At 42.7% G+C, this 247,087-nt stretch overlaps 4 protein-coding genes and 1 long non-coding RNA gene across 13 annotated transcripts; 4 read left to right on the top strand and 1 right to left on the bottom strand.

The window, feature by feature from the left end:
- The first annotated feature begins 8,218 nt into the window (after nucleotides 1-8,218).
- On the top strand, nucleotides 8,219-84,071 carry RIN2 (Ras and Rab interactor 2). 6 transcript variants are annotated; one of them, XM_081015149.1, is made up of 12 exons: nucleotides 8,219-8,339; nucleotides 25,137-25,223; nucleotides 35,444-35,538; nucleotides 43,435-43,627; nucleotides 44,625-44,736; nucleotides 46,683-46,755; nucleotides 48,681-48,772; nucleotides 52,228-53,358; nucleotides 73,547-73,852; nucleotides 75,678-75,809; nucleotides 78,868-79,031; nucleotides 81,828-84,071. In XM_081015149.1, the coding sequence occupies exons 2-12, from the start codon at nucleotides 25,167-25,169 to the stop codon at nucleotides 82,146-82,148; spliced, it is 2,676 nt and encodes an 891-aa protein (XP_080871275.1). In that variant the 5' UTR covers nucleotides 8,219-8,339; nucleotides 25,137-25,166; the 3' UTR covers nucleotides 82,149-84,071. The 6 variants fall into 6 exon arrangements, with proteins under 6 accessions (XP_080871275.1, XP_080871280.1, XP_080871277.1 ...); XM_081015154.1 differs by lacking the exon at nucleotides 8,219-8,339 and adding an exon at nucleotides 8,612-8,704; XM_081015151.1 differs by lacking the exons at nucleotides 8,219-8,339; nucleotides 25,137-25,223; nucleotides 35,444-35,538 and adding an exon at nucleotides 39,875-39,909.
- Nucleotides 84,072-89,124: 5,053 nt separating this feature from the next.
- NAA20 (N-alpha-acetyltransferase 20, NatB catalytic subunit) lies at nucleotides 89,125-97,547 on the top strand. The gene is made up of 6 exons (XM_081015243.1): nucleotides 89,125-89,270; nucleotides 90,004-90,028; nucleotides 91,860-91,950; nucleotides 93,933-94,068; nucleotides 96,485-96,630; nucleotides 97,067-97,547. Exons 1-6 carry the CDS (start codon nucleotides 89,218-89,220, stop codon nucleotides 97,150-97,152), a joined length of 537 nt encoding a protein of 178 aa, XP_080871369.1. The 5' UTR covers nucleotides 89,125-89,217; the 3' UTR covers nucleotides 97,153-97,547.
- Nucleotides 97,548-100,433: 2,886 nt separating this feature from the next.
- On the bottom strand, nucleotides 100,434-113,813 carry CRNKL1 (crooked neck pre-mRNA splicing factor 1). The gene is made up of 14 exons (XM_081015168.1): nucleotides 113,709-113,813; nucleotides 111,217-111,369; nucleotides 110,271-110,362; nucleotides 109,999-110,157; nucleotides 109,420-109,586; nucleotides 108,341-108,519; nucleotides 106,919-107,089; nucleotides 106,605-106,796; nucleotides 105,624-105,683; nucleotides 104,803-104,883; nucleotides 103,401-103,640; nucleotides 103,117-103,218; nucleotides 101,278-101,526; nucleotides 100,434-100,673 (listed from the first exon to the last, which is right to left on the bottom strand). Exons 1-14 carry the CDS (start codon nucleotides 113,754-113,756, stop codon nucleotides 100,509-100,511), a joined length of 2,058 nt encoding a protein of 685 aa, XP_080871294.1. The 5' UTR covers nucleotides 113,757-113,813; the 3' UTR covers nucleotides 100,434-100,508.
- Nucleotides 113,814-113,822: 9 nt separating this feature from the next.
- Nucleotides 113,823-240,691, top strand: CFAP61 (cilia and flagella associated protein 61). Of its 4 annotated transcripts, XM_081015132.1 has the most exons (28): nucleotides 113,844-113,937; nucleotides 114,678-114,768; nucleotides 116,265-116,430; nucleotides 116,517-116,667; nucleotides 125,681-125,757; nucleotides 126,963-127,030; nucleotides 129,804-129,930; nucleotides 138,422-138,554; nucleotides 144,430-144,580; nucleotides 153,239-153,294; nucleotides 156,068-156,160; nucleotides 161,683-161,882; nucleotides 162,865-162,904; nucleotides 165,981-166,120; nucleotides 169,023-169,149; nucleotides 169,461-169,538; nucleotides 170,632-170,838; nucleotides 173,491-173,625; nucleotides 187,149-187,276; nucleotides 200,767-200,865; nucleotides 204,765-204,933; nucleotides 207,174-207,348; nucleotides 218,474-218,766; nucleotides 222,412-222,739; nucleotides 223,435-223,526; nucleotides 224,063-224,268; nucleotides 235,081-235,171; nucleotides 240,265-240,691. In XM_081015132.1, the coding sequence occupies exons 3-28, from the start codon at nucleotides 116,273-116,275 to the stop codon at nucleotides 240,463-240,465; spliced, it is 3,723 nt and encodes a 1,240-aa protein (XP_080871258.1). In that variant the 5' UTR covers nucleotides 113,844-113,937; nucleotides 114,678-114,768; nucleotides 116,265-116,272; the 3' UTR covers nucleotides 240,466-240,691. The 4 variants fall into 4 exon arrangements, with proteins under 4 accessions (XP_080871259.1, XP_080871261.1, XP_080871258.1 ...); XM_081015133.1 differs by lacking the exon at nucleotides 114,678-114,768 and having other exon boundaries at nucleotides 113,823-113,937; XM_081015135.1 differs by lacking the exon at nucleotides 156,068-156,160 and having other exon boundaries at nucleotides 113,843-113,937.
- Nucleotides 202,713-204,761, top strand: LOC308482274. Its single transcript, XR_013989179.1, has 2 exons — nucleotides 202,713-204,180; nucleotides 204,258-204,761. It is a non-coding gene; the product is annotated as an uncharacterized lncRNA (long non-coding RNA).
- Nucleotides 240,692-247,087: the final 6,396 nt, after the last annotated feature.

Below are 247,087 nucleotides of genomic sequence, written 5' to 3' on the forward strand. Positions count from 1 at the left end.
TCTCTAAGGTGTGTACTGAATATACACTTTAAAAAATATAAGTAGTAATGGCTCAGGTTTTGTGGTACATTTGTGTGTGCATGTGTGTTTATACAAGACACCAAAGGGTTATCCCATTCCAACTTCATAACTATTTCTTATGATCTCTAGTGTTTCAATAAAAGTGGGAAAATAAAAGAAACAATAGTGTTTTCAGACCAATTATTTTCTTATGCTTGCTGAAATTAATTCTAATAAAAGTAAAGCATTTGTAGGAGGAAACATTCCTTAGGATAATTTTAACTGTGTTGGAAGACTCTAGGATTTTGGGTAGGGGAGGTGAGGGTTGTACATATCAGAAGTCAGAAGATGATATCCATCCATTTTAAGTATCCTTCAACCCATTCCGCAGTTCTTCATCATCACTTGCGAATTTGTGCTAGTATGCTATTTTTAAAAAAAGTTGAAGGCTCTTTACAATGTACAAATGCACAATGTCTGCCATCCCCTTCTGCAGCTGTTATGCGATTTAGGAGTGGAGAGAATAGTAGGGCATTGAGGAGAGTTCTTTGCCACCCTCTAACTCTTCTATGCAACAGCCTGGACAGCAACAGAGAAAAGGGTTAAGTTTTCCATGCTCCTCCCCCTGCATTGCCCATTGGTGCCATCCCATAACCATCTATACTTGTGTGTTGCAGTGCTGAACTATTGAGGAAATTAAGAATTTACCCCCCACCCCGTTTGTGTCCCTGGTATGCAGATTCCTGACCCTTGTAATGACTTTCCATTCACTTCAATGGAAGGGGCAGAGCCAGGAACGTTCTGTAAGCAAGCATGATGGGGAGCTTTCTGTTTTGTGCCTCTGTGCTTCGGAATACAAATGGGCTTTTCAACGTGAGTTTTGATGTATCAAAGGGACAGAAAAATGTATGTTTTGCACAACACAAGCGGAAAGCAAGTGAGAACGGTTAAAACATATTTATTGAAAGGATGGTTTGTGATGGATGTCAGCGATTTGTCTGTTCTATAAATTGTAGTTTTGTAGTGATTTTCTCTGAAGTAATATTGGCTCTTTATAGTATTTTGTAATCCACATCAGTTGTAAATTATGTTTTTTATTCAATTGCGGGAGGTGGGGTGAGCAAATTATTAAAAATAAGATGTAAACTCCATTGGTAAGTTCTCCCGCAGAAGCTTAATGGAAATGAATGGGAGCTGTACTGGAACAATACTGTGCGTTCTTGCACAGATCTCATTCTTTTGCGTGGGACTTGAGCAGGAGAACCTCACCATGGATTGTGGCCAATTTTTTGTTTCACTTTTTGAGTGCGCACATATATCAGTAAAGTGAAGGACTTCTTTGGCCCTAGCTTGCACTGACACAATAACTGTCCTAGGAAGACAACATAAATAGTTTTTAAATGGCAGTTGCATCTATTTTGAAAATCTAGTCACAGAGCAATATAAAGAGATACTGGCACATGAGCATGGCCCAACAAGGTTGAGTTTCATGAGCAAAGTATTATTATTATATTATTATTATTAGTTGTTGTAGTAGTAGTAGTAGTATACCACCCTTCATTCAAAGATCTCAGGGTGGTTCACAACAAAGTTAGAATTATGTTGCTAATAATTGTTGCTTTTAGTGCTTCCCAAAGCTATTCAAGTGAATCTTGAGCACGCTTACTAGGGGATAAGTCCCACTGAGCTCAGTGGGTCTTACATCTGACATGCTTAGGATTGTATTATGTATGGTTTCACTTTCCATTTCCATTCCACAAAATTGAATTCCCTGTCACACTATGCGTGATGGCCATTAGCATACATGGTTTTAAAAGTGGATTAGACAGATTTGTGGAGGATAAGTCCATCAAGATGACCCATGAGCTGAATGCACGTACAGAGCATCTGGCTGGCTAATGCTCAGAATGGAATTTTAGACTAGATGGACCTTGATCTTATACAGCAGATCAGTTCTTATGTTCTCAAAATAGAAAGCAGGTTTTGCTGGATTGTTTCCACCAGTACTGAAAAATACTGGATGCCTGAAAGCTATTTCATATTTTCCAGGGATGGGGAACCTGAAGAACTCAAGCTGTTATTGGACAACAACTTCCATGGTCCCTGACCATTGGCAATGCTGGTTGGGACTTACAGTAGTTGGCATCCAATAATACTTGGAGGGCCACGCTCCTCTTCCCTGATCTATTTTGTGCTGGAGCTCCATTGAGGCAGAGGTATTTAAAGGCACATGTATGGAGAAGAATTCTCAGACATAACACTCCTCTTGCAAGCTCCCCTCCTTCGAAATTCTTCTTGGCACTTTGAGGTGAGTGCCCAAAAGGCCTCAAGGGCGCACTGGGGTCCCTGGAGCCCCGCCCCCTCAAGGAGAGTCCTCTCACAGATGCAGCGGGCTCTGAGTTGCACCAGGTTTCTAAATATAGGGTGGAATTCCTCTCAAAATTCAGTCCTAACAGGGTGGAGAGGATAAGCACTTTGGAAATATATACTCTTGCTTTTGTGGCCAGACAAACCCACCAGGCCTGCACATCACGCCAACACATGTTTTTGCAGTCCCAGGCAGCCAGCCAAAACAAACACATTTTATAAAGCCCCTGGTGGGACATGTTCGCCTTCATGGATTACAAGTTGTACAGGCCTAGTTTTATGAATGCACTTCTTAACCTCTTTGTTACATTGTAAAAATAGTTAAATGAAAATGCTACATTTAAAAGCTATTTAAATGGTGAATACTTGTGCCCTGATATGGTTTGGACCTTGCTTTGAGGCTTCCAGAAGCACAGCAATAAATACGACTGATGGGAGCATCTCTGAAACCAAGCAACTCTTATTATGTTAGCTTTTTACAGATCAATGGATGACTCGGTGTTGGTTTCATGCTATCAGGAATATTGTAGATGAAATAAAGTGTAAACATGACAGTGCACTTAGAATGTAAGATAGTTAGTTAACTGTTAACTTATTAACAGCTGGGACTTCCTAGCTGAAGTAAATCAGAGGTTTGTAATAATAAACATTTTATTCATTATACCCTTTCCTTTAAAAAAAGTTTTGAAATGTTCCACTGTTAGAGGCACACATAAATATTTAATATTTTTAAAAAATAAGTTGAAATAATTTTGTCATACTTAGACTAGTATTTATGAGTTCTGGGGCTTCTTTTGTATGTTTCTTTTTAAAGTTTGTTGTAGAGTGTTTCTAGTCTGCGTTGCTGTACATCCACTTGCTTGTGAAATTAAAAAGAAAAAAACCTAAGAAATGAGAGCATGCATTTTTCTGTTTGCTGACAACATTAAGTCAAAAGTTTGTACCTGTGTTTTAAAAAGTCTTATAACTTTAAACAATGACAGCATTACTGTATCTGAACATACAAAAGAAATATGAATTGCTTTCAGTGTCCTGTCATTTGCGTTTTGTGATGTATCTGAATACAATAATACAGCATTTGTGAATATAAATATTTTTCTCTGCTTTACAATTTAACAGTGCAGGCAAACAAAATGGTTCAACTTCATATTCCATAATGAGATGCTTAAGAAGTAATATTGTATGTAATATTTCAGAAAATTATAAAGCAGGAGAATATTTTTTTTTAGTTTCCTTCTGAGAAAATAACAGGACCCAAATTTTGAATTGAGCAAAGGCTGGAGTCCCCAAAAGCATTGACTCTGTGCCCATTGACTTACACCTACATAAGCTCAACTAAGTACTCGGTGCTTTAACTGAGTTATGTAGGTATTTGTTTGTTTATTTGGATCCACAGCCACTAGTTATTTTATCTTGTCCCTGCCCAACAACCACCACTTTGAATAAACCACGTTTTACTGCTTTGGAAAATTCCAAATCCACAATTTGCTTTTCCTATTTCCTGCAGGGGAATCAATATCTCATGATAGAATTATGTTAAAATGTCTGCTGCTGTTGACACTGGGGAGAAGGTGCTTTGCCTGCGTCTTAGCTTGTGCAAGAGAAACTAACTGAGTGATCCCATCTGGAGCCAGGGGACAACAAAATGGTGGCGCAAATCCACCCTGCGACTTGTACTGGTCCAGGGCCAAAGGGGGTGGCGGCTCTCTTACTTTTTTCACCAGGACTTATATCTGAGTAAACCTGCATAGGATTACACTGTTAGGTTGCGTAAGAAATTCCTTAAAACCAGGGCTACAGGAGCCAAATAAGGGCCTCAGTTGCCTATTCCTAATTTAGATATTTGCAGACTTAACAACCTTCTGAAATTCCTGCAGAATACAAGAAGGGTAACACTCTCTAATAATCACATTTCTGGCATACTTAGGTGGCACAAAATGAACTACTGTTCTATCTTAAAATCAGTCTGACCTGCCTCCCATTCTGATACTGCCTAATTCACTCCCAAATCTCTTCCCAGGAGCTTATTGGGTACCATACCCTCCAACATTTATTCAATGAAAATAGGGTTGTCCTAAGAAAAAGCGGGGCATTCTGGGATCAGATCGGAAACCAGGACTGTCCCTGGAAAATAGGGACTCTTGGAGCGGCTGTGTTACTGGCCGGGAGCACTTTTGAGCATTAATACTTTGCACAAGCAGAAGATACTCCAGAAAGAACTCACAAGCATCTTTCATGCTCCAAATCCTTTACTTCATCCTAGGGAAATATTTGGACACTTTCAAGATGGAGTCTGCACAAGACACAACAACACCTCTGTGGTCCAAGGAACTAGTTATTTAGAACGAAGGGGAAGATGTACAGTATCTGCACAGCCTTTATGTATCCTCCATTCTTCTCCTTAGTTTTGTTTTGTACAATGGATTATATTTAAGAAAATGTTATATCATTTTTAAAAATAAGTATGTACCACAAACCTACAAGGCAACTTGTAATTATTACTTCTTATTGGAGAGGTTTATTAGGTTTTTATTCTCCCCTCCCGCCAAGTAAATTAGGGAAGCACACAGAGTTTCCCCTTCCTATACGCCATTCCATTCCAGAGTCAGGAAAGAAGGCACCTTCTTCTGCATTGTTCTTGGAACTCAGCTCTTTCAGGGACAATTCATTTAATTGATTTGGTCTCCCATATAAATATTTTCAACTGCTGCCATTTATTATTTCATTGTTATATTTATTGCTTTCAGTCTGTTTTAAGCCACTTTGAGTGCCCATTGTAGAAAGATGGGACAGAATAAACTTCTGTAATAAATAAACAAATACACAGGATTAAAAAACAACTATTAAGGAGGTTAGGCTGGGAGAGAATTACTACCCAGGGTTACCCAATAAGCTATGCGGCTGAAAAGAAATTTGTATTGGCAGGAGCCAGGCCCCAAATGTATCCTATAAATATGGCATGAAGGAAATGTTCCTAACAAACCACTGGGGAAACTATGAATACATTTCCTTTTGGCTACTGCTAAAGCAACTGGCAGTCATTCCTTTCAGAAGGTTAAGCCTTCAGTCCCACTTCCCTTCCAGCTGCTAAAAGAGAGACAAAGTTAGCATTCAGAGGAAAAAGGAAGAACATCCTTCTGATATAGAAGCCAAATCTATAAAGGAGAGCAAAGTATGCATATGTATGTATCTATATCAATGCAACAGTCCTTAACAAAGCAAATGAAGTTAGCCCATCATACTGCTTTCCTAAAAGGTGATTTCTTGTGATATTGAAGGTAAATCAGCATCTTAGAACATTAATTGAAACCTGCTAATAATAAATGTGCTTAGGAATACACAACCTCAAAGAAAACTACTGACACCACTGACAGACATTTTGCAGGAGGACTTTATTAGACAGAGAATCTGGCTTCAGAATGATCTCACCTTTTAAAAAAGCTATTCTCTGACCATAAAGAAGGCTGATCGCCGAAGAATTGATGCTTTTGAATTATGGTGCTGGAGGAGACTCTTGAGAGTCCCATGGACTGCAAGAAGATCAAACCTCTCCATTCTGAAGGAAATCAGCCCTGAGTGCTCACTGGAAGGACAGATCCTGAAGCTGAGGCTCCAGTACTTTGGCCACCTCATGAGAAGAGAAGACTGCCTGGAAAAGACCCTGATGCTGGCAAAGATGGAGGGCACAAGGAGAAGGGGACGACAGAGGACGAGATGGTTGGACAGTGTTCTCGAAGCTACAAACATGAGTCTGACCAAACTGCGGGAGGCAGTGGAAGACAGGAGTGCCTGGCGTGCTCTGGTTCAGGGGGTCACAAAGAGTCAGACACGACTGAATGACTAAACAACAACAAATTCTCTTGTTCTTGTACTTTCTTGCCCTGTCAGTTCTGTGCCACAGGGTTCTGTGCCTGTTCAACATCTTTATAAACTACTTGGATGAAATAAATTAAAAAATTTAAAAAATGTCCAGTTGCACCTTAGAGACCAGCTAAGTTTGTTCTGGGTATAAGCTGTCGTGTGCATGCACACTTCTTCAGATCCCTGAAGAAAAGCTTATACCGAGAACAAACAGTTGGTCTCCAAGGTGCTACTGGACAATTTTTATTTTTTTTAATTTATTTCGACTGCATCAGACCAACACGGCTACCTACCTGAATCTAGATACTTGGATGAAGTCATTGAAGGGATGCTCATCAAATTTGCAGATGACACCAAACTGGGAGGGGTAGCTAATGCTGCAGAAGACAGAATCAGAATACAAAATGACCTTAACAAATTGGATAACTGGGTCTAGGCTAACAAAATGAATTTCAATAGAGACAAATGTCAGGTTCTATATTTATGCAGGAAGAACCAGCTGCAAAAATATAAGATGGGGAACACCTGGCTTGTCAGTAGTACATGTGTAAAGGATCTAGGGATCTTAGTAGACCACAAACTTCATATGAGTTAACAATGTGATGCAGCACCAAAATAAGCTAATCCTCTTCTCGGCTGCATCAAAAGCAGTATAGAGATCTGGAAGTACTAGTCCCACTCTATTCCGCCTTGGTCAGACTACACCTAGAATATTGTGTCTGGTTCTGGGAGCCACAATTTAAGGATATTGACCAGCTGCAATGTGTGCAGAGGAGGGCAACCAAGGTGATCAAGAGTCAGGAAACCAAGCCTGATGAGGAATGGTTGAGAGAGTTGAATATGTTTAGCCTGGATAAGTGTAGACTGAGAGGAGATATAATAGCCATCTTCAGATAGCTCAGGGGCTGTCAACAATCTAACTTGAATGTGGTTGGTATAATAATAATAATAATAATAATAATAATAATAATAAATTATTTATACCCAGCCACTCTGGGCGGCTTCCAACAAAATATAAAAAATACAATAAAACATCAAACATTAAAAACTTCACTAAACAGGGCTGACTTCAGATGTCTTCTAAATGTCAGATAGTTATTTCCTAGGCATCTGATGGGAGGGCGTTCCACAGGGCAGGCGCCACCACCAAGAAGGCCCTCTGCCTAGTACCATACCTGGTGCTTGTTGAGTTTTCTAGCCACATTTTAGGCATACAGTAGACCCACAACTTACTTGGGGCTTATGTTCCAGGGACTGCACCTAAAGCCAAAATCGCATATAGTCAGAACCCACTGGGTTTAGTGGCAGGTGGGATTACCAAAGTCATTTTTCCCTGAACCCTGCCTCTTTTCTGCCTCTTCTTCTTCTTCTTTTTTTCCATGCACTTAAATATAATTGCACACAAGTTGTGGACTTACTGAGAAAGGTCTCTACTGGGTTTAGTGGGACTTACTGTACGGGCTTTAAAAAATGTGTGTCACAAGTTGATAAAAGCTTCACAATTATTGTGTTGTCAATAATTACCGTTAGCAGCTTTTAATAAATGTAAATCTTAAAGGGGAACACAAGTACATACATAAAACAAATCCATATTCTGAGCCTGATTTAACTTAAAGCCGGGCATATGCAGAGGTGCCAAGTAGAGCTAAGAGACAGCGTAATGAACATCCCAATCCTTCATGCCTTTTCTTCTTCCTGCAGTGTTTTCCAGAACTTGGACGGTAGTCACGCAGCCCTGCAAAACTTCCTTCGCTTGGTGGAGCCGCCTTCTCTGCTCCAGCTCCGGGGCCTCTCGCGTCTCCCCCTGGCACGCTGCATAGTTTCCGCCGTCCTGGGAAGGGAGCGGGGAGTCAATTGCAAAGAAAGAAAGAAAGAAGGCAGGCAGGCAGGCAGGCAGGCTCTTTAAAGGGAGCCCAAGGGAAGGAGCGGCGGGCTTCGCACTGATTCCTCAGCCCTGCGCCGCGGAGCAACACAAAGCACTTTCGCCAAGGCGCGCAGCGAGCACTTCGGTCCGCGTAGAGCTAGAACTTCTGGCGAAGGAAAAGCCCTCTGGGCATGCTCAGAGGCACGCCTGGCCAGGTCGCGCGGCTCACCCTGACCCCCCAACCCAGGTAAAGCGGCGGCCTCCCCGCCCTCGCCCCACTCTGCCCCAGATGCCAGGGAGGGGAAAGCGCTCCGGACGCCCTCAGAGGCACACTTTTCTGGCGTTGTGCGGAGGGCAGGGTTTTGGGCGCCGCGGCCCCCCGCGCCGCCCCCCATTCCTGAAGCGCCGGCCTGGCCGCCTCTCTCTCCCTCCCTCCCTCCCTCCCTCGCTGGCTCCCGCCTGTTGCTGCCGGCCTCGTCCAGGAGCCACTTCCTCTTCCTCTCCGACGCGGCCGCCCCCCGCCCGGAGTCGGCTCGCCTGGCGCGCCTGGTTGGGGAGCCGCTGGCCCCGAGAGACGGGCGGGGGCCCGGCGAGACCAAGCCCGCCCGAGAGGTAAGGCGCCCAGCCGCGTCGGGGAGGAGGAGGAGGCTGCTCCGGGAGCGAAGTGTGCCCCCCCCCGCGAGAGCACTTTGGGAAGGGGGGTCGCTCTGGGGGCGGGGACGTTTTGCCTTCGGGGAAAGAAAGGGGTCGCATCCTGCAGTGCGCTGGCTCCCGAGGCATTTCTTTTCAGGGGCGGGGCTGTGCTCCGAGTGCCGCCCGGACTTCACCTGGAATCTCGTACCTGCCTTTCGGGTCCCGGGGTGGGGGGGGGCCAAGCAGGGGGGTTCTTGCGCTCGGCCAGCCTCCCAGTTGCGCCTCCGCCGCTTTCCCTTCAGACAGCCAAAACTTCACAAGCCCGACCTCCGTCCGGTGTAGATGATGGAGCAGGAGGGCCAGCTTGGCCCTGGCACCAACGTTTGTGGGAATCCGACCCCTTTCTGGGGAATTTGGTGGGTGCTGGCACCCCAGGGAGTTGGCACCCATGTTATGGAACACGGGGCGCTTCCAGGCAGAAGTTCGGAGCTGCTCCTTCTTGCAGGCAAGTTTTTTGCAGCTTCCACAGCTTGTCATCAAAACAGTGGCGTAGCGTGGGTTGTCAGCACCTGGGGCAAGGCAAGTAATTTGCGCCCCCTAACCCGTGGATTTGCGCCCCCTAACCCTAACCCCCAGATGTTGCGCCCGGTGCGGCCGGCCCCCCTGCACCCCCCACACTACGCCACTGCATCAAAACGCCTGCAATGCTTAACATTTGATCTGGAAACATTACTGTGGAAAACCTGAAAAGTAACGAATACTGTAAGCTGTTCCACATCTGCCCACTGCTCCTTAGCACATTTTTCTTGGTGGGCAGTTTGTCACTTGTAAAGAGTTTCAGTGAGTGGCCTCCAAAGCCACACTATTGCTTCCATTCCCAGCCATTTTGCTTATAGAGCAGCACAGTTGATAATGAAGGTGCCCATTTCCACCAACAGCTAAAGACACTCTTGAGCTTAAGCAATCTAATCAAGAGGAGCTGTTTCCTCAAGATCTCCAGTAGAGCCAGTGTGGTGTAGTGATTTGAGTGTGGACTAGATGTTCAGAGACCAGGGTTCAAATCTCCACTTACTATGGAGCTCAATGGGTGACTATGGGCCTCTGTAGCTGTTCCTTAGAGGAAAAGGTGGGGTATGTAAATAAGTGAGTGAGTAAGTGAAAGAAATTACCTGGGAAACTGAAACTGGGCTTTAAATAAAACAAAGAATTAATTCAAAGGTCTTATGTAAGATCTTTTTATTCCTCTTGTGCAAGTCTTGGTCAGGTAAACACCACACTTGCACAATACTTTGGTATTAAGAATTAAAAACAAACAAGCAAACAGAATAGTTATTGTCCCCTCCCTAAAGCAGAAGACTTCATTTTTCCCATTGTGAAACATGATAATGAAGACTGAAGACCAAGTCGCTGGCTAGCAGTGGCAGGGCTTGATGGCACAACCACCACCCCATCTTCAGCCCCTCCACTTGTGTGAACAAGGGAAGAAGGGTGGTAGTGGTGAAATGACCTCTTTGCTCCCAGGCTGGTGCAGCAAAGAGACTTGGATCAGGCCCATTGCCATCACATGATGGCAGAAGCAGGGCCAGCTTGGGATCCAGCAAATCCTGTGCTGATACAGTACTGCCTCCAAAATACCCCATTTCAGGCAGGGATAATTCTGGTGGTATTTTCCAGCAGATTTAGTGGGCATGTTGGGACATTCTTTGCTAGTGTGGCTTCCTTGCCAACGGCAGAGCTGGGCATGGCTGGGTGGAGGGACAACTCCATCCCATCCTAATCTCATCCAGCACAGTGGATCAGGATTTGAATTTCTCTTCCCAGCTGCTAACTTGTTCCTGCACACTTCCTGGATCTTTTTTTAAAGGTGTGCATGCGCAGGTAAAGAAATATTTGTATGTATGCATTAGAATCAATGTTAAATATTTGAACTAGCTGTAATAATAAATGCAAATTTCACATTTGTTTGTAATTGTGATTTAAGGATTGAAGGTGGAAAAAAGCAGGGGGGAGTGTTGTGGTAGTCCTTTTCGGAAAAATCAGCATAGAAAGAGGTAAAGGTAAAGGGACCCCTGACCGTTAAAGAGGTAAAGGTAAAGGGACCCCTGACCGTTAGGTCCAGTCGTGACCGACTCTGGCGTTGCAGTGCTCATCTCGCTTTACTGGCCGAGGGAGCCAGCGTACAGCTTCCGGGTCATGTGGCCAGCATGACTAAGCCGCTTCTGCCGAACCAGAGCAGCGCACGGAAACGCCGTTTACCTTCCCGCCAGAGCTACTTGCACTTTGACGTGCTTTCGAACTGCTAGGTTGGCAGGAGGAGGGACTGAGCAACGGGAGCTCACCCTGTCGCAGGGATTCGAACCGCCGACCTTCTGATCGGCAAGTCCTAGGCTCTGTGGTTTAACCCACAGCACCACCCGCATCCCCTATAGAAAGAGCTAAAGAAGCCTAAAAATGAATTTTTGTTCTGTCAACATAAAAATGCTTATTAGCTGATATTAGACTTTGGACCAAACATTTTCTGCAGGATTTTTGATCAAGGCCTCGGAAGTCGAATGGACTTCCGGAATGGATTCCGTTCGACTTCCAAGGTACGTCTGTATGAGTAATAACTTTATTAGTGTTTATCTGACATGGGGGCAAAATGCAATAAAACAATTATTGAAGGTACTCAGATTACATGGTACAGAATGTGCATAACATAGCAAAGTTTCTGTTTTGCTTCTGTCTTACCAATGGGTTTTATCATTTATTACGGTATTTATTTGGAAGGCCCCATGTGTGGCTGCTACTCAAAATCCATCTCTATATGGGACATCTGTGTGATAAGCAGCAATGTTTAATGTTTCTCCAGTGGTTTTTTGAAGTGCCATGCAGACCTTGGGACAGTTGAAAGTGGCATGTGAACATTGCACATGGTAAGACCATGACATGTGGAAGAGACATGCAAGAGTTGTTTCCCCATCGGGAGGAGTGGAGAGAGAGGAAGACGAGAATCACATACCACCACTATCCTATTGGCATACCTAGTGCAACCTTCCTGAACCTGGTACTCTCTAGGTGTTTCAGATGACAGCTCTCAGCTATCTAGGCTGTACTAGATGGGACTGGTGGGCATTACATTTCAAAACATTTGAGGAAGGCTCATCTAGTGAAAAATTGAAACGATGCAGCTCTGCTAACTCCCAGTGCAGCATTTTAATAGGGTTTTCACCACAGAGTCCCATAAGAGAATTTTTCTGGGTGACAATGGCTCTCAGTGTTTACCAGAAAGCCAGGCTGTTTCACTCTTCTTTTTCTGTTGCTTTTCTTGTAAATCTATTCTTGACCTGTGTATTTCCACAATGTCAAATTGGTAAATGAAAATTTGAACTGCTCTAGTTTTTTAGAGCAGTCGCATTAACATGGTGATTGTTGTTGTTGTTCTCCATCTGCCTTGAGAGACAATGGCGTGACCTCCCTGGGGCACAAGCCTGGGCAGTATGTAAATGGAAGTCCTGGGCTGCCCAGACAACAAGACACCCCCCTCGGCCGTGCTAGTGTGGTCCAAAGTGAAGCAGAGCAATATGTTTGGCTGCAGGAGTTGTTGGAAAGAGGCGCCATCCAACTGTTTTAGGGACTCCACTCTGGATTTGTGTAGAGTTTATTCCTTAGCCTTTTCTTTTCCTGAAGAAATCCCACAAGGCAGTGGCGGGTTAGGATCAGAGTTTTCCTACTCCTAGATGGGCTATCTTCCCATGTTGACAAGCCCCACCTGCTCCTCATTTCCCTCTATAGCGTTTGCAGAAGCCACCTTCTTAACTGACGAACCCACTATTGGTCTTGTCCATTCAATCCACCGGAGCCTGTCATTGCATGCAGGGGAAGGCCCTAACTCACTGAGGGTTTGAGACCCATTGGTTACCCTCACCTGGTTTAGCTGGTCAGTCAAATCCATTTCCTGGAATTCTGATAGCTTCTAGGAGCCACAGGTGAGAGCTGAGTGCAGCGTGAGAACTAAAGGTGGACAGACTGTACTACCGCTCTCCTAATACTCCATGGATTCTCTTCAAATGTATGAGGGTCAAACAGTTTAAAATACGGTTTTGAAACCTAAGAATAACTTGATTGTATTGACACAACCTTTCTGCAGTTTTCCATGGCATAGTGACACAATGTGAGAGGCTGCTATAACAAAATAATATGAAGTGGTGGCAGGCTTACCCTCTGTAGACAGGGAAGTATTGAGAACTCACACAAAAGCATGAGACAGCCATAAGACATGTCCCCCCCCCCCCCCACAGAAAATGACTCAGTCATTTTCATGAGTCTGAGGCTCCTCTTATGAATATGTTATCAAGCTTTCCAATCTTTTGGAACATTTCCCACAATAATTTACCTGCAAAGGAATCTTTGTGCAGTTGCCATTGCAGGGGATTGTGGCATGCACATGATTCATAAGTATCAACGTACTGCATAGAACAGGCATGTGCAAGATCCGTTTCAGGGGCCTAATCCGGCCTGCCAGTTGGTTTAATCCAGCCCCTGTGGCAGTTTATTTCCTGGGGTAAAATCCTAAAAAACCCCTCGACAACTTCAGTCCTAAAAAACCTCAACAACTTCAATCCTAAAGAGAGCTCAACAACTTTGGTTGGCCCTCACGGCCCTTCACTTCATCAAATCTGGCCCTCTTTGAAAAAAGTTTGGACACCACTGCCATAGAACATCTTCAGCATTTCTCTGCTGATGCACTTTGCAAGGGAGGTTACAGGCAATCTGTCTTTCTTCTCCTTTACAGATCCATTATAGAGTTAGTTATTGAGGAACACTTGGAAAACTTTTCAAGAACTCAATACCCCCCCCCCCAAAGCAGAGTTAGAAAGGCGCTTATTTTAGAGTATTGACTGGTTCATGTGTTTTCTACCTTAGAAAAGTATGGTTCTGCTAGTGAACTTATTGAATTACTGGTTGCATTCACTCAGTCAGAACTAAAAATCTGAAAACATTCAGTTAAACACCAACTCTGCAATTCTGTGATTTTTAGGTTAAAAGTAGGAAAACCACACTTAGTCTGCTCACTGCTAGTAATTTCCTGTCTCTTGCTACACTCCAGTTTTGTCTGATCTGTCCAGAAAGAGAGGCTGTTTCTTGAATGGGCAGTAAAATATTCCCAGTTCACAGAAGACAGCATAAACTTTCTAGACAGCTGTAGGTTTTTGCTTTTCTTTTATAGCCCTGTTACTGACCCAAATTCCAAACAATGGTCCGAAAATTTTGGATGGGCTGGCTCTCTTCCAAGAACTTTGTGATCCTTTTAAGATTTGGAGAGTGCACAAGCACCACTGTTCTGTAACTGGTTAAGCTTTCAGCAAAGGACAAGTGTACCAGTTTGGACTTTGTCACAGATTATGTGTGAGAGAGAAAATATGCAGCGGGTCCACTGAGTAGCAGTTTGTTCATAAGCTACATCAAGTTTTGGAAAAGAGCAGAAAGCAATCCAGTCTTGAGCAAGTGTCTTTTCATTGCAGAAAATTACTAAACCCATCAGGAATTCTTACATAGTATGTGAAAGTAAATTTATTTGCTTTGCTCATAGAAAGGAACACCACTGACTTCATGCAAACTTGTGTGTGTGTGAGTGTCAGAAGTCTTGATGAGCTGAGCTATACACAACATGTTGTTAGTGATGACTGGAATTCAGACTCGTTAAAGTCCGTTTCCAAGGTTCTTTCACACTAGTATCATTTCCAAAGTTTAACATGATATAGAACATGTTAACTATATATGAAAATGAAAAATGAATCATTGGTTGTAATTTTTACAGAATTACTCTGTAGTAATTAGAAGCACTGATAAGGATGTTGCAGTCAAAGCAATCAACATTGGCCCACAAGTTTGTATTCCCTCCACCCCACCCCACCAGTGATCTTGATTGCTGACACTGCCTTATTTGATATTTACAGACTGTTATTCAAATAGCGTGCAGAGAGGCTTCGACAGTTTTACCCCAACGTAAATTGAGGGCTTACTATATGTCAAATATATTTGCATGATGGAGTGATCAGATCGTAAGGGCCCCCTTTCCCCCGTCCTGCTTTGCTCCCAGTTAAGTGACATAGTCCAGCTTTTCCCATTGGCCATGTGCTGGAATGGCTGGTGTCTCTGAAGAAGAACCCTCACAGGGAAACACAAATATCCAATAATCGAGACTGCCATTGGGTCCTGTGGTGGAAGGAGAGTCTTTCATGTGGCCTGGCTTGATGCCCATAACCTTTCAAAAATGGACTGAATTTTGGAGTGCCTGTATTCAGTGCAACATGTGAAACCACTTTCCTTTTACTCTTCCAAAACTGACACTGAATGGTAGTCAGCTATGTTTTACAGAGTAGACCCATTAAAGTTAATCAGCATGGCTAAGTTAGGTCTATTAATTTTATTAAGTTTTAGTAGGTCTACTCTCAGTTAAATGAATGCCACTCAATGAATTTCTTAGGTTGCTCTGCAGAACTTTTCAAAGCCAGAAGTGTTTCTGCAACATCCAAAGCCCAGTGCGCTATGTGCATTCCTCTTCTTCCAGTTGTGGAAGGTAAGCTGTGGTTTCTTACATTGTGCTTCTGCGGTGTGGTTTCAAAGCGCAGTATGGTACGAGAAGGCCCCACCTCTCTCAAGTTCTGAGGCATGTGCAGAGGGTTTGGGAAGGGGGATGAGTGATTATTATGCTAAGCCATAATTTGTGAACCTCTGGATAAATACCAATCCTGTGTGAAATACAGTACTTTCAAAACAGTGAAATCTCAAATACCAGTAGTACTAATGTTCCCTCTTCCTCATCTTTTACTTTAGAGCAGATTCCTAGAGAGTGAAAGTTGATCCTCTGGTATTTCTGTTGATAACGTTTTATCTTTCATGACTTCTGCTATCCCCAGGTTCAGCACCTTTGCACTCTGCCTTGAAGTTTTCTCATCTACTTTTTCCTGGTTTGCTAAACTCCTGCTTAGGTCTACTCTGTTAATGAATAACACTTGTTATTAACACTTGTTAATAACACATGTTAGATAAGGGGCAAAGTTTCAGAGAGCCAAATAATTGCACTAGGGCAGATCTCAAAATGCAATCCAAGCCTTGTTAGGGCTGCTTTTGAGAGTAATGTACAATCTTAAAATGACTGTAGTTGAATGTGCATCTTGGTAGTGAGATATATATATATATATATATATATACACACACACATACACACACCACACACACACACATACATACATACACACACACACATATATATATATATATATATATATATATATATATATAAAAGCAATTGTTAAATTACATTTTTAGAAATATTTAGAACTGGAAGAAGAGGTTAGGAATCTGTAAGCAATAAAACTGGAGTGAAGTTTAAAGTCACACCGGTTTGCAGACTACACTACTGTATTAGCAATCTGAATAGTTTGTAAGATCCTGTCCTGAGTTGGAGGTGGTTAGGCTTGTCTATAAAAGGTACTCACAGGTGGCTTTCTCCATGGTGATCTCATGATTGAGGGCCCCTCACTTATTTTTGTTTGTACAATGAGCAGACTTTCAATTTCTTTGTTCACATTGCTGAACTATTTAAAGGGCAGATCCTGTAACTATTTGTATACACAGCTCACTGAAGTCAAACTGAATAAAAGCAATATCTGGAAATCCACATAGAATTTCTAACTGCGATGATCAGACAACTGATGTTTTATGAGCTTGTTTTCATCTTGGTTGCTCTTTGTTGTTGGACACTGGGATGGGGAAGGGGCTGGAACTCTCCATACTTCCACCCCATTAAATTTGAGCCAATTTGCCATTTTTGTTGTTGTTTAGTCGCTTATTCGTGTCCGACTCTTCGTGACCCCATGGACCAGAGCACACCAGGCAATTAAAAATTTGCCTTTTTAATTGACTTTAATCAGTGCCTGAAATAGGCAAAACAGGAAGTAGGGTGGTCCCAAAACTGGAGAAAAGTGAAAGTGGGATGGTTAGGCCAGAGTCGGTTTTGGCTTCCTCTATGTTGGACAAGCATCCTGAATTGCTTAGACAAATCTTATTTGGAGGTTATATTATATCTAGTCTTGATGAGCATTTGTCCTGATTTGTTCATGGGGTGGTTAATATGACAATGAATATTTGTCTTGCATTTATCCTAATTTGCTTATGGGGTGTTTATACATCTTCCTGCTAATCAATTATTCATCCTACTTTTCAAAGCATTTCCCTGTTACTTTCCAAGCCACAAAAGTCCATTTTTTATAAAGTGGCTTTGTTGTGCTAGGATAATAAGAGCACTTTAATTCCTCCTGCAAAATAGTGACAGCGTGGAGGCACCCATTGACTACTTGAAAAGAAGCAGTAAAAGATATCTGCAAGTGGAAAAACATCCCACCCCACTTCAAGCACTCACTTTAATTCATTTCTATTACTGTGTTTTTACTTTATATCTGTTTTGATAAAAAAAATTAACTTTTATGCTTTGTTATAATCTATAGATTTAAACAAATACTATCTTCCTACCTGTCAGGTTAGAAACACTTGCCTTTTATAATCCACATACAGCTTTATTGAGGTCCGTAGACCCAAAATGCACAGTAAAGGTAAAGGACCCCTGACAGTTCAGTCCAGTCATGAACGACTCTGGGGTTGCGGCCGTCATCTCGCTTTACTGGCCGAGGGAGCCAACATTTGTCTGCAGACAGTTTTTCCAGGTCATGTGGCCAGCATGACTAAGCCGTTTCTGGTGAAATCAGAGCAGCACACGGAAATGCCGTTTACCTTCCTGCTGGAGCAGTACCTATTTATCTACTTGTACTGGTGTGCTTTTGAACTGCTAGGTTAGCAGGAGCAGGGACCGAGCAATGAGAGCTCACCCTGTCATGGGGATTCGAATTGCCGACCTTCCGATTGGCAAGCCCCAGGCTCAGTGGTTTACAGCACAGTACAACAATAGTAAATATCATCAGTTTTTAAGGTGTAAGATCAGCCTTACTAGCCAACAGAGGAGCTTTAGCCTGTAAATATTGATTTCTGATTCTCACTGCCTCCAAAAGGAATTTTGCTGCAGCCAATGTAATAGTATTAAACTTATCCTCAAGGAGAACCGTGGCATAAAATAAGTCATCAGTTTTAGGTTGTTTCATTAGTATTGGATTGATTAGATGTTTTCTAACCTGTTTATACAGATTACAATGCAATAAAATATCTTGGGAGAATGGGCACAGCCTGTCTTGGTATGTGACACCAGCAAATCTTCTCAGCACTTCAGAGTGGAAAACATTTAATCTGGCTTTAGGAAACAGACAGCAGTAGTTAGATACAGTCAAATTCTTAAGGTAGGGAGATAACAAAAAACCCTGTAGGTATTAGATTCCTGACACAGATGGGCCACAGGTCACATGCGAGCGATATTGTAAATCACTAAAGGCAATATCCCATAACCTCTGTTTCACAGTTTTGAGGGGAGAATCATACCCCAGGTGGGTAAGAAAAGATGGGGAAAGGCCTATTGAAGAGGCCTTAAGTACCATGGTTTTTGACCAGGAGCTGATGTACTCCATTTATCAAATGAAGGAGTAAACGTACAGATAAACCCATGAAAACATCAAATTTGTGCTCTGTTTCTCTGTGTTGTACTTTGCCTGTAGCGAGTCTGTACGTCCTGTTCTCTTTCACCCTGTAAAAATGAACAGAATCTCTTTCTGACGGTTTACGGAAGTTGGGACCCCCCCCTCCCTCCTCCTCCTCCAAATCCCGTACTTTGTTTGCAGTTACAGCTGGACTAACAATGCAACATTTGAATTAAGAGATCTGTCAAGTCCTGGCACCATAGACAGTTCCTGTATTTTGGCTCCTGAATGTCAATGTAATCCTGTGTGTTACTGTATCAGTGGACTCCATGAACTAGGCTCTCAGCCGACTGTGGAAAAGGAAATAATGTCAAAAGAAAGGAAGTTTGCCAAGGCCTAGATAAAGATGTGCTATTTTTAACAACCCTCAAATTTGGGGGCTAGATATAAAATATAAAAATTTTAATAGACCAGTACATTTATATTGGAAGGAAGTTTTTTGCTCTACCAGGAAAGTGTTCAGAACCATAAATCAGCATGGGAAATACTGGCACATGTAGAAGCAGCAACCTAATTATTAAGATTAGGAAAAAGGCGCTCTTGGTATAAATGCCAACCTGCCTTTTAAGAAGCAGTTCTGGATCTTGGAGGTATTCGAATCTCCGAGGTATTCTGGATCTCCGAACGGTACTATAGCCACTCCTTAACAGCATTACCATCTTGTTTAATTTCAGTTTTAACCATTTTAAAATACAACTCCCACTGCTGCATTTTGAAGTACATATCCCAACCATCTAGATTCCATAAAATGATAGTAATTTGTAAATTGCAAATTCAGTAAAAATATATTAGGGTGTAATTGTGGAAGCTGCATCATGGGAATATTATTTCGAAAGTAAACAAGTAATCAATTTGTGGGGTATAAATACTAAAACTATCATTATGGAATGGGACATCCCTATTTTCATCGGAGAAATGTTGGAGGGTATGGATTTGTTTGTGTTTATTGTTTGTGTTTTGTTCATTTTGTGTTTAAAATGAATATAACTTTTTTTAAAAAAAAATGTCACTAGAATTGCCGAACTATGTTACCTATAACTATGAAAGTTACATCCAGGTGTGGATCACGTATAGCTTGTAGTGATCATTGCCAGACATTGGCATACAGACGAAGAAGTAGAGCAACTCAGTGGTTATAAATGTAAAGAGTTTTATTTAGGTAAATGCACAAATACACAATGTGCAACACCTTGCTTGACAACAGCAGTACATGTTGAAAAGGGTTTTAGTAGACAACCAATGCAGCCCGTTTCAGCAGTGTAATGTGGCAGCTAAACAAACTTCTCAGTTGTGTCAACAGAAGTATCCAGATCATGAAAAGTAATGATAATCATAATAATATCATTGATTTATTAATCACCTTCAAAACAACAGTCTCAAGTCAATGCATACTGAAGATAGTTAAAAGCACAAAACAGCAATTGCTGTTATAGTTTTGTTTTGCTTTTGTTTTTATTATTCATTTCACGGTTTTATTTTGTACTTTTATGTTGTGAACCGCCCTGAGATCTTTGGATAAAGGGCAGTATACAAATTTTTAAAAATAAAACCATACAAAATAGACACTGATGGCAAAGAACTGAGATTTCAAAGAAATGCTGCACAATCAGACTAACCCTCAAGAAATTGTCTTTGTTTGATAGAGTCCGTTTAGTTGAGGACCAGTCCTTAGAAGTCACTACAGCCCTATTTTGGAACATGTCGTATGGAAGGAATTTTACATTAATAATGTTTTCTGCTGTCACAAGGCCCCTGGTGACTAAATCGATTTTCTCAATAATGTTTACTTTCCTTTGTACATACGTTGGGAGGCCTCTGTAAGAGGGAAGGACTGAGAAGACACGTTTATGATTGTTTAAGGTTAAGTTCCACTGTGCCGTTTTGTTGTGAGCCTTTTTAGTTAGGTTAGAATGAACAAGATTTCCTTGAGACATCTTGATAAGAGTTGGTTGCTTGGGAACCGAGATTTCCTTTAGTTTTCCCGTAACCCCGCTGGAGGGCGACGTATGCTCTGCTGTGGCTTGGGGCTTGTCCTCAGGATGCTTTATTGAAGGACCTGAGTTTGTGGTTTTCTTTTGTGTTGTAGAAACCGAGTTCTTTATCGTTGGATTCTCCAACGGCTTAAAGAGCTTTTGGAAATTCATTTTTTTAGTCCGACAGAGCGGCTTTCCCTTTTGGCTTCCCAGTTTGATATTTTTAGGCTTTTTCTTTTTTTGCATTGAGTTTTTTCTCTTGGGAGCAGGGGACCCTCCCTCCTCCTGGGCTGGTTGGATTCTGTTTGGGTTTTTTGTAATCAAGGCCCAGTTGGGTTTCATTTCCATTGGTCATATTATTAGTTGTTATGTGAAGGAAGGAGGCTTCTTGTCTCTTAATTAATTCAGTTAGGGTGGTAAGCAGGCACAAACTTTCCGAAAGGAAATTTTTAATTGGCTCCAGTTCTTTACTTAACTGTATAGAATAGTTTTTGAGCAGCTCATCCCTGACAGGTAAAAAATGTCGTTGTCCGGGTGCTGTAACCTTGGACTGTTTAGTTGTTTGTCTGTCTCAGCCAACTCAACTGAGGGGGAGCACCTTAATTTCTCTCCTGATAGTGAGGGTAAGGAAGTCCCGTTTATCCTGGTTTCTGTGTTTTTCAGGAATAGTTCCTGTTCCAAATATATTTCAGGGCCCTCTTTGGCTTTTCTGGCTTGTTTTAATTCGGTTGCTAGATCTATCCCTTCCCTTCTGTCATTCGTTTTTGCCTCCCTCCCAGTCCCGGTGTGGTCAGTAGACCACTCATGAGAATGGAGGTTTCCTGGATTGTTTGCTTCCTTTGCCTTAGGCTGAAAGTAGGGTGAAATTTTGACCTGCTTTTTCTTTGGGGGAGTTATAGTGGATTGTGTGGGGGAAATTCCCAGTTCTTTGTAGCACTGTCTTGTGAGTACCATGCTCGGACTCAGAAATAATTGAAGCTGCTTTTTCTGGCCCACGATTTTGAGGGCTTTGCTTGGGAGGAGTTCTAGTTGTTTTAAATAGTTTCAAAAGGAGGGGGAGATTAGATTATCAGCCCAGCAGCTCCCGAAGTTTTTTCTAACAGGAGTTGGCGCTTATTTTCAAGGGTTGAGCATTTTAATCGGAGTAATTTGATAAATAGAGCTCCTACTCACTCAGCAGAGAGTCAGTGGAGACTTGACCCGGTGCCATCTTCTGGCAAAGACCCATTTATCCCTCTCCTTCTGTGAAAGCCTGTTGGAACAAAATTGTTAATTGTTTCCGAAAAGTGCAGATAGTGGCCACCTGCCATGCTTTGACGGGAATGCTGTTCCACAACCCATTGCATGTCCCACCAACCCCAGCCACCATGACCAATGATCAGGAATGTTGGGGTAGATTCTTAAATATATCTCGAAGGCTGCTGCAGTAGATAGGACCCAAGTCCAAATTATGAGAAAGGGGATTTTGACTGAACATTAGGAAGAACACCACACATAGGAGTATTGGAAGCCGCCTTAAACCAAGTGAGACCATTGGTCCATCAAGCCCAGTATTGTCTACACCATGTGTAGGCAAACTAAGGCCCAGGGGCCGGATCGGGCCCAATCGCCTTCTAAATCTGGCCTGCGGACGGTCCAGGAATCAGCGTGTTTTTACATGAATAGAATGTGTACTTTTATTTAAAATGCATCTCTGGGTTATTTGTGGGGCATAGGAATTCATTCATTATTTTTTTCAAAATATATTCTGGCCTCCCACAAGGTCTGAGGGACAGTGGACCGGCCCCCTACTGAAATAGTTTGCTGACCCCTGGTCTACACTGACGGGCAGCAGCTCTCCAGTATTCAGGCAGGAGCCTCTGCTAGCCCTGCCTGGACATGCTGGTATGCTTTCAAACTGCTGGGTTGGCAGGAGCTGGGACAAAACAATGGGAGCTCACCCTGTCATGCGGATTCGAACCACCGACCATCTGCTTGCAAGACCACCTATCAGGAATGTTGTAATGGTAGGGTTTTTCATGCATTGATGGGTTGGATTAAATGATATTTTGAGATCTATTATTCTTATTCCAGATCTCTTATTCTTATTCATCATGGCATCAGCAAGGCATTTGACAAGGTGCCCCATGATATTCTTGTAAAGAAGCTGGTAAAATGTGGTCTTGACTATGCTACCACTCAGTGGATTTGTAACTGGCTGACTGACCGAACCCAAAGGGTGCTCATCAATGGTTCCTCTTCATCCTGGAGAAGAGTGACTAGTGGGGTGCCACAGGGTTCTGTCTTGGGCCCGGTCTTATTCAACATCTTTATCAACGACTTGGATGATGGACTCAAGGGCATCCTGATCAAATTTGCAGATGACACCAAACTGGGAGGGGTGGCTAACACCCCAGAGGACAGGATCACACTTCAAAACGACCTTGACAGATTAGAGAACTGGGCCAAAACAAACAAGATGAATTTTAACAGGGAGAAATGTAAAGTATTGCACTTGGGCAAAAAAAATGAGAGGCACAAATACAAGATGGGTGACACCTGGCTTGAGAGCAGTACATGTGAAAAGGATCTAGGAGTCTTGGTTGACCACAAACTTGACATGAGCCAACAATGTGACGCGGCAGCTAAAAAAGCCAATGCAATTCTGGGCTGCATCAATAGGAGTATAGCATCTAGATCAAGGGAAGTAATAGTGCCACTATATTCTGCTCTGGTCAGACCTCACCTGGAGTACTGTGTCCAGTTCTGGGCACCACAGTTCAAGAAGGACACTGACAAACTGGAACGTGTCCAGAGGAGGGCAACCAAAATGGTCAAAGGCCTGGAAACGATGCCTTATGAGGAACGGCTAAGGGAGCTGGGCATGTTTAGCCTGGAGAAGAGGAGGTTAAGGGGTGATATAATAGCCACGTTCAAATATATAAAAGGATGTCACATAGAGAAGGGAGAAAGGTTGTTTTCTGCTGCTCCAGAGAAGCGGACACGGAGCAATGGATCCAAACTACAAGAAAGAAGATTCCACCTAAACATTAGGAAGAACTTCCTGACAGTAAGAGCTGTTCGACAGTGGAATTTGCTGCCAAGGAGTGTGGTGGAGTCTCCTTCTTTGGAGGTCTTTAAGCAGAGGCTTGACAACCATATGTCAGGAGTGCTCTGATGGTGTTTCCTGCTTGGCAGGGGGTTGGACTTGATGGCCCTTGTGGTCTCTTCCAACTCTATGATTCTATGATTCTATGGCCATCCACATGTAGCTTTTTAAACTGGCAGAAAAAGTGAGGGTTGAGTGTGTCACTATAGTCTGTGTCTTGGCTCTGTGACCTCGATTTGTGGATGATGGCTGTGGCTGACTGACGCAATAATTGAAGCCCCAAGCTTTAGTGGCTGAGTACTGAGTCTTGGCCCAGAAAATGAGATCATATGTGTGTTCTGTTGTTGTACCTTGTTTGAACAAATGGCCCTTTGGCCCTTTCATGCAGCACACAATTAAACTACGGCACTCTCCCACAGGAGGCAGTGATGGCCACCAACGTAGATGGCTTTAAAAAAGAGTTGAACAAATTCATGGAGGAAATTCATGGAGCCATGATGGCTATGCTCTATCTCCACAGTTAGGGCAGTAACGCTTCTGAATGCCAAGTGCTGGAAGTCACAGGAGGGTAAAGGGCTCTTGGGCTCGAACCCGGATTGCAGGTTTCCCACAAGCATCTGGTTGGCCACTGTGAGATCAGGGTGCTGGAACAGATGGGCTGTTGGCCCGATCTATTATTTATCATTATTATTATTTATTAAATATCTATATATTGCCCTTCATCTGAAAATCACAGAGCGTTTTACAACATAATCCCCACTCAGCCATGAAGCTCACTGGGCGACCTTGGCCCAGTCACCATCTCTTAGCCTAACCTAATTCACAGGGTTGTTGTGAGCACAAAATGGGGAGGAGGAGAACCATGTACACCACTTTGAGATCCATGGAAGATAAAGGTGGTATATAAATGTAACTCCTCAAATATCTTTGTGTCCCCATCCTGCAGCAGTCTCTCTTAACATTAGATCTGTAATCTTATAATCTTATATGGTAAAGGTAAAAGCTAAAGGACCACTGGACGGTTAAGTCCAGTCAAATTGGACTATGGGGTATGACGCTAATCTCGCTTCAGGCTGAGGGAGCTGATGTTTGTCATGTGGCCAGCATGGCTAAACCGCTTCTGGCACAACGGAACACTGTGACAGAAGCCAGAGCACAGAAATGCTGTTTAGCTTCCTGCTGCAGCAGTACCTATTTATCTACTCGTGCTGGTATGCTTTCAAACTGCTAGGTTGGCAGGAGCTGGGACAAAACAACGGGAGCTTACCCTATCATGCGGATTTGAACCACTGACCTTCTGATTGGCAAGTCCAAGAGGCTTGGTGGTTTAGACCACAGCGCCACCTGTGGCCCCTAATATTCTATGGAGGATTAGGGGGCCCCCTACTATTTGCTCAATGTGCACTTTTGACTGAGGTCAAGCAAACAAAGCCATTTATGCCATTGCAGTTAAAATAATAATAATCATAATAAGTTGGTTAAAATCACCATAAGCAACTTGTGGGATGAATGAAGAGGGGGAAATGCCAGCAGCACTGTCTTTAAAGTGCAATCTACAGGAAATAATAGACCAAAAGGATAATCTTAAAGGCTCTGGTAGGAAATAAATGGCACTGTGTTGTTGACGGGAAAAGATCTTGGCAAAACTGTTGTGACTGTTCCTGTGGCTTAGAAAGGAATTTCCTACTGACTGGACTAACCATTAAATATGTCTCTGCTTCTAGGAGGAGTTCGGTGAAGCTTTCCCAGAGAAAATGTCAACTTTGGCCATGGAAGCGCAGGGTCTTGACGAGAGAGGAAGTTTTTTTAAGGTAACTGAAAAGTTGTTACTTTATTTTGAGTAGGGAGACCTTTTTTTCTTTGACATGTAAGGTACTTATCTGTTAACTGCTAATTCCTTTCCATCCTCAGTATTTAGACAAAGCTACAATAAGAAAACCTGGCTTTTGAACCATTGAAATTTGTATTTCTGCAGTTCTAGACTTTTGTAATCTTAACAGAATAGAATAAACAATGCTATGTGCTGTATTTTAATCTGAATCTGTGGCCATTTGATAAGAGATCCAGCTATGTGCTCATTTGTAAACATGCTGCTATTTTCAATTTAGCTAGAATCTAGATATTCCAGTGTCTGTTAAATAATTCTGTGATTTTTATATAGGCAAATACACACTGGTCTCAGCAACTATTAGTTTAGAATGCAGGCATGTACACACGGAAGCTGAAGTTTAAAGCTCAAGGATGATTAATAGATTGCTGGAGAGCTTTCAGTTTCTGCTGAAAACTTCCTTGATTTCGGGCATTTGTCATTTTACTTTGAGACTGTATGTGAACAGCCAGCAGTGGCATGATTTATTCTAAGGAAGATGACTTCAACAGTTTACCACTTAAAATAATGAAACTGGAAACTTTTGCTTATGGTCCGGTCCTTCAAATGCACTTCAGCTATGGAATCGTTCCGTAGAAATTGAAGCCAGTTTCTGTGCTTGGCAAGTGGGGCTGAACTGTCCAGACATTCAGGGGTGGGAGTGAGGGTGTGGGTGGAAGCAGACTGTAAAACAATGATGTTTCCAGGCTATATCGGGGCCTGCTTCCTGTCATTGTCCCACTCTCAACAGGGGCATAAAATGGGCAAGCTGTACTATAGGGGTGCTCTGTTTCAGTAGAGATGTCATGGAGCAGAATATCATAAGAGTATGTGGTAGCACCCCCACCCCCACCCCATCCACCCAGGGGGGAAAAGAAAATCCCACTGGAAAGATTCTTTGTGTTGCTTGTGAAAACTGCTATTGCATCCAAGGGTCCCACTGTTGTTGTTAATATTTATAATTATAAAGTATCATGAATGTGCACATTACAGAGGAACAAAAAGCCAGGAACTCAGCTAGATAGGTAAAGAAAAAGCGTTTTTTATATAATACTGTGACACCAGATGGCGCTGTGGCATCCTGTCTTTCCCTACCGGATTTCCTGGTATGAGTTTACAATGTGTTTAACAGAATCGCTTCTTTGACATGTCTAGATCCAGCCCAGGTCTTTGTCCTGCAGAGCCTGAGATTTTAAACTGATGCTTAAACTGCCACAGATCATTAGTGATCTCTTGAAAGTTTGTTTAGAACACTTACCTAAAGGGAGCTTCTCACTGTACTTGACCAATACATTTAATGCCTGCATACTCTTCTTACGGGTGGCGCTGGGACGCGGGTGGTGCTGTGGGTAAAACCTCAGCGCCTAGGACTTGCTGATCGCATGGTCGGCGGTTCAAATCCCCGCGGCGGGGTGAGCTCCCGTTGTTCGGTCCCAGCTCCTGCCTACCTAGCAGTTTGAAAGCACCCTTAAGTGCAAGTAGATAAATAGGTACCGCTTTATAGCGAGAAGGTAAACGGCGTTTCCGTGTGCTGCACTGGTACTGGCTCACCAGTGCAGCTTCGTCACGCTGGCCACGTGACCCGGAAGTGTCTGCGGACAGCGCTGGCTCCCGGCCTCTTGAGTGAGATGAGCGCACAACCCTAGAGTCGGTCACGACTGGCCCGTACGGGCAGGGGTACCTTTACCTTTACCTTTTACTCTTCTTACACCAGGATTTTCTGCAGCATGTAAAAAGCATTTACACATCTTTAAACACCCATGCGCACATGTCTGAGGACCAAACCAGATGTGATATCATTCACATAATTAGCAATGGCTTGAATAGTTGTTGTTTTTAGCAAAACTCAGAGACACAGGGGTCCCAAGCTGGATCAGAACCTTTCTGGGTGGGTGGGGATGCTTTATCCCTTTGCCCTGCGCTGTAGTCCCAATCTGGATTTGGCCGCCTGCACCTGCTGTTTGCATTGGGGGGGAGAGCTCCTATTGGTGCCAATGGAAGCTTTTCTCTTGCAGCAAGTAGCAGGTGTGGAGGACTTGATCCAGACTGCAGCAGGAGACAAAAGGATTAAAACCTTTCTCCCCACCAAAGTTCTGATTTGTATCCCTCCATGATTGCTATTTACTCATTTAAAACAAACAAACAAACAAACTCTCCAGTGCAATTGCTTACTGCATGGATGGTGTCATTTGAGTTTGACCATGAGAATTTGGATCGGTCTAAGATCCACAAAAGTCACACGCAAAGGTGTATGTCACCCAGACTTCTGTATTTGCCACAGGAAACACTGAGGTAAGACTGTTGAATATGGGGGGGGGGGGGGAGTTACATATATAAAGTGTAGAGCTGCTCCAGTTTTGAAACCTGTTTACACAGCAGAGTGTACTTTGACAATGCTGTATTAGCTCTTCTTCAGATTTTAATGAGGTGTCTATTCTTTACTGTCTTGATGCTTGTAGTAACTAGCTCTCAGATCTACTACACATTCTACTTCACATTTGTCCTATTAAAAACAGCATAAAACACTTAGTTACAGCAATTAATGTTTAATTGTTTTTAAATTATTGTTTCCAATGTTTTTAGCTGTTCTTACTTTATCTGTAAGTCGCCTTGAGTCTCTTTCAGGGAAAATGGCAGGGTATAAATAAATATAAAATAAATGTATAATATATTACAGCAAGTTACCACGGGTTCTGAAAAACCCTGCTTATAGCCCTCTTGCTGTAAATTTATTCAATTCATTACTCTTCCCCAGCTGCCTATTTTCTTGCAAGAATTTAGTCCATCTAGTATGCATGCGAGACAGAATGTTAGGAATAAATTCCTGATTTACAGCTCAAAGCACTGACTGGATATTGCAAAATTAAAACTACCGTATTTTTCGCTCTATAGGACACACCTTGTTTTAGAGGGGGAGAACAAGAAAAAAAATTCTCCCCCTCTCTGCGCAGCGCCCCTTCAGCAAAGTGGCAGGAGAAACGGAGCCCCTTCCATTTCTCTTGCAGCTTCGCTGAAGGGGCGCTGCGCAGAGAGGGGGAGAATTTTTTTTCTTGTTCTCCCCCTCTAATACAAGGTGCGTTCAGTGCGTTCAAGGTGCTGTTCAGTCGCCTTCAGTGAAGGCAACCCGAAGCCTCCAGAGCGCAGCTAACTTGAAATTTTTTTGAAATTTTTAATCATATTAATTCTTTTAATCACTTTTTTTAAAAATTCAATTTTGTAACTTAAATTTAAAATTTAAAGTAAGTCCATAAGACATACCATATTAAAGCCCATGAAGTTCTGAAGAGATTGGTGTTTTTAGTTTTGATGTATCTCAATCCTGGGCTGAGCTTTTAAGGTTTTTGCGTAGTCTGGTAAGGCCAAATTTGTAATTTTTTAAACAAAATTCAAACCCTCATAACTCACAAATGGGATGAGGTAAAAAATTAAAAATTTAGATTTAAACTTAGTTTTGATCATTTAACAAGTATGCAAAATATTAAGAAAATTGAATGACACGAGGTAAAAAAGTTGGATCACTTGATATGGAATGATTTTGCTGATCTCATTCTGTAACATCAGTCTAATTTTTGAACTTTGTTTGTTCTCACCCCCTTCTTTGTCTAACACCTTGCCCCATGCTTCTGTGACTTTTGGGTTGGTCCCAATAAAGGTATCACCCAGTTGTGAGTCTTTCCTGTCATTGCCTTAACAATTTACTGTTGTTTTTGTTTCAAACATTGCAAATTGTGGACAAAATGGATTGCTTCAAGAAGTGGCAGAGAGACATCTCTAGATTTGTCTGGCAGGGCAAGAAGCCCAGAATAAAATTTAAGATATTAACTGATGCAAAGGAAAGGGGTGGATTTGCCCTGCCAGACTTTAAACTTTACTATGAATCAGCAGCTTTTTGCTGGTTGAAAGAATGGCTGCTTCTTGAAAACACTGACATTTTGGACCTAGAAGGTTTTAATAATGTATTTGGATGGCATGCATATCTGTGGTATGATAAGGTCAAAGCACACAAAGCATTTAAAAATCATATTGTCAGGAAAGCATTGTTTAATGTTTGGATAAGATACAAGGATTTATTGGAAAACAAAACCCCAAGGTGGCTGTCACCGGTGGAAGCGAAAGCTCTGAAAAGGCTCAATATGGAGGCCAAATGGCCGAAATATTGGGAAATTTTGGAACAAGATGGGGATAGACTGAAATTACAGAGTTTTGAGAAATTAAAAAACAAAGTGCGAGACTGGCTTCATTATTACCAGATAATGGAGGCATATAATTTGGACAAGAAAATTGGTTTCCAGGTGGAAAAATCAAAATTAGAAACAGAACTGTTAGAACCCAAAACTAAGATTTTGTCAAAGATGTATAACTTGCTGTTGAAATGGAATACTCAGGATGAAACGGTGAAATCTGCTATGATCAAATGGGCACAAGATGTTGGACATAACATAATGATGGCTGACTGGGAACAGTTATGGACCACAGGTATGAAGCTTACGGCATGTAATGCCTTAAGAGAGAATATTATGAAAATGATATACAGGTGGTACATGACGCCAGTCAAGCTTGCAAAAATTTATCATTTGCCCGATAACAAATGTTGGAAATGTAAAGAAACTGAAGGTACATTCTTTCACCTTTGGTGGACGTGCCCAAGGATTAAGGCTTTCTGGGAGATGATATATAATGAATTGAAAAAGGTATTTAAATATACCTTCTTGAAGAAACCAGAGGCCTTTCTCCTGGGCATAGTCGGTCAATTGGTGCCAAAGAAGGACAGACCTTTTTTTATGTATGCCACAACAGCAGCAAGAATACTCATTGCAAAGTATTGGAAGACACAAGATCTACCCACTCTGGAAGAATGGCAGATGAAGGTGATGGACTATATGGAATTGGCGGAGATGACTGGCAGAATCCGAGACCAGGGAGAAGAGTCGGTGGAAGAAGATTGGAAGAAATTTAAAGACTATCTACAGATAATTAGATAATTTGTAAAATTAATGAATGTTAGAATGATGTTGGATAGAAATTAAGTGGTTTTCAGCTGTAATACTATAAGGGAATATGAAAAATGGATTATTAATAGGTAAAAATTTAAAGTTACAATATTTTAAGATTAAAGATTAGGATAAACAAAGAGGGTAAGGATTTGCTGAACCAACAAACTGAACTGGAATACAAAAAAGGGAAGCGTGAGGAGGTCCGGGAAATAAGCTAATGAAAAATAAGTAATGGAAAGATTGAGTTGTTTTTAGCCATTTTTATTTTTGTACCTTTTTCTTCTTTTGTTTTTGTTTTGTAACATTTTGAAAATCTTAATAAATATCTTTTAAAAAAAAATTTAAAATTTTTTTGCCACAGAGCATTTGAAGCTACCCATATTTAGATTCACCTTGAATCAGTTCTGGTGTTTTCAGCTTGTCTGCTCACTGTGAAAAGAAAAAGGGGGGAGCCATTATTATTTGGATAAATGGAAATACAGTCATACCTCGGGTTGAATGCGCTTCGGGTTGAGCGTGTTCGCGTTGCGCTCCGCGGTAACCCAGAAGTAACGGAGTGCATTACTTCTGGGTTTTGCCGCATGCGCAGACGCACAAAATGACGTCACACGCATGGGCAGAAGCGGCGAAAAGCAACGCGTGTGTGCGCAGACGTGCCATTTCTAGTTACATTTGCTTATAGATGCGAACAGGGCTCCAGAACAGATCCCGTTCGTATCCAGAGGTACCACTGTACAGTATGCTTTGTAACGTCGTAGGAGAACAATGTGTGGTTCCACTCTTAATGACTGTATTTGCAGTGGAATGTTTTGTATGTGCTACCACAGAGCAAACTTTTTCAGCAAACTTTTTGTTAGCAAACTTTTTCAGCATGGGGCCGGTCCACTGTCCCTCAGACCTTGTAAGGGGCCGAACTATATTTTGGGGGGGAAATGAATGAATTCCTATGCCCCACAAGTAACCCAGAGATGCATTTTAAATAAAAGCACATATTCTACTCATGTAAAAACACACTGATTCCCGGATCGTCCCCGGGCCGTATTGAGAAGGCGATTGGGCCAGATCTGGCCCCCGGGCCTTAGTTTGCCTACCCATGGCTAGGGCTTGCCGATCAGAAGGTCGGCAGTTCAAATCCCTGTGACGGGGTGAGCTCCCGTTGCTCAGTCTCAGCTCCTGCCAACGTAGCAGTTCAAAAGCACGCCAGTGCAAGTAAATAAATAGGTAGTGCTGCAGTGGGAAGGTAAACGGCGTTTCCGTGCACTGCTCTGGTTTCACCAGAAGCGGCTTAGTCATGCTGGCCACATGACCCGGAAAAACTGTCTGCGGACAAACACCGGCTCCCTCGGCCTTTAAAGCGAGGTGAGCACCGCAACCCGAGTCGTTTGCAACTGAACTTAACTGTCAGGGGTCCTTTACCTTTACCTTTTTACTGGAAAGAGGTGTGTCAGATGCCTGCATAGTGGACTTCTGATTGGTGGTGAATGCACAAGCAGAGGAGATAGAAGTAAAATATTAAAGTTATGTTTTATATAGCGTTCATTTCTGCACTGCTGTGTGAAGATGGAGTTTGCTCAGAATGAAATACTGCTTGTATCATCCATGCTTAGAGCTTGTGGTGTGGATCCCTCTGGTGGACAGAACTGTGAAAGATACACTCTTTAAAGAGCCCAAGATTCCATCATACCCAAACAAAAGCCAGATTGTATGTGGCTGGCTGCTCAATTCTCAGTTGCTCCCATTGAAAGATACAGGCTTTGCCTCACACTCAGCAATCTGCAATGTGGAGTATAGCGACAGCAACACTGTCCATCACCCCCAGACACTTGCAGGGGGCAAGTTATTCTATTCCAGCAGTATAAGTACACCCTGAGTACTTTTAGCTGAGTGATTACCATTCACTGCTGTGGTAAAAATAAAATAAATTACTGCACTGGGGGCAACTTCACAGTGGGAGTAAATTATCTCTGTATGGTGGGCTGCCTGGCTCCATTTACTGTGAATCTATGGGAACCCCTGTGCACCCCAGGGGTTTCTGTAACATAATATATTTCACCTCCCACATGAACCTGTGTTCTGACTATGATAACAACAGACATTTTGAGGCCTGTATAGCTAAATTGTTGCCTTTATCAATTGGTGATGCTAAATTGCGGCACAGTGTGCTTTTGTGTCCAGCAGGGGTCACATGAGCACTAGAAGCTCCAGCAGAACAACACTAGCCCAGGCCACAACTTCACAGATGTGGTGAGCAGGCATTGTCTTCAGGGTTCCTTGCCTGTGTAAGTTGTGCCTTGCTAGGTTAGACTGATACCTACTTTCTAAGAGTCTCAGAAGACACTAGAAATTGACCCGGGGTTTGTGTCCTACCTTCCATAACACCCCAACCATCCTCATTCCTTCTGTAATGGTTTGAAGTTTTTGACAGAAATCCCTCAGAAGTGAAATTGTGCCCTTGAGCACCATCCCATATTCACCAAATGTGCCATTGTGAACAAACCTGTTCAGCTTTCAAAGGAACCAGGGTAGCAGAAGTGGTGTAATAGAGCAGAAGGATTGCTGTATTGTGAAAGTACTAATGGGGAGGATATTAAGGGTTTTCTCAACAAAATAACATATAATCCAGGCTTTATTATTGGTACAATGTTAGTGTTCTGTGTAAATTACTACTATATTATTACTACTATATTTTGTCAAAATCTTCTGCTTCTGCTTCAGAATACCGTTTAATTCCTGCATGTGCTTAAGAGGTATCAACGGTCAAATGAATTGCCAGGATTTTTAGTAAAAGAGAATTATGTTTTTGTTTAATACATGGATCTCTTGTATTTTAACCAATGTAGCATTGAGAATATAGACACTGGAACATCATAGTGGGGAATTACGGTAATTTTTCCTAGGGGTGGACCAGCAGATTTCAAGTCTGTTAAATGTTGCAAATTACTTTGTATTTTTTTATATAAAAAACCAGGGGATGCCACCCCTGCTCGTGTTACTTGCCAACCATTCACAGCTTGTCTATATATTTCCATCTTTGTTTTATTCAAACTTCTGTTATTGTTTGAAACCACAATTTTAAAACCTGCCTTCTCTTTTGTTCCCCCGCCCTGACCGTGCAGACTACAAATTTTCCAGTGAGGGCTACGTGACGACAGCCTGACATTTTTGTGTATATAGGGATAAATACCTTTGTTTACAGTAGAGGTAGGGAACCTGTGGCCTTCTAGGTGTTGGTGGACTATAATATTTGACCCTGCTAAGAGAAAGAGTGTACGATAGGAGTGCCTGGCATGCTCTGGTCCATGGGGTCACGAAGAGTCGGACACGACTAAACAACAACAAAGAGAAAGAGAAACATGGATAGAAAAGTACCCTTTGGTTACCATCAACCAAGACCTCAAATAAACTTTAAAATAAAGGCGAATTCATTCCTTACTCATGCTTAGGGCCTTGCTGCGTTGACAGGGGAGCAGGCCTGTGCTTTTAGCCTTGTCCCTGACATTGTTGTGCCTTTCTGCAACAGCTGTGTGTTAGGCACGGTTGTCTGCAGTGAAATTCCAATGTGCGCACGCCTGCTTGTGTTGTTGAGGCTCCTGCAGCTGGAACACCTGCACAATTCTGCAGTGGTGTCCTGATAGCTCATAGCTGCCACTTAAGCAGCAGCTCATGCACTGGAATTTCACTTCACACAGTTGCACACAATATGTGGTTGTTACAGAAAAGGAGCACCAGTGTTGGTGGCACAGCTTAAAAGCTCTCCATCAACACAGTGAGGCCTACACGAAAGCAATTTATAAATGGGGCTTAGCTGGTCCCCCTTTGATTTTTGGTAATAGTTTTCCAAAAATGTTAACAATAAAACCTAGCCAGAAGTAAAACAGCTACAGGCAGGCTTCAAGGAATCGAACTTGAAAGACGATAAATTACAGATATCAGTGTAACAATTACTTGATATTTATAGGGTGGAGCAGCACTTCAGATACTTTCCATCTGTTCTTTCTGTACTTTCCATACATTTTCTAAAAATAGATAACAAGTGGCAAAGGAAGGGTCTGGCCTGGTTTGGTTCTTAGAAACTCTGTTCTATTTATTGATGCAACTCATTTCACTAGATGTTCCTAGCTGGGACTGAACAGTGGAATCAGTTTGGCCTTTCCAGTGTGAGGCAACCTCTGTTCTGGCAGGAAATCAGATACTGTTTTTTCCGGCAAAACAAATAACTTTGCTTCAGTAGTATTTCACATTAATTTGGTAGAATGTCGAAAGAGCTGTCTTTCCCCTTCATATGGAGGGTGTAGCAAACTCCCTTCCCATCTCACATAAGTGAATAATTAAGGGAGCCATCCTATACTCAGGAAGCTGGCACAAAGCAAGTGGCTTTAAGCGAAGCCACTGCAAAGTTGCACAAGATCCAAACTCTATTCAGCAGTTGGGCTACTGGTAGCTAAGCCAGACAAAGCCTGGCAGAGGGAGAACAAGCCTTTAAAATAGTGTTTGATTTACATCACCCTTTTTTGCTAGCTTAACTTCATATGCTCAAGCTGAGCAGGCTAGGATCCAGCCTAAGCACGCATACCCCCCCTCCTGCTGGTCCTCCCCCCAGAATGCCCCCTTTTAAGGACTTAAACCAGCTTGGGCTCAGCTCAGCCAACTGGAGAGTCATTGGTGTCCCTCGAGCCGAGCTGAGGATTGCTACTTCCACTGGCGTGAGCTGGCTGTGCTGGAAGCCTCCTCACTCAGCCGGAGATTCTCTGGATCCTGCCTTCTCATCCCAGCAGATCTTGCTATAGGATTTCTCCCTATGTGCCCAGCTTAACATTTCTTATAAGGATGACTGAGGAAATGCTTTTTCGTAGCTTTTATGATATTTTGTTGGGGTTTTGTGTAAGTCTCTTAATGGATTATTTTTTGCTGGAGAGGCCTCATATAAATCTTTTAAATAAATGTTACCACCTGTTGTTAATGTATTTAGTTTTGTATTCCTGGGTTGTAATCTGAACCATTCTATAAGCCTCCACGAGGCTTATCCTGGTCTCTTTTCCTTCAGGAAAGGGAAGTCAAAATGGAAAGGAGCAAAACAGGTTGTAATCTTGAGTGACCCATTTTGCCTACTGTTTTATTGCCACACCTCTTCCACTTGTTTGACGTCATACTGTTTTTGCCCTTTCTCTAGCTGATTGACACAATCGCCTCAGAAATCGGAGAACTGAAACAAGAAATGGTGCAAACAGATCTGGTGCTAGAAGATGGACCCACCAGTTTACAAAGGTTAGTAGCATTATATGGCAAGCATTTGGTGTGGTTGTGCTACAGAGGTCAAGAAGGTGATGTCTTCCACCATGCTGATTAGTTTTTAGTACTACAACTATGAAATACTACTTGGTACTTTGGCTAAGATTAAAGCAGTTTTCCATTGACAGTGACTGGTGATCAAAACTGTTGTGTGTTCATTCTTTTTATTTGCTCTTGTAGTAATTTAGTGGTTACTGGGACATAGTTGTTCAACTTAAAACTAATAGCATGTAGAGTCTTTAAGAACTGAATGTAGAAATGAATGTAGCTTTCAGGTTTAGCTACTGAGAGATTTCAGCCAAAATTACAAAAGTGCATGCACTTTTTATTTCATGAATATATTGAGGGCAGTGAAGGGGGCAGCTAGTTAGGTTTAGACAGGAAATAATTGTTCTGTATGTAGAATTTATGCTACCTTTTAAACCAGATCTGAGATACTATTTGTGTTTAAACTACTGTTAATTTCAGTAAGAACTGAGATTCTCATAATTTACAAACTAGTTTGAAAAATTTCAGATGGGAATAGTGCCCTTTCTGTTTTTCTGCATAACTGCTGATGCTCTGGTATATCTTTGAATGAAGTCCTGCTGCTGACCAGTAAACTGAAGGATCGTGGGTCAAGCTGAAGTTCATTTTGGATGAGAATGCCAGCCTGGCATGTGCAATGGAAGCCTGGCTAGATGAGGTGTGGGAAATTAATCGCTTTCCAGCTTTGCCCGGCAGACTTCCTAACAGAGTAGCCAATTAGCCCTGGGGAAACAGCAGCAGAAGTGCAATCACCCGTTCATAAAACTAAGTACTGGCCAGGCCTGGTCCCTCCATGAGGCAGGTGGAGGCAGCCTCCTCAGGCGGAGGCAGGCGCGCTAGCTTGGCCCTGTGACCATGGGTGCTGGGCCCGTGCATGCTGCAGAGGCTGTGCACGCGGCGTCAGCACATCGTGAGGCGTGTGCGTCAGCACACCCAGCAGTGTGCACGAGTGACATCAGCACGCCCCATGGCGTCACTCGTGCACGCCGCCAGGCAGGCTGATGTCGCACGTGCATGCCCGGCTGCCCGCCACTGCAATTTGCCTGGCCCCTTCATGGAAAATGTTGTGGGCCCCAGGGAGCCGGTGCTAATGGGTGGAGGAATACAAGGAGCACTTCCGCGAGAGCTCATGCGCCACCGCCATAGAAGTGAAGAGAAGCCAGAAGTCACAGCTGCACAACTCCTGTGAGAGGGGCTTCAGCGGGGGTGGCACACAGCATGAGCACAGGGTGACACCTTCCCATTTCACCTCAGGCAGCAAAAGAGGATGGGCTGCCCAGTCTTTGGCAGCTGCTGAGTTTTGAGTGCGACACTCCAAGATGCTGGTGTGCCATCTACCTTGCGGCTCCATCATCTTCCTTCCAGGCTTGTTGAGGTGGTCTTAGGGCGAAGTTAAACTTATTATCCTAGGTCAGTGTTTTTAACCCTTGACCAACTACATGCTTTCTCTGGCTCCCCTGTGGAAGCCACTTACACTAGGGTTCTGTTGCAGTAAGTGAGGATTTCCTCGTTCTGCTTCTGCCCCACCCCTTTTCGGTGCCATTTTTGGCACATGTGTAAGTGGGAGCACATTTGTCAGCAGGAACCCAAGCAATGCACCTGCTCTTCAGGGCTGAGCCCCAGGCCTGAGCTGACACAGGGCTGCTCCTCAGGGCTGCTCTTCCCAGACTTAGTGTGCACATGATGAGAGGCATGGAGAGGGCAAAACAAGGTTAAGATCAGAAGCAGAAATATTTTGTTATTGTGGAGAAGGAAAGCGTGAAACACACAGCACAGGAAACACATGCAAACATGGTCCTTTCCTGCAACACAGAAGACACTCCTCACTTTGAGGGTGAATTTTTAAATTCCCTAGTTTTGGGGCTGAAACTGCCTTGGTCATCTTGTTTTCTGACATACGCTGGGAATAGACAGCAGGATTGTGTCATTTTTGCTCTGTTGGACCTCTCAGTAGCTTTTAATACCATCAGCCATGATTTCCTCCTGGACCAGCCAGCTGAGTTGGACCTAAGTAATCTTACCTGAAGGGCAGGTTTCTGCAGGTGGTGCTGGGGAGTTCCACTTTGCTGTTGTTCATTCTTTCAGCATCCATATAAAACAACTAGGAGATGCTGTCTGTAGTGCATTAATGTACAAAGAAAACCCAGCATTTTCCATTCTACTCCATGCAGGCAGTAGAAACCTTTGATCAGTGTATGGAGGCTGCGAAGGGCTGGCAGGTGGCCAACGAACTGAGACTTAATTCAAGGCAAGATAGAGGAGGTAGAGTTGAACACTTGGAAAGCTGTTGTGAGCTGGGACATTGTTTCTTCTGGATGGGGTGGTACTCCTTCTGAATGGTGTGGTGTGTACTTTGTACCTTGCCCTTTGCATGTCAAGGTAGTGTCCATGGCCAACATTTGTGCTTTTTGACTGGTGCGCCAACTGTGACTCATCTTAGAGAAAGCAGATCTGGTCATAGTATGTTTGCACCGCATACAGGTTGACTCTTACCATGTGCTGTACTTGGGGCTGCCTGGGAAGGCAGTTTGGAAACTACAGCTGGTGAAAAATGCTACTGCCAGGGTAATGTCGGTTACTTGGAATAAATAAATCCTTTTCTTTTGGAGGTGGACTAGCTCCTTGTTTGTTTCCAGGCTCAGTTCAGACTGCTGGTTCTGACCTTTAATGTCCTGAACAGTGTTGATCCATGGTATCTAAAGCATCACTTACCTCTATATAAAACTGACAAATAGAAGGGGAAGAAATGGAGGCAGTGAGAGCTTTTACTTTCTTGGGCTCCATGATCACTGCAGATGATGACAGCAGTCACAAAATTAAAAGATGCCTGCTTCTTGGGAGAAAAGCAATGACAAACCTAGACAGCATCCTAAAAAGCAGAGACATCACCTTGCCAACAAAGGTCTGTATACTTAAAGCTATGGTTTTCCCAGTAGTGATGTATGGAAGTGAGAGATGGACCATAAAGAAGGCTGATTGCCAAAGAATTGATGCTTTTGAATTCTGGTGCTGGAGGAGACTCTTGAGAGTCCCATGGACTGCAAGAAGATCAAACCTCTTCATTCTTAGGGAAATCAGCCCTGAGTGCTCACTGGAAGGACAGATCGTGAAGCTGAGGCTCCAAGACTTTGGCCACCTCTTGAGAAGAGAAGACTCCCTGGAAAAGACCCTGATGTTGGGAAAGATGGAGGGCACAAGGAAAAGGGGATGACAGAGGACGAGATGGTTGGACAGTGTTCTCGAAGCTGCCAGCATGAGTTTGACCAAACTGTGGGAGGCAGTGGAAGACAGGCGTGCTCTGATCCAAGGGGTCATGAAGAGTCGGACACGACTAAACGACTAAACAACAACAATATAAAACTTTGTTTTCCAGTTGAGAACTTCATGGAGGCTATATTTCTCATATCATCATTGCCAGAAGTTAGGTTGGGAAGGGCTCTGTGCAGCAGAGGTGGGACAACAGATGCCTGTGCCTATATCTGCCTTTGACTGAACTTAACCATCCAGGGGTTCTTTACCTTTACCTTCACCTTACAGCCCATTGGTACAGTTGGGAGCTCTTCCACTGTGCTGACCTGGTGTGCATTACTGAGACATGGATGGCAAAGATGGGTGGGTCACATCTTACCCAGGTCTGTCATACAGGGTGCTTGGTGCAGCACCAATCCAGGCTAGAGGACCAGGGAGGTGGGGCTGTTGTAGTTCACTGTAGTTTGTTCTTACTTAATGGGAAATGTGCTTTAGAGTGGGACTAGAAAACCTGTATCTGAAGTTGGGTCTTAGAGACAGATTAGGGCTGCTGTTGGTGTGCTGTCCACCCAGTGGCCCAACTGAGCTGGTCACAGTGGTCTTGGAGGCATCCCAGACAAGAATTATGGGTGATCAACTTGGGATTTCATGGCCTCCATGGCACCCATGGGACTGTCTCAGTTTGTCATAGGCCTGACATACAGAGCTGGCCTACCCTTGACTTTGTCTTTGCTCCAAGTAGGGAGAGGGATGTTTTGAAAACAGGAAATTGTGATTGAATGTTAATTGACATGATTTAATTGATGGTATTGTGCTACATCTAGTTCTGCTATAATTGTGACGTCATCTTTTACTAGAATGTCATTGTGACAAGTGCCTGCAAAGGTTGTTAAGTGTTGAGTAAATGTCCCTACTCAACTTTTTCCATCATATGGTGCACATTTGACAGCTAGTTTGCAAAGTACAGATACAAGTGTCCGCATTCCCCAGTTGAACAGCAGTGGCAGAGGAGAGAACTGTTGGGCATTGTGTACTCACTGAGGGTAATTTCATGCTCATCCACCTCATTGTGTAAGTCGCTTCCACGTGTCTGGGTCCTGCTGGTGACATATGTATTGAGCATGAGATTTGGCCACAGGTGGAAATATGGTAGCTTCTCATAGCAGCAGAAGAAACCATACCATGTCATTGTTCCTCCTGTGTACTAGTGTTGCAGTGCACCCAACTGCACAGATGCAGCTCCCACACTGCAGTGGTAATGAGTAAATCAGTGTGGAGAGGAAGTACAGCTTTGCTGTCTCTTCTCTTGAAACCAAACAGGAAGAACAGGAATTGAAGAGAAGAGCCTTGGTACTGCCTCCTCTTCCCACTGACAAGTCTGTACGAGGAGTTATGAATCATCATTCTGCTCAAAAGGGTGGCGCTATGTGAGTGGTGGATGAACTGATGATGCTCGGGCACCGGCTTCTGCCCCTGTAATACTTTTCTTATTACAAAATACTCTTACTTTCGCTGGAATGTAAATGCCCTCCTTCAGTGAAGCATAGATCAGCTGTGTAATTGAGGTGTTTGTGTACCTGCACCATGGTAAGTCACCTGCAATGAGTCTTACGGTTCCAAGTGCTCTGTTCTTGTGCTGGGGCAGTGCTATACAATTCTTCATTGTGAAGTCATTTAATGAGTCCATTGTGACTGGCAGAACTGGAAGATACATTAGAGAGAGAAATATATTTAGCCTGGGATCTTGAGGAAGCTTGTCAACATGTCTCTAAAGTTCCCAGGCTGCTTGTCCCAGAGTCTAGTTTCTGCATCGCTAGATCACTTCTGTAATAGTCACTTCTGATGTGAGTTGCAGGATGCTTTTCCGAGACAGTAAAAGACAACTGCAATCATACATTCTAAAATAGGCTTGTGACGGAGGGAAGAAAGTTGGACCTTCATTGTAGTGCAGGTGTTAAAGTATGGAATGGATGCATAAGGTCTTGTGTTCCTCAAAAAAAAAAGGTAAAATCCTGAAAGTTGTACTGGAAGCTGCATAGAGCATATAAATTTGCTGGACATTGTTTCATTTATATATCAATGTCCAGCAAAATAACAGCTTATAATACAAATGTGTGGCTAACTTTTTGAAAATGGGGTAAATAGTCTATCATTTTATGGTAGAACAATAATTATATAATGTTTCAGAGTGCTCATAGTGCTTCATGTATATTAACTCAGAAATCTTTACAACAACTCTGTAAGGTAAACAAGTATAATTATCTCCATACCACAGAAGTGGGGTTTTGGGTAGAATAAGAGCATGTTGAAGGCCACACGGAGGTGAGATATGAATTAGGGACCTCCTGTTCACAGATTGCATTACATACCACTTGCTTGGTTGCCATATTTCAAACCAGGACACCCCAAAAGTTTTTTTTAGGAAACCACCAAAATTCCCCCTGGATGTCAATTCCGCCTTTGAAATCCCGGTAATGTCCATATGTATGGCAGCCCTATATTAACATAATTTATGGTATTTCCTAACCTTGCCTCTACACCCTGTGTCCAAGAACAGGCAGCAACACTCCCTAGTAAAGCTCACAAACAGCTAACTGCAATAAGGATTGTCTCTTCCCATATGAACTGACCCAGACCCTTCCATTATCACCAGAGGCCCTTCGTGTGCCTCCGCCATGAGAGATCCAGAGGATGGCAACTTTAGAACGGGTGGCTCCCCATTTGTGGAATGCTCTACCCAGGAAGACTTGTCTGGTGCCATTATTATACAGGTGAAACTCGAAAAATTAGAATATCGTGGAAAAGTTCATTTATTTCAGTAATTCAGCTTAAAAGGTGAAACAAATATATGAAGTACTCATGACATGCAAAGCGAGATATGTCAAGCCTTTATTTGTTATAATTGTGATGATTATGGCGTACAGTTGATGAAAACCCCAAATTAATAATCTCAGAAAACTTAGAATATTAAATGAAATCAGCAAAACAAGTATTGCAAATAGAGTAATATTGGACCTCTGAGAAGTAGAAGCATGCATATGTACTCAGTACTTGGTTTGGGCCCCTTTTGCATCAATTACTGCCTCAATGCAGCGTGGCATGGATGCTGTCAGCCTGTGGCACTGCGGAGGTGTTATGGAAGACCAGGAAGCTTCAATAGCAGCCTTCAGCTCTTCTGCATTGCTCAGTCTCATGTCTCTCATCTTTCTCTTGGCAATGCCCCATAGATTCTCTATGGGGTTCAGGTCAGGCGAGTTTGGTGGCTAATCAAGCACAGTAATCCCATGGGCGTTGAACCAGGTTTTGGTACTTTCGGCAGTGTGGGCAGGTGCCAAGTCCTGCTGGAAAATGAAGTCAGCATCCCCATAAAGCTCGTCTGCGGAAGGAAGCATGAAGTGCTCCAAAATCTCCCGGTAGACGGTTGCGTTGACCCTGGACTTAATGAAGCACAGTGGACCAACACCAGCTGATGACATTGCTCCCCAAATCAACACAAACTGTGGAAACTTCACACTGCACTTCAAGCATCTGGCATTGTGTGCCTCCCCATTCTTCCTCCAGACTCTGGGTCCTTGGTTTCCAAATGAGATGCAGAAGTTGATCTCATCAAAAAAGAGGACTTTTTTTCTTTAGCCCAGGTAAGACGCTTCTGATGTTGTTTCTTGTTCAGGAGCGGCTTGACAAGAGGAATACATTTGAAGCCCATCTCCAGGATCCGTCTGTGTGTGGTGGCTCTTGATGCACTAACTCCAGCCTCAGTCCACTCCTTGTGAAAGTCTCCAACATGTTTGAATGGTCTTTTCCTGACAATCCACTCCAGGCTGCGGTCATCCCTGCTGCTTGTGCACCTTTTTCTTCCACACTTTTCCCTTCCACATAACTTTCCATTAATGTGCTTTGATACAGAACTTTGGGAACATCCAACTTCTTCTGCAATTACCTTTTGAGGCTTTCCCTCCTTATGGAGGGTCTCAGTGATGGCTTTCTGCACAACTGTCAGGTCAGCAGCCTTCCCCATGATTGTGCTTCCTACTGAACCAGACTGAGAGACCATTTAAAGGCTCAGGAACCCATTGCAGGTGTTATGGATTGAATAGCTACTGCACCTTTTCACAATATTCTAATTTTCTGAGATTGTTAATTTGGGGTTTTCATCAGCTATACGCCATAATCATCACAATTATAACAAATAAAGGCCTGAAATATATATCGCTTTGCATGTCATGAGTCTATCTCATATATTAGTTTTACCTTTTAAGTTGAATTACTAAAATAAATGAACTTTTCCACGATATTCTAATTTTTTGGGTTTCACCTGTATATCTTTAGGCACCGGGGAAAAACATTCCTCTTCTCCCAGGCCTTTGGCTAATTAAACATTCTATGCCCTTTTAAAATGTGTGTGGGGCAGTTGCTGTTTTGGTTTGTTACTATAGTATGTATTTTGTGTTTCTGTATTGTAAACTGCTGTGTGATCCTTGGATGAAGGGCCTAAAAGCATTATTTGCTTTTTTAGCATAATATTTGCTGAAGGTATTGATGCCTAAGTCTCTAAACTTAGGCTTTAATTTTCCCCACCCCTTATGTTGTTTACAGTCTAGAGAAAGACATGGATGACATGTGTCCGGATCAGAAAGATTCAAAAAACATCATACGAGATTCTGGATATGACAGCCTCCCCAATAAGCTCAGCATACTGGATAAACTTCTTCATACGCACCCTATCTGGTTACAGCTTGGCTTGAACGATGCTGAGGCAGTGGAAGTTCTGCAGTCCCAGCCTCCTGGAGTAAGAAATGCCTTTCATTTGACCTAAATACAAAATTAATGCTTATTTGCTGCACCCTTTCTTCACAGTTGTCCAGAATGGGCAACTCATGTGGTTGTAGTATTCAGACACATTGTGAATCTGCCTAATACCATGGCATACTGTTGGTTCAACTAGCCCAAATTATTTCGCCTACCACCCCCTTTTCAGAAAAACAATAACTCAGCACCCCTCACCCCAAAATCCACCTTCTTTAAGTGAACAAGTGAAGCCTGGGAAAGGGTCCCCCCAAGCCTTGGAAAACCCCTCGCCTCCAGCATGACTGCCGGATCCAGGGGAGGCGTCACTGTCCCACAACGGTGCCCGACCTAGCAGTAAGCGTCATTACAGAACAGATGTAGCATGTATGAATGGTTTTTCAAAACTTTCTTGTCTTTTCTTCTTTATGCTTCCACCACCCCCTTATTTTCATTCAACTCCCACCCAATTGCACATGAGGTTGCTACCACCCCCCTGGATTGTTCCAGCACACCCCAGGCAGCAGTATCGCCCATTTTGGCAAACACTGACCTAGGCCACTACTGGCAACTCTGACTGGCAACAGCTCTTGCAAGCAGGGATTCTTCCTTGTCCTTTGCCAAAGACCATTTTTGTTGGGGATCAATTCTGATCCTTCAGTCAGGAGTGTTCATGCTCTTCAATTGAGTTGACGACCTTCTCTGAAAGAGGTAAAGTGGTCATTTCTGGTTCTCAGCATGGGGTAGGTTGTGTTTGAACTTTCAACCCCAGCTGAGGGTAATTATTATAGCCATTCTGCTGTGCCATGGCTGCATGAGTTGTGAGCATCATTCACAGAGTGGACAATCAGACACTGAATAGGTTACCTTATGAAATGTTAGACTCTATTCTGTGCCTAGGTATCCCAAGTTATTGGCCCCTCTGCTGGAACTGCTAAAGGAGGCCAGCCCAAATAGAAGTCTAGAATGATATTTCTTCAAAATGTGTTTTATTTTTATAGACCTTCCTTGTAAGGAAATCCACAAGAATGCAGAAGAAAGTCTTATCTCTACGTGTACCAAATGATTTTGGATTGTGTCTCAAAGAGTTTGCAATAAAAGAGAGCACATATAGTAAGTATTTAAAAACTTGTCTCTTCTTCCCTTGGCTGTGCTGTGATGAGTAGAAAAATTCCTGAGGTTAATTGACTGTGATTTCCCATGAACATTAGCTGAGTCAGTGACAAAGAGACAAAGATAATGAGGTTTCATCGCCTTAAATTAAGGAGCTTGTTTATAGTCCAGGTTGACAGATACCTGTCTTGGGTTCACCTGTTTAAATTTTAGCATCTGCATGTTTGCTATACCCTTTTGCTATACACGCTTGCACTCATATAATTAGAATCTTTTAAAGCATTTTAGAAGTGTGTTTGGCAGGAGAGAATAGTTCCCTTTCTATGAGGATTTATGCCTGCCACTTACAAACATTAAATAATTAATCAAAGTGTTCAGAAAGGGTGGTGTCACCGTTATCTTGGAGCACTGTTAAATTTGAAATTGTTCCTTTGGGAGAACTGTGATGCTCTAGAACAGGTTGAAAACCACTATCCTGTCATGTTGTATGTGAACAGTCTTGCCACAATGAATGGCAAAACCAAAAGGACTTATTATTCAGGGGTGTAAAACAGTTGTCAGACCTCACCTGGAGTACTGTGTCCAGTTCTGGGCACCACAGTTCAAGAAGGACACTGACAAACTGGAACGTGTCCAGAGGAGGGCAACCAAAATGGTCAAAGGCCTGGAAACGATGCCTTATGAGGAACGGCTAAGGGAGCTGGGCATGTTTAGCCTGGAGAAGAGGAGGCTAAGGGGTGATATGATAGCCATGTTCAAATATATAAAAGGATGTCACATAGAGGAGGGAGAAAGGTTGTTTTCTGCTGCTCCAGAGAAGTGGACACGGAGCAATGGATCCAAACTACAAGAAAGAAGATTCCACCTAAACATTAGGAAGAACTTCCTGACAGTAAGAGCTGTTCGACAGTGGAATTTGCTGCCAAGGAGTGTGGTGGAGTCTCCTTCTTTGGAGGTCTTTAAGCAGAGGCTTGACAACCATATGTCAGGAGTGCTCTGATGGTGTTTCCTGCTTGGCAGGGGGTTGGACTCGATGGCCCTTGTGGTCTCTTCCAACTCTATGATTCTATGCTGAACAAGATCTTCGGCAGCTAGATGCACACCTCTCTTACACAAGCTGGCCAGAGCAATGACAGTGGGCAAGTGCACATTTGGGTGCATTTCTCTTTGAAAATAATGGGCGGCACATGCTTTTGGACGCACATTCAGATATGCTCCCAGATTACACCTATAGATGGCGAAAGCATGAGTTTCCAAGGCACTGCAAAGTTTCTGTAGATGTGCAAAGTTTTGTGGGTATCTGCTAAAACCACAGGAGCAGGCAGTGCAGAAAAGGAAAGTCTGCATATATAAAGGGACTGGTTTTATGCCTAATTATAATGGTTGCAGTGGTGGATGTACAGCTAATGGGAGTCATTGGCTATGAGCTGTGCTTGTGCATTTAAGATTTATTAATAGGAACATTTTCAATTTTTATATATATATTGCCTTTCATTTATCTATCTTTTCAATATGTTAAAATTATTTGATTTCTAAAAAACTTAGACAATAATAGCCTGATTTATATGAAAGAAATCTTGATGCATGGTTGTGATGCTGAATGGTTTGTGGAATTTGTGAAATAAAGGGCAAGTTATTTCAGCAAAATAAATAGTCTTTACTAAGATATGATGCAGCTGCAAAATGTGGCAGCTGCTGTTGGCGTGTTGTGCAATGCAGGTTTTGTGACTCATTTAACTAACTGTTTAGACAAATGCTGAGAACTTTAAAAACAAAACAGCAACAACTAGTCCTTTTGCTACAGAATTTTGACTGAGGTATTTCAGATGGTCGGCTGCATGTGTGGCTTTTGTTACAAACGTAGTCTGTGTGCTGTAGATTCAGTACTATGTAGAAACGTTCATTTCCCAGAACATGTATTGAGTTTGTTTTCTTCTGCTTTGCAGCCTTTTCATTGGAAGGCTCTGGAATAAGTTTTGCTGATTTGTTCAGGCTCATAGCGTTCTACTGTATTAGCAGGTAAGGATGAATTTTCTTAGACTAGCCTTACAATGAGATTGTTGTTGCCCTTTAATATTTTTCTCAAGAAAAGTTTGAAGAATCTTTGGAGAGCCTACCCAGCAGCTGTGAGAAGGGGAGGGAAAAACATCTGGCTCTTGTTGGCTGGTGTGCAACTGCCATTCTGCTTTCTCTCTTCCCAAAACAGACCCCATCGTTGGTGATTCCACCTCGTCATTTTTGAAGTGAATGTATTGAATGCTGAATTTACCTCTGTGCTTCTTCCGTCCACTATCCCTTTTGCAGGGGTGGCCAGTCCCGTTTCGCCCCCACTGCGCCCCACCCATCCCACTTTCGTCGCACGCCAGAATGCTCCCCATTCTCAGCATGCCTGCTCGCCCAGGGGTGAGGAAGAGGAGCGGCAATGCTGCGTGCCAGAACACCGCCCCCCTCCCACGCCTTGCTGAACTCCGTGAGAGAGGGCAGCGTTCTGCAAGGCAGGGGTAGTGGTGAGACTGATAAGACACCAGCTCTTGCACTTCCACCGCCTGAGGCGGGTGCTTCACCCTGCCTCATCGGTGGGCTGCCCCTCACTTTCATGTCATTTCTATCAGATTTTAAACAATCTAATAAATAGAAAGGTCCTATTTATTTTATTCTTTTGCACTTTATATATAATTATCGACTTTACAAGGACTTAATTGTGCACACACCCAAACCCCACTTAATTTTTTCAATGTCTACTTGAGTAGAAAGTTGAGAAAATTCTGAAGATAAGGAGCATCTAAACCGTCCCCCTCCCCAGTGATGGGGTGTAAATGAATTGGTTTCACATTCTTGCCTCCCCTTATCACTAGTGACAAAATCCTACTGCAAAAAATCTCATTGAAGATCACCGTCTTCATCGTGAAGCAGTGTGGACTGCCCTAGCACAATTATTATAGGGCCTCAGATTTGGGCAGGGGCTCACATTGGATCGACAGAAGCTGTTCAGTCAAAGTTCCTAAGGCAATTTTTTTTCTGTCCCATCCTGTGTTCCAAATGCTTCTTTGCTCCTGGAGGCTAATCTTCCCTCTGTTGAATTACAGATTTGGCATAGGACATTTAATTATTGGCTTTGGCTTAATTTAACCCCCACCAGTCTTCCATCCCTAGTATTGCAAGACCGTCATGAGAGCACTTGGACTAAAATCATCATCCAAAAGCTTTATTCCTCTGGTTTATCACCACAACAGTTATTAACATTGGGCTTCTGCAAGGCAAAGGATTTAATAAGCCAATGCCTATATGACACTGAAGGACAGAATAATCAGCCACCATAAGGAAATTTTGTCCGTGGTGTGATTATTTCCCACCTAGTCTTCTGGACACATTGGCACCCTACTTGCAAAATTCAACAGTTCCAAAGTACAGACGTGCTTTCACTTGTGCAAGATTGAACATGCTGCCTTCAGCTGTTCTTGAGGATCGATTTCAAAAAAATTGTTGAGCTTTTTTGGGGGAGAATTCTCTTTTTACCCACTCACCCCAATGCTGCAGCAAAAAAATAAACGGCCGCCTTACGCTCTCAATCTCCGCCGTGCAGCACTGAGCTTCATGCCAGGGAACGACACCACAACGCTGCAAAAGTGTCAAAATGCACAAAGGAGGTGCCAGAACTCATTTCCGGTGAGTTACGGCAAAAAAAAAAAAAAGGCTTGAGTGTCAGACTTTTTAACCAAAAAAAGAGGTGCTGATACTCACCATGAAGTTGTTACAGTAAGTGCCAAACTTCTTAACAACAACAACAACAACAACAACAGAGGTGCCGGTACCCTCTGGGGGGAAAGCACTGGATGGCAGTCTACTAAAGGAAATCTACTTGTCTGGGATCACTGCATGTATAATAAAGAGAGACCCTAAAGTATAAAGCTAGCTAACACTACAATTTTTTATCTCCAAATCAGGGATGTCTTGCCGTTCACCTTGAAGTTGCCTCATGCTATTGCAACAGCAGCAACAGAGGCAGATCTTGAACAGGTGGCTCAGCTAGGACTGAGTAAGTATGTCTGTTGATTTAAGTGAATTTTGCTCCACCAAGCAGAGAGTGTTCAAAAGCAAAAGTAGATTCTTTTCAGCAGTCTTCTGTAACATTCCATCAACATGAAGACAACCAGTTACTGCATAGGTTTGCAAGCTGGGACAGCTTTAAAGGGACATTGGCAGTGCTCTTGGTTGGAAGTCTGGTGACTATTCCTCAAGAGGTTGGGTTTTGCCCAAGATCCTCCAGATGCTAACCTATATCCTTTGACCACTATGCTGCTTTTTCCTAGCAATAAGTGGACCTCAAGCCAGCATGCAGTGAGTAATAAATTTCTTTTCCCCTGGCTGATATTCTGAGCTCTAGCATGCCACTATTTGGTTTGTTTTGTTTCTCATGTGGTGCCTGACCTTCCTCCAAGGGAGGCTGTCCCTGTCTGTCTCACCTTCCGTCTCCCCAAGACTCAAAATTATCATAGAAGGCTCCCTCAAGAAATAGCTCTAGTCTGCACAGGAGCCAGCTCCACAGACTTATTTTTATGTTTCATTCCTGTTGAGTTACTAAACAAACACTGCAAATGGGGAAGGAAATCCCCTTTGGAAAGCAGACTTTTAAAAAGAGGGCGATATGAGAGAGAGAAAAGTAAGGCAAGAGGAATTGGGGAAATTAGGGAGGATATGATTATGAGTGATTTATTTAATTTTATTAAGCGGTTTCTATGCTGCGCTATACCAGAAATGGTCACAGGATGGTTAACAAAAAATAGTTAATATAAAAAATAATACATAATAAATAAACAAAATGTTAAAATAGTTCTAATATGTAGCACAATTAGAAACATAATAAAAATGAAAGGCTGGGGGAAGCATTGGGTTTTTACCCAACAATGAAAAGTTGGGGTGAGACACGCCTCAGTGTGGAGGTCATTCTACAGAAACAAAGTGATTATGTTTAAATTTATATGATGTGAAAAATATTTAAGCGTAAAGAAATACATTCCATTGATGATTGATAGAGGAGACTTAGTCATGATCATTACTTCTCTCTGTTTTTAGGTGAAAAGTGGAATTTGTTGTTTGCTGGAAAGCTGAGATTAAATCCCTGCCTTCCACTAACAAGAATTTGGCTATAAAAACATGTAGACCAGATCACCCATAAATGGGAGTAAACACAATTCCAAATGTACAGACAGGGTGCCACCTAGATGATTACATGATATGCCATAGTATTAGTGACACACACAAGTTATAGATGTACTTACTCATGTAGGATGAGGGATGACAAGTTTTATAAAATAATCCATGGTTTGGATAAAAAATGAGAGGATTTTTCGCCATTCCTCATAATACTAAAGTTGGTGGCACTGATGTTCCCAAGTCAGACAGAAATGGAGTTCTCTGTGTAATATATACAGTATGATGGAATTTTTGTGGTGATGGCTAAGGGGCTTAGATAAATTCATGGAAAGTAGAACTGTCCCCTGCTATTAGCCACTGGACCTAAATAGAATGATTCTGTGTTTCTGGATGGCATTTGCAGGAGAGCAAGTTACTGCTTTCACGCCTTGCTTGTGGGTTTCCCCAAAGGCATATAGTTGACCACTATGAGGAAAGGGATAAACGGAACTAGATGTGATATTTATCCTATTCCACAGGATTGTGCTTAATGTGTTTAGCCCTCCGAAAATTGGAGCCATTTTTGAATGCCATAAACTGAAATACGGGATTCCTTTTGAAACTGCCAGCTCAGCATCTCCTCTGACTGGCAGCCAGAATTATTATATTTCCCACCTACCTGATGCTGGAGCCTTAACTTGGCCATTCTGCCACAGAGCGATTGCCCCTTCCCAAAGAGAGATTATAATTTTCCAAAGAGGTTCATAACTCTGATGCAAATATTGTATAGCTCCCAGGATTTTAGTACTTAAGTACCCAGTACTTGAGTAAGTTACAACACCTAGGAATGTGTTCTGTTTAAGTAACTAAGACATGTGGTTTCATTCAGCATATGTACACTTTTAATGCCTTTTTCATATATCTTGGCTCACTCACATGTGTACCTTCGCAATGCAATTTGAGGATATGATTGGTCCAGGCTGAGGAACTGATAAGAAAAGAGCCTTCATTCCGTTTCTTTCCAGTTAGGTGTGGAGCCTTTTCAAAAGAGTCTTCCATATAAAGGGTCAAAATCCCTCTGGGGCAAGATGGATTAACAAAGCAACTTGGATGGAAAAGTTGTATGACTTGACTTGTAACAATAAATTTCTTTTGATATTAGTGGCCAGACTGAGGTGGGACTGCAGAATTTATGGTTTGGCTCTCTTGCGGGTTCCCCTCTCCCCACAAAAATGGGTAAAATCAGCCCTGTAGCAAGATCTGAATAGAACTGCAACATGGCGGGGGGGGGGGCAATTTAACCCTTCCCTAGCTGTGCTATTTTTGCAATTTGAATGTGCACCTAAGCACACCCCAAGATGTTGTTCGCCCTGTGAGATACCAACATATCACAGGTGCCAAGCAAGTTTCTGTATGTTCCCCCCCCCCCCCGAGGCAGACATCTTTGGGAAGAAAGAAGTAATTCAGATTAGAAAATGGCATTGAGCTTCCTTCACCAAGGCCAGACCTCTTGTCTGATTGGGGGGGGGGGGGCTGTTGTGGCTGCTTTTACTTTTGACGGGGGGAATCTATGGGAGAGCTAATTGCAGATCCTTTAACATCCCACCTTATTTGCTCTTTATGGACAGACAGATCAAAAGAAAGTTTGGGAATTTAACCCACAGCATAATTTAAAGCCACAATCTCAATTCATATTAAGGAAGCAAATCAGTTGGTGTAAACTGACAAACCATAGGCACAGCTGTTTTTTGCTTCTTGAGGCCCCGGCATCTAGAAATGAAAGCAGACATGCAGCTCTAAGCCAGGGGCCGCCTGCTCATTTGGAGTGATGTCTGAATTAATTCACCAACAGAGGAGAAGGTCTGTGTAGAAGGCTGCTTCTTAGTAGTGCTGCCATCATTGGTATAAGCGAAGATAACCTGCCATGTTATATTCAAGCCCAAGAACTTAGGGGTGTTTCTTCAGAAGCCCCCCTCCCCCCATATACTTTAAGAAACTTAGTTTTTGGAAACATAGGCGAAGTCAGGTAGTGAACTTTGGCAGCAGCTTTGGGCCAAAGAGGTAAACTGACCAAGGAACTCGCAGAAAGTTATTTTGCAGAGACTCTGCTCAGGTGAACTGAGGCTTGTACAGGAGAGCTGCCAGGTCATCTGTGCTGTGTGTGCACATGTGTGTTGCAGAGGGGAAGAAGGAGGTGCCATTTGGATTTCCCACCTCAGTGCCCAAAATGTCTTGGGTCTGCCCTTTACAGAAAGTCAAAGAACTATTTGCTTGAGCACAAATGTTGTTGAGCAGAGTGTTCTGATCACTTGCTATATAATATTGGCATTCTTACACTAACCAAATAATTACTTTCAGATTTTTGGAGTTCTCCAGCTAACAACAGACTGCAAAATCCTTCCCTCGTCCAGAAGCCTCTGCCTTCAGAGAGCGTATATAAAGGCTCCCAGCAGCTCTGCCTCATAAATGGAGTTCATTCTATAAGAACCAGAACGCCTTCGGAGCTGGAATGCAGCCAGACCAATGGAGCCTTGTGTTTTATTAATCCTCTCTTCTTGAAAGTGCATAGCCAGGATGTCAGTGGAAATTTGAAAAGACAGTGCCCAAGAACTCAAGATGTGAACTGCCCAGAGAGGACTCGCTCCCCTCCACCTCGGCCACCCCCACCTTCTATTCATAGCCTTGTTGCAAGCCCTCAGCTGTCCAGGAATATAAACCAGGCAAGTCTGCCAGAAACTGCCGACCACAACAAAAACTGGAACTTGGATTTGCTGCAGAAGACGCCTGCTCCTGTCCCACCTCCTCGCCTGAAGAAGAAGGCGCTCTCTTTAGAAGCAGAGAGCAGTGCAAAAAGCTCGGCTGTAATTAGACCGAGCCATAACTCAGTGCATGGCTCAGAAGCTGCTCACATTCCAGGTGGAGCCCCGCCTCAGCAGAACGTTGCAGAGAGCAAAAAGAGCTTAGCTGCACACTCTGAGTCACAAGTACAGTGGAATGGAGGCAGGCAGAGACTAAGCGACATGAGCCTCTCCACATCCTCCTCTGACTCGCTTGACTTTGATCGGAGCATGCCGCTCTTTCCTTACGATGGGGATACTAACAGCAGCCTGGAAGAGTATGAGGGGGAAAGCGACCAGGAGAGCATGGCACCACCCTTGAAGCCTAAAAAAAAAAGGACTAGCTCCTTTGTGCTTCCCAAAATTGTTAAATCCCAACTGCGGAAAGTGAGCGGAGTTTTCAGCTCCTTCATGACCCCAGAGAAGAGGATGATCAAGAAAATAGCAGAGATGTCTCGAGATAAGCGCACCTATTTTGGGTGCCTGGTTCAGGATTACGTAAGCTTCCTGCAGGAGAACAAGGAGTGCCATGTTTCCAGCACAGACATGCTTCAGACTATTCGGCAGTTTATGACCCAAGTCAAGAGCTACTTGTCTCAGAGCTCTGAACTGGATCCTCCAATTGAGTCCCTGATTCCAGAAGACCAAATAGGTAAGCAAGTGTCTGGTCTGTTTGCCTCTCCTCACCTGTCAAAAGTGAAAACATGCTGTCCTTGTAGCTGCAGTTTCCATACTTGTTGGAAAGGTCCAGGTCTTCTGTTAATGGTCAGAGTTCCAGTTGCTTCTCCTAGTTAAAATCCCGTATACTTCAAAACAAAACAAAGCCTACAGGAGGAAAGTTTGCGTGAAACCAGTGCTTTTTTTCTGGGGGTACTCAAGTGAACCAGTTAGAGGGCCTTCTCAGTAGTGGTGCCCTCTCTGTGGAATGCCTTGCTTCAGGTGTCAAGGATATAAAGAACTACACAACTTCTAGAAGACATCTGAAGGCAGCCCTTTATCGGGAAGTTTTTAATGTTTGGTGTTTTATTATGTTTTTATATAAGCTGTAAGTCACCCAGAGTGGCTGAGGAAACACAGCCAGATGGGTGGGGTATAAATAATAAAATTATTGTTGTTATTATTATTATGCAGTACCGGCACCCCCCCCCCAAGAAAAGCACTGGTTAAAAATGTGACACTTACTGTCACAACTTCATGGCAAGTCCCAGCACCTTTTCTTCTAGAAGAAAAGCACTTCATGAAATACATGATTTATTCCATACAACACCATCACAAGGTAGCCTAAGTAAAAGTCAGGACCCTGCCCCAAGAGACTTGCAATCTAGACTTGGCGAGGGGACAGAGGGAAAAATAGAGCATTGCATTTGCATATGCTTTTTTCCAGAAATACAATATATTCGAAGCTGACGTTTGATCTTAAAGGATTAAAGACCGCAGTCCTGTGCACACTTACCTGGAAGCAAGCCCCACTGAACACAGTAGGATTTATCTCCAAGTGAACACAGGATTGTGCTGCACAGTTGCAACCCTATGTAAACATGTGTGAGATGAGGTTGCATGGCTTACTAACAGTCACTTTAAATCAAGCATCTTCTAAACACAGATATTTAATATCTTTCCGTTTTCCATGTAGCATCTTATGTTCTTGCTTTTGTACTGCAGGACAGCAACACATTATTATTATTATTTATTTATTACACATTGTTTTTATTTATTTATTTAAAATATTTCTTAACCACCACCATTTACTTACATACTGCCCATCCAACTGTTTTTCTATTTAATTTTTTTCAGCAGTGCACAGAAATCAACAAGTCAGTAAAAGCAGCAGAACAATAAATAATTAAGATCTTCTAGAAAGACTTAAAGCAGAGGGAAATTTAAGCAATACCATAAAATTTCAAAGCGTAAGCTATTTATTCACCAAAGTATTTAATGGTTTTAATTTTGTCTACTGAATGGTAAAAAGGTTTGGGCCTCTTGGGGGGGAATGGCATTCTACAGATTGGGTGCCATCACTGGAAAAAAGGCTCTCCCCTCACTTTCTTCTTGTCAAGGGCACCTGGAGCTCAGTTCCAGAACTTAAACGGGACAATTTCTTATGCAAGTCTAAGATTCATACGGAAGAGAGAAGGTTTCCTCAGATCCTGTTTGCTCTGTGTTGCATATATAAGCATTTTAGAAAGACAGAGGGGATGTATTATGAAAATGCAGGTTAGTTCCTTAAGATATTGTTTCTGCCCATCTTTATGTGCCTTCGGTGTTATAGGTATTTAAACAACCAAAACAAGAACACTGAAAGCTATTTTCCTGATGTACCTCCCTCAGGCAAAATACTTTCCATGTGAGCTCATTTCATCGAATTGCTTTCCTCCCCATTGACTTGGTGTTCTCATATGTTGTTGGGTATCCAGCATAGGAATTTGTATTCAGTGCTAGCTGATAACCATTCCCAAAGAAAGTAGTTAAGTGTTTTTGTACTGAAACTTTGGCATGCCCTGAATCGAGTAGCTATTTCCATAAGTATGACTCATTGTAGATCCAGTGTAAAGGGGATATGTTGCCAATGAAACAACATCCTGTGATTATTTTTTCTCCCGAAACTCAAGATAGTCTAGTGGTTTTATATGATACTATGCTGTATATCAAAGATTTTGCAGTGCTCTAAAACTTTTAACCTTGCTTTTTAGCAGCATGCTCTTTTTACAATTCACAAAGAAATAGCAGTTTTTTCTTGTGTTTGTTTGGACCTTTGCTGCTTCCCGCAAGGGTGTGGTTTAAACTATGTTGGTTTTGGTGGATTGTTAAAAATGACAACTTTTTCATATGCTAATGACTATGTATGTGGAGGATCATTGTGCTTTAGCTTGGGTGAGTTTAGTTGAGCAACTGAGGGCCTGTGAGCAATCTCTCATTATGCAGAGCGGCAAGTTTTGGAGCAGTTTTGCTGCCTTCACCAGTCTTCAGATTTGCAAGTGACCACAAGAGAGCAGATGCATCAGATCTTGCTGATTTAAGCACAGAGCTTATGTGGCGGATGGATTGAGTCATTCCAAACAGACAATAGAACAAACACCAGGCTAATACATTTTAGGCCTCAATTTATTTCACCATTTCAATCTTGCCTTGGGCACAAAAATAAAAGTCAAAGCTAGAAAAACAGTTGCATTCATTTATTTACAGGTTAAACTGTGGTATTTCATTTTCTTAGTTGTTCCAACTTTGCTTCTGGTGTTGTGATGCCTTCAGTACTAAGCTTGCTTCAAATAACCTCAAGATACCTGTTCCCTAGTAATGTAGGAAAAGATTTTAGGGTGAGACAAAATCGAAAGGTTTTAACTAGATGTCTGTTGTTTAATGTTTGGAAGAAGAATGAAGAGCCTAATAGTAATAATACTTTAATACTTAACATAGCTTGTTTTTTTTAGTGTACCATCTACTTCACATAAACTTTAGTTTCACATCCAGTCCCAGTAATGGCCAACCAGGTGACCCTGTGAAGCCCACAAACTGGACTTGAAAGCAGCCAGCCACTCTTGCCATTTACTATCTACAGCAGTTGCTGTACACATACTTGGGAACTTGGGAACCTAATGCAACATCATAGCCCTTGATAGGCCCATCAGTTTGTCTGATGTCAAGTCACACTAACCAGTTGCCATTATGGAGCAGCAAATTCCTTTAAAATTACTTATGAAGAATGCAAATAAGTCTTTACTGAGCAATAAATTTCTTTGGGACCCCTCTTCCCAAATTCCTATGTTATATTGTAGGAAGGGCACTCTTGAACAGGGGTGGTGAACCTATGGTCCTTTGGATGTTGCTGAACTCCAACTCAGGTTAGTGAGTGTGGCTAATAGTCAGGTCCTCCATGCTTGAAAAGGTCTTTTTGAACATGTTGCTCTTACCCTCATATCTTCAGATCTAGAATTGTTGGGTTCATAGCCAACTTGAGATGTCCCTACTCTAAGCCCCTATACTGCACCAGTCATTATTTTTCAGACAATATCTGGAAAGCCAGAAGTTTTTGCATAATTCCACTGTGCACATCCATCCAGGTGTGGTTATGGATCGAATGTCAATTTCACTCCTCCATTCTGACATATCCCACTAGCTACTCCATGCTCCTGCCAACCTAGCAGTTCAAAAGCATGTCAAAGTGCAAGTAGATAAATAGGTACCACTCCAGTGGGAAGGTAAACGGCGTTTCCGTGCACTGTTCTGGTTCGGCAGAAGCGGCTTAGTCATGCTGGCCACATGACCCGGAAGCTGTACGCCGGCTCCCTCGGCCAATAAAGCGAGATGAGCGCCGCAACCCCAGAGTCGGCCACAACTGGACCTAACGGTCAGGGGTCCCTTTACCTTTACCTTACTCCAGCTTGCACTGCTCCTGTGCCTAATCCACACACAAATGGCGGGAGTCGCAGTGGAAGCCTGCTTTCAGCCTGGAATGAAACTTTTCAGGGAATGCAAGGTGCTAATGTGAGCATGTGTCCTCATTCCAGCAGCCATTTAATGCTGGTGCTGGAGGCCTGCTTTGTGCAGATATGGCTGGTGATTTTGGCTGTGCTGCTTTTGTTGATAGTGTGAAGAGTAAGCCCTTAATTGTTTCTTTGCCTTCTCCTGTGCCAAGTAAAGTGAGTGTATGATGAGATATTGTCATACTGTCTTTCAGCAAGGTTTGGTTGAAAACTTTTCTTTATTCTAAAGCCTTCCCGAATTAGGCCATTTTATTCCTGCAACTATTAATTATCATTAGTTTCCTGTTTTTAGCAATGTTTTATGCTTTTTTGTTCTAGTTTTGTACACCGCTCAGGTATTTTTTGAATGTAGAGCAGTTTATACATTTGGAAATAAATAAATAAAACAAAACAGGATAATAATTCCTGGCTTCTTCAAATGTTAACAAACTAGTGTATTTGAAATTTGGTGCCCAGCAGAGTACCAGCTAAAATGGCAGAGTAGAAAAGTAGGTCAGCTTAAATTAAATGAATGTTTCAAGCAGAAATGGAGTTTCATATTGAATTATTTTACTGCAAATTGTTTTAGTAATACAGCTGTTTAAGATATAACCATTACTTTTAAAATGATGTTTTAACTGTCTAAAAACACTTCAGTCAGTTGCCAGCCCTTTCTTCACATATATACAGTCACCAAGAATCACTCCAGGAGACACAAATATTACCTCAGAGCTGGCTTTGAGATGAGCCAGATGGTTTGATTTCCAAACAAAGACCAAAAAAATGTGTTTCAGCCTTTTATATTATTTTCAACAGCGCCATGTCTAGAGATGTAGCTTTTGCCTCTTTCTAATGGTACAAATCCATCAGAGAAATGAATAAACACCTTGGGTTGTCTGCAGCACCGCTACAGATTTCTAAGTGTGCAACAGAGCTTCCCCTTCGTCTCCCCTGCAGGCTCTGCCTGCATCCTCAAATTCTGCTCCAGAGATTTGGGGGACCCTCGGAGCAGATTGCGGGGTGGGGAGGTGAGGAAGGAGAAACCTTGCTTTGCAAGTGGAATGCTGCCCATGCAGTTATGGATACAACCCCTTTTTTTATTAAACAAAGCTTGTATGTCGCTTAATCAGGAAAATTTATAAGCTGATTAAATAGAACAGTATAAAATATTCTTAAGGAAATACCAGTGAAATCAAACTTTAAAAGCAAATAAAGATGTGAAATATGTATGAACTATAGCTAAACTGAACTATTTTGAAATTAATATACATAACTACATATCTGAGTATTATTATTCTTATTATTTGAGTTTATATACCGCCCTATACACGGAGGTCTTACTTAAACATAAAAAGTTTTCCTATTTCTCCCCATCACCACACCATAGTCTTTTATGAAATGTTCACCTCGGTTGCTTCAAAAATAAGTAACTCAACAGTGGATTGCAGTGAACTGACCTTCAGGGCAAGATGTTACTGCCTGGCATAGAGAGCTGCTAGCAGAGTACATTGATGTCTGATAAAAGATTGTGTTATGAACAGCTCTTTACTCTGCTTTCAGGCTGTTTGCACATTATTTATTTTTCTTCATTTACTATGAGGGACTTGGGAAGGACCATAGTTCAGAGAGAAAGCACATATCATGCATACAAATGGCTCTGGGCTCATTTTCCAAGGTAGGGCTGAGAGGGACCTCTGCCTGAAACCCTGTAGAGCCCCTGCAGTTGGGCTGGGCGATATCTGGCTTTCAACGTTGTGATATGTCACCAGCTGAATATCATGATATACAGTACTGATAAATCACGATGTCTGAAATAAGGAGGAAGTAAGGTGAGGAGGAAGAAGCAACCGAGATACAACTTCCAGGCCTACAGCTGAGCAAGCCTCCATGCTGGCTCACGTGAGCCAGAGTGTTGGGGTGTGTGCTTCCTTAAACTTCAGCATCAGTTAGCTTCACAAAACCATGCTTTCTTTGACTACTTTCAGGCACACGCATGCACACAAGAGAGAAAAGGGAGGAAAGAGCGCCTGCTCATTCAACCCAGGAAGACGCAGAAACTCCAGCTGACTTCCTGGTGTTTTCCAGTATCATTATTTTTGCATAGCGCGCGCACAAACACATGACTCACTAGATATTGCCAGCTCATTTATTTTGAGAGGGTTATCACGATGTGGTCTTGAAACCAGTTTTGGGCAATATATCAATATATCACCCAGACATACCTTGCAGCTGTTCTCCCAGTTCCTTCATCTAAATTAGGCTAACATTATTGCTGAAATATTTAGAAAGCGCAGAAGCACAAAATCCTCCAGCTTCTGAACCATTCACTCAATGTCTTCCCAAAGTGCACAATACACAGAGCCTCCAAGATTTCCTTGGGGTATTTTAAGGCTGCCTGACCTCATTTCCGTCTCAGTGGACCACAAGCCTCAGTCAGCTTAAATGAAGGCTACGCTTTCCCCTGACTTAATAGTTTGTTTTATGTGCAGGGATTTTAGTTTTTATTATTATTATTACTACTTTTCACAAGACGGAGCAGTCAGATCATATCAGCTCCATCCACTGTCTGAAGCAATGCAACCAAGTACACATTTATCATCTCAGTGTGAATTAGCTGATGTGCGCACATACATATGTACACAACTAAAGCTTTGCATGCTTGAAGTTGAGGAGAGGGAGATGTCTTGTAGAATAAGTTGCTTTCCCAACTATTTTCACCCACTTCAGAGTTTGCATGTGCTACTCTGCAGACCACTTCAGATACCTGAAACTGTGTACTGGGATTTCTTGCAAGCGATCTTCATCCTGCTCACCTACTCCCTCCATTCTGCCCAAACTCTTGCCTCCATGCTGCCTGTGGCAGGCATACACTGCTGCTTCCCACCATACTTGCTCAGTGAACCGATAGGTGCACTATGCATGTACCCAAGCAATCGTAGGGCTGCAATGCTTTCACTTCCTTTTGGTAACAGCACATCCTGCTCTATGGGGCCTGGTGACTTGGCAGCAATGCTAGTGGGTCCTCAGTGCTGCACAGTGCATGCATCACATTGCATGACAGATAAAAGAGCATGCCCCCTTTTGAAGAAAACAAAACTATCTGGTTGGCTTTCTAGCAAATAGCAGCTTTGTATGACGCGGGTGGCGCTGTGGGTTAAACCACAGAGCCTAGGACTTGCCAATCAGAAGGTTGGCAGTTCGAATCCCTGTGATGGGGTGAGCTCCCGTTGCTCAGTCCCTGCTCCTGCCAACCTAGCAGTTTGAAAGCACCTCAAAGTGCAAGTAGATAAATAGGTACCTCTCCAGTGGGAAGGTAAACAGTGTTTCCATGTGCTGCTCTGGTTCTCCAGAAGCGGCTTAGTCATGCTGGCCACATGACCCGGAAGCTGTCTGTGGACAAACGCCAGCTCCCTCGGCCAATAAAGCGAGATGAGCGCCGCAACTCCAGAGTCGGCCACGACTGGACCTAATGGTCCCTTTACCTTTATGTTGCAGCAGCGGTGTCCTTTTGAATTTTTGCACACCAGACAGTCCCTCATGTGGTATTATTGTCAGGTGGGTCTGTCCATAATAGCTTTTAGGAACCAACCTTCAATGGCTGTTGTTTACAGACTCATGGATAGCTGCTTACCAGAGTGAGTAACAACTTTCCCCAGTTAGGAAATTAATGGTGATTTCCACCATTGCTGGCATCTTCTTCTCCCACCCCAACAGGCGTCCTATGGCTGTTTCCATGCTGGGAGCTGACAGTATAACCAAGTGTGGAGTTGAAATAAAAGACAAAAGGCTAGGAGTAGCTAAGTCAGGGTTTCAGGGCAGGTGGGGGCAGAACCTGTTTTCTGCAGCTTTCTGGATATGTCTGATTTAGGTATTGTGAAGATCAACTGCCCAAAGTTACTTTTCATCTATTTTCATTGCTGAGGTGAACTCAGGCTGGTCTATTTATATATTTTATAAATGTAGTGATATATTTCTGGCATGGCAGTCTATGAGAATTTATTCCTGGAAGAGCTAAAAGCACTCTGTTCTCATTGTATATTTGTGGAAGAAAACTTGACCTTCCCTCTTAAATCAATTGCTCTTTGTCAGTGACAATCTATACATGATTGCCTACCTGCTCCCTTTTGTTAAAGTGTGGCTTATACTAAGTTTCTTTATTAAAAAGGGTGTAACCTATCTTCATTTAGAGGCCTTCACGACACTAGCTGCTCCAGCCCCAACCCTGGCTTTGATTCCCACCCCTCAGTCTATACTATCCAGTGTTGTTAGGGGTCTGTTGCCTCCCCATCCTGAAACTGTTCCCTACAAAGGAGTTATGGCTTCTTCCTCACAGCCTACAGCATGCCCAATGAGGGCATGTAATTTGGCAGTTGACAATAATGTGTAAAAATGGCCAAAAATGAATGAAAACACCCATACTTTAGGCTTCCTTGGTCTTCTAAAATCATGGCTGCTGTTCCTAAAGAAGAACCATTAAGTAGAACTTAACTGGTTGGTTAAGAAGCACTTAGATAAGGTAATGGACTCTTGTCCAGTTAAGTCCAGTCCAAGGCGATTATGAGGTGCGGTGCTGATCTTGCTTTTCAGGTTGAGGGAGCTGGCGTTTGTCCACAGACAGCTTTCCGGGTCATGTGGCCAGCAGGACTAAACCACTTCAGGCGTAACGGGACACAGTGACAAGTGCCAGAGCACACAGAAATGCCATTTACTTTCCCACCACAGCAGTACCTATTTATCTGTTTGTATTGGTATGCTTTCAAACTGCTAGGTTGGCAGAAACTGGGACAGAGCAACAGGAGCTTACCCCGTTGTGTGGATTTGAACTGCCAACCTTCTGATTGGCAAACCCAAGAAGCTCAGTGATTTAGACCAGTGGTTCCCAATTAGCTAATTACTGAGGACCCCTTGTTTTTCAGAACCAAACCATGAACCCTCTAGTTTTGGAAATTTTGATAACTCTATGGTAGTTATCTGTGCAAAGCAAGTTTCTGAAGAAAATGTGGGGTGGCCCCTTAAAAGCAAAGGATTTTGGATATACTAAAAATAGAGCATAAAATTTGTGATATTGCCACAAATTGCCTATCCCCAGGCAGTAGGAAAAACTTGTCTCCATTGCTCCACTAAAACGAAAATGTTTTTTGTTTATTATTATTTTTATTGATTAAATTTGTAAGTTGCAATCCAAAGTGACTTATAACCAAACAAACAAAAAGATCCCACTTACACACATTAAAACCAAGGCAGTGTAGAAGGTGGGGAAATACATTAAAACATCCTATACAATGGGGGGGGGGGGGACCAAGCAAGGTATAGTGCATTTGAATAAGGTTCCAGGTGGGAAAATCCACTGCGGCAGATGTTGACAATTGAGTGTCAAGAGTGTGTGTAGAATGCGTTAGTATTTTGTTTTTGATTTTGTAAAGCACTGTGATTACGAAGACCCTGCATGGGTCATGCCAGACGAATCTCATTTCTTTTTTTGATAGAGTTACAAACTTGGTGGATCTGTGGACGTAGTGTATTTTTAAAAATAGTTTTTTTGATTTCCAATATGTAACGAAAAGAGAGAGAGAAAATAATAAAAACAAAATCCCAAAATAAAATATGAATCCTACAACAAATAATTAAATGGTTGTTCTGTGAGCACCAGATGAATCTCTTTTCGTTTTTCTTTTTGATAGAGTTGCAAGCTTGATGAATCAGATAAATGCTATGGATGAAGTGCATCCAGATTTCAGTAAGGTTTTTGACATAGTCCCCTATGATATTCTTGTGGAGAAGTTGGTAGAATGTGGAGTGGACAAGGTAACCGTTAGGTGGATTTATAGCCGTTTGCCTGATAGAATCCAAAGTATGCTCACTAATAGATCCTCATCTTCTTGGACAAAAGTGACAAGTTAGGTGCCACAGGGTTCTGTCCTGGGCCTGTTATTGTTCAATGTCTATAAATGGTTTGGATGAAGGAATCAAGGGATGCTCAGCAAATCTGCAAATGATACAAAACTGGGAGGGGTAGCCAACGCCACTTGGCATTGACCTTAACATATTCGAGAACTGGGGCCAAACTAACAACATGAATTTCACTTAGGCAGGAAGAACCAGATGCACAAATATAAGATGGGGGATACCTGGCTTGCCAGTAGAACATGTGTAAATGATCTAGGGGTCCTAGTAGACCACAAACTTCGTAAGAGTCAAGAATGTGATGCAGCTGCAAAATAAGCTAATGCTCTTCTAGGCTGCATCAACATCTGGTCTCTTGTCCTGCTCTACTGTGCATTGGCCACATCACACCTGGAGTCCTGTGTCCAGTTCTGGGTGACATAGTTTAAGAAGGATAATGACAAGCTAGAATGTGTGCAGATGAGGGTGGCCAAGATGATCCAGGGTCTGGAAACCAAGCCTTATAAGGAATGGTTGAGGTATCTGGGTATGTTTAGCCTGGTTAAGAGCAGACTGAGAGGAGATGGGATAGCCATCTTCAAATATCTAAAGGGCTGTCACATGGAAGATGAAGCAAACTTGTTTTCTGCTGCTGTGGACCTGAATCAATGGATTCTGACTAAACACCAGGAAGAACTTTCTGACAGTAAGAGCTTAGGAAACGGTGGGTTCTCCTTCCTTGGAGGTTTTTAAGCAGAGGTTGGATGGCCATCTGTCAGGGATGTTTTAGCTGATATTCCTGCGTTGCAGAAGGTTGGACTAGATGACCCTCAGAATCCCTCCCAGCTCTGTGAGTCTATAATGCAGGAGCCCCTTCAATGGTAGCAGATCATCCAAGTATTTTTTGTTTTAATAAAATAATGTCTTGCTTGAAAAGATTGCAAAAGACTGTTTCAGTACAGGATGCAGATGGACATTCCTGAAGTCACAAGGAAACTGCTCACCCTATCAAAGCACTTCCTCTTTCCACTTTCAAATGGCTAAGACAGCTTTAATTAAGTCGGTCAACATAATTACAAATTATCTATGACAACTATTCTCATCTGCCTCGTTAGTTTCTATCATAACACTGGAGAGAGGTATGTGGTGATTAAAAATACTTTGAGATTGTAAACGTCCTAAACATACTACTTGAGACTTCCCAGTAAACATAATGTTAGGAGTTTGTGGGTGCTGGAAACATCTAAATTCCTGGAACCAGTAAATGTTAGAATTTACTAGAATTAAGTATTGGGCTGTTAAGTATTGGACTAGTTCTAAACTAGTCCTGGGATATACAGTGGTACCTCGGGTTAAGTACTTAATTTGTTCTGGAGGTCCGTTCTTAACCTGAAACTGTTCTTAACCTGAAGCACCACTTTAGCTAATGGGGCCTCCTGCTGCTGCCGCGCCACTGCCGCACGATTTCTGTTCTCATCCTGAAGCAAAGTTCTTAACCCAAGGTACTATTTCTGGGTTAGCGGAGTCTGTAACTTGAAGCGCATGTAACCTGAAGCGTCTGTAACCCAAGGTACCACTGTAAGTGTTAAAAGCTAATTAAGCGAAGCTAGCTTCCTCTTGAGGTGTTAGGCCCTGGGTGATGGGCCATTAAAAAACCCCCAAAGGATTAAAGGGGCTTCGTTGTGAGACAACAAGTGGCTAGGGGCACCTCCCATAGTAGATAAAGCCTGAGGGGAGAGTTTAAGAGTGATGTCATGGAGAAGAAAGGCAGCAAGCTGAAAAGTCACATGCAGAGGAAGTTTGTCACAGCTCAGAAGGAAACAGGAAGTTTTCTCCTGGGTGATACAAAGCATTCCCTAGCATGTCCACTCTAGGAATGTTGTACTTGACTGCTATGTGTTTCACATCCCACACATACGGGGGGGGGGGGTCGCGCTGCATTGCTGGCAGCCTTTTCCCTTCCTCGCTCTCTCCCTTCCTGGCCTTGGGGGAGAGGATGGGGGACTATGCACAAGGCAGGCGCCACTTTGCCATGCTCCTGGCGCTGTTTGCCCTGCACTCCTGGCTGCATACCTTAAGGTCGTGAATATAAGCCACACTTTAACTTTTCTTGGTTGGAATTTGGGGGAAAGGTGAGGCTTATATTCAGGCCAATACGGTAGATTTGCCAACAAAATCATTGAAAGGTCTGTGGACAGATGTTTCTGTGTACTATTACTTTTTGGGCGATTTTTCTCATACATGTGTTGAATTTTATAGCAAAGTAGCCACTATTTCTTACTTGTCTGACATTAACATCTTACTGCTCAGAAGTAATCAAGCATGATAAAAGAAGAGAAAAGAAGGAAGGAGTAAGATCTACCAAGCCCACAGCTTTGCCAAAGATTATAATGGGACTGTTAAAAAAAATAAATCTCTTTCTAGTTCCCAGAACCATCAGTCCATACATTTACTTATTGCTTGTCCACACTTCCGGATGTCCCGAAGTGCCCCATGCTTAGAAAGCACGGCTCTGAGCAGTTTCCTGCTTGTCCTGTCTTTCTAGGCACAGGTCCAAGTGGTTTTGCATTTCCCCTGGAAAACTTGCTCTTTACCTCTAAGTCTGCCAGTTGTTCCAGTTCAGCAGTAAACCACAGGTTTTCCCGGGGGAAGGTGACAGAGCAAATGGACTTGTGGATGAGCCCTTAGTTTAAAATATTTATATGCTACCCAGTAACAAATGGGCATTAAGCTAAATAAAAAGGATGGCACAATGGGACTTCCCTCACCACACCCTGTGTGTGCCCCCGTCATCCCCAAATCTGCTCCAGAGGGCTGGGGGAGACTCTCAGAACAGATTTAGGAACTTCATGGGGGAAAGAAGGGGGGAGGCATTCAGTTGTGCAATGATGAAACCTGCTAAGCATCACCCGCTTAGTGCTGTGTTGTATACAGCCTGGGATAAGCAGTTGTCCCATCCATTTTGCTGCTGTTTGCATTGCACGGATTGCACCAGGAGGCAGTTTTCCCCTTGTTAACAAAGAGACAGGAAAGTTGAGCCCTGGGTTTGGGAGAAGGTGTCAGGAATTTTGAAAGAATGTGGCCTAGAAGAAGCCAAGCTATGCACAACTGATAAAGGGCTGCCTTTGTGGTTATCTCTTAGGTGTGCAAACATTACTTCAAGGTTACAAATATTGACCCTGTATTGTGTATCGTAGGCTCATAAGCTGGGAAACAGTGTGGCATTTAGTTCCCAGATTTTAGCTGCAAAGCAGCTTGTGGGCGGGGGGGGGGGTGTGTGGAAGGAGGATGAATTTTTAGAGCTAAAAGCTGGCTACAACAATTCCTTCTGCAATTTTTTAAAGTGCAACTCTGTCACCCCTAATGCTTTTTACAGTGGTTGTTAGTGACTTCATAAGCCCATGTGTCATGTGTAAGTGCTTCCTGCTGCAGAATCACTTCCTCCATCCACACCAATGTGCTTCTTTAATCCCAAAGAGGTGTGTGTCATTTTACTAAGGAACTGATTCATAACAAATCCCTTTAGGCCTATGAGAGTTGTGCATCACTGCTCATGTGCCATCCTTCAGTTTTCAGATGGGGTAGTTTGTTTGAATTCTCAAGGAAAGTATGTATATCTTCATACTGATCCATAATTCGTATACAGTGGTGCCTCGGGTTAAGTACTTAATTTGTTCCGGAGGTCCGTTCTTAACCTGAAACTGTTCTTAACCTAAAGCACCACTTTAGCTAATGGGCGTCCTGCTGCCGTTCTCATCCTGAAGCAAAGTTCTTAACCTGAGGTACTATTTCTGCGTCAGCGGAGTCTGTAACCTGAAGCGTATGTAACCTGAGGTTCCACTGTATTTTACAAAAGTACATTTACCTCCTGTTTATTCCTCCATGTTTTGTTTTTATTTGTATGGTTAGAAGTTGCACTTTGGGTTTTTGAAAATGGATGTTATTCTGCGTCTGCAGTGGGTTGCATGGTCATTCCATTATATTGTCAGTTAATTAATGTTTATGACCATCTTTTCGTGGCTACATACACAGCCTATTACTGGGGATGGAGAGGGGACTAGGCACCTGCTATCAAATATATCTGTACTCAGCCCTGCACTTACTTTCCTTGATGTGATGATAGAGGACTGCTCACGAGTCAGCTGGCTCAATGGAGATGTCAGTCTCCAACTTGGTGCCCAGAAATCTCCATGTACAGTAGTCACAACTGGATTTGCACCAGTAGCAAATTTGCACCTGGCACCCGCGGAATTTCTAACACGGGTGAGGAGATGGGCTGTTCACTATTTTCTGTAGAGTTAAGGGATTGCTGTTGAGTGTAGCATTGAGGCTGAATGTGCTTGGCTTTGGCCAAATCATTGGTCTCCTGCTTCTGTGTCTGAGCTGCACAACAAATGACAGGAAGAAAATGATCTCATAATGTTTTTATTTTACTGTATACATGGCCATTTAGTAAAATGATAGCAGTAGCAGTGGAAAGAAATGGTACGTACGGATGTTTAAGCATGACATCATACAACTTTTTTAAAAAGAAAAAGATGATGAAAGCACAGGCCAGCAAACCCTGACAAAGGTGCTGAGAACAAACACTTGACAATGGGGCCGCTGTACTTGAGAGACTTGTTGGCATCCATCTGTTCGAGAGACAATGGCGTGTGCCTCCAGCCATGAAGTCAAACTGCTGCATTAGTAGCACCAAAGTGACCTCTCTGGGGTGCAAGCCTGGGCAGTGTGTACGGAAGTCCTGGGCTGCCCAGATGACGCAAAGGTCCCCCGACGACTTCGGCTCCACCAGGACTGGGATCGACCCGTCTGGTGACTGGTGCCAGGGAAGCAGGCCGGGGCCTGTCAGGGAGCCGCACAAAAGGTATCGCCCGGGAGAAGATGGGCCCTCCCCTGCCGGCAGAGGGGTGCCGCTGGTGACTGGAAATGGACACAGGATCCAAAAAATTATTTTCTAAATTAAAAAAAATATTTTAATACGTTTATTTTATTTTTTAAACGCTCAAGAATTAAAATGGCAGCACCCATAAAGGAGCCCTGAACCAACAAAGGCCACTTCCTGGGACTGCAGCTTCCACCCTAACTTCCTCCTCTTTTTATATTTTTTATTTCTCATTTTTTAAATTAAATAGAGGGGAAATGACGGGGGGGTTTTCTCCCCCCTGCCCTCGCATTATTATCGTCACATTTCCTCCCTCTCAAAACACTTTTTATATATACTTTTTATTTTTACACACACACACACACACACACACACACAACTTTCAGATACCACCAACTCAACATTTCTTTCTTTCTTTCTTTCTTTCTTTCTTTCTTTCTTTCTTTCTTTCTTATGAAATCCCTACTCTTTTTATCCCCCATCTGCTTCCTTTTCTCTTCTCTCTCCTTCCTGCCCAAATAATAATAATAAGAAGAAGAAGAAGAAGAAAACTCCATGGACAAAGACAACAGGCATATAAAAGTTATGACGCTGGAAGATGAGCCCCTCAGGTCGGAAGGTGTCCAACATGCTACTGGGGAAGAGCAGAGGACAAGTACAAGTAGATCCAGAGCTGATGAAGCGGCTGGGCCAAAGCCGAAAGGACGCTCAGTTGTGGATATGCATGGAAGCGAAAGGAAAGTCCAATGCTGTAAAGAAAAATATTGCATAGGAACCTGGAATGTAAGAACCATGAACCTGGGTAAGTTGGATGTGGTCAAAAATGAGATGGCAAGAATAAATATTGACATCCTGGGCATCAGTGAGCTAAAATGGACGGGAATGGGCGAATTCAGTTCGGATGACTATCATATCTACTACTGTGGGCAAGAAATCCGTAAAAGAAATGGAGTGGCCCTCATAGTCAACAAAAGAGTGGCGAAAGCTGTACTGGGATGCAGTCTCAAAAATGATAGAATGATCTCGATACGAATCCAAGGCAGACCTTTTAACATCACAGTAATCCAAGTTTATGCACCAACTACTGGTGCTGAAGAAACTGAAATTGACCAATTCTATGAAGACTTACAAGAACTTATAGAAGTGACACCAAAGAAGGATGTTCTTCTCATTATAGGGGATTGGAATGCTAAAGTAGGAAATCAAGAGATAAAAGGAACAACTGGCAAGTTTGGCCTTGGAGATCAAAATGAAGCAGGGCAAAGGCTAATAGAGTTCTGTCAAGAGAACAAGCTGGTCATCACAAACACGCTTTTCCAACAACACAAGAGATGACTCTACACATGGACATCACCAGGTGGGCAGCATCGAAATCAGATTGATTATATTCTCTGCAGCCAAAGATGGAGAAGCTCCAGAGTGGCAGTGGCCAGAGGATTGGAGAAGATCAGTCTACATCCCAATCCCAAAGAAAGGCAGTGCCAAAGAATGCTCCAACTACCGCACAATTTCACTCATTTCACATGCTAGCAAGGTTATGCTTAAAATTCTACAAGGAAGGCTCAAGCAGTATGTGGACCGAGAACTCCCAGAAGTGCAAGCTGGATTTAGAAGAGGCAGAGGAACCAGAGACCAAATTGCAAACATGCGCTGGATTATGGAGAAAGCTAGAGAGTTCCAGAAAGACATCTACTTCTGCTTCATTGACTATGCAAAAGCCTTTGACTGTGTCGACCACAGCAAACTATGGCAAGTTCTTAAAGAAATGGGAGTGCCTGATCACCTCATCTGTCTCCTGAGAAATCTCTACGTGGGACAAGAAGCTACAGTTAGAACTGGATATGGAACAACTGATTGGTTCAAAATTGGGAAAGGAGTACGGCAAGGCTGTATATTGTCTCCCTGCTTATTTAACTTATATGCAGAATTCATCATGCGAAAGGCTGGGCTGGATGAATCCCAAGCCGGAATTAAGATTGCTGGAAGAAATATCAACAACCTCAGATATGCAGATGACACAACCTTGATGGCAGAAAGTGAAGAGGAATTAAAGAACCTTTTAATGAGGGTGAAAGAGGAGAGCGCAAAATATGGTCTGAAGCTCAACATCAAAAAAACGAAGATCATGGCCACTGGGCCCATCACCTCCTGGCAAATAGAAGGGGAAGAAATGGAGGCAGTGAGAGATTTTACTTTCTTGGGCTCCATGATCACTGCGGAAGGTGACAGCAGTCACGAAATTAAAAGACGCCTGCTCCTTGGGAGAAAGGCGATGGCAAACCTAGACAACATCTTAAAAAGCAGAGACATCACCTTGCCAACAAAGGTCCGTATAGTAAAAGCCATGGTTTTCCCAGTAGTGATGTATGGAAGTGAGAGCTGGACCATAAAGAAGGCTAATCGCCGAAGAATTGATGCTTTTGAATTCTGGTGCTGGAGGAGACTCTTGAGAGTCCCATGGACTGCAAGAAGATCAAACCTCTCCATTCTGAAGGAAATCAGCCCTGAGTGCTCACTGGAAGGACAGATCCTGAAGCTGAGGCTCCAATACTTTGGCCACCTCATGAGAAGAGAAGACTCCCTGGAAAAGACCCTGATGTTGGGAAAGATAGAGGGCGCAAGGAGAAGGGGACGACAGAGAATGAGATGGTTGGATGGTGTTCTTGAAGCTACCGGCATGAGTTTGATCAAACTGCGGGAGGCAGTGGAGGACAGAAGTGCCTGGCGTGCTCTGGTCCATGGGGTCACGAAGAGTCGGACACGACTAAACGACTAAACAACAACAACAACAACAATAATAATACCACACAGCTTCATACATATATCTTGCCATCCACTTTCAATAGTAACTCCCACTTTTGTGCTCTGTGGTCTAAACCACAGAGGCTAGGGCTTGCTGATCAGAAGGTCGGTGGTTCAAGGCCCCACAACGAGGTGAGCTCCCATTGTTTGGTCCCTGCTCCTGCCCACCTAGAAGTTTGAAAGCACTTCAAAATGCAAGTAGATGAATAGGTATCGCTCTGGCAGGAAGGTAAATGGCGTTTCCGTGCACTGCTCTGGTTCACCAGAAGCGGCTTAGTCATGCTGGCCACATGACCCGGAAGCTGTACGCCGGCTCCCTCGGCCAATAAAGCGAGATGAGCACCGCAACCCCAGAGTCGGTCACGACTGGACCTAACGGTCAGGGGTCCCTTTACCTTACCTCATACTATAACTTGAATCACCACTGCAATTTTTTATCATTACTATTACTATTGCTATTTTTTCCTTTATTTTCCCTTTTTATTTTACTCTACTGTTCCTTTTCTTTTTTTCTTTTCCCCTTTTTTTATGTGTTTTTTCAATACTACCCTGCCAGCCTTTAATTTTTAACTTTTTACTATGAAATCCTAACCCCACTTCCCACCCTGAACTGGACCCCACCTCCTCATTTGTGTGTATGAGTGTGTAGGTGTGTGTCCACAAACAACCCCCCCAGCACACACCCTCCCTCTGGCCCCACTCCATTGGTCTCTTGCATCTTTGCTTGTTAATCCCTTTATGTCAACTGTTTGTCTGTTCTGCTTGCCTTTCTGCCTGTCTGCTTGTCTGCTTCCCGCTTCGCTAACATCACTGAGGTGAGTACGGTGACCCTAGAGAAGTCCTTAAAATATAGCCCTGACATGACAAAAATAGCCGCCTAATCCAGACATTCTATAAAAGCCACCAGTCAACAATGCTGGTTCAACTCAGCAACTCAATACCCTGGAACCACCACTTCCAAAACTCCTAACCACAACACTCCACTCCAAAAAGATACCACCACATCTCAAAACAAGGTCACCAGAGAGATTGAGATGGCACCAACCAGGGAGATGATGAACAGCACTGAGACCACAACATAGCCCCAGGATGACAACAACCCAACAACAAAATGAGGCCTGAGGGAAATGGAACTGAGACTAGCAGAACTATTGAAGAACACAGTGACTCCCCTGAAGAAAATAATCAGCAACCTGACCTCCAGAGTGGAAACCCTCACTAACACCATCTCCAGTCTAGAAAGTAAGAACCAAATGCACAGAACACCACAGAAACTAGTGCTCATATGCCCAGGAAATGCTGGAGAGGACGCACCTCCACAGGCACATACCTCCACATGTGGTGAGAATGTCCCAAAATCCAACTCTTCTGGACATCAGTCATACAAGAAATATTCAAAATAACTAAGCAAGTATTAGAAGTCGCCCCAGAACTGGCCCTACTGAACATCTTCCAAGATAATAATGCCCACTCACATTATAAAGAGCTCATAACCAACCTACTCTCAGCAGCCAGAAGCAGACACTGGAGAGACCTGTCAGGAGTAAGCTTGGACCATGGTACCAAATAGTATGGGAAACAGCCTTAGTAGAAAAACTAACCAATAAACCGAAACTGACATGGGGACAAATAGAAGAAGATGCCTTCACCACGGTATGTCCCCTTTATCACATACATAGCCCAACAAGACAACAACAAAAATCTGCCAACAGCATACAAATCAATCTGGCTAACCAAAAACCCACCCTCTCACACACTCACATGCATAAACAAATCTCACTAAAGCCAACCAAGTACAGCCAACCACACCCTAGGCCGCCCCCAACCTCTCTCACCACCAAGGAAATACAACAAGCGAATAGAAAGAGAACCCACACAAGTGCCGCTGACACAAAACCCCACACATACACTAAGTAGAAGAATAGAAGCAGTGCCACCCGCACCCTCCCCACCCACCATTCCCCCTCCCCTTCCGTTCTCCTCTTTTCTTCCCAACCTAATACTGCATGCAACACAAATGAAACTGATCTTGAAACAATGTCTGTATTTTTGTAAACAAAGAAATCTTTAGTAAAAATATATTTTTTAAAAAAAGAAAGTGGAGAAGGTGGATAGAAAGAAGTTACTCTCCAGCTCTCACATTACTCGAACCTGGGACCATTCAGTGGAGCTGAACATTGGATTCATGACTGACAAAACTAAGCCCTGAACTGCATCATGCAGCACATACTTAAACTATGGAATTTGCTCCCACAAGATGTAGGGATAGCTGGAAATGTGTGTGGCCTTAAAAGAGGATTGGACAAGTTCACGGAGAGTAAGGCTATCAGTGGCTAATAGCTGCAATGGCTGAGCCCTGTCTCCATTGCTGGAAGCAGTGTGTCTCTGAGGGCTAGTTGCTGGGGAGCGTGCACTTTCACTTAGCTCCTGTTGTGGGGTTTCCAGAGGCAACTGGATAGCTATTATGGGAAAAGGATGCTAGACATGATGGACCTTTGGGCTGCGCCAGCAGGGCTCTTTGTACATTCATACAAATAGGGACTGTATTTTGCACTGTTGACTTTATTTTATAGTTTTTCTTTTTAAAAAATTAGCATGAATAAAGATGATGTCTGAATTGTGGACTGTCTTTCTTCCTGTCAAGAATGCATCTAGAACTAGTTTTGACATTAAAAATTAACCTGGCAATTTAACGAAATGATTATTCTGGCCTCAGTAGATGGTTTCCATTCTTTCTCTCCCTCAAGAGAGCAAAAATCATGGCCAGTTCTTGGCCAGCTAATGAACCAAGTTTGCCTGTCTCTTTGCAGATGGGGTGTTGGAGAAGGCCATGTATAAGTGCATCCTGAAGCCCCTCAAGGGTCATGTCGAGGTGATGTTGAAAGAGTTCCATACAGCTGACGGCTCTTGGAAACAGCTGAAAGAGAACCTTCAACTTGTCCGACAACGGAATCCTCAGGAGCTTGGGGTGTTTGTCCCAACACCAGACTTTGTAGATGTTGAAAAGATTAAAGTCAAGTTCATGACCATGCAGAAGATGTATTCTCCTGAAAAGAAAGTCATGCTGCTGCTACGAGTCTGCAAACTAATTTACACTGTGATGGAAAACAATTCAGGTAAATGCTGTCTCTTGACCAAAGATTTCTTTGCTGTTCAGGAAGCTTCTGGAGGAAGAGCCAATGTTTTATCTCACAACAGTTTCAAATCTCCCTTTTTCTTTATCTCACAGGTTTTGTAATTTGTAATCTGATAGTCTGCAGTTTGGTTCTAATTGTTTTCATACCTGCACTATTTCTAGCATGTTGCAGTGACTATTTGGTATAACAGGTATCTGGAATGAAGGCAGTGTCTGCTAGGAAGAGACTAAACTAAAAGGGGATTGATGGGCCCAGATATTGGAGCACGTATTCAAACACTATGTATGCATTGCTGTAGTGTGAGAAATGGCCTGTGACACTGGTGCCAGTTCATGCCTTTTTCTTAAAGTCTGATACAAAAAGGGCACAATTTAAATGGGCAAATACATGTGTGGTCCTGTCAATTATGAATGGTGCGCGCACACATGCAAATATCGCTTGCTTGAATTCCTGCACCCTCCGCATGCTTCCTGAAATTGGCCTGGAGGTTTCAGGAGAACAGCGCATGAGGTGGGTGGGATCTGGCAAGCTGGAGTGATGGTCCAGATAGAGGGGCTAGAAAAGTGTGAAATTGAATTCCACCCATTTTTGCATTGTGAAAAACATGGTGTTACATCACACTTGTTTTAGAAGCTTAGTCTGAATAATTTGAAAATGGTCTGAGCCTTGAAAAAATCTATGCCCAAAGACTAGTGCAGGCTTTTCCCAATCCAGGGTGCTGCAAGGTATACAAGGTGTGGCTAATCCTTTTAGGTGGAACAGAAGTGTTGCTGCAAGTAGGAGCACAGTCCCAGCCACCCAGGGGTAGGTAGCATAGAATTGTACTTACCTGGAGCAAGCTAGCTCCTCACATAAGTTTTCAGTAAACCATGAAGCTGGTCAAGAGCCCCACAAGAACATCTCACTGCTGAGCTAACATTGACATTGCTTAAACCAGAAGGCAGTTGCTTAGCACAAATCCCAAGCTTTAACTGAGTTGTACGCGGGTGGCGCTGTGGGTTAAACCACAGAGCCTAGGACTTGCTGATCGGAAGGTCGGCGGTTCGAATCCCCGCGACGGGGTGAGCTCCCATTGTTTGGTCCCTGCTCCTGCCCACCTAGCACGTCAAAGTGCAAGCAGATAAATACGTACTGCTCCGGCGGGAAGGTTAACGACGTTTCCATGCGCTGCTCTGGTTCGCCAGAATGCTGGCCACATGACCCGGAAGCTGTACGCCGGCTCCCTCAGCCTATAAAGTGAGATGAGCGCATAACCCCAGAGTCGTCCGCGACTGGACCTTACGGTCAGGGGTACCTTTGCCTTTACCTTACTTCAGTACAGTATTTAACTTTGCTGCAGCCAGTTGCCATCCTTTAATCTGCTTATCCGGTCCTGTGATGGCATATAAAGTATATGAATATGTGCGCCTGTCCTAGAATCATGTTCTCTTTAATTTTACACCAATGGTAAAAGGTAAAGGATCCCTGGACGGCTAAGTCCAGTCAAAGGCGACTATGGGCTGTGGCACTCATCTCACTTTCAGGCCGAGGGAGCCGGCGTTTGTCCACAGACAGCTTTCCAGGGCAACGGAACGCCGTGATGGAAGCCAGAACACACGGAAACGCCATTTACCAATGGATCCTGTGATAATAGCATATATGTTTGAGTAAAATTCGCTTGGCATGAATCTAAAATGATTCAGCTGAATGGAAACAGCAGTGCAGAAGACTGCCTTTAAACATGGAAAGAGGCAGACAAAACTGGCAGAGGGTTGTGATTAATGCCTATATTTTCTTTCCCCACTCTTCCTTACCCTTCGTCAAGGGAGGATGTATGGAGCTGATGACTTTTTGCCAGTGCTGACCTACGTTGTGGCTCAGTGTGACATGCTGGAGTTAGATGCTGAAATTGAGTACATGATGGAGCTGCTGGACCCCTCCTTGCTACACGGAGAAGGTAAATGGCCTTGAAGCTCTGAGATGACTCTTTTGCCAGGAATTTGTTTATTTGTAGCCTGCCTGAATAGACAGCCTTTAAAAGAATCCTGAAAGCCTCTAACTTGTTGCCACAGCTTATCAAGTAATGCCTACAAACAAAACATAAAGATAACCCCAACCAATGAAGATAAAAAGCCTTGTGTTCATACCCGCATAGAGAGAGGGTATTTTTAATTAAAAATAATATGCTTTTCTTTGTGATTCTGGAAGGAGGAAACTGTCGTTTGGCCTAGCAACTTGGACGGTAGTGATTTACAGTAAACTCTTAACCGTGTCTTTGCAGAAGCCCTATTGAATTCAGTGGGGCATACTCCCAGGTCAGTGAGGTTAGGGTTGCAGCCTTAGTTCAGTTTGGAATGATAGATCAGACCATACATCTTCTGGCAGGGTCTGAAATGATATGTGACAATTTCTCTCTTCAATTCTCTCTTTCTCCAGTATGGAAAACTTTCTTTTAACTTACTGAGAATTTTGAATTATGGAAGCTTATAAATTAGCTTTCCTAAACCTCAGGAATAACTTGTATTTCAGAGCAGGCTTCCTTCAGAGGCCAGGATATTACCACAAGTCTTCTTTCAGATTCATATTGGCATTTAGTAGCATTATCATGGTCATCCCGCCTCCTGCATGACAGTTCATTGAAAAAGAAAAACATTTCCTTGTTCAGTTGGTAGAGCATGAGATTCAGCAATCCTTACCAAAGCCCTGTATAGCAAGCAGATAGGTAAAGGTAAAGGACCCCTGGACGGTTAAGTCCAGTCAAAGGTGACTATGAGGTATGGCACTCATCTTGCTTCAGGCTGAGGGAGCCGGCGTTTCTCCACAGACAGCTTTCTGGGTCATGTGGCCAGCATGACTAAACTGCTTCTGGTGTAGCGGGACACTGTGACAGAAACCAGAGCGCATGGAAATGCCATTTACCTTCCTGCCACAGTGGTACCTATTTATCTACTTGCGCTGGTGTGCTTTCGAACTTCTAGGTTGGCAGGAGCTGGGACAGAGCAACAGGAGCTCACCCGTTACAGGGATTCAAACCACTGACCTTCTGATTGGCAAGCCCAAGAGGCCCGGAGGTTTAGACCACAGCACCAAAGCCCTGTATAGCAAGCAGATATTCATCTTACCAAAAGGGGAAAGCACTGAGGATGTGAGTGAGTTGATAAGAGAGGCAGGATTTTAATTGAGGATTCTTTCATAGCGAAATCACTTTATTTGTTATTTGTGCAGGGGTTGCGTTCCTGGCCCACTCATGTGTTAGTGGAGTGCGTGTAAGCCCCCCCCGATTCCACCCCCTTTTCTGGCCACTTCTGGGTTGCGGCAATGCGTGCGTCACAATCATGTATGCATTGAACAAATGTAAAATGGTCTTTGCCTCTACTCGAAACCCTTTGAGGAACACTTCATTATTATTTTTTAACACACAGGTTAGTCATTTTTGTCAAAAAGGCATGGAGTGGAGAAGCCACACAGAGGTAGCAGCAGCTCTCCAGTTCATACTCAGGCAACCAAAAATATACTCTTTCTGCCATGCAAAAAGAATGGGAGAAGAATATGTGAATCAGTTTTATTACTAGAAATTCCTCTTGACTTTTATTTAGGTTGCTTGAGAACAAGGGGCTTGTTATTAAGGTGACATTTGCAAAAAAACCCAACAAAAAACAAACCAACAATGATTTAGCTCTTAAAATATGGCCTGGAATACGTCTCCTGCTTGTGGCTCTGAATCTTTTCCTGCCTCTGCAGTTGTTTGGCTCCTTCTAAGCCTGGAGTAGGGAGGGATTCCAGAGGCCCCTTCCCTCCTGGGCAGCTGAGAGCAAAAGAATGCTGAAGCAGTTGAATCTGGCAAGGAACTTCTGTTTCCAACAGCAAAACAAAAACAAGCAGGCCAAGCTTCTGGCCAAGCAGCTGGATGTTGATACTTCCTTGGCCTCCAAACTGCATCAGATTTCTGTGTGTTACTATTTGCAACAAATTGCATTTGTCTTTTCCAGAAATCCAGTGGTGGGCGGGGGCATGAACAGAATTCCATCTAATGGGGAAGAGCATTTGAGTACAGCCGGAATGAGAACTGCAACAAACACCAGAGTCTGCTTTAAGTAATCTTCCTGATGTTTGTGCTATACTTGCCACAGTGTGTGGTGTCAAGAAACCAGGAGAACAAAGGAACTCAGAGGGTTGGATCCAGACTCTAGTGCTTTGGAACAAAGTTGGAAACCCACTGGCATGGCTGTGGTTTCAAAGGCACACCTCAGAAGGATGGCAGACCCCCAATTTGTAGTAGTAGCAGCAGTAGCACAGTATTTATTAAATTTGGATACCACTCTTCAAGAGGAGACTGAGAAGAGATAGGATAGCCATCTTCAAATATCTCAAGGGCTGCCACATGGAAGATGGAGCAAGCTTGTTTACTCCTGCTCCACAGGGTAGGACCCGAACCAATGGCTTCAGGTTACAAGAAAGGAGATTCCAACTAAACATCAGAAAAAACTTTCTGACGGTAAGAGCTGTTCCGACAGTGGAACAGACTCCCTTGGGAGGTGATGAACTCTCCTTCATTGGAGGTGTTTAAGCAGAGGTTGGATGTCCATCTGTCAGGGATGCTTTAGCTGAGATTCCTGCATTCTGCATTGCAGGGGGGGGGCAGTGTCCGTTCCAAGTCTACTATTCTATGATCTGTAGATTTCAGGGTGGTTCACAGTATAAAAATACAAAATAAAAGCACAAAATACATAATAAAAACAAGAACAAGAACGAACTACTAGCACATTGATAGCTAACCTGTTGCTATCCAGATGCACACTTCCCATCATTGTTGAGCATTGGCCCTGCGGGCAGAGGCTGGTGGAAATTGGAGTCCAACATGTGGAGGTTGCACTTTCATTTAATGCAAGACAGCAGATCACTCTTGTCTGTCTTGGAAAATTACAGACATACTGAGTTTTACACTGATTATATATATAAGTAATCAAGCTGTTGGTAATTATCTCTGGAACACTCTTCTCCTGATTCCTTCACAGGTGGCTACTACTTGACAAGTGCATATGGAGCACTTTCTTTGATAAAGAATTTTCAAGAAGAACAAGCAGCTCGGCTGCTGTGCTCGGAAGCCCGGAATACCCTCCGACAGTGGCATAAGCGTAGGACAACAAATAGAACGATTCCATCTGTGGATGATTTTCAGGTACAGTTAATGACTTTTCCATATGATGACTTTTCCACTGTGGGCAGAGTATAAGTGTGATATGACAGACAGCATGGTAGTTGTAGATTGTCCTTGGTGATGTTAGTTCTGGTTCCCCCTCATTTGTGAAGCTCAGGGCAAAACTAGTTCTGACAGGGCTGCCATTCATGTCCCCACTCCATTCACGGGTAAAGCCAGGGATGGGGTGAAATTAGAATAAAATATGCACGGAAGACTGGTGTCCTGTCCTGCCATACAAACCCTGATGCCTTTGTTCCCCTCCATCTTTTGTTCTCCTTTTTTTAAGCTTCAGTGTTGGAATTGAGCCAAGGAAGAAATAGACAACTGTGGGCAGTAAGATGTGCAGTAAGATATACATTGCCCCTCACCTGCATGATCCTCAGTCTTTGTTTATATGTCCAAGGGGCAGATATATAAAGAGAAACAGGTGTCTGTCACCATCTCATCTAATTTGGCCATGACGTTGGGGGGAAGGGATTCTTCTCCATGTTGCAATGCCTGGAAGCGCTTTAATAACACTGAAGGTGAAGTGACTGCAAAGTTTCATATTCTTCTTGGGGAGATCCTGGAGTGATTATGGGCAGCTGCTTCTTCCTTAAGACCTCCTTACAGGATTCCTGTTTGGTCAGAGCACCTAAACAAGATGGAAGTACAAATACTGTTAAAATTGTACTTTGATCTTGCATGGTCTGAGAAAATTACTTTTCATATCTAACTTGCAAATGAAGCTTAACTTCAGTTTATGTATCATCGGTGCTTTTTTTCTAGAAAAATAGGTGCTGGTACTCAGCATGAAGTTGTTAAAGTAAGGCTGGATCTAGACACATCCAAGAAGCGATTCAGTTAAACGCACCGTAAACTTCATACAGGGAAATTCCATTGGTGAAAGACGGGGCTCCACTGGGCCATCTGGTGTCAGTGTTATAACGCGTTCTTTCTTTACAAATGTCGCTGAGTCCTAGGTGCCAGTACTGCATACCCTTGAGTACCCCCTGAAGAAGAAGAAAGCACTGTGTATCATGCTAGTTCAGCACTGATGCTTTTTGGAAAGCTAAAGCATGTTTCACTGTTTGAATTTTATGGTTAGCAAAAAACCTCCAAGATTTGGGTTGCCATACTTGCAAACATGTTAGAGAATAAATGTGGAGGATGTTTCTTCCCCTTAGAAACAAAAGTATTTGTTGGTGCATCCTGAATGTACATTTTGCCCTATATTTGACTGACTCCCTCCAATGACTCATTTCATTTCATGTCAGAACAAGCTGTGTTCCAACATGCACACTCTGCTCTTCTTTCTTCCCTTCCTTCCTCATTTCTATTTTCTCCCCTTCTCTCTCCCCTCCCTCCTTTTTTTCCTTCCTCAAATCTCCCCCTTTCATGTCTTCCCTTAGATTCTAGATGATGTCTGTTTCCGCTTATGGCCAGCATGTGTGCGTATGCTTTTTGTGTCTTTTTTAAAAAAGCATTCCTAATTATTTTACTGGAAGAAAGTAATGTTAACAGTGAAAAGCAATTATTCCCCACCTCCGCCTTCACTGTTGACTGTGCTTTACTTGTTTTATTCTGCTCTGGGTTTTGTTACATTTAAATTGGTTTTATTATCTCTTGCATTGTTTTATTTTGAGTTGATTGGAGGCCTTTCTTGGGCCAAAAAGTGGCATAGAAATGAATTTATGAAGAAGCAAATATACTGCTTCTGCAGTAGGCAAAATAAATAAAAAAGACCGGCATTCCCACTAAATGAAAATGCAAAAAAGGTGGGAATAACTAATAACAACTCACATGTTCACCAAAAGCTCCCACAGACCTTGCCTAGAATTAATGAAGCTTGAATTATTATCAAATTGGACTCAGGAAAAGAGACATGAATCATATTCCCAAATGAGCTTCCTGAAACCAGTTCCTTGCTTCAATATTAAAAAGTAAATGTCAGACACATGTGCTCTGTAGAATTGCAAAGTATGCTTTCCATCTGCAGAAGTCTGATTTGTGTGAATGGGGCTCGGCCCACTTTCTTCCCTGAGCTCTGCTGCATCTTGGGTTAGCCTCTTAGTTTCTTAGCATGACCACCATTCCCCAGAGAAGGCTCAGTGACGCTTTGCCACCGTCTGGCATATGCCCAGGTATCAGCTGAGGGAACTCAGTCTGGCCACAGATGATAGCTTTGCAGTTCACTTAGCTTGCTGTCAGGACACAATAAAGTGAGCTCAAAAGTACAACCCTCATGGCATGCTAATAATGAATAAGCAGAGGAAGCATTGGGGCTAGTAAGTAAGTCCTTTACTCACATGGGCAGGTTGAATAAAATCTCAGTCAAGGTCCTGTGAATAGACCCTGACACTGCTTACTTACAGCAGGGGTTTTCAGTTTCTGCCTTCAGGGAACATTTACTGCATCAGTTTGTCTGCCATGGCACCCTTGTTACAGAATATGCATTCCATTTGAACAGAGCACTGGTCAGGCCTATGAGGCCTCAATATCTTATATCTGAATTGAGGGTGCTTGAGAACATTTTGCTTTGAGTAGACCTGTTGCAATTAATGGCTCTAATGTCAGGTTCATTAATTTCTGAGGATCTTCTCTGAGTAAAATTTAGTTGTATACCACCCTTAAAGTTTCCTGAAACACAGAGGACCTCTGATTAATAACAAGAGGAACAACTACGTATATTTCACATTGATTAGCCCAACAAACCAGGTGAAATCGTGTGGGGGTTTTTTTATTAGGTCTTGAATTTGAATATTTATTCTTCTCATGTATTTCCCCACTTCACAGAACTATTTGCGAGTTGCATTCCAGGAAGTAAACAGTGGCTGTACAGGGAAAACCTTGCTCGTGAGACCATATATTACCACAGAAGATGTGTGTCGGCTTTGTGCTGAGAAGTTTAAAGTGGACATTCCTGATGAGTATAGCCTGTTTCTTTTTATTGATGACACCTGGCAACAGCTGACAGAAGATACCTATCCCCAAAAAATCAAAGCTGAACTGCACAGCCGGCCACAGCCCCAGGTCTTTCATTTTGTTTATAAGCGCATCAACAGTGACAATTATGGTGCCATTTTTCAAAACGACAACAGCGACCACACATCATAAAGCTCATGTGTTTTATGGTTGGGTTTTAAGTTGCTGAAAGCACCCTTTGCTTGCTGACTTGAGTTCATTAGACACTGTCTGCAGGGCTCTAAACCAAATGTCTGATAAGAACATGAGCAACCATCCCGGTCACTGACTAAATGTAATATATATACAGGGCCATTGTACAGCTGTAGAACAGAAGGGGGGCTGAACTTCATGGATCACTGATCTTCTCAAATATACTGCACATCACATCAGCACATCTGTATTGCATTTTACTCTCATCCTTAGTTCAAGCCCTAGTTTGCATTAACTTTACTGATGGCCAGATTATCTATAAGCTAGCTGGTGGGCTATCCATTTCACCAGTGTACATATATATGCAAAACTGTCCGATGCAGGGCATCAATAAACTCTCTTATATGGATGGTAGCAGCCTTCTCTAAAATAGTTATTTAATTATTATTATTTTACTGAAGGCAGCTTGTTTATATATATATATCACAGAAATTTTAAAACAGTTGCAGGTAAACTGTCATGGTTGATCCTTAAAGTATTTTTTAAAACTATAAAATGTTCTATAATTCTGCATGTGATTTTTAACATTTAATATACAAAATAAATCTCTTGCTGGTTTTAGAGTATTACATTGAACACTCCTGTGAGATTTAGATGGTTTATTGCCTTTTCTTCCCTGATTTAAGTGTTTTTAAATCTATCAAACTCATTTTAAGGTTGATAAAATTCTGTAAGTAATTTGTATTTTTGACATTGGCTACCCAAAGCCTTTTACAAACCTGATGTATCTCTTACTGAATTATTATTTATATACTGCAATCTTGAATGGACAGATAAAGTGGACAGAAGTATTTGAAAGAAGTGAATATAGAGACCAGGAAAGTGAGAAAACAGTGTGGCTGCTTTAGAAATGAGATGTTTTAGGGCATGTGTTTCAAATAACACAATTTAGTTACTTCATTGTTGTACAGAAAGTTAGCCAAAGAAAGATAGCTGAGAGCTCCATCACCCCTCTTCGTGGAAGAGTGACTGGACATTGTTGAAGGTAGATGTGAGGGACAGTCACTCAAAATGGGGGGGGGGGGGAGAGATTGTGAGGTTACCCCTAGTCTGCTGGTTCAGGCTTCTTGCAGAACGTAAGTGAAGGAAGTTGGGGAGGGAGTTTCAAAGTTTGAAATATTGTACATATACAAATATTGATTTGTCATCTGTTAGAAACAGCAAGGAACTGAATTTACAGGTTAAACAGATTTATGCAGACTGAAACGAGCAACATCACATGCATTTTACTGTGGCTGAAAAAGTAAACGTTTTCCATAGGCATACAAATTGTAAGCTTCTTTCCATATTAGATAACTAAAACTGGGTTGTAATTTTGAATAAAAGTAATCGCTCCCTCCTAATCTTCTGTGCGACCCCAGAAGAAGCGGGAGATGAGAGATATTTCGTGGGGTGGATTTTGCTGTCCCCTATACATCATGACTGAACAATTAAATTATCCAATAGATACAAAAACAAATCTGGACAATGTTGTAATAGTTTAATGTTGTAACAGAAATAGTAAGACCTACACTGAGCACCAACCAATCCAAGTCATTGTGTAAGATGTGGTTGAAAATCTTGGATCATAAGTCCCTTACTGATCTTATCAAAAGCCAAGAATCTTGTCCATCTAGGATGGCTTCCAAACCATGTGAATGCACTCCAGTGCTGAGTTACTAATTGCTGTACCTTAATGCCTTAATGCTCTGGAGTTACCAAAAGAATATTGGTGTCCGGCTCTGCAAATGCGTTTTGTATGTAAATGTATGCATGTTGATTTGCCACTTACCTGCCACCTTGACATGTGTCTATGTTGTATTTCATTTTGTAAATGATAAAACAGTAGTTTTGCACATAATACATTGTAATACTTTACTATAATGAACATGTTTGTGTATATGTGAATAGTCTGTATTTAAGTACTCATCCATTTCTTGCACTTGTAAGACACAGCCATTTTCTAGTCTCCTGAAACTATTCTTTAGTCCAGCTCATGTGGTTTGCTGTACATTGGAGTCTTAGAGCTGGTTCACACACTCATATCTATCCCTTCATTTTTATCATTTACTAACTGCCAGTTGAATGTGTAAACTGACTGTACTGGAAAACATTGTATTTTTGAGGTGATATATGGCACTTTCTCCTGTTACAGATCTGTGATAACTTCTGCTGCAATAATGGCCATAGATCTGTGAACTAGCCCTGAGGACCAATTCACACATTATACTTTAAAAACATCTTGGGTGTATACCTATTTTAATGTGAAAAGGTTGGGTGGAAATTATTGCTATCATGTTTTGAGCTCTGGCTCTTGTTCCCCTGCGCCAATTGCTACTAGTAAACTTGTGCCAGCAACAGTCACTGTAGGGATCAGCAGAGCTCACACTGGCCAAAAGCACTCCGATATCTGGAGGATGAGGACATCTGGAACATCCTAAAGACATAGTGACAGCTCTGCCTTAGATTGAAAATGATTTGTGTCATTTGATCTTCTTTCATTTTATGCATATATCAGTGGTGTGCGGTCAGTGGACTAGGGGGACTAGGATAGTCCCCTAAATTTCCCCCTGGCATCTCTTTCCTAAAGCCTGGGAAGCTTCTGCTCAGCTTAGGGAGGGAGGTGCGATGCTCCGATGGGTCCAAAAGCCCTTCCACCACCTTCCCAAAGCCTGGGAAGCTTCTGCTGGCTTAAGGAGGAAGGCACAATGCTCACGCACGCAACATCAGGACATCACAATGTTGTGCCTGTTCCCAAGTACCCTTGCAAGCTGGCGCCTCTAGCCCTAACTGTTCCCCTGTGAAAAAAATCACCATACATCACTGGAATAAATGCTTAATTTCCCTGAAATTGGCACCATGGGAAGACTGAAACAAGTGCAGGAGACGACTCACAACTGGATACCATATGTGAAAAAAGTTCATGTTTCTGAAATGGTGAGTTGTAACTGAGGAGTTGGATGGAAGAAACCACACACTCAGGATTCTTTTAAGGTGGGTGCTTTGTACTCTGTTTTTCCTTCCAGAAACATTTTGGCATTGAATCATTTATTCCAGTATCTATAACAATCTCATGTGCTTTGCTATGCTCCTATACACACTTACAATTTGCTTCTTCTGTACTAAACAAAACTGAAATTTTCGCCACAATTCAGAACCAACACCTAATTATTTTCCATGTCATTTTACTTAAAAATAAATAAATCAGAAGATTAGGCATACCCTGCTGGTGGTTGCTGTGCTTAAAATATCATTGCCTCCAAATCAACTCCTATCTTTTCTCTTCTTAATGGACAACACTGATGCAGTGGAAAAAAGTTATTTAAACATAAGCTTATAATCCTTGCAATTCTTTTGAATTAGTAAGACATAAGGGTGTTGTTCATAGGCACTGGGTGCCAGGGGCCCTGGGGGCTCCAGTCCCCACAACTCCCCATGAAAGGGCTGGGCACCCACAAATTTTTGCACCGGGGCTGCTCACGCCGCAGGGGGTGCCAATGTCAGGCGCCTGCAGCGTGCGTGGCCTTGGGCACCCGCAGTCCTGGGGCCAAACGGCTGGGCCTGGTGGTGGTGTTTTGGTTATTTAAATTTCTTACCTGCCCTTCACGCTAAAGTCTGAGGGCAAGTTGCAACAATTTAAAATACAGTTAAAAAACGAGAATTAAAAATACAGTCACTAAAACCAGGGTGGGTCCTGAAAATAAATATCTTCATCGTCAAAGGCCAGGGTAAAGAGCAATGCCTTATTGGTTAGAGTTATGCTCTTAGAGGTTAGGGACGCAGGTGGCGCTGTGGGTTAAACCACAGAGCCTAGGGCTTGCCGATCAGAAGGTTGGAGGTTCGAATCCCTGCAACGGGGTGAGCTCCCGTTGCTCGGTCCCTGCTCCTGCCAACCTAGCAGTTTGAAAGCACGGCAAAGTGCAAGTAGATAAATAGGTACTGCTCCGGCGGGAAGGTAAACGGTGTTTCCGTGCGCTGCTCTGGTTCGCCAGAAGCGGCTTAGTCATGCTGGCCACATGACCCGGAAGCTGTACACTGGCTCCCTCAGCCAATAAAGCGAGATGAGCGCCGCAACCCCAGAGTCAGCCACGACTGGACCTAATGGTCAGGGGTCCCTTTACCTTTACCTTTTATGCTCTTAGAGAAGCTATTCAGTGCCCTGATAGGTACCTGTAACCAAGAAAACTGCACACACTTTGGAATTAGTTCCACTGATAACGGCGGGACTTCTTCTAAGGAAGCTTCCATACATGGCTCAGTCGGTAAAACATGAGACTCTTAATCCCAGGGTTGTAGGTTCAAGCTCCACACTGGGCAAAGATTCCTGCATTGCAGGGGGTTGGTCTAGATGACCCTCGTGGTCCCTTCCAACTCTACAATTCTGTGATTCTGTAGGAGGGCTGACATACGTCATTTTTGGAAAGAAAATCCACAATTTTGGGGGTATCCTGGTTTTTCCTTTTTGAAATATGGCAACCCATCTTGATTTCTAGCCTTGGACTGCAGGGCAGCCGCTGGGACCGGAGATGCGAGCTGAGCCCGAGAGAAGCTCCGGAGGCAGCAGTCTTGGAGGGAGACTAAGGGTCTGGGTTAAAGGCGGATCTACACGGATCCTCATGGATCCTCCACTTTTTAAAAAATAACTCCAACAAATTCAGTGTCAAATCACATCTGGAAGGCACGCCTACAGACTAGACTATTAAAAACGTGGATCCAACACTTAGCCGCACTGCAGCACCACAAAAACATGGATCCTCATGAATTCTTATGATTTTTATATTGAAACAAAATAAAAACACCATGATACTCTACACCACGTATTTGTCTGTGGGCAGAAACCAAAAAATCATGCACCCAGTTTTGTGGTACCGCAATGGTGCATCACATTCAGATCAAATATCATGGCCATGGGCACAGCCTGCACCACAAAAATCACGGATCCACGGCTTCATGGCAACTCCATGGCCCAAAAACGTGGTTCTGAAGCACAGATCCTCGTGGATCCTCACGCTTTTTGCATTGGGCCACCCCAAACTCACCATCAAATCACACATCATAGCCAGGGTCACACCCTGCACCACAAAAATCATGAGTTGCACTACAAAAATGACAAAAATGCCCTTAGCATTAATCATATATGGTATTTCTCCAATAGCAAACTACCTAGAATTGAAAATGATATTTAGTACACTAACCTTTGTTTAACTCTTGATAAATGTCAGCTTGCTGAGTTAGTTTGTACCATTGTGATTGTGATGTTGAGGCATCAGATCAAGGTCTGCATTTTAAAATGAGCTTAAAAAATATATTTGTAAATGTTTGTATCTCTCATGCCAGGCAGAAACCAGCTGGCTACTTTGGCAGATGTTTATCTTCCTAAACAGGGCCCCTCTGATCTATAGCAGTGCCTCAGGGTTGTAAAAGGAAATTACAGGCTGGGAGCAAAAGGTCACACTGACCATACAAATTACAGAATACAATCAAGCTGCAAAAACACAATTAAGAGTTGGTAAATAGTGAAATTTATTGTTTAACAGATAATACCATGTGCCTCCCATCAGACTCGAGCCACATCTTCCTAAGGTTAAAGGGCAAGAGCTAATAGAAACAGCAGCTGGCTTGAAAGGGGGGTGTAAATTAAAGGGGTTGCTTTTGGAAACTGTTTTACTAAGTTCCTTTGAAAAGGCCTTTCCTTCTAAAAATCTATGTTATGTATGAAATATATTGGCTTAAATGTAATTATGCAAAGGATTTAGAAAGTAAGAAATGTTAGATTCTTATGTTAGATTCTTATTTCATTGATGGTGTGTGAGAAGGTGAACCCAAGATCTCTGTTTAAGATAAAAATTAAAACCATTAGCCATCTGTTTTGGAGTGAATAGGGCAATAGGGCAAAGATGATCTGATAATTAAGGTGCCTGGTCGAGGCAAATGTAAGATATATGGCTACTTGTCTGCCATTTATGGATAGAAGGAAATATAGCTCTTTGTCTCCCATAAAAGGTAATAGGAAATGGGTGTATCTTTTATGATTGGTTCTAGCAAACAGCCAATAGGAATTTCAACCAGGCTGATTGGACAGAGGCAGCCAAAGGAGGAGCAAGGGGGCTGGGCTGAGGAAATATAAGTGCTGGCCATCAGGGCTGGAGTGGGCAGAGCTTTGGTATCCATATACCACTGTGTCTCTCATTTATTTGTCTGACAAATAAATTATTTTAATTTCTCTAGCTGCGTTGAATATTTCATTCCAGCTAAGCGTTAACCACAAGCAGGGTGCTACAATGTTATATTTGTGATGTTATATTTGCCAGCAGGCAGACGCAGCAATACAGAGTTTTGCTGATTAGCAAGAGATTTGGGGAAGTTGATCTGATGGTGACTTTGGGCTGATCTAGTGCAAAAATCATGAGGATCTGTGTTTTTTAACCATGTTTTTGTGCCACTGCTGCCCCAGGAAACAGTGGATGCATGATTTTTTTGATGCTGCCTAGAGACCAAGACATGGTCTACAGTATCATGGCAGTTTTATGTAATTTGAATGGAAAAATCATATGAATTCATGAGGATCCGATTAAAATCAGCTGGATCCGCCTTTTACCCGTTTCCGGAGAGGAAACCCAACCGGCTGTGGGGGTGTATTTTAATGTTGCTCATCCTAAAAGGAGGAGGGCCACAAATATGTTTTCATATATGCAGGGCAGCAAAAATCCAAAATGCCGTCCCCAATTCCCCCCCGACAGAGACTCTTGGTGGCCCGCAGAAAAAAGAACACCGAAAAACATAGGAAAGAAGCCAACATTGAAGAGCCGGAACTGCCGTCCTCGGCGGGGCGGGGCGGGGAGACCTCGCTGCTTTTCTCTCTGCGGACCATTCTGACGCAAGGGGGCGTGGCTTCCGCCCCTCCGTTGGGCCTTCGCTTCTTTCTGGAAGGGTCGCCCTGGCAACCGGTGGAACGGAAGTGGCGTCGCCCTTGCCCGGCGCCGGCGAGAAGTGGTTCCGGGTCTTCGGCCGCCGCTCGCCGGGCGAGAAGATGACTTCGCTGCGCGCCTTCACCTGCAACGACCTCTTCCGCTTCAACAACATGTGAGCCGGAGCCTCGGGCCCCGCGGCGGGGGGGCGGGGGGGGGAGGGGGCGGCGCGCGGCTCGGCCTTCTCTGGCCTGGAGGCCCCTCGGTCGCCTGTCCTGGACCGCCAGGGCGCGCTTCCCCCCCCCCGCCTCCCCCCCCCGGTCCTGCTGGCGAGGGAGGGTCGGAATTGCCGTCCAGCCAACAGCTGAGCCGGCCCGGCTCCGAGCACGTGCCGCCACCCGAGAAAAGGGGAAATGGAATTTTGCCTAGGAGTGCCAAGTGCTCAGCAGCGAGTCTTTAGCAGTTCCCTGTACCTTTAAACATCAAATTGATGAGCAGAAATCAGATGAAGCGTGTTGCGGATAAAGATAAGCATTATCACCTGCTCATTTCTGTAACCCAAACTGTTGCTAAAGGCACAGCTACAGGGGTTATTTTAAAATTTGGCAATTTAGTTGGCACAAGGAAATAGCTCTCCTCTATTGAATATTTCAGGATCTCTTGGAATTAAAGGGATGTTAGAACTTGCCTCTTGCTCTTCTTTGGTTATACTTTATTCCCTGACCAACCGAGTTGTATACCCAGGGTAGATCACAAAATTAATAATTGTTCAAGAGGCAAATTGAGGTTTCAAAATTGGTGTGTGGGATGGAAGAGATTGAAAGGCTTGCCCCATACCCAGTTGTAACTGGCTCAAAGTTTCTCCCTAGTAATATTTTGGGTGTTTAATCAGTTCTTGTTTCCCACAGCAACTTGGATCCCCTCACAGAAACTGTATCCTTTTAAGCCTCAAGACCTCTGAATGCTAATGGCAGTACCTGTGAGCCTCTTCATACATTATACTACAGAAAACGTATGTTTGTCCCTGAATATTTTTATCAGGGAGCTGCAGCTATTCCTGGTGTCTTGCAAGTGTACCTACATAGCAGAAATGTTTGTTATTGCGTTCATTCTTTATTCTTCTATGGGCAGTCCATAAAAATGCAATATATGGGGCAGCCTTGAGAAGTTTGTAATATGGAAGTTAGTATGGATGCCAAACAGCAGTGTGTTGTATTTATTATTTAATTATTAAATTTCCATCTCACCCTCCCTAAGGGGCCCAGGGCAGCAAACACCAAAATAATAAAACAATCATATTTTTAAAAATAAACAAAACTTATTTAAAACAGTTAAAAACACTTAAAACAGTCATATAACCCCACAACAAATAATATCTGGATCAAGTATCTTTTGACCATCAAATGCCTGATTAAACAGGAATGCTTTTCAGTTTCTTCTGAAAATTAATAATATCAGCTTCCTACCCTCAGAAGTAATATTTTGAATGTATCACTTTGACTGTTCAAATTGCTTATACAATGTTTATTTGTAATCCATACAATAATATGGTAAATGTATGTGATGTTATCCCTATAATACAAATGAGCTTATGGCAAAATTGAACGAGACACTTTCTGATTCATAGCCCAGTGTTCTCCTCCAATATTATGTCCAAGCTAAAATCACTTCATGTAAGAGGTTCTGTATTTCCTTTTTTCTATATAGTGTCTTATGTCTCAAAGATTTAAAAAATGTCATAGTAATCAATACTTATTTAGAACTGGTACATTTCAAGTGGTCAAATAATATGTATCTTAGTAACCCATCCAATAGCCTGCAAGGAAGATCAGTATAATTAGCCACTTCTTTGCTGTGGATGCAGCAGGGCTGATAAATAGTGGTATAGTCGAAGCTGAGGAGAGAGACGAACCAGAGAATTATCAGTTCTTACTCTTAATTGCTTTTCCTTCTAAAATGGGTCATTCCATATCAAGTGATGTCATGTATTTTGTTGTAATGTTCACAATATGTACTAACAAGAATTCTTTCAAAGCGTTAATTCTATCATGCAATAGCAAGCTATCACTTGGCTTTGGGACACATTTTTTAAAAGAAATGCCTGACCAGCTTTTCAGATACCTTTTAATTGAATAACTTTCTAAATAAATGCCTGAAGGAACTGATATTATAACTTGACGTCTTGTTTATTCTGTTATATCTTACTCCAAGAAGACTCATTTATCCTAAATAGAACCCAATAAGGCAGACATGTATGTACAATTTTTTTAATGTGATCCCACTGAGATCCCAATATGAAATTTTGCAGGTAGCTCTTATAAATATTAAATAATCAATACAAATGTTTTGGAATTTTTTAATCATATTAATTTTTTTAATCACTTTTTAAATTTTGTTTTATTGCTATGGCTAGTGGCTGCTGCAAATAAACATTCTTCTGATTCTTCTGATTCTGATTTTACATTCTTGGTTTACCTGTATTGTATTGTTATTATTTATTTTTTACTCAGAAACAGACAGTAGTCTTAATTATTTTAGTATCTTACTGTGCAAAACCAGAACTGTTTGGAAAACAGTTACTTTGGGGGTGAGCAACTTAAGGTCCCCCAGATATTACAGAACTACAGCTTCTATAGTCCTTTACCCTTGACCATGCTGTCTGGGACTGATGGGAGTTGGAGTTCAGCAATAGACAGCGTGCTACAGATTGTCACCCCCACTTGCTTACTGAGGTGATATTTTCTTAACATGCAATACTCCATAGTATGGAATTCCATTTTACTTGCAGTACTTGGCTCACTGGCCTGAGTATTTTATTGTTGCAGAAGCTCCTGGTGGAGAACTGATGGGCTACAGTAAGTAGGTTAATTTTCCTTGTTTCTGTTGACCAATCTTTGACTAACCCTTTAATTATTTGGCAGTAGCACTGCAACATTTACTCAGTTTTTAAGGGCTTTTTATCAACCATGAAGATGTCCTTGATAAATTGGGCAGAACCTTTTGTTAATATTAGTTTTAGTATGAGCATATAAAAACCGCATATGGAAAGTAACATCTTAAGGTAGGGGTTGGCAGCCCATCACCCAGACGCCTGTAAGGATGAACCATAGCCCCTAGATTCACAGTCTTCATTTTATTTAAAGTAACTTTCTAGTTTTTATAATCTCCAGTATGAGGCAAAAGGTACACACGTTCTTTTTTTGTCCGTACCACCCTTACTGACACATCTCCCACCTTGCACCTTCTCCCCCCCAAAACGTGCAAAAGCCCGTATGTGAGAGAAATGGTGCTACACACTTGGGAGCGGAGGAAAAGGTGTGTGTGTGTGTGTGTGTGAGAGAGAGAGAGAGAGAGAGAGAGAGAGAGAGAAGAAGAAGATTGTATGCATATGTGATCTGTGAGGGAGAGAGAGGTATGTATAAATCTGTTTATGTGTGGTCAGAGAAAGAAATGAACTTGGGCAGAGAGAGAGAGGTGTGTGTGTGTGAAGTGTGTGTATGAGTGTGTGAGCAATGCATGTGTGTCTGATCAGTGAGTGTGTGTGTGCATGAATGTGTGTGTGAGAGTGTGGTGGGGCCACCTTGGATATTTTCCCTGGCTCAAGGGGATGCTCTCTGTTATTAGCTAGCAACAGCATCATTGTGTGTATGGGGCAAAAGCCAATATTTTGTGATCTTCATAGTCAGGACCAGCAGGATGTAGTGACTTTCCTTGGTAAGCCTGAAGTTGTCCGTGTGTGTGTGTGTGTGTGTGTGTTGGAAGCAGCAGTGATGGTTCTCTCTCTAACTGATATGCCATGCCTCCCATAGCAGCTATTTTGTGACTAGTACTTCCTCAAAATTTGAAATGTGCCCCCTGGTCCAAAAAGGCTGGCAGCTCCTGTCTTAAAGTATTTCCCCTTCTCTCACACATCCAGAATGAATGCTTCATCTGATGTGCATTTGGCTACAGCACATCCATATATGTATCTTCTAAACACAAAATTTGCTTCTTGCTTTAGTAATAGTTTTTACCATATGCAAATGTATCCCAATTTAATTGATACATAGTATGAGTATTACTCATAGTAATCAATTAGAATTTATTTAATTGGGTTTCAGCCCTCCCATCAGATGTCAAGGAATAAGCAACTGACTTTTAAAAGATATCTGAAGGCATCCCTGTTTAGGGAAGTTGTTAATGTTTGATGTTTTATCATGTTTTTAATATTCTGTTTGGAGCCACCCAGAGTGGCTGTGGCAACCCAGTCAGATGGGTGACATACAAATAAAATTATTATTATTATTATTATTACTTGGAAGTGAATACACTTGCAATTATAGCTTTTGTTGTTCTCCTACAGTTCCGCATCTATTAGTATCTTTCTCCCTGGAGTCCTAATCACAGACTTCACTTTGATGTTGTCTGTAGTAAAAGAGTTGCATACATTTTTAGTATTTCCTCGTAGTGATAGGAAGGTGTCAAGAAGAGTCTGCTAGGGTACTGACCTGAAAGACTGCTCTCTACCCACTAGAAACCCTCCTCAGGGTTTTAAAGCTCATTCACTTTAAAGCTGGTTTTAGGAGACATAAGAGAAACATTCTGTTTCTTTCTTGAAATTGGAGACTCTCTGAACGTTTTGTTCAGTGCTTAATTTGCTGTGTGTGAGACATTCTGGAATCTGTATAGTCCTGATGTTCAACTTCTAGTTTGAGTCCTTTTTAATTGCCTGCATCTGTAGTAAAGCATTTTTTCTGGTTTTATGTCAAACACCATAAATCCAATAGCTAAGTTTCTGTGGGATGGCCATGGTCTAGTCCAAACAAACTAACCCATTTTATCCTACTTTTCCTTGTAGTCATGGGGAAAGCGGAAGGTTCAGTAGCCAGAGAAGAGTGGCACGGCCACGTTACAGCACTCTCCGTTGCACCTGAATTTCGGCGGCTAGGTTTGGCTGCTAAGTTGATGGAACTGCTTGAAGAAATATCAGAAAGGTGAGGGATGCCTGCATGATAAACATATATTTTCCTCTCCTAGCGATGTATTGATCTGTTTGAATTCCTGTAGATTTATTGATGAGAACAGCTGAAGGCATCATAATTATATGGAGAATTATTTTGGGGACTCTAAGAAAACAACTCAATGAGAGCTTTATAAAGTCAGGAGTGCTTCATAAGGAAGTTTTATTTTAGGAGTGTTGGGGTGCTGCTCAGCTGACTGGTTAGGTTAGCCAGTGTCAAATAAAAGGCTAATAGCGCTTTTATCTAGGTTAGAATAGCCCACTCCCTTCGGCCCTTACCATCAGTCATGCTGGCTGAGACTGATGGGAGTTGGGCATCCAGCAACATCTGGAGGGAACCACATTGACTACCTAAGTGGTGGAGGCTGCAATCCTGTGTACACTTACTTGGGCTAAGCCCCACTGAACACTGGGATTTCTTCCCACATAATTGGCTGCATGATATTTCCCTGGTACTTCCGTTAGCGAGAAATATGTGCCAGTGAATAGAGTTGTGGTCGTGGGTAAATATATATTATTGAATTATTTCCTCCCCCAGCCGCCAATTATTTATTGAAATTCTTTTAAATAGGGTTAAATAGGCATTTTGGGAGTGAAGGGCCTTGTTGACCTATAGGCCACATTAACCCTTTTGTGCAAAAGTGGTTGTGGCCAATTTTTACAAACTGATTGGGAAGGGGGTGCTTGGAGGGGGGGCAGGAAATTTTTGGCATTAGCAAGGGGCCAGTAAAAGAACTTTTTTTAAAGTAAATGGATAAATGGGAGAGGAGCCATATTCAGCATTACACAATTACAAATGTTACATCTGCACAAGCATAGAAGCTTGCTAGAGGAACAATCTCCCCTCTGCTCCCCCCACGTGCTGTGCTAGGAGGGTTTTCCTGTCCCTCCCTAAACCAACTTGGGGGAGCACAGGGGGAGGAGAGCCTTGGCGCAGGGCTTCCGATGCCAGTGTTTGCCCTTCAAATTCATCTGTTATATAGCAGTCACTATATCAGCACTGTTTCCCCTACTTTAAGCTATGTGTTGCATCAAACTGAATTTCCTGCTTCTCTCCTCCACCAGTAAGTCCTCCAAATCTGCTCTAAAGGAAAAGGTAAAGGGACCCCTGACCATTTGGTCCAGTCGTGGCTGACTCTGGGCTAGCGGCGCTCATCTCGTTCTATTGGCCGAGGGAGCCGGCGTACAGCTTCCGGGTCATGTGGCCAGCAGGACTAAGCCGCTTCTGGCGAACCAGAGCAGTGCACGGAAACGCCGTTTACCTTCCCGCCGGAGCGGTACCTATTTATCTACTTGCACTTTGACGTGCTTTCAAACTGCTAGGTGGGCAGGAGCAGGAACCGTGCAACGAGAGCTCACTGTCGCGGGGATTCGAACCGCCAGTCTTCTGATCGGCAAGTCCTAGGCTCTGTGGTTTAACCCACAGCACCACCCACATCCCAAATCTGCTCTGGGTCCCCCAAATCCTCTGGATCAGATTTGCAGGGGGTGGGACTATGCAAGGAGAGGATGGGGATGTTCACGGAAGTTGTTCCACCTGTACAAAGATTTAGTTTGATATATTCCAAGGTTTTCAAGACTTCATTTTATTTCCGTATTTTAATTGCAATTTACTAGTGTCCCATCGTGGTACAACACTGGCTGCATTTGGAAGCAATTATAAGCTATGGTTGTTATTACAGAAATGAGCCTGGTTGAGACTTGACTCCTGTTTCTTCCTCCGGAGTAGCTGTGTTAGAACCTTTCTCTTCCATTATCAATTAAGTAGAATTCCACATTATTCCTGAATCCAGAAATCCTTGGCTCATTTTAATTATGGTATATTGAAATAAGCTAGCTTCATAAAGCAAATTCAGACATAACTCTAAACTGATAAATCAGGACAGAAGAATGAAATAAGTACAAGGATGATGGTTTCCGAAGCTCATTTATTTAAAGGCAAACCATAGTTTGTTACAGCCAAACGAAGTCATGGAATCAAACTGGTTTGTGCCAGTTCCAAACCATTGTTTTAACATCCAGACAAATAGGCAAAGCGGGAGCTGCTTGTTGGTTTCATTTTCCATTTGCTCCAAAGTATTCTAACTCGAAGGCTCAATGGCCTCTGGAGGCTGGAGCAGCAACCTGAACAGATTATCAAGACAAACATCATACTAAATCAGAAGTGCCCCTTATTCTGGTTTGCCAGTTCAGACACACTAAATGTAAACATGGTTTGTCATGAGGCATGGCCTATTTGTCAGCTTGCCTGACAAATTCCCACCCACCCCCATTGTTCACTGCTTAATTCTTATGTTTTTTAATGTAGATCCCTGTGTAGCCTCTTACAAACTATGCTGTTTTCTGTTAGTTATTTTGTCTTATTGTGTCATTTTCTTTTCTTAATGAAGAAAGGGCGGATTTTTTGTGGATCTCTTTGTAAGAGTATCAAATCAGGTTGCAGTGAACATGTACAAACAACTGGGCTACAGCGTGTACAGAACAGTGCTAGAATACTACTCTGCCAGCAACGGGGAGCCTGACGAAGATGCTTATGGTAAGTGTTGTGCAGAAAGAGACACTTTGGACAGTCCTTGTGATGTAATAAATTCCCATGCCGTTAAAAGGAAAATGTGAAATTGCTTGGGATGAGCAAAGCTTTTTGCCCAAAGTGGGTGGAACAGGAGATGTGACTGTGAGCTGTGTGGGGCAGGGTGTATTCCAGGCATGCAGAAGCCCGCTCTCCACCCTTCACGGACTCATTCCAGCCAGGGAAAATCACTTGAGGAAGCTGTGAGCCAAAGGCAGAGGAGTTGGAGCTTAGACAGAGAGACCTGAGGGCTGGAGGTTCCCCACTGTTGATCTCGAGTAGAATGATAAGCCAGTGTAAGGGCACAACTGACCAAAAAGAAGTACTCAGTCTTCTCCCACTGAAATAGACGGCCACTTGAAGTGTATTATGTTGTAAATATGTTATTAATCATTTTCCACAGATATGAGGAAAGCTCTGTCCAGAGATACAGAGAAGAAATCAATTATACCATTACCCCATCCTGTCAGACCAGAAGACATAGAATAAGCTTAAGCTGTGGATATTTAGACATGTTGAAAATAACATCTTTGAAAGCATTTTGGACCATCTATGGAAAATGGTGTTTAATTATGAATGTACTTGGAAACCGGAGAGCAACAAGGAAAGTGTGTGCAGACACGAAGGAAAAGCTTCATTTTTAGGCTACTGGGCTGATGCCCCCAAACCCCACACAGGTTTGCAGCTGCACTATTGGCCGCTTAGGGTTTAATCTTTTTTACAAAAATCATTAAATCCTTGGCTGTACAGAACTATTTCTAAAAATCTAGTAGATTAAAATTTTTAGGAGCCTGGAGCTCATTGGTGTCACTCATTCATGCTTTGAGCATTGGAGCCTTAAAGTATATATTGGAAAAAAATAAAATCAACGGATTTAAAATGAATTCCTCTTGTACTTGATTCACTTTGGTAAATACAGGCAACTCACATTTTACACTTCTTTCACTTGCGCAACCACAGCTTTTTGTGGGGTGGGGGAAAATAAATAAGTGGAGAACAAAGAAAACACACTCTAAATTTACCGTATTTTTCGCCCCATAGGGTGCACCTAGTTTTTTGGGGGGGAAATAAAGAAAAAAAATTATTTCCCCCCCAGGTGCGGGGCTGGGGCGGGGGAAGCCCGAGCTGCCCCAGCCCCCAGAACAGGCTGCTATCCGCAAGCCGTGGGAGAGCTGCGCGAAGTCGCGCAGCTCTCCCACGGCTAGCGGAGCGCTGTGTGAAGCCCAAAGCTTGGGGTGTGCTGAGCTCAGCGGCTCCAAGCTTCTGGGTGCCGGCAAGCTCTCCGCACCGACCCCCCTCGCTCGCCAGGCTTCAGCGAAAGCCTGTATTCGCCTCATAGGACGCACACACATTTCCCCTTCATTTTTGGAGGGGAAAAAGTGCGTCCTATAGGGCGAAAAATACGGTATTTATTCCTCCCTCCAATGCACAGCTGCAATTGCGGGCTTACTTTGGGAAGGCAGTACGATGGCTCTGGGAAGCAGCCTTCCATCTTGCTGAGCGGGGGAGGGGGGTTCAGTTCCAGGGATTCCTGTCTTTATGCATCTATACATGGATGCTCCCCCCCGCAACCCTTACATAAGCCGAAAGTTTATTTAATCTGTTATTGATAGGCAGTTTGCCCTTTCCCTTTAATGAATTAAAAAGCATCATGAAAAGTTACCGTATTTTTCGCTCCATAAGATGCACCTGACCATAAGACGGACCTATTTTTCAGAGGGGGAATGCAAGAAAAAAAAAATCTTTAAAGGGAGTGCTTAGCAGAGCCAGGCTCTGCTCAGCGCTCCCTTTCACAAGCTGCGCGGAGCGTGTGTGCGGCGCTTGCAGGCTTTTCCCCACGTAGCTCTTGGGGGCTTTTCCAGGAGGTTGGGGAAGGGACTGAGGGGCTAAGCCAGAAGCTAGAACAGCAAGAGGGAGTGCTGCACAATGATCCCTCTTGCTGTTCTGGCTTCTGGGATAGCTGCGCAGCCTGCATTCGCTCCATAAGACGCACACACATTTCCCCTTACTTTTTAGGAGGGAAAAAGTGCCTTTTATAGAGCGAAAAATACGGTAAGTTTTGCTAGTTATGAATGCTGTTTGAGTTATTCAGACTATTATTCTTGCCAGTGGCTGCTTCGCAAAGTAGTAAGTAGAGTGGTGCTAATATGTCACCTTACTCAGATAGGGTTCTTATTATCAGGGCCTCTGGTTTGTAGGTAGGCTGCTTCTCTAGCCATAGTAATAGTAACATGCAAGTAAAGTGGCTATAATCAGCACTCCTTAGCCTTGTTTTAATAGAATTTTGTACTCAGGCAATCCCAGTCAAGAAAAACAACTCTGTAATGAGTAAGAAATAGCTTTGGCATAAGTTTTGTTGTTTTCTATATTGATCCTCATTTTGGTACCCAGTACACACAATACACAGATGTAAGAATAAATCTGCCATTACATAGAAGAGAACTAGATACAGTGGGTGGCTAATCAAAATGAACAGTATCCCCAGAACTCAATTAAACAAGCACTATCAAGGGTCTCCTAGAAGCCCATTTCTCACTTGGAAGCCATGCATACTTCAAAACAAACTTCCAAAATGTTGTGTTTTGTAAGCCATTTGATAATAGGCTATAAAGATTTCACAGCCTGTAGGAGTGCTTAAATGGTCTATATCAGTGCCCATGGAATGGACCATGTATGCACCGGATTGAAGAAACATGAAATCAATAAAAATAAGTTGCAGTCATCTCACTTTGCAGTAGCAATTAAGGCTACTAATATCAGGTTTTCAACACCATCTCATTAGCTAACCATCATGATATACCAGTATAGCATGATGTGTGAAATAAGGAGGGGTGGCTGGGCTGTGGAGGGAGGGAGGCTTTTTGTTGCATGATCTCCATGCTCTGTCTTAAAGCTCTGGGTGGTCCTTTCCAGCAGCATGCACAACCAAGGCACCTGGGCTAGGGAGTGGAAAGAACAACCAGGAGAAGGAAGGAAGGATCGCACCACTGGGGCTGATAGTGCTCTTTGCTTCCCAGCAACACATCCTTGATCGCTGTACCTGGGCTGGCAGCGCTCGGCTGTCCTTCCTAGCAGGAGGAGCGACTAGGAGAAGGAAGGGGCAGGCAGGCAGGCAGGGCTCTTTCTTAAAGCATCAACACCATGGTTAAGGGGAGGTGCCGAGGCTGACTTCTCAAATTGCTCACAATTATACCACCCCCTGAAATTTTGAATGCTGTTCACAATGTATTGCTGGGTCAAATACAGTGGTACCTCGGGTTACAGACGCTTCAGGTTACAGATTCCACTAACCCAGAAATAGTACCTCGGGTTAAGAACTTTGCTTCAGGATGAGAACAGAAATCATGCAACAGCAGTGGGAGGCCCCATTAGCTAAATTGGTACCTTAGGTTAAGAACAGTTTCAGGTTAAGAACGGACCTCCAGAACAAATTAAGTTCTTAATCCAAGGTACCACTGTATAATGAAACAGTTATCATGATGTGGTCTTCAAACAGGTTTTGAATGATGTATCATCATATCACACAGGCCTAGCAGTAACAGCTCATTTCTCAGGCCTGAACCTCTACGATCTATAGATTTTGTAATTGGGGCAATGGAAATCTTTTATAAAAGAATAAATTTCCATCTGTGAATAATGCTTCAGGGCTTTACTTCTAATTTCATTTTCTGGTGCTGCCTATCTCTTTTTCCCACACATGGACACATAACATTACTACTACTAGATGAAGTGTTAATGGTTCTTTCTTGCATTTCAAACATTGCCAGTGATATTTTTTGGAAATATTTATTGTATTCATTGGCAAAAATTCTGTACAAAATCGAACAGGGAAAGCAAGTGTGGTATTAGGGACTGCTTTCATCCACATCCTTGTCTGGATCTCTCTCTGGATCATCATCTTGTTGCTGCTTCTTCCAGAGCTTAGCCATTGCAAGCAGTTTGAGGTTGGGCTGATTGGCAGCATCTTCTGGGAAGATGTAATCATAGTATTCTTCCCAGCCAGCATCAGACTAGAAGGAGAAAAGTTAACATAATTAGACACCCAAAACATTGTGCCTGCTTGCTTCTTTATCAGACATAAATTTTCCTGCTCTCACTAGTGTTTCCATGCAATAGTTGATGTTTCATAGACAGTTTAAAATAGCAGCATAATAGCACTTCATGCTGCGGATTAAGAAGCTGAATCTTTGAATGCCCCCCTTTCCAGAAAAAGCTGCCCATAGAAAACTAGTGCCAGGGAGAAGCCTAGGCTCCACCTGCCATGTGTTTTAGGAAACTTTTATATTATTACTTGTGTGAATACTTAGGTTTTGGTTTGAGTGGTTTTTAATTTTTATTGCATACCACTTCAAAAACACTGCCATGAAGCAGTACACAAATTACGCCTGCTATACATGTGTACCTGATAGCAAGCCCTACTGAACAACAGAACTTATGAACAAAATTGAACAGTAAATCAATGAATTGTGTGTGCGCACGAACACTTATACACTCCACACAGCCCACACTAGTATAGCTCACACAAACCTTCACTTGATTCTGCTGGTGTATAAATTGTTTCTTGAAAAGCCACCACCAAGCATGCAAAGCCAGGTCTCCAGCTTGTGCTCTTACCCCATCTTCAGCTTGAAGTTTCCTCCTCTTCTTGACTTTCTCTGGCATGAGTTTGTCTACCCTCTCTTTGCTGGATTCGGTTCCAAATTCCTCTTCAAAGTTTCTCCAGGATTCCAGAAGCATAAGCCTCTCCTCTTTTTCCTCACAATTTCTCATTGTTTTATTAGCCTCTTCGTATACTTGCCGACACCGTGGTAAGCTGTCATCTTTCCCTGCTGAGAGTTCAAACTGAGCAAAACTGATCCACACCTACAGCAAAACCAAATAAGTCCATATTAGGGTATATGGCAAATCTTTACACAGGAAAACAGGCTGCCAAAGGGTTTAACACGAATCCATTGTTATATAATGCATATCAAGTGCTCTGCTCTGGAGCTGTATATGTTGCATGCAGCGCTCATAGCAACGAATATATTATAGATGTGAGAAAAGGTGCTTTGGATTTTTTATTGTTCTTATTAAAATGGAGCATTGAATTAAATTATTTTATTCAATTATTCAAAATTATTTTATTTTATTTTATTTCTAAGTGTATGACTCAGAAATCAGATTGCTCTCAAAAGCACACACAAAAATAACAATTTTTTAAAAACTGGGTAAGGAAAGGTGAGGGAGAGAAAGTACCATCTGAACAGAAGAACTGTCATACTTTTTGAATGGAGGAACAAGACATATATGGGATCTGCTAAACAAAGACTGTATTGCCCAGTAGCTTCAGAGGTGATTGTGAGTGGTGTCTGGACAAAGGTATGAAGATGTGGATTATGGAGCAGGTCTCTAATTTAGTCACTCCCTATACCAGAGGCATTAAAACTTAAAATGATGGATGGCTGAATTCCCTATCCACATTTCCCCTCACTAAACTCCGCATGACAAATGTCATGGATATGACAGGTTGTAGCTCCACCTTGTGGCCAAAGACAGGAAAGGCAGACTGTTTATTGGACCATCACTCCAACTGGAAAAAATGCAAGCTGTCCCTACACTGTTGGCAACATCTAACAGTGGTACCTCAGTTTATGAACTTAATCCGTTCCGGAAGTCCATTCTTAAACTGAAACCGTTCTTAAACCGAGGCGTGCTTTCCCTAATGAGACCTTCTGCCGCTGGTGCGCTTCCACCATTTGGATTCCGTTCTTAGACCAAGGTAAAGTTTGCTAACCGGAACACTACTTCCAGTTTTGCGAAGTTCGTATACCAAATAGTTCGTAAACAGGGCTGTTCTTAAACCGAGGCACCACACGATTTGCTTTTCAACACAGTGGTACCTCGGGTTACATACACTTCAGGTTACAGACTCCGCTAACCCAGAAATAGTACCTCGGATTAAGAACTTTGCTTCAGGATGAGAACAGAAATTGGGCAGCGGCAGCACAGCGGCAGCGGGAGACCCCATTAGCTAAAGTGGCGCTTCAGGTTAAGAACAGTTTCAGGTTAAGAACAGACCACCAGAACGAATTAAGTTCTTGACCCAAGGTACCACTGTATGTAGTAGTAAGTTGGCTTCTTTGCTCTATTGGTTCCAAAGCCCTGAGAGATGGATCAGTTTGGGCATGACGTGGGCCATGCTGAATGCTGCTTAAGAGCTCGGCACGTTCTCCTCGCCTATTTTGCCCCAGGCCTTAAAATTCTATAGCAATTTTAAAGGCAACCCCATCGAAATAAACTCATTCATTTTCTAAGCAAACCAGAATTAAATTAACAGTTCTATCAAGGTAGCCTAAATTACAAGCTTGCTGACTTCTCCAGTGGGCTTACTTAAGCTTCAAAAAAACTGCACACAGCCTTTTGTACCGATGAACTACAGTGGAATCTAGTTCTGCCTAACCAAGTACATACCTTGACATGCTGCGTTCTCTGAAGCAATCGCCGATAAAGATTTCTTGTGTTCTCATATTCCTCTTGTTCAATTTCAAAGTCTATGTAAGATTTCCAAAGAACCTAGTCGGAAAGCAGGCAGGCCAGTTATTAAGGTACAGCAAAGTGAACATTCCCACATAAATAGGTGTCTGGGCAATCAAAATCAAAATCTGTTTATTTCTCCCATATTAGCCGAGTTATAATATATTCCCTACAGAGAAAAGTATGTTGCAGAGCACGGCAAACTCCAGCACCCCTCTTACCTCTGGCATGTCTAATCGTGGCTGGCCAATAGCCAACTCATATATAGCTCTGGCCCGATCAACATCACCAAGAATGGTTTCTAACTCTGCAAACTTGATCCATGATGTGCAGTTTTCAGGGGCAAACTCTAGAAATTTCTCATACAGTTTCCGGCAACGATCAAACTCTCGTAGCTGCAACTCCAGTTCAATGTAGCCTTTAAACAGTTTGTTCTTTGGACATTTACCTATGGATGTTCCCTGTAAAGAGTAGAGTCAGAAATTGCCCAAAGCCTGTTAGAGAAAGAGCACAAGATTCAAACATGCTTTTTTGAGGCACACCCAAAAGTACAGTGAGTGGGCTTCTAAGGTCTGATTCTCACTCCCAGTTTTGACATGCCCTGACAACTACAGCTATCATGGTTAGAATGTTATATTTTGGGCCTGTTCAATATACATTACAAAAGAAGGTCAGACCCACCAGTAAACATGTGCAGGAGGAAGAGAGACAAAACTTCTGGCAAGTGGTCCAATGGCTAATGGTGGTATAAAGACACTTCCTTAAATGAAAGTCAATTACCCTGTGGTGCCCATAGTGTTGATCAGGTCCAGGGGGTTCCTTTTCCTTACCAGAACTTGGTTAAAGAAGCAAGCTAGGGATGAAGCATTTCTATAGGCTAAATCAATTTGTCGGGAATAGAAAGAAGTTCAAAGATGGATTTGGATATTGGTTTTGCTTCTCTACTATTTGGCATGGGAGAAAGTGGCTCTAACTTTTTTCAAACATTAACCCTTGGAGTGTTGGCATTCAAAAAAAGTTGTATTTAAGACCATTTGATGTGCTATTCATATTTAAAAAAACTATTGTACTGGAAGTGGTTTCTTATCTGTGTGAAGGCTTAAAGATATTACTAAAAGTTATTTAATGTGAGAAGTGTGTTTTTTAAAAAAAAAAACAAAAGTGGCCTGACCCTCCCCTTCCAATTCAGCTTAGAAACCCCACTGGGTAGATCGGTCCATCCCTGGAGACAAATGCAAATGATCACTGGTAGAAGGTTATCTATGGCATTGAGAAATGCAGTGTTACACTTAACCCTCACTTCAACAGCTAACAACAAAATTCAAAAACTGCCCCTTGATAAAATATGGAAGGATCTTTAGCTGTACCGACTAACCATTTGAATCAGATACTTTCAGTAACTGTATAGCCCCATAATTATAGAATTACAGAGCTGGAGAAATACTGTTGCTTTTATATGAAACAAGATAGCAAGTTTTGTTATCTGTAACTGTTGTTCAATATGCAAATACAAATCAGTAAACTTTTTTCTTTAAAAAATCATGACAAATCATGACAGATCAGCTGATCACCCTCATTGTATCACAAAGGAATTAACTTGGACAATCATTTTATTTTCCTTACCAACGCTCGCCTGGCAAACTGGAGATTCTTCTGTCTTATTTCAAATTGAGCATACAACAGCCATATTTTGGCAAACGTAAACTGAAAAGAGAAATAATATAGATTCTCTGAGAGCAATGCCTCCAATTCAACTAAAATAATGTCTTCTTAAATATGCCAAAGCAGAAAACTTGTCCCAAAGAATGGTTTTTAACAAGCACAAAGCATTTCCCCCGTTAAAAGAGTTTTTTTGAAACACATGGAGAGCCATATCTGTGTGTGTTGCTGCAGTGATGGCAGGGGGTAAATTCTGCAGAAAACTGTCCAATGCTTTCTTTTCCATTGAATGTTTTGTTTCGTAAGTTCAAGGGTAACAATTAATGAATGCCAGTTGCAAATAAATATTAGAAAAGCTTGACAGTTTCAAAATTCTTAATTAGTTTAATAAATAGAAGTAAATACATTGCCATATAATATCACTCTCTCGGGACATCAGAAAATGTTCTAATTTGCATAGGCAATTTTCCAATTCAAGTTTTCCCAGAGAACTCACGTCATTGTGTAGCTGTCTTTTTTGTCTCTGGCAAGCCTATGTTCACTTACTTCCCTGCAAGTCCCATGGGGCAAAGCGTAACTTGTTTCTGAGAGGATGTGAACAGGTTTAGACTATGGGAGAAATCAACTGCAACCAGCTTTTATTGCTTCAGTGAAGCATAGCCAAAACAGGGCCAATATTTCTAGACAGGGGGACTCTTGAACTTAGAACTGAGGTGAAAAATGACCTCCACTCACACATGTACACCCTTATGTACGAACCCCAGGCATACAACAGAATGTAGTACCTTTTTATGAGGAATGAGTTCAACACAAGCTTGATACACTTGTCTTGTCCGCTCTGGATCCTGAGAAAGAACACATTCTATGTCACATATTCAGAACAAATGCTTCTAAGCAATTATATTCAGAATGCCCCTTAGGAAAATTGTCTATCTTGTTGCCTGTGTTAGTTATACTACTTAAACCTGTACTCCTACTCTAGAAACCTAGACCTGCTTACAGCTCTCCACCATCAGCTTTCCCCCCCTCTTCACCTTCTCTTCCTGTCCCCAGTTCTCCTCATTCTCCCTTTTTGAACTCTAGGGGGTTCAAAATATAGCTGCTATACTACTAATTGCAACTAGATATTGGGCACATATCACACCAGTGGCTTGAAGTGTTTCAGTGTTTTCTGCTCCATTTCGGAGCACAATTCAGACTCCTTTAAAGCCCTATACAACCTGGGCCCCCCTTTTCTCAGGGACCATTTTCTTGTACACCAAACTGCCTATGCATTGAGATTGTTTAACAGAACCTCTGGAAGTAACCAGAGGGTGAAAGTAACGATAGGTGCTCCTTTCCCCTCTTGCACCATGGCAGTGGAACGCTTTTCCCAGAGAGGCTCACATGGTGCCCATGCTGTTATCCTTCTGGGCACTGGGTGGAAGCCTTTTTACTTCCAAGGCTTTTAAAGAAATGATGCGTATTTTTATCTCTGTTTTAGTTTTTAAATGCTGCTTTTAATCACTGTTCTACTGTTTATGTTGTTCTGATAGTTACTGTTTTTTAATTGACAGGCAGGGGGCAGAATAAATTGAAGGGCAGCAAATGGATTTTGCCCACTTGAATGAGTCATCATTTATACATATACATATACATATACATATACATATACATATACATATACATACACACACAAAAATTAATAATTTATTTAAAATAATTCCATAGGTAAACACAAGTCACATTTTGTTACTCAGAAAATCAAAGAAATTCAGGAGTTGTACCTTTGCCTCTAGCTCTTCATACAGTGCATAATTGATCCACAGATAGATATACCTCTTCCAGTGCCTCTTTTCTTGAATTGGAGGAACATTGGCAATGGCTCGTTCATAAACTTCACGTACAGCATCAGGATCCGCATCACTTTCCACAAGCCTCAGGTAATCAAACCAGGCATCATAATTATGTGGATTAGCCTTTAAGAGAGAATAGAGAACTTCAGAAATACAAGTTCTTAGTAGTATTCTGGAGATGGCAGTTCAGGGAACTGTCATAAAAGTTTATGCTTCCATTTGCCCCCAGCAGTTGCTGCACTCACTTTCACTTCTTCTTCATATTGGAATCTTCTCTTGCTAACTATAATATCCTCGATTCCTCGTCGGTCCCCAAACTTCTTCTCAAAAATGGTGTAATTTTTGAAGAGCTCTTGAGCTTCATGCTTTGGGATTCTGTCCAGGGCGTATTTATAGATTACTCTCACCCTTTCAAACTGGAAAAAGCAACAGCTTAGAAAGCACGGAGAAATATGCTCTACATGAATGCGTAGTACCACTCTCTGGCACAAGCTTTTCAGTTAAAGGATAGGCAGATGATCTTGGGAAAGAACCCTGACTGAGACCTTGAAGAATAAACAGTACAGGACTAGATGAACCAACAATCTGACTCCATGTGCACTGACTCACAACTCAAATCCTCAGCCATTTCTCAGAGTAAAGTTCTACAAGGCAAGAGATACAACTATCAGCTTGAGCATATAGCAAGGTTCTCATTTTACTCAAATATATATAAGCTAACATTTTTTTATAAAACCAAGAAGTCCAATATAAGTTCTATGTTGCACTGTGGTCTAGTTGCTAGAAACTGACAACAACAGAAACAAATAGACCCAGGTCACAATACTTAAGCAATTTATTTGGAAGTAATGTTCTACTGAAATAATGTTATTTCCATATTAAAATTGTGTAGAACAGTTGAAGGAGCTGGTGATGTTTAGTCTGAGAGGAGAGATGAAAGTCATCTTCAAATATCTCAAGGGCTGTCACATGGAAAATGGAGCAAGCTTGCTTTCTCCTGCTCCACAGGGTAGGAGCTGAACCAATGGCTTCAAGTTACAAGAAAAGAGATTCCGACTAAACATCAGGAAAACTTTCTGACAGTAAGAGCTGTTCTGACAGTGGAACAGACTCCCTTGGGAGGTTGTGGACTCTCCTGCCTTGGAGGTTTTTAAGCAGAAGTTGGATGGCCATCTGTCATGGATGCTTTAGCTGAGATTCCTGCATTGCAGGGGGTTGGACTAGATGACCCTTGGGCCCCCTCCAACTCTACAGTTCTATGATTCTATAAATCATGCCCAATATGTAAAATTTTAACTTTTTTCCCCATTCCCACTTCCTCCCCCAACCCTCAAACTGCCTTGAAATATTGAGAAAGAAAATGAATGAAGGTGTTTGGGCTTCACTTGCTCACTAAGGTATACAATTCTTAAAGAATGTCCACAATTGATAGGTGGACTTTAGCACACACATGCAGACCTGATAAATAGGAACTCTGAAAGCAAGACACCTTCACCTTCTCAGGCAACTAACAAACCCATACAGAGCAAGCTGGAGAACAAGCACAGATGGATGGGAATCTGGCGGTGGGAAACATTGACTGGGAAAGGAAGGTTTTGCAGTATCAGTCAAAAACATACTTTTGATTGCAAAATGCAAGCTATATTTTCTAATAAGCAAAATGTTACCTCTTTCTGGTTCTCTTCAAATTTGGCAAAAGCTACATACAGATGCTCATTCATATGTTCTTCCCCAAAGAATTCCACTGCTCTCTCAAATACTTTCCTTGCATGGGCAAAATAACTATGTTTTTCTTCAAAACGGGCATACTTGATCCAGTTCTTAACATCGGGATGCACAATGACAAGTGGAAAATGTTAAGGAATTCAAAGTATGAAGAATTTCATTTTAACTTCTAACTTTTAAGAATAAAATGCCACAAATATATTATGCAAGGATAACAAAAGGATGGCGAAGTTTTATATTTCATGGGGAAACAGAATGATTTAGGATACAGATCTAAGATTTTGGGAAACTGGTAAATGCAGCAAGACTCAAATAATTTGTTGTTGTTTTTAAATCTCAATCAAGCTGGCAGCACTTTAGGGGCACCTTTATCCTATATAACCTCCAATAAACCTTTGTTCATGTGGGTCCTGATGTGAAAGCAAATCCCTTCCTTCCAATGTTGCATGCTTTTCACATGTTTAAGCACGTCTCCTGTTATGTTACTCTCAACCCAACAACATTCAAGATAAAAACTGGTTTCTTCAAAGCCTAATTCATACCAGGCAGAATTAGTGAAAGCATTGCGGTCACTGAGCATAACTGAATGCACAACATGTAGTCTCATCCAACAGGGAGCCAAGGTGCACCTATGTCTGCATAGGATCATGCTTTTGGAATGGCGTCTTTTGCTGCTAAGTTTCAGCAGCAGATGAAAAGGTGACACACAGGGCCTAATTGTCTCTGAAGTGATACACTTGTACCTGGCCTCTAAGGATTCAGATGGCAAGAGAATAATCACATGACTGAAAGCTCCTTCAAAGTAAAAACAATATTCCTCAACATAGGAAATCAGCTGTCAGGAAGACAGATAAGTTAGTACCCTTCTCCTTCAACTTCCAAATTCCTATAATTTCTACATTCCGCAGATAACCAGGTTGGAAAGATGCTGCTTTCATTTGGCCTAAAGACAAAATGTGAACAAAGCAACAACAGAAAAGTAAAACATTAGGCTGAAATAGAAGCAGCCTCAAAAGGATATATCTCTCATATATAGAGCGCGCTCTGTCCACCTCCTTGTACCTCAGCTCAAAGTTAATGTAAGAATGCCAGGATTGTTCTTCTGGCTGCCATTCCATCCAGCGCTCAAACACCTGGCGGGCTCCAGCAACATTTCCCAGCATCTCTTCCATGTACGTATATTTGTACCTTTCCAAATAAAAGCAACGTAAGAAGCTTAACTCAGGCTAATCACTCTCCACACATAAGTCTATGTTCTAGTTAATATCTTTTTTTTAAATCACATATGGTTCTTGAATACAGAGTGCTTGCACATTTGGTATCTAGCACACCCAAGTACAGATTCCTATTTTGGATCCTGGTCATCGCCCAGGGTAAGCAAATAGTTCACCAATAACTATGCAAGATGCAGTGACATCTCTTTTTCAGAAAACTACAATCTACAGAATACAATAAATACACTTTCCAATACAGTATTTATTTATTTTTATCAAATACTTTTCAGATGATCAGAAATGGATGCTTTGTCACCCATTTAGAGAGGAAGATATACTATGGTTTACTGATTTGTCTGCCAAGCAGCAAGCCATACTTCGCTTACCAGAACTGGTTGACTCTTGGAAGAGTAGTAATAGCACGATCCCAGATGTTTCGGGCATGATTAACTTGGCGGTTCTTCATTTCCATCTCGGCATACTTCAGCCAAAGGGTGACATTTCGGTAGTCTACATCTAGAGCACGTTCGTAGATGGAACGAGCCCTGAGTGCAAAACATTGTTGAAATTAATACATGTGTGATTTATATTATAGAGAGCTGGGCACTGTAAGTTATTCATACAGTTGGTGCTTGAAATGCAACTCTTAACATAGTACCTTTGTACTTCCTTGAGGCTTTCCTCCCATTGTGCGTACTTGATCCAGTTACTGATAACTGTCCGGTTTTTTCTTATATTATCTTCAAAGGTCTAGGGAGAAAAGTAGAGTGTGTAACTGTACTGTGTAACCAAAAGGAGATTGGTAAGGAATTTGACTGTCTGAGTTCTGGTTTGGTTTTTTTTAATCATGGAGAAGTATTCAGTCATGTGATTTAGGTCCAGCATACCTTAAGGACTGCCTGATTCCTTATAACCCTGCCTTGATCACTGAGGTCTTCAGGAGAGTTTGTGATAGTGGGGTCCCATGGCTCAGATGAAAAACTATGTATTCAGTATTGTGGGCCCAACTCTGTAGAATTTCTTCCCAGCTGAGATCAGACAGGCCCCCTCCCTGTCAAACTTTTGGCACCTTTATTTCAGCAGGCATTTAATTTTTTATGGCTTTACCATTTTATCTTTTTAACTTTACTGTACACTGCTTTGAGACTAAGGTGTTGAATGATATATGTTGTTGAAAGAATAATGACAAATACTGAAATGCCACTATTAAAGGATAATTTTATCAATCGATCCACTGATAGCACTTCTCAGAAGCAGCTATCTTAGAGAACACTACTTTTCTTATATATCATCATGTTCCCCAAAAAACCCAGCAAGTGACAACTGCATATGAAGATGTGTTCTTAATAGCTAGTGAAAGTCTGGAGTAGCTCTTCCACATGTATAGAACTCCTTCCTCTGGAGCGTCCCTAGAATGAAACCTTTTAGGAAGCAATGTATTGTATGGTTAGCATTAGGCAGCCAGACTTAAGCCACGGAGGGAAAGGGTTTTTTAAGGTTACAGTATGTTTCAACAAGTTATTACACATCAAGAGATTCTGGGATACAAGTTCAAATAAATAAAACCAAATATTTAGCATTCGATAAGCATGATGTTTACTTGCCTTTCTTTTTCGAAGTTTATAATCATTTAGCTCCTCTTCATCTGTGATCTTCTGTTGAGGAGGTGGGGGAAGAAGCTCAAGCTCTCTTTCTTTAGCTTCTCTTAAAAGTTGCTCTGCTGTGATTTGTACCTCTGCTGGGGCTTTGTTTTTCACCTGGGGGACAAACAATTTCTTGTGATGACATATTTTAGCATTCTATGCATGGCGGTAACAAATGTAATTCCACAAGTGTTCACTCTCTCTATATATACATATATAATGTAAAAGTACCAGAAACCTTCTGTAATTCAGCACAACATTGCAACAGATATTCTTAATATTTTATTTTATTCTTAAAAGTTACCTAGAGGGTTTCTTGTGAAACAGAAATATATGTGCAAAGTCATTTTTAAAAAAATCAATAAAGTTCGCTCATGCAGTGTATGTGATGCTATGGTAGAAATGTTGGCCATGACAAAATGCAATCTTTCAGGTCAATTTGCCTTTCAAAAATAAAAAATTAAGTCATTCACCAGAAGAGGAATTAACCCTTTCTTTACACTCACACAATCTAAATGATTCTATTTTGTTTGAAGTTTTGGTTGTTCCAATCTTATCAGAACACTTTTTGATTCCAAGATGTAATCTATTTATAGCATTTTTAGTTATTTGTAATTTGGGAATTACACAATGAGTTTTTACAGACATTGTTTTTGCTGTCAGGAGCAATTTCTCATTAAAAAAAAGTATCCTAATAGATAACTGTACATTTTGCATGAATCATGATGATCATTAGGAAAGGTAGAATTAATCAGCATGCCCTCTACCAATGCCTGCCATTTAGATGGTGGCTGATTGCATGCAGTTTGACATAATGTTGCCAGATAGGGCAGGTGTTGCCTCTGAATTCAACAATAAAAGATAATGTCAATCTATAGTTATACTGTGGTCACAATAAAATCCTTTTTGGTCAACTTGTTTTGTGCTGCTCAAGACAGCAAATGGTTGGGTCATCCAAAATTTGCTTAACAAAAGGGAGGTGGCTATACTTTATTTCACCTTCCCTTTCAGGGAGGGTGGCAAGATACAAATGACTCCCATTCGTTTTAACAGTTGTGAAGGAAAAGAAATTTCAGCAAGTGCAGCTTTTCTCACTTTCTGCACAACAAACTGTACCTGCTAAATTTTCTTCTTCTCTAAAAAAGTAAACAAAACTACTTTATAGCCCGCATCTACTCAGAACCAAATCCCACTACGTCTAACCAAATGTGCATGGAATTTAAGCCTGGTCCTCAAAAGCAAGCCCCAGTCCAAATGTATTTTTGTGCTTTTATACTGTAAGCCATCCTGTGATGCTTGGATGAAGGGTGGCATATACATTTAATCAACAAAACAAAACAAAAACCCTCATTTAAGGTTTCAGTATGGTCAAACCTAGTAGTGTTGATTTTCTTCTGAATAAGCATGGAACTCCATGGGAAAAGGTTGTATTTGTGTGGCTGAGCCAATAGGAGGTATCCCTCCTATTTTGCTGTCCCATTTTGCAAGTGCCAAAAATGAGGGTTGGGCATTTGGACTGCCTTCCAGAAGAGTGAAATTAAGGGGCACGAAATTCACTGGCATCAGCAGCAGTGTTCTGCTGTGGTCATCATCATCTGGGTTTTGTTTCCCCCCATGATCCTCCCTCTGACCAGACTGATGTCATGATGCAGATCAGTTTCATGAGGGAATCTGGGGGTGGGGGTTACAGCTCCCAGGCTTAGTTCTTAATTATCACTGCCTTATACTTGGGGGAACTTTGACCGCATCCTCTCCTCTTACTTCAATGCACTAGGTCTGTACTGTGGAAACATTGCATGTCTACTCCGGTATTTCCTGTAGGGGGTCCCAGGTTCATGAAATGCCCCATCTTCTTCTGCATCAGGTTGCACCTGCCTTCCTAAGCATCTTAATTACTACTACTACTGTACTATCATACAACTACAGAGCTGTAAGGTTCCCGGAGGGTCACCTAATCCAACCCCCTGCAATGCAGGAATCTCAAGCAAAGCATCCACGGGAGGCCAACCAGCGGGACCCATTATAGATACAGTTAACTGTCTAGAAATTGGTGCCTTTTTTAGAGTTTTATTTCCCACTTCCCTCCTTGTTCCTCGTGCGTTGCATTTTTATTAATTTGCCTGTTTGTTTGTTCATTAGAATGTAAGCCTGCGGGTTGGGAATGTCTTGTTTCGATGTCATGGAAGCCTTTTGGGCTGACGAGCGGGGTGCAAGTGCTCTAAATAAATAAATAAGTAACGCGTTTCTTTGCACCCCGCCTTCCTCCTCCGGCCGACCAGAGCCCGAAGGAAGGCTCCCGCCTCCCCCTTTTCGGTCCCTGCCATCTCTCTCGGCTTTCACCCGCCGCCGCCGCCGCCGCCTTCCCGCCTGCTTCCTCCCCGCCATTCAGCTTTGCTCGGGAAGCAAAGGCCTCGCGAGGCCCACGGAGGCCCAGGCCGCATCCCGCGCCCCACCTTCGCCACTTTAGGGATCCGCTGCTTCCCGGCCGCCGTAGACGCCATCTTCCCCTCCGTCTCGAGCGGCTCTCCGGCCCCGCCCCCTCCCCTTTGACCCCGTCAGCATCCCAGCATGCCGCGCGCGGCGGGAGGCCGGGCCTCTGCGTCGCCATAGCAACGGCCAAGCGCGTCGGAGCCAGTTGGCGAGCGGAGCTCGAGTCCCGGAAGAAAGCGGCGCGGAAGGAAGGTGAGTCCCCGGCTGTCCCCCAGCAGAGGCCAGAGGACCCTCGGGGATCCCTTCCAACTCCCCGCGGCACCTGGTCTGGTCCCGCCATTTGGGAGCCCTAAGCCCGGCAGCGTGAGCAGGGTTCCCGGCAGGGCTCCTCCATCCCGACCCAGCCGGCGAGGGAGCCCGGCGTCGCGCTTGCCGGGGAGAGAAGCGTGACGGGCTGACACCCGAGGCGAACCCCGAACTTGCTGCGGGGCGGGAGGAAGGAAGAGCTGCGCCCGGAGAAGGGGGTCCAGGGGGACGAGGGAGTCCGAGGCCTGGGGGCTTCTCTGCGTCACGCCGAGCAGCAGGTGGAGACCCCGGGGGGGGGCAGCCGTGGGCGAGGCGGGCCTGGGCGGGATCCTGCTGCCCCGGGAGGCAGGGGCCCCGCTTCGCTTCAGGAGTGGCTGGTCCGGACTAGCATCCCGGGCAGGAGGTGCTTTCGCGGCTAAAGCTGCAAGGAGAGGGCGGAGTCTCTGGTTTCGTGTTTCTGTTAACCGGGAGGCTGGCTCTCTCTCTCAGAAGTAACTTGCTTCTCTGGGGTCAGAGAGAGAATAGTTCTTGGACTATATTAAGAATAAGAAGTTAAAGGTAACTGAACAGCATTGCTAGCTGTTGGTTTGTATGTAAGAGCAATGTGTTGGTTTGTATTTATGACGTGTGCTTTTTTGAACCGAGTTAAAGACAATTTGCAGTAAAACTTTGGAACTCTTTCTTAGTGTGGAGAACTTATCGATTCATACTCTGTCCAGGGTGCAGATCAGAGAACTCTCCTCACAATAACTCTACCATCTTTCTCTGTTACATAAGGTCTGTAGAACAGCCCAAGAACAGCAATGAGGTGGTAAAATTCAGTATTGCTTCAGCCTGCAGGTTGGAGATGCTCATGTCATGTAATGATCTCCACCTAGTAAGCTAGCACATCACCGGGAAAGGTTTATGTGCTTTTTTTGCAATTATTTGTATGTTTTTAATAGATTTTATATATGTATAGTTTTAATTCTATCAATGTTTAATTGTTTTTAATGATTTTTTCCCTACATTTTTAGTGGTTCTTTTTTTTTATCTGTGAACTACCTTGAGTCCTGTTTTGGGACAAAGGCAGGATATGTATGTATATATGTATAATTAATTAATTAAGGTTTATAATTGTCCTGTCCTTGATGTGCCACTTACAGTGTGTAGGGAACTTTTTGTGAGAGAGAGCATTTAATATGACTTCACTCTTGCAGATTGTAGTGACAGAATTGCACTTGTTAGTATAACCTTTCATGTTTTTTACTCCTTTTAACACTCAGTAACACTCCAAAAATTAATAACTTCCTTCTCTATACCTGAATGTACTCGAGGCATGCCATTTCTATGCACACTTCACTTTGAAATAATCTCCATTCAACACATTTAGGCCTACTCTCCCATCAGTTTGCGCAGACAGCTACTTCAGCTGCCATTCCTAGAGTTCTGCAGTGGTGCTAAGGACAGTAGCATAACCTTACAAAACTAGGGATTCTGGAGAAATTTGGTGGGATCCCTCTCCTGTCCTCTATTTCAGGTGAATTCACCTGATCCACACCACCTGGATAACAGACAGATCAGACATATTCTTCATGGGAATCTACACACACACACCCTGAAGTTCTGTGAGGTGCTCTGAGTGGAGTGCTCCCAAGACCATTTGTAGCTCTGTTTTCCACTCTTATCACAAGAACCTTGCTTCCTAGCTGCTCCAAGCAGCTATTACCAGGATTATAAAAAATGTAAATGGCAGACTACGTTGTGAAAATGTAAGCGGGGGATGGGGGGATCCAGAGGTTTGTGTGATTTTTTATTGTCACACATTTATGCAGAAATGGGATGGAAGGGAATGAGGGGCAAACCATGCAAAAGGGAAACCAAACAGAATTAGACTGATCTTTCAATCTCTGTACAAAACGGTAACTCCCATTATTTAAGTGCGACAGCTGACAAATACAAGAAGACTCTGTGGTGGTGTTGTAGACCTGCTTTGTGAAAGCAGAGCAGTTATAGAAATTCTGTAACATTTATTCAGATAAAGCATAAATCATAAATTTCCCAATCCTAACCAAATAAACGTCAGTCTACAATTCTAAGTGAGCTTATTTCATTGTAAGTGTAGGTTTAATTCAAATACATCAGACCTACTTTCAGGGAAATGTGGCTAGTATCTGGCTGTTGAAATCATTTTATGTTTAAAGTGTATGAATTCATTTTTGTGATTCTCAGTGATATGTTTTACTGTCAGTCATTGAAGAATAGGAAATATTTTCTTTTCTTTTTTGCTGCAGAATGCACAATGTCTTCACTGTCTCCTGCAACAGCATCATCTACCCCACCATCTTCTGTCATATTCAGTGCTAGAAGAACAGAATCCCATGATATTCCTAATATTGTCCAACACATGAAATACAATACAGAAAGATTATTTGGCAGAATTAATGTCATCTATCTTTTGTAAGTAGCAACATTGCAAACATTTATAGTGCATCTAATTTCCTGTTAGTTGTTTCATTAACAAAAGTTAAATGTTTGTTTTACAGAGAAAAAGCCAATCTTGCAGTGACTTTAGTTAATCAGAAGAATGTAACTGTTGCTCATGCTGTATTTCTGGACTATCCCAATTGGGATGTTGTTGATCAAGCCAATTGGGAACAGTACTTAGAACAAAATTATGTTCAAAACAAGTGTACGGTAAGGAACATTTTCCCCTTCAAAATGTTACTGATAAAGGTTTTACATATTGTGTGTGGTCATTGCAGAGAATAGACAAGGCCCGCTTATACTGTGCACGCTTGAGCACAGTAATTTTAATTGTCCTGTTCAAGAAGGTAAATGTGGAAATGTACATGACACTAAGCCAAACCACTGCTAAGCATTAATGAGCAAGTGTGCTGCTCCACAGAGTGAAAATGCAGGCATTTCCCTCCTTTCCTGCTCCTGCTATTGCCACAGTACGTGGAGCTAAGCCATGATTTGGCTTAGCATTATGTGTGAATCTCAGCTTGTGGTTTGTCTTGTTCCAAGCAAACCATAAGTAGTAAACACCAAATAAACTACAAGCCCAGATTCACATATAATGCTATGTGTCACTTCTAATATCATAACAGCAGCAGAACAGGGGATGAGTGAGGCAGTCTGGTTTTTGATCTCTGTACCTGTACTGCTCATTTATGCTAAGCCATATTTTGGCTTAGTATTATGTGCAAACCAGGCTATTTTGATTTAATTCATTGATTCACTGCCTCTTTCCTGTGGAATACCTCCTTGAATATATTGGAGAATAGCCGCACTCTTCATTGGAAAGATGTACTACAGTTTGAAGATAAGTGGAAATAAACGTTTTCTTGGTCATAAACCAAAAGGGGTGGGATCTATAGAATCTAAGAAGAGGCTTATTTTACACTCCAATTCAAATCCTGTCTATCTATTCTACTGATCATGTCAAAACCATCCTCTGTGCATGCTGGGCTCTAAATAGTAAAAGAATTTGGAAGACTCCCTGAAGTAAATATAAAAAGTAGAGACTATCAAATGTAACTTTTCTTCATGCATTTTCTATATCTCCTTTAGCAGCTAATTTTCCCAAAGTGTTGGTAGAGAGGAAGGTATAGGATAAGAAGAGAAAAACAACAAAAAGCCAAAATAGGCAGCACCTGTATAATCTCCACTCAGCTTTCTTTGTCTATTTGTGGGGAAGCCCCCACAATTCTGAACAGAGCTGAATTTACACATTGATGTTACACTCTTCACATGAAACTGCTATCTAGCTAGCATGTGCACCCTCAGGTTTTGCTGTCAGAAGCATATACATGTCTTCTAACATATATTCTCACTGATTCTATATATAGCCATCATAAGGCAAGCGGGTGGCGCTGTGGTCTAAACCACTGAGCCTCTTGGGCTTGCTGATTAGAAAGTTGGTGGTTCGAATCCCCATGATGGAGTGAACTCCCTTTGCTCTGTCCCAGCTTCTGCCAACCTAGCAGTTCAAAAGCACACCTGTGATGGCCTGGGAATCCGATTCAGAGGCTGAACCGGAGGAATCCCAGCCTGCACAGGAGTCCCTGCCTCCAGGGCCGGCTGAACTGGGGCAGGGCCTTGTTTCTGAAGCGCCTGCGCCTGTGCTGGATCCTCAGGAGCAGGCACCAGGTGAATCCACTCTGGCTCCGGAGGTGGTTGAGGACACAGTGCCTGCAGGTGCGCCTCTCCGAGCTCTGTCAGGGGAAGGTGAGTCTCCCCCTGGGTCCAGTAACCCTCCAGCCTCTCCTGAGCTGCAGAGGCTCAGGGCAGAGAGGCGGAGGGAACTGGTTTCTCCCAGGAGGAGTGCTCGCCTTAAGGCCAGGAGAGGCGGCCGCCCCTGGCCTCAGAGAAGATAAAGGCCAGTCAGCTCAGTCCCAGGTTGCGGGAGCAACGTCGTTGAAGAGCTGTTTCGGCCAGCACCCAGTCCTGTTCCTCCAGAGTTCCTGTCCTTGCCCGGCTCCTCGCTTTGGACCCCGCTTCGCCCGTGGAGGACTGTCTGACGACCCTCGACTCAGGTCCTGGACCTCGCCCTGGGACCAGCACAGTTTGCTCCCGCCACACCCGCACTCCCCCTTCGTTGGGGTGCGTTCGGGAAGAGCCAGAGGCCATGGCTGACCAGGCAGCTGCGCTGGTGGCATTGGCCTAGGAGAACCAGGCCTTGACCCACACCGTTCAGCAGCTAAGCAATGTGGTTACGGCACTTCAGCAGCGGTTGGACACCTTACCAGCTCCTGGGGCCGACGCCGCAGCTCCTGGCAAGTACCCAGTGGCCTTGCCAGAGAAATTCGATGGGGCCCTGGCCAGCTTTCCCATGTTCCTCACCCAGGCCAAGTTGTATATTCAGGGGCAAGCCCGGAACTTCCCTGACGACCGCACCAAGGTGCACTTTTTGATCAGTTTGTTAAAGGACCAGGCGGCCAAGTGGGCTTTGCCACTGCTCCAGCAAGACTCTCCTTTGCTAACAGACTATGTGGGGTTTTGTAACCACTTAGAGACTGCGTTTGGCAATCCTCTGAAGGAGAGCCAAGCCAATCGGGCGATTCGTCGGTTGAGACAGGACAAGTCCACAGCCGCCGCCTACGCCACAGAATTTCGGCTGTTGGTGCAAGACTTGTCTTAGAATGACTCTGCACTTCAGGACCAGTATCTTAAGGGACTGTCGGACGAGATACTGGACCAGTTGGCCACGATGGATCGTCCCACCACGCTGGACACCCTCATTCAGCGGAGCCTGCAGATAGACGATCGGTTGGAGGACCGTCGCCAGGCCCGGGACCGCCAGCACTCCCGGCTCCTGGCTCCAGTCCTTCCCAGCAGGTCCACGGCCACAGCCGAGTCGCCAGACGAGCTAACGCAGCTCGGGGCTGCGCAACCTCGCCTCTCCCCCTCGGAGAAGACACGGCGTCGGGAGGGGAACCTGTGTCTTTACTGTGGTGGGAGTGGACATTACGCCCGATCCTGTCCAGAGAAGATGCCAGCCACAGGAAAACCGCCAACCTCGGTACCCGAAGGGCCTGGCAACCTGGGGTCCCAAACCATGCAAGAGGGGCCCTCACCAGTGGAATTGCGACATCTCATGGTTCTGGTGTGTCTCTACCCTCCAGGTGGGCCCTGGATTCTTACCCATGCTCTGGTAGATTTGGGGGCAACCCGCTCCTATATGGACGCTGCCTTTGCCGCTCATCATCAGGTGCCACTTCAGAACAAGCTAGAACCGGTACAGGTGGCGGCATTTGATGGACGGCTCCTGCGTTCGGGTGCCGTCACTCAGGAGACCCAGCCCTTGGTCCTGTGTCTCCAGCAGCACAGAGAGGTGCGAACTTTGGACATCGCCTCCATGCCCCGGTTCCCCCTGGTGCTCGGGATGGACTGGCTGGAGGCTCACAATGTTCAGATTGACTGGGTCAATCGGACTGTGCACTTCCCAGACCCATGTCCCCATGCTCGGTCCGAGATGCTAGCAGCCGCGCCCACTGAGGAGGCTGCAGTAACGCTCCCCGCTGAGTACCGGGACTACCAAGATGTGTTCGAGGAACGGGGGCAGACCAGCTGCCGCCGCATCGGTCTTTTGACTGCGGAATAGACCTCCAGCCCGGAGCGCCCCTGCCGGTGAGTCGCTTATACTCTCTTACGGAGCCAGAGCACGAAGCTCTGCAGGACTTCCTGCACAAGAACCTGGAGCGTGGTTTCATTAGGCCTTCTACCTCGCCCACCGCTGCGCCAGTGCTCTTCGTTAAGAAGAAGTGTGGGGAGCTTCGCTTTTGCCATGATTACCGGGCCCTGATCAAAATTACCATCCCAGACCGGTACCCCTTGCCCCTTATTTTGGAGTTGCTGGAGCGGGTGCAAGGGGCGCAGGTGTTCACCAAGCTAGACCTCCAGGGGGCCTACAATTTAATTCGGATCCGAGCCGGGGATGAGCGGAAGACAGCATTCGGGACCCGGTATGGGCAGTTCGAATACCTGGTTATGCCCTTCGGATTGTGCAACGCGCCCGCTGTGTTCCAACGGTACATCAACCATGTGTTCCAGGACTTGCTAGACAAGTACGTGGTGGTGTACTTGGATGACATTCTAGTTTTCTCCCGTGACCCGGCTAGCCACGAGGGTCATGTCTGGACCGTGCTGCAGCGCTTGCGGGAGCACCGCCTGTATGCAAAGCTCAGCAAGTGCGAGTTCCATCAGCGGTCAGTGGACTTCCTTGGTCACCGACTCTCTCCAGATGGGGTGCAGATGGATCCTGGGAAGGTGGCAGCGGTTCGGGAGTGGGCGGCACCTCGGAACCGCAAGGACCTACAGCGATTCCTCGGGTTCACCAACTATTACCGGACCTTCATTGCAGATTATGCTCATCGTACCACCCCGTTGACCCGGCTACTGCGCCCCAAGACGCCATTTTCCTGGGACAAGGAGGCGGAGGAGGCATTTCAGGGGTTGAAAGCTTGTTTCCAGAGAGCACCGATCCTGCAACATCCTGATCCCTCTCGACCCTTTGTGGTAGAGACCGACGTGTCCAGCATGGCTCTTGGTGCCGTCTTGTCTCAGCAGCACGGGGCTGATGCGCTACTCTTAACCCTGCGCCTTCTATTCCCGCCAGCTCCTTCCAGCAGAGCATAACTATACCGTGTGGGAGCGGGAACTACTGGCCATTAAAGTGGCCTTTGAGGTCTGGCGCCACCATCTTGAGGGGGCACGACACCCGGTGGAGGTGATAACCGACCACTGGAACCTGGAGTACCTCCAGACCACCCGCAAGCTGAACCAAAGGCAGATCCGGTGGGTGTTGTTCTTTTCCCGGTTCCAGTTCCGGATCCGCTACATTCCTAGCTCCCAAAACCAGAAGGCGGATGCCCTGTCCCGGAAACCTGAAGACATCGCAGACACGGTACAGCAAGCAATACCAACCACGATCCTACCACCGGCTGCGTTCCTGGCCACTCAGGAGGCTGAGCCACTGCAGGCTCGGGTGCGGGAACAGCAGCGGGTCGACGCTTGGGCCTAGGAACGACTCTGGGAACTGGCCAAAGGGTCATGCCCTCAGTATCCGGGGCTGGTCTTGCATCAGGGTCTTCTGCTGCACCACGGTCAGCCAGGGCCACTGTGGGCTGAGGTTCTCCGGATGACCCATGATGCCCCAGCAGCGGGACACTTTGGGCGGTATCGGACCACCCATCTGGTAAGCCGCGAGTTTTGGTGGCCCCGCCTGAAGGCTGACGTGGCTCGCTACGTCACTGGTTGTGACGTCTGCCGGCGGGCCAAGGGCCCTACCGGGCGACCCCCCCGGCCTACTTCAGCCATTGCCAGTCCCACCACATCCTTGGCACACGGTTTCACTGGACTTTGTAGTGGACTTACCCCTGGCTCGTGGCTATACCTGCCTCCTAGTTTTCTCCGACCATTTCACTAAGATGGTGCACTGTGCCCCCTGCCCATCCGTACCCTCAGCTAAGGAAACGGCTCAGCTATACCTTCAGCATGGCCTACCTGAGCGTGTGGTGTCCGACCGAGGCGTCCAGTTCACATCCCATTTCTGGCGAGCATTGCACCAGACCCTCGGGACAGAGGTCTGTCTATCATCAGCCTACCACCCACAGACCGATGGCCAGACGGAACGGGCGAACGCGGTGCTGGAGCAGTACCTCTGGTGTTACTGCAGCTACCAGCAGGATGACTGGGTTGACCACCTAGCATTGGCGAAGTTTGCCTACAACAACGCGGTGAACGCATCCACCCAGCATACCCCGTTCCAGGCCAGTTACGGTTATCATCCGCGGCTGTTCCCGGATGTGCTGCCGGCATCCGCGGTCCCTGCAGTGACGGAGTGGCTTCAAGAGCTCCAGTCCCAACAATAGCTATTGATGGAGCAACTGCGCCAGGCCAAGGAGGCGTACAAGGCCCAGGCTGACAGCCACCGCCAGGTGGGGCCGGAACTCCACATTGGTGACCTGGTATGGCTCTCCACTCGCCACCTCCACCCCTCTCGACCTTCGTGGAAGCTGGACGCCCATTTCACCGGCCCGTTTCCCATCGTGGACCAGGTCTCGCCTGTGGCATTCCGTCTCCAGTTGCCCGCAACCCTGAAGGTTCACCCGGTATTCCACAGGTCCCTTCTGAGTCCGGTGGCCCCGCCTGACGAGTTCCACCCGAACCATCCCCGACCGCAGCCAGTTTTGGTTCAGGGGGAGCCTGAGTACGAGGTGGAACGCATTCTGGACTCCCGTTACCGCAGGGGAAAGCTGCAGTATCTTATAGACTGGAAGGGGTATGGACCTGAGGAACCAGCAGCCAACGTCCATGCGCCTGCCTGCCTCCAAGATTTCCATGCGGCGTACCCCAGCAAGCCAGGTCCAGACCCTCGATTGAGGGGGGGGCCTGGGAGGGGGGATGGTGTGATGGCCTGGGAATCCGATTCAGAGGCTGAACCGGAGGAATCCCAGCCTGCACAGGAATCCCTGCCTCCAGGGCCGGCTAAACTGGGGCAGGGCCTTGTTTCTGAAGCGCCTGCGCCTGTGCCGGATCCTCAGGACCACCCCTGGCCTCAGAGAAGATAAAGGCCAGTCAACCCAGTCCCAGGTGGCGGGAGCAACGTTGTTGAAGAGCTGTTTCGGCCAGCGCCCAATCCTGTTTCTCCAGAGTTCCTGTCCTTGCCTGGCTCCTCGCTTTGGACCCCGCTTCGCCCGTGGAGGACTGTCTGATGACACTCGACTCAGGTGCTGGACCTCGCCCCACGGTAACCTCCCCCCGGGACCAGCACAACACCAGTGCAAGTAGATAAATAGGTACCACTGTGGCAGGAAAGTAAACGGTGTTTCCATCCACTCTGGCACTCGCCACGGTGTCCCATGGCGCCAGAAGCACTTTCTGGTCAAACTTTATGGGATCAGTTTCACTTACTGCAGGCTGATGATGTGGATAAGAAGTTTGCAAGGTTTGAGCTAGCCATATGTTCTCTTGATCCTTGTCCACAATAAATTCTAAGATCTAGCAGGGAGGGAATTGATGGGTACGTCCTGAGAATTGTTAATGCCTCATTGCTGGAAAGACTGATGTCCTCCCACTTGAAAGTATTGGTGGTGCAGCCCTTCCTGAAAAGGTCCTCCCAGCCCCGTGATAATTTTTGCCCAGTTTCAGCTATCCCTTTCCTGGACAAGCTGATTGAGAGAGTGATGATGATCAGCTGCAGACATGCTCAGATGGAACAGATTATCTGTTTCAATCTGGGTTTGGCAGCATAACATCTTAGTTATCCTCTGATGACCATTACTGGGAGGGAGACTGAGGGAAGTGCTACCCTATTGGTTTTCTTAGCAATATTCAGCATAATCAACTACAGTATTCTCTTGGAGTGGCTGTCTTGGAGTTGCTTGGGAGCTGAGGCACTATGTTACAGTGGTTATATTCCTACCTGTTGGCTCACTACCAGACAACTTTGAGGGACTTAATATGTTGGGGGTGTTATTCGGTTGTTGTTGTTATTTTGATAATGTATTTGGTGGTTTTATATTCTGATTTTATTCTGTGAACTGCCCTGAGACCTTTGGGTATAGGGTGGTATATAAATTCAATAAATAAAATAAATAAACTTCTGCTTGAGTCCTTGGCAGTTGTGGCTGTGGACCCCCACAGGGTTCCTTTTTGTCCCCCATATCTATATGACACCACGGGGAGACATCATCTGGCATTTTGGAGTATGGTGTCACCAGTGTGTTGATGATACCCTGCTCTCTCTCTCCATTCCACCTGAGTCAGAAGAGACTGTACAGGTGATGGACCATTGTGTGTGGCATTGACAGTGATGGGCTAGACTAATTAAAATGAAACTGAATCCCGACACGACTGCTATACTGGTTCTCTGGTTCCAAAATTAGGCAGATGGCCTGTTCTGGATGGGGTTTCACTCCCCTAAAAGGAATAGGGGCATATCTTCAGGGTACTCCTGAATTCTAAGTTCTCTCGAGAGACCCAGGTGGTTTAGTGGTGAAGACTGCCTTAAACTCAGCTCTGGCTCGTTCACCGTATGTTCCTGGACCTGGACAGTTTATTTACACTGGCTCCCAGTACATTTCCGAGCACAATTCAAGCTCTTGGTGCTGACCTTTAAAGGCCTAAATGGCCTTGGCACTGTAAACCTGAAGGAGCATCTCCACCCCAGTTGTTCAGCCCAGACACTGAGATCAAGCTCACTATGAGAAGTGAAGTTACAAGGAAACAGGCAGAGGGCCTTCTTAGTAGTGGTGCCCACCCTGTGGAACGTCCTCCCATCAGATGTCAAGGAGATGAATATCTGTGAGCTGTTGGGCCCAATTCAAGGTGTTGGTGCTGATGTACAAGCCCTGAAAAGCTTGGGGCCCAAGTACTTAAAGGGGGGACACCTATGCCAATAGCTGCCAAACCAAGTTTTTGAGATCAGTGAGGGAAGCCCTGCCTTTTGATATGACCCATGGCATAGTGGTATGAGATAAGGCCTTATCAGTTGCAGTTCCTCATTTGGCACTCTCTTTGGGGAAGGTGTTTGCCTCCCATGTTGACATTTTTAGGCATCAGTTCATCCCAGCTTTGGAGAATGGAACCCAATGGCTAAGGGAAGGGTTAAACTTTTGCCTGAAGCTTCTCTCTTGAAAATGTTTGCCACTGCTTTGAATATAAAAAATAATACAGCCCTGGAAATAGTATATTAGTCATTAAAGGTCTAGCTCCACAAAACCATAGCTGTTAATCCAGTATCTCTTTAGAGTATGAGCTGTCCTCAGTGCTGAACAGCAGCAGGGGTCAGCAACCGTTTTCAGCTATGGGATACCTCTATCAGGAGTTCTGTGTTTATTCTGGCAGTCCTGCGGAAATTTAATCTGTATTTAAGCTATTTATCTGTAAATTTAAGCTATTTATCTGCAAACCTATATTCACTTGCTTGAGAGTAAGTTCTTTGGAATCAATGGGCCTACTTCTGTGTAGACACTCATAGGCTTGCACTGTTATCCTTGCTAATGAACATAATTGATACTATTGCGCTTTAAATAGATGTTTTTTAAATGACTTAATTCTGTAGCTATCTAATTATGTGACTATTTTGTTGCATCATTTTGTACACATATTTTGCAAGAACAGTGCCTAAGCTGCCATTTTGCAATTTATTTATTTAATTGAATGGAAGTTGTGCTGAATTGTTTGTATCTTTCATTCACAGCCTTTAAATACACTATTTATGCATCTTTTTGTGGCAACAGATGGATATGCTGTTGACTGTTGCCATGAAATTATGACGTAAGTTGATTTATATAGCGAATGTGGAGGTCCTGGTTGGTGTTTTAATTAAATAATAATGAAAGTGCTTAAATCCCATTTTAGCTGGTAGCATGTATGTACAAATATTCACTGGATTGTAGGCAATGCTGTTTTCAGTCTCTATTTTTAAGTTTTACTGTCACAAGGAAAGTCTTGGTTAGGTAAACAGATAACTTCTACATTATCTATTTTAGTTCTCACAAGCATAACAACCTTCCTAGTGACAGACAAAAAGATCTGTGTGAATTAGCCACTGGTTCCAAGTATTTGTACAAACTTTGAGGTATTGATTCACATGCTGTGTGCGTGTGTCATAGAGACAGACAGAATTAACGTTGAATTTTGTATGTGGTACTTGATCATGTGATATTTGGTTCATTTTGTCTTCTGCTCAGCTAGCCAGCATTTGTGCAGATTGAACAGAAATTACAAGAAAAATACAGTCTGAATTCTCCAAATAGAGGACAAAATCAGACTTCTTTATGAAAAATAATGTGTGTTAGGTTAGCTTTGGAAACATTTATTAGAATGAAAATAAATAAATGTTTACTGTGCTTCATCATGTAGTACATCTTGCAGTTAATTCTTTCAATCCCATATCAAGTATACTGACTCAGTCTTTAATAGGATGAAGCAGATATCGTGACAGTAGTACCACTTTGTTCAGTAGGCTGTGGGGCAGTTTCCAATGGAATATTAAAAGTATGTTTGGTAGAACTCATTGCTCCAGTTAGATAACCTTGGCCTGAAATCAGGATAAGACTGAATTACATAATACCTCTTATGCTTCCTATAGCTCATACCTCAGTTTAATAAGAAACCTGCAGATTTTGCCTGAATGATTAAGCTTAATTTATTTGCTTCAGCCAGAGATCAGGTTGGTTTTCTGCAAGCTCTCATCTGGCCTTAAAATAAATTGTCTCTGGAATTTCTTCATCATTTGATGTGGTACAGTTTCTCCTTTTGTAAAAATGCCTTCCTGTTTTACTATATCTTATTGCCCATCTTATTTAACAGAGAAATTTCAAACACAATAACCAATATTTGAGTTTTACTATATCTTATTGCCCATCTTATTTAACAGAGAAATTTCAAACACAATAACCAATATTTGAGTGCAAAATAAATGTTTTTCAAAGCTAAAACAGAAACTATTACTATATATAATTCTCTTTTTTATTCAGGACTGTTTTTAAAACTATCCCAGAGCTACATTTCATACTTCTCTTTGTACCATGCGAGGAGGATTTAGGTAAGACATGTTGAGGTCTTAAAACATTTAGGGGGCAGGTGGTATGGTTTCTCTTGAATAGTTGTGCTTCAAGCAGAGGTATGGGGTTTTTTTGCCAGATCATCTAAGGCCTAAACTGCATATAATGTAGTTATTTTCCCAAACAGGTTTCTCACCCCCAAGGAACAGCATCTATGGGAGGGATGGTCGGCTGTGAGGAGGGGACTACTTAATCTTTTTCCAACCACTTATTCATTTAGTCAAAATAAAAATTAAACCACCCCCCGGTTTTTCTGAGTGGAGGAAAAAAATATGAGGATCAATGGATCCTTTAAAAATGAAATAAAATGATACATATCAACAAGTAACTTGCAGTTGGCCTTCAAATTGCATAAGTGTGGGGAGAAGAGTCGGTGGAAGAAGATTGGAAGAAAATTAAAGACTATCTACAGAAATACTGTAAAATTAATGAATGTTAGAATGATGTTGGAATGAAGCTAAGGGGTTTTTAGTAGCAATGTTACAAGGAGTATGTAAAAATGGACTGCTAACAGATGAGAATATACAGTTATTACATATTAAGACAAAGGTCTAAGATAAAAACAAAGAGGGAAAGGATTTGCTGAATTAACCTACTGAACTGGAATACAAAAAAGGGGAGGTGTGAGGAGGTCAGGGAAACAAGTGAATGAAATACAAGATATGGAAGGATTGATTTGTTTTTAATTGTTTTTACTTTTTTGTATTTTGTATTCTCTTTTTTCTTTTTTCTTTTTTTTCTTTTTTTTCTTTTTCTTATTATTACTATTGTAACTTCTTTTTTATTTTTGAAACTTTAATAAATATCTTATAAAAAAAACAAATTGCATAAGTGTGCACAGCTATGCATTGTTTTTTATTTTTACAATTTTACTTCCCTAAAAGTCCTGTAATATGGGCTCCTCCAATACACCCTGGATGTAATGTGAAAGCTCACCAGCAAATCCATGTTCCTGTGCCTTAGATGCATAGCTGTCAACTTTTCCCTTTTCTTGCAAGGAATCCTATTCGGAATAAGGGAATTTCCCTTTTAAAAAGGGAAACGTTGACAGCTATGCTTAGATGGCTCTCAATATTGGTCAAAGAGGAAGCAAATAGTGTGTCCTACTATCCTAGTTCTTCAGCTTGAACTCCAGATCCTATATTTTACTTGGTACCAATATAAACAATTATGTAAAACTACTTGTCAATAATTACTGAAGCCCATTGATTTCAGTGGGTCTCCTCTTAGTGCGACTCAGTTGGATACCACCCAAAATATCTCACACATTCTCAGTAATTCTTATAACAGCAGGAGGGAGACCAAGGCTTGATGAAGGCTCCCTTTTGAAATGAGATATTAAGCAAGCATTTCCCAACTTGCACTCATGCTCTAGCCCCTATACAACACCAGCTTCCAATGCAGGATCGGGCTATAAGTATATACCGTATTTTTTGCACCATAACACTCACTTTTTTCCTCCTAGAAAGTAAGGGGAAATGTCTGTGCGTGTTATGGAGCGAATGCCTACGGATGGCGGGGGGATCTGCTGCAGTCGTGAGCAGAGGATCCATGGTTCCCCTTCCTTCCCTCCTCCGTGGCTCGCTTTGAAACAGCAAAGCGGGAGAAGAGCCGCTGAGTGGGGAGGAGAGAGGGACAGAGAGCCTGCTTGCTTTAAAGGAGCAAAGCGGGAGAGGAGAGGAGCCTTCTCCTCTTATACCCCTCTTCTGCATTATTAGCAGCATCCTTCTCCACCCACCCCACGCGTGTTCCTTGTCCCTTGAGTGCTTTTCCTTCCCTCCCCACTTAAAATGTGGTTACAAAGCACGGATCCACATGGATCCTCAGGATTTTTGCATTGGGCTACCCCAAACTCACTGTCAGATCACATGTCTGTGGGCACAGCATGAACCACAAAAATCATACATCCACTGTTTCGTTTAGAATATTTTTTTTCTTGTTTTCCTCCTCTAAAAACTATGTGCGTGTTATGGTCGGGTACGTGTTATAGAGCGAAAAATATGGTATATTGTTAGTTCTTGGCCATGTTAACATACTGGAAAACTTAACAAGTCATTAACTACATCTTTGCAAAACCTAGTTCTAAATTACCAACCAGGTTCTAAGTCTTCATTCCTGTGACTTTTTTCTGAGTGGACATGTATAGGATTATACTATTTTATTATATTTTTAGTATTGTTGTAAAAAGCCATTCTATACATCTAGACAGAACATGCACTCTAAAAAATACTTATTGATCTGTACTGGATAATACCTGCCAAAAGTTGAGAAAAACAATGAACTAGTAAAATATTTTATAATAAGAGCATTTGGAAAATATACCATGATTAAATGACAACAGCAGGTCTAGCATATACTAGATATGGAAACACTTGTGTACTGATTAAGACAAGAGTCAAAATTTATAGAATTTTTCTGTCCTCTCTGACATCAACATTTAATATAAAAGTATTAGCTTGGGTTTGAGCTCATATTTTGTTCAAAAGCTCTTGGTAGTTATTCATTTTATAATGACTTAATAAAAAAGTATAATGAGGAAAAATTGAGAAACTAACGCAAATCATCCAGCCTATCTTGGTTCATAACCCTTATTTCACTTTAAGTATGTGACGTCGCTCTTTATTAAAAATGTTCAACTAATAGCAAGATTTGTACCAGAAACCAAAAACATTGTTTACTGAAGCATGTTTACTAGTGGCTGAAGATATTTAGTGCAAATCATGAATCATTTTCAGAATATTTTATTGTCTTTAGGCATAGACTTAGCAACTGCTTTTTCACCAGTGGAGAGCATAGCAGGTTCAACGTGGGATTCCGACTGTAATCTGTATGTGTCACACAGGCACCAGTATTGTCCCCAGCTGTATGTCCGCTGTGCCAGGTAACAGTTATGCATTATTATGTGATTTTTGTGATAGTTAACTTCCTACTCCCTTCTTCATTTGTAGCCTCACAAATTCTAAGTCAGTCATTTTCATATATACCTTTTGTTCCTTTTCAAGTTTTAGTTGGGTCATTAATTTATATGGTTATGAGTTGGCTAATTTCCCTATGTTTAAATACGAAGTGGAATATTTTTTATATTGCAAAGAAATTCTGTATTACATAAGCAAAGAAACCAGTGATATTTCAGAGTTCTCATTCTCCAGCAGTTTCTAAATGCTGGAACTTCCTGTGGCCTAGTTCTCACTGGGGCAGTCTCTCTTTTTTTTTTTTAATAATTTTTATTAACCGACCAATCAAATCAAATCAAATCACATCACATAAATTCCGAATTACAAAGCCGAATTTTAAATTTTGTTGAGGGGACCCATATTTCAAGATCCGAAGGGGGATTCTGATCATCTTCTTGCTACTGTGTTAATGTCCAAATCAATCCAAACAAACTTCATAATTCTATTCAGTCTTATCTTGCTGTTTCCACATCTCATCTTGTTCATATATTTTCTCTTTTTTCTTTATGATCTCTTCTGATAATCTCCTTAAGCCGATAAACACCAATAATAATCCTGTGTGTATTTTTCCATTCATCCAATCCTCAAATCGAGATGGTTTCCATATATCATTGCATTCATAGATAACATCGCTCTTTCCATCATTAATTACAGAACTGTCGTTCTTAAGTCCCTCTGAGGAGTTTCACCCACAATATAAAAACAGCTCTATTTCTCTATTTCTCCTCCCAGACTTAAGTCCTCCGACAGAACTTCCCAATATGGCGACGGTATTTTTAACTGCATCATTCCAAAGCCCTTATACATTCCACGCTCTTCTTAAAGCATGCTTTGGTTAGAAAGTTTATCTCCACACAGACATAAATCCACAGCTTAAGTCCTTCAAACGACATTTCTGACTTGTGAGGGGGGGATTCTTGTTTAATCACATAGAGGAAAGAAAGGAAAGTTTTTTTCCCCTCCCACATCCAGTCCTTTTGCCATACCGAGTCTTGGTGTATCTTCATCTGGTTAATTCTTGTTCCTCTGACTTGTCTTGTTTATCAGAGATCTCTCCTGTTAGCAGTCTTTACTCCCCCTCCTTCCTTGAAATATGTGCATTCGCTTCCTCCTAATTGTTTCTTTTGAAGTTCTTGCAGCTAGTGGCGCGGATCAGAGACAGCGTCCAGGAGTGCCGAGATCCCACAGGAGGGCATTCTGCCTAGTGCCCCCATCCCCACAAATTCGGGGGTGGTATAGGGCACAGCAGGCAAGGGCAGCCCCCCCCCAATCCTGGGGGGGTAGGGAGGCTATTTACTCCCATCACAGCCTCCAAATTACCTCGTGTGGGTCGGAGAGATGTTATTGTCAGCCATCTTCTGATGCGCCCTTAGTGGCCCCTCCTCTCACTGGGGCAGTCTCAGTGGCGTAGCGTGGGTTGTCAGCACCCGGGGCAAGGCAAGTAATTTGCGCCCCCTAACCCGTGGATTTTAGCACTCGAGTCTCTTCCACTAGATTAGTTAAAGAAACCCTTACCCCCTAAGCACATGGATTGTTTGTTATGAAAATACTGATGTAATTAAAGTAAAATGCATCTAAATACAAGTTTATTTTCAAACACTTTATTGAGTGCGAACATGCATTACACATTCTCCACATTTTCAGCAGGTCTATGAATACAAATCTACAAATGTAACCTAGCATGGGCCATGCTATTATATGTCGTCTCACAACCATCGTAAACGACAAAAAATATCAAGAACAAAAACTAAACATCAAAATGGAACCATACCCTGGAGATGATCCAAGACTGGGCTAGATGGAGCCAACTTCCTCAATCCTGTACCTCTAATTGTAATTCTTTAATAGAAGTGCAAGATATCAATCTGTATATACAGATTAATTTAAATTCGCCTGCTTTTAATTAGCGCAAATTTTTCAACAACGGAATTGAAAGCTACATTAAAGTCTCCCTCAATGGACAGTATTGCTAGATTACTCAGTCTTTCTTGGCTCATTGTAGATCTCTGATATGTTTTAATTAGTTTAAGTTTTGAGAAACTTCTTTCACAACTCGCTGCAGAAACAGTGATAGTAAGAAAGATTCTTAATGTGACAACAAAGTTAGTTAAACTTTCTTGCAGCTTCCACTTATACACCCAGCGAAGCAAATCTAAAGCTGACCAGTTTGCAACCTGCTCATCAGGATTGACCTCCTTATACAAGATAATGTGGTGCCGAAGTCGAGTTATTTCGGTGAGCATAGATGCAGCATTCAATTCTGTGTACTGAGCACACGTGTGCTGAATTTGTTTCTTAATAAAATCATCTTTTCCAGTATCCAACAATGTTTGGATTTGCAAAAAAGCAAATCGCTGGTGAAGCGTATTCATCTGCGTAGTACATTTTTTAATTTCTGCCTGAAGCTGATCAATTGCTTCCAGTTGTTCTCTGCTTGTTTCCTGTATTAAGGTCAAGCCAGCATCGCCAGCATCGCAACTGTTCTCACCATCCATCTTCTTGCGTCTTCCAACTCTTCCCTCTGTAGGTATGCAATAGGTTTTGCATACCTGCAGAGCTTTCTCAGTTGCCTTTGACACTAGACTATCACGTTTTTCATGACAAAATAAAGCCAATGCTTTTAACTTTTGCACGCATTGATCAAGCGCAAGTCCTTCTTGCTGCAGGTAGATCTGAGTATCATTTACTTCGGTTAGTACTGGGTTCCAAAAATGCAAGAAAGAGGGGGGGGAAAGTCATTATGCAAACTAAAAGACTTCCTGCATCACCCCTGGTTTCAGAGGTTTCTTCCGGCCCATCTCTCAACGCTTCCAAAGCATCTATTATAAGTACACATACAGCTTCATGCTTTGAACTCCATCTTGTGTTACACGATCGCTTTACACGAATTGGTACATGTTTCTTAAGGATATCCCACCTGTGGGTGGAGCTTGAGAAAAATGCATACACCTTTTCCACAGTGCCAAAGAAAGTAGCAGACTTTGTCCCAACACCAACTGCATGCATCCCAGCAAGACTGAGCGAGTGATTGTTACATGGCACAAACATTGCTTTGGGATTCATATCCAAAATACGTTTTTGTACACCACTAATGTGTCCAGCCATAGTCGCAGCATTGTCGTATCCCTGGCCGTAGCAATGCTCTAGTTTAAGGCCATCAGCTTGCAACTTGTCACAAATTTGTTTTGTAATGACATCAGCTGATTTCCCATATAACTGAATAAAGTCAATGAAAGACACTGTCACATGGACTCCTGAATCTTCAATATGCACATATCGAATCGAATTTGGTCAGTGTGTGAAATATCAGGAGTGCTATCAAACATTATAGCAAAATACTTGGCCTTTATGATATTTTGAAAGATGACTGTTCGAATGTGATCGCCGAGCAGGCTAATAAACTCATTTTGGCTCTGTGGAGAGAGATAGGACACAATATAACCATCTGTGCGTTGTACTCTGTGAAGATGTTGTTTGGCAACTGGGTCATATTTGGCGAGTAACTTGAAAGTTTCTAAGAAATTTCCACAGTTACCATCTGTATTTAAATCTTCAGAGTGACCACATAAGGGTAAGGTTTGCCTGGCTAGATACAGAACACAATCAAGTATTCTGACTAAGATTGCCTTCCATTTTTCAAATGACCTCTGTTGTGCAAGCTGGGCAGCAGCATCAATAGTCTCCTGTTTATGCAGCCGCATTTCTAATTCTTTCCACATTCTAAATGCACTCAAGTGATATGAACTGCGCTCATGCTCTAGTAATCTAGGGCTTAACTTTCTCCATGCATTAAATCCACTTGACTTTCCAAATGAACTTTTCCCTTTAGCCTTCTGAAAAAGATTGCAAGGAAAGCAATATGCAGCATTGTTTACAGGAGAAAACACCAACCATGTCCTTAACATAGTCTCACCATTCTCCAAATGTATGTAGAACCAATCCTTGGAAAACGACCTGCCATTACTGTCTCTTGGAAACCATGCATCCTTATTCTGCAGTTCCTCTGTCCCTCGTCTGACAAGTTCAGTTTTCAAGGTGTCATCCATGGTTTCAGGCCAATAGCCAATATCAGTAAAAACTTTTTGGTCAATATTTTCTGGCAGATTTGGCTGAGTATAAAAATCCTTAGATGAAACTGTCTCTGCTTCTAATGCAGGAACAGGAATGTCCACCGACACAGGATCAGGATTATGAGTCTCCTGTGGTGCTGCTGATGGTCCTACTGTAATTTCAGCAGTACTCACCAAAAACCGGTGAAGGCTTCCAGCTAACTTAGCTTGTTGCTCTGTCTCTATCTTTCTCCTTTTCCTGCCTTGTGCACCAGATTCTTTTTTGTATGGCATGATATAGGTGTAGTATTCTGCTAAAATTCTAAGAAAAGAAAAAAAAGAAAATAACTTTCTTGCCTTGCTGCACTTTTAGCACCCCTTCATTGTATAACCATTTCTTTACTCTTAACATAATGTTTATTCACCTTCATGCCTATTGCCTTACTCTTTCAGCAAAAAAAATAAATAAATTAAAGGTTGCTAGACCCACTGGCTTACATCAACTTATGTTGAGCTGGAGCAGCTACATATGGATCGAAATCTGTCTCGTCATTGTTGAACCAACCAAACTTCAATCCATCTGGTCAGCTCAACATGCAGAATAACCAGCGTGCCCCCTTTCAATGTAGAGAGACCAACGTGCCCCCTTTCAATGCAGAGAGACTTACCTGCAGCGGCGGCTTCTACCCAGTTCCCCGTGTCTCCTCGAGTCCTCCCGCCTCCTGCTCGGCAGCTCAGCTAATTGCATGCATTCGCCTTTCGGCCAGTGAGGAAGTGGATCCCACTTCCTGATTGGCTAGGAGGAGGATCCGTGTGACAATAGCAAAATTTTTGCGAAATCTGTGACAGCGCTGAAAGAGAGTGATTGAGCCAGGTAGGGGCAGAGAGCTGCAAGTGCGAGCGCGCGTCCCCCCCAGATGTTGCGCCCGGTGCGGCCGGGCCCCCCTGCACCCCCCACGCTACGCCACTGGGCAGTCTTTTTGTGTCTGAACTCCAGCACTTTATTCTTCTGATGAGGGTGCAAATGACTGAATGTTCTGCCACATTTTTTTTTTTAAAAAAACCCCTTATGTATGTATAAAACTAAGTGTGAGGGAGAATCATTCTAGTTTCTAGTGTTTTTGGCTGGTTGTTTTTGTATGGAGGAACTCCCACCTGCCATTTGAAGTATACTGGCCTGGTTCATCTGATATGGTAAGCCAACCTACGGCTTATGGGGAGCACAAAATATGCAGGCTGCTGGCTCCCAAAGAGGAGCTCACAGTTGCTTTGCTCCTCACTGGTTCTTTTTGTTCCCATTCTGCACTGAACTAAGCCAAGGTTTGTCTTGTGAACCAGTCCGCTGTGTGTCTACCACCTTTTTGGCAACTAAACCTCTTTAACTTCAGCAAGTGTTCTCATTCGTCCCATGCACATCATTAAAAAAAAAAATTATGAAGAGATTTATATTAAATTAATTATAGGATTTGGAGCATTTTCAAGGGTTCAATTGTCTAGTACAATGGTGCCTCGCAAGATGAAATTAATTCGTTCCGCGAGTTTTGTCGTCTTGCGATTTTTTTCGTCTTGCAAAGCACAGTGTTGGGAAAGTTTTGGAAAAGCTTCAAAAATCACCAAAGTCTTTAAAAACCTCAAAAAAGGCTACCACACCGCGTTCTATGAGTTGCTCCTCGAAGTCAAGTCGCAACTGTATTAACGGTGTTAAGAAAAAGGAAACAAACTTGCAAGACGTTTCCGTCTTGTGAAGCAAGCCCATAGGGAAAATCGTCTTGCGAAGCAGCTCAAAAAACAAAAAACCCTTTCGTCTAGCGAGTTTTTTGTCTTGCGAGGCATTCGTCTTGCGAGGTACCACTGTAGATTTCTGAAATAGTTTAGTGAACTGTATGATATTTTCAAATACAAGCAAGCAATAAATGAGTTAGGAGTACCAAAATGGAACAAGCACAATAGTTAGTTCACCAGTAGAGGTCATCATAAGCCTTGTAACAAAGAACCTGTGCTATAGAAATCCCTTTGGAGGGAGGGGCTTAATGAATGGCCAGAAGTACTTTTCATATCAGAACATTAACACAGTATCCAAAAGCACTCTTTAGCTTTGGGTTTGTTTACCAAATTCAGCTTAAGTAAATGCTAGTTAATGGCATGTCAGTTTGATGGGTGGATTTGGGGTGGGTGTATGGCTGTGGCAGGAGGGGGTACTCTTCGTTCCCTTCTATACTCTTTCCTTCCTTTCAGTTACTCCCCTTCTCCTTTTACTGTCTATTATTTCACCTTTCCTTTCTAGAGATGCTGGATGACGACAGTGCAAAAGAATCGCTAATCAGTCCCCACAAAGTTTGAATCAATGACATAGAAAGCTGTCTATTTACACTGACTGGAAATGGCTCTCAAGAAGTTCACAGAGGTCTCTCCCAGTTGTACATGAATATGCCAGGGTTTGAACCTTGGACCTTCTGCTTACAAACCAGGTGTCTCTCACATTTCTGAAAGAGACTCTGAAGGGAGGGAACTCCCATCTCTGGGCTGCAGTCAGTGCAAATAAGTATAACCTTAACTAACAAGGATCTCTTTCCAGCAATGGTGTGCTATAGCATTACACAGTAATCTGTGCCAGGATGGTATTGTGCCATCTTGATTGGAAAAGAAATCACCAGCATTCCCATGCCTTCTCCTTTGTTATGTACCGTATTGGCCCGAGGCCTGAATATAAGCTACACCTTTAAAATTGGAGCGGGGGAGAGAAAAAAAGAAAAAATACACAAATATAAGTCGCTCCATTCTTCACTGCTCCTGGCTGCATACTTGGGGGGGGGGTCACGCTGCGTTGCTGGCGGCCTTTCCCCTTCCTCACTCTCTCCCTTCCTGGCCTTGGGGGAGAGGATGGGGGACTATGCACAGGGCAGGCACCGTTTTGCCATGCTCCTGGTGCTGTTTGCCCCGCGCTCCTGGCTGCATACCTTAAGGTCGTGAATATAAGCCGCACTTTAGCTTTTCGTGGTCGGAATTTGGGGAAAAGGTGAGGCTTATATTCAGGCCAATACGGTATTTTTAGTATATGTGCTGCCAAAGCGAGCACCCAATACGGTATTTTTAAAGCCCCTGCTTTTTATGATCAAATAACTTCTGTGGTGTTCTGTTCCAACCTATGAGCGGTTTGTTCCAAGTAACCAAGGCATTTTGCAGATGATTCCAGGAGCTATACTTTGATTGTATAGTTTTGTGTATACAAGGTGCTTATTTAATTTTATGCTGCTTTTAAAATAAATTTGGTTGTAAACAGAGCTTCTAGAATGTGCTACTGCATCAAAAATATATTCATCAATAGCTGTGTGTGTGTTGTAAAGCCAAGTTAGATTTACTTGTAAACAGCTTGTCCATGCAAAGAGATATTCCTAGCTGCCAAGTCAAATGCATTTCACCAATCTGAGGCTGATCAAGTCTGTGAAGGGGAGACTCCCTTTTCTTTTCCATTTGAATTCTCTTTACTAAAATCCTGTCTGCTATTACGAAATTTAACACATCACATGTTTAGACACTTAGATCTCCAGTCTTTCTTCATTTTCAGATCTCCATTATCAGAGTGACGCTGACTCTTTTACAGACCATATTTGCTATTCCCACGAATGAGCAAGTGAAGTCCAACCATTTTTATATATGATATTTTTCAATATTAAAAATGTTACTTAAGCATTTAATCCCAGTAATAATCTGCTATGTAAGACAAAAAAGAGGATAAGAAATTGCTGTATCTAATTTCCAACATGGAACATGTTCACCTTCTTGGGACTGTGTGTGTGTGTGTGTGTGTGAGAGAGAGAGAGAGAGAGAGGGAGAGAGAGAATGGTAAATAACTGATATTTTTTAATTACTTTTGAGAGAGAGGCATTCTAAACGTGATCAGAGAAACTCTGTTTTATTGCAGGCATAGGCAAACTCGGCCCTTCAGCTGTTTTTTGAGACTACAATTCCCATCATCCCTGACCACTGGTCCTGTTACTTAGGGATGATGGGAGTTGTAGTCATAAAACAACTGGCGGGCCGAGTTTGCCTATGCCTGTTTTATTGTTTTGCATGCTGCAGTGCTGAAACACAAAGTGAAATTTGTTGGTATGTGGTAAGCTTTGGCTCAAATGAAGTCATTCATTTGAATGACTTGAATTTGGGTGCAAGGGCCATTTCACAAGTGCACTGAAATATCAAATTACCTGGAATATATTTCAAGGTCACCTACTCCAAATGCTCATCCTGATTTTAAGAAGATCCTCTATACATTGAACATCTTCCACATGATTTTTTGCAAACTTTGTCTTCTGCAAAGTAAAATGTAGATTGTTTCCAGACATTCTTAAACAAGTCATTTCATCTGTAGAGTGGAAGACCACGATGATCTCACCCCTATCTTTGCACGCCACAATGACACCCTGAGAAAAACCTATGGAGATTACTTCCTTGCTGAACTGATAGAAGCACAAGATGAAGAGAATCGTGCTGTAGTTTGTGAGGTGAGTCATAATCTTATTACAAAATAACTGCTGGTCTACTGCTTTTTGCCTTTTTGATGGTTACTGTATGTGCCAATAGGAGGGTGGCTTGGATTAATTTCCAAATACCTGAGAACAACACTTCATCTGGAGGTTGGGACACATTGCCATCACTTCATTTTTTGCATATGATCTGCAGTGTTTGGATGATCAGGGTTGCTTATAATACACCTCTGTTTCTGTGAAAGAAATAATCCAAGCAGTCTTTGATCTTAAATTTACACAGAAATTCACCTTTCCTGAGAAGGAAAATAAAGCAGAGGCAATGGGTAGCCCCCACGTTGCTAAAGACATGTATTCTATCTTTGGCATACCTTTGATAGATGACTCCAGCCAGGATTTGTCATAAGTGTTATCTTTCATAATTTTGTGTTGAAATTTTACTTATTTAGTCACATTTGCATCACATGTCAAAGAAATACAGCATCCAGAAAAATGGACGTGTGCTCAGCAGATAATAGCAGCAGAGAAGCAGTTAGAGGCTGAAATATTTTTAGAGACCATAAGTCTTTGGTATTACTTGGGGTTGTTAACTTCTGGTTTTAAAAATCCTGCCCCTCCCATGTGAGGCTGAGGAATGGCACAAACTGGCATGTCAAGGGCAGAGCATGGGAAAAGCTGATTGGCACTTGGTAAATCATAGATAGAGCTTAGCAGAATCTGGTGTATAAAGGTTTGAGTTGGCAAAACCAGGATTCTAATGGCTTTTCACTTTTTAGTATAGAATCATTTAATGCTTGTTTGGCATCTGTTAATTTCTTTATATTGAACTGAACTGATTCCTTTATTCTGTGGGATATTTGGTTGTGGGCTTTTGTTTCTGTTTTAAATCATCTGCTACAGTTAAATTATAGGATAGTAGTACAGAAAATATGAGGTTTTATAAAACACAACTCCATTAAAAAAGTTACTTACTACTGAGTCTGCCTAACAACTGGAAAAAAACATTATCTCATCTCTCACTCAACAGCACTTTATAAATATCTAGACAGTCTAGTATAGTGGTTAGCGTGTTGAACTAGGGCCTAGGAAACTAGGGTTCAAATCCCCATTTGGCCATGAAGCTCACTGGGCGCCCTTGGGCCAGCCACTGCCTCTCAGCCTACCCTACCTCACAGGGTTATTGTGGGGATTAAATGAGGAGCAGGAGACCCATCCCATGTACTCGTTGGAGGGGGGAAAAGCTTGGATATACATGCAACAATAAAAACACAGCACCTGGCATCCAGTTTGACTTGGAGTTTTCATTTTACGCTTTGCTAATGAATACCTGTGGGCGCAAAGTGGGAGCATTTTGATTGCAAACATTGCCTTTAGATAAAGAGTTGATCACTCCCTTCCCCAGTGCTTCTGTTGCAATCTGTTTTATAGTCCTCCTTCCCTGATTGCTGTCTGTACCTCCACTTCAGGTATAATAATACTGAATTCTGTTGCAAGTTTCTTGTGTATATCTCTGATTTGTCCTAACCTTTCACCTGCAATGTTAATAGCGGACTACACTGCAGAGTTGACATGAACCATGCAGAGCCACAAACTCCTTTTCAACTTGTTACACTAGGATAATAACAAAGAACAATATTTGCATTTTCATTGGCAAATCTACACACACAAAACAAAAACATTCACAGAAAATAAGAGAACAGAACTGCCTTTGCTTCTGTCTTTTTTCCTGGTGGGAAGGGCAGTGGTATAAATAAATCATGGATTTTTTCATTGTTTTCTATGAGCTGAGGTCCCCTACAAAATAAGTGGCATCTTTGATGATGGAGGGAGGATGGACCCCTTTTTCTGTAGAGGTTCCCCAAAAATAATCCTGACCGGCTGCTACCTGTCAGGCTGAACCTAGCCTGACAAACCCGAGGCCAGCCTTCTCCAACCTGGTCTCCTCCAGATGTTTTGGACTACAACTTTCAAGCTGGCTGGGGCTGATGGGACTTGTGGTCCAAATATGTAGAAGGCACCAGGTTGGGTAAGTCTGGTTGAGGCTGTCTGTTTGGAGAAGCGTTTGTAAGTCAGGGATAGGAAACCATCAGCCCCAGCCTGCATGGCCAGTGGTCAGGGATTCTGGGAGTTGTTGCCCAGCAGCAGGTTCTCCGTCCCTGTTCTAAGCCCTACTGATAAGTGCCCTTCCTCTATTCCACTTCTAGACAAAATAAAAAGTTTTCCCAAACTCCAAAGGACACAGGCTTTAACAAATCCTTGTAAAACGGAGCACAAGGGCTAGCTTATAAGTGTGCAGTCTAGCACACGAGGAAGATTTCAGTGAGTAATACTGGAGAAATGCCTTTTTAAAACCAGTGAGGTTAACTGTCAATGTTTGTTTGGTGGGGAAGAGGAGGAAGAAGATAAGGCAGCAGATCACATCCATAGACTTTTAAATTTAAGCAAAACCACAGTCTGAGAACACTTAGTCCCTTACAGAGCATCTCTGGTCAGTTGTTTAATGTGCTTCCAAAGGAGACTAAAGCACTAGGGTGATGCTTCACATTTTTGTGGTGATCTGAGGCCAGTAGAAACCCATCCTTCCTTTGGCAGAGTATAAAGAAAGTTGAATGGAAGTAAAACAAAAAATATGGCTTCCATGTAAGAATCCGTATTCCCAGATACTTTAGATGCCACTGTTGGTCTAAATCAGAATATAGGGATTTGTCATGGCATCAGAAGTAACTGGGAAGTTCTGTCTCCAAGCAACAGAATAATAAGTACTGTAATAGAATACTGTATTTTTCGCCCTATAGGACACAATTTTTCCCCTCCAAAAATGAAGGGGAAATCTGTGTGCGTCCTATGGGGCGAATACAGGCTTTCGCTGAAGCTTGGAGAGCGAGAGGGGTCGGTGCGCACCGATCCCTCTCACTCTCCAGGCTTCAGGAAGCTATCAGCAGGCCTGGGGAGCCTGCGGGAGTTCCCGCAGGGCTCCCCAGGCTGCGGATAGCAGCCTGCTGCCCAGCGCACGGGGCGCCTTGAAGCAGAGCGCCCCTCGCGCCGGGCAGACATCCGCAGCCTGGGGAGCCCTGTGGGAGTTCCCGCAGGGCTCCCTAGGCTGCGGATAGCAGCCTGCTGCACAGAGCGCGGGGCGTGCTGAAGCAGAGCGCCCCGCGCTTCGGGCAGACATCGGGCAGCCCCACAAGCTCGGGGGACAGCGGGGAGGCGCAGCGCCGCCATCCCGCTGTTCCCTGACCTGGTTTCGATTCCCCGACCTGTTTTTGGGGGGGAAATAAAGGGGGGGAAATTTCCTTTATTTCCCCCCCAAAAAACTAGGTGCGTCCTATGGGCCGGTGCATCCTATGGGACAAAAAATACGCTAATTATTCTAGGTTTGTTATAAGCCCTTGGATGTCATTGGTTTGCTAGTGCTCTCTGCCATGTTCTGACTTCAGTCCAATGAAACATTGGTTTCTTTACCTTAGTATTGCTAAGGTTAGGCAGAAGTGACTGCTTATGATTGAAAAGCAGTTGCCAGCCAGTTTCTTGTTTTAGTTTCGCAGTAGTAACTGTAAACTCTGCTATGGAGTTCATTAGAGGGAAAGTGTTTCAGTACTTCCAGGGGGAAAGGGCTGGCTGTGGGACTTCCCTCTTGGTGAATCATCTTCAGGGCTTTGCCTGCCGCTCTTGAATCAATGCAGCAATTATCAGTAAGTAAAGAAGGCATTGGCAGAGTATAGCTGTGAAACGATAGCTTAAAAAATGCTAGCAAAAATAAAATACTAGCCAGTGGTCTGTCAATCTTAGTCATAAATTATGTATTTATCTATTTATCTGCTTTTAAGGGAAATGCATCACCATGTGTTCAAGTGTTAAGAGTTCATGGGCTTATTTAATTTTGAGTGCAAAGAAGGTTCATCAGTCTCAAGAGGTTGAAAAACAGTGGTGCAGAGTATTTTTAATAAACTCCTTAGTTTAAATGACACCAGTGTAGCGTGCTTACAGCTTGATTTCAATTAATCATTTAGCAGAGTAAAACACTTGTTCAAAGCTTATCTTATAAATATTGCACCCTTGTCTGGCAATTATCAATACAAACCCAAGAAAATCCTTCGGAGGTTCATCAGTGCTGCTGTAGCTTGGGAAAGCACTGCCGTGTGGGCCAAGATAGAAGTCAGTTTGCCCTCCAAAGAATGAAGCTGGCTGGTTCTTTCTGCACATATGGCAGATAGATTGTTTAATCAGCTTCAGCTGAGCCTTGGGCCTAAAATTACATTGGAGCCAAGCAACTGCAGGGCTCCAGCTTTGTTCAGCTAAGCAAACAAATGATCAAGGGGGAAGGGGAACTATATGTGTTTTTATTTTTATTGAAGTGTTGATGCCAGCTGTGTCAATTCAGTTCTTTAGAAAAATATTGGTTTAGGACCTAGATGAAAAGTTGAACCACTTGGAAAGCTATTTTTGTCTAATACTGTTGGTCAAACAATTGCATGATGCTAAAAGACAGGGCCATTTTCCTTGGTGCTATGACTTCTGTGTGTAACAAAGGGCCAAACAAGATGTAGCACTAAACATGAAGTCACTCTAGTTAAACAGCAGCAGCAGCAGTAGTAAAGGCAGGCAGCCCTGCTTTTCATTGGAAACACAGAATGCAGAGAAGGAGTTTACTCTTTTTCTTCCCAGGTGCAGTGCCAACGAAAATTGTCCCATTGAAAATTACTCCTGGGAGAGGAAGGTGAGGGATGGTTCCCCACACTTGCTCTAAAGTTTAATTATACAAATTTTGACTGGGAAAATCCTAAGCGTATTTATCAAGGAGACCTTCTGAATAAACCTGCTTAGGATTCATCCAAGTATCTAGTTTTGCTTGTATTTTTTAATTTCCCAAGTTCTTATTAACCATGTTTTTGTTGTAATGGGATCTTTTTCAGTCTTGACAAATGACTATTCAGTAAGCTATTATTAAATAGATTGTAATTTCTACCACTTTGAGGGGTCCATATAATACAATCAGGAGGTCTTTGGGCATTTCCTATCCAGGAGTATTTATTTCTGCCAAGACCGTTGGAGAGAGAGGTTTGGAAGAGCGATTCTTTACTCTCACATAGCAGGGTTAGCACAGTGGCAGTTACAAGCACATTAAAACGTGGTTAATTTATATCTGTCCTCAGCTACCTTTAAGCAAACATTCCCCATGAAAATAATATTCTAATTTCAATTACAGTGGTACCTCGGGTTACATACGCTTCAGGTTACATACGCTTCAGGTTACATACGCTTCACGTTACAGACTCTGCTAACCCAGAAATAGTACCTTGGGTTAAGAACTTTGCTTCAGGATGAGAACAGAAATCATGCTCTGGCGGCGCAGCAGCAGCAGCAGGAGGCCTCATTAGCTAAAGTGGTGCTTCAGGTTAAGAACAGTTTCAGGTTAAGAACGGACCTCTGGAATGAATTAAGTACTTAACGCGAGGTACCACTGTATTTCACATTGCATTTGGCATTGCATATTAACGAATACACTTCTCTAATCAAATTCTACATTATAATACATTGCTCGGTTTGCTCTTAAAATTTCTCCAGAATAAATAGATATTTCTTGTAAATATTTCTATTTACGATATTCTTTAGCTGTGTTATATGAGAAAGCATTCTTTAGGGCATATTGAATTAGACTGGCCAATGGTTTCCCTCAGTGCTTTTTTCCTTAAAAAAAATGTTTAGGGGTACTCTCATTTTCCTACTCATATTGAAATACTGCCCCTCAATGAGGCCAAACTTAGATCCACAAAATGTTTAGGGGGGTATGTGTACCCTTGCATCCCCCCAGAAAAAAGCACTGGTGTCCCTTCTTAGCTTTTGAAATACTTTTTTTAAAAAGATTGACATCTGTTCAATTATCATGTTTCAGGATGATGGCATAGCAGTGGGCTTCATGAGTGTATGCTCTGAAGTGAGTATACAGTTGCTTCATGACTGTTTTGACTTGGGTCCCTTCCACGGACTATGTAAACCACACCCAGATGACATTCTGAAGCCACCACGGAAGCCAAGTGACATAGGTAAAAATGCAACGCTTTGTACAGTTTAATTAACTGCATTGGTTTGAATATTGTTAAACGCTCAGGTGAGAGACAAGGGAAGGAGGTGGTATTTATATAAGGAACTCATTTTTATAGTAGATTTTTTCCTCTTTTTTTGTTCAGAGGAGAAAGGAAATAGGTGAAATTGCCCAGTCTGTCAGAAGGTTTGAGAAAGTGGTTTCTATACCTAGCCCCCAGGTGAGAGTTTGTTATTACAGAGAGAATCCTACCCCCCCCGCTGCCGCCAGTGAGAAACAAGGGGAAGTACCGTATTTTTCGTCCTATAGGGCGCACCGGCCCATAGGACGCACCTCGTTTTTTATGGGGGGAAATGAATTAAAAAAAATTATTCCCCACCCCACCCCGCGGCTGCCGCCCCAAGCCTTGCGCACACCTGCCCGAAGCACGGGGCACCCTCCGGAGGGCTCCCCGTGCTTTGGGCGACAGGCTGCCGCCCCAAGCCTCGCGCGCTCGGCGGGACCTCCTGCCGGGCGCGCAAGGCTTGCAGACACTCGCCCGAAGCACGGGGAGCCCTCCGGAGGGTGCCCCGTGCTTCGGGCGACAGGCTGCCGCCCCAAGCCTCGCGCGCTCAGCGGGACCTCCTGCCGGGCGCGCAAAGCTTGCAGACACTCGCTGGGGCTGCAGGCTGCTGCCCGCAAGCCTTGTGAGCCCGCGGGAACTCCCGCCGGGCTTGCAAGGCTTGCAGATAGCTTCCTGAAGCCTGGAGAGCGAGAGGGGTCGGTGCGCACCGATGCCTCTCGCTCTCCAGGCTTCAGCGAAAGCCTGCATTCGCCCCATAGGACGCTGTTATGTACTGAGTTGAATAGGATCCAAACTGTAGCAGTCTGATTGGTCCTAGAACAATAGGATCCAAAAGGCAGCAGTCTGATTGGTCCTAGAACAATAGGATTCAGAATGCAGCAGTCTGATTGGTCCTAGAACAATGCAGCAGTATGATTGGTTGGCAGGAACCACCCAATCCTGCTCCAGATAGAAGTGAATCCACAACCTAATTGGCTTACAGTAGAATTCCAGAATTAGCCAATCATGTGCAGCCCATTGTGTAAATAATGTATATAAAGCAGATACTGTGAGGGGACATTTATTCATTCCTCCTCACCACTATGAGCTGAATAAAGAGCATGAAATCACTTTGCGACTCTGAGTATATTTCACTGGCGACGAGGGTGGGATCCCGCTGAGCTGACTGCCACACACAGCACCGCAGCACCGCCAACTGCCGCACCGCTGCCTCGCACCGTGTATCCAGGCTTCAGCTCCGGGGCACAAGGAACTCAGAATGGCAGCCAACAGCAGCTTCTCGCCATTCAACCCAGCATCTGGAGACTGGGAAGCGTACGCCTCCCGTTTCACCTTCCTCCTAGAAGCCAAAGGGGTCACCGACGAAGAAGACGCCAAGAAGAGGGCGATATTCTTCAGCGTCTGCGGAGAGGAGACGTTTGAAATCGCCCGGGCTCTCCTTGCGCCTGAAGACGTCGCTACTGTTCCATACAAAACAATAATGGAACAGCTGAAGGGGCACTTTTCGCCGCAGCCCTCAGTGGTGGCTCGTCGAAATGCCTTCTACGCAAAGCGGCAAGCCCCTGGGGAAACCATAACTGGGTTTGTGACCTCTCTCCGCCAAGCCGCCCGGTTCTGCAACTTCTCAGAGCTGGAGAACATGCTTCGTGACCGCCTCGTCGGTGGCCTGAAGGATGAGAAGCTGCAACGGCGCCTCTACGCTAAGAAGGACCTAACGTTCCAGGTCGCTCTGGAGGAGGCCCTGGCAACAGAAGCTGCCGAGAGGTCGACCCAAGAGGCACGGCCGAGCCTGCCATCCCAACCGAGGGTCCACCATGAAGACCTCACCGACGACTCAGGATCCGACAGGGAGGAGGTGCACCGAGTACAGCAGCGCACTCAAGCAGCGCACAGACCACAGCTGCCTCGACGAGAAGGAGGGAACTGCGCAAGCTGCGGGGAGAGTCACGAGAGGAGGACCTGCCGTTTCCGCAACGCAGAGTGCAGGCAGTGCAGAAAATCGGGACACATCGCCCGGGTGTGTCGGGCTCGGCCCACCCGACACCAGGCATCAGATGACCAATCCAAGAGCCCCAGGTCCCGGGGCCCAACGCACCAAGGCAACTCGACGGAGCTCACGGACTTCCAGGTATACCAGTTGCCCCACCCCAACGTAGAGAAAATTTATGTAGAGGTACAGATAGAGGGGGCCCCATGCCGCATGGAGCTTGACACGGGTTCAACTCTATCCATAATCTCGGCAAGGACCTTAAGGAAACTGTGTCCCACTGGGGGTCCCAAACTCAGGCCGGCCCCATTCACCCTCCGGGACTTCCAGAAACGTAAGGTCCCCACAATGGGGGTGGGGACCTTCAGGGTGCAATACCGAGGGCGGACGCGGCAACTGGACTTGCTTGTGGTCAAGGGCCCCTACATTAGCTTACTGGGATTGGCATGGTTTGGACCACTGGGGCTAGCTGTCACCGGGGTGAACCACACTAGCTTACAAGTGGACGTGGACGCCATATGCAAGGAATTTCCAGGGGTTTTCGATGGGAAATTGGGACAGTATACGGGCCCCCCCATTGCGCTACAGCTTGACCCCGCAGTACGACCGGTCAGGCTCAAGGCCCGCCGGGTCCCGTTCGCCTTGAAACCCCGTATAGACGAGGAATTGGACCGACTCGTAGAGCAAGGAGTGCTGGAGCCGGTGCCTAATGCTCCCTGGGAAACCCCAATCGTCACACCCGTCAAGCCTAATGGTTCGGTCCGCATCTGCGCAGACTACAAATGTACCATAAACAAGGCCCTCACGGCCCACGCATACCCAGTGCCAGTGGTCAGCCATGTCCTTGCCACCCTGGCTGGGTCGAAAATTTTTGGCAAGCTGGACTTGGCCCAAGCATATCAACAGCTGCCAGTAGATGAGGCCACAGCAGAGGCACAGACGATTGTGACGCACAGAGGAGCGTTCAGGGTAAAGCGGCTGCAATTCGGTGTCAGCGTGGCACCAGGCATATTCCAGAATATAATGGACTCTCTCCTTAAAGGGATTCCTGGCGTCACCCCCTTCTTCGATGATGTGTTGATTGCCGGCCCCACACCAGAGGAGTTTGAGGACCGCCTCCGCACCGTTCTGCACCGTTTCCAGACGGCGGGTCTCAAGGTGAAGCGGGAAAAATGTCTACTAGGAGTGCCTCAGGTGGACTTTCTGGGATTTATGGTGGACGCAGAAGGGGTCCACCCGACTGGGGACAAGGTACGGGCCATTTGTGATGCCCCAGCGCCCAAGAGCAAGACTGAACTTCAGGCCTTCTTGGGACTATTGAACTTTTACCATTCCTTCCTTCCCCACAAGGCGGCGGTAGCGGAGCCCCTACACAGACTCCTGGACAAGCGGGCCCCTTGGGTGTGGGGCCAGCGCCAGGAGGCCGCATTCCAGGCAGTCAAGGACTTGCTTGTCTCAAACTCGGTCTTGGCACACTTCGACGAGAGGCTGCCGGTGGTGCTAGCATGCGACGCCTCACCCTATGGCATTGGAGCTGTCCTGGGGCACCAACTCCCGGATGGAAGAGAGGTACCGGTGGCGTACTTTTCCCAGACACTCAACACAACCGAGCGGAACTACTCGCAAATCGACAAGGAGGGTCTGGCAATCGTAAAGGGAGTAAAAAAATTCCATGATTTCTTGTACGGGCGGCCCTTCACCGTGGTGACTGACCACAAGCCGTTGCTTGGCTTGTTTGCCCCCGAAAAGCAGACCCCCCAAGTGCTGTCTCCTCGCGTCCTCAGGTGGTCAATTTTCCTTGCCAGCTACCAGTATGCACTGATTCACCGACCTGGGAAGGCGATGGGCCATGCGGACGCCCTCAGCAGGCTACCACTACCGGAAACAGGCCCTGACCCAGCACCTGCACAAGAGGTTATGAGCCTGGAGCTGCTTCCCGACCGCCCCATTCAGGCACAAGAAGTTGCACACCATTCCAAGAAAGATAGGGTCATCTCCCGGGTCCTGGACTGGGTGTGGAGGGGATGGCCCAGCAGCAGCCCCGGGCCAGAATTCGCCGGCTACACAACCCGCAAACATGAACTGTCGGCCCACAAGGGGTGCCTGTTATGGGGAAGCAGAGTCGTTGTTCCCCAGCCCCTCTGCAAAAGGGTCCTCACAGCCCTACACGAGACACATCCAGGGGTAGTAAGAATGAAGGCCCTTGCCAGGAGTTATGTGTGGTGGCCGGGGATCGATGGAGAGATAGAGGCCTGGGTCAAACACTGCCAGGCCTGCCAAGAATCCCGCCCAGATCCCCCAAGGGCCCCAGTCCAGTCCTGGGAGTCCGCCCGAGCACCATGGTCACGCCTGCATGTGGATTTCGCTGGCCCCTTTCAGGGGAAAACATTCTTCATAGTGGTGGACTCCTACACCAAATGGCTGGAAGTCGCACTGGTACCGTCCACTTCCACGTCCGCAGCCATCCGGGTACTACGCAGGCTGTTTGCAACCCACGGGCTCCCTGACACTCTCGTCTCAGACAACGGGACTGCATTTACGTCAGGAGAATTCCAAACCTTCACAGCGCAGAACGCCATCCGCCACATCCGTTCGGCGCCGTTCCACCCTGCCACCAATGGCCAAGCAGAACGCATGGTGCGGACCACCAAGGACACCCTTCGCCGCATGACGCAAGGGGACTGGGAGTACCGCCTTGCCACATTCCTTCTAGCACAGCACAGCACCCCCAGCTCAACGACTGGCCGGAGCCCCGCTGAACTACTAATGGGTCGGCGCCTTGCAATCAGATTGGACCGCCTTCACCCCGATAGAGCTCAGGATGAGGTAGTGGTGGGGGAAGGCAGGAACCCCCGGACCTTCGAGGCCCAGGACCCAGTGTACGCAAAGAATTTTGGGGCAGGCCCAGCATGGGTACCCGCCACAATCACCAGGGTCACTGGCCCCGTGTCGTACGAGGTGCTAACGGATGGGGGGCAATGCTGGCGCCGCCACTGCGACCAGATACGGCGACGATTCCCGGGAGAAAACCAGGAGGAGGACAGGTCAGAGGAGTCCCAAGGGAACAGCGGGGCAGTGAGGCCCATAGAGCAGGAGGGGCCAGCAGGAGAGGCAGAATCAGTAAATACAGAGAGGACCCGTGAGGCCGAAAGGACACCGGAACCAGAACCACGACTGAGCGAGCCGGTTGCACCAGACCAAACAGCCGCATCACAGCCAGCATCCTTGGAACACGAGCCAGAACCCGGAGCCCGGACCAGGGAACACCCCAGGCCACAACGCACACGTAGGCCGCCGGCATACCTTGAGGACTATGAATGCGACCTCCCGGGCAGGACTGGAACTTAGAGGGGAGGGGTGTTATGTACTGAGTTGAATAGGATCCAAACTGTAGCAGTCTGATTGGTCCTAGAACAATAGGATCCAAAAGGCAGCAGTCTGATTGGTCCTAGAACAATAGGATTCAGAATGCAGCAGTCTGATTGGTCCTAGAACAATGCAGCAGTATGATTGGTTGGCAGGAACCACCCAATCCTGCTCCAGATAGAAGTGAATCCACAACCTGATTGGCTTACAGTAGAATTCCAGAATTAGCCAATCATGTGCAGCCCATTGTGTAAATAATGTATATAAAGCAGATACTGTGAGGGGACATTTATTCATTCCTCCTCACCACTATGAGCTGAATAAAGAGCATGAAATCACTTTGCGACTCTGAGTATATTTCAGACGCACACACATTTCCCCTTCATTTTTGGAGGGGAAAAAGTGCGTCCTATGGGGCGAAAAATACGGTACTTGGTATGAATGTTTTCCATGGGCATTAGGCGGTCACATGGGTTAATATCTGCCCCAAAGTCCAAGGCAAGAAATATTCAAACTCAGTGAGTAAGCAGCTACTTCCTGTGCTCCTTCAGTCCATTAGGTGGACCTTTCTCTAGCTAATTCCAGCTTGCTCTAACTGTAGACCTTAGTTTTCCTATGTATGTTCCACTTGTCCTGTGGAGAAATCTTCACCTGAACTAGGGTTGCCATACATCTGGAATTTCCCAGACGTTTCCCAAAAAGAGCTCAATAAGTTTTTTGTCCTGAATTTACTTCTAGAAATATGGCAACCCTACTTGAACGCAATCCATTTTTCATGGTTAAAGCTGTGCAGGTTGGAGCACAGTCACAGTGTCATGCAATAAGGCAAATACACCCATTGTAAACTTTCTATTTTCTCAAGTTATTCTAGCATATTGAAGTGTGAACATTGTTAACTTATAACTGAAAGATAATGACATGCATGAGCCTGGGAAAAATGCATTACCATCAAGGGCTTTAACTGAGCTCTTGCAAGCAAATGTACAGCTTCCAATACCTGCTTTTGTGGTTACGCTATTGTGTGTAGCTTTGAAATGTGGTTAAATTAACCCATGCAAAATTTTACACCAGCAGGGGATGCTACCATTATGTTTTGCACTTGGTTTGACAAATGCTGTTTCATAAGTTTGCTTTTACAAATAATTGTGTTTTCATGCAGCTTTAATAAAAAAGGGTTTTGAGCTGATTAGCTTGAAAATGATTATATATTTTTTCTCTCTGAAAATGTAATAAAAAACCATTTTTGAGCCATCTTGATGTAAGTGGTATTTTTCACAATAATTATAGTAATTTGGTTGTTGCTGTATCTGGAATTAGAAATTAGTAGTTACAGCATTTCTAACAGAGGATGAATTATTCTGTTGTAGCTTTCATACTGAATTGACTTTTTCAACCAACCTGCTGATTTTCACCTCCAGTATTAATTCATCTCTTCCTATTATATTGTTTAAGGACTTTTTAAAAATTATAGTTAAAATAAAGGTTATGGTCCTCCAATATTTATTCTTGGCATATCTAAATCACAGTAATAATGCAGTAATTAAATTGATGCTGGTGAATTATAAGCATGTTTAAAGGAAGTTCTGAAGTTCTAATTAATTTGCATATAAAATGTAACCCTATTATATTAAAAAATATTATTTGGCAGTTAAGTATGCTAATTACTTGTTCACCCCAAATAGTTAGAATATGTTGTGGTGAGAGCATCCTTAATTATTCCATGTAGGGTAAGCTTAGTTTTTTTACTGTTAGTGTTTTTCATTATCTGTTCATGTTTCCAACCCCTAAGGCTGCAGTTGAAACCACATTTACTTGAGAATAAGCCTCGTTGAATTCAATAGGACTTGCTTTTGAATTCTTGAAGCCTAAGTGTGTAGGATATGAGGTTTATGAAAATACCCTTTAATTCTCTACCTTGGGAAGGATTTACTCTGGCCCTCATAAGTTGTGAATTTGCTGTCATATTGCTTTGCTTACTAATTTCTCTGTGTCACTTAAATGGTCTGTATTAGGTATTTTGTTTTAAGATGTTCACAGCTTTGAGGCATTTGTGGTTTAAAAGCAATATATAAATAAATGCGAATAATGTATCATAACAGTATCTTAGTTGTGCAGGCAATAACAGACTCTCAAGTCCTATTAGTCTTTCTGGAATGTACATGTATTAATCCCCAGATGTCCGTTTGGGAAACCAATGAAGAAATTTATTGCAATATCAGTCAAGGCAGTCAAGGAGATGCAAAACAGCAAATACAGTGGCACCTCAGGTTACATACACTTCAGGTTACATACGCTTCAGGTTACATACACTTCAGGTTACAGACTCCGCTAACCCAGAAATAGTGCTTCAGGTTAAGAACTTTGCTTCAGGATGAGAACAGAAATCGTGCTCCAGCAGCTCGGCAGCAGCAGGAGGCCCCATTAGCTAAAGTGGTGCTTCAGGTCAAGAACAGTTTCAGATTAAGAACGGACCTCCGGAACGAATTAAGTTCTTAACCCGAAGTACTACTGTACTCTTAAATGACCAAATCTTCACTATTTCACTATATCCTTCACATTATGCCAAACTAAATGTGAAAGTACACTCAAATGCATGAAAAGGAGTGAGTTAGGCCCCATCCCCTTTTTAAAAAGAAATTCAAATTTGGGAAAGCAGAAAAGAGCCAAACATGTAACAGGAGAAGAAGAACCTCAGCGGTAAGTAGTTTTAAGGAAGGATATAATAGAAGAATTGATTATACCATTTTGAATATACCAAGGGCAGCAGAGAAATAAAGAAAGCAAGGTGGAAAAAGGAGAATAGCAAATAGATTTGTATTTTGTTCAGTGCTTAAAGCAACAGGAACTTTTTAATGCAAAAGTCTTTAGAAAATTGGCAACATTGCTCTTAAAGCAGCAGTTTCAGCATCTAATGAGGGATACCAAAAATTTTAAGGTACTATGACCTTGCCTCAAACTAGGGAGGCAGTCCTCCTCCATATGTTGCTGGGCTTGCAACTCCCATCATCCTTAGCCACGGGCCATGCTGGCTGAGGCTGATGGGAATTGGAGTCCGGCAGCATCTGGAGGGCCCTGGGTTCCCCATTCCTGCTGTCCAAAATTGAATAAATGTATATAAAAACTCAGAACACAAGCTTGCAAGAGAAATTACTTCATGTTGCTTTCCATTTCATTATTGATCCCATTATTAATCTCTTAATTTTCTTCTTTTTATTCTCTCTTCACTTCTCACCTCCATCCAGCTGATGAAACCAGCGTAACAAGTCAAAAAGAAGAAACACCAGATATGGACAGTGAGGTAAATATCACAAAGAATTCATTAGACTGAAAACAAAACGATTGAACAGATGGTGACTTTAAAAATCACATGACATGGTGTAAGTGATGTCTCACAGCGCTTGGAAATGAATGATGGAAAGGCACATTTTTAAAAAGTGTATTGTTAACAATATACAAACATATAAATTCTCAGAAACTATTATTCATTCATTCATTCATTCATTTATTCATTCAGTTTATACACCGCCCCATACCTGGAGGTCTCAGGGCAGTTCACATGCAATTAACTGACAATATACACTAAGTACAATCAAAACACGGTCACTTTTGAGTCCATTTGCACTTCAGAAGAGTGAACTAGTTGCATGTTTATCTTCCTCACTGATATAGGTGGGACATAAATGTAAGTCTAGTTTGTGCCCACTTTTAGCTCTGTGATTCAGAAAGAGAAGCATATTTTCCATGATAAAGTGCAGAGTAAGGCACCCAGCTGCCCGAGTCTCCCAAGATCCTTGGCCCTTAAAAAGACTGAAGTAGACCAAAAAGCAGTGAAGATAGCTTGAGAAACCTGGGGGAGACCAGGGCAGGCAGGGTGTGGCTAATATGAGGGGAAAGTGTTTCTCTGTCAGGCAAACACAGGGTTGGAGCAGACTTGAAGAGGAATGGCGTGGAGCTAGGGATGGGGTTTGTTGAAAGTTGAAAGTCTTCAACAGATGTCCAAAAGACAGCAGAAATTGTTCCTGTATTATATATGTAATAGGTAACACCTATGTACTAAGGTAGCACCACTACACTAAAGTCCAGGTTCCTACAGTATGCGGAATGCACCCACAGATAGGGTGGTACCTGCAAGACGCCCTCTCCTGCAAAGTACAGTGATCAGTTGGGTGTATAAGGGATGAGACAGTCTTTTAGGTGTCCTGGTCACAAGCCATATAGGGCTTTATGCACCAGCCCCAGTAGCTAATTTGCAGCCAGTGCAATTCTTTTAGCTCTTGTGTAATATGGTGATATTCTTCCGCAGGGAGCCAGTGCATTTTGCACTAGTTACAGCTTCCAGGGCAGTCTCAAGGGCAGCCCCACATAGAGAACATTGCAGCAATCCAGTCTGTAGGTTACCAGCACATAGATGGTAGTGGTTAGGCTATTCTGGTCCAAAAATGGCCACAGTTGTCCTACTAGCCAAAGTTGGTGAAAGCCTCTCCTATCCATTGAGGTCACCTCTTGTGACAGAGATGATTCCAGAAGTACTTTCAGAGTACAAACCTGCTCCTCTGTACACTACCTTGAGCTCCTTGGAGAAAATGTAAGATATAAATACAATCAATATAATAAATAATAATATAATCAATATAATAATATGATCAATATAATAAATAATAATAATAATAATAATTTTTTTGATTGTATTTATACCTTTTTCTCCCAGGAGCTCAAGGTAGTGTACATGACTGCCCCTCCTCAGCTAATCCCAGTAACAACCTTGTGAGGTAGATTAAGCTGAGAGGCAGTGACTGGCCCAGTGTCACCCAGTGAGCTTCACGGCCAAGTGGGGATTTGAACCCCAGTCTCCCATATCCTAGTTCACACACATAAGATAACACTTCAAGCATCTGATGAAGTGGACTGTTATTATGAAAGCTTGTTTCATAATAATAATTATCATAATAATAATAATTATGAAATAACATTTTTAAAAAAAACTGTTATTATTTATACCCTGCCCTCCCCAGCCAGAGCCAGGCTCAGGGCGGCTAACACCAGTAAAATTATAATTATACAATTATAATAAAGCAAATTATAATAAAGCAAAACATAATAGGGGAAAACAACAACAACAAAACAGTTTAAAATACAGGTTAAAATGCAGTTTAAAATGCAGCCTCATTTTAAAAGTAGCCCATGGATCAAAACTGTAAGGGGAGGGAAAACATAAGGGTTCAGACTGAGTCCAAACCAAAGGCCATGCAGAACAGCTCTGTCTTGCAGGCCCTGTGGAAAGATGTCAAGTCCCGCAGGGCCCTAGCTTCTTGTGACAGAGCGTTCCACCAAGTACTGAAAAGGCCCTGGCCCTAGTTGAGACCAATCTAACCACCTTGTGACTTGGGACCTCCAAAGTGTTGTCATTTGTGGACCTTAAGGTCCTCTGTGATATACCAGGAGAGGCAGTCCCGTAGGTATGTGGGTCCTAGGCCACGTAGGGCTTTAAAGATCAAAACCAGCACCTTAAACTTGACCCTGAACTCCACCGAGAGCCAGTGCAGTTGGTAAAGCACTGGATGAATGTGGTCCCGTGGCAAGGACCCCGTAAGGAGCCTCACCGCGGCATTCTGCACCCGCTGGAGTTTCTGGGTCATAATGAATGAATGAATGAATGAATGAATGAATTTACTTTATTATGGTCACAGATCAGCATAAGCAAAACATCTAAATAAATAGCATAACAGTATCTCTAAGCAGATAATTATTAAATTAATTGGGAACAAGAGCCAAACGTAGATTAAAACATATACATAGAATACTTGATTAAGCATAGATAATGGATGAATAAAAACCGATAAGGAAAATTTAAAGGAGATCAGTTTTAAAAGACCAGCTGTATGGGGCGGGGCTTCAAAAGTTTCATAATGACTTTATTAGTCATAAGACTCTTCATTGTTCTTGCTGCAAGAGACTAACATGGCTGTCCCTCTGGAAATTATTTAAAACATTGATACTGATTGTTTCACTATAGAGATGTACACATAGTGTTTAACAAAACATTTCATATTCTTTTATTTGTATTTCTCCAGAGAGGTAGCAAAATTGGGAGCTTCCTTTCTCAAGCTTCACATGCTAGTACAAATGCTAGTAAAAGAGAAAGCATTCTTCGTACAACGTCAGAGGTGAGGCCCATTGAAATTAATAGTTTACAGCCTTAGTTATTCATATCTTGATACTTTATTTTTAAAATGTTCTCTCTGCTGCTGGACATCAAAATTTAAGTCATTATCACTAGTTCAGAATATGGGAGACTCTTTAGTACTGGTGGTAGCTCAGACTAGAATGGTACAGAATAGCTGTGGTGGTGCTTGGAATCTAGAGCTAAATGGCTGAAAATTCTGCATCTTAACTTCTCCCAGTTCTGCTTACCTTAGAAGTAACAAAACCAGCTTACTTCAATCACTCCCATTTTGATCACAAATTGTTACACAACAGTTGGTGATACAATACTTTAGTTTGTTCATTGTTGTGTTTCAGCAAAAGAAGGAAAATTTATATAACCCAAATTATAGCACTAGGAGAAATCAGTCAACTGTGGGGTGAGTGAAATAGGTCAGTCAGGAAAGGGAATGTTGATAATGAGCCAGTAAGAGTTTCTGTCTCTTCTCCCAGGATCCCACCACAGGTAAGTTTGATGTCCCACTCAGGCATTGCAGTTTGGAGTGTTCTCCAAGGGTTGGGTCTTATTGCGTAGCCTCTGGCAGTGGACCTTCTCTTGGCATCAGGTTAGTATCAGGCAATATGATCCCTAAGGCTTCTCTGTTCTGGCACCAGGCCTCAAGCTCTTCAGACAGGTCTCACTATTCTTCACCCTCTCTACTTTTTTCCTCTCTTTACTGAGTCAGCTTGTCTCTCTTGCCCCTTTTTTTGCAACCAGCTGTCTTCAGGGGAGTAGGAAGGGCGGGCTGTGGGGTGGGTCGCCCCAGGTGTCATCCCTGAGGGGGTGTGACAAAATCCCCCCAGGCGCGATCGCCGCTGTGCCGGATCCCCCCTGGGCAGATCGCCCCCACCCCCAGGTGCCCAAACGGCTTGCTCCGCCGCTGGCTGTCTTAAGTCTTCTGTCTCCTTCATCCCTCCACACCAATTCCCAGCATTCTCTTGTGTTTGGAGCATCATATTGCTTTGCATTTAGATTTTGTATATAATACTACTACTACTACTACTAATAATAAATTTTATTTATACCCCGCCCTCCCCAGCCAAGACCGAGCTCAGGGCGGCTAACAACCAATAATAAAAACAAGTTGATTAAAATACAACTTAAAAAACAATATTAAAATACAAATTAAAACATTAAGATGCAGCCTCTTCACAGGAGGAGAAAGGAAAAAAGAAAGAGGGGGAGGGAATCAAATTGATTCTAAGCCAAAGGCCAGGCGGAACAAATCTGTCTTACAGGCCCTGCAGAAAGAAATCAGATTCCGCAGGGCCCTGGTCTCATGAGACAGAGCGTTCCACCAGGCCGGAGCCAGTGTTGAAAAGGCCCTGGCTCTGGTTGAGGCTAATCTAACTTCCTTAGGGCCCGGGACCACTAGGGTGTTGCTATTTATGGACCTTGAGGCTGTCCGTGGGACATACCGGGAGAGGCGGTCACGTAGGTACGGGGGTCCTAGGCTGTGAAGGACTTGAAAGGTCAAAACCAGTACCTTAAATCTGACCCTGTACTCCAGCGGGAGCCAGTACAGCTGGAAAAGCACTGGATGAATATGCTCCCATGGCAGAGACCCCATGAGGAGCCTCGCTGCAGCATTCTGCACCCGCTGGAGTTACTGGGACAGCTTCAAGGGCAGCCCCACGTAGAGCGAATTACAGTAATCAAGCCTGGAGGTGACCGTCGCTGTGGCCAGGTCGGGACAGGAAAGGTAAGGGACCAACTGCTTGATGCGGCGAAGGTGGGAAAATGTTGCCTTGGCTGTTGCTGTAACCTGTGCCTCCATGGAAAGGGAGGCGTCAAGGATTACACCCAAACTCTTAATGGAAGGCAATGACACTAATTGGGCCCCCGCAAGAGAAGGGAGTTGGTCCCTCATCCCCATACCATCCCGACCCAGCCAGAGGACCTCTGTCTTCGAAGGATTTAGTTTCAATCGGCTCCCACAAAACCATCCAGCCACAGCTTCCAAACATCTGGTCAGTGTGTCCGTCGCCGAGTCGGTGTGGCCATCCATCAGCAGATAGAGCTGAGTGTCATCAGCATATTGGTGACAACCCAGCCCAAAGCTCTGGACAATCTGGGCAAGGGGGCACATAAAGATGTTAAAAAGCATCAGGGAGAGGATTGCGCACTGCAGCACTCCACACACCGAGGAGTGGCGCGACAACATCTCCCTCCCTAGCGCCACCCTCTGTCCCCGACCAGAGGTAAAAGAGCACAGCCATTTACGGGCTATGCCCTGTATCCCCACGTCAGCGAGGTGGTGGTCCAGAAGATCGTGATTGACCATATCAAAGGCTGCTGACAAATCTAAGAGAATCAGCAGTCCTGACCCGCCTCGATCCAGTTGTCTACGGAGATCATCTGCTAGGGCGACCAGAGCCGTCTCGGTCCCAAAACCAGGACGGAATCCATTCAATTCGTTTGAAGAATACAGTACTTACACATTTTCACCTGTTGTAAGAAGTGTGATGAGAAATCCCAGCCTTCCTCTCAGTTCTTGCAAGGTGGGCAAGAATTGTCATGGATTGTGCAGCAATCCTCACCCCTTCCTTGGTCCAATGTTGAGAAGAAGTCTAGGGTCTTGTCTGGCCTTGCACAGCTCAGTTACCTGTAGTACCTTTGGCCACACAGTAGCCAAATCACATGGTGCCTTTGCCTTATGTACACTTGTTTTTGCATTTCTGTCACACTCTACTTAGTAATCTTCAAATTTCTGTATATTACATCTTTCTGCTATTGGGAAAGCTGACTGTTCCCACCACTGGGGAGGCAAGACTGCAAACACACGGTAAACACATGCATGCAAAGTGTTGGTGCTTGGTCTTGGCACTTCAGATATTCTCAGTATTTGTTCTTTTACTTCAGCCTTGTGGTCCAGCAGTTGTTTGACTACTTTCCTAATCCCCCTTTTATGTTGTTCCATGTCCCTTCAAAGGCTACTTCCTCTTTTTCAAGAAACTAGCCTTTTCTACACATCTTCTTTATATAATTTTTTGTCCTCGTTTTGCTTTTCAGTTTCTCCATTTCAGAAAGGTTTTCCCCCCTCTGTGCACCTTTTCAGTTGCTCCCATTCACAGATAAACGGTTGGTCTCGCACATTCACAAAAGTACCAAGTGCACTATTTGGGTGAGCTTCAACTGTGCTCTCTCCGTACCAGCAGGCTTGATATGTGACTAGACTATCGCTGATATTATGTTGGGTATTGTACATAATTTGAAATTTGTTTCATTGGGTTCAGCTGAATTCAGGGCACATGTTTTATAGTATTTTGACTGAACTTGATTTGTTTCTGAAACTTGCCTTGAACATATGGGGAGATAATCAGATTAAACTCTGGAAAGTACTGGCTTGGTTTCAGATGTGGTGCCAGTTCATCACTGCAACCGTGTTTGGCATCTTTTCTTATTTAGTGCTAGGATTTGTATTCATCATAACTTAATTCTCTTTTCTATCGCCATTTAATTTTAAGAGATGATTTCCTGCCTACCTTTTCAATTTATGTAGCATTAATATAAGCGATCTAACCAGATGTAATGGTTTCACATTTAATATTCAAGCAGATATTGTACACTTCAAAGTTACTGCATAAATCTCTCCTTTAACACCATGCCATGCTTCTGGAGTGGTTAACATAACTCTTATTTGTGACCAAAGCAGATATCTTCCCCTTTTCTACTTCCATTTTTCAACTGATTTTGTATGAGATGATTTTGCCAAGAATACAAATAGATTGCTATTTTGTAATGATATTACTTCCTGTAAGTTATATTTAGGGTTCAGTCTTATACTGGAGATCTGTTTGCTGATAGGCTGTAGGGTTAGACAGAAACTGTTTGCTGATAGGCTGTAGGGTTAGACAGAAATCATGACAGGTACATTGGTGGAACACCTGCGATTGACTAGTGGAACCATCCTATCAAGTGGCATGTGAGGAGGAGGCAGCGGAGTAGCTAGCCGCTCGGGTGCCCGGTGCGGCACACACGTTCTGTAGCTGGGGGCGAGGCGAGCTGCCCATGGGGGTGGGGTGCGTTGTGTGGAGCCTCTCCACCGCCTCCCCCTCAGCTGTAGGGCAGCTGAGGGACAGGTGGTGGGCAGACACAAGCCCCACGCTGCTGTTTCAGGAGAGACGCGTGGCTCGGGCACACTGCAGGCCCGGTGGTAAGTCCCAACCCCTGCGGTGTGGTGCCCAGTGCCAGCCGCTTTTCTTTATGTTTGTTGTCTGAACTAAAAAGTTTCGTGAGCCCATTTTTTAATGCAATGTGGTTTTTAAAAAATCTCATAGTTTTGTCATTTTGTCACACACCCCCCGTGATGACACATGGGGCGGCCCGCCCCACCCCCTTCCTCCTATCAGGATTCGTCCTACTTGCATGTAGGACCTCAATAGAGACACATGCCGACTGGCATGTTGTCTCCCTCCTGATCGGTCGTTCGGGAGCTTCAAAAGCTTTCTCCAGCCCAAACATCACAGTGGCTGATACCAAGAGGCATCAGCACGCTTAAGGATCCGCAGAGTGTTAGCAGATTGCGTAACAGACTCAGCAATGCAGCATTTTGGCTAAACTACTTTATTTACATATAATACACCCGGAGCATTCTGACTCAGCTCCTTCCTCTTTCTCATCAGACAGCAAAGAGAAAGAACAAAGGCCAATACAGTGGTCCCACATCACGGAACACAGTATTCCAAACATCCTGTCTTCATCAGTTCCCACACTGTGGAATGAAAACATACAATGTCATGTGATAGAAAACAATCCTATGACTGCAAGCACGGAGCAAGAATCCTAACACCTCCGCCACTGGGAGGAGGTGCTCAGCCGCTGGCTGTTTTTCCACTGAAATTACCTCTTTCAAACTGCCTTTCTCTTCACAGTGAGAAAAAACACAGGAATTTTTTCCTCTTGGGAAGGGAGGGGAAGCACATTGAATGGATGATTTTGAAAAGTAAAACGGCTGTCATAGAGAGGACTAACTTACTCCACACTCACCATTCCTCATCCTCATCCTAGCCTCAAGTAGCAATCAGAGAAAAGTTACACTGAAACTCTGAATAATGGGTTGTTCACATCAAATTTTCTGCCTTTATCATAGCAGTAAGTGTTTAAACAAAACCAGTACAGTGGTACCTCAGGTTACAGATGCTTCAGGTTACAGACTCTGCTAACCCAGAAATAGTGCTTCAGGTTAAGAACTTTGCTTCAGATGAGAACAGAAATCGTGCTCTGGTGGCGCAACGGCAGCGGGAGGCCCCGTTAGCTAAAGTGGTACCTCAGGTTAAGAACAGTTTCAGGTTAAGAACAGACCTCCGGAATGAATTAAGTACTTAACCCGAGGTACCACTGTATTGTACTAGTGTATAAAACTGTACTTTTAGAGTTGCTCTTGGGGGGGCTATAAGCCATTTTATTTATAATGTTAAAGCTACCATTATAAAAGTGAATTTAGAAATATCTTAATTGTTTTTTCATTGCTTCTCACTGTAGAGAGAGGGAGGACTTGCTAGAGTTTCATCAGAACGGCCAGAAACCAGCAGTTTAGAAATCAGCAGAAGCAAGGATTTGAAAACCTCCAAGACACCATCCATTCTGACTGTGGAGACAGAGCCTTTCCGTCCTACATATAAAGGAGAAGTGAATGCTTTTTGTATACAGCTCTTTTGTATTGATGAGAAACATGAAACAAGGCAAGTACTGTAAATAATCTAGATATTTGATTTTAAATGGGAAAAAATGAGAGTACAGTCATACCTCAAGTTGCAAAAGTGATCCGTGCGGGAGGCACGTTCGCAACCCACAGCTCCGGGTTACTTCCGGGTTCCAGCACTTCTGCGCATGCGCGAGCTTCGAAACCCAGAAGTAACCTGTTCCAGTACTTCCGGGTTCAGCGCAGACCGCAACCTGCAGCGTTCACAACCTGAGGTATGACTGTATATTTTATAATTTTGATCTCTTTAATGTTTACTGACTTTTATTTATTTAAAATGTATAAGATTAAACTTCCCAATCAGTCAAACCAACCAGCAAAAACCATGGTGTTTTAAATGGAATCCCCACCAGTAATCTGGCAGCTGCATTTTGAACCAGTTGAAGTTTCCAGGTCATCTTCAAGGACAGCCCCTTAGGAACTGAGGTTGCCACCAGCCTGTCAGCACTTGGGTCGTCATTGAGGCAGAGGGAGCCGTTCTCTTCCTTGCCTGCCCCTACCCATGATCCTCTTCAAAGCACTAATAGCTGTGAGGCGGTTCCTTCAGCCGTCTCTTCAAGTGTTCTGTCCCCTCCCAATGCCTCTCCCTCAGCATCTCCGTTTATCTCTGCGTGCTGAGAGAGCAGGCGTGCCCTCCAGCCTTAATTCCTTTCCCACGGAAGCTTCCTGCAAATGCTCATACAGGTGGTCTGTTTGGTCACTGTGAGAACAGAATGCAGGGCTAGGTGGGCCTTTGGTCTGATCCAGCAGTGCTCTTATGTTTTCAGAATTGGGATCATGGCCAGCAGCACAACCTCACTCCAACTTGAATAAGGCTTATCATCATCTTGATGTATTGTTTTGTGTAGTTAAAGCTGCACAGGTTGGAGAATGCTTTCTAGAGTAGGTAGGAGGATTATAAAATAAATACTGCACAGTGGAAAAGTCAAGATTTTTGTAAAATTATTTGTTTTTATTTGCAGGTCATTAGATTTCATGAATTTTGTTTTCAACCTTTTCCCAGTAAGTATGTACATTTTCAAAGCCTTTGCTTTGCAATTAATGAATGAAAGCAGTTTACCAGACATTGTATTTTCTTGTATTGAGCCAACTTCCTTTTAGGGGAGCAGAGAAATGGCAGGATGATTTTAAGGACTATTGCAAGGATTTGCTAGTGCACAAGTCAGAGGGATTGCAGTGCAAATCAGCAGAGAATAAACGATATCGACCCTAGGATAATGGGTTTCAGATAGAGCAAAGGGGGTTAAAATGACATTTTATCCTTCTCTTCCTACCCAGCTTAGCTTCCAGGCATCCAGCTACTAAACTTCAAGGGAATTTTTTCTGGTCTCCAGCCCTTAAACCCATTTCCATTTCCTAAAATTTCTTTTGTGACTACTATCTCCTAGGAGACCAGAGAATGTCTCTTATTACCTAAAGTATTCCTGTACATACCTGAATGTGCAGAGTCTGATACAGAGGCATTTTTGTGCATGCAAGAATTCCAAGCTTCTGTGGGGGGCTGCTATATTTATTTTTAAATATATGTTCGACTTTCCCCCCCCACCAATGCAACCAACAACAAATCCATACATGCAATCAATTTTCATTTACAATATCACAGCTCTCGTGCTTGTAGAATAAAAATGGAAAATATACAAGTGGAGCAGGGTAACAATTTAATAGTTGAGGGTGAATAGTTTCAAGGTTTTCTGGCTCCCTTCAGCTACTTGCCCTTCCATATTTTAAAGCACAGTACAAGGAGCATGTGGCTCTGGCTCCATCCTTGAGGGAGAACTGTCCAAGCCTCCTTCAGGTCCCTTTCAGCTGGACAGCACATCCTCAATGCCCTCTTACACACCTGTCTCCAAAGTCCTGCCAAAATCAAACACAGCAAAATAAGCCAATGGCCAGTCAGTTCCCTGGGGAGGTGAGACTTGAGGTTCAGTTGGATTTTGGTGCTTACAGAGACAACAGCAGGACTTGAGGAGCTTTCCAAGGTCATGCAGGTACTTTAGAGTCCTGTCAGATTTCCTCTATAAGCCTCAGGCTCTCACAGGGCTGCTGGAAACCTTTAGACTCCCAACTCTCATCAGCCCCAGCCAGCATGGCAGTGGTCAGGGATGATGAGAATTGTAGTCCAGCAATATTCAGAGCAGGAATGGGGAAGCTTTTCAGCCCGGCAGGCCAAATCCTTATTTCCCCCATCGCTGGCAGACCACTGAAACACAGATGGGGCTGCTCACCTACATCACCAAGACATCAGGTAACCATTTTTTTCTTCCCCCATGTTTTTCCAGTTTCCCCAGGCCATGCTGCAAAGGAGAATCCAAACAAGGGGGTTCATTGATATTGTCTCCAAGCTCTGCTTTCTGCACAGATTGGCCAGACTCCAGAGTTCCCAGTTGGAAACTCCTGAGTGTAGCCAAACCCAGTGGGGCTTGAAGTCATTGCCAATCAGCCTCACAGGCCAGAGGCTCCCACCCCACTGATCTAGAGAGCCACAGGTTCACCACCACTTTTTAAAAGCATCTTTTCTCATTTCATAATAAAATAAATGGAACTCCTATTGTCAATTTTTTAAAACAAAACCAGATCCAACATTGTGTAACTGAAATAAAGAATGTAACTTGGATGCTTCCTGCTTCGACATTTTGAATATACCATAGAATTCCAGACACAAGATTAGTGGCAATACAATATGCCTGAATGGCTTGGTGCCCAAATAGTTAGATAAAATACAGAAACACTAACAGCAGAAAACCTCTGTGGCTAGTTACATATTCAGTTACAGATTCTGTGTTCAAGAACAGGTCATAATTGTGGAAAGTGAAAATGAAAAGTATGTAGAAAGTATCTCTATTTACTGTGGACTGAAATATTTATTTTCAAATTCAGCCTTTTCCAAATGGACAATTTTTTACTATTTCATAAAATGTCTGGTAATTACTAAGGACTATATGTATTGCAAAATATTATATTTGTATAAATACACTTAATCTGTGTATTTAATGTAATAATAAATAATAATAATAAAATAATTATACCCTGCCCTTCCCGGTTCAGGAGAACCAGGCTCAGAGTGGCTAACAACACATTTAAACAACACATTTAAAATATTTAATTGATGCTACAAAAAAAACAGCATAAAATACGGTATGAAGCGTATATAACAATAAAATCAAAAATCAATTTAGGGGGGAAATCCATCCAATAAACATTAGATGATCACCAGGGCTAGCTCGCTAAATCAGTCCCACTTGGGCCAGCAAGGAGACCAGGGGAGAACCAGCTGTGGGATCCCAGGGTGGGCAATCTTCACAAAAAGGAGAGGGGGAGGGAAGGAAGGGGTACAAAAGATCAGGCCAGGTTCAAATTGAAAGCCAGACGGAATAGTTCTGTCTTACAGGCCCTGCGGAAGGAAGTTAAATCCTGCAGGGCCTTGGTCTCATGGACAGAGCATTCCACCAGGTCAGAGCCATCACTGAGAAGGCCCTGGCCCTGGTGGAGGATAATGTAGTATAATGTTCTCCCGAGCAAGTCCCATTGAAATGAATAGGAATTGTGCAAGAGCACAGCCAAGAGCATCATGCATTTTAGTGGGGTTTGCCCAGGAGAATTTCACAGTGAATTGAGCTCTGTAGAGAATAAGGGATTAAGCAGATATTTCATTTCATTTCACTTTTAATTTGTAGACTGCCTTTCTATATTACTATACACAAGGCGGTTATGGAACTGTGACTGCTTTCCCGCAGTTACTATTACACTTCTTGTGATTTTATGAAAATGAGGTGAATATATAAATCACATTGAGTCCTTTTTTCATGCATTATGGCTTGGATCCAGAGAACTGCTTGTGCAGCAGGATTCCTCCTGCTACCCCTCCCCACGGCAGTTTCCTGCGGCACATCCCATCCCATTCTGGAGGGTCCTCTAACCTTCAAGAGCCTGAGCAAAAAGGAGGAGTTGCAACCACACTTCTTTTGATCCCATTCTATATGTTGCGTATAATATTGTCTTTCCCTATGTGTATTTCCCTAAACAGCTTACATTTATTTTCCAGTTTTTGTGGCCTAGTGTAGTATATTATTTCTTTCAGGACAAAGACTTCTGCATTATCTCGGTTCCACATATGGTGCCTGAATTTTATCTGATCCAGAATTTTGTCCGGGTTATACCCTTTAGCAGCTGTACACTGGATCAAGAGCTCTATGTGTTTCACCGTTCAGGATTACTCAAGTTAGTGGCACATTTTGCTACTACAGAAGATTTTGTGGTATTGATTGTATATGAGTTGTTGTCACACCATTTTAGTTTTAGTTTATTTCTTTTAATAGTCTTTGCTAATCAGTTGCTTTGTTTGTGGGAAACAAATTATCTATAAAAAGTTCTATTGCTAGGGTCTGTATAATTTAAAGGGGTATCTTAAAGGATTTTAATAGTTATTCTGTGGCAAAAGAGTTGGGTACTTTAAGCAAGATATGCATTTACCGGTAAATGAAAAGACAAAAGTGAAATCATTATAGGCAAGAGTTGGATTGAATATAAAGAACTAGACCACCTAGTTCTTGTATAAAGATACCCAAGTTAAATAGTATAGTTTCTGGATAAGATGTGAATGTGAGCTGAAAACTAACCAGTAATGGAAAAATTCTGAGTAACATAAAAGCTAGTGTCAAGCCCTTAATAATTCCTTCCTGATGAGGAAGTAAAACAAATATCAGTGTGATGTTTTTGTACAGTGAGGTTTTAAAAGACATATGAATAAAAAGTGAGTTGCTCAAAATGGATGAAAAGCAAAGCCCACTGAAGGAAGCCTAGAGAGACAGAGAGAGGACTTGTGAAAGTGCAAAGTCAGAGAGGTGAAGGGAATGGCTTGAAATGAAATACTGATTAGCAAAGCTTTTGACAAGGAAAAGTCCTCGCACAGAATTTAGAGGATGGCAAATTCAACTCTAGGCCTGCTACTTAACAAGAAAGGATGAAAAATAATACATAACAGGGTGTAGGCTGAAATGCTTAATGGATACTTCTCTTCAATTTTGACAGCAAATCATCATAATAATGTCAAATGAATTGGGCTTCTAGAATGAGTTGATTCCTTACTGAGGGCAAAGTAAACGTAAAGAGGCTAAATATATCTTTTCTCTTAGTCTTTGATTCTCATAATGGGTCAGCTTTTTATGTAGATACCAATTTTTCAGGTATTGTTCTACCCATTTTCAGCTGCTTATTACTAATTGCATGTACAGAAACTCCCTGTATTTTGTGAATATATACTGGGGAGGTAGAAGTAGTCAGTGTTTGATATCCAGAAAAATAGGAGGATAGTATCAAAAGATGTCATAAAAGGTATCCTGTACTATATTAATAATAGATAAGCAACCAATTCTGATTTATAAAAATTTCCCAAGTTTCAAACTTACTGCTCTTTCCAACTCAGCAGCATTTCTCACATACAACCTCCACTCTGTGGAAAGTTTGCAAAAGGAAAATAGCATTGAAAAATAGTAGCAACCTCAAAATATGCTCAGTAACTATCCCATAGTAGTTCTTTTATGGTGCTGTTTTGATGTTTTTGTGGACTAGTAGAGTTCTTGCCTCTTTAGGCAAGGAGACAACTGCAGACGTAATGATGCATGTACTACTGGTTTTTTACTTATTATTTTGCAAAACATTCTATCTGTGTTAACCTCTGATGGCTCAGTCATTTGATGGGCAAGGATCAACAAGTGGTAAAATGAATGTGTGCCAACTCTGGTCAGACCTCACCTGGAGTACTGTGTCCAGTTCTGGGCACCACAGTTCAAGAAGGACACTGACAAACTGGAACGTGTCCAGAGGAGGGCAACCAAAATGGTCAAAGGCCTGGAAACGATGCCTTATGAGGAACGGCTAAGGGAGCTGGGCATGTTTAGCCTGGAGAAGAGGAGGTTAAGGGGTGATATGATAGCCATGTTCAAATATAGAAAAGGATGTCACATAGAGGAGGGAGAAAGGTTGTTTTCTGCTGCTCCAGAGAAGCGGACACGGAGCAATGGATCCAAACTACAAGAAAGAAGATTCCACCTAAACATTAGGAAGAACTTCCTGACAGTAAGAGCTGTTTGACAGTGGAATTTGCTGCCAAGGAGTGTGGTGGAGTCTCCTTCTTTGGAGGTCTTTAAGCAGAGGCTTGACAACCATATGTCAGCAGTGCTCTGATGGTGTTTCCTGCTTGGCAGGGGGTTGGACTCGATGGCCCTTGTGGTCTCTTCCAACTCTATGATTCTATGATTCTATTCTATGATTCTAACTCAGTCTAGATGACTCCCTGGTATATAAATAATAAAGGAGTCTACAGAATGTGCTCTGCTGCTTGTCAATGAAAGGTTAGTGTTTTATCCAGACATAAGCAGGTACCTAGGAGTATACCTACTACAAATCTTTGAGCACTAGATTTTAGGGAAATATGATTTGTAATAAGTACAGTTGATCAAAATATGCAATTTTATCTAGCTACTTTTCACTGTTCTTGAATGGAGCAGCCAAGCATCCATCAGCTCAGCCAGCGTATACTCTCTTTGGGTGAGATGGCCACGTGGTACTTGTAAGAGTGGGTGAATATTTAACAAAGTTATTGGACGTTGTGCTGATCTGGAAGGATTTTTGAATTAGAGGCTCCATCTTTGAACACTGATATCTAATATGCGCATTTTAGAATCAAGTGGTGGTTATGTTTCATGAGAGACTCTTAACGGTTACATTTAAAATGGAAAGTGTTAATCCAGAACTGGTTCATAATGCTTGGCATGTTCACAAATACCCAGTACTTTTCAGAGCAAGTGGAGAGGTGCTCATACATTCATAGACCAAAATTCAGCTCCCAGAATTCTTTGAGAGAAGCCATGCCAGTTACTGATCTCAAATTGATGTATGTTTGTTGAATCCTACTTCAGCTTTTTCTCTAGTAGAGGAGCAACTCAAACCAGCATTAAAGGGTTTTAAGTGACTTGATGTCACTGCAGTGTGATAATACAGTATCAAAACCAAAATTTTCCTTGTGATAGTCACATTTGGGTATTTAAGCCTGGAATCTGAGACAATTTGTAGATGCCATTGTTTGCTGCATATAGAGGATTTGGGTTTATTTCTCTAACAGGTCCTTTATTGTAAGACCAGCAAGAACCAGTGATGTCGCCGGTGTTGAATTACTAATCCAAACTTTGAAATTGAACAAAAGTATATTGGATGACCTAAATGGCTACATATTGGCACGAAGAGATCCAGTAAGTTGTTACACTGCATTATATTGCTTCTGTTTGAACTTTATTGTGAGAGTGTTCAAATAGGAATCTGCTCATTTGTGTATGCTAAACTGGCAGTCTTCAAAATTGCTGCTATACTAAACCAGTATACAGAAGACACCTTTCTGGTGCAAAAAGTAAAATGCCCTTTGGGCCTTTTATATTATTATAATCCATGTCAGAGTGTACTGTGTGGGAGGGGAGCTGAGATGAGATGGGTGTTTAAATAAAGAACATTAATTAAAGTATTAGAGTAGAAGAATGTACACCAAATCTTTTGCTTTGTTTTTCAGGATGGAACACCAATTCAAGCATTTGTAGCAGAAGTTTTGCATCAAATTGTTGGAATATCAGTTATTAGAAATGAAACGGTATATATTCTTATATGCATATCTTTCCCTTTTTGATGGAAGGATTTAGAACACTAAATTAATGTTAAATATTCTCAAAGGCAGGAATGTTTTTATTCAGATAAACATTTTGAACATTTGCTTCCTTCCACAGCTAATGTGTGATGTGTGAATAATGTTTGAACAATCCTTAGTTAAAGGAGAAAAGAAAAACAAGATTGCTGGAGGAGAAAATTTTGTATATCCCAGCAATATACAGTTTTTCTCATCCACAGTCTTGTTCTTCTTTAAAACAAAATGAGGCACTAAATTCAGAATGATATTTACCATAAATGCAATTTGTATGTTTTTGTCCCTTTTTTCTTGAAAAACAGAGATTCAAGGTGATTTATTCTGCCTTCAAACAGAAGAAATAGTTTTGAAATGAATTATTATTTGCTCCCCTTTGCTATTTTACAAAGATAAGGAAGTTTTATAAAGGCAGGCATCTAAGAAACTGAGTGACCTTGCCAGCAATTCCTTGTTAAATTTCTCATTTTAATATGGTAGAAAACCATATGACTTTAACTCTGGATGATATGGAATGCAATATCTTAAAAGGTATATTAATTGCTTCCAACAGTTAGGGGATTCCTGTAATTTGGTAATGAGGATCAATCCACAGATTCTAGTAAGCCAATAACTGGTCTTTTTAAATATAGTTGTAAATAAAAGCAATACTATGTTGTTTTTTAAATAAAAACCCCACCTCTACCAATATGCTTAATTTTTAATAGTTGTCCATATGGTCTTGGTTTTAGGACACAAAACAGCCAGACGTTTTAAATAAAGTGTGTAAATAAATGCAAAACTGTTTTTAAAAGCTACTGTTTCATTTTCAAAAGCTACCTATATGGTCTCATTTTACAGTACAATCAACTGGGGAATGATCTGCACAAATCCCGCTGACATGGAACTTGTGCAGGAGAGTTTCCTGGTGTATAGCTACTTCCTTGGTGGTCGTGATCCCTCTTTCTTGAAAGAAAAACGAATACAAATATTTGCATTATAGCTGTTCCAAAACAGAAGCACAGCTCTTTCCTTAATCAGTATATTGAATTGATATGTTTTCCAGGATATAGAATATATTCGCTCACACTACAACATTGAAGACTTTATTTATTTCAGTCATCACCAGCAGGAAGAGCACGGTCACCTTCACCATTTTGCACTGAATCCAGTCTTTCATCACTATGCAAAACATTTTATGAAGGAGATGCTTCGACTAGCCTACAAATCTTGTCTTTATTACCCTATTTATCCTCAGCCTGAAGATGGCAAGGTAAACTATAATCATTTAGTCAAGAAGTAGATTGATTTTATATATGTAAATGTTGCTGATTGGTTTTTAATTTTATTTACTTTTTCCCTTGGGTGTATGTAGAATTTGCCAACAAAAATGTACACATGTGTAACAATTGGCAACCATTTCTAACTTACATAGTTAGAAATAAATACAACCAATAGATATTCCCAGGGCTCACACAGAAGGATATATTATGATAATTAATTACTAATTACTAATTATTAATATTATATATTATATGTGTTGCGTATAGTCGCATCTGTTTGTCTTTTAAAACCCACAGAAATGTGCTTTCTATGTAGAATCCTAGAACTAGAAGAGAGTCAGTTGGTTGTCTCAACTTATTTCCATCAGCAAGAGCTACGTTGTGAACTTTCTTGAAAACCTCCAGGAAAGAAGATTCTTCATGCAGTTCCTTTTTAAATAGTTAATTCTAGGGCCCAACCTTACTTTTATCCAATGAGCTTCTGGGTCACATTCCTTTTAGTGTGCATAGGACAAGCTTTTTATTTAGGATACTTCATTTCAAAATGGCTCAATAGTAAAGCCTAAAAAAGAATAAATAGCTTTTTCTACGTCGTTTTCATTATTGATATTTACTTGCTTAAAATAATGGTATAGACTGGGTTATGATGAGGTTACCTGAGGAATTCAGCTTGCTTTAGCCAGAGCTGTAGTCACATTGATAGCCATTTTAGAGAAATTCCCTATAAAATAAGGGTGCAAAGCTGCCACCTACACATCATGCTTTATTTTTAAACCTTTACATCCAAGTTTCCATACTTAGACATAAATTTGTGGGATAAAAATATAAGGATCTCAGATTTCAGTATGTTCCGCACACACTATACCTTTTAACACACATTCTTTTCCTCAAAGAATTCTGGGTACTGTAGTTTACCCTTCACAGAGTTACAATTCCCAACAACCCTTAACAGACTGTAGTGCCCAGAATTCTTTGGAGGGGGGAAAGTGCTTTAAAGGAATAGTGTGGATGCAGCCTTACTCCCTCATCTCGTACTGAACAGCTGAATACTCAGCTCTTGACAGAGGACTCTCAAAGGACTTCATTCAAATACATGATCCCTTGCCCTCTCTCATTTTGATATTCATTAGCATTAGGAAGCAAAAGGTCATAAGCTTTGGTAGGTCAGCCTCAAATGTTTGAAGATGGACTGATTTTGAACAAGGACTCAAGAAAATGTCCTTTGTACAAAAAAGACAGTGTAAACTCTGACGGAATGGGCCTCGATCCAAAGAAATACCTCTGCACATGCTCCCCATGCTGCGTTGCCTCTTTTAAGCTCTGGAAAATGACTCCCCTAGTCCCTGGAAGCACCTTTTCAAGGGATGCCAGGAGAAGGGAGAGCAGGACAAATTTCAGTGCATACATGGAATGTTGCACATGGCTCTTGGGATCACAGTGCTCTTGCTGTTCGTAGCCCTTTTTAAGATCTCAATTTCAGATGAGCAAGTTACATTTTATGACCTGAAATATTACCATTACCCTTATTCAGGCATTCAAGCCCTCACACAATTAGAAATACATGAGGCAGGGGGAGTAGGATCATGCTTGCAGGCCCCATCCCCTCTGTTGCATCCTGGCTCTGCCGCCATCCACATAGCAGAGAAAAAGAACTGAATTGGGCAGCCTGTTGATTTGGAACCCTGGTCACATGGGGGAAGCTTATGCATGTAAAGAAGACTCCTTGCTTCAGAACCTTGTCTGGTGTGTGTGTGTGTGTGTGTGTGTGTGTGTGTGTGCGTGTGCAGCCCGAGAAGCTGGCCCTCCTTTCCCCTTGCGTAATTCTAATTGCATATGGGATTGAATGAATGCCTGAATATAACTACCATATATGCAGCTGAAGTGGGGGGAAATTATGCAGGAAAGAAGCATTAGAAATACTTGGTTCTTTTCTACACTGAAGAAAATTAAGGTTTTTTATGGGATGTCATTTCTGTTTAAACAGCAGGTTCCAGACTTCTTCTTTTTTTGGAAACCTTTTTGTTTTTTGCATTTCCTGTTGCTCCCCAACTGTTGTTTAAATGCAGATTATAACTAAACTTGCAGTAAGGTAAATGTATTTTTAATCATTTCCTGTATTTATGGAAGGATGGAGATTTTTTCCTTCACGTTTATGCTACTTCATTAACATTTGTATTTGAATGAAATACAAGTTTGTATTTGAATGAAAATGACTTTTTACTTCATGTGCATTTTCTATGTGCATGTTTAACTTCTCCTTTGCCAAACAACCAGAGGTGAACAGTAAGCATGTAACGTCCTTAATGAGCATGGATGAAGATGATTCATGATTGCACTGAAGGAATATATTCCTGTGGGGAAACTACTTGTGCTACAAAATCCCATAAACCAAACCACTTGTTTATCTGTCGTTCCCACTGAGATAGTAATATAATTACTCTCATAATTATCTTCATTAGTGTCAGGAATTAGCTGCAATCCATTCCTCTGCTCTGAGAGTGTTTATTTATTTTTTGGTGATATTTCTCCTGGATTTAATCAAGAGGATAAAGGATTCTTAAATTCACAAAGCACTGCTACAGACATCTGTGATGCACTTTTATGACATTATCTGCGCTAAAATATAGCTTGTTGTCCTTCAGTTCCAGAATCCCTGTGCCCATTCCCTGACATCTGCCCTTCATTACATGGTTCCCGTGCGACCAAGACGACAGATTGTCTATCCTCTGGAAAAACTTGGCATAAATGCTCCAGCAAAAGAGGTCTCTAAGGATCAGGTGGGTAACAGAAGCAGCAGTAAGCAAAAGGCATAGCTCCAACTAAATGTAGGATTTGGCAGATGGGATGACATTACTGTCTTAATGTTGGTGTGCTGCTTCTTAATTATCTTGAACCTGATGTTCATGCCCTTACTTTGTCGTGCTCTGCTATCTTTTTTTAGCATGTATTTCAAACACAGAATTGCAACTAGCAGCCTTTAAATTATTCAGAATGTTGATAATAATAATTTAAGTATTTAAAATGGTCAGATTCACAGAATGGATATTTTATCATTCTATTTTATTCTGCAGTTTGATCTTTCCCAGAAAAACAAAGTCATGGGCTTGTAATTCCTTCTATAGCTTTCCCCTCGTCAAAAAGGCCATTTGCACTAGTGAAAAAAGCAGTATCTGACTGTGGTCATAAAAAGAGCTCTGCTGAACCATAGCAGCAAAGTTTCATCTAGCCCAGCTTTGTTTCCTTTTGGTGGCCAAAAACAGATGCCTCTTGGAGCCCACAGCCTCTCTCGCTGTCAGCTCCCAGCAACTCAATGCATTACCACCTCTGAGGTTGCTGCGTAGCCATCTATTTATTTATTTATTTAGCTATGTATTTGCAGTCAGCACTTCAAATAAAAATATATCAATGCTGATTTTGAAAGAAGAGAAAATTCATGTTGAAAATTAGGGCAAATAGCTGGCCTATCCTCCATGAACTTGTCTAATCCCTTTTTAATCATGTCCCCAGCTCCAACAAGGGAGAAGTGGTGTGCGCATTGAGGATGGTGCTGGATGCAGTAGGTGTGCCATCTGTTGCTGTGCATGTAGATCATTAAATCGGAGTCTCTTCATGTGGCTGTTGGACATGGGGGATTTTGTGCCCCCACAGTTGCCCCTTGCACATCTAAGCGTGGAAACTTATTCCTGCACACAGATTCACCTTTCTCTGGTTGGGGGACATAAAATGGACCCACATTTACAACTGCATTCAGCAATATTCTTTACATTTTTCTCAGTGTATTTTTTAGTTTCTTAGCTGCTTATTCATATTTCATAAAATCATGTACACTGCTTAATTGTAAAAAAAAACCACACAAAGCAATTTACAGAAATAGTGTACTGATGCTAATTGGACATGCAGAATTTTTTAAAACAAGGAAAATGGATTGTGTATCTGTTCATTTCCATGTTTAAGTAACAAAGGAAGAAATATGCCAAGATACCTCTTCTTTGTTGATGCTAAGTCATCTACTTGCAAATCACCTAGAAAAAGATACATAAAGGTTTTTGTATTGGTTTTATGATGAATGTTACTTTTCTGACACAAAGAACTTATAGCACAGTTCAAATTTTCCATTTCATAGTTGCTTAATAGATTTTTGGCTTCACAAATCTCAAATAGCTAAAATGTTTCAAACTGTGCCTCAACCGTATAGATTGTGGTTTTGAATTCCCTCCATATCTCTAGGAACTTTTTCTCTACTTTACTTTCTGCTACTATTCTATGATGAAATCTCCTCTGTACTTCTATTTTCTAATTCCATTCCTTCCTTTCTGTCCCAATCTTTTAATAATCCTCAGAACCATTACATTTTACATTTTTCTAGCACAATTTCACCCTGTTTTTTGTGTGCTTGCTGTCTGATTTGTGAAGAATCCTTTAGTTGAAAACAACTTTTATATACACACATCTCTTTCATTGTCTATAGAACTATATATCTATATTAATATATCATTTTCTCTCTATATATTTATTGTTAAAATAATTCCTGGTTTCCATTTTCTCAAGACCCTCTTTTCTGATTAGTTCATGCTCTTCAAAATAGGAATCTGTTGTTTGTTTATCTTGGTATTGGACTAAAACCTAATTCAATATTAACATATTTATGCCTTGATTCCATCCTCCACACATATATATTGTTCTATCAGCTGTTCTGATCCCTTCCACATTCCCTTCTCATGTCCCTTTTCTGCTTCTTCCCAGCATGCCTTCCTTTAATTCCCGGAATTTTCATAATAGAATTTCTCGGTGACATTTCCCCACCAAATTCCCCTACCAGCCATCTCATTGCTGTCCAGATCTTCTGTCCTAGCTGCATCCCATATGCCCTCTCCTATCTCTGTTCACTTGTCTCCTGTGTACTGTCTTATACCTTGGTTGTTCCCGTCACCGGCTTGTCCTCAGTTGCCATAAGGAAAAAGTGCTTGTGTTGTCATTTTTTTCTAATGTTGTGGCTACTGAGTACTGGCAGCTCCCCATTTATATGCACTCAATATGTGTGCAGCTGTGTATACGCACATAGCAACAAACCTGGGCGTGACCTGGAAACAACATATTCTATGTCATTTCACCAATGCGTCTTGGAATGTAACCCCTGTGTAAATGTGGGGGGGCCTGCCTGTATGGGGGGGAAATGTCCTAAATTAGTCCTTTGTTCTACCATGTGCAATTCTCTGCCTGTGAAAAGTGACACTATAGGAATGTTGCAGGAGCACTAAAGCTATATAAAGAAGCAAATAATAAACTCATCTCTTTCTGGCCTCTCACAGCCTCTAATATTTAAGGTGTATTGGACCCCAGACATCCCAGGGCACATGAGGCCAATACCTTGCTGAAACAAAGGATGCCTGGGTCTGGTCATTGCATTGATGGGAGACTGCCTGGGAACCAAGGGCAGTCCTATCAGCACATGGGTTTCTACTTGCACAATGGGACATTCCCCCTGTCCCTCCCAAAAAATATTCGCCAGGGGTTTGGAGGAACCCCTAGACCAGATTTAGGAAATGTGCAGGGGAGGAGAGGAGGAAATACTCAGTTGCACAAGCAGAAAACCTTGCGCTGACGGAATGTTCACATAGGGCTACTTTGGATTCATGTATGTCCCTTTAGGCTCCATGATGGAAGAAAGCCTTGTGCATGCTACACTAAGTTGCTGTTGTTTGAGATTGATAATTATTGTGTGTAAAAAATACTTACTTTGGATTGTATTCAACTAAGTTACACTCAGAATAGACCCTTTGTTTGTTTGTTTGTTTGTTTGCTTGCTTGCTTGCTTGCTTAATTATGTGTTCGTTTATTAAATTTGTATTCCACCCTATACCTGTAGATCTCAGGGCAGATCACATTATATAAAAAAAGAAAATGCATAATAACAACAAAAACAAAGTCAACCCAATAATCCCCCTTTCCACAACACATTTTAAAAGAGCACTGGATGTCAATCAGCCAAAGACCTGGTTGAAGAGGAACTTTTTGTTTGTATAAGGTGTGAAGGCGCCAGCCAAACCTCCCTGGGGAGCCACTGCAGAAAAGGCCAATCCTTATGTTGGCACCCTCTGGACCTTCATGAGACGGGCCTCAGAAGATGATCTCAGGGTCCAGGGCAGGTTCATATGGAGAGAGGCTAGAATTAATGAACCTAAATTATTCATGAAAATGATTTTCAGTAGTTCTGCTCTGAGTAGGACTAACATTGGATACAACCCTTTGGTAATAAGTCTGCTTTTAAATCATCTATCTGCTGTGCTTACTGTTTAGGATTGCCACCAATATTTCTGTATGTGTGTTGCTCAATTTTCTTTGGATTTTTTCTTCCTGACAAAGCTAACTTGATTTATATATTGTACAAGTGTTAAAACAAAAACTGTATATAAATTGTACAGTCAATAACTGTACAAAATCTGTTATATTGGAATGCTAGTCTGCAACTATTAATATTTCCATTTTACTCCAGAAAAGAAAAGAATAAATATTTAGAGCAATGTATTTTCGCATTCCAGTCAGCTAGTTATTCAATTAGTAATGGTTTCTTCATTTGTCAGGACACTGCCAGGGATGCCAAGGAAGGGGAAATTGATCATGTGGTTTAGAAGAGAATAAAGGTCACAATGAATTCCATAAATATAGGGATACCAGTGGGCTCTTCAATAAGCCATAATAGTTAGAGGTGTTTCACAGGGAGAACAGATTCTTCAGTGAGAGTATCTCTTTTGGATCAAGGGGGAAATGTGGTTTAAACAGAATGTCTTTTGACAGTATTGTTGTTATCCCATGTGAATAATTAGCTTGAGATTAGCTAATTTTTAATAATTGTATTTTAAACATTTATTTTCAACTTACTTTCTCACCATCTGGAAGCAGTCTGCTGTCCATCTGTCTTTTTAAATTATGAATATGACCCTGAAATAGGTGCTATAATTAACAGCAATAACTGTTCCATGATGCAGATTAAAATGTAGTATGTTTATTTAATTACTTCTTGATTCTGACCATCCATTGTTCATGTTTTATTGTATCTTTATTGCACTCTGTCAAGTTTTATTATGCAGTTCAAGATTGTTGTTTCTCCTGCTGCTGCAAACGCAAAAAGGCTGCAGAATCTCTTGTTATTGTTGAAAGATTTCTCAGCTTGGTAATGGTTTATGAAATACAGGTTTGCATTTCCTAATCCAAAGACAGGTAGAATATTGATCACAGTCCACTGATCAAATGCAGCCTGGATAATGGCGTACTGGTGACCATTATGTGATGAAAGCTGCTGTTGCACAAGCATTAGCTTATGCATTTTCAGTTTGGTAATCCAGACCTCACAGGACTCCATATTAGCAGCTCTTCTGCCCATGCAAAGCCTGGGGCTCCCGCTATGAACCTGTTTGCCTGTTGCTGCTTATCCTGTGGGCTGTACAATTGATCTTTTCAGGAGTCTGTATAGTTCCCCCAAATGAAGATTGTTTGGAGCTCAAACTTAACTGCTTAACTCTTCCTAGGAATTTGCTACAGTTTGAGTCCAGGGGTCTGTCAGCCAATTCTGTGGGGCACCAGAATATTTGGCTGTGGAAGTGGGATGTAGACCCAGTCAGCACTCCGTTTTGGAGGTGGTATTAGTAGAGTCCTGAGATAAGAAAAAGTTGCTCCCCATGACTGAGAAAGATGAGCACAAGTCTAAAGCCCTGCAGTTCTTTCAGAACTAATCAGAACCACTTTTTGCTCCCGTGTGAAGGTTTAAAGGCATGTTAGAACTGAAAGAGCACCCATCTGGGCATGCAGGACCTCAGTCACAAAAGCCTCCATATTCATCTTTAAGTTCACAAAAGGAACTCCTCAGCCTGACCCCAAACTTGCACCGGTGCATGGGTCTGTTGGGGGCAGATTACTGCACTTTGCCCACATGTGGAAGAGCAGATGGACAAGTGGGTTTTGGACACAATGTTGGCTGGATATTCTCTAGAGTTCACTTGTTTGCCAATGCATAGCAATCCCACAAACCAAAAGTCTTTTCAGAAGGCAACTCAACATTTGTTATGCATCAGAGCCATAGAGTCAGTAGTGCCAAAATTGGCAACAAGGGCAGTTAGTTTTCAAGAAAATGAAGTGGAAATTGGGTCGTTTTCGGATCAGCTGAAAATAATATAGAAATCCAAAGGAGCTGAATGGGACTTACTCCCTGATACATGTGCTTTTGAGTCCAGCCTTTTAGTAAAACATCAATCTATGATATTGTAGATGAGATCATGTAAAACTAAGTATGGTTCAACAGTACAGCTTTAATTTAGCAAGGTAGAGAGTGATTTTCCAAGAAGTAACTGTTGCTCAAGATTCTGTTGTACGTGAGTAACAAATTGCTAATGATTTGTGTAAAACATGCATGGATGAAAATCCATTATTTATTCTACCATCACTTGTTCCATGTAGTTGATGATTTTATAGCACTAGCAGTCATGCAAACACATTTGTTTTGAGCTGATGGCTGATCATAAATTTTCTCACTGTAAATGTCAGCAGGTTTGTGTATTGCTGCCATTACATCTTGTCTGGAAGCCTGAGCATTATGCAATTATGAGGAGGCAGCAGATGGCATCATTAACAAGAATGCTCTGAATGTTTACCACTTATGTGCATGTGTGAAATTAAAAGTAAGGTGACCTATCTTCACTTTGAAAGCATGATGTCAGTAGTATACAGGTGTTAATGTTGTTTTCCATAAACTGGAATATTCATTCTGGCCTGCAAAGCTGGTTCTTTCTTCATTAACCTTTAGCACAAATCTTATGGGTTGATATCCTCCTGAATGTGATGAGAGCTGTTTGGAAAGGCGAGATAAATATTATTCTTCAAATACTAATACTCAGCAATGCCCCCAAAGCGAGATGCACATTTCTGTTTATATCCCATTGTTGCTATTCAGTTGTGCTGTGATTATTAATTTAAGTATAAAATCTGGATGCTTAATTATATGGCACACCAAGATAGAATTTCAAAACTTATTGTATAGCAGTTCTGAAAGTAGGGAAACATATTTTTGTGTATTTCTGTGTCTTATGTGCATTCACAGAAAAGACAGTACGCTCATCCACACTGTTGTTTAATGTGAATAGTAAGTTTCCTGTACCTCCATGATGTTCTTTTCCAGATCACTGTCATCCCACACTTCCTTCTCCCTCAGTCCAGATTTGCTCATACTAGGAATACTCTGAAAAGGAGAAAGTACAGTATGAGAAAATCTGGATTGAGGGAGGGGAAAGTGTGAGAGGGCAGTGATTTAGAGAACATAATATGGACAACAGAGAAATAATGAAGGTACAGGAAGCTTACTATCCACATAAAACATGACCCCACTATCTGTGATTTAATCCTACTTTGAAAGTATGGAAGTGTAGCTGTGTAGGGAAATTATAGGCCTGGGGTATTGTAGGCAAGGTATTGTGATAGAACCAGAGGCTGGTCTTGACAAGCCAGGCAGCCTGCTGAGTTTTGGCACATTAAATCTCAGCAAGTGTTTTCTGGGACCCAGCTGCGAGTCTTTTGCAGAGGTGCAGCAGGAGCTTTCATGGGTTAGACTCAGAACAGAAGCTCTTTCAAAATTAAATGCATATCAAATGGCTGACATTTGAAGTCACAATATTAAGGACTCAGAGCATCAAAGTGTTAGATTGAATTTACGTATGTAACAACATTAGCTATACTGAATTAGATTCGAACATGCCTTTTGAGGAGCAAAATAGTGTTTTGTTTTAATTTTTTTTATAACAATAATAAACATTGAATATTGTATTGTATTGGAATGTGTGTGATTGTGCAAATTGAATTAAAATGTGTGACCCTGCATGCAAAATCACATTTTACCAGTTTTCTGCATGAAAGTATCAGGCCCCTATCAAAAATAATATTTCATGCAGAGTTTTTGAAGTAAAGGGGAAAAGTTCTTAAAGCATGTTTTTAGGACACAGCAGTGTTCTTAAAGCCTTGCATGTAATAAGTGTAGTTCTGGGCCTGGGTGCGTCACTGCTGTCTCAGTGGGGAGGTGCACAGGTGTCTGGATGCCTCTTGAGGATCAGCATGGACTTGAACTTGGAGGAGCAACACAGAGTGTTGAGGCTCGTCTCTTTTTCAAAAATATAAAACAAAATCACCCTTGGCCACTTTGTAAGTTGAAGGTAAGAGACAGGCAGCCCATGCCCAGCAGACAAACGGTAGAGAAAGGACCTTTCCCCATTTCTAATCTTAAAAAAAACACATTTTGTATAGGTTGTCAGATGCTCTGAAAGTAGTGCACAGATAACCTCAATAAGTTTTCAAGAAGGGTTGGAGAAAGGGAAGGGTCCCTTCCTCACAGCCTGAAGGGGATGAATGAGTCTCTTTTTCTTTCTGATGAGTGAAAGAAGGGGGCCTTGTATTCCCACTGCTTACCAGTATGGGGTGTATGGGGTGTTAGGGGAGGGATAGTACCTCTAGTGGGAGACACCTTGTACTCCTTCTGGGACAGTTTGTCTACCTTTGGTCCCCAGCCTGCACTCCGCTCTCACCTGTGGTTCCTAGAAGCTGTTAGCATGTGAAAGCAGCTTCACCCTGGGAAACAGCTTCAACTGGCTGGCTAAACCAGGTGAGGGTAGCCAGTGGGTCTCAAATCCTCTGTGAGTTAGGGACACTCCCTGCATGTGAAGACAGGCTCTGGCAGATTGAGTGGGCAAGACCAACAGTGGGTCTAGAAGGCTGTTTCTGCACATGCTGTAGAGGGAAGTGAGGGGCAGATGGGGCTTATCAACCTGGGAAGCTAGCCCATCTAGGAGAAGGAAAATTCTGATCCTAAACCTTCCCTGCCTTGCAGGATATCGTCAGGTGATGAAAAAGCTAAATCCAGAGTGGAGTCCCTAAGGCAATTGGATGGTGTCATGTATGTCTCCTTCTGGCAACTCCTGCAGCCAAGCTGGTGCCAAACATATTGCTCTGCTTTCCTTTGGAGCACATCAGTGAGGCCAAGAGAAGGGTCTTGTCATCTGGGCAGCCCAGGACTTTCATATACACTGCCCAGTCTTGCACCCCAGGGAGGTCACTTCAGTGTTGTTAACGCAGCAGCTGGACTTCACCCCCAGAGGTGCAGTCGATTGTCTTTAAAGACAGGTGGATGTCGTCAAGAAGTGGTGATGCCTCATTTGTTGCCATTGGCTTAGCTGCTCTTACATCAAAGTGTGACTGAGCAGGCAAGTGCTTCTTCAAGGTAGTAGCAGCTTCAGAAGGCAGGGTATAAATAAAAAGAAAGAGTAGAGAGGTGTGGAGGATACAGCAGACCAAGAGAACAGGAATGGAGATATTGAGGAGGTCAAGGGTCCAAGGAAAGAAATGGCAGAGGAAACAGACATGGGATGCCCTGTAGAGAAAGGCAGGGCAAAATTCTCAGATGAGAATGAGTAACAAAAATGCTAGGAGACTGACACAAGTGGGGTAGATTAGAGTAGCCCAGAGGAATTAGAATGAACAAGAAAATGGAAAGTGGGAGATGAAGAAGGAAACTGCAGATGGGCAGTTATCAATAGAAGGCTGAAAAAAGTGAAAAGAAGTGTTATATGTAGGATAGGCAATTTCTGTTTTTGTCTGAGGTATAGCAATACAATTCTGCTCCCCAGTATGACAATCCAGAGGGAGTGTAAAGTGACTCAATCGTGGTTTCCATGGTTACTGCATAGCTTGCTAACTGACCTCCTGCTGCCATCTTGAAGCCAACTGGCCTGAAACAACACAGACTTGAAAAGGGTTCCTGCTATATTCCATCACCTAGCAGACTTCATCTTCTATTCATTTATTGGATGTGTGTATGCATCAGTACTGTCTTGGGGAAGCCATGTTCCATATAGTAGGATACTCAGAGACAACACACTCAGAGTGACTACATTAGTAGTGTATTCAGTGATCCATTCTTGTACATCAGACTAAATTGCAGCCAGCAATTGTGTCAACGATCCATTGTATCACAGAGTCTGAACAAGGGGAATACAACGGTTTTTGTTGATTTATTCTTTTTTGCACCTCTAATATGTTCTTCTTTTAAAAGAGAATGAAATAGAAGATACCTTAACAGCATTTTTCAGGCAGATTCACTGTTGTAGAAGCTCAGAATGGGTGTTATAGGACTGGAATTAGCAGGTGGTTGGTTATTTGTATGGCAAGCTGTTCTACATTAAATGCCTTACCAAAAGATTTTTTAAAAAAGTTATTTAAGCCACAAATAAATATTTATAGTTTGATAGCAATGTATGTACACAGATCATGGATTTGGCTTCATAAATGTATGGCCAGAGGAACACAAATAATATATTGATTTAAATCTTGCTCGTTGTGCTAGAGAAAGGAAGTAGTTAATGCTGGAGACACTAGCTGTACTGACATGAGATTTGCAGTATGCCCATGAGTTCGTGAAATAGTGTGCCTCTTCCCCAAAGTCCTGTGTACGCATTTTAAGTGGAGGTAAATTGTTACTTAAAATAGATGGAGTTGACTTGCCTCATGCAAAAGTGATGCTTGAATTTCACACCAGAAATGTCCCCCTTGCCAGCAGCTGCCAGAGAAGAAACAGGAGAGCACTCTGCCCTCCCACGTGGAAACAATGTGACAGGCGGCCACAGTAGGAATGGCTAAGCTCAACACAAGGCCTAGTGCTTGTATTCACAGATAATAAATCTTGCTCTGTTGCATATTAGTTAATGATTACTTGTTCAGGGCTCACAGAATTGGGGTAGCCTTCAAAGGAAGGAAAATGGAAAAATACATCTTGCTTATCTTTCCCCTTCTCTTGAATCCTTCTACCATTGTGCCATATAGTATAAAAATTACTTAAAATACATACAAAATAGTGCCTTATTGACATGTGACACGGGCATCTAGTTGGCCACTGTAAGAACAGAATCCAACAGGGCAAAATTCTTGATCCTGTGCATACTTACGTAGGAGTAAATCCCATTGAATGGAACAGGCATTAGATTGCTATGCTAGCTACAGTAGTACATGCCATTTGTGAAGAATAAAGCAGACTTGCAGTCATTTTTCTTCAGATGGCCTGAAGCAGATTAAGGAAGTAAACCCCCATACCAACCATTTATTAATATACTTTTAACCCACTTTTCAAACAATTTGTATCCCAAAGTGACTCAGATCAATTAAAAAGAGAGAAGGGGGTCAGTGCTGCCATAAGACTTACTGTCATGGCCCTCCAGCTTCCCAGCACCACATGGGGGAAGGGAGTTCCTGGCCAGCTGAGAGAGTACACAGCTCTGCTAACCCTTACCCTTAGACAAAGCTGGCCCTCCAGCTGTTTTGGGACTACAACTCCCGTCATCCCTAGCTAACAGGACCAGTGGTCAGGGATGATGGGAACTGTAGTTCCCAAACAGCTGGAGGGCCAAGTCTGGCCATGCCTGCCCTTAGACCTTTCTGCTGCCTCCAGGTAAGCAGTTATTTACTGCAGTGCTGCTTTTTCCCAATTAGCCTAAAATGTTTCATGAGTTTCCCCAAGAACAACTCAGAAGTAGCATGTAAGAGCTTTTAGACTAGGGTTTTAAGAAGCTAAAAGTTTACTTAAAAGATATAAAAAGAAGATAGTTCTTAGGAAGAAGGTTTAAACCCAAGAAAAGTTATATGCACACAAAGGAATCTCCCCAACTTTGAGCAAAAGAACAAAATCCCTCCATTTTCTCTATCTAGACACAGTAAGCTTAGTAAGGATTGCCATTCATAAACTTAGTACCAAAGCAAGACACTGGCAGATGTAGTCTGTGACTCATATGCCCCACAATCAGGGTTCAATCAGGTCCTTGGGTATTAATTCCCAACTGCATACAGACTGTGCATGACACATGCATCTTCAGTGGGTTTTCCAGCTCCCACTTTGAACCCAGACAAGTGGGTTTGGCAAGCCACCCCATAACCCTCAAACAAACCTATACCCCAGGTTTCTATTTTTATGACATAATACAGTCTAAGAAGGTGAAGTCCATCCTCTTCACACTTACAAACTAAAAAGACAAAACATGCAAGGGAAGGGAAGGGAAGGGAAGGGAAGTAACAGGAAAAGATAGAGAAGGGCGAGCAGTTTTTCAAGTTCAGAATGAAGTTGTAATTTAGAAGCAGGTGTTTTTATCTAATGGGGTTAGGTTGATTTTCCTTTCCTGGTGTTCTTGATGGCTCTTGATGGCATACATTTTGTAGCATTTCAACTGAAGATCTCATAGTCTTTTCCTTATTTCAGCATTTGTAGGCAGTCCAGCAGTCCTGTCACTGACCCCTTCTTCGGATACCCTACAGTTACTCCCAGCAGCTCTGTCCCATTATATCATCTACCTAGAAGGGTGGGGTGGTAGCAGAGGCCTCTTTTTAAGGCCCCCTGTACCTCCTTGCTGGCTGATAAAGAAGCAGCATTGGAGTCAAGAGACTGTAGCCCCTCAAGCCTTTGCCCTTCTCTTTCTCTCCCCAGAAAACCACTCTCCTTCCTCTGTTCCTACCTTTGAGCTCCATGAGCTCTTCTTTAAGAGCAACAGCTGCTCCAGGCCCTGCCATTCTCTAGGCTGGGCCTGCTGAGTGGCAGCCGCTCTGGCTCCTGTAGAGGGGAGTTGGTGTCTCTTTAACGGGGCAGCCCTTGTAATGGGGCAGATATTCAGTGCATGTCTACATAACCAATCACTAATGTTAACTATCAACACACACACACAAATTTTTGAGAATTGTCTTTCATATGAGTGTTAAGAATTTTGTTAGAGATCTCTTCCCATTCAACAACAATTCAGAGATCCCAAGTAAGAAGGAAGAATTAAACTAGTATGTCTGCAGTGCCGCTGTACCTGAAATACATCTTTTGAAATTACTAGGTATGTAATCATCAAAGAATGTTGTAGAACATATAAAGGAATATTTTTAGGGACACCACTTGACTGATACTAGTCGCTGACATTGGCCACTGGATGTCATGATTGCACTGCAAAAGTATTATCAGAGGAAAAACATGTATCTGGAGTTAAAAAAAAAATTCTAAAAAGAACACACATTTAAATTGTTAACACGTTTATCTTCAGGAATATGTTTCCTTTATTTGGATTCTGTACTGGAATTTTGTTGCTTTTCAGGCCAGCAAAGTGAGTCAGCAGCTAAACCTGTTCACAGAATCCAATTTTTAACTCTGCTTAAAACTTTAGAGAAGCTCCAAGCACTAGCAACAGCAGGGTCACACCTAGAATCACAAAATCATAGAATTGTAGCGTTGGAAGGGGTCATCCAGTCTAACCCCCTGCAATGCAGGAATCTCAATTAGATCATACAAGACAGACCTCTGGTTAAATATCTCCAAGCAAGGAGAGTCCACTGCAGATGTAGCTGTCGAACAGCTCTTCCTGTCAGAAAGTTCTTCCTGATGTTTAGTTTGAATCTCATTTCTTGTAACTTGAATCCATTGGTTTGGATCCTGGCTTCCAGAGCAGGAGAAAACAAGCTTGCTCCTTCATCCATGTGACAGCCCTTTAGATATTTGAAGATGGCTATCATATCTCCTCTCAGACCCTTCTTTTCCAGGCTAAACATACCCAGTTTGCTCAACTGTTCCTCATAAGGCTTGGTTTCCAGACCCTTGATCATCTTGATCGCCCTCCTCTGCACACATTCCAGCTTGTCATTATCCTTCTTAAATTGTGCCCAGAACTGGACACAGTGTTCCAGGTATGGTTTGAAACTGCTGGAAAGATTAAGGCTTTTATTTCCCTTGATGTGGACTTTTGTTGATGAAGCCTAGAATAGCTTTAGCTTATTTTACTGCTGCATCACATTCATGGTCTACTAAGACCCCTAAATCCTTTATTAGTGTACTACTGGCAAGCCAGGTGTCCTCCATCTTATATTTGTGTGCTGGTTCTTCCTGCCTAAGTGTAGAACCTTACATTTGTCCCTACTGAAATTCATTTTGTTAGTTTGGGCTTAGTTCTCCAAAGCTATTTTAATATGGTATTTATATTGGCTTGCTACAATGGTCAGCTGTCTTTCACAACAATAGCTCATCATTTTCAATAAATTTTCTGTTCTTTTCTCATTGGAATTAAATTAACTATATCACAAATTGTTTAGTCATGATCTGTGGTGACAGCTCCATAGAAGTACAATGTATGCCGTTCCTTCAAATTTTGGAATATCTATGTATGGTTGAGACTGTTTCCTTAGTAATGCTGTTAGAAATCATTTAAAGAGTTCTCATCATTTTGTCATCGCTTCTTTTTGTTAACTCCTCTTGCAGGTAAAGTATGCATTGAACCACTTTAATCGGAAGTTGTCCTTGGAGCCTAAAGTGTCGGTGAATGCTAGAATTGTAGTAGTTGGGGCATCAAATGTTGGAATCTCCTTCCTAGAAACATTGACTTTTTGGTAAGTATTTAATGTGTGTAGCTTCTTATAATTAGGGAAATCCTGTATGCTTTAATATTTCTCTGGTTCCCCCCCCCCCTACATTTGAGTTTCTTCAGCTTTTCTAACTTACTTATGCTACTGTGACCCAAAGCTCTGTGTGCACATTGAGTCTTTTCCCCTTCCACCTTCACTCCGATGTTGGGGATGTCTCAGGCTGCCTCTAATGTGTATACAACAAATAAGATTGCTGTAGGTACCTAGGTGTTTCCTGCAGCAAGCACTTACAGAGTAGGCAACATACCCCTTATAGCAAAACATTAGAAATGGGAATATTCACTTAATCCCACTCATTGCTTGCAGGGGGCTTCCTTCCTTCTTCCTTTGCAGAATTTATGCCCTGGGAATGCGGAGGTGAGGAGAAGAGTAAGTTGCCAGCTAGAGAATGAGGGATGTATGATGACTGTAACAGTTTCCTCCCAGCCAGAATACCACCATGGAACAGATCTGCTTAGTGCATAGTGGCATTCTCAAATTAACCTTCCTACCTTTTCCCTCTACTTTCCTTCCCTTTCATGCACAGTCTTTTAAACTGGTTGCTTGAGGAAAGGTCCTAGGTCTTATTTTGACTTGCACAAAGCAAATACTGTTGGTGATTTAGAAATAAATGTGCAGAGGGGAGGCTCAGCCAAGCTGGGTATTGTAGACATGTCTGTGTGGTTATTTTAGGAAGTGCATACCTCTTCCCCTCCAGATGGGTGGGGTATTAATAATAATAATAATTTTTAAAAATGTTTGTGATGGGAAGGCAGTGTAACAGCAGTGTACCCATGGCAAGCAAGTTTGCCTCATAAAGTGTGGACAGTTATGCATGGGGGTTCAGATGTAAAGTGAGTCTCTTGTTCTAAGGGTAACTCACAATGTGTTTATTTTAAAGTATTTTAGCCAACATTTCTAGTTTTTGCACTCAGTGTGGTCTACAGCATAAGAGTTTAAGGCTGAATCCTATGTATGCTTGCTTGAACTCAGTATAATTTACTTTTGATTAAACACAAATAACATTGCAAAACAAATAATTAAAACAATACTTGAAACCATTGTTGTTCATGCTCTCATAACTTCCAAATGAGATTACAGTGGTACCTTGGGTTAAGTACTTAATTCGTTCCGGAGGTCCGTTCTTAACCTGAAACTGTTCTTAACCTGAAGCACCACTTTAGCCTCCTGCTGCCGCCAGGCTGCCAGAGCATGATTTCTGTTCTCATCCTGAAGCAAAGTTCTTAACCCACAGTAACATTTCTGGGTTAGCGGAGTCTGTAACCTGAAGCGTATGTAACCTGAAGTGTCTGTAACCCAAGGTACCACTGTACTGTAATGAGTCTGCCTTTGATGACTTCTCAGGCACTTGAGTTTGTCCAAAAACGTCTTGTTAGATTGTTGACCAAGATGGGTCATACAGAATACATCTCACCAGTTCTTAATTAAACTACTGCCGATCATTTCCAAGCATTATAATTCTGCTATCCATTTCCATCTCCTTTGATACACAATATTCTTTATGACCAGGCCCAGAGTAGGAATTCCTTGTGAGATTGTAGCACCACGTGTACACTATTAAGCTCTGGAATCAGGGTGAAAAGCTTGCACTTTGTGGGTTTTTGTGTTTGTTTTAATCTATTCCCTTTCTTTCCGAACTCACTGTCCCCTTGATTGTTTGCCTTTTTGAAACATTATTTTAAAGACGGCAGCCGGCTGCCAGAGATAGGTTTTTTGTGTGTGTAGATTTCCATATGTATTTTTGCTAAAGGTCAGTGTAAAGCTACTAAAAATACCAAACAGTATTAAAATACCAAATCAGAGCTGTCCAATTATGAATAAAATCAGTACAAAAGCAGTTTCTCAAAATATATCAAGGAAGGAGAAGCTAAGCTGCATATATCCTCTGTATATTTGTGGCTGAAACTGTATAACACCATTCAGGAAGGTCAAGAGATTTAATTTTTTAATTTTTTTATATATATATATTTTAAATAGTTTTTCAGTTTAAAGTTTTATGGTCAATTACCAACAACCAACATAATCTTTCTGATTTCTGATTCTTCTGGTCATTTTTGCCATTTTGGCATAATCCATCAACCTAATCTGCCATTTTTCTCTGGTAGGGAAGATTGAATTATTTTTGGATTATTATATAGTTCATTTTTTCTTTTAATATCTTGCCTATATTTAACTATATTACGAGCCTTATTGTATATATTATATATTACATATAAGGTGTGTTTGCGTGAAAGCACAAACACTCAAAGTGTGTCTGGGGGCAGGAGTGCACCTGGAAGCCCCACTCCTAATGCCCTCATATGCATGCTGCTCCCCTTCCATCTCCAATCATCTCCATGTTGTGTGGGGTAGGTCTGCAAAAGGCTTCTGTTCACAGAAGTAGAACACCTCACATGATCAGGGACCCTAATTTATCAGCATCCCGGATCACATGAAGGGTTCTGTTTGTGTTCAAGTGAAAGCAAGTAAAAGCCCACTGCATCATTTATACAAGGTCATCCCTGCAGTTATGCTGGTCAGCAGGAGCAGTACAAAAGGCACAACTCTTTTGCAAAACAACAACAATGAGCTAGTGAATATCTCTTTTCGTTGCATGTCCTGTTTTGGTTCTAACATGAGTTTGGGAGCTACTATGTGAAAGACCTTTAAAATCAATCAAGCATAGAAATCTAGCTTCCCTACATCCTAGTTCAGCAAATTCCCTAGAATGACTATTTTGACTCAGTATTATTATTGTTAATTACCTACCCTTCACCCTAAGGTCCCAGAGCAGGTAACAACATTAAAACACAATATTAAAAACAGTTTAAAAGAACTTAGAATCACAAAAACTGTTGGTTTTAATCTTGTATTTTTCGGTAAACGATAAAATACTAGATATAATACAAAGGAGAATTACCTGGATGCCTAGATCCAGGTTTGGGGGCAAGTACTCTTTGGTGAAAGAGCTCCAGCAGAAAACTTAAAAACACAAAATATGCAGTAAACAAGCATTTTGTTTAGAATATAGGGCTCATTTGTTCTTGCAACCACCAATAAAAACTTTGCCACTGCCAACGTTCTAGCTGTATGAACTGTGTATTGATTTGTAATGTTTTGTTGGGTCTCTGGACCGTAATAAAGATTGTTGTTGTTGTTGTTGTTGTTGTTGTTGATATGCAGTAAACAAAGTATGGAAATATACCCTGTTAGACTTTAAAAATTTCCCCTTCTAAGTTGCTTCCAAAATTCCCCATTTTCCTTAGCATTGAAAGAGACCACATGTTTAGTAAGTTAAAAATGGCTTACTTACAAACTCTTCAAAGGTCAGATTCATACAGCAGCAAGAAAAGACAAACTTTAACCTGGGTTCCAAAATCATAAATGTTTCTTAATTATTTGTATAGAAACACAAAGTTGGTTTGCATAAGACACACAGTCTAAGCTTGGAACATCCAGCTTAGACCTTATTACTAGTAGAGTTTTCCCCTATCATCAGTTCCTTGGTTATTGGCTATAAAATTGAAAACACTAGTGCCTTGCTGCCTATACCTGCTCATGCAGTAGTGGAAGAGTTTGCACAGTGCTAAAATAGGGACAACCTGTAGCAGTTCTCATGCGTTTGCAGGCTCTTGTGTAAGAGAAATAATATATTTGTTTTTAATTTCATGCCTTTTCCTATGCAGCATTCTGTTGTTGTTTAGTCGTTTAGTCGTGTCCGACTCTTCATGACCCCCTGGACCAGAGCATGCCAGGCACTCCTGTCTTCCACTGCCTCCCTGCACCATTCTAGTGCAAAGCATAAAATACTGTAGTCTTTCTGTGACGAAAAAGACATTATAATATAAAGCAAAACATCCTAAAAGCAAGCAAGTGGGATCCTCCTTAATGAGCATCCTGGTTGCACGCGGGCCCCTAAGCCACCCCCACTGGGAGAGTTGTTGCCAGGCGTGGCCCAAGCCTTAACCGTTGGGCCCCGGGATCGCGCCAGGCTGTTTGGGCCAATCGGGGCAGTTGGCGCGATTCCTGGGGCCTATAAAAGCGGCAGCGTGGCGTAACTGGGGGAACTTGCATCGCGCTGCCGAACACCCGCCCTCCTTACCTAATTTTAGGTGCTGCTGCTTTGGCCTTGCTTTGAATTGGGTCACCTGCTTTGGAGCAGGGGCTGGGTAGGAATTTTTCCATTTGACAGATTGGATGTAGCCACTTGGTTTTCGCCTACCCCCTTAGCAATCGTCACAACTTCATAAGGTTTGGCGGTTAGGCATTGACTTATTGAAGTGTGTGGGAGGGGAGGTGCGGCCATCACCTGCCCCTCCATGAATAAGGGTAAAGGAATCTGGGGGTCCTGGATCTTGTCCGAAGTCCTCTTGAGGGGCTAGGGCCATGCCAGGACCACAGGAAACCCAGGGTGAGCTTTGATGGTCTTCATCAATGTTGCTCCCTCGTTTGGTGTTTACCCTTTCAGACAGAGAAGCAGGAGTCAGTTATAGTCTGTTGCCAGTGCCTAAGCCAACACCGCTCACTTTGCTGTAATCAATAAAGTTGTGGCCTAAATTTTGCCCAATAACTTAAACTAAAATTTCGTGTCAGTGTGAAGTTATTTTCAGGGGAAGGGCTTGGGGGCCTCGGAACACAAGCAAAACTAAGCAGTTAAAGCAGGAGCAGAATATACACTAAAATCAAGATTCTAAATTGGTTTGCTTAACTAAAATCATTTTTACCCCTACCCCACAAGCAGGTGGTATCTCACTAGGTGTAATTCCACATCCTGGATGTCGTAACCAATAAGGGTGTCCACTTGGGTGTCCACTAGCCACATGAAAGAGAGCCTGTGAAATGGAACAAAGTTTTCAGATACAATCACATTGCAGGGTGGGAATCTGATATATTCTGGATATTTTAAGATGCACTAATAAAATATGCCTTGTTATAACCACATCTTTATCTTGAGCAGTCACTTTTATAAATCCACACAATGCTGCAGTTTTATAACTTTTGTTGGGGGAGACCTAGGTTTTTTTTTGGGGGGGGAATTATTTGTCCTGTCTTCACGCTTTTTATGATGGAGGACCGCTGTAGCCACCCCCAACGACACGTTCTCAAGATGGAGGGGGAGGGAACAGCTGCAGTCGCCTGCGGTTCCTGCGCAATGTTTGCCATCTTGCCAAAGGTTGCAGGCAGCTTTACCTGCAGCAATTGCATGTTGATTGCCCTCTTAGAAGACAAAGTCCAGCAACTGGAGGAACGTGTAGCTACGCTCCAAAGAATTAGAGAGTTGGAGCTCTTCTTGGAAGCAACAGAGCACACCGTCTCCACCAAGGAGGAGACAGGGGACTCCCCTGAGAAGGAGGCTAGTTCACCAACACAGGAGCCAGATATATGGAGAAACGTGACTCAAAGAAGTAGGAGGCCCAGGGTTCGCTCTGATTGTTTAGAAATACACAATCGCTTTGAGGTCCTCTCCCCTAGCATGGAAGACGAAGAGCAGACTCCATTTGAGGATCTCTTCCTCATTACAGTCGATCAGGTATATGAAGACGAGCAGCAAAGTCAGTCCTCAGGGAATGTGCAGGCGACCTTGGAACGGACAGTTCACGGAAGAACCCCGACCAAACCTAAGAGGAGGCGTGTAGTGGTGATAGGGGATTCCCTACTGAGGGGAACAGAAGCAGTGATCTGTGGGCCTGACAAGATGTCTCGGGAAGTGTGCTGTCTCCCCGGGGCTAAGATCCAAGATGTAACTGAACGACTGCAAGGAATCATAAAACCCACTGACAAATACCCCTTCCTCTTGGTTCATGTGGGAACCAATGACACTGCAAGCAATAGCCTCCAGAAGATCAAAAGAGACTACGAGGCTCTGGGCAGGAAATTGAAGCAATTAAATGCACAAATTGTCATCTCATCTGTCCTCCCAGTTGAACGACGTGGCCCAGGGAGAGAGGGAAAAATAGTAGAAGTGAACAGCTGGCTTCGCAAATGGTGTAAACAGGAACGGTTTGGATTCTTAGATTACGGACTGCAGTTTCTTGAAGATGGACTTCTGGCAAGCGATGGGCTGCACCTCACAACGGTTGGGAGGAATGTTTTTGCCAAAAATCTCAGAAAGCTCATCAGGAGGGCTTTAAACTGACTAATGTGGGGGAGGGAGACAGTGCTCCTGAAGGTAGGAGTCTATCAATTGATGAAGATGATCATCCAAATGTCATAGACCAAATGGAGCAAACAGCACGCAGACCTAGTGGTGGGAGGAAAAAATCCTTAAATAAGAGACACGGGGGAATGATTAATGGACTTCAATGTCTGTACACTAATGTGCAAAGCATGGGAAATAAACAAGATGAGCTTGAGCTCTTGGTATAGCAAACTAAATATGACATAATAGGCATCACTGAAACCTGGTGGGATAAGTCCCACGACTGGAATGTAATAATGGAGGGATACAATCTATTTCAGAGAAACAGACCAGACAAGAAAGGAGGAGGAGTGGCGTTATATGTCAGGGATGTGTATACCTGTGAAGAGATCCAAGATTTAGAACCTCAAAGCCAAAGTGAGAGCATTTGGGTCAAAATTAAGGGAGAGAAGAATAACAGTGACCTCATTGTGGGAGTTTACTATAGATCCCCAAGCCAAACGGAGGACATAGATGATGCGTTCCTGGAACAGATGGCCAAGCATGCAAAAGGAAGGGAGATAGTAGTAATAGGGGACTTCAATTACCCGGATATTTGTTGGATGTCAAACTCAGACAAGAGCAAAAGGTCAAACAGATTCCTCACTGGCCTTGCAGACAACTTCATTGTCCAGAAAGTGGGAGAAGCAACAAGAGGAACAGCCATTTTAGATCTGGTCCTAACCAATGTTGATGACCTGGTTAGTGGGGTAGAAGTGGAAGGAGCATTAGGCGCGAGTGATCATGCTCTTCTGAAGTTTACTATACAGCGGAAAGGAGCAGCCAAGCATACTAGGACTCAATTTCTTGACTTTAAGAAAGCCGACTTCATAAAACTTAGGGAAGTGCTGGGTGAGATCCCATGGACAGTAATACTAAAAGGAAAGGGAGTTCATGATGGCTGGGAGTTTGTTAAGAGGGAGATACTAAAAGCACAATGTCAGGCAATACCAATGAGACGGAAACATGGAAGGTGCCTAAAGAAGCCAGGGTGGCTATCCAAAGAACTTTTAACTGAGTTAAGATTAAAAGAGGATGTGTACAAAAAATGGAAAAGGGGGGAAACCACCAAAGAGGAATTCAAACAAATAGCCAGCACGTGTAGACACAAAGTCAGAAAAGCTAAAGCACAGAATGAACTCAGGCTTGCTAGAGAGATTAAAAGCAACAAAAAAGGCTTTTATGGGTATGTTCGTAGCAAAAGGAAGAACAAAGAAACAGTGGGGTCACTCAGAGGAGAAGATGGTGAAATGCAAACAGGGGACACAGAAAGGGCTGAACTCCTCAATGCCTTCTTTGCCTCAGTCTTCTCCGATAAAGAAAACAATGCCCGACCTGAAGAATTTGGAGCAAATGATTCAGCAGAGCAAACACAGCCCAGAATAACTAAGGAGATAGTACAAGAATACTTGGCTAGTTTAGATGTATTCAAGTCTCCAGGGCCAGATGAACTGCATCCAAGAGTATTAAAAGAACTGGCAGATGTGATCTCAGAACCACTGGCAGTCATCTTTGAGAATTCCTGGAGAACAGGCGAAGTCCCGGCAGACTGGAGGAGGGCAAATGTTGTCCCTATTTTCAAAAAGGGGAAAAGAGAGGACCCAAATAATTACCGCCCAGTCAGTCTGACATCAATACCAGGGAAGATTCTGGAGCAGATCATTAAGCAAACAGTCTGTGAGCACCTAGAAAGGAATGCTGTGATCACCAATAGTCAGCATGGATTTCTGAAAAATAAGTCATGTCAGACTAACCTGATCTCGTTTTTTGACAGAATTACAAGCCTGGTAGATGAAGGGAACGCAGTGGATGTAGCCTACCTTGATTTCAGCAAGGCATTTGACAAGGTGCCCCATGATATTCTTGTAAAGAAGCTGGTAAAATGCGGTCTTGACTATGCTACCACTCAGTGGATTTGTAACTGGCTGACTGACCGAACCCAAAGGGTGCTCATCAATGCTTCCTCTTCATCCTGGAGAAGAGTGACTAGTGGGGTGCCACAGGGTTCTGTCTTGGGCCCGGTCTTATTCAACATCTTTATCAACGACTTGGATGATGGACTCAAGGGCATCCTGATCAAATTTGCAGATGACACCAAACTGGGAGGGGTGGCTAACACCCCAGAGGACAGGATCACACTTCAAAACGACCTTGACAGATTAGAGAACTGGGCCAAAACAAACAAGATGAATTTTAACAGGGAGAAATGTAAAGTATTGCACTTGGGCAAAAAAAATGAGAGGCACAAATACAAGATGGGGGACACCTGGCTTGAGAGCAGTACATGTGAAAAGGATCTAGGAGTCTTGGTTGACCACAAACTTGACATGAGCCAACAGTGTGACGCGGCAGCTAAAAAAGCCAATGCAATTCTGGGCTGCATCAATAGGAGTGTAGCATCTAGATCAAGGGAAGTAATAGTGCCACTGTATTCTGCTCTGGTCAGACCTCACCTGGAGTACTGTGTCCAGTTCTGGGCACCACAGTTCAAGAAGGACACTGACAAACTGGAACGTGTCCAGAGGAGGGCAACCAAAATGGTCAAAGGCCTGGAAACGATGCCTTATGAGGAACGGCTAAGGGAGCTGGGCATGTTTAGCCTGGAGAAGAGGAGGTTAAGGGGTGATATGATAGCCATGTTCAAATATAGAAAAGGATGTCACATAGAGGAGGGAGAAAGGTTGTTTTCTGCTGCTCCAGAGAAGCGGACACGGAGCAATGGATCCAAACTACAAGAAAGAAGATTCCACCTAAACATTAGGAAGAACTTCCTGACAGTAAGAGCTGTTCGACAGTGGAATTTGCTGCCAAGGAGTGTGGTGGAGTCTCCTTCTTTGGAGGTCTTTAAGCAGAGACTTGACAACCATATGTCAGGAGTGCTCTGATGGTGTTTCCTGCTTGGCAGGGGGTTGGACTCGATGGCCCTTGTGGTCTCTTCCAACTCTATGATTCTATGATTCTAATTCATTCCTGAATTTATATACACTCCTAGGGCCTGGATATTAAGTCCACTCAGCCTTTCTTGATTTTCTTGCAGGAGAGAAACATGCTAAAAATAGAATCAATTTTAAACCTAATCTTTAAAAAGGAAGCCATTTCCTCTTCATTATTCTTACTACCTAATTATTTCGCATAAGCAGTTAGCACAGGAGCAGACAAATATGATTCATTTTCAGGCATACTAGTTACTGTGATTGGGGCTTTGAAAAGATTTAAAACATAAATGTTTTTAAAAATGCTGGAAAGATATAACCCCACCTTTTTTTTTTTACTTTTGTTAAGGTGCTAACATTAGTCACTGCTGTTTTTGTAGCAGAAAACTGTAAGCTAGAGTAGCATCTCAGCTTATTACCTGAGCATGGAAATAGGTTAAGGAGCATTCCTTTAAAATGTGTATGTCCCTCTGAGATAGAAAATACCTCCTGCATTTTTCACTGGTGCTTTTTTATTTTCAGTAGAGTGGCATAAAGAGGTTTTAGTAGCAAGGTGTTGCCTTAATGGATCTTATAGACATTGTTTTCATTTTCCTCTCATGCTTCTCCAGTTATGGAAGTGGGGCTATGAGGGGCCTTATACATCACAAGCCATGTTCCATTACTGATACAGCGTCTGCATTTCTGAAGAACCAGGGATCACAATTTCAAGGGTGCACTGTAATGTCAGTTGTGAATGCCACATTAATATTTTAATTGCCAACTTTCCCAATAACCATGGAACTGATGATAGGGGAAAAGTTGTATCTCTCAAAATAAATATCTATATTGCAGGGGGAAATGGTCACTTAAATGTGCACGTACCAGTCACAGTTAATAGCACTTCCCTTGCTAATATATAGATACATTTCGTAAAAGCACTGATTTTCTGTTTAGAATGAATTCTTATTTCCTTTTCCTTCCTTTGGGGCTGTTTAGCTGTCTAAAAATAGCTTAGAAATTGCATGCTTCTAAAACCTAACTTGTGACAGAATAGCTACAAGTCCTGTTATCTTGTAGCCCAATATTACACAATATCCTGCACAGCTGTCTTGTTTGGCAATAGGTAGCATAATGCTTGCTGTTTAATTAGGCTTTTTATCTTACATTTGTCTGAGAATGTCAGGAGTCTTCCATGTCGCCTGCTGCTAATTAGTTGACTAATTAAATAGTTAGTGCTTACTTGCTGATCACAGGGCTAACATGTAATGAATGTTTTAGTAATTGTTATTGTTTTATGCTATCTGCCTTTTGCCACATGAATTGGCTGAAATATGTGCCCCCTTTCCCCACTGTTTTCCCCTTCATACTGAGGGTAAATTATGCCAAAGCAAAACAATACAATGGTTTGTCATGTGCTCAGTCTTACTGGAGTAGCTTCATTCAGGTATTGTCTCTTTTCATGGGACAGAGATAAATAGGGCATGTTCTATCTTGCCTTGTTGTGAAATCACATTTACAGTGGATGGTGTCCATGACAAATGTGCCACAAACCCAGTAGAGAAAGTGCCTTAAATTTGCAACAGTCAATTTAACATATGTAGTTATACAGTACATCCAAACATATTTTTTGGGAATTATCTTTAAATATATTCTTTTGCTAGCATAAATTGAATACTTCTAACCTGGGTTTTATTTTCTCTATGCACAGATCTCCACCATGTCTTTCCCTTCATTTCAGTAGAGGGAACAGTTCCTCATATCCATCCCTCAGCAGGTATAGAGCAGCCCCACCACTGAAGTAGATGAGGAGACAATTTGCTCAGCATGTGAATCAAAGCACCCACAGACATTTGAGTTGGAGACAGTATTCAGCTCTGTGTGTTTGTGTGAATGGCAGTGTGCAGAGGCTTCCATACATGAGACAAGACCTAGATGTTCACAGATTCAAAGTGCACATGATACCTGTACTCAGGCCCAAATAATTGTACATGTGTAAAAATGCTCCATATACCATGCCAAATAGGCCACTTTGCACCAGACTGTGGTATGGCAACGGGGGACAAAAACAGCATTGAGATTTACATATATTATCTGACATTCCCCACTAATTTATCTTTCTATCCTGCTTTTCTTCTGCGGACCTCACAGCAACATACATAGGATGGCTCTGCAGCCACTGACCAGGACCAGATTTACTCAGTTTCAGCAAGATGGTTGCATTATCTGCCTTCAAACCATGTGCTAGAATATTTGCCTTCTAATGGTTCAGATTTACAAGTTAGCGTAATGCTCACAGTGTGTCTGACATTTACTGAAAAACATTTTTTGAATATTGCTGGGAAAAGGTGTGTTTTGGTTCATTAAAAAAAAAAGTACCTACCCCATCCATTGGAATCATTAAAAGTACTGATGATCTGACTGATTTGCCATTAATGAGAAACATAGAAAACAGCAATCTTTTACAGTTTCTTGTATTTCCAATAAATTGGCAACATGATCCTTTTTATTTTAAAGCCAAGGATGTTGAGTCCTTCTTTTCTAGCTGCCCTCTAAAACCAGGCAATGAAACCCAATACCTTTTACTTATTTCCCTAGATACTCTAATCCTTACTGCTTTACAAGTATCTTTGAGCTGTTCTTCCCATTTTGTAGTCACAGCAACATGAATCTCTGCTGGAATTATTTGCTTCAGTGATGCAGGTGCACTTGTTTAATGCTTCATTGGGTTGAGCTCTTAACTTGAAGCTTTGTTTTTTAATCAAAGGGTGCCCAATGCTTGTACAACACATGGCATTCAGCATTCTTAACCTACCTTAAAAGTAGAAGCAATTCTCCTTAGAGATATTTCATAATTTCCCTCATTTTTTCCCGTGACCAGAAATTTGTTTTTGTTTTATTTGCTTTCAGATGGATAGCAAGGAATATAAACCTAGGATATATGAATCACTATTGTGTCTGTAATGAATTGAATCCTTAATCAAAATTATTGCATAGATGTAATGCAATAATTCCCAATTGTGTGCTGTGTGTGAAGAACTGTTACTGTGCAACAAGCAAAAAAACCCCCAATTATTGGCATTCAACAGCGGGGCTTATTTATGAGCAAATATGCACAATGTTGTATTGTAAGAGTTTTTGTGATTCAAAATGTTCACCAAAAGAGGAGGCTGTCCCCTAGATCTACATGTTTCACTACTCTGCCCTTGCTTCTTCCAATCAGCCTCTTCTTGAGGCAGTCTGCCCATTTTTAGATTGTGAGTGATTGAATGATTTCAATCATAGGAGCCAACTTCTAGGGGCTGTGGGGGCTTCAGCTCCCACAATAAAATATTTGAGGGGGCTGGGCCCCCACAAAGTGGATGGGCATTCCCATTCAAATCATGTGTGTGCACTTCATCATGTGATTGATTATGCAGGGTGGGGCTTACCTGGGCCTCCACAATATTTTATTCATGTTGGCACCCCTGATTTCAGTCCTAGTGTTTCCAATATTTTGGAAGTGGGCCGTCTGACTGGGTTGCCCCAGCCACTCTGGGCAGCTCCCAGCAAAAAATAGTAAAAGCATTCACAGAGTGGGTGCCACTACCGAGAAGGCCCTCTGCCTGGTTCCCTGTAACCTCACTTCTCGCAATGAGGGAACTGCCAGAAGGCCCTTGGAGCTGGATCTCAGTGTCCGGGCTGAACGATGGGAGTGGAGACGCTCCTTCAGGTATACAGGCCCGAAACCATTTAGGGCTTTAAAGCTCAGCACCAACACTTTGAATTGTGCTCAGAAACATACTGGGAGCCAGTGCAATTCTTTTAGGATCAGTGTAACAAGGAACTCTGGCTAGTTTAACAGATAAAGGGGGTGCTTCAAATATCTTCTCCATGGTTATGCCAGAGGAGTAGAGGGAAGTGGAAAATACATAATCCAAGTCCTTTTCACCTAATGATAAACTATAATTTAACCATAGTTTAGCACTGTATCCAAATCAGCCCTGCGAAATACGGGAAGAGAGTAGCTGGTAGAGATTGGGTTGTCTTAATACTCTTCAGTGAAGGTCTCACCCTATCCATAAACTGCATTTCAACATTAGGACCAAGAATACACTGAGCAGTTGGTTCTGCAAATATTTGGAAATTATGGTAACCCTGTGTGGTTGTTTTTAAGCATCAAAATAGTTTGTGAAAGCCAACTAGATTACTAATGACCACACTGGCAAAGCATATAGCTTTAGCTTTTGCATGATTGCATAAGAAATGCTGAACAACCAAGAAGAACTCGTAAGTTGGTGGGGAAGACAATTGCTTACAAGTACTAAACACGAACGTAAGCTAAATCTCAGCAGTGTTGCCTCAACAAATCTGATTTGGTGTTCCCCCTTTCCCCCCTCATTTAGTCCACATCTGAAATTTAACAACCTAACCTTGATTTCAACTCATGGACTTCCTGGGAAAGAAGAGTCAAATTGTCTACATAACCGGTTTTTATCTAACAGGTTTGTTTAAATCATTTTCAGTAATGTTGGACAGACTGAAATGTACTGGTAAGCATTCTTTTCAAATTGTGAAATATATATCTGTTATGTGGCTGGTTTGTGTAATGAATGACAGGGACAGTTGTCATGTTTGGCTTTCCTACTTTCCTGTGATCCCTCTCATCTGTCCCTACCAGATCACTCCCCAATTTGCCTTTTTAGAATGTTGGGGATGCCTTTTACAATGTTGTTAGTGCAAAAGTCTGAATGAGCTTCTATTCTTCAGGTTTCAGCCCATAACCCCAATGTTCCCAGAATTTAAAACTCACAGACTGGAGGGGAGAAGGATGCATCTTTCTAGCTTAGGAACACATGCATGTAACTGTTTACACTTGAACATTAAGACATCAAGTGTAGCTCACCATTTCACATGCTGCAGCTGATAACCTTAATTTTGAACTGTTGATAGCCTATTATATCAGAACTTGTGGGAAGATTGGAAATTTATAACCAAAAGGAATAATACCTTCTGCTTTTACATCAATACAGGACAAGTCTTGCTGAGTAAATGACTCCATAAAGTAGTCTTCAGCAATGAGTAAGGGGACAGCTGGTGATCCAGATTTCTGACCCATGTTCTAGAGGGAGTTCTACAAAAACCGGCAATTCAAGTATTGCCTTCTTTGTGTAAATTCTTGATCATGATGGTAGATTGTAAAATTTCAGTAACATCTCTATAAACTTTAAAAATAAATGTGGAAGAAGAAATAATTACTGATCTTAGAATCAGCTTTCAAACTTGGGGCAAGATCTCTTCACCCAGGCAACTGGGCCGAAGAGACTGGTGAAGGGGGGTGGAGATGATGGAAATCCCATCTCCAAGCCTTAGATGTAAGCCTAGCTGTCTGGGTGAAAGATGCTCCACAGTTACCAAAACATATGGTCTGGTGCTACATGACCTTGGTTGAGGATATAATGGGAAATACTCTGTTTCAAAAGTTTTTAACATGGGGGCATTCCCACCAAACGTGAATAAATTAACCAGGTTTTCCACAACCCTTCCAACATAAAGGAGAAAGAGAGGGATTAATTTTTGCCTGCATCCAGTGCCAGCAGAGAATGACCTTGAGTGAGACCTCCTGTAAGAGAGCAGAGGTGTTTTTTTGGGGGAGGGGAGTGGTCCAGTTACCCTCCCATTTGTGATTTTCAATTGGGTGGCCTATTTCTGATTCCCACACAATGTGGAGGCCTCTGGCATGTCTCACAGGTCAGCAATGACTCACAAGGTGTCAGTGAAGTTAAGTCTTTATCCAAAGAAACAAAACAGCTCAGGCCTAGACTGGCCAGCAACCCTTCCCAGTAGGTCTTGCCCCAGTGAAGCAGTTGCTCCCGCCACCTGCCCTGACACATGACCATTATTTCTATGCATAACTTTGCATCTCCATTCACGAGAGCTATCAGCCTATATGATTTGGCTTTCATAGGATCTCCCTGGTTTCAGAAGTAGTATCAGTTTTGAAAAACACTATGTTTGTGGTGCTTCCACCACCTCTAGGATTGAATTGACTTGTCAAACATAGATACAATAATGGCCATTCAAAGGGAACACTACATTGGTGAGAAGAAGCTTTTTAAAAAAGCATTTCACAGTGAGCTTGCCCCATGGCTGACTAAATTGTACATTCTTTTTAAAGGTCCAAAGATTTGGTTAAACATGCTTTAGTCACAGCATTGGTAAGAGGTCCAGGGTCAAAGTTCCCATTCTTCTGCCCCAGTGTGGTTGGGCTGATATCCTAGAATATTTCATTGTTTTTTTTTATATATATATAAATTTTAGTTTTCGGTTTTAAAGATTTACAAACATACAAATTACAAAAACACAAATCACATATATTTCTAATACACATATATTTGTCTTCCCTCCTCCTCCCCTTTTGTGGTTTCTTTTTAGCTTTAATTTTTACACTCCATTATCTACATTACTCCATCTTTAAGTTATTCTTTAGTTTCTCTTAAAAATGTGTTTAGCTGCTTGTTTTACATTTACCCTGCTAATGAACTTATTTGCATATATGAATTTTCCAAATATTCCACAATTTCCCCCAAATCTTTAATATTTTCTTCTTCTTCTTGGTTTCTTATTACACCTGTTACAATGGTGGCTTTGTTGTATTTTAGGTTTCTAACATTCCATAGCGCTCTGCAAATTGAATCTTTGAGCCCATAGTGTTCAAAGAGAATTACCACATCTCTTGGAACTTTATCAGTTCTGCTTCTGCCTCTTGGAACCCAATGGGATCTTTCTATGCCATTGGTGGCAGTGGCGTGGCGCTGGTGCGGGGCTGCCATGCAATGAACTTCTGGGCATACCACAGCCCTCTCTCTTTCTCGGCCAGCCCAGCGGCGAAGTTCCTTGCCGGCCATGAGGCAAAGGAGGCGTAGCCGCCCCGGAGGCCCTGCCTGGCACAGCTTCCCTCTCTGGGGCTCTCTTCTAGAGAAGGGTGCCTGTTGTGTGGGCATAACCAGCACCCCCCACCCTCTGCAATGGGCACAACGGTCCTCTCTCTCCCTGGAGCCGCTGTGCCAGGCCTGTTTCCCTTTCTCTTAGGAAAAATCCCCAATGGAGAATGAATCACGGGCGACAGTGGGTTTTTCTTTTTTGAAAACAGGTTGCAAACAAACTTTATTATAACAGATGTAAACAAGGAGTTTTGGTTCTTCTTCTTCCACAGACATGTAACAAACAGTGCTGTTGCTTTTTATTAAAACCTATACAGTACTGTTTCAAGTTATAGGCTGCATGCTGTTCAGGCTTAAGGTTACTTTCTTTTACACATCTTCCATAGATCAGACTTCTCCACTCACACTTCAGGAACGTAGGATTTTAACTGGACTGTTTCCCTACAGACCCCCAAATCCTCCTTGGCCTCAGAACCACTATTGCCCTTTCCTGTCGGAGTATTCCTCTGAGGACCCATTTTCCTGCAAAGCATCGTGTGGGACTGTGTCTTGTCTATTTTAACCGGGTTTTGCGAGCATCTCCTGGGAGTTCTTGCTCTCCTCACCTCCTGACAGAATCCCCCTCACAGACCCCAGGAATCTCGCCCACAGCCACTCCGCCTCCCTTGCAACTCAGGCCAGTTAACTGTTTGCTGGCAGGGGGAGAAACACTCGGGGACTCAACATGCTCCGTCACACCCTCCCCCACGCTATGCCTCTGATATGTTTAAATTCAGGGCGAATATCGTCATTAATTGAGCCGTGTCGGCCCCTTCCTGGTTCTCCTATAGGCCTCCTAAGTGGGGGGGGGGGGTATCCTTCTTTCACTGTCTGATTGTTCCTCCAATTTAATAACTAGTCATTAAACTTGTCGTTTCATCAGTGTGAGCATTTCTGCTTGCCAGACCAAACAGTCTCCTCTTTCCTACCCCTGCATATTGTACTGGGCTCTGCTATCACTCCCCAAGCTGATACAGGGGTTGGGGAGGGAGCCCCATTGTGCTAGTGAAAGTCATTGCACTTGTTTCCGCTGCCTGACTAGTTGAATCCAGCCCATAATGTCCCTACCTCAAGGAATTTACAGTTTAACATAGTTGCAATGTAAATTAGCATCTCCACACTTTATTGTTTAATTGTCCTACTACTGATCATAGTTGAAGCAAAGTATGATTCAAACTTCATATGTATTTTAATATCCTATTGTTACATTTACAGTATTTTATAACGTGATCTAATAGAATGGGTTATTGTTTTACTTGTTTGTTTCAAGTTCTTTCTACTGAATAATTTCTCATTGTGGACTTCAGTAAACTTCTGTAAGGTAGAGCACTTGATGCACTCTGAGACTTTAACCAGCTCACCAAGTATACAATTCATGCTTGCAGTCAACTAATAAAAAATCACATGTTCTTTTTTCACAGCCATTGTTTTAATGAGAATGACTACGCACTGATGTCACTTAGTTCATGGATTAATGTTGTGGTTGGAAAAATGACTGGCATAGACAGAGCTGCAAAACATGTACTGGTTTCCAATGGGAGAAAAGTGCCTTATGACCATCTCATTCTCTGTGCTGGCGAGCAGTATCAGGTGAAGGTGGAAACTGAATGAATGAAAACTCACAAATGTAGAGAAATCAAAGAGCACAGAGAAAGTGACTTCATTGCAACAATGGAAAATTTGCAATTCTTTAATGCACCAAACATAATACAGAATTTTGCTTAAAAACAAGTAAAAAATAAATTTCAGAAGTTGGGGATGCAATCCCATGCACTTCCACTTAAGTGTAAGCCTCACTAAACTCAGTGAGACTTAAATCTCAACAAATATGCATTGGATCGGACTACATAAGTCCGCTAGTGGAGATCACGAAGGGGACAATCGTGTTCTCTTTCACAGGCCCTGCTGAAATGAATCAGAACTATAAAACAGCTCTTCTTGATATCAGTAAGGATATTTGCTCTGAGTAATGGGTGACTTTAATTACCCTCACATGCTCCATTCACTACAAAGTAGTGGGAGACTCACTCCACTTTCTACATTACTCCATGGAGAGAATTACCCACTTATTCCTATTCTCTGGTTCCTGTTCCTTAACCAATTTCTGATCCATAGCAGGACCTCTCCTCTTATTCAATGACTGCTATGCTTCTCAGAAGTCTTTGGTGTAGTACTTTGTCAAAAGCTTCTTGAAAATCTAAGTACTGTACATAGTGTCAACTAGATCACCTCTATAATGTTTGTTAACATTCTCAAACAATTAAAAAATATTAGGGAAACCAAAATTGCCCCTGCAGAAGTCATGCTGGTTCTACTTCAGCAAGACTTGCTCTTCTGTATGCTTGGTAAGTCTATCAATCTTTGAGTTCTTTAAGAACTCTTGAGTGGATGCCATCTAGACTCAGTGCAATGCCAGTTTTTAATTTGTCAATAAGACCTAGAACTTATTGCCATCAATATTTGCCTCAGTTCCTCAGAATCCCTGTGAAAGTTAGTTGAGGCTCATGGATCTGAACTAGTTTACTTAACAAAATTTACATACCATTTAGGATAGGGGAGTGAGACAGGGATGCATTTTGGCCCCTGCTTTGTTCAGTTTGTTTCTGAATGACTTAGAGGCAAGCTTAATGGACCCTGATCGCCATCTTCCAAAAATAGGGACGAGAAAGACCCCTCTCGTTGTATGCGGATGACACGGCCATCCTCTCCCAAACCAGACCTGGCCTGAACTACTGCTCTGGTAATGGGTTATCCATCAATTATGAAAAATCAAAAGTCCTGGTGGAGAAGAGATTCTCCCCGAGTAAATGAGTACTGGATGGTCACAAACTAGAGCAGACCAAATTCTTCCAGTACCTAGGGCTTCTGTTCCATCATTCCAAGTCCTGGAAACATCATTGGCAGACCGCCTATCAAAAGGCGGAGGTAAGCAAACTGGCTATACTTCGATTATTTTATACAAGCGGAGGCCATTATGTTTCATCAGCCATTAAGGTATTCAGTGCAAAATCTGTCTCTCAACTCCTCTACGCCTCAAACATCTGGTTCAATGGCTCGTTTTCCAGGTTCAATGGCTTCCAGGCAAAGTTTTTCCGGTCCCTCCTACAAGTTCCAAATTGTGTTCCAAATGCAATACTATTTTTAAAAACAGGTGAATGTCCTCTATCAACTAAAGCATGGTGGGCTGCCCTGAGATACTGGATCAAGATCTCAGTCTTTGGCCTAGGGAAGGGGTTCCATACCTTCCATATCTAAAAAACGAGGAGTTTGCCAGCTCATGAATGAAAATGATGGTTAGAAAAGCCACTTGGCTTGGTATGCCACCTTCTCTCCTGTACCATCTGGGCTATAATACCGCCCTTGAATCTCTGAGGCAAAGGCTCTGGGACATATCACATAGTGCTCTCCAATCTCAATCTCATGTTATCTGTGGCCCATTAGCAGTAGGAATTCACTATGGGTTCGAGTTTCAGACACCTGCATATCTTAGAAATTTGTCTGTACCAACATATCAGTGTCTTTTCACCAAAGCCAGATTAAATATATTCCCATCAGAAGTGCTAAACGGCAAACTGAGAAGTATCCCTTATCAGAGTAGGATCTGTGTGTGCTCTCAGGATGTTGACTGCATGAGGCATATTTTATTGCATTGCGGACAATATGATCAAGCTAGGGAACTATTGATTAAACCACTATTGGCAAATCGGCCGGGTCAATCTGAAGCCTACTATATCAAATATCTTCTGGACGACAAGTTTTAGAATAAATACATGAGGAAACTGATGTAATCAAACAATAATACTGCAATTTATATTCGTCTGCTAATACAGGCCCCATGTCCTACTGGTGCAGATATCAAAAAATTGTTCACCAACAGGGAGGTCTCAACAAACTATAGGCAAAGATATACAGGAGTAGTGCCTTCCAACCTTTTTGCTATTTCTGACGATGAAGATGCCTTAATAGCAATGAAGTATTTAAAAGACAAAGTTGTTAATACCTCAGGTAAGGAGGATTGGGGCTGTTGATGCATGTTTTGGCTGAGTGTATCTCCATTTTCAGCATATAATTATAGCCTAATTAATCCTTGCAAAATGCTTCATCTGCCATTATTTGTTTTAGGCATTAATTTGCAACTTCATGTCAGTTTGGGAGGCCATCATACTTTTTTGCTTGAAACAATCTATAATTTGTTTGGAAATACCTATAATTATTTCATGAAATAAGCAGAGTCTGGCCTTAATCATTAATTAACAAATTAGACAATTTCATTGGTAAATGTGTTTTGCAGTTATTTACAACATTTTTAAATTAAAATATGCTGGAAAGAATATGAGATCTGAAACACAGCAGAGTCATTGGACTTTGAGCTTTCTGCATGTTCTGTACAAGTATGCCAACGCTGTGTGCCACTGGTGCCATGCACATTATGTTAATATAGACACACATTTGCCCCTTCATTAAGATGCATAGATGTACTTTAGGAGACTGTTTTCACATTTAAACCTGTTTCTGCCAACTCCTATGCCAATCCACATAGAATTTCATCATTATACATATGCAATGGGATGTCATGCAGTTTTCTGCATTAAAATTGTGAGCAAACAGATCTTCTCAGTTGTTGTAATAGAATGGGGTTATTAAATTACCTGCCCTTCACCAGCAAGTCCCAGGGTGGGCTACAACCATTTTAAATTCATTATTAAAAACAGCTACAGCTAATTACAGTCACCTGAATAGGGTGGGTTCTGAAAACACGTATCTCAGGTATCAAAGGCCAGGGTAAAAAAGTACATCTTCAGCATTCACTGAAAACTACAGTTAAGTTGTCATGTGTTCCTCTGTGGGGAGGGAATTTCACAACTCGGGCTGCTGTAGAAAATGCATTTTCCACCAAACCTCAGAGAGTGGTGCAACCATCAAGAGGCTGATCTTAACCCCTGCTGATCTTAACACCCAATAGGGTCTGTAGGGAAGGAGGGTGATCTCTCAGATTATTTGGAGTCTAAAAAATTTAGGGCTTTAAATAAACACTGGCATGAGCACCTTGAATTGGACCTGGAAATGAACTGGCAAACAATGCAGGTATTTTGGGTTATATAAGTTCTAAAGATAACCCCAGCCAGTAATCTGACCTGCTGAAGTTTCCGAGTCATCTTCAAGGGTATCTTCACATAGAGCACATCATTGTAATAATGATGTCCTTGTTCCTTGCACAGGCGTAGCAGAAATAACATTCTATATAATATAGAAAGGCCCTTCTCTTCAGACTTGATGTATGGGGACTCTGCCCCAGTGGTGAAGAAAATATTATCTGTACCTCAGGAGTGGATAGAAAATATACTCTCCACCTTTGGTCACCTGCATTGCTGCTGCATCTTGGGACGGGAAGAGGAAAGAAAGTGTTGAGGCCGCAGTGGAAACACACAGACTCCCCCCTGTCACAGTATGCAGCCGTGACTCAGGAACTGGAGGTCAGGTGACCAGGCTCCCCTCTCACCTTCTGCTAATATCTTTTCTGCTTAGGAGCATTTAATTTTGTTTTTACTTACTATGTTTCAAGACTGAGCCCAAACACTGAAAATATGCCAGGGCTGAAGCCTGGTGACCACTGGCAGAAATTAAACTCTGCTGAGAATACCCCAAGAGACTGGAGATGCTATAGTTCTCACTTCATATCTGACTTCCTCCAGTATAAGAACACTTTCCATTGGGATGCTTGTGATAGTCTAATCAGAAACTTCTATGTACAAATTTATTGAATACACTATGCAGCAAAGAGCTCTCAACCAACACACACACACACACAGTGTGTGTGTGTGTGTGTGTGTGTGTGTGTGTGTGTGTGCGCGCGCGCGCAGGGGTATAGTTACAAGAGATAGGGGCTCTGGCTACTAGATGACCATTCTAGGATTTTTAGGAAGTCATTAGCTTGCATCAGGCATCCTATTGGCGAGACCCAGTTTTCTGAGTGCAGTGTTCAGACCCCTGGGCTCTCACATGTGGGGTGCCTCGGGGCTCTGTCCTCTCCCCCATGCTCTTCAACATCTATTTGAAGCCGCTAGGAGAGGGGATTTGGGCTGTGTGTTTACCAGTATGCAAATGCTACCCAGCTCTACTTTTCATTTAAATCAGAACCAGTGAAGGCAACGAATGTCCTGTGTGAGTGGCTGGAGGATGGATGGCGGCTAAGAGATTGAGGTGGAATCCTGACAAGACAGAAGTACTGTTCTTGGGGGACAGGGGGTGGGCGAGTGTGGGGGCCTCCCTGGTCCTGAGTGGGGTAACTGTGCCCCTGAAGGACCAGGTGCACAGCCTGGACTCACAGCTGTACATGGAGGTGCAGGTCAATTCTGTGTCCAGGGTAGCTGTCTATCTGGTATGCCAGCTGAGACCCTACTTGCCTGCACCCTGTCTCAGCAGAGTGGTACATGCTCTGGTTATCTCCCGCTTTGATAACTGCAATGCGCTCTATGTCGGGCTACCTTTGAAGGTGACTCGGAATCTACAACAAATCCAGGATGCGGCAGCTGGACTGGTGACTGGAGGTGGCTGTCAGGACCATATAACACCGGTCCTGAAAGACCTACATTGGCTCCCAGTAGTTTTCCGAACATAATTCAAAGTGTTGGTGCTGACCTTTAAAGCCTTGGCCCAGTATACCTGAAGGAGCATCTCCACCCCCATCATTCAACCTGGACACTGAGGTCCTCCTCCGAGGGTCTTCTAGCAGTTCCCTCACCTCAAGAAGTGGAGTTACAGGGAACCAGGCAGAGGGCCTTCTCAGCAGTGGAACCCTCCCTGTGGAATGCCCTCCCATCAGATGTCAAGGAGATAAAGAGCTACACAACTTTTAGAAGACATCTGAAGGCAGCCTTGTATCAGGAAGTTTTTAATGTTTGACTTTTTATTATGTTTTTATATGTGCTAGAAGCCACCCAAAGTGGCTTGGGAAACCCAGGCAGATGGGTGGGGTACAAATAAAATAATCATCATTGTCATCATTTACTACTAATAGTACAGTGGTTACAGAGGCTTCAGGTTACAGACGCTTCAGGTTACAGACCACTAACCCAGTACCTCGGGTTAAGAACTTTGCTTCAGGATGAGAACAGAAATTGCATGGTGGCGGCGCTGCAGCAGCGGGAGGCCCCATTAGCTAAAGTGGTACTTCAGGTTAAGAACAGTTTCCGGTTAAGAACGGCCCTCCAGAACAAATTAAGTTCTTAACCTGAGGTACCACTGTAATAGTAGTACTATTATTACTTGTGCCAGACCCAGTGGTGCAGATTGTTTTACAATTTGACTAGTACATGCAAATATCAGTTTCTCAGGCCAATCCCCCTAGGAGGTGACAGTCTAGCACTTAGCTGATAAAGATCTCCAGGTTACACATCTAGTAGCCAAGTTCGCTCTAGCAGCTGAAAAGCTCCATTCTAGATATGTTAATGCTTCCTAATTTTAAAACCTCATGCTGTAAATTTTAATGTTTTAACTTTTATAGGTCATGTTGTATGATTTCAGCATTGTTCTTATCCCCTGCTGTACATTGTAAAGGCCTTTGGCTATATACAATAAATTGATCATCTTCCAATAACTTTCAACTTTAACAAAAGTCCACCATAAATGATACAAGGTACCCTTTACTGAACATCCTCTCTAGCACAGCAGCAATGGATTCTGATTGATATAACTCAGTCGGACCAGGGTCCAGTGCTAACTGTACACAACTTTCAAACCAACCTCCCTAATTTTCCACAGAAATGGAGCATAAGTAAGATTTAGATCACATGGCATCCCAATCAAAGAATGTATATCTGGCATTTAAATCTACTTCCCGCCAAGTTCATAGACTCCCAGGATGAGAACTGCACGTCTAGAAATAGCTTATAGATTGCAGGGGTGAGCTGAACTGTCAGACATTCCCTCAAAAATAGATATAAGAGCACAATAGTCTCTCCATACGGGAGATGTGCCACGAGAAGCATATGATTTGTACTGCTTGAAACCAAGGAAAACTCTCCACTTGAATTAGTCTAAGCCTGTCCATCATTTTGGGTTTGCGTTTGTCAGGAGATTGTGAACGATGTGTAGTCCTTCCTTTTCTCATCACTCAAATAGATAGTATTTATCAGGGTGATGAAAATTAGGGTGATCTAAGAAGGACTATGCAAAAGTCTTTGACTGTGTCAACCACAGCAAACTATGGCAAGTTCTTAAAGAAATGGGAGTGCCTGATCACCTCATCTGTCTCCTGAGAAATCTCTATGCTACAGTTAGAACTGGATATGGAAGCTACAGTTAGAACTGGATATGGAATCGGATATGGAACAACTGATTGGTTCAAAATTGGGAAAGGAGTACGACAAGGCTGTATATTGTCTCCCTGCTTATTTAAATTATATGCAGAATTCATCATGCGAAAGGCTGGGCTGGATGAATCCCAAGCCGGAATTAAGATTGCCGGAAAAAACATCAACAACCTCAGATATGCAGATGACACAACCTAGATGGCAGAAAGTGAGGAGGAATTAAAGAACCTTTTAATGAGGGTGAAAGACGAGAGTGCAAAATATGGTCTGAAGCCCAACATCAAAAAAACGAAGATCGTCACTACTGGTCCCATCACCTCCTGGCAAATAGAAGGGGAAGAAATGGAGGTAGTAAGAAATTTTACTTTCTTGGGCTCCATGATCACTGCAGATGGTGACAGCAGTCATGAAATTAAAAGACGCCTGCTTCTTGGGAGAAAAGCAATGACAAACCTAGACAGCATCTTAAAAAGCAGAGACATCACCTTGCCAACAAAGGTCCGTATACTTAAAGCTATGGTTTTCCCAGTAGTGATGTATGGAAGTGAGAGATGGACCATAAAGAAGGCTGATAGCCAAAGAATTGATGCTTTTGAATTCTGGTGCTGGAGGAGACTCTTGAGAGTCCCATGGACTGCAAGAAGATCAAACCTCTCCATTCTGAAGGAAATCAGCCCTGAGTGCTCACTGGAAGGACAGATCCTGAAGCCGAGGCTCCAAGACTTTGGCCACCTCATGAGAAGAGAAGACTCCCTGGAAAAGACCCTGATGTTGGGAAAGATGGAGGGCACAAGGAGAAGGGGACGGCAGAGGACGAGATGGTTGGACAGTGTTCTCGAAGCTACAAACATGAGTCTGACCAAACTGCGGGAGGCAGTGGAAGACAGGAGTGCCTGGCGTGCTCTGGTCCATGGCGTCACGAAGAGGCGGACACGACTAAACGACTAAACAACAACAAGAAGAAGGGGAGGCAGGAGGGAAGAAGCAGTGCAAGCATTTTGCCCCTTTCCACCAAAGTGTAAAAGCTGTTTGAAGTAAAGGATTAGAAATACACTGGACTTTTAAAATGAGAGATTTTTTAAAATGTTTGAAAGAGAACTTAAGGGAAGGCACCCATGAAATAGCAGTATCACACCAATTGGCATGTATATTTTTTCCAATTGACAATATAGCTGCAGGTGGGGGAACCCAAAGCCCCTAGTTTAGTAGATTGGTAAAGGGCCACTTTGTGCAACCAGGTCCATGTTCTTTGTCCACAGAAAGTCTCAAGTAAAGAGGGCCAAGAACTTCCAGGATGGTGTGTGACATGACGGAAGAGACTACAGCCAGGGAGAGAATATCATTAAGAAGAGACCATTCTTGTCATGTGCCTCTTCATTGTCTGTGGCAGTGTGGATGCAAATCATTATGTTAGTGATCTAGGAAGTCTTTATGCCTTGTACCAGTGACTTCCAGGGTTGGGAGGAACCCTCCCTTTACCTATTGTACTAGATTTCCCTGTTAGAATTAAGCAGGATATAGCTATTATAATTCTGATTCTAATGGTCATTCTTAAGTTTCCATTCATTTTCAATAATGCTAAGTGGGTGGATGCAAGAAGCAAAACTGCTTTAATGGATCACTTATTTTTCTATTTACTCAAATGCAGCTTGTAGCTCTTCTAAAAACATGCTTGAAGGAATGTTATCGCTTTGAAATTGTTGTACATACATCAGGAAGCACAGAAACTGTAGCTCCAGCTAATGTGCTTTCTTTTTAATGTGATTTTTGCAAGCCTAAGAATTCAGGTCATACTAAGATCATGAAAGTTTTGTATTCCCAGTTATAGGAAATGAGTGAGATTCTCAGTAATGGGACATGAGCGTCTAATAGTAAGCCATAAATCCATTGTAATGGGCTTTATTTATGATTGCTGTAACTTCTCTGAATAATAAAGTTTTTCTCTCAAATATGTTTTCATGTAGTTAAAGCATATTTGGAAAATATTACGATTCTATTGGATTGATATACAGTGGTACCTCTGGTTATATACTTAATTCATTCCGGACGTCCGTTCTTAAGCTGAAACTGTTCTTAACCTGAAGCACCACTTTAGCTAATGGGGCCTCCTGCTGCCACTGCGCCACCGCAGCACGATTTCCGTTCTCATCCTGAAGCAAAGTTCTTAACCCGAGGTAATATTTCTGGGTTAGCGGAGTCTGTAACCTGAAGCATATGTAACCTGAAGCGTATGTAACCCGAGCTACCACTGTAGTTTATTCTGCAATTACTATCTAAAAGGCATACATAGGATGTTTATAATATATTGAAAACATGATTTCTTGAGGTCACATAAAGAACATTATTTCTCTTGTGGCAAGTAAACGTAAATTTAAATTGCCTTCAAAAATAAAGGATTTATGCTAATAGGAGTGTTGTTGTAGTTAAAGAAGACTGTGGGTCCAATAATGGATAGTGACAAAAAGGATGTTAACCAAATTCCCACCTGTTCAAGGTGTAAAGCCCTAGAATACTCTATCTAGAACAATTGGAGCACTAAAATTTCCTCACTGGATGAAGAGGCTTTCTTTTTGCTTTCCCCCCTCTGGTATCTCAATTCTGGTCCATGAAGATTAAAATGAGGAATTTTCTCCTTTCCAGAACTTTGGTTTCTTATTTCCCTTTTTCTTGAGCATCAGGAACAGCCACACATAGAGAAAGATACTTGGTGGTGTGGGTGTTAATTCCTTTGGGGAAGAGCAATCAGAGAAGAATCCCTTCCTTCCCTCTACGCTCCCCCCCCCCAACATTCCAATATTTTCTCTGTTTGACTTGCTTGCACATTTGTTCATAACTGAGAGACACTTTGCTTGTGCTATTTTGCACACAGGACTATGTGGTCCTTTTGTTGGAGACAGACATGGGGATGTGCCTGCTTTGGTTCAGCTAATTGGATTTGATGACCTTTGAGTCCCAGCTCTGTGGGTGGAATTCAGTGTTGTGCTTTTCCTGTCATTCCATCTGCACAAGCATTCCTGCTTGCCAGAAGGAATGACACACACCCCACTTTCCCCATGCACAGTTCTGGGGTTTTTCCTGACCCCCCAGAGCCAATGTGAGGCACACATAGGGAGGAGAAGGGGGAAAGCCCTGTGGTGCAAGCAGAAGTCCTTGTGCAGGACTTCTGCTGACAAGGCTGTTTAGGTCAATCCTGCCCTATGATGCTTTATGCATGAATCTATTTAAGGTACAGTAGCTCGCCTTTTTCTGACATGTCAAGTTACTTAGATTTGTAGCAGGTTGGCAATATAGTTTTCTGTGTTATGGTGCAAATGCTGGCTCTTTATGCTCATAATGTGTTATTCACTACTGCAGAACATTAAATTGTTAATGTTGATCTTGTCATAGTTACACATGCCCTGGTTACATCCAGATTTGACAGATGCAACTGCACTATGTGGGGCTTTCCCTTCAAAAGGGTATGTAAGCTTCAGTTGGTGTACAATGCAGCAGTGTGACTGATTTATGGGGGCTTGGGTGTTTGAGTTTGGTTCCGGCTCAATTCAATGTGCTGGTTCTTGTCTTCAGAGCACTGAACAACTTGGAACTCTCTCCTCTTACATGAACCTGTACACATACTGCAGCTGACAGGTGAAGCAAGGGCAGCCCTACCATGATCCACACTGAGCCACATGGCTCAGGTGGCATATAGAGATGGATGGAGCATCATGTACTCAATCTGCTGTCCATAGGGTCACTTGCCACCATTGCTTCCATGGCAATGTCTTGTTGGCTGGCTGGCCACCCAACTGCTGTTGCTCCTCCTATGGCTGCTTGGATGCCAGCCAACCCACCACCCAACCTGCTGTCTGCCTCTGCATGCTGCTATGTTGCTAGCTATCAACCAGTCGGCAAGGTGTCTGCTGAACTCTGTTGACCTCTTGCCCTATCCTTTGCTCTTCCCCAGAGCAAGGCATTCTGGGTGTCGTGGCCCTAGCAAACACCTGCAGCACCTGCTGCCAGCTGGGAATTAAGTTTGAAGTTATTTTATATTTTAAAATAATTTTCCATCATCATTACAAAGCAATAGTGGTGAAGGTGCTCTTCAAGGCCACCTCACACACTGTTGGGCTACCACAATAAAAGAAGTACGCTGCTGGGAGGATGTCTTGCATCTCTGTGCTGAGGTCTAAGAATTTACTGGGCCCTGAGTCTGAAGAGAGACTCCCCAAATACCCCTTGGAGGTGGAAGGTCTCCCTCAGAGAAAGCAGAGACCATACTCTTGAGCGCCTCTGTGGTTCACAACTAGAACCCTGCCTCTTTAAATTCCTGAAACTTCACTTGTGTTGGGCTTTGGCAATCCCCAATCGTTTGGGGGTGTAAGTGTTCAAATAAGTTTTGAACCTTATCAGAACAACATCTGACTTCACTGGCAATGAGCTCTCCTAGGGCCGGCAGAAGCTAATACTGACCCAGATCATTCTACCTGGAAACTTGCCATCCATTTTCATTGCTGAAAATCGGCTGTTGAAGTTCACCCTCATTTCTTAGCACCTTGTGGCTTCTTTGGAATAAAACAACATAGACATATACAATTGTTTTCTTCACCTTGTTCTGAATGGTGAGAAATCCAGTACAATCTTTGCTGGCTCTGATTCTTCTGAAAATGAGAAAACTGCAGTCTTATTTATTTATTTATTTATTTATCTTATTTGTACACAGCTTAATGTAAATAGAATTCCTAACCTGTTTACAAAGAATATAAAATGTTCATTAAAATTTACACTGTTTTGGAGAGTTATATGTATGAAGTAAATTTTTTTTTTTAATGCAACTCCAAAGCTACACCACTCATGCCTTTTTATGAGGGACTGGATTGTGGTCAAATTCCAAAACTATTTCTTTGTTACTTACCCTAATCCAGCAGTGTTAACATAGCAGAATATCTTCAATACTACTTTTGATTTTATAGTAGGATTTGCAATGAATATTGCTTTGTAACATCTCTACAGTACTGCCAACAATGAATAAAATAGTCCCAGACAATTCTCATGCATGTCAGGACAGTCACAACAAAATAATTAGAAAACTTAATACTACTGAAAGGAATGTCTGTTTTGACCATTCTCTAATTTTGAATATTTGTAAATGTATCAGGAATCAGTTTTCTGTAAAGAAGAAAACCAACCAGAGGGAGTTCATATTGTATCTCCAGCTAAATGCTAATTACATTTAATCAACTTTTTGCTCATCCAAAAGGGTGCCCCTGTTTAATTAGGTAATAAATGGTAATTTTTTAAAAAGTATTTTTAATGCAAGTGCTTATAACAGCTTCATATGGTGGGTGTCATCTCAAAGAGGCATCCCCCCTCACACATACAACAGAGTAAGTACTCTAATATTAATCTTGCTGTAATACAAACATTGCTGCCTTGAGCTCCTTTGGGAGGAAGGGCAGGATAGTAATTTTACAAGTAAAATAATAAATATTTAACTTGAAGAATAAAGTCTTTTTGCTTCATAAATATGTTTTTAATTAATATGCACATTTAATTTCTAAATCAGCTAAACCAGGGGTGGCTGGTGCCCATCGGGAATGGTGCAGCAGAAGGCAAGGAGGCCAACAGCAGATGGAGCCAAAGACAATGATAGCCTGAGCCAACTAATTCTGGTTTTGTCCCGATCTCCCTGCCGAGTTCTGCAAGGGCAACACAGAGACTAAGGAAGAGTAAGATGATAGCCAGGGCCACCCCCTGAGTCGCTTATAAGTAAAGAGGCAGGCAGGTGTGGGTTGGTTGAAGACAAACTTAAGTTGATGGGGCAGTGCCCCATTTGTTCTTACGGACCAGCCTCCACAGAAGTAAACCAGGCCACTGACTAAGCTTTCTTTAATCAGGAATTAGCCCTAGTTTGTACACCATGTGCGCATAATGGAAACTTATGAACATGGCAATCCCTTTCTTTCAATGGGCAAAAGAGAATTACATGCCTAACTTTTTGTTTGAAATTAAGTGGGATTAAGAACCACTTTACAAATTGTGAGGCAGCAAACCCAAGTTTACCACTAACAACTGCAGCTAACCAGGGCTCCTGAATAAGTTCCCTGTTCATTTCTCCTGTGCATCTAACCCATTCGCACTTTATTTAGGACCTACACCCCAAAATACAGTATAATGCTAGAAAGCTTAACTTTGCTTGGAATGTGCCCTATACCTATTTATTAGACAGGCCTTCAGTTTCTTTGGGTTTTCCTACAGCAAGTCCCCAACTCCTTAAGTGAATGTTCCCTGCCCATTGTGGATTTCATTATATTTGACCAAGGAAAAGAAACACGAGGAAATGGTAGATATGTAAGAAACACACATTTTTTTTCCTGGTTGATGAGAGAGAATGATGAGAGAGAATCCTCTGAGTTCTGATAGCTATGTTACTTCTTCTTCTTCTTCTCTCCCCTCCCCCAATTCCCCATATCCTTTTTGCAGGACTTTTAATTTTTATTTGAAAGTACTGTAACCAAACAAAATATGAGAAATGGCTGGGTAAAGGAGCTTGCTAAAGGCCCCCCCCAAAAAAAGGTTCTCAGACTAAAGGGTTTCAAAATCTGGGGGCATAATTAATGTCCAATTCTGTGTTAAGTGCTTGCTACTTTGTCGGATGTATTCTGTAGAGTCTTCACTAAATTATCCTAGCAACTGTTGCTAGGTAACATTGTTTACTTCATAGCATCAGAGCAACAAGAGGGTCACAGATCAGTTCAGTATTATTATCATCTGAGTTACACTAATAAGGTTTTTATTATATGTCTTAAATTATTTTTTTCTCTTTTCTGCCCTCCCAGGGAATGTTATTGTCTATGGGAATACAATTGACATTTACACTACTATAGCAGCTCTCTTATCATTAGGAATTAATGGCAGCCTCATACATCTTGTGCATCCTCCATTATGCTCAAATGTTACTTCTCTTAATAACAACGCAATAGAAAATGCTGTCCAGAGAGCCCTGTCCAGAGCTGGTGTGACTGTGTATCATGACAGTCTGCTGGCTCAGTGGAATGATGGCACCCACCCGGACCCAATTGAGTTTGCATCTTTCACTACTAATACAAAGCCATTCAGATTGCAGTGTTCTGTAAGTATATATGTCTTTGTTATGTAACATCCTTCCATTAAGCAGAGACACTGAACTATTGAATTAAAAGGATGCAACAATCCACAGGGACATCCTCTTGTACAATGAAATGAAAAAGAGCTGTGCAAGGGCATTTCCTTGTGGTGGCTGAATTTTTAAAACACAAATCAACTTTTAAAATAAATTTTCATAACTTGTTTATATTTTAATGTTCATTTTAAAATGTCTAATAAATGCATGTAAACATTGCTGTTTTCTGAGAACTGAGCCCATGTCAGAATGATAATTAAAGGTATTGCTTTGCCAAATTGTCGTGAAGTTTAGGTTTTGATGCAAAAGTTGCTGGTAGTGAGGTGGGAAGATCCACCAAAAAACCAACCCTCTACTGTTCCCTGTGCCTATTTTTTCACATCTAAAGCAGTCAATGTTTCTCCAAATTGCTGTTCCTTCAGCAGCCCCTGCCCTTGAAAGAGTCAGAAGCTAATCAGGAATCATGTAGTAAATACTGATACCACGTGAAGCTATATGATTATGTCATGCTAGATGAAGCCTTTTTCATCGCCCTCACTCTGAAGGTGAAGGTGTGCATGGAAGGAGAAAACGCTTCCACATTCTGTTTGTGGTTTCAACGCCCTCCAAGCCTGGCCCTGTGCAATTATGTTTGACCAGCTGAGAAAAAGAATGTGGATCTAGATGCACATTCAAAATCAACACCCTGTTGAACATTAATACAATGTAGGTGAATGATATCATCACTTGGATGCCTATCTGGATACAGATGTTCTCCATCTGCATTTCATTATTTTCAGTGGGCATATATTCAGATGATTATCAAAATGCACACATTATGCTCAAGTACATTTGACAGGTGAGAAATGACTTAACTGAGGAATTAAATTAATGTATTCTCCCCCCATTAAAATAATATAATTAGTGTTTTGATTAATTATTTGGTTTAAATGTTGATTAGAGTCAACTGATGAATTAAATTAATACTTGGGGAGTGCTTAGGAAATTGTAACTATATGCTATGTTTTTGGTTTTGCTTATGTTTGTTTATGCTAATAATGAAAGGAAGAAATAGATAAATTAATGGATTACTGTGTTTTGTAAATAAGTCAGAAATTTATGGAGCAGTAAGATTACATCTTTCTCAGTTAAGATGTCACCAAAAAGATACCCAAAGGGGAAAGAGTCCCAGGAAGAACAGTATGGGTTTCCTAATTTGCAAAGCATTTCAGACAATAAACGGAGCAATTTAATTTAAGAAAATTACAGCACAAGGCTATCTGCCTTCCCTATTCCAATTTGCTATGGCAATTGAACCATTCACCATTGCAACAATGGAAGATTCACAAATACGAAGGATCAAGCTTAAAATGGGTCAGATTAGGATCTTCCTATATACAACTGATGCCACATTGTCTTTAGAAAGCCCTAGGGAATCTTTAAATCATGGTTTCCAAATAATTGACAAGTATGGAGCTGTATCAGCATATAAAATACACAATCAGAAAGTGGAAATTGTTTCAGTTGGGGTCCCTTTGCTCAACATTATACGTTGGAAATTAGTAACCAACTGGTTATACACGTATGTATAAAATTGGTAACAATATCAAAAAGAGAGGGAACTATTGTTCAAAAAAATAAAAGTGGATTTTTGTAAATAGGAAAAACTGAATTTGTCATGAATGCCTCAGATAAATGCTATCAAGACTGCGATCATACAATGAATACACAGGAACTAAAAGTTTGGCAGAAAATTCTTGATAAATGTATATAGCAGGATAAATGTCTCACAAGAGTAACCAATAATACTAGCTGAATTTGATTAAAAATATGGCTTGCACAAGATAGGGTAAATATTCATATCAGTTGGACAACTTAATGCCCCATTTGAAACATTAAGGTGAACGTCTAAAAATGAGAGGGGAAATTTATTAAAACAAAGTTAAATTCCACATTCATTATTGAAAAAATGGGTCAAGTACAAATGGTAAATTTTGTACTTTTATCTATATTAAGTCGTCGTATCTGAGTCAATCAGCTGTTGGATTTTGTTAACTAGGAAAAACATGTGATATATAAATTTGGGTATCTAGTAAATAATGGACTGATGTTAATAAGACATGTAATTAGTCAAAAAAACAAGAGAACAGATTTTCCCTTGGTTCCAATATCTGCTGTCTAAATTTGTAGGTTCAACCTGTGTGGTAAGGTATGGTTCCTTGGGGGGAAATTACATCAGATAATATGGCAAAAAGTATTTCGATCAAAAATTATAAATAGTTAATGGGTTTAGGGAAAGGGACTCAGTAGTCAGAACAATGTGGAAAAGAGATCTGGGGTTTAGTGTTTCCGAACAGAAATTGGTCAAGATTTGGAGCTCTGTGAGAGAGTCCTAACTCAGCTTATCAGTAAGAAAAGCTCAATATAAACAGCTTTTATGCTGGTACTTAATTTGAGCTAGGTTCAATAAAATCTACTCATAAATCATTTTAAATGCTGGAAGTGCTCAGCCAGAACTGTGCAATTATTACATATGTGGTGGGAATGTCGAGTCATATAATAATAGCAGTGACACAATTTACAGTGGTACCTCGCAAGACAAAAAACTCGCTAGACGAAAGGGTTTTTTGTTTTTTGAGCTGCTTCGCAAGACGATTTTCCCTATGGGCTTGCTTCGCAAGACGGAAACGTCTTGCAAGTTTGTTTCCTTTTTCTTAACACCGTTAATACAGTTGCGACTTGACTTCGAGGTGGTAGCCTTTTTTGAGGTTTTTAAAGACTTTGGTGATTTTTGAAGCTTTTCCAAAACTTTCCCGACACCGTGCTTCACAAGACAGAAAAAATCGCAAGACGACAAAACTCGCGGAACAAATTAATTTCGTCTTGCGAGGCACCACTGTACTTGAGACTGCCCCTTGTACTGATCTTATTGAATTAGATTAAGGAGAATATCACTGGAAATTTGATATCTCTAATCAAGAGAATCAACATGGCGGACATATGTCAGACCATGTATGTCTTTAGAATATGGAGCATATTGGCCAGATCCACCTCTACTGATAAATAAATGAATAAATCTATTCCAAGTTGTATCAAAAGTTTCAGTGTTTGTTATTTCCAATTGCCCTAAACAGAACAAGTCTGTTTTTTCTGCTGGGCTATGCTCCACACAGCGGCATAGCGTGGGTTGTCAGCACCCGGGGCAAGGCAAAGTAATTTGCGCCCCCTAACCCGGGGCAAGGCAAGTAATTTGCGCCCCCTAACCCCTAACCTGCCGCCGTTGCCAGCTTCTTCTTGCTGCTGCCTGGTCTGGTCTGGTGTGGTTCTCTCCCGCGCTCAGCGCTGCGCTGGGCGGCCGCTGCACTATCCCTCCCCCAGATAGTCCCTCGCTCTCTCTCCGCACCGCACGCCTGGCACCCACCCCCTCCACAGGTGTGAGGCAGGTAGAGATGCAACTGCATCAGCTGTGTGACAGAGTTCCCCATGGGAATTGCACAGCTGATTGCAGACTCAAAGTCACTGCCCCTTAGCTGAAAGTGGGTGCCTTCAAGCATGATGATTAGTGTAGCTGCATCTGAAGGGCTGATGTTGGCTCTGCCTGTTTTATAGGATGACTAATTACTGCCTTATTTTTAGGCATTCTTTAACTTTACTGAAAAAAGAGTGGATTATGAGACCTTCAAGGCAATTAATGATGCATGTCTAGTTTACGACGGGAGGCTTGTGATTGATACCAACTTCCATACTAATGATATCGCCATCAGAGCTGCAGGTTCTTTAACCAAGTTCTCCAATATATACTATGCCAATGAATGGACACACAGCAATTTCAGCTCAAAAGAGGTTGGCTTCCAGCTTGCTGCAACCATGCTAAATCTTTTTGATCCAACTCTGGAGCCAGTTTTTGAACCCCCAGAAGATTTGGATAGACTCATCCCTATATACAAGGGGTGCAAAGTTCAAGGTGGGCCAAGAACATTCCTTTTCATTGTCTAGCATTTCTATAATATTTTCATCTTGTGCAGCATGAAATGTGAGGTGGAGGAAATTAACATTTGTATAAGGCAGGGGGAGGCAACCTTTTCATACCTACCACCCACTAATGCATCTTTCTTGATGTTAAAATTTCCTTACCGCCCACCAGCACTCGATGGAAGGAGGATTCAGCTTGTGCCGTAGAACCCCCTACCGCCCACCTAGAATCCTGAAATGCCCACTAGTGGGCGGTAGGGACCAGGTTGACAACCCCTGGTATAAGGTGTATAAAGTATCAGTTTTAGAAAAATATTGTTCCTATATTTTAATATCAGGAGGATTTTTTTCCCCAGGCAGAAATTTTTCTCATGAACATCTGGCATAGATGTCAAGTGCAAATTCATATATAGATATAGTTGCATGCCGCCACTATCACTGAGCTGTGTAAGATTCCAGGGGTTCTAGGTGTTTACACATGGTTCAGATTAACCTATGAAACAACAGCAAGGTACTACCTGTTCTTGCTCCAATCACCATGGCATTGTTTTAGAAATAACAAAAAAAAATCTGTAACAAAGAGTTTTAAACGTGGAATTATCATCTTTTATGATTAACAAATTAGCTGTCATATATGCTGGCAGCCATTACAGAGATCTTCACAACACCTCTCATTGCTTCTGACAGGTGGTGTTCTACCTGGAAAATATAATTATGTGCATATTTTTAAACCTGGAATTCCTTCTCGCTTGGATGTACAAGAATCACAACCTAATTATGTAAGTTCTAAAAATATGTGAGTCGTGTAAAGCAGGCCTATGTGATCTGGTACTGCTGCAGCTTTCAGTTTTCTAGGAAATCTGTGGCTGTATTGTAAGCCGCACATAGCGATGCAATGATAGTGAAAACTTTACCACCTGAACTTCTCTGTGTGTTTAGGATAAGGTGACAACCTTACGCAGTGCCCTCCAGTGTTGTGGGTGTCCTGGTGTATGTCCTCTTCAGTAAAAACACAGGACACTAAGGGTGATATTCAGTGACAGTCCTACTCAGAGTAGATTCACTGAGGTTGCCAGATATGGGTCTGCTCTGAGTAGGACTGTCACTGAATACCACCCTTAACATTTAACTACAGCTAATTTTGCATCAAATAGCAAGACAGACGGTGTTATTGTGTATAACCCGCAACTTCCTAGATATCCAAGAGTATTGATGATAAAACACCTCAGAGTTTGCTAATCCCTCTTTAGCAATATGCTGTCCAACTTTGTTTTCCTCTGTCTGCTGTCACAACTGTTTTCTTAATTTATCACAGGGGATGGCAATCACAACAGGAGATGCAATAAAGGGAAACTACTTCAGAATACATGTCAACCAGTACAGTATGATAGAAACAATTACCTGCTTTTCAAAGGATCCTGTTCCTGTCTCCAACTACATCTGTTTATTTGCACAGCACGAGCGTCTTCTTAATAATCTTTGTTCTCGCTGGAGGGAAGGACTGATCACAGATCTCTACAGGTGAGTTAATTTTCGTATATAAAGTCTGTCTTAATTCAGTTATTATTGGGGCACTTTTGGCAACGCTCCTCCTCCTGGTTGTAGGCAGGAGCAGAAATAAGAACCCCTGTCTGGTTAGATGAACACAAAGTCCACGGAGAGCACTGCACAGATAAATCCCAGCTCCCCTGGTACTGCCGGACTAATTGATTTATCATTCATTTATTTAACAGTTACACCTCACTTTTCCTTCCAGGAACTTAATGTTTCAATGTGAGCCAATGGATGCTGAATGAGTGTACAAATGTCACAGCAGTTTTAGCAATCTGGTTTGCATTGGGGTGGGTGTGGTTTTTTTTTAATATTTACAGTGCTATTCCAATGAAACTTGAGCTGACTTCAGCATGGTTTATGTTATGTACTGAAGTTCTCACCCTGGGCCAGCAGGGGGATACTGTAGATAGTTTTCACTCAGGTCCACATATGCAAATAAGGAATTGAAAGTGACACTCAGTGATTGGATAGTTACAGAAAGTGGTTACTGTTGTGTTGTAGTGGAGCTCTATATAAACAGGCTGGCTGAACCCTTCAGTTCAGTTTTGTTCTGGCCTGTGAATAAACAAGAGCTGTTTGAAGAATTGCTGTGTCGTCTGATAAGTTCACCCACAACTTAACAGTTTACCATGGAAGTGTGGCATACACATAAAATGATGAAGCTGCTGGTGATAAAGGCATTGTCCTCTTCCCTGCCCCTGCTCTCCACTCACAACAAACCTGTGAAGTATGTTACGCTGAGAGTTGGTGGCTGTCCCAAAGCCACTCAGTGAGCTTCATGGCTGAGTGAGGAACTGAACCCAGGCCTCCCCATAGTAAGAATCTAGTCCATTTCTTTGATGATTTGTAGTATAGAGCAAACACTATTAATATCTTAACCGATCTGCATTCAGTGCTGGTGATGGAAATTCCCAAGATCAGTATGTTTTGAGACCATGGGTGGTGTTCGGTTAAGTTTTACTCAGAGTACACCTCTCAAAATCAATGAATACATCTAATTTACATCCATTAATATCAGGAAGCCTACTCTGAGTAAAACCTAGTTGAGTACTACCGCATGTTACTTTTTCTAGAAAAAGAGGTGCCAGAACTCACCATGAACGCCTCCCTCATGCTCTTATAATGGCAATGGTGGCCATCTGAGAGGTGCTGGAACTGGGTTCTGGCAAGTTCCAGATGAAAAAAATGCCCTGGAACTAATACTCACGCAAGTAAAGGTAAAGGACCCCTGGACAGTTAAGTCCAGTCCAAGGGGACTATGGGGTGTGGTGTTCATCTTGCCTCAGGCCAAGGGAGCCGGCGTTTGTCCACAGACAGCTTTCTGGGTCATGTGGCCAGCAGGACTAAACAGCTATTGGTGCATGGAGGACCGTGACGAGTGCTGGAGCACACAGAAACGCTGTTTACCTTCCTGCCACAGTGGTACCTGTTTATGCAAGTATTCTGTGCTGGCTTTCCTGTTACCTGCAAGACAGCAGAGATGGTTGTAGCAAGCAACATAAGCCTCTTGAAATGTTTACATAATCCTGGTAGTATCATTAATGTCACAATAGCACAAGGAGATTTATCAAAATATCCTACTTACATAGGTATCTATTCAACAGGGAGGTCACGGCATCTTTCTTGCTTTTTTGGAAATAGGGTTGTGGATTATCTAATTGTATAGTTTTCTTGGGCAGGAAATACAAAAATATTATATTGGCTTATTTATTTAGTTTTGGCTTTTTTTTTTTTTAATTTTTATTGTACCTTTCCCCATAGTTGGAGGAGATAACAAGTTTAGGAAAAAGATACAATAAAGTTAGTACTGTATACCACCCCTTCTGAACTTCCGGCTCCTTCTGAAGAGGGTATTTTTTTAATTCCAGGAAGCATTTTAATTGAAATTTTATTTTATAGTTTTGGCTGATTTTTCTTTTTATATTGTGTCTTTAGAAGCTGCTCAGAAACTATTGTAGTTAAGTAGTATATAAATTGTTTTAATAAAGAAATAAAATTTGTCAGTAGTACTGTTAAGTTTCAAATGCATACTTTTGTCTCTTTTTTTGTAAGGCAGAAGAGTGCTTATTTTCATCCTTTTGTAGCAGGATTATATTTTTCCTCTACACAAAATCCATTGCCAGGAATGAACTCAGTAAAACAGCTGTCACCTGGGAGTTAATTTGCCTGTCTATGACATGCAAATCATCTTTTAAATTAGAGGACATATCTAACCATGAATTTTCTCACTGCCTTGCACTCATCAGGTTAAAGGCTTCAACCCTGTAGAGCTAGATTTCATGATAGCAAAATTGTTTCAAAATTAATTAAATTTCTGAATTAACAGTGACAACTAGGCCACAACAGACATGAATCCTATGAGTTCTAACAGTGTGACTTATCCTGTATTGCATATACAAGTTAGACTGTTGTACCTCAGTTGAGTTCATGATGTTAGCTACACTTTTATGGAGCTTTTCCTTTACATTTGATAGTTACCCCTGCACTGGAAATGTAAATTGATTTCAGTTTTGTAAAATTGCTTCAGCAATTTGGAAAGTAGGCGTGGTAATGCACTTTTGAATATCAATGCCGATGATTATCGTTCCTTGAAGTATAGTGAGATTTAGAATGAAGTCATACTCACAAATGAATCCCTGTCCTATCTGTTATGAATGCAGCACAGGTACAAGTTCCAGTCCCCACTTCCCAGTTGTCTCTCGGGAGACATACAAACACAATCCCCTTTGTCTCGTTGCAGGTACCAAAGGCATGATTTGAATCAGGTGCAGACCACTTGGTAATCTCTCAGCCAATGGAAGCTTGCTCTGCGTGGCTAATGCACTTTGCCCATTGCATGTAACATGAGCTTGCTAGTGTTGCACACACCTGGACTATTGATCACTGGCATGTTAAGATTAACACATGAATGAGTCATACATGGAAATATTACATGTGTAACAGCTTTTCCTGTGGCCCATATCCTATATAAGTGAGACCTAGAGGAGTTTGGCAATACTCTCATATTTCCAAATGCTATCTACTCATACACTTGTATGGTATTTGATCGTTATGGGTAGAATCAAAGTACATATAATAATAATTGCATTGGACTATGAAGAGGATGTTACTAAAGTTGTTAAGAAATTTCGTGATAGAATTTTTTTCCCCCTACCTCCATTTTTAATTAATTTTACCAAGTGAAAATACATACAGAAAGGATAAAAACAAGAAGAGATTAACAAATTGAGTCAAGTAAAATTTAACACAAACGTTAATAGAAAATGTAATCCACCTCTCCCATAATATACCGGTAATATATTTCCAATCAAAATATATCCAAGACGTTATTAAATCATCACTAACACTTCTGGCTGTAAATATTCTTCAGATTTAACCCTGTTCCAACAAAAAAGGAGATCAAGTGACAGAAAAACCATCTGTTGAGCGTATTTTCCAGTCTCACAGATGCCTAAAACATGTTCACTTATTCATCAAGGCAGTCTGCCACATTTTCCTCAGCCATTTGCTGAAACCTAGAAGCAAGTTGAATAACTCTTCCAATATTTTTCCAATTATACTCTAGTTGTTAATAATAAATTTCAACCCAAACACAATAGTAACTTTTTACAATGCCTCTTAGTTAGTTGTGAGTAATAGACTCTTAAATTATACAATTATAGTGTTATAGGGGGGGAAATATTACAAAGATATCCCTAAAGCAAGCAGGGTGGGGGGCACACAGTGTGTGGCTTTCCTTTTATTTTTACAGTACTGATAAAATATATGCATTAAAAAAGTCTACAGAGAGAATCCCCATTGCAATTAAGGGATTATAGTAAACCTGGGATGGATGCTGAATATGAAGATTAGATGTAAAACAGACGTTCAAAACATCAGGCTTGTTGTTTACTCAAAGCCAGAACATGATGTACAGTTCTGTGGAATCTGGTAGTTCCAAAGCATTATCGGGACATGTTTGTATTGAAAAGGATTCCACCTTAACGCTTCAGTTCACCCTGAAGGCTTCCTTAAGGTTGCCATCAATTTTCCTTTCTGTCAAAAAAAGAGGCTGTGAGCATGGCTGAATATGCCTAATGCCACTCAGTACACTTTGCACCCTAATTAGAGGTAAATAGGTGTGCATTTTTTGAAGAGACAGAATAAAGGCAAAGTAATACATGAAAGCCCTAACAGCTTTCCTGTTCTGCTAGAATTAAATCCTAACCTTGAATCATACTATTCATACGTGTATAAAAGATAAATATAAATGGCCAATGAATATTTGGAAGCATTAGATATTTATTTTCTGTATTACATCACTAGGTTTTTAATGAATAACTGTGCTCCTAATGAGCAGCTAGACTACCAAGAAATCCAGGGATTAGAATTTGAAAAGCTTCCTTGTACTAAAAATTTATAATTAAACTTGATTAGGTAAACCTTTGAGCAGTTGTTAATGTATATTCCATATTCCTGTCCTTTTTGAATGTCAATTGCAAACTGTTAAATAATATTTAGTGTTTATTTAGCCCTTTAATCTGCATAAAATGCTTTTACATTCATTGAGATCAGAGTTCTTATCCCTGTATTGTAGATAGGAGACTGAGGGTGAGAGGGTGAGTAACACAGGTTATATTTAGCTAGAGGGTTTACTGGATTCAGGATTCAGATAGTCCCTCTCTCAGTGCCATCCCAGGCATGAATGACAGGACTCCTTCTGTAGTGTGCTTCAGATTTGGAATATATGTCAGGGCCCTCCTTAAGCCATTTTTGTTAGAAACTGAAGACATTTTTATTTTAGCAGGCTGTAGAAATTTATTTTAGATCTTTCTGTTGCCTGATTTTGCTGCGATTTTCCTGATTCTTATCATTTGTTTTTACTTAATTGCTTCTGCATATCAGACATGCAGACCCACACAGTCTCAAGCAAATAAGCAAGAGGTTGTTGAGCTGCTCAAACAGAATGACCAGGCTTTAAAAAACTAATTTAGGTCCTTCAAATGTCCCAAAATCAACTCTCCTCCTCCTCCTCCTCCTCCTCCTCCTCCTCCTCCTCTTCTTCTTCTTCTACAACATCTACCGTATTTTTTGTCCCATAGGACGCTCCGTCCCATAGGACGCACCTACTTTTTTGGGGGGGAAATAAAGGGGGGAAAAATTTCCTTTATTTCCCCCCCCCCAACCAGGTCGGGGAACAGTGGGATGGCGGCGCTGCGCCTCCCTGCTGTCCCCTGAGCTTGTGGGGCTGGCCGATGTCTGCCCGGCGCGAGGGGCGCTCTGCTTCAGGCTGCGGACACCTGCGTGAAGCACGGGGCGTCCTCCAAAGGGCGCCCCGTGCTCCGCGCTGCAGGCTGCCGCCTGCAAACCTTGCGCGCCCGGGGGAACTCCCCCGGGTGCGCAAGGCTTGCGGGTAGCTTCGTGGAGCCTGGAGAGCGAGAGGTGTCGGTGCGCACCAACGCCTCTCGCTCTCCAGGCTTCAGCGAAAGCCTGCATTCGCCCCATAGGACGCACACACATTTCCCCTTCATTTTTGGAGGGGAAAAAGTGCGTCCTATAGGGCGAAAAATACGGTACTTTCTTTTGCAGCAACTGGATGGCAGCTCCTCAGCCAGCAGCACTTCACTTTGCGCAAAAAGGTTGTCACAATCTCAACAGCCTTAGAAAAGGGATTTAGCTGCCTTCTCCAGTTAACTGTCCCACCCCAAAGGGCACTAGATAGGCTAGCCCATGGGTATGCAAACTAAGGCCCGGGGGCCGGATCCGGCCCAATCGCCTTCTAAATCCAGCCTGCGGACGGTCCGGGAATCAGTGTGTTTTTACATGAGTACAATGTGTGCTTTTATTTAAAATGTATCTCTGGGTTATTTGTGGGGCATTGGAATTCGTTCATTCCCCCCCTCAATATAGTCCGGCCCCCCACATGGTCTGAGGGATAGTGGACAGACCCCCTGCGGAAAAAGTTTCCTGACCCCTGACCTCTTCCTTCAGTAGGAAACAGCTTACACACATTCTAAACAAGAAATAAAATATTTGGTCCCTTCCCTTTTCCTCAGGCAGCAGCATTCTTAGACTTGTGAATTCTTGAAGGCTTACCTTGGTTCAGAATAAATGTTGGGTGCCAGGGAGAATGTGATCCCTGTCCTTTTTTTCATTGGCACTGGTCATATGTGAACCGGCTTTAAAAGAAGCAATCTCCCCCTTCTTGAATATTCATGAACATTAACTCATGAATATTAATAGCTGTTAACTCTGTAATTACTACTAACGATATAGAAAATGAGAAACGCTCATTGTACCAGAATTAATCAATCTTTTTTATTAATAACATTTTTTCTATCCTCAAAGCAAGTGCTTGCTAAACCATCGTTCAGTAATTGGGAGAATTCCTGAAGGCTGACACCCTCCGCCCTCTCCCTCTTTCTACATGTGCTCACACGCCTTCTTCCCTTTCTGTTCCATAATTTGGGATTAGTGTTTCTTGCTGTGGCATCTGAATCAGACAAGCTGGTTGGTCAGCTGCCCTACTTTGCCTACAAACCAAAAGCTAAAAACTACTTCAAAGCTCACTTTCACTTGCTGGTTTGAAGGCAAGGTATAATTTGTAATAGCCATAGTTTGCCCATTTATTACATCATACCACCTTACAGTTATCTCAAACTATGGAAGGGAGGGGGAAAGGGAGTGCACAAGTCTGAAGCATAAGGAAAAGGTAGTGCTGTACACAAACCAGCAAGCATGATCCCAGTTACTAAATTACGTCTTAGTAAATACTTCCTTTGGTGTGCAGAAAAAACAAGGAAGCATTTTGGATAGAATGAGAGGACTGACATCTATCTGGCAGGGAATTCACAGGGAGAAGAAGGCTGCAGTAGTCGAGCTGAGAGATGACCAGAGTATAAAGCAAAATTTTGGCCAAATACAATCTGGTCATTTTTGCAAAGTTGTGCAGGGGCAGTACTTTTTTTCTAGAAAAATAGGTGCCGGTACTCACCATGAAGTTGTTACAGTAAGTGCCACACTTTTTAACAACAAAAAAGAGGCACTGTGTTAAGTTGTGGGTGAACATATCAGACGACACAGCGATTCTTCAAACAGCTCTTGTTTATACACAGGCCAGAGCAGAACTGAACTGAAGGGTTCAGTCAGCCTGCTTATATAGAGCTCCAGTACAATGTAACTGTAACAATTTTCTAAAACTATCCAGTCACTGAACATCACTTTCGATCCCTTATTTGCATAACTATCTACAGTATCCTCCCACTGGCCCAGGGTGAGAACTTCAGTACATAACACACTGGTACTGCATACTCTTTGAGTACCCCTGAAAAAAAGCACTGCGTTAGGGGGAAATGAAATGTTTTGGCAATGTAGAAAGCAAATGAAAAGGAGTGTTAAAGCCAAGGCAATTGTTATAAAAAACAAAGTCAAATAAGTTATCACTGTTAATAATACTTTTGTTACAAAACCTCAAATCAGAGATCTTCAGGTAGTTACTGTCCTCTGGCATCTAGTAAATGTGGATGGGTCCAGGAGGAAATCTGTTTCATGGCTTCTGAATATAAAAGGAAGAGGAATACTAGCTCAACAAAATAGTCTGAAAATTGTATGTCTTTTATCCATGATTAAAATCCCATATTCTCCTGGAACCACTGTTGAATTGAGAGAGGCCTCATAGGTTTCTATTTTTCACCAGTTTGAAACTCTATCCCAATTTATTTCTGTTACTATTTCTTTATTGCATTTATATTTTCCTGCAATGAGCTCAAGGTGGCATAAACGTTTCCTCTCTTTCCTCATTTAATTTATACAACAACCCCGTGAGGTAGACTAGGCTGAGAGGCAGCGAGTGGCCCCAGGTCACCTAGTGAGTTCCATGGCCCAGGACAGAATTGAACCCTGGTCCCCTGGTCCCACATTCTAATCACTGCGCCACACTGGCTCCAGCATTACACTACACCAACATATCGAGTCTCTCCTAGCCTACGGACTGGAAACCAGGGGTTGCATTTACTTTGGGTAAACTCATTGAGATTAATGAACCTAAATTAAAAGGGTAAAGGGACCCTGACCATTAGGTCCAGTCATCATCATCATCATCCTTTTTATTCGACCGTCAGTCAGAAAAAGTACATTTTATCAATACACAGTTAAAAACATCCAGGAAGATTTTAAAACTTAGCCAACACTAAAATGGGCTAAACAGATAGCCCCATATCAATACAGTCAATTATAGTCTTGCGACGCTTAAAAGCTAAAAAGAGAAATTTGGCCACCAAGGAAGGTATAGCTCTAGTGGTGTTATTCAGCAAGTGTAAAACCTGGTTTTCTCCGGGTAGGAAGCTGAATTGACATAGGAGTGGGTCTATAAAATTTTGTCTAAGCTCTGCATAAGAAGGGCAAGTCAAGAGAATATGTTCAGTGGACTCAACCACTCCCATGGCACAATGACAGGTTCTCTGGGCGTATGGTACCCCCCTGTACCTTCCCCACAATATCGCAGAGTCAAGGACATTTAATCTAGCCGCTGTAAGAAGTCTACGGTATTCCACATAATGGGTTTCTGCAAGGTAGGGGGCTGGTATAGTCCGATAAATCTGGTCCCCTAGGAACGTCCCTGGTTTTACCTGGGCTATGTCCTCTTGTCTGGCAATGTCACTCAGTCTCCGGGAGATCACAGCTCTAGCTTGATTGTTTGTCATAGACTCAAAGTAGAGGTGAGACAATCCGCAGGATTGAACCTCATTAATGACCTCCCTTTCCCACGATGATTGGAAATCGTCCCTCAATATCAAAGGGGCAATACCCACTGGTTTAAAACAAAGCTTGAGCCATAGCCAGAGCTTTGTCTTCAAGGCCACATACCGTAGAGCTTGCCAGCCGACCTCTAATCTCATAACCGCACCCGCTACCGAGGGGGGAATCCTGAGGATGGCTCTAAGGAATCTCGTTTGGATAGAATCCAGTTTCAAAAAATCCCTACGGGAGCCTAAAGAAATGCCCACCAAAAGAAGGGGGAGGACTTTCATTTGAAAGAGTCTCAAAGCTATCTTCACTGATTGAGCCTGATTCTTAGCATATAGAGATCTAATCTGGATGGCTGCTTTAGATGCGTTAGTTGTTATATAGTCTCTATGGGCCAGAAAAGACCTATTTGACCGTATTACTTGTCCCAGATATTTAAAGCAGTTAACCTGCTCTAGGGGGGTCCCGTTCATCAACCATCGATGCATTAGGTCCAGTCGCGGATGACTTTTGGATTGCGGCGGGTCAGCTCTGAGTAGGAAATAATGGATCAAACCCTCGGCCTGGTCTCCAGCTGAAGCTAATCCACAAGTGTATACAGAATTGTCTACACAGAAAGATGGGGCAGAAGCCTGCAAGACAAAGCCTCACTCCCACATCCCAGCATATGTAATATGTGCCCTTAAACTACACCTTGTTGAACTGTGTGATCTGATCCACACAACAGCTCTGCTCTTTTTCCTGGCCACTCCAGCTATGCTTGTTGCTAACAAATTATCTGAATTGTTTGCCTTGAACTAAAGCAAGGTGTCCAAGTTCTGTAAATTAGGGTTACTTTCAAAAAGTGAAAACCAGGACACCCTGAAAGTTGTTGACGAAGTGGCAACTTTGAAATCCTGGTAATGTGTGGCAGCCCTATGCAAGTGAAAGGGTAAAGGGACCCCTGACCATTAGGTCCAGTCGTGGCCGACTCTGGGGTTGCGGTGCTCATCTCGCTTTATTGGCCGAGGGAGCCGGCATACAGCTTCCGACTCATGTGGCCAGCGTAACTAAGCCGCTTCTGGCAAACTAGAGCAGCGCATGGAAATGCTGTTTACCTTCCCGCTGGAGCGGTACCTATTTATCTACTTGCACTTTGACGTGCTTTCGAACTGCTAGGTGGGCAGGAGCAGGGACCGAGCAACAGGAGCTCACCCCGTTGAGGGGATTCGAACCGGCGACCTTCTGATCAGCAAGTCCTAGGCTCTGTGGTTTAACCCACAGCGCCATCCGCGTCCCTTGTATGCAAGTATAGAGGCTGTGTAAATTGACCTTTGGAAATAACATTTACTTGTTACTGACTTAGTTGTCATTACTTTATATTACAGCACCTAGTAGTTACTAAAATAGATATGCTTATATTTTATATGCTTATACTTAAAAAAAAATTCATATTTATCCCCTGCCCCTTAAGACCTGGGTGGCTTACATAAATATTTATTTGCCCAGAAAATAGGTTTTCATAGCTCTTATGTTGTTTATTGCAGGGAATATAAACACTGAGGATTTCCTTGTATGATAAATTCAATTTAGCTTCAGTGCACTAGTGCAAGGAACATATTGCAACACTGTTGTGTCCTGTTTTTCTGGCCTTTATTAATCCAGAAACCTTAATGATGAACAACACTTTGTGTCATTGTCTACACAAATGTAATTTGTTTATGCAGGAGTTCAGTTAATCCTGCCATCTGCTTTTCTCAAATGAGGACAGATAATAGAGACACAGTTCCTCACAGGTCTTCAGGCTTTTAAATTCTGATAAAATCAGGATTCTTCACTGGCTCTTGCCACAGCTCTGAATTAAGCCACTTTAAATGTAATTACTGAAGCTGGCTGTACATCAGGAACATCCATTAAAAGAATTGATTGACCATGTTGTTATGGGAGGCATTTTATGAACAAACTATCCTGATGGGTCCAGAACTGTAATTTATAAAAGCAAAAAAGCAGGTAAATACTTTATTAGAGGCTAATGAAAGGCTTACTCGCTAACTAAATTTCTTCTTTTTTAACTAGCTACTTGAAGGAACCTTGGGCTTTGACCATCTATCATGATCGCTTTATCGATCTGAAGAAGGAACTGCGCCAGATTCTAGTATCTGTCCAGGTAAAGAAAATGGCTACCAAATGCATTTTATCATGTGATCATTTTAAGATTTGGCTTTCATCTTCCCATTTGCTTTATTTTCCTCTTTATTACTTGTGAAAATCTAATGGCCCACCACATTAATTTTGGACTCTGAGAAGAATACTGCACATTATTTACACCTGCTTTTAGAACAACTGTTAATGCTGGTACTTCTGCTTGGACCCATGACTCTGTTACATTCTCTACTATTTAATATCTGCCTGAATTTATCTAGGATTAACAACATAAAAGCAGAAGAAGAGCCCTGCTGGATCAGATCCAAGATCCATCCTGTCAGATATCTCTTTCCAGAGTAGCCACCCACATACTTCTTCCAGGTAGCCAGCAGTGAGGGCATGAAAGCAACAGGAGGGGAATTGAGTGCAGAGGAATTAAGTTTTAAACTCTTTCCCCCATATCATTTTCCCAATGAAAGTACCACTACCAGGCCCAAATGCCTATTTCCCTCATTACTTTACCACATAGGCCCAGAATGCGCCTTCATGTTTTTGCTACTAAAAGATAACTGTTTCAGAGTGACAGTTTTCATTGGAGAAATGGCATTTGCACAAACTTTCTCCACACTGCATTTTCAATCCAGATCATGCACATGGCTGCTATCTGAAATAAATTTGGCCATCAAGGGGTGCCAAGTAGGGGGGTGGGAGGCCAGGACCTCCAAAAAAAAATCAGTGAAGTGGCTGGGCCCCCACAAAGTTCTCTGGCGGTGTGCCCCCTCAATTGCAGGAACAAGGGAGTGTGCATGGTGGCCATGATATCTTGGGACAGTGAAATTGTGCATTCTATGAAGAATTGTTTTCTTTTTTTCTGAATCCACTATCAATCAACTTCATTGTTGGACCCTAAGTTCACTTCTTTCAATCTACTTTAGTCATACCAGACATGCCATAAAAGGGCTTCTGTCATGTCTCTCCTTCACTGCATTTCTTCTAAATTAGAAAGCCCAGAATGCAATTGTGCACCAACCCCATGACCTTTTTGATGGTCCTTTTCTGCCCCGTATCCCGGTCCATTTCAGTATCCTTTGGGGCAACCATAACAGTACACAAGTTAGATGTGTGAACTGGTTCCATTGAAAAACCTTTGTCCCAGGTGATGCAAGATTATATGAAGCTATTTTTGTGGTGTTTGATCTATAGTGGCTAATTCACATATGCAATCCTCCGTTGTGGCTGAAAACACCAAGTAGTCAGCATACCTGAGTGAACCAGCCCTAAGGAAAGCAGAATATAAAGGAGGCGTGAGAGAGTTAACAAATTCTGCAGAAGTGGTGAGACTGCAGTAGTACAGGAAGGCTGAAGAGGATCTGGGTTTTAAGGAGTAATGAATGGCTTGGTTACACATGATAGATGGGAAGATGAGGCTTTTCCAGGTATGAAGAGGAGCATAGCAGGGTGCATGATGGGGGAATAGGAAATGTTTCCAGTCATCTCAGTTTTGATATGTATGATGGCCTGCCCTCATCACTGAGCTGAATCAGACAGAATTTGCTCATAACAGAATACATGCAGGCACATCATGCGAAGTTGCTGGATATAGATAGGACTTTTGTGAACACATTTTTATGCAGCTTGTTTCAACATTTTTCAAGGCTTCTTATGAGGCTGTCATGTGAGAAGTCAACGGCCTTATTAAAGTTTGTCTGCATAGCAAGTGTGCCCTCTATATTTAACACAACTTTATTTGCTTTTACTTGTGATACCCTTAACTGCAAAGCTAGCATGTTGGAGAGTTACCTGGGTCAAAACCTCCCTGAAATGCTAGCTGTGAATGTGCAGGAAGATTTTTAGGTAGATGAATACTAAACTATTTGATTCCTCACCTGCAGTCTGAAGTGCTGTAATCTAGGAAGGGCTTGTACAATGTGCTTCTCCTGCATGTTTGATTGATTCTCAGTCCTGGTTTGAAAAACACCATTCTGAATTCACTCTAACCATCGGTGATCTTGCAACTCCCTTATTAAGCATAAATAGTACATAAGGCCCAATAAGTAGAAGCTACATTATCTGTAGGACAACATGAATTTCAATGACCATACTCATTTTATATTAATTTTGTTTGATCCTCCAAATAATGTTACTTGAAGTCCATTCTGTTTAAACCAATCATGGTATGGTTCTTCTATTTATTTCTCTATACCTTATCCTTCAAATCCTTATAGAGCCATGAGTTTATTCTGCACAAATGTCCACATTCATACTCACATAAATATATGTAGATGCTGACATGTTTAGACCTTATTTGCTGTTAATTTAATGATATTTAAATGTTTTAACTTTTTTATTGATAATGTCAATATTTCTTGGAAACCGCTTACAGGTTTTACTACAAGCAAGCAGAATAGGAATCAAGTAGTATATGAATTTTGTTAAATAAATAAACATTTCCCTCCTCATTGCATCTGAATTATACCCCCCCCCCAAAAAAAAAACACCTTGCAGAGGTGCAGCATTTGCAGTATGCCTATTTTAACTAGAAATACCCAGCTTTTCACTGAATCACATGGGGCCCAAGCAGTGATAGAAAACCCAAGGCACTCAGGCAACCCCTCCCCATTGCTCAGTATGATCAAAGCTGCCCCATCCACCTTGCAGGGATACATGTATTCAGGGCTACCAATTGAAATGAATATTGGGGGGAAGCCCCGCCCTGCATAATCGGATCACATGACATGGCACGCTCATACCATTCGACTGGAAATGCTCATCAACTTGGGAGGGGCACCCCCCTCAAATATTGTATTGGGGGAGCAAAGGGACCTTGGCCCCTAAGAGTTGGCTGCTATGCGTGTGTCTCTTCATGGCTAATCCTGAGCTTACTTCTTTTGTCCAGTTTGGAAGTTTGCTTTTTTGCAAAACCTTTTATGTTTGTAGCCGATCCTTTAGCCAATTCACCTTCTTAGTGACAGTACATTTTATCCAATTTAATTAGGATATCATTTCATAGGTAATAGCCTAGTTCAAGGATGTCCAACAGGTCAGTCGTGATCTACTTGTAGATCCCCGGGAGGTTTTGGTAGATCGTGATCAATTGCTGTGTCCCTTTCCTTAGCGTTGGTAAAATAGAATCCAGTCCCACCCTCCATTGTTGCACGATCTGCAGAACGGAAGATGGAGTTTATTCAGTGAGGCTGTTTGTTTTACCCAGCGATCTGTTGATGAGTGGCTGCCCCCCTTTCTCCCTAAAAATGGCCAACAGCTTAACCTTGATCTCCCCAAAAACAGGACTTTCTTTTTCCCTAAAAAAAGCTGTTTGTTCTCACTCAGGACACCATATGACCCAAGTCCACCCCTGCCATATTCCATTTTACAGCCTTACGTTTTCTTCTTGTAACATTTGTTCTGCAAATATAAGAGTGAAGTGCATAGCTTTAAACTTTTGCTCATCGAACTCAGATGTAATTTTTTTACTTTCCTCACCCTAATTTCCTTCTAGACTCCTTTCAACACAGTCCTGTTCAACAGCTGCTTTACTAAGGGAGTCATTAAGTATTTTTCCATATCCAAATAGTCTTTTGTTTCCTTTCTGTTCTTGGTATTCAGTGGTCTCACTTGATCTCCTTGTCATCTTCTTAAAATCCCTTTACCATTTGTCTTTATGTTCTGTGCAAGATTCAATGCCACCTAACATTTAGCATTCCTGACTTTGCTAGTTTGCATGCTTCCCCATGTTAAGTGATGAGCATCTGTGATAAGAGCTTTATGGTTAGATTCAGTAACCTGCTGTGAGAAACAATTCAGCACCTCACAAAATCAGGTGTAAAGGACCGTATCCAAACTGAACGATGGTGCTGGTTCTCCCATAATACTGGAGCTTGGGACCCAGACCCAGCATTGGCTCAGTCATGCACAGAATCTGCTGTATGAGCCATTGCAAACAAGCTTCCTCTGCCCCCATCCATCCCTCCACTATTCAGAAGGTTTACATCTTTAGCATGATCCTAAGGCTGACCAGAACGATCCCAGATGGGCTGTTTGCAGTTTTGTGCCCCAATTTTAGGACAGGCAATGGGATTTTAAGAGATTTTAATGGCAAATGAAGCAGAACCAGCCAGCCGCCAAACATAAGATGACACTTTGTGTCTGTGAAGTTGCTGAAGCCCCTTTGAATCAAACTACCCCACAAAGTGGTTTATCACTCACATGGGAGTCAGTGTGCTGATGATGTGAATCAAATGTACCTGACCACACAGATATACATTTTTTTCCTGAGCTGTGATTAGGTGAACAGTGTTCAAGGGACCCATTTTGAAGAAAGAACTCCAAGCATATCTTAAGGCATTTGTGCACTATCCCTGCCATGTGTGGATGGTGTTAATGTGGGATATAGGTTGGAAGAGGAAACAAATGTGCAATTGGGGTGAGGGTGGTTCAGTAGTAGGATTTTGTTTCTGGTTTTTTTGGTGCTTTACGAAGTAACATCAATACTTCCCAGTCCCAAAAGAATTCAAAATCTGTATTTTGTTAGAGTGGCAGGGAGAAAGGAGAAAGGTTTTGTGGATGTTGGTTTCCCATTCACCTTATGAACTGATTTAAGTTTTGCATATCACAACACCTTTAGAATAAAATTGTTCTTTCAGATTGTTGGTTATGGTCTTCCACTGGTACCAGACCTCCTTAAACAGTCACCTTCCTTCTGCCTACCCTCTCTGTCATGGAAGTGAATAGGGCATGTACTACTAGAGCACTTTGGGAATCAGCCAGCCAGCCTGTCTGCTAGCTTTCCAGGGAATGCTGTGAGCAGCTGCCTCTCTGTATTAGCTCCCAGGGCCTTGGGGATAAGAGAAGGTGAAAGGGAGGCTTAACAGATAGCCTCTGGCTAAAGACACAAAGCAATAAATCCCAGTTTGACTTTGCCTTAGATTTGAATCCTCTTTCTGGTGCAGCTTTCTGCCCATTGCATGTGCACAATTTATTTATTTGGGGCTTCTCCTGAAATCCTTTGTGCATTAGTTTTACTAATATGGCAGAAGAAGGTGACACCACTGCAGGCACTTTAATCAAGTTCATGATTATCTTCACACTTTTTCTTTTGTCATTTATTGCTTACAGGAAGAAGGTGTTCCTTCACTTCAAGAACTTGTTCGCCAAGTTGTGGACGGTGAACTTGCATTAATGGAGAGACCAAAGACATATCTCAAACGGTTCTATAAGCAAAGCGTCCACAAGGAACTGCTGGAGAAAAGCATTCTCAATTATCTAGACTATAACAATTATCACCTGCCAATGTTTGCCTGGCCAGGGATAGTTTAGGTGTGGCTGGATAAGTATGGCCTATGTTACTTTAAATTATATGAGGGTCTTAACAAAAATTTGGGGGATGGGTGGGTTGCATGTCATTTTGTTCAAACTCTTCATGACTGTCCTGTGTGCAAAATGAAATCTGTCTTATTTAAAAAGCCCACCAGGTGGAGCATAATCCTGATTTTGTTGTTTTGCAAGACTGAATTAAAAATCAAATAAATAAGTCATGCAGTTACGTGATTATAGAGTGCAATTCTTACATATTACAAGTTAAGTAACCATTAAATAGATATTTGTAAAAGTCCTCTTTATCTGATGTGAAAACCTTCAACACCAACAACAGTTTCTCTTCATTATTATTAAAGTAACTCCATTTCATAGCACTGACTCAGCTCGAGAGTTTTGCTGCCTTTTGCTGTCGTTTGGGCTCCTCTATGCTGGAGTCTCCTTCCCAAGCAGAACCTGACAGATGGCTGGTAAGATTTGCATATTGCATTTTAGCTTTTTAATTGTTCATTCCAAATGCGAACTTTGTATCTTTCTGTTTTCCTGGACAGAAGGTACATTGTAGTGGGAGGGAGGTCAATTCTCTAATGTGCTGGCTAGTGACCCAGCAGCTGCGGGGTTAACTTCCTTTCCAAAGGCATCTCAGCAACCCGTTGACCAATTGCAGCTTGGCCTGCTAGAATTGTTTGTTACTGGTCCAGCCAATAAGAAAGAAAAATCAGCCAAGGTGGGAAAGTAGAGTAAATAAAGCAAGTTGTTGAATGAAATCTGGAGAATTTCCATCTGTGCCTAGTGGTGAAAAGGAGCAGGTAGTCAGATCAGCACTGGCATATGATGTGATAAAGGGACATCATGATGGAGTAAAGGCTTTTTAAAAGGTATCTTTTGTAATATATTATTATTTTGTATCTGTTTCATTAAAGAGGTGTGGCCAAAGATAGGAAGGATTATGCTTAATAGGAATTGTCAAAGGAGGAGAACAGGTTGGGGCTTTAAGGCAAAGCGTGTCAGTACCACTTACTTTTGGGAAAGATGGAGGGCACAAGGAGAAGGGGACGACAGAGGATGAGAACGTTGGATAGTGTTCACGGAGCTACCAGCATGAGTTTGACCAAACTGAGGGAGGCAGTGGAAGACAGAAGTGCCTGGCATGCTCTGGTCCATGGGGTAATGAAGAGTCGGACACGACTCAACGACTAAACAACAACAACAACCACTTACAAAGACCTTTAAACTATTTTCACTGAGCTCTGTTCTGCCAAGGAGGGTCTACAAAATCAGGAAACTAACAGTGCAATCCTATGCATGTCTACCAAGACAGAGGCTGCATTGGGTTCAGGTGGGCTTATTCCTAAGTAAAAGGCTATAGGATTGTAGTCTTGTCTAGGCTTTTGCCACCTCATTCCTCTTGGTTCTCGCATGGTACTTTTTACTGTGCCAGAAGACTAACCAAAGTGAAGGAGAAAATACCACCAGCAGTATGGCTTTGAGTTACACAAAAAGCTTTTTTGAAGGCAATGTTCAGAGCAAAAATTACCAATAAAGGAGGTTACATTTGGACCGCATTAGTCAAGTTGCCTGGTTCTCCCTAAGAACAGGCTAGGACAGCGGTCCAGCCTTCCTTGGGTGAACACCCACTTCCACCACTCAAATGTGTCATGTACTTAAAATCAAGCTTTTGAAAAAACTTACATAAATTAATTCTTCTGAATTTGCATCTAAATCTGTATTCAATAAAATTGTGTCCATGATTCTGTCTGCATGAGATCACTAACACTACAAACCTATATTGATGGTTGTTGAATGTATGTAGGTTACATAATGAATGGTGGCCTAGTGCTGTTAGCATGGCTCCAAATGCATTCAAGTTGGGCTCAAGCAACATTACTCTAGGGTGTTCTGTGTTTTCCACAAAGGTACCTTCATGGCCTGGATTAATGACAATGCAAATTATAAATACTGATTTTTGGCCCAATGTAGTTTACAAGAAAAGTAAATACTGCAAAACCAGTTTAAGCATAACAAAATTAAAACACAGCATTAAGAAACCAAGAACAGCCAATTCAATCTCATTTTTTAAAAAAAAACACACACACATTAAAATTCAAGCAGAATTAAAATGCTTTTCACTGCCAGCTTAAAGTCCTGACCCTAAGCAGTTTGGGGCTTTATAGGTAAGCACCAGCAACTCGAGTTGTAAACAAATAGGAAAACATACACCAATCTGCAGAACTAGCACATTTACAAATGCTATATAATGTTCATTGTGCAACTGTAAGGAACGGATCTTTCACTGTGGCAGCATCTACGCTCTGGAACTCCCTGCCCATTGACATTAGGCATTTGCCTTTGTCATATTGTTTCAGATGCCTGCTTAAAAATGTCTTTGTTTAAGCAAGCCTACCCAGATAGGTCAAACTTACATGTATGTTGATATGTAACTTCATTTTATAATGGATATTCTTAACTGCTGGTTTTATTTAGACTTTTGAATCTTTAGTTAAACTTTTTTTTAACTTCCAGTTTTTACTGTTAATTTTTGTGGGAATGTTAAGGAAGGTAGGAGAGGATATATTGTTTTGATATTATCCCTCCTCACTCACGCTAGTGAGTGAACAGCAGAGCACATTTCATTTGCAACTTATTGGAAGCAAGTTGATGATTCATTAGAATCCTTTAATTAAGCAATCCAGCCTGGCTTGTTCCTGGTAAGTTTCCCCTTTATTTCCCTCTTAAAATAATAACAACACAACACAGTCTTCTTTAAAAGTAAGAACAAAGTTTTACTCACATTCAGTTCACAGCAGTAATCTGAAGGCAGGCTCTACCTTGTGGTTACAGTGAAAAGTCTGAGCTACACCTCAGACTTTCTGCTTGTGGGCTCCATCCTGTGTGAAGCTATGCTGAGCCATGCACTGGCTAAGAGCCAGGAGAGCAAGAGTCCAAGAGTAAGAGTAAAAGAGTAAGAGTCCAAGAGAGAGATGGTTGTGTGGCCAGCCCTTTTATCTGGACAGCTGGGGTCACACACAGGGGGAAGAAGCTCCAGAGAGCCACATTCCCTTGTGTGTCCATTCTAGGCAACAGGAAAATGTTGTACTTGATTGTTCTAGTAATAATACATCCCACAATTTTAACAGACATTTTACGTAAACCGCTTAAAGGAATTTACCATTTAGCAAGATACAAATTCTGATAATGAAGCAACCTGGCTGTCACATTTTGCACCAACTGAAGTTTCCAAATACTCTTCAGAAGGGAAGCTCCGTATAGAGTGTGCTACAGAAATCTAGCTGGGAAATGACCAAGGTGTGCACAGTGGCCAGATCTACTTTTTCTAGGAAGCTCAGCTTCCTATACCAGCGAGGCCAAAGCAGTTCTGGCCACAGCAGTGTGGGAATGTTCAGGGAGGCAGGAGAGGATATATTGTTTATTAATATCCTTCCTAACTTGTGCTAGCAAGTTCTATAACTTAGCAGAGTTTTACATTCCCCTTTTAAACGCACAATGGGTAGCTGGTTGCAGGCTTGTTTAAGCCTCTAAATAGTAAAGGTAAAGGGACCCCTGACCGTTAGGTCCAGTTGTGGACGACTCTGGGGTTGCGGCACTCATCTCGCTTTATTGGCCAAGGGAGCCGGTGTACAGCTTCCGGGTCATGTGGCCAGCATGACTAAGCTGCTTCTGGCAAAACCAGCGCAGCGCACGGAAACGCCGTTTACCTTCCCGCCGGAGTGGTACCTATTTATCTACTTGCACTTTGACGTGCTTTCAAACTGCTAGGTGGGCAGGAGCAGGGACCGAGCAACAGGAGCTCACCCAGTTGTGGGGATTTGAACCACTGACCTTCTGATTGACAAGCCCAAGGCTCTGTGGTTTAGACCACAATGCCACCCTGGTAAGTTCCCTTATATCCCTCTTAAAAGAATACGCACGCCACAATCTTGTTTAAAGAGTATAAAAGTAGTTTACTCACATTCTGTTCACAGCTGGATCCCAGAAGGCAGACTTAGTTACAAATATGTACATATGGATCTACCCCACATGGGGGGATAATCCCAGTAACTGCAGACTAGCAGTCACTGCAGCTCACATGATGAAAGGAAGATGGAGAAGAAGGGAGGAGGGCTGTGTGCTTTGTGTTTTTGTTACCTGCACAGGTAAGGTCATGCCCACCTCTAGTCACATGCAAGAGGAAATATGTCCCAGTCCAGGAGGAAACAGGAAGTTCTGACTGGCCGGACCAAACATCCCCTTGCATGTCCACTCTAGCAAAACAAGGAATGTTGTATTTGACTGCTACTTATGTATCACAGCACATCATACAAGCAGCCATCTGCTTAGCAGAGTCTAGAGTCTCAGGCTAAGGTAGAAGAGATGCCTGGGCAATACAGAAACTCTGCGTACAAAGCCTGTGCTCTGCTGTGGTCCTGCCCCATGAACTGGTATTACAGGGGCAGAGAGAATCTCTTGCAACTGCCCCTTAAGTGGCAGCTTTTGCCAATGTAACCAGGGAGGGCAGATTTGGCTATATTTGGTGGGAGTAGGGCTGGGACTTGTGGGTTTTGTTAAGGCAGTGATTCTAAAACTTTTCTCTGGGCCACACTTTCAGAATAAACTCTTGCTCTTGCCACACCAAATTGTTTATTGGTAAGAAATACATTGGAAACAAAAAGGAAGTGCTTGATTTATAACACAGAACACATCTACTTTATAATACGATCGTAGGACATCCAGAAAGTATAAAACAATGCAGCTATATAAGAACACGAATCATTCCCAAAATACAAGTTGTGAACAAGTCTTCTCCAGCACAAAAATTTCTTTGATTGTCCTTGAATCTTCTTGCCACGCTTGGCATCCTCTCCTACCGCACCAGTGTGGTGCCTAGACCCAGTGGAGGATCAGGTTGTGATAATCAGCGCCTCAACTTAGCCATCTCTCCTTGCTTCCCTGCTGCCTCCGGGCCGCCGCCTTTCCACTACCAGCAGCGCAAGGAATCCCAAGCAGCGCCCGCGTCAGCCTGCAGCAAACTCCCTGCAATCTCTCGCTCGGCTTGCAGCAACCTCTTCCCCCGCCGGGCAGCTGCCTCTGCAAGGCGGAAGCGAAGCTCTCCTTGCAGCCCGCGCGGGGCTCCGCTCCAGCTTGCCGGCTCGGGCAACGCGACCTCGAGCGGGGGGGGGGGGCGCTGCTGGGGTTTGATGTTTGTTTGCTTGTTTGCTTGTTTCTTTAGCCAAGGCTGCAGGCTTTTGACACCCTTTTCGCTTTCCTTCCTGCTGCTGTTTCAAAATAACAAATAAAAAAATCTGCCCCGGCCTGACAAGATTCCGACGTGCGCGAAAGAGAGGGCGGCGCAGTCAGGTGCGAGAAGCGCCGGCTTGTTGTTCTGGCTGAGCGCGGCGATGCTCGCGCGGGGCGAAAGCGCTTCGGCCCGGAGGGAGGCGGCGGCGGCGGCGCGCAGCTGTATGCTAATAGGCGCGGAGCAACGGCCTCGCTCCTGAAAGGGGGCGGCAGGCGAGGAGGCGCAAGGGCCGAGGGAAGAAGGGACAAAGCAGGGCCCCCGAGCAGGGCGGGGAGACGGGGCTTCCCCTGCCGGCGCCCCGGAACAGCCCCATCCTGAGCAGGCTTCCTCGGAAGGAAGCGCGGATCGCCCAGGCCACGATTTCCTGAGGTTTCTTCCAAGATCTCTTGCGCGGGAAGAGTTCGGGGGTCGGGATGACACCCAAAAGCAGGTGGCCCAATCCAGCAGGAAACTCTCCCGCAGCAACAATGTTCTCCAACACCCAGCTGTTGTTGGACTGCAACTCCCACCATCCCTATCTAGCAGGACCAGAGGTCAGGGATGATGGGAATTGTAGTCCAACAGCTGGAGCTCCAAGTCGGAGAAACCCCGAGTGGGGATGGGAGGTGGAACATCAGCCTGGTGCACTTTCATCCTCTCCCCTTGACACTGTACATGGTGCTGCAGACAGGGAGCTTCCCTATGGCATACCTGGTTTTGGAAATGAATGGTATAATGCTAGAAACCTCACAGCCATTAGGGTGAAATAGGAGTGCTTTATTTTAAAGGAGAATATAGTGCTGGGCATAAGGAAGACCCAGCAGAATGGAGCTAACCAACAGATATAAGCTATAGGAAGGGCAGAAAGGAGCTGAGGGGGTTGTTCCCTACAGGAAAGCGGGCATAAAGCAGGGGTAGGCAACCTAAGACCCGTGGGCCAGATGCAGCCCAATCGCCTTCTCAGTCCGGCCCACAGGTGGTCCAGAATTCAGCGTGTTTTTACATGAGTAGAATGTGTCCTTTTATTTAAAATGCATCTCTGGGTTATTTGTGGGGCATAGGAATTCGTTCATATTTTTTTTCCAAAATATAGTCCAGCCCACCACAAGGTCTGAGGGACAGTGGACTGGCCCACGGTTAAAAAAGGTTGCTGACCCCTGACATAAGGTCAGAGATAGGGCATTAAAAAAAAAATGCAGACCCTGCCACAAAATTGCTGTAGGTGGCAGGAAATTATTACTAAGTACTTAGGGTGAGCATTTCTCAAGAAGCTAAAAAACTGCCATAGAACAATTGGACAACCCTGGTCTTAATCCTAAATGCCACCCGGGTTCTGGTGTGAGTTGCTAA

Source organism: Podarcis pityusensis (genome assembly GCF_964106645.2).
Source record: "Podarcis pityusensis genome assembly, chromosome: 7".
NCBI classification, from domain to species: Eukaryota; Metazoa; Chordata; class Lepidosauria; order Squamata; family Lacertidae; genus Podarcis; species Podarcis pityusensis.

Excerpts from the sequence above, each read along its gene's own strand:
- CFAP61 (XM_081015133.1), top strand. The coding sequence starts at position 116,273 with ATGTCTTCACTGTCTCCTGCAACAGCATCATCTACCCCACCATCTTCT. Across the intron at positions 170,839-173,490 it reads CTCAGCCTGAAGATGGCAAG|TTCCAGAATCCCTGTGCCCA; the intron begins GTAAACTATAAT and ends GTTGTCCTTCAG. Across the intron at positions 207,349-218,473 it reads CAAAGTTGTTAATACCTCAG|GGAATGTTATTGTCTATGGG; the intron begins GTAAGGAGGATT and ends CTGCCCTCCCAG.
- RIN2 (XM_081015149.1), top strand. The coding sequence starts at position 25,167 with ATGTCAACTTTGGCCATGGAAGCGCAGGGTCTTGACGAGAGAGGAAGT. Across the intron at positions 25,224-35,443 it reads AGAGAGGAAGTTTTTTTAAG|CTGATTGACACAATCGCCTC; the intron begins GTAACTGAAAAG and ends CCCTTTCTCTAG. Across the intron at positions 73,853-75,677 it reads TGTGATGGAAAACAATTCAG|GGAGGATGTATGGAGCTGAT; the intron begins GTAAATGCTGTC and ends CCCTTCGTCAAG.
- CRNKL1 (XM_081015168.1), bottom strand. The coding sequence starts at position 113,756 with ATGGCGTCTACGGCGGCCGGGAAGCAGCGGATCCCTAAAGTGGCGAAG. Across the intron at positions 110,363-111,216 it reads ATAAACTTCGAAAAAGAAAG|ACCTTTGAAGATAATATAAG; the intron begins GCAAGTAAACAT and ends TTTTCTCCCTAG. Across the intron at positions 110,158-110,270 it reads AGCCTCAAGGAAGTACAAAG|GGCTCGTTCCATCTACGAAC; the intron begins GTACTATGTTAA and ends TTTTGCACTCAG.
- NAA20 (XM_081015243.1), top strand. The coding sequence starts at position 89,218 with ATGACTTCGCTGCGCGCCTTCACCTGCAACGACCTCTTCCGCTTCAAC. Across the intron at positions 89,271-90,003 it reads CTCTTCCGCTTCAACAACAT|CAACTTGGATCCCCTCACAG; the intron begins GTGAGCCGGAGC and ends TGTTTCCCACAG. Across the intron at positions 91,951-93,932 it reads TGGAGAACTGATGGGCTACA|TCATGGGGAAAGCGGAAGGT; the intron begins GTAAGTAGGTTA and ends TTTTCCTTGTAG.